Below are 288,358 nucleotides of genomic sequence, written 5' to 3' on the forward strand. Positions count from 1 at the left end.
CGATTCCAGCTCATAGAGGGAGCATTGCATTGTGGATTTTGTAGTAGAATTGAGCTGCAACAAATTTCCACAACGATTTTCCATGTTGCTACCAACCTCATTATAAAGCCAAAATTAAACATTTGATCACAAAAATATTGTTCTCGCATATTAGTGTTATTTAACACTGTAAATTAAAGGAATGAGCGTTTTTGGGTGGATTTTTTTCTTTAAGGAGACTACCCGACCCACCCTCCTTCTTCTTCTTCCGGCAGTTTGCGTGTGTGCGTGCGTGCGTGCGTGCATGTGTGTGCACGTATGAGACTGTAGTCCCCTAACAAAAGCCTTTGTCGAGCCATTGTTCCTGGTAACGTGCACAGGGTCTGTGTTCCGGGTGATAAGAGGAGAGAGAATAGCACATTCCATTAAATAATATCCCTCGACCTGACACACACGCACACCCCTTATTAGCGTTTATCAATGTCTCGATGCTAGCACCACTGCCGACAGCCCTTATTTTCCACAATGTGTCCGAGACAGCAGGTTTTCTTGTATCAGGCAGTTAAGATGTGCTCAAGATTTGCTTATCACAGAGATGGGAGACGGGGAGAGAAAAGCAATACAAGATTACCAGGGGGGGAGTGGAGAGAGAGAGGGGGGAGAGAGAGAGAAGAGGGGGAGAGAGGGAGAAGAGAGAGAGAGAGGGGAGAGAGAGAGAGAGAGAGAGAGAGAGAGAGGAGAGGGAGAGAAGAGAGAGAGGGGGGAGAGAGACAGAGAGAGAGAAAGAGAGTGCGATAGGGAAAGAGAAAGAGTGTTTAATCTGCCTTTAATTATCAGCTGCTGTTAATGTGGTGACATCAGCAAGCTGGCAGAGGGAGGGAGATTTATCCAAAGATTGCCTAAATGCCAACACCCACATACAAAAGCACACACACACACACACCCATTAAGCTTTCTCTCAGATGTAGGCGAAATACACATACACACACACCGCCGCTGATAAACACACACACGCAAAACACACACTCCGAAACACACACTACAGACACACTCCTCTTCCACTAATGTTTTTCCTCATTACCTATGTTAATCCATAATGGAATCAACGTTCCAATAGCACCTTCAGTCATTTCGTCTACCCACCAATTATCGACCCTAATCTCCAACACACACACACACACACACACACATATCTGTGTAACACAATCGGCAATGGACAAACCCTGGATCCATATGATATCCACTCCCAGCAACATTAATTATAGAGTATGAATTAGAGATAGCTGCCAGCTCATTGCTATGTGTAGTCCTGTCCTGTTACTCAGAGCCCTGCTGGGCTCAAGGAGCAATGCACACACACACACACACACACACACACACACACACACGGTTAGATGGGTAGAGCACTGGGATAAGGGCCTGGGGTTGACAGATCACACATCGTTCTGAGTGCCCCTCATCTCATGAATATGGTTATGTTGGTAAGCTTCGCCAATGGGCTGGATAAGGGGATGAGGAGATATCTCTGAATAAATGCACCAAGAGTTATTACAAGGTATACAATGAAATCGTCGCAAACCCACTATGGCCATTCAATCCCCCACACCCATTCACACATTGTATGCACAGTATTTATGTGAAGAGCAGCTATAGGAAGGACAAGGATGTTCCTTGGGTATGATAATAAGAATAAGAATGAATAATAATCCTATACGTGTTTTGCAGAATGGTTCTAGCTAATCAGATGTGTGTGGTACTGTATTGTAGCTAGATGTATTGGTGTATGCTGTCTATTGTAGCTAAATGTAGCATATGCTGTCTATTGTAGCTACAGTAGATGTAGCATATGCTGTCTATTGTAGCTACAGTAGATGTAGCATATGCTGTCTATTGTAGCTACAGTAGATGTAGCATGTGCTGTCTATTGTAGCTACAGTAGATGTAGCGTGTGCTGTCTGTTGTAGCTAGATGTAGCATGTGCTGTCTGTTGTAGCTAGATGTAGTGTGTGCTGTCTGTTGTAGCTAGATGTAGCAAATGCTGTGTATTGTAGCTACAGTAGATGTAGCATGTGCTGTCTATTGTAGCTACAGTAGATGTAGCATATGCTGTGTATTGTTGCTACAGTAGATGTAGCATATGCTGTGTATTGTAGCTACAGTAGATGTAGCATATGCTGTGTATTGTAGCTAAATGTAGCATATGCTGTGTATTGTAGCTACAGTAGATGTAGCATATGCTGTCTATTGTAGCTACAGTAGATGTAGCATATGCTGTCTATTGTAGCTACAGTAGATGTAGCATGTGCTGTGTATTGTAGCTACAGTAGATGTAGTGTATGCTGTTTATTGTAGCTAAATGTAGCATATGCTGTTTATTGTAGCTACAGTATATGTAGCATATGCTGTGTATTGTTGCTACAGTAGATGTAGCATATGGTTTGTATTGTTGCTACAGTTGATGTAGCATATGCTTTGTATTGTAGCTACAGTAGATGTAATAGCTACAGTAGATGTAGCATATGCTGTGTATTATAGCTACAGTAGCTGTAGCGTGTGCTCTTTATTGTAGCTACAGTAGATGTAGCGTATGCTGTCTATTATAACTAGATGTAGATGTAGCATATGTTGTCTATTGTAGCTACAGTAGATGTAGCATATGCTGTGTATTGTAGCTACAGTAGATGTAGCATATGCTGTGTATTGTAGCTACAGTAGATGTAACATATGCTGTCTATTGTAGCTACAGTAGATGTATTGTGTGCTGTTTATTGTAGCTATATGTAGCATATGCTGTCTATTGTAGCTACAGTAGATGCAGTGTATGCTGTCAATTGTAGCTACAGTAGATGTAGCGTATGCTTTCTACTGTAGCTACAGTAGATGTAGCATATGCTGTCTATTGTAGCTACAGTAGATGCAGTGTATGCTGTCAATTGTAGCTACAGTAGATGTAGCGTATGCTTTCTACTGTAGCTACAGTAGATGTAGCGTATGCTGTCTACTGTAGCTACAGTAGATGTAGCGTATGCTGTCTATTGTAGCTACAGTAGATGAAGTGTATGCTGTCTATTGTAGCTACAGTAGATGTAGCGTATGCTGTCTGTTGTAGCTACAGTAGATGTAGCGTATGCTGTCTGTTGTAGCTACAGTAGATGTAGCGTATGTTGTCTATTGTAGCTACAGTAGATGTAGCGTATGCTCTGTATTGTAGCTACAGTAGATGTAGCGTATGCTGTGTATTGTAGCTACAGTAGATGTAGCGTATGCTGTCTGTTGTAGCTACAGTAGATGTAGCATATGTTGTCAATTGTAGCTAGTTGTAGCATATGCTGTCTATTGCAGCTAGATGTAGCATATGCTGTGTACTGTACATCTGCTTCAGTCAGGGTCTCAAGATGCTGATCATTCAGCACTGTGTTTTTAAACACTTCTCTCTCTCTCTCTCTCTCTCTCTCTCTCTCTCTCTCTCTCTCTCTCTCTCTCTCTCTCTCTCAGATGAGAAATCCAAGGTTTTTGGTCATCTAATATTTCAGTAGCAGGTTGACACATTAGACTAGTAGAGTTATTGCTGTATTAATTAGCTCTGAGAATATCTCATTTTCCTCCAAAATTAAATCAGCTCCAGAATCTAACGAGCAACTTATGATATGAGCATCAACCATGGATAAGGGATTGATTGGGATGACGAGATGAGAGACAGATGCGAGGAGGAGTGAAGTACTCTCGATATCAGGATCAGTGGAGTGGGATAGAGCAAGAAAAGAAGAGAGAGAGAATTGTAGTTTTCTTGGTCAGTCAATGTGTTTCTGTGTGTGAGGCTAACTGCATATTAGATACATTCAGGTAATAGGCTGGATCCAGTCAGTTTACCGGTGTTTTCCACAAGCAAATGGAGTAGCCAGCCAAACAGTTGCTCTCCCGGTTAAGACATTTTTGCCGAACATGCTCTGTTTTGTGGCCTCTGGCACATTCTAATGCTAGATAGTATTTTCAGCCAGCAACTGTCAAGAAATAACACTGACCACATTTCTTCACACTTTTACAGTGTTTGTTTCATCATCTCCTGTACAATATGATATAAAACACAGGACATTTTTTATTTTGACTGCACTGGGCCCTGTGTAAGAATCTGCTGGCTTCCATGGGCTTCAAGCATCCTTTTAAGAGTCATTTTCTCAGCAGTCTGTAATACAGGTACGTATGAAGAATGAAGCAGGTTTTAATCATGGTCTTTGCTACACAGAAAGCAGAAGTCGACTACTCCGTTGTCAGCACTTTGATTAAATCAGTGGGCCTAGATCAATATGTTAGAAAATACCTTACAAGGATCATTCGCTTTTAAAACAATTCAATCTGATTTACACTATATATATATATATATATATATATATATATATACACACAAAAGTAGTAGACAGGGCTGTTCACTTTCCCCGCTCCTTTTTGTGAGACATAGATCCTCTGGCGTAGTCCATGAGAACGGATCCTGGCATAAAGGGCTTTCAGGTGGGCCAGATAACGCGTAAGATCTCATTGTTCGCAGACAGCATTATTTTGTTCCTCTCTGACCCCGACCGGATCCCTCACAAAACTACAGACGCTTTTGGGTACATACAGCTCTATATCAGGTTACAAAGTCAACATGGACAAAAGTGAAATACGTCCACTGACTCGCTTTGACTATAGCGTCTGTGAACGAACGGGTCCGTTCAGATGGTCGCCACAGGGGTTCAAATATCTAGGAATCACAGTTGATAATGACTTAAGACATTTGTACAAGCTTAACTGCTCTGTCTTGGTGCAGAAGGTGGTGGATGACTTGAATAGATGGATAGATCTGCCTCTTACATTATTTGGGAGAATTAGCTGTATTAAGATGAACGTTCTGCCTAAGATGATGTACCTATTTCAATCTTTACCCATATCCCTACCCGAGAGTTTCTTTAAGTCCTTTAACATAAGACAATTTGTATGGAACCGTAAAACCCCAAGGGTGAGCCCAGACAAATTAACGTGGGATTATAGTCTAGGAGGTCTCCACCTTCCAAATTTGAAGATGTATTACTGGGAAGCGCAAATGAGATTCATTTGATTCCTATTTCAAACTGAACCAGCCCCTTCTTGGACTCAGATGGAAATGTTTACTCTTAAAGAAGAGGTTGGGAGTAATATTATCTACAAATGGAACCCCAAGACTATATCAACAAAAACAAGCAATCCCTGTACCATCAATTTAGTAAGATCTTGCTATGAAATGTGTACATTATTTGGTCTGAAACAAGACTTGTCACCCAAAACAGCCCTGTGGCAAAACAGACTCCTGCCAAGGATCTTGGATAGCAACATTTTTCAACATTGGCATGAGAAGGGAATAACACATTTAGAACATTGTTATATAGATGGGGTGCTTATGTCATTTGAGCAACAAAAAGAGAAATACCAGTTGTCCAATAACCATTTATTTTGTTATTTACAGTTAAGAAGATATGATTTTACCAAGTCTGTCAAGTATTAAACAACTACTCCATGATAACCATGACTCATATCGATTTATATCCACAGTGTACTCATTGCTAATGCAATAATGCCCAAAACCAGATATACATAAGTCAATAGAGCGATGGGAATCCGATTTGAATACTACAATTGATGGGGGGCTATGGTCGGACCTATGCCAAAATAGTGTATCAGTGACTATCAACTCTAGATACATACTTATACATTAGAACTTCCTCCAGCAACTCTACCTGACACCTCAGAGGTTACATAGATATAACCCTGAAATATCAGAGATGTGTTTTAAGATGTGGAACAACAGAAGGCACTTTTCTGCATTCTACTTGGCGGTGTACTAAATTACAAGCCTTTTGGCATGATGTTTGTGATACCCTGGCCTTTATTATGGAGGTCCTTTTCCTACTTGACCCTGAAATATGCCTTCTGGGTACACTCCCAAATGTGAATTTGAGGAATAACTTCAAAGTCAGATGTACAGAAATCGCCCTTGCCACTGCAAGAAAATGTGTTGCATTGACATGGAAATCAGATTCCCCTCACCCAATTACAAGATGGCTCTCTGAAATGAGAAAGTGTATTCCTATGGAGAAGATTACCTACGCTTTAAGAAATCAATTCAACTACTTTGTAAAAAATATAGCAAACGAACTATATGGAAACACTTCCATTGAGGTTGGTGGATGTGAGCTTGTAGATCGATTTAGATTGATGTAGCTATTGTCTCTCTGTAATGTACTACTCCATTGCTTTGTGTATATGGTGGTATCTCTTGTCATTTGTTTTATTTAGTCATTAGTATTATTACTATTCTAATTGAACTCGTTTATTATTTGTATTTTGTAATTTGTAATTGTTTTAATTCGTTTTTCTTTTGGGGGGTGGGGAGGGTTGTTTACCTTTAGTTGTAGTACTTACCCTTGCTGTGTTGTATTGTTCTGTTGAATAATTGAAAAAAAATGATAAAGCTCGCCGCCATTGGACTCTGGAGCATTGGAAACGTGTTCTCTGGAGTGATGAATCACACTTCATCATCTGGGTTTGGACGAATCTGGGTTTGGCGGATGCCAGGAGAATGCTACCTGCCCCAATGCATAGTGCCAACTGTAAAGACTGGTGGAGGAGGAATAATGGCCTGGGGCTGTTTTTCCTGGCTCGGACCCTTAGTTCCAGTGAAGGGAAATCTTAACGCTACAGCATACAATGACATTCTAGACGATTCTGTCCTTCCAACTTTGTGGAAACAGTTTGGGGAAGGCTCTTTCCTATTTCAGCATGACAATGCCCCCGTGCACAAAGCGAGGTCCATGCCTAAATAGTTTGTCGAGATTGGTGTGGAAGAACTTGACTGGCTTGCACAGAGCCCTGACCTCAACTCCATCTGACACCTTCGGGATGAATTGGAACACCGACTGCGAGCCAGGCCTAATCGCTCAACATTAGTGTGCGACCTCGCTAATACTCTTGTGACTGAATGGAAGCAAGTCCCCGCAGCAATGTTCCAACATCTAGTGGAAAGCCTTCCCAGAAGATTGGAGGCTGTTATAGCAGCAAAGGGGGAACCAACTCCATATTAATGCTCATGATTTTGGAATGAGATATTCGACAAGCAGGTGTCCACATACTTTTGGTCATGTAGTGTGTTTTATCATATTTGGACCAGAGTGAGGCTCTCTCCACTAGCCTACCTTAAGAGTTAATTAATGTGCCAGAAAACAATAGGCCAAGTAGATTTCGGCTCATCGTTACCACATTATATGGGACGTGCAAATTCATGCTCTCCCTCCTTGTAAAGAAATTAGACTGCAACCACAGCGCACACAACACACTCACACCCAAGTAACGAGAGACTGTCAAACCAGCAGTGTTTCCTGTCATCGCTGACTTTGTGACTGACAGGCGCCTGTCCTCCTATCAACAGATGTCTAGAAGATGCATCTCGTTCATTCTAGCGGGAGAGGGCTCGGAATACTTTTTTCTGACTAGCGAATTGAAAAGTAGCCTAGTTCATTTAAGTGGAAAAAGTACCCGGCTGAAAATGAGTGTGTATAGCCGGCGATAGTGGAAAACACTACCATACTTTAAATGGCCAGCCCACATCCCACTGTCCTACAGCCGCAGGGCCCTACCTGTACTACAGCGTCTGTGATTGGCTCGAGGGCTGTGTGATTGGCTAGTGGAGTTTCAGGGAGCCACACACACACCACAGGCCCCTGGTCATCCATCATGGGCTGGAGCTTTAGACAGAGGGTCAGTTCCTCAGTGTCAGGCCTGGCCCTGGTACACCCCCCCACCCTCCCCATCTCTCTTTCACTCTCTCTCTCTCTCTCTCTCTCTCTCTCTCTCTCTCTGTCCTCTCAGTTCTAACAGGACATTGGGTTTATAGCTTTAGCTCCTGTCCACACAACGTCTGTCTTTATTCCGCTTTCTCTATTGTTCATTCCGTCTCTATTATTTTCACTCTCTTTCTCATTCCCTCTTCTCCTTTCTCTTTCTCATTCCCTCACTTCTCCCGTCTCTTTCTTTCAATTTTTCTCATCCCCCCCCCTCTGTCTATTTCTCTCTTTCTCATTCCCCCAACTCTCACTCGCTCATTCGTTCTTCAACCCCTCTCCATCCATCTCTCTCCGCCCCTTCATCCCTCTCTCTTTCTGCCAGTTCCCTCTCCGTTGCCTGGCCTTACTAATGCTTGTTGAATATCCATAGAGGAGCCACCTAGCTGACAGACTGCAGCCGTCAGCGCTAACAGCTGCATACACACACTCCGTGTAGAGCTCCATCTGAACAATGCCCAGAGGTATTGGGGGGGAGACCCTAAATTAAATAAATGGGAGAAATACCAGAATTCCTGACAATTATAAGCAGAACGAAACAGACAACCAACCCCCTCTGAAACCCACATGCAGTACAGTACGCCCACTTACATATTCAGCCCACCTCATCCACGACCAACCCACATACAGTACAGTACGCCCACTTACATATTCAGCCCACCTCATCCACGACCAACCCACATACAGTACAGTACGCCCACTTACATATTCAGCCCACCTCATCCACGACCAACCAACCCACATGCAGTACAGTACGCCCACTTACATATTCAGCCCACCTCATCCACGACCAACCCACATACAGTACAGTACGCCCACTTACATATTCAGCCACCTCATCCACGACCAACCCACATACAGTACAGTACGCCCACTTACATATTCAGCCCACCTCATCCACGACCAACCAACCCACATACAGTACAGTACGCCCACTTACATATTCAGCCCACCTCATCCACGACCAACCAACCCACATACAGTACAGTACGCCCACTTACATATTCAGCCCACCTCATCCACGACCAACAAACCCACATGCAGTACAGTACGCCCACTTACATATTCAGCCCACCTCATCCACGACCAAACCACATGCAGTACAGTACGCCCACTTACATATTCAGCCCACCTCATCCACGACCAACCCACATACAGTACAGTACGCCCACTTACATATTCAGCCCACCTCATCCACGACCAACCCACATACAGTACAGTACGCCCACTTACATATTCAGCCCACCTCATCCACGACCAACCCACATACAGTACAGTACACCCACTTACATATTCAGCCCACCTCATCCACGACCAACCCACATACAGTACAGTACGCCCACTTACATATTCAGCCCACCTCATTCACGACCAACCCACATACAGTACAGTACGCTCACTTACATATTCAGCCCACCTCATCCACGACCAACCCACATACAGTACAGTACGCCCACTTACATATTCAGCCCACCTCATCCACGACCAACCCACATACAGTACAGTACGCCCACTTACATATTCAGCTAACCTCATCCACGACCAACCCACATACAGTACAGTACGCCCACTTACATATTCAGCCCACCTCATCCACGACCAACCCACATACAGTACAGTACGCCCACTTACATATTCAGCCCACCTCATCCACGACCAACCCACATACAGTACAGTACGCCCACTTACATATTCAGCCCACCTCATCCACGACCAACCAACCCACATACAGTACAGTACGCCCACTTACATATTCAGCCCACCTCATCCACGACCAACCAACCCACATGCAGTACAGTACGCCCACTTACATATTCAGCCCACCTCATCCACGACCAACCAACCCACATGCAGTACAGTACGCCCACTTACATATTCAGCCCACCTCATCCACGACCAACCCACATACAGTAGAGTACGCCCACTTACATATTCAGCCCACCTCATCCACGACCAACCAACCCACATACAGTACAGTATGCCCACTTACATATTCAGCCCACCTCATCCACGACCAACCAACCCACATACAGTACAGTACGCCCACTTACATATTCAGCCCACCTCATCCACGACCAACCAACCCACATGCAGTACAGTACGCCCACTTACATATTCAGCCCACCTCATCCACGACCAACCCACATACAGTACAGTACGCCCACTTACATATTCAGCCCACCTCATCCACGACCAACCAACCCACATACAGTAGAGTACGCCCACTTACATATTCACCCCACCTCATCCACGACCAACCAACCCACATGCAGTACAGTACGCCCACTTACATATTCAGCCCACCTCATCCACGACCAACCCACATACAGTACAGTACGCCCACTTACATATTCAGCCCACCTCATCCACGACCAAACCACATGCAGTACAGTACGCCCACTTACATATTCAGCCCACCTCATCCACGACCAACCCACATACAGTACAGTACGCCCACTTACATATTCAGCCCACCTCATCCACGACCAACCCACATACAGTACAGTACGCCCACTTACATATTCAGCCCACCTCATCCACGACCAACCCACATACAGTACAGTACGCCCACTTACATATTCAGCCCACCTCATCCACGACCAACCCACATACAGTACAGTACGCCCACTTACATATTCAGCCCACCTCATCCACGACCAACCCACATACAGTACAGTACGCCCACTTACATATTCAGCCCACCTCATCCACGACCAAACCACATGCAGTACAGTACGCCCACTTACATATTCAGCCCACCTTATGAGTGTGTGATGTGCGGCCAAGACAGGGCCATGGCACTGAGGTTTAATACCCTCCCCAGACACACTCCCTTCATAGATGATAAGAAAGATTCTACTATGAAAGGAGCTGAGAGATGGAGAGAGGGAGAAGGTGAAAGAGAGAGGGGGAGAGAGATAGAGAGGAGGAAGAGAGAGAAGGTGGAAGTGTGAGATGATGAAGGAGACCAGTAGACCATGCTTCATCGAAAATAAAAGTGATGAGGGGAGGGAGGAGAAGAACTGGAATGCTAGAGTGATGATGGAATCAAGACTGCCAGGGAGAGTGAGAAAGATGGACAGAAAGATTGACAGACAGGTAGACAGAGATGATAAAAATAGAGATAGAACCAGAGAGAGCTGTTGAGGAAGTCACAAATTGATTGAAACAGGCGAGACGACGGACGGGCGGACAGACGGACGGACAGACCAACAGACACCAACAGACCGACAGACCGACAGACAGACAGACCAACAGAAAGACCAATATACAGGCAGACAGACAGACCAATAGACAGACAGGCAGTCAGGCAGACAGACCAATAGACAGACAGACCAATAGACAGACAGACAGACAGACAGACAGACAGACAGACAGACAGACAGACAGACAGACAGACAGACAGACAGACAGACAGACAGACAGACAGACAGACAGACAGACAGACAGACAGACAGACAGACAGACAGACAGACAGACAGACAGGACGGACAGACATACATACAAACATACAGACCAACAGAAAGAAAGACAGACACAGTTTCTCCTCCACATCATCTCAGTAATATGGTAGTCGGTAGCTTTGGCTGGTTGCCAGGTAACAGAGGAGCACGGCGGCAGCCCCAGTTGCTGATAGAGGTGAGCTGATCCCCAGCCGCAAGGGAGTCTGGGTAGAAGCCCCAGCACCACAGCCCGTATCAGAAGTCAACCCAGCTACACTTGTGTCTGTGTGTCTGTGTGTGTGTGTGTGTGTAGAAATGTGAAGACTTTCCCAAAAACCTTCTCAATTGAATGTTAACTACAAAGTAGCCTATGCCTACCTGGCAGGATAATATCATGATTATTTGCATCAATCCAGTGGCCATTTGTTTTGCAAACTCTGCAGTAACAGAAATGTCTCCAACCCCAAAAAACTATTGCTACACCCAAAAATCTAAATGTATAAGATTTTTCCCAGACCTCAAAAATGGTTTCCTGATGTGGTTTAAGCATTGTTATGGACTTAAAACAACCAATTGTGTTGTTTATCAAAAAAAAAAACTGGGAAAAACTAAAACCTGGAAAAACACCCAAGAGAAAACGTAATTTGGGAACCAAAAAACTTGCAAAAGTATTCATCCCTCTTGGTGTTTTTCCTATTTTGTTGTATTCCAACCTGTAATTTAAATAGATTTTTATTTGGATTTCATGTAATGAACATACACAAAATAGTCCAAATTGGTGAAGTGAAATAAAAAATAAAAAAATTATTTCAAAGAATTCTAAAACAAATTAAACAGAAAGGTGGTGTGTGCATATGTATTCACCCCTTTTGCTATGAAGCCCCTAAAAAAGATCTGGTGCAACCAATTACCTTCAGAAGTCACATAATTAGTTAGATTACACACAGGTGGACTTTATTTAAGTGTCACATGATCTGTCACATGATCTCAGTATATATACACCTGTTCTGAAAGGCCCCAGAGTCTGCAACACCACTAAGCAAGCAGCACCATGAAGACCAAGGAGCTCTCCAAACAGGTCAGGGACAAAGTTGTGGAAAAGTACAGATCAGGATTGGGTTATAAAAAAATATCTGAAACTTTGACCATCCCACGGAGCACCATTAAATCCATTATTATAAAATGGATAGAATATGGCATCACAACTCACCTGCCAAGAGAGGGCCGCCCACCAAAACTCACGGACCAGGCAAGGAGGGCATTAATCAGAGAGGCAACAAAGAGACCAAAGAAAACCCCGAAGGAGCTGCAAAGCTCCACAGCGGAGATTGGAGTATCTGTCCAGAGGACCACTTTAAGCCGTACACTCCACAGAGCTGGGCTTTACGGAAGAGTGGCCAGAAAAAAGCCATTGCTTAAAGAAAAAAATAAGCAACCACGTTTGGTGTTCGCCAAAAGTCATGTGGGAGACTACCCAAACATATGGAAGAAGGTACTCTGGTCAGATGAGACTAAAACTGAGTTTTTTGGCCATCAAGGAAAACACTATGTCTGGCGCAAACCCAACACCTCTCATCACCCCAAGAACGCCATCCCCAAAATGAAGCATGGTGGTGGCAGCATCATGCTGTGGGGATGTCTTTCATTGGCAGAGACTGGGAAACTGGTCAGAATTGAAGGAATGATAGATGCCGCTAAATACAGGGAAATTCTTGAGGGGAACCTGTTTTAGTCTTCCAGAGATTTGAGACTGGGACGGAGGTGCACCTTCCAGCAGGACAATGACATTAAGCATACTGCTAAAGCAACACTCGAGTGGTTTAAGGGGGAACATTTAAAGGTCTTGGAATGGCCTAGTCAAAGCCCAGACCTCAATCCAATTGAGAATCTGTGGTATGACTTAAAGATTGCTGTACACAAGCAGAACCCACCCAACTTCAAGGAGCTGGAACAGTTTTGCCTTGAAGAATGGGCAAAAATCCCTGTGGCTAGATGTGCCAAGCTTATAAAGACATACCCCAAGAGACCTGAAGCTGTAATTGCTGAAAAAGGTGGCTCTGCAAAGTATTGACTTTGAGTTACGTATGCTCAGGTTTTCAGTTTTTTTGTCTTATTTCTTGTTTGTTTCATAATAAAAAATATTTAGCATCTTCAAAGTGGTAGGCATGTTGTGTAAATCAAATGATACAAACCCCCAAAAAATCAATTTGAATTCCAGGTTGCAAGGCAACGAAATAGGAAAAATGCCAAGGGGGAAGAATACTTACGCAAGCCACTGTATGTATTGGCAACCACTCTGCTCTCTTTATATCTAGCCCTGTAAGTTGCTTAGCCAACACAGTAATAATGCAGACCTGGCCCACACCTGCAGCCTAATACCTCACTAAGACACACACACACACACACACACACACACACACACACACACACACACACACACACACACAGCATTCACCAAGACAGCACCATATGAACATTACACAGTTGGCAAGCATATCATAGCCTCTTGCTGTAGATCTCCACACTAAAACCTCATAAACCTGAACCAACAACTGAGAGAAACATTCAATTACATTTATTGTATTTCGTCTCCAAACAAAACAGCTTGTTCCTCCCTTGTCTGTCCGTCCATCCATCCGTCTGGCCGTCTAGCTGTCTATTGTTGTTAGCAGCAGTGTGTGTGTCAGGCAACAGGAATTAACAGGAAGTGTTTTGTGATGCCTCAATGCTCGTGTTTAAGAGAGCGTGGCGTGGAGGAGGTTGCACTGATGAGCCATCACTCACAACACACAACTGGATGTGTGTGTATACTTCTGTAATAAGCCCTCCAGTCCTGCAGTCCACCTGTGTGTGTGTGTGTGTGTGTGTGTGTGTGTGTGTGTGTGTGTGTGTGTGTGTGTGTGTGTGTGTGTGTGTGTGTGTGTGTGTGTGTGTGTGTGTGTGTGTGTGTGTGTGTGTGTGTGTGTGTGTGTGTGTGTGTGTGTGGCATTAATCAGTGTATCATGGGCCCGCCAGCGTTTTGTGCCGCCCACTCTGTTACTACACTGCCGCTACTTATTAATCAACCCAGCAGACAGACGGTGGCACTGCCCTGCACCTGCCAAATAGAGAGCAGCGGGCCTCTCTAAGATAACTCCAGCACTAGACCTCTGCCCTGCACCTGCCAAATAGAGAGCAGCAGGCTTCTCTAAGATAACTCCAACACTAGACCACTGCCCTGCGTCTGCCAAATAGGGAGCAGCAGGCCTCTCTAAGATATCTCCAACACTGGACCACTGCCCTGCGCCTGCCAAATAGGGAGCAGCAGGCCTCTCTAAGATAACTCCAACACTAGACCACTGCCCTGCACCTGCCAAATAACATTGTTGCACTGTGAGAAGGTGATAGCAGGAAGACAAAATATAGTGCGCACACACATACACACAAACGTGCGCCTAATGGGGGAAAGAAAGAAAGAATGGAAAACAATGAGCATCCATCTCCCTTTGTGTAGAGAAGGACGAAATTACCCTTGACGCTGATGTAAGGTTTGTTTTGCATTTCTCCCCTCTAATGGTTAAGATTAGGTTAGGGTTAGCGGATCCTAGATCTGTACCACATCCTCTTAGATGGAAGCTAGTTGTGAGTCGTGGCCGAGGAAATATGAAAGGCTGGCCCAGATTGATGATATAGAAACCGAGTTGGGTCGTTAACATGCACACAGAGAGAAAGAGAGTTGGGTCGTTAACACGCACACAGAGAGAAAGAGAGTTGGGTCGTTAACACGCACACAGAGAGAAAGAGAGTTGGGTCGTTAACACGCACACAGAGAGAAAGAGAGTTGGGTCGTTAACACGCACACAGAGAGAAAGAGAGTTGGGTCGTTAACACACACAGAGAGAAAGAGAGTTGGGTCGTTAACACACACAGAGAGAAAGAGAGTTGGGTCGTTAACACGCACACAGAGAGAAAGAGAGTTGGGTCGTTAACACGCACACAGAGAGAAAGAGAGTTGAGTCGTTAACACACACAGAGAGAAAGAGAGTTGGGTCGTTAACACACAGAGAGAGAAAGAGAGTTGGGTCGTTAACACACAGAGAGAGAAAGAGAGTTGGGTCGTTAACACACACAGAGAGAAAGAGAGTTGGGTCGTTAACACACACAGAGAGAAAGAGAGTTGGGTCGTTAACACGCACACAGAGAGAAAGAGAGTTGGGTCGTTAACACGCACACAGAGAGAAAGAGAGTTGGGTCGTTAACACGCACACAGAGAGAAAGAGAGTTGAGTCGTTAACACACACAGAGAGAAAGAGAGTTGGGTCGTTAACACACAGAGAGAGAAAGAGAGTTGGGTCGTTAACACACACAGAGAGAAAGAGAGTTGGGTCGTTAACACACACAGAGAGAAAGAGAGTTGGGTCGTTAACACGCACACAGAGAGAAAGAGAGTTGGGTCGTTAACACGCACACAGAGAGAAAGAGAGTTGAGTCGTTAACACACACAGAGAGAAAGAGAGTTGGGTCGTTAACACACAGAGAGAGAAAGAGAGTTGGGTCGTTAACACACAGAGAGAGAAAGAGAGTTGGGTCGTTAACACACACAGAGAGAAAGAGAGTTGGGTCGTTAACACACACAGAGAGAGAAAGAGAGTTGGGTCGTTAGCACACACACAGAGAGAAAGAGAGTTGGGTCGTTAACACGCACACAGAGAGAAAGAGAGTTGGGTCGTTAACACACACACAGAGAGAAAGAGAGTTGGGTCGTTAACACACACAGAGAGAAAGAGAGTTGGGTCGTTAACACACACAGAGAGAAAGAGAGTTGGGTCGTTAACACGCACACAGAGAGAAAGAGAGTTGGGTCGTTAACACACACAGAGAGAAAGAGAGTTGGGTCGCTAACACACACAGAGAGAAAGAGAGTTGGGTCGTTAACACACACAGAGAGAAAGAGAGTTGGGCCGCTAACACACACAGAGAGAGAAAGAGAGTTGGGTCGTTAACACACACAGAGAGAAAGAGAGTTGGGTCGTTAACACGCACACAGAGAGAAAGAGAGTTGGGTCGTTAGCACGCACACAGAGAGAAAGAGAGTTGGGTCGTTAACACGCACACAGAGAGAAAGAGAGTTGGGTCGTTAACACACACAGAGAGAAAGAGAGTTGGGTCGCTAACACACACAGAGAGAAAGAGAGTTGGGTCGTTAACACACACAGAGAGAAAGAGAGTTGGGCCGCTAACACACACAGAGAGAGAAAGAGAGTTGGGTCGTTAACACACACAGAGAGAAAGAGAGTTGGGTCGTTAACACGCACACAGAGAGAAAGAGAGTTGGGTCGTTAACACGCACACAGAGAGAAAGAGAGTTGGGTCGTTAGCACACACACAGAGAGAAAGAGAGTTGGGTCGTTAACACGCACACAGAGAGAAAGAGAGTTGGGTCGTTAACACACACAGAGAGAAAGAGAGTTGGGTCGTTAACACACACAGAGAGAAAGAGAGTTGGGTCGCTAACACACACAGAGAGAGAAAGAGAGTTGGGTCGTTAACACTGACAGAGAGAAAGAGAGTTGGGTCGTTAACACACACAGAGAGAAAGAGAGTTGGGTCGTTAACACACACAGAGAGAAAGAGAGTTGGGTCGTTAACACACACAGAGAGAAAGAGAGTTGGGTCGCTAACACACACAGAGAGAGAAAGAGAGTTGGGTCGTTAACACTGACAGAGAGAAAGAGAGTTGGGTCGCTAACACACACAGAGAGAAAGAGAGTTGGGTCGTTAACATACACAGAGAGAAAGAGAGTTGGGTCGTTAACACACACAGAGAGAAAGAGAGTTGGGTCGTTAACACACAGAGAGAAAGAGAGTTGGGTCGTTAACACATAGAGAGAAAGAGAGTTGGGTCGTTAACACACACACAGAGAGAAAGAGAGTTGGGTCGTTAACACAAACAGAGAGAGAAAGAGAGTTGGGTCGTTAACACACACAGAGAGAGAAAGAGAGTTGGGTCGTTAACACACACAGAGAGAAAGAGAGTTGGGTCGTTAACACACAGAGAGAAAGAGAGTTGGGTCGTTAACACACACAGAGAGAAAGAGAGTTGGGTCGTTAACACACAGAGAGAAAGAGAGTTGGGTCGTTACCACACACAGAGAGAAAGAGAGTTGGGTCGTTACCACACAGAGAGAGAAAGAGAGTTGGGTCGTTAACACACACAGAGAGAAAGAGAGTTGGGTCGTTACCACACAGAGAGAAAGAGAGTTGGGTCGTTAACACACACACAGAGAGAGCGTTGGGCAGAATGAATAGCTATTTATTTACCTTGTTCATTCATTCGTGTTACCAGATGAATAATGCATCAGGGTCATGAACAACTCTTAGGGTCTTGAACATTTCTCTCTCTCTTTCTCTCCCTCTAGCCATCTCTCTTTTATTTAACTATTGGAAAGAGCACTTTGTTTATCTTTCTCTCTATTATAAAAAGTAGGGGATTACATTTCCTGGACAACAACAGGAGCGGAGAGAGAGAATGTGAGAGAGAAAGGGGGTAGAGAAGAGGGAGATGGACACTTAGACTGCGAGAGAGGGAGATACAGAGAGAGAGAGACATAAAGAGAAATGATGAGAGTGCTGTTGTCAGCTCCCACTAGGCTGGGGATAATCTGTTAGGGTACTGTACTGTACCGCTGTACAGCATAGTGCGTCGTCCCAGAGATATATACATATATACACGGTACATCCTGTCTCTCACACAGACACCTACACTCAGGAAAAAAGGTACCGAATTGTACTTAAAGGGGTTTACACGCTGACGCTGTAGTGGTATCCTGTAAGGTACAGTACGTCCATACAATTACTTGTAGGGATATAATTGCACCCAGTTCATACCTTAAGAGCCAAAATGTACAGATTAGCATTTTTGGGGTACCGCCACAGTGACAAAGCCATTTGTTCCTTTTTAAGTGGCAAAAATGTACCTCTTCTCTATACCAAGAGCCTCACGTGTGCACGCCATCCCACTTCTGAGACCAATGTAGCAAATTCAAGGGGTGGCCCCGGCCGTGCCTTGAACCTGAGTCCAGCGACTGTCAAGCCGAAACCTTAACCATTACGCCAATAGGTCCGTACCCCTGGTCTAGGTCACTCAGTGTTGTTTTAAGGTCACTGTACTATTAGTTACAGCTCTTTATTGTCACCTGCTCTTATGTAAGCCTTTGAAGATTTCAGAACTGGCAGTGGACATGCTCAAACTTGAATTAACATAACCATATACTATTTAAACTGATGCAACACTTCCACTCACCGGTGGCCAAAAATAACTAACTGAAAGCCACGCCAGGACTAAGCCATGCCTCCAATGATTGTACCTTTATATTCACAATTTGGGTACCAAAATGTACCATCATACTTTTTATCCACACATGTACCCTAAAAGGTATTGAGCAGTACCATGTGGGATCACATGTGTACCCCTGAAGATACATTGTGTATTTCGATCTTTGTGTACCCCAGGGTACCCTAACCGTAACCCTTTTTTCAGTCTACTCAACTAACGAGTGGCACAGCAGTCTAAGACACTGCATCGCAAGAGGCGTCGCTACAGTCCCTGGTTCAAATCCAGGCTGTATCACATCCGGCTGTGATTGGGTGTCCCATAGGGCGGCGCACAATTGGCCCAGAGTCGTCCGGGTTTGGCTGGGGCAGGACGTCATTGTAAATAAGAATGTGTTCTTAACTGACTTGCCTAGTTAAATAAAGGTAAACTGAATAAAAATGACATGTAAAAACAGAAGAGAGATAGAGGGAAGGATGAAGAAAGAGAGAGAGATAAGAAAGAGTGGTACAAAAAAATGAGTTGGAATGACAATTTACCCACCCACACTACCCCATATGTGAACTGTCAATAATATAGATATGCATGTTAAATGCACACAAGCATGCACCACCTTCCTTGGTGTGTGTACTTCATGTATGTGAAGTGCCTCTCATCAGTAGACTGCAGTAGAGAGCTACGGAACAGCCAGTGGTGCAAGGAGGCAGCCCTCCAGAAGTCAGATGTGTGTGTAGAAACGAGATAAGCCAACAATTCCCTTTGTCATTAGTTTCCTATCCTACCCACTCCTCACTGCACCGCTATCGATGCCAATGGGCCTTATCTGACAAACACTATTCAAATATTCACTGAGCTCTGCATAACTGCCACAGTCATCACTGAGATTAAATGCATTTTATCATATCATTTGCATATTTTAATTACAATGACGGAGAGAAAAAAAAGCGGAGATTTTTGCGTGTGTGTGTGTGTTTGAGATGAACATAGCAAGTCTGATTTCTCTCCGAGCTGGAGAGGTTGTGTGCGTGTACGTGTGTTGATGTGCGTGTTTGTGTGTGACTGTGTGTGTTTATGTGTGTGTGTGCGTGCGTGCGATATGGTGAATGTCGTGACTTCAGTGTGTGGTTAGTGTGTGAGTCCTGAGTGGTGGAGGGCTGGTTGAGTAGGATTGACATCCTAACGGCATCATCCTCACGTTATGACGATAGTTTCCAAACCAGAGAGTGGGCCACAGCACAAGTTTACAGACGGGTCCAATGTAATTGAATAAAATTGCATATAGAATGAATCTGAATAGAATGCATCTGTGTAGTTTCCCTGTGATCAAGATGTGGCGTTGCTCAGTATTCTATGTTATTTAAGGGTAGGATGTGGGATTGCCACACACGCGCGCACACACACACCATTCAGTCTGTCAATATGCATGGTGCAGACTTTCAGTGGGACTTTTGCAGTAGAACACCATTCTCTGGCAGGTAAATGCAGGGTATTTTAATGTATTATTATTGTTATTATTTTTTTTTATGTATTGGTGCACAGCTGTTCCTGAGCGAGGGATGGAGGAGAGGGATGGACGGCAGATTGCACTTAATTGGCCTCTCTTTTTCATGTTTCATTTTTTTTTCTCCCCCTCATCACCTCTTTCCTTAATTTCAATGATTTATTCTCCTCATTCATGTTTGGCTTTGATGTCCGCCGCTGGCCGCGATATCCTGCTGCGGTTCACACGGGCCGTCTGTGACATCACATGTATGTTCCCTGCCCGTACACATGCCCCCTAACACCCCTATTTCATCCCCCATTAACCCCCAGAAACACACATGCACTCCACACACACACACACACACACACACACACGCGCTTGAACATGTTGGAGATCCCCAGGGACTGGGAGAGAGAAGAGGTAGAGTAGGAGTGAGGGAACAAGAAGAGGTAGAGGAGGAGGGAGGAGCTGTGGGAGAGGACGGAGAGAGCGAGGGATGACGCTAAAGGAGAGAGAAGAAGGAAACGGGAGGTAGAGTCGCAGCCATCTTGGGAACACACACTGCCTTGGATCAGTGTGTATGATCAGACTTCTCCACAGTGAGGTATTGTTCCTCGGGCCTGTAAAAGTGTTCACAAGGCAACCAAGTGGAATCGATGGACACACACCAGCACTCTATAAAAACTATTGTAACGCGGAGGTGAGACTCTCTGTGAATGGCTACACACACCTCTCAAACCTCTCACAGTCACCTTTGACGGACAGTCTCCTTTCCTCCTCCTTTCTCTGCCCCCCTCCCTCTCTCTCTCCGAGTGGAGAGTGTGTGTGCGAGAGTGTGTGTGACTCTCCTCCCAGGTCCCTGTGGCACAGTTGGAATCACCCTGATGAAAGCAGAGTGCAATCAATCCTCATTACGAACACGCTGAGATATACCACACACACACACACATTAACAATTCATGCTTGTGGTAACATCCGCGTATTTGTGCACATTAAGGAACAAAGAGGCACACACACCCAATATGATAGCTAGGGGGAATGCTGCAGACAGAGAGCTGCAGGGAAGCTCTCTGTCACACAGTCATACTCAGCTGGGAGCTGGCCTGGTTTCTGTCTCACTAGCACATACTGTTCACACACAGCCATATGTCGCTGAACATAATTGCGATAGAGATACCAAATGCAGGGGGTTTAACGAGAGCGTGAAAGTACAAACTGATCAAGAAACAGACAGAGGAAGTACTTTTAAAGAGAAAGGGAAGTGTGGGAGAGCGGGTCGATATGAAGAAAGAAAGAGAGGGACAAGAGGAAGGAGAGAGGCGGAAGCCTGCCTTTGGCGCCCACCACGGTTCTTCTCTTTTTGTCTGTTTGTTCAAATCCTAAACGTTGTTTTTCAGGGGGAATAGACTGCTGCTGTTCTGAGTGGAGAGGGGGGATCCTTATCTGTATCCCCCCCCCCCCCCCTCTACACACAAACACGCACACTACAAATGCACACACCACTCAAACACACACACACTTTACATATACACACACACACGTCCTCCCTGCTGAGGGTCTCGCCCGGGGTGACAGCAACTGAAACACAAAATGGGAATAATTTAGAACCTCACATGGTGCGCAGGAATAATTGCAATGACAGCCAAGAAATACTAACAAGAAATGTATTAGAATACGATATTAGAATAGTTCCAAAAACAAACGAGGGAGGAATGGAGGGAGGGAGAGAGAGAGAGAGAGAGAGAGGACAGACGAGACTAACCAAGTGTTAAACTTTGAGTCAAAGAGTCCTAATGGCTCGCTGCTTCCCCAATCAAACGCCCCGGGATGGTCACCGAGGTTGGTGCTAAACTAAGGAGCAGGGCTACCTCACACAAAGCTATTGCAGACAAGCCTGAGACTACGGCTGAGGACAGGAACAAGTAGTCCCGCTATGACCTCCACAGAGTCATCAAACGAGCAAAAGGACAATATAGGAATACGGCGACATCATATTACACAGGCGCCGATGTCCGCCACAAGTGGCAGGGGCTACAGTTCATTAGGGGTTGCAAAAGAAGACCCAGCCGTGATCTGCCCAACGATGCCTCTCTACCAGGCGAAGTCAATGCATTCTTTGCACGCTTCGACGACAACAACATTGTGGCGGGCGTGAGGGCCGTCACCGACCCAGAAGATTGGGTGATCTCGCTCTCTGAGACCCAGGTGACAAAGGTCTTTAATCAGGACCTGCGAGGCCGCGGGTCCGGACGGTATTCCGGGGCGCGTTCTCAGAGTATGTACAGAACAGCTGGCACACATCACAGTCATTTACAACCTCTCCTTGTCCCAGTATTTGTATACCGCCCCAACAGATCCATAGGTGATGCCATCTCGCCCACCTAGGTAAGAGGAATACCTATGCTGTTCATTGACTACTTCTCAGCGTTCAACCCCATTGTCTCCTCCAAGCTCATCACCAAGCTTAGGACTCTGGGTCTGAACACCTCCCTCTGCAACTGGATCCTGGACTTCCTGACGGGCCGACCCCAGGTGGTGAGGGTAGGCAACATCACCTCCACCATGCTGACCCTCAACACAGGGGCCCCACAGGGGTGTGCGCTTAGTCCCTTCCTGTACTCCCTGTTCACCCACGGCTGCGTGGCCACACACGACTCCAACACCATCATCAAGTTTGCTGACGACACGACGGTGGTAGGCCCAATCATTGGCGACGATGAGTCAGCCTACAGGGAGGAGGTCAGTGACCTGGCAGTGTGGTGCCAGAACAACAACCCCTCCCTCAACGTCACTAGGACCAAGCATGCCCCCATCCATATAGCTGCGGTGGAACAGATTGAGAGCATCAAATTCCTCTGTGTCCAAATCACTAAAAACTTCAAATGGTCCAAACACACATGCACAGTCGTGAAGAAGGCGCGACAGCTCCTCTTCCCCCTCAGAAGGTTGAGAAAGTTTGTCATTGACCCTCAAATCCTCAAACCGTTCTACTGCTGTACCACTGAGAGCATTTTGACTGGCTGCATCACTTCTTGGTATGGCAATAGCACCGCCCTCGATCGCATGGTGCTACAGATGGTGGCGCTGACAGCCCAGTTCATCACTGGGGCCGAGCTCCCGGCCATCCAGGACATCTATATCAGGCGGTGTGGTAGGAAGACCCGGAAAATCGTTAAAGACTCCAACTACCCAAGTCATAGACCATTCTCTCTGCTTCCGCAAGGCAGGCGCTAGTCTGGCAGCAACAGGCTCTTGAACAGCTTCTATCCCCAAACAATAAGACTGATGAGTAGCTAACAAAATAGCTACATGGACTATTTGAGTTAACCATGTATCGTTATTGACCTTTGCACTGTCTCTATGCTCACTCACACACACACTCCATCATTTGCTTACACACACACAGTACGCACATACATTTATACTGACTCTACACACACACACACACACACACACACACACACACACACACACACACACACACACACACAACACACACACACAAACAATCATCATATACACTGCTGCTACTCGGTTTATCATATATCCTGAAGCCTAGTCACCTTACCACTATACATATCTACCTCTATCCATCCAGTATCCCTGTAAATATGGTACTGGAACTGACCCTGTATATACAATAGTATGCTACTTACTTATTGTTTTCTGCATATTTATTTTTATTTCTTGTGTGTTTTTTTTCTAGTATAACATTTATATGAATTACTGCAGTTGGCTTTTGAGTTTGCAAGAAAGGCATTTCACTGTACTTGTCCATGTGACATTCAAAACGTCAAACTTGGTGTTCTTAGTGTAAGAGGTCTCTTCATCTCCCTCTCTTTCCAATACTATGTGTAGTTGACCCGGTTAAATGCCTTGCCGTTTACAGCTGCTGTAAGGAGTAGTGGCAGGAGAGACCGAATGAGACAGGATGACAGTTTGGGTCTCGCTGTAACAGCGGCGTAAGGCAGGAGAGTATCGTGTGGCAGTTGTAATGGCACATTTAGGCTGCGGCGTGGGGTTGGTAACAGGCTGACTGTTGGGGCCTTCCTGCCTGTCTTCCTGCCTGTCTTCCTTCCTGTCTTCCTTCCTGTCTGTCTTCCTAGTAGATGTCTGAATTAAAGGAGAGGCAACTGAAAACAATCTGTACAAAGATCATGTCAAATAATGGACCCGCTATATAGACCATTGCTTTATGAAATTAAATGAAGCACATTTCTTAACTACATTAACTTGAGTACAGTAAATGTCCTTCACTATGGAAATGAACATTAACTCTGTACAGTTCTTAGATGTACACGTTACAAAGAAGGGAAAATCTCTAAGCACTACAGTTTACAGAAAACCCAACGGATACAAAAATACTATAGTTACAGCTGATCGTTACCATTCCAAAAAGAGGTTTACCAGTAAGCCAACTTCATAGACTCCGTCGCGTCTGTGACACAGAGGAAGAATATGATAGACAATCATACTCTCTCCTTGAGCGTCTCCGCTCGAGAGGGTACTCCCCGATACCTGGCTGGATAACGCTCCAAAACAAGTTAAAAGCTTGAACGGGAGCCAGTTACATCATCAATCCCCCCCCCCCCCCCAAAAAAAAGAAGAAACCATTTCCTGTAAACTATCGGCTCACTTTCAGTCACAGCCGTGATGGCATCAGGTCTTTTGCTAGTAAGCACTGGCAAACACTGTCATCAGACTCCTCCTTTCAATTCTTCCCCTCTAGATCCATCTTTATTCACCTTGAACGATCAAGAAATCTATCAAACGTATTAGTTCCATCAGACGTGGTCAGAGAGAGAAAGGAGGCCTTCGGAAAAGGGTGTTCCCCTGTCGATCATGTACGCCCCCCATAGGACCTATGAGAGGAAGTGATGTCTAACTTGCGCGATTTAGATGTTCTTGCAATTGGCTTCATATTGGATCCCTTGGAAGTCATTCTTGGGGAACATGAATCCGCTGTCAGACGTCAAACACATCGCCTCGCCTGTTGGCGAGACACTTTATGGAGCGAATGGAAAGAGGTGATTGCGACAACAAATGACTCCAAAGAGATATATCAATGAAATTCCGTATCCCCACATGGTTTAAACGAAGAACCAGAGTTCCCCTCCTGCCTACAGGCCAAATTTAGACTGTTAAACAAGAACACTGTCCGTATCAGATTTTGCACATCATTTATGACTTAGCCCCACTTATTTATGAAGGGCCTGATGTCCTATGTGGTAAGTTATCTCATGAATTGATATAATGTATCCAAGTGAGCGGACACCTAAAGCAATTGATTCATGAATGGTTCATGCCCGATGTCCCTCAATTGCCCTTCGTGCCCGCGCCCATACACTATAGAATTCTGTATTTCTTTGTCACTAACTTGTATACAGGTAGACCAGAGGAGAATCATCCCTGATTGGCAGGTAAGTTGGCAGCCCTGATTAGAAGCACCTGCTGCTCATCCGTTGCTCGCCTGGGTTTCCTGCAAATGCTGTTTTGAATGAAAAAGATTTGTACCTACACACTGAAGTAGACCAACAAGCCGAAACGCCTGTGTACGCGATCTCTGATGCAGTGAAAATGTGTATTGTTCAAATGAAGTAAGCTTTATGCAACATTGTTTCAGTTATATTTATCTGAATTCACACCAACCAAACTTCTGGGAGAGTGTGACGGTCCTCTTTTGATTTGACACCTTGCTGCAAATGGAAGGATTGGAGAAGTGTGTATGTGTGTAGTGTGTATGTGTGTGTTGATACATGTGTTTATTCCAACACTCCTACAAAACAGTGTGTGTGTGTGTGTGTGTGTGTGTGTGTGTGTGTGTGTGGTGTGTGTACTGTAGATGTGTGTGTAAATATTGGAAGCCGTATCCAGCATGATTATTCAGAGCCAGGCAGACACAGCTGTTCCCTTCACACACACACACACAAACACACACACACACACACACACACACACACTGCACCTATGGACACACACACAGGAGACCCACTGGCAGCCCTGGCATTACTGGCAGGCAGCACCCTACAGAATGAATACACACTGGGTATAGACAGGGTGAGGGTGATCCAACGGTCAGAGACACACTAAAGAGACAGGGGAAGCACGTACCCCCGTGCACACAGGCAGGCGTGAGCACACACGAACACGCACACGCACCATCACCCTCACACACATACCAAACCCATGTATCACATGTTTGTGTGTCCGTATGTTTATTCATTGTCCACCTGATTCAATAAGAGGCATAAAGACTTAGGTGTGTGTTAAAGGGAGACAACCCCAGCGTGTGTGTGTGTGTGTGTGTGTGTGTGTGTGTGTGTGTGTGTGTGTGTGTGTGTGTGTGTGTGTGTGAGCGAGAGAGAGAGTCTTCTCTGTAGTGTCAGCTCTTTGATCAGCCTTCCCCTGCTCGGGAACCAACCCCTGGTGTCTTGGAGGCAGATGAAACGCGCGCGCACACACACACACACACACACACACACACACACACGAAACCCTGTGCCTCTCTCTCTTTCTCTCTCTCTCTCTCTCTATCCGGGGCCACCTCATAGCCACAGAACACCCACTATCTATCCTCTCTTCTCCCTTCCCCTTAACAAGCGCTCCTTACCCCAGCTATTTTAAAGGCTATTGATATGGAGCTGAGGCTTTCATCTAGTATTGCACCAGTTTATATATTGACAGCCCTTGGTTTTATTTTATACCCCCTTTATCTAAATATGTGAGAGGATAGGTGACTGGAGAATACGTGGGTAGACCCTGAAGGGTGGTTGACAAGGGTAAGGGTATGTAAACATTGGAGAGAGGGGAGTTTGGAGCTTTAAAAAGCTGGTGATTCCTTTAGTTGCGCACCGTGCCTAAACGGCGTCAGGAAAGTAATGACGGGCCAAGCCTTCATTCCAGGTTATTGTTGCTGACGTCCTCCCTCCCTCCTTCCCACTCTCTTCTGCTGTTTCTAGTGACCCAATACGCTTCTATTCAAAAGCTGATTTTACCGGCCAGACGGCAGAAAATTTGACATTATTGTAAAAATAAACGTTCTATTGACGATGTCACCTTATTTATCTCCTCTCTCTCTCTTTCCCTACCTTCTACCTTTCCTCGGTCCCTCTCTCTTTTCTCTACCTACTTCCCCTTTCCTTCCTCCTCCTGCCCTCCACCTCTCCCCCTCTCTTCTCTACAGGCTTCCTGAGTACAGGCGACCAGTCAGCCAAGGGGAACTATGGTCTGTTGGACCAGATCCAGGCCCTGCGTTGGCTCAATGAGAACATCGGCCATTTTGGGGGCGACCCCGAGCGCATCACCATCTTCGGCTCCGGGGCGGGGGCGTCCTGCGTCAACCTGCTCATCCTCTCGCACCACTCCGAGGGTAAGGGGCACACTGGTGGGTCACATTCTTACTTGATTTGATTTGATTTACTTCTCAGTCTACTTAACCCTTGCCTGGTAGAATAAGGATCATTCAATGAACCGTGTGGTTACTCAAAAGGACAGGTTGGTTGAAAGTGAGTTCCCAGGGTACCATTAGTCCAATTGTAACTGTGTCTCCTCATATATAATCAAATATACTACAATATCATTTCAGTATTCTTAACCTGGTAGAATAAGAGAAAACGTACAGTGTTGGTATTCACTGGAAGACTAGAGGATAGATTGGTCTGGTCATTCTATGGAAAAGTTAGGCGTATCCAATTGTCTTGTGGGTAGATTGTACCATCACTGAAAAGTCAATTCAATTTTCATTCATACTCTCTGTCTACGTACCTGGTTGAATCATAGTAAATGTGAAAGTGTGAGTGTGCGATGTGGGTACTCACGCAAGAGGAGTAGGAGGGATAGACTGGTTCAAAGTGAGCTCAGACTGACTCCGACTGTGTGACACCTTCTTATTCCACATAGAGTATCTGAGCAAAAAGTAGTGGACTACTTAAGGAATAGAGTGCAATTTGAGACAGAGACTCACAGTTTAAATTGGGAGCAATGTGGTCCAATGACCTGCAAGGAAACCTCGACACACACTCTCATGCTTTGATCACAGCTATTACACTACCAGGTAAACTCTGATAGAGAGAGGGAGAGAGAGATAAAAGGAGGAGAGAGATAAAAGATGGAGAGAGGGAGCGAGATAAAAGGAGGAGAGAGATAAAAGATGGAGAGAGGGAGCGAGATAAAAGGAGGAGAGAGATAAAAGGTGAAGAGAGATGAGAGAGGGAGAGAGAGATAAAAGGAGGAGAGAGGGAGGAAGAGAGAGAGGGAGAGAGAGAGAGGGATAAAAGAAGGAGAGAACGAGAGAGAGGGAGAGAGAGAGAGAAAAGGAGGAGAGAGGGATGGAGAGAGAGGGAGAGAGATAAAAGGAGGAGAGAACGAGAGAGGGAGAGAGACAAAAGGAGGAGAGAACGAGAGGGAGGGAGAGAGAGGAGGAGAGAACGAGAGAGGGGGAGAGATAAAAGGAGGAGAGGACAAGAGAGACGGAGAGAGGAGAGAACAAGAGAGGCGGAGAGAGAGGGAGAGATAAAAGGAGGAGAGAACGAGAGAGACGGAGAGAGAGGGAGAGAGATAAAAGGAGGAGAGAACGAGAGAGATGGAGAGAGTTAAAAGCAGGAGAGAGAGAGATATGAGTGTGTATTGTGAGTGTTTCAATCATCACTCTGTGTGTCTCTGTGTCTGAAGATCAACCTGACCGCCATACAGTAATAACTCACATTTGTGTGTGTGTGTGTGTGTGTGTGTGTGTGTGTGTGTGTGTGTGTGTGTGTGTGTGTGTGTGTGTGTGTGTGTGTGTGTGTGTGTGTGTGTGTGTGTGTGTGTGTGTGTGTGTGTGTGTGCGCGAGCGAGCATGATCGTGTGTGTGAGTGTACACGTGTGTACATGCATGCTTTTGTGCGTGTGGGTGCATGCAGGTGTGTGTGTGCATGAGACTGTGAGTAAACAACCTGTATAGTATGCATGTCCTCTCCACCCCTCACACCCTAACCTTCATGTCCTCTCCACCCCTCACACCCTAACCTTCATGTCCTCTCCACCCCTCACACCCTAACCTTCATGTTCTCTCCTCCCCCCACACCCTAACCTTCATGTTCTCTCCTCCCCTCACACCCTAACCTTCATGTTCTCTCTTCCCCCCACACCCTAACCTTCATGTTCTCTCTTCCCCTCACACCCTAACCTTCATGTTCTCTCTTCCCCTCACACCCTAACCTTCATGTTCTCTCCACCCCTCACACCCTAACCTTCATGTTCTCTCCACCCCTCACACCCTAACCTTCATGTTCTCTCCTCCCCTCACACCCTAACCTTCATGTTCTCTCCTCCCCCCACACCCTAACCTTCATGTCCTCTCCACCCCTCACACCCTAACCTTCATGTTCTCTCCACCCCTCACACCCTAACCTTCATGTTCTCTCCTCCCCTCACACCTTAACCTTCATGTTCTCTCTTCCCCTCACACCCTAACCTTCATGTTCTCTCCTCCCCCCACACCCTAACCTTCATGTTCTCTCTTCCCCTCACACCCTAACCTTCATGTTCTCTCCTCCCCCCACACCCTAACCTTCATGTTCTCTCCACCCCTCACACCCTAACCTTCATGTTCTCTCCTCCCCCCACACCTTAACCTTCATGTTCTCTCTTCCCCTCACACCCTAACCTTCATGTCCTCTCCACCCCCCACACCCTAACCTTCATGTTCTCTCTTCCCCTCACACCCTAACCTTCATGTCCTCTCCACCCCTCACACCCTAACCTTCATGTTCTCTCTTCCCCCCACACCCTAACCTTCATGTCCTCTCCACCCCTCACACCCTAACCTTCATGTTCTCTCCACCCCTCACACCCTAACCTTCATGTCCTCTCCACCCCTCACACCCTAACCTTCATGTTCTCTCCTCCCCTCACACCCTAACCTTCATGTTCTCTCTTCCCCTCACACCCTAACCTTCATGTTCTCTCCTCCCCCCACACCCTAACCTTCATGTTCTCTCCACCCCTCACACCCTAACCTTCATGTCCTCTCCACCCCTCACACCCTAACCTTCATGTTCTCTCCTCCCCCCACACCCTAACCTTCATGTCCTCTCCACCCCTCACACCCTAACCTTCATGTTCTCTCCACCCCTCACACCCTAACCTTCATGTTCTCTCTTCCCCTCACACCCTAACCTTCATGTTCTCTCCTCCCCTCACACCCTAACCTTCATGTTCTCTCCTCCCCCCACACCCTAACCTTCATGTCCTCTCCACCCCTCACACCCTAACCTTCATGTTCTCTCCTCCCCTCACACCCTAACCTTCATGTTCTCTCCTCCCCTCACACCCTAACCTTCATGTCCTCTCCACCCCTCACACCCTAACCTTCATGTTCTCTCCTCCCCCCCACACCCTAACCTTCATGTTCTCTCTTCCCCTCACACCCTAACCTTCATGTTCTCTCCTCCCCCCACACCCTAACCTTCATGTTCTCTCCTCCCCTCACACCCTAACCTTCATGTTCTCTCTTCCCCTCACACCCTAACCTTCATGTTCTCTCCTCCCCTCACACCCTAACCTTCATGTCCTCTCCTCCCCTCACACCCTAACCTTCATGTCCTCTCCACCCCTCACACCCTAACCTTCATGTTCTCTCCTCCCCTCACACCCTAACCTTCATGTCCTCTCCTCCCCTCACACCCTAACCTTCATGTTCTCTCTTCCCCTCACACCTTAACCTTCATGTCCTCCGTCATCTCTCGTCTTGCCATTGACTCGTCTCCTCTGCTGCCACTCACCAATACATTGCAACCTGACCTCTCTGCTGTCAAACCCATCTTCATCATCATCGTCATCTAACCCCAGCCCTCCAGACTACTCCTCCACCTGTCACTCAAAGCCCCCGGGCCGCCAGGTAAGGAACATTCCTGCTCCCCTCGAAGAACGCCAATCATGTCATCCCACCAGTCAGCAAATGAACAGTGCCATGATATACATGAGTTTATGGAGGAGTGGTGAATGGGGGAGGAGGGGAGGGGAGATACAGATCGTTATGATGAGAGAGGCGGAGGGGGGAGTGAGGAGAGGTAGAGGAAGGGAGTATGAGAGAGGGATAGAGTAAAGAAATACATTGATTGTTATGATTTAGGATTAAATACATAGAGTGCCTTCGGAAAGTATTCAGACCCCTTGACTTTTTCCACATTTTGTTGCGTTACGGCCTTATTCTGAAATGGATTAAATAAAATATCCTTAGCAATCTACACACAATACCCCATAGACATTTTTGCTAATTAATACAAAATGAAAAACATAAATACCTTATTTACATAAGTACTCAGACCCTTTTCTATGAGACTCAAAATTGAGCTCAGGTGCATCCTGTTTCCATTGATCATCCTTGAGATGTTTATACAACTTGATTGGAGTCCACCTGTGGTAAATTCAGTTGATTGGACATGATTTGGAAAGGCACACACCTGTCTATATAAGGTCCCACAGTTGACAGTGCATGTCAGAGCCAAAACCACACCATGAGGTCGAAGGAATTGTCCATAGAGCTCCGAGACAGGATTGTGTTGAGGCACAGATCTGGGGAAGGGTAACAAAAAATGTCTGCAGCATTGAAGGTCCCCAAGAACACAGTGGCCTCCATCATTTTTAAATAGAAGAAGTTTGGAACCACCAAGACTCTTCCTAGAGCTGGCCCGCCCGGCCAAACTGAGCAATCGGGGGAGAAAGGAGGTCAGGGCGGTGACCAAGAACTCGATGGTCACTCTGACAGAGCTCCAGAGTTGCTCTGTGGAGATGGGAGAACCTTCCAGAAGGACAACCATCTCTGCTGCACTCCACCAATCAGGCCTTTATGGTAGAGTGGCCAGACGGAAGCCACTCTTCAGTAAAAGGCACATGACAGCCCGCTTAGAGTTTGCCAAAGGCACCTAAAGACTCTCAGATCATGAGAAACAAGATTCTCTGGTCTGATGAAACCTAGATTGAACTCTTTGGCCTGAATTCCAAGCGTAACGTTTGGAGGAAACCTGGCACCATCCCTACGGTAAAGCATGGTGGTTGCAGCATCATGCTGTGAGGATGTTTTTCAGCTGCAGGGACTGGGAGACTAGTCAGGATTGAGGCAAAGATGAACGGAGTAAAGTACAGAGAGATCCTTGATGAAAACCTGCTCCAGAGCGCTCAGGACCTCAGACTGGGGCGAAGGTTCACCTTCCAAGAGGACAACAACCCTGAGCACACAGCCAAGAGAATACAGGAGTGGCTTTGGGACAAGTCTCTGAATGTCCTTGAGTGGTCCAGCCAGAGCCGGAACATGAACCCGATCGAACATCTCTGGAGAGACCTGAAAATAGCTGTGCAGCAACACTACACATCCAACCTGACAGATCTTGAGAGGATCTGCAGAGAAGAATGGGAGAAACTCCCCAAATACAGGTGTGCCAAGCTTGTAGTGTCATACCCAAGAAGACTCGAGGCTGTAATCACTGCCTAAGGTGCTTCAACAAAGTTCTGAGTAAAGGTTCTGAATCCTTAAGTGAATGTGATATTTCATTTTTTCATTTATAAATTAGCAAACATTTCTATAAACCTGTTTTTGCTTTGTTATTATGGGGTATTGTGTGTAGATTGATGAAGGGGGAAAAAACAATTGAATCCATTTTAGAATAAGGCTGTAACCTAAAATGTGGAAAAAGTCAAGCGATCTGAATACTTTCCGACGGCACTGCATGAGCCCTTTTGTCACTTGTATATCTCAGCCTTTTATCTCCCTCATTCTTTTTCTTACTCTTTCGCTTCTTACAAACTTTCTCACCCCACTCTTTAACTCCCTCTCCTTCTCTCCCCCCCCGCCCACCCTTTCTCTCTTCCTCTCTCTCTCTCTTTCTCTGTCTCTCTTTCTCTGTCTCTCTTTCTCTCTCTCTCTCTATCTTCTATGAGGAGTAATGCTGAGGTAGCAGGTAGGGCTAGCTCGTGTCTGAGTCATACACTTCCTAATAAACTCCCTGGGAAATGGGGGCTCTGCTCTGCGTCACTGCTTAATAATTCACCAGGAATCTACAGGAGAGGAAAGGAGTGCGGAGGAAGAGTGCGAGACGAAGGAGGAACAGTAGGGAGGGATGAGAGCCCCCTCCTGTTACGAGGCACAGGACCGACGGAGAGAAATAGAAAAGAGAGAGAGAGCGAGAGAGAGAGAAATCTGTGGAAAATAGGAAGGAAAAGTTTCTTTTAGAAGCAGACTGTGTAGTCCCCCATCGATTTCCCAGTCTGGGCTGTATCATACCATTTCAAGTCTGAGATTGTTGGAGTTAGAAGCACATGACTTTCTCTCTGATTTGTTACAGTGAGTAAGATACAGGGGAAAACAAAGACAAATCTGTGGAGGGTAAAAGGAACAAACTTTCACAACCTAAGTATTCTCAATCTCTTCCCCAAGTCTGAACTTTTCAGATTGTTCAAAGTACGGTATTAACTTCTCTCTTCCCGGAAAGAAAGGAGGCAATGAGAGGATTCCACATTAGTCTATCGAGATGCACCCATGGCTGCTACTCTAGTCACCTAACATGTATAGCACGCTTTGACCAAAAAAAAGTGAATGCCCGCTCACCTTTTCCTGACGTATAGGATATTATTTTTGTCCAGCTCCTGATATTACGTTGGACGTTCATGAAAGCGCCACCTTACAGATTCAGTTGTATAACTTCTCCTTCCACTCTCTCTCTCCTCCAGGGTTGTTCCAGAGGGCCATAGCCCAGAGTGGCTCAGCCATCTCCAGCTGGTCGGTCAACTACCAGCCCCTGAAGTACACCAAGATCCTGGCCCGGAAAGTGGGCTGCAGCCACTCGGAGACGGCAGAATTGGTGGACTGCCTGAGGAAGAAGAACTTCAGGGAGCTGGTGGATCAGGACATTCAGCCGGCCCGTTACCACATCGCCTTTGGACCCGTAGTGGACGGAGACGTGGTGCCGGACGACCCTGAGATACTCATGCAGCAGGTGTGTGTGGGTGTGTGTGTGTGCGTGCGTGTGTCCGTGCGTGTATATTAGTCTCAGCTCTCTGACTGCAGAGACAGAGGTACTTTATTGGTTGTGATGAAAGCCCAAGCCGAGATTTACCAAGGGTAAAATGTAAAAAGATAATGATTATGATAAAACATTACTGTAATGGTTCAGTGTAATTGAAGACAGTTTCATATTTGAGGCTTTTTGGTGTTTAATGCTCTTTTTAAGGTGCCCAAAGTGCTTAAAATTTTATGGGGCAGCACAACTCATCTCATCCACGTCTAATGCATTTATAGACCTAACGTGTCCTTCTCATTTTCTGCCACTAGGGGGAGTTCCTGAACTATGACATCCTGATAGGAGTGAACCAGGGAGAGGGGCTCAAGTTTGTAGACGACAGTGAAGACAACGATGGGATCTCAGCTGCAGCGTTCGACTACACCATCTCTAACTTTGTGGACAATCTCTACGGCTATCCTGAGGGTAAGGGCTTCTATGTACCTATTAATGTACCGTTTTTCAGAAGGTATTGTGTAACAATATAATGAGTCAATACATGTTAGAAAACACCTTTGGCAGCGATTACAGATGTGAGTCTTCTTGGGTACGTCTCATAAGAGCTTTCCACACCTGTATCACCCAATAGTTCCCCATTATTCTTTTCAGAATTATTCAAGCTCTATTAGGTGCTGAGGATCATGGCTAGATAGCAATTTTCAAGTCTTGCCACAAATTTAAGTCAAAACTGTAACTTGGCCACTCAGGGACATTCACTGTCTTCTTGGTAAGCAACTCCAGTGTAGATTTGGCTTTGTGTTGTAGGTTGTTGTTCCGCTGAAAGGTGAATTCCTCTCCCAGTCTCTGGTGTAAAGCAGACTAAACTAGGTTTTCCTCTACAATTTTGCCTGTTCTTAGCTTCATCCCGTTTATCTTCATCCTGAAAAACTCCCCAGTCTTTGCCGATGTCAGGCATACCCATAAAAATGATGCTGCACCACCATGCTTGAAAATAAGGAGGCAGTTAGTCAGTGTTGTATTGTTGGATTTGCACCAAAGTTCAAGGATGTGTAGAATTTCTATAGTCACTGTATATAACCTGTGACTATAGGAACAGAGAGGAACAGTGTTTCCCAAAGCCAAGTTCTGTGGTTTACTGTTTGGTAAAATCTTCTATTCAAACTTCAATTCACTAACATTTGCCTTTTTCTCTGACTCCTCCCTTACTTTTCCCTCTCTTCCCTCTCTTTTCCCTCTCTTAACCCTCTCTTTCTCTCTCAATTTATCTTTCCCTTTCTCGCTTCCTTTTGCTTATTATCTACCTATATCTCTTTCTCTCTCTTCTCTCTCTTTCTCTCTCTCTTTCTCTCTCTTTCTCTCTCTTCAACTCTCACTCTATCCATGTCTAATATCTCTCTCTCGTCTCACACCTCCCCCCGCTCTTCCTCCCATCCTCCCTCTCCTCCCATCTAGGTAAGGACATCCTAAGGGAGACCATTAAGTTCATGTACACCGACTGGGCCGACCGTGACAACGGAGACATGAGGAGAAAAACCCTCCTCGCCTTATTCACGGACCACCAGTGGGTGGCGCCGGCGGTGGCCACGGCCAAACTGCACGCCGAGTTCCAGTCTCCCGTTTACTTCTACACCTTCTACCACCACTGCCAGACGGAGACGCGGCCGGAGTGGGCGGACGCGGCCCACGGGGATGAGATACCCTACGTGTTCGGGGTGCCCATGATCGGAGCCACCGACCTCTTCCCCTGCAACTTCTCTAAGAATGATGTCATGCTCAGTGCTGTAGTCATGACATATTGGACTAACTTCGCTAAGACGGGGTAGGTGGCTGATGGGTAGGTGGTAGGTGGTTAAATGGTAGGTGGGTAAGTGGGTAAATGGTTGGTAGGTAGGTAGGTAGGTAGGTAGGTAGGTAGGTAGGTAGGTAGGTAGGTAGGTAGGTAGGTAGGTAGGTAGGTAGGTAGGTAGGTAGGTGGTTGGTGGTAGGTGCGTAGGTGGTTGGTGGTTGGTGGTAGGTGGTTGGTGGTAGGTGATTGGTGGGAAAGTGGTTAGTGGGTAGGTGGGAAGGTCGTTGGTGGGTAGGTGGTTGGTGGGAAGGTGGTTGGTGGGTAGGTGGTTGGTGGGTAGATCGTTGGTGGGTAGGTGGTTGGTGGTTGGTGGGTAGGTCGTTGGTGGGTAGGTCGTTGGTGGGTAGCTGGTTGGTGGGAAGGTTGTTGGTGGGTAGGTCGTTGGTGGGAAGGTGGTTGGTGGGTAGGTCGTTGGTGGGTAGGTCGTTGGTGGGTAGGTCGTTGGTGGGGAGCTGGTTGGTGGGAAGGTTGTTGGTGGGTAGGTCGTTGGTGGGTAGGTCGTTGGTGGGTAGGTCGTTGGTGGGAAGGTCGTTGGTGGGAAGGTGGTTGGTGGGTAGGTCGTTGGTGGGTAGGTCGTTGGTGGGAAGGTGGTTGGTGGGTAGGTGGTTGGTGGGAAGGTGGTTGGTGGGTAGGTGGTTGGTGGTAGGTGGGTAGGTCGTTGGTGGGTAGATCGTTGGTGGATAGATCGTTGGTGGGTAGCTGGTTGGTGGGAAAGTGGGTAGGTGGTAGATGGTTGGTGGGAAGGTGGTTTGTGGGATGGTGGTTTGTGGGACGGTGGTTGGTAGGTGGTTGGTGGGAAAGTGGTTGGTGGGAAAGTGGTTGGTGGGAAGGTGGTTGGTGTGACGGTGGTTGGTGGTTGGTGGTAGGTGGTAGGTGATTGGTGGGAAGGTGGTTAGTGGGTAGGTGGGAAGGTCGTTGGTGGGTAGGTGGTTGGTGGGAAGGTGGTTGGTGGGTAGGTGGTTGGTGGGAAGGTGGTTGGTGGGTAGGTCGTTGGTGGGTAGATCGTTGGTGGGTTGGTGGTTGGTGGGTAGGTCGTTGGTGGGTAGGTCGTTGGTGGGTAGGTCGTTGGTGGGTAGATCGTTGGTGGGTAGCTGGTTGGTGGGAAGGTGGTTGGTGGGTAGGTCGTTGGTGGGAAGGTCGTTGGTGGGTAGGTCATTGGTGGGTAGGTCGTTGGTGGGAAGGTGGTTGGTGGGTAGGTGGTTGGTGGGTAGGTGGTTGGTGGGAAGGTCGTTGGTGGGTAGATCGTTGGTGGGTAGATCGTTGGTGGGTAGGTGGTTGGTGGGTAGGTGGTTGGTGGGTAGATCGTTGGTGGGTAGGTGGTTGGTGGGTAGGTCGTTGGTGGGTAGATCATTGGTGGGTAGGTGGTTGGTGGTTGGTGGGTAGGTCGTTGGTGGGTAGATCATTGGTGGGTTGGTGGTTGGTGGGTAGGTCGTTGGTGGGTAGGTCATTGGTGGGTAGGTGGTTGGTGGTGGGTAGGTCGTTGGTGGGTAGGTCGTTGGTGGGTAGGTCGTTGGTGGGTAGATCGTTGGTGGGTAGCTGGTTGGTGGGAAGGTGGTTGGTGGGTAGGTGGTTGGTGGGAAGGTGGTTGGTGGGTAGGTCGTTGGTGGGAAGGTGATTGGTGGGTTGGTGGTTGGTGGGAAGGTGGTTGGTGGGTAGGTCGTTGGTGGGAAGGTGATTGGTGGGTAGGTCGTTGGTGGGAAGGTGATTGGTGGGTAGGTCGTTGGTGGGTAGGTCGTTGGTGGGTAGATCGTTGGTGGGTAGGTGGTGGGTGGGTAGGTGGTTGGTGGGAAGGTGGTTGGTGGTTGGTGGGTTGGTCGTTGGTGGGTAGATCGTTGGTGGGTAGGTGGTTGGTGGGAAGGTGGTTGGTGGTTGGTGGGTAGATCGTTGGTGGGTAGGTGGTTGGAGGGTAGGTGGTTGGTGGGTAGGTCGTTGGTGGGTAGATCGTTGGTGGGTAGGTCGTTGGTGGGAAGGTGGTTGGTGGGTAGGTGGTTGGTGGGTAGGTGGTTGGTGGTTGGTGGGTAGGTCGTTGGTGGGTAGATCGTTGGTGGGTAGGTCGTTGGTGGGTAGGTCATTGGTGGGTAGATTGTTGGTGGGTAGCTGGTTGGTGGGAAAGTGGTTTGTGGGACGGTGGTTGGTTGGTAGGTGGTTGGTGGGAAAGTGGTTGGTGGGAAGGTGGTTGGTGTGACGGTGGTTGGTGGGACAGTGATTGGTGGGACAGTGGTTGGTGGGAAAGTGGGTAGGTGGTAGATGGTTGGTGGGAAGGTGGTTTGTGGGACGGTGGTTTGTGGGACGGTGGTTGGTTGGTAGGTGGTTGGTGGGAAAGTGGTTGGTGGGAAGGTGGTTGGTGTGACGGTGGTTGGTGGTAGGTGGTAGGTGGTTGGTGGTAGGTGGGTAAGTGGTAGGTGATTGGTGGGAAGGTGGTTAGTGGGTAGGTGGGAAAGTCGTTGGTGGGTAGGTGGTTGGTGGGTAGGTGGTTGGTGGGTAGATTGTTGGTGGGTAGGTGGTTGGTGGGTAGGTCGTTGGTGGGTAGGTCATTGGTGGGTAGATCGTTGGTGGGTAGATCGTTGGTGGGTAGCTGGTTGGTGGGAAAGTGGTTTGTGGGACGGTGGTTGGTTGGTAGGTGGTTGGTGGGAAAGTGGTTGGTGGGAAAGTGGTTGGTGGGAAGGTGGTTGGTGTGACGGTGGTTGGTGTGACGGTGGTTGGTGGGACAGTGGTTGGTGGGACAGTGGGTAGGTGGTAGATGGTTGGTGGGAAGGTGGTTTGTGGGACGGTGGTTTGTGGGACGGTGGTTGGTTGGTAGGTGGTTGGTGGGAAAGTGGTTGGTGGGAAGGTGGTTGGTGTGACGGTGGTTGGTGGTAGGTGGTAGGTGGTTGATGGTAGGTGGGTAAGTGGTAGGTGATTGTTAGGAAGGTGGTTAGTGGGTAGGTGGGAAGGTCGTTGGTGGGTAGGTGGTTGGTGGGTAGGTGGTTGGTGGGTTGGTGGGAAGGTGGTTGGTGGGTAGATCGTTGGTGGGTAGGTGGTTGGTGGTTGGTGGGTAGGTCGTTGGTGGGTAGGTCGTTGGTGGGTAGGTGGTTGGTGAGTAGGTGGTTGGTGGGAAGGTCGTTGGTGGGTAGGTCGTTGGTGGGTAGGTCGTTGGTGGGTAGGTCGTTGGTGGGTAGGTCATTGGTGGGTAGGTCATTGGTGGGAAGGTGTTTGGTGGGTAGGTGGTTGGTGGGAAGGTGGTTGGTGGGTAGGTCGTTGGTGGGTAGATCGTTGGTGGGTAGGTGGTTGGTGGGTAGGTGGGTAGGTCGTTGGTGGGTAGATCGTTGGTGGGTAGATCGTTGGTGAGTTGCTGGTTGGTGGGAAAGTGGGTAGGTGGTAGATGGTTGGTGGGAAGGTTGTTTGTGGGACGGTGGTTGGTTGGTAGGTGGTTGGTGGGAAAGTGGTTGGTGGGAAGGTGGTTGGTGTGACGGTGGTTGGTGGGACAGTGGTTGGTGGGACAGTGGTTGGTGGGAAGGTGGTTTGTGGGACGGTGGTTGGTGGGACAGTGGTTGGTGGGAAAGTGGGTAGGTAGTAGGTGGTTGGTGGGACGGTGGATAGGTGGTAGGTGGATAGGTGGTTGGTTGGTGGGAAGGTGGGTAGGTGGTTGGTTGGAAAGTGGTTTGTGGGACGGTGGTTGGTGGGTAGATGGTTGGTGGGACAGTGGTTGGTGGGACAGTGGTAGGTGGATAGGTGGTTGGTGGGAAGGTGGGTAGGTAGTTGGTTGGTAAGTGGTTTGTGGGACGGTGGGAAGGTGGGTAGATGGTAGGTGGTTGGTGGGTAGGCGGTTGGTGGGAAGGTGGTTGGTGGGTCAGTGGTTAGTGGGAAGTTGGTTGGTGGGTAGGTAGTTGGTTGGTAGGTGGTTTGTGGGACGGTGGTAGGTGGGTGTTGGGTAGGTTGGTGGGAAGGTGGTAGGTGGTAGGTGGTTGGTTGGTGGGGAGGTGGTTGGTGGGAGAGTGGTAGGTGGTTGGTGGGTAGGTGGGTAGGTGGTTGGTTGGTTTGGTGGTATGTGGTTGCTGGGTTTGTGGTTGTTGGATAGGTGGTTGGTGGGAATGTGGTTGGTGGGAAGGTGGGTAGGTGGAAGGTCGTTGGTTGGTAGGTGGTTGGTGATAGGTGGTTGGTTGGTAGATGGTTGTTTGGTGGTTGGTGGTAGGTAGGTAGGTAGGTAGGTGGTTGGTGGGTGGGTGATAGGTGGGTGATAGGTGGGTGATAGGGGGTAGGTAGTAGAAGATAGAGGGTGAGAATGGTGTTTTGTTTGTTCTCCCTCCTCTTGAGGACTATTTAATTTAGGGCTCTATTCAACCCTTAGTGCTGAAGATCCACTTTATAGCGCGATTGGCAATTAGTGGCACTGTTCCCGCGGTTGCGGTAGCTACATTCAGGGTAAACACTGCATATGTCGGTTCAATTGGAAATTACCGTACCATTTTTATGCAGATCTTCCGTGATACAGTACTTTGTCTATCCAGACCCCCATGTTTATGATTTGCAGCCCTAACAAGAGTATCATACTGTATGTAAAAAGCTAAATTAAATTTCTTCAGATTTTGAATGTATAAATTGTTTTAATGTTGGTTTGTATCAAATTCATCAGGTTGTTTAACAGTGAAGTATACACTGAGTATACCAAGCATTAAGAGCACCCCCCTGAGTATACCAAGCATTAAGAGCACCCCCTGAGTATACCAAGCATTAAGAGCACCCCCTGAGTATACCAAGCATTAAGAGCACCCCCCTGAGTATACCAAGCATTAAGAGCACCCCCCTGAGTATACCAAGCATTAAGAGCACCCCCCTGAGTATACCAAGCATTAAGAGCACCCCCCTGAGTATACCAAGCATTAAGAGCACCCCCTGAGTATACCAAACATTAAGAGCACCCCCTGAGTATACCAAGCATTAAGAGCACCCCCTGAGTATACCAAACATTAAGAGCACCCCCCTGAGTATACCAAGCATTAAGAGCACCCCCTGAGTATACCAAGCATTAAGAGCACCCCCTTGAGTGTACCAAACATTAAGAGCACCCCCTTGAGTGTACCAAACATTAAGAGCACCCCCCTGAGTGTACCAAGCATTAAGAGCACCCCCTGAGTGTACCAAGCATTAAGAGCACCCCCTGAGTGTACCAAACATTAAGAGCACCCCCCTGAGTGTACCAAGCATTAAGAGCACCCCCCTGAGTATACCAAGCATTAAGAGCACCCCCCTGAGTATACCAAGCATTAAGAGCACCCCCTTGAGTATACCAAGCATTAAGAGCACCCCCCTGAGTATACCAAGCATTAAGAGCACCCCCCTGAGTGTACAAAACATTAAGAGCACCCCCCTGAGTGTACAAAACATTAAGAGCACCCCCCTGAGTGTACAAAACATTAAGAGCACCCCCCTGAGTGTACCAAGCATTAAGAGCACCCCCCTGAGTGTACAAAACATTAAGAGCACCCCCCTGAGTGTACCAAACATTAAGAGCACCCCCCTGAGTGTACCAAACATTAAGAGCACCCCCCTGAGTATACCAAACATTAAGAGCACCCCCCTGAGTATACAAAACATTAAGAGCACCCCTGAGTATACCAAGCATTAAGAGCACCCCCCTGAGTATACCAAGCATTAAGAGCACCCCCTGAGTATACCAAACATTAAGAGCACCCCCCTGAGTATACCAAGCATTAAGAGCACCCCCTGAGTATACAAAACATTAAGAGCACCCCCTGAGTATACCAAGCATTAAGAGCACCCCCCTGAGTATACCAAGCATTAAGAGCACCCCCCTGAGTATACAAAACATTAAGAGCACCCCCCTGAGTATACCAAACATTAAGAGCACCTCCCTGAGTATACAAAACATTAAGAGCACCCCCCTGAGTATACCAAGCATTAAGAGCACCCCCCTAAGTATACAAAACATTAAGAGCACCCCCTGAGTATACCAAACATTAAGAGCACCCCCCTGAGTATACAAAACATTAAGAGCACCCCCTGAGTATACCAAACATTAAGAGCACCCCCGAGTATACCAAGCATTAAGAGCACCCCCCTGAGTATACCAAGCATTAAGAGCACCCCCCTGAGTGTACAAAACATTAAGAGCACCCCCCTGAGTGTACAAAACATTAAGAGCACCCCCCTGAGTATACCAAACATTAAGAGCACCCCCCTGAGTGTACAAAACATTAAGAGCACCCCCCTGAGTGTACAAAACATTAAGAGCACCCCCCTGAGTGTACAAAACATTAAGAGCACCCCCCTGAGTATACCAAGCATTAAGAGCACCCCCCTAAGTGTACAAAACATTAAGAGCACCCCCTGAGTGTACAAAACATTAAGAGCACCCCCCTGAGTGTACAAAACATTAAGAGCACCCTCCTGAGTGTACAAAACATTAAGAGCACCCCCCTAAGTGTACAAAACATTAAGAGTACCCCCCTAAGTGTACAAAACATTAAGAGCACCCCCCTGAGTGTACAAAACATTAAGAGCACCCCCCCTGAGTGTACAAAACATTAAGAGCACCCCCCTGAGTGTACAAAACATTAAGAGCACCCCCCTGAGTGTACAAAACATTAAGAGCACCCCCCTGAGTGTACAAAACATTAAGAGCACCCCCCTGAGTGTACAAAACATTAAGAGCACCCCCTGAGTGTACCAAACATTAAGAGCACCCCCCTGAGTGTACCAAACATTAAGAGCACCCCCCTGAGTGTACAAAACATTAAGAGCACCCCCCTGAGTGTACAAAACATTAAGAGCACCCCCCTGAGTATACCAAACATTAAGAGCACCCCCCTGAGTGTACCAAACATTAAGAGCACCCCCCTGAGTGTACCAAACATTAAGAGCATCCCCCCCCCTCAGAACAGCCTCAAGGTGTCAGGGCGTTGATTGAAATCACCTGAGTGAGATTCATCCTCTTTCTCCTCCAGGGACCCCAATCTGCCAGTGCCTCAGGACACCAAATTCATCCACACCAAGCCCAACCGTTTCGAGGAGGTCATCTGGACCAAGTTCAACTCCAAGGACAAGCAGTACCTTCACATCGGCCTGAAGCCCCGCGTCAGGGACAACTACCGAGCCAACAAGGTGGCCTTCTGGCTGGAGCTGGTCCCTCATTTACACTCCCTCCATGAAGTCCTGAACCCCACCACCACCAGGCTACCTCCAGGCAGCACTCGCCCCCCCGGGGGCCCCTGGAAGCCCAAAACCCGCACCACGGGCCACCCCTACCCCACCTTCCCTGACCCCGTGGAGCCCTACGGATCAGAGCGGCCCAGACTGGACCTCTTCCCCGGTGACACTCGGGATTATTCCACAGAGCTGTCGGTGACCGTGGCAGTGGGGGCGTCGCTGCTCTTCCTCAACATCCTGGCATTTGCCGCGCTCTACTACAAGCGGGACAAGCGTCAGGAGATGCGGCGCCACCGGCTGTCTCCGCAGCGCCACGGTGGGCCTGCCAACGACCTGGCACACAGCCAGGAGGAAGAGATCATGTCCCTGCAGATGAAGCACTCGGAGCACGACCCGCACCACGACATGGAGCCCCTCCGGCCCCACGACATCCTGCGGCCCTCCTGTCCGCCCGACTACACCCTGGCCCTGCGGAGGGCCCCAGACGACGTGCCCCTCATGACCCCCAACACCATCACCATGATCCCCAGCACCATCACCGGCATGCAGCCCCTCCACCCCTTCAACACCTACCCCAGCACCGGCCACAACAACACCCTGCCCCATCCCCACTCCACCACACGCGTATAGTAGAGCTACAGCTCCCCCTGGGGGACCGGAGGACCAACTACACACTCTGGTTTACCTCCATTGGATGGCTATGGATATCTCTCTCTCTCTCTCTCTTACTCTCTGTTTCTCCAACCGTCAGCCTGCTGCCCTGATGCTGTGTCCTTCCTACAGCGCAACCTTGCTGGGGTTAGGTGGAAGTGCAGCTGAACTGCAGGGGCAGCAGGTGTTATTGAGGGTGTTGAGATATTTTGAGAGGGTCTCGTATTCTCTGATCCTGACAGCCCCCAAACCTGCCCACAGGATGATCCTCTGCCTCTTACTGTGCATTTCATTTTGTCGTTTTTTTCATCCCACGTTTTCTCGGTTTCTGTGCTGTAATAGGGTTGGGGACAGAGGAGGCTGGTGGGAGGAGCTATAGGAGGACGGGGTCATTGTACTGGCTGGAATGGAATGAATGGAACAGAGTCAAATATGTGGTTTCCATATGCTTGATGTGTTTGACACCGTTCCATTTATTCCATTCCAGCCTTTACAATGAGCCCGTCCTCCTATAGCTCCTCCCACCAGCCTCCACTGATTTGGGATAGTTTTTTGGAGTGTGAGGTAAAGCGTTTGGTTCCCTTTCCTTCTGATATATTGGAAAACCTCTATCTCTCTACTCATCTCATCTGCTTACTTGAGTCTCTTCTCTTTTCTACATTCCTCTCTTTCCCTCCTCTGTAGTTCTAAAACAACCTTTTTTATACGAGGCGTACAGTACATACAGTAAGTATATATCATGAAAATATTGGTATTCTGATATCGTCTTTCTACCAGCATTCTTGGTGCCAAGTACTGTGTTGTTTTCCCATAGGAGGGGAACTGAGATAGAATCAAGAGTGTTGAGCTGTATCAAGATAGCCTACTTACTGTGTGTTCATGAAAAGTGCCAAACTGGCCTATCTTGTGCTTTTTTCGTTATCTTTTTTTCAACGTTTGTTTGTTTGATTGATTGTTGCTTTCGGTTCTTATTTTTTGTGGAAAGATTTTAAAATATATAGATATATAGACATATATATATATATATATATATATATATATATATATATAGTTATATATATATATAGTTATATATATATATACATATATACATATAGTTATATATAAATATATATATACATATAGTTATATATAAATATAGTTATATATAAATGTGTACAAAGAAGAAAATATCGAAATGGTTTTCTCAGTGGGGATCTATGCATGAATTCTTTTTAAAAACGATGATGGGGAAAGGACACTGGATAGTCAATATTCACACACACATCTCCTGTTTTAAACTATTTCTATCTCAATTTCATATGCTTTTTCTTCATATTTTCTTTTCTGCAAGGAAAAAAAATCTGGAGGCACGTCACTAAACCACTGCAGCAGTGCTTCTTTCATTTTGAATCTTATCCTTTACAACAACGAAAAACCTGACTGGACCAATGAATAATACACATGAATAAATACAATTATTATACACATTGATTATACAACACATTGCTTATGTTGATCATCTCCCACCCTTATTGCTTACTGTCTACTATTGCACTACAGACTACATGCTACCCCAAGCAAATCAACTACCCCATTAAATCAATTCAATCTTTATTTATACAACACATTTCATAAAAGTGAGTGCAATCCAATGTACTTTACATTAAGAACACTAAACAGAAAAAAACAACACTACATTTCAATCACATAAAGACCCCTTTCTCTGTCTCACATCCTCCTCCTGCTCTGCTATCATCCAGCCAGGGCCCCTGAGGGCCCCTCTTATGTAATGTGAGTTATTGGTGCCACTGTAGCAGCTCTGTATTTTTCTCGTAATAACCAGGCCATCCACTGAGCCTTGGGCCCCTGTCTCTCTGTGACTCATTATGGCAGGCGTAGAAGCCATAGACTGCCACTGAAATGGCATCCTATTCCCTAATAGTGCACTACTGTGGCCAGTCAGGCCAAAAGTGGTGCACTATGTAGGGAATAGGATGCCATTTTGGACACAAACCTAGAGTTATTGGGGTCCATTATGCTCTGGCCAAAAGGGAATAGGGTGTATTGATGCTGCAGGTAGACCTATTGTTTACCAAGTGAAACCTGCCAGAGTTCTCAGAGGGCCTGGGTGGGAAGGTACATACAGTCAAGTCTTGGATCCTCATATAACATTACATTCCTAATTATGTTACAATGAAGGAGTGAAACGGGACAGTTCTCCATCTCCCTCTTTCTTTTACCCACTCTCCCCTTCTCTCCTCCCATCTTCACCTCGATTTCTAGCCCGTACAAATGCTGTTTGATGAACGCCTGTGTGCATGCGCGCGTGAGTACATGTCAGCTCAGCTTCACAGGGCCAGGGGTAATTAGAGGGCAGAGAGAATGACGGAGGAAGATGGAATGTGTGTGAGGAAGGAGACAGACAGACATCTCATATCAGAGGCGCCTCCCCGTGGTGCGAAACCCCGGAAATAACTGCTTACACACACACTCCTCCGTTCTTCCTCTCAGTTTATTTTCCCCATCCCTTTCTCCTTTCCTCCACCAGTAAACACCCGTCTGATTCAAGACTGCTGTACATGCAATTTCAACTAACCATCTTTGTGAAAAGTTGAGCGTAGAAATCGCCGACGTTTCAACTCGTAACTTCACCGTGCACCGTCGTTGAACCCTGCGTCTCCTGACCCTTCACCCCTGACACATCACCCTGCCGACTCTGCTGCTCTCACGTCCCCTTAGCTCCACTGCTGTACATTGAACTCTAAGCACACGGAGGAAAGACTGGCGGTCTATCAGACAGGGTCTGGGATAACAGAGCTGGGAAGAGGACGGGGAGAGTAAGAGGTCCTTAGAACAAGGGACAACAAAGTGATCAGCTGTTTTTACTCTTTCCTTTTTTGAACAGGGAGGTGCGCGTAGAAGTCAAGGGAAAGCCTGTTGATAGCGCCTCCGTCCGTAATGCTATGACATGGCCAGCAGAGGGGGCTGATGGGTGAATAGGATTAATCCAACTGAACTGAACTGTAGCGCTGTGTGTGAACCCACAGTGCGCTGTAGTATCCTCGGTGAGAAACCGTTAGCGACAGTGTTGTCTCTGCTTGTGTTTAGCTTTAGACGTTTTTTTGGTTACTATTTCATTGTGAGAGAACACAGGCTGGTGTTGTCAGATACTCTGTGCTGGCCAACTGAGAGGGACAGCGTGTGGTGGGGAAATACGGGAGGTGATCCGCTGCACCAATATACTGTAACAAGGACTAGACTGGGGTTGTGTATGTGGAATCAGAGGGAGTCAGTGGACTTACATGCTGGAACTTTTCTCTCAGCTACGGAGATGGACTTACTATAAAATGTGCTATTGGACTAGAATATGAAACCTGGGAGAGAGCCCCAAAGCCTCCAAGTCATCATCACAGCCTTAAACAAAGGGGAAAGGGTGTGAGATGTGACTCGGACAGTGGACAGACTAGGGCACCGACATCTTATTTCAGGTGTGGGAACGATCAGATAGATCTGTCCTATCAAGTCTTTGTGCCATTAGATCCTAGTGAACTTTTTTATCCTGTGAATAAGAGGGTCGCAGAGGCAACAGGAGGGTCGCAGAGGAAACTAGTACTACTACAAATACAACACAACAGAACTACAACCAATAGAATCAAATCAAAATCAAATGTATTTATATAGCCCTTCTTACATCAGCTGATATCTCAAAGTGCTGTACAGAAACCCAGCCTAAAACCCCAAACAGCAAGCAATGCAGGTGTAGAAGCACGGTGGCTAGGAAAAACTCCCTAGAAAGGCCAAAACCTAGGAAGAAACCTAGAGAGGAACCAGGCTATGAGGGGTGGCCAGTCCTCTTCTGGCTGTGCCGGGTGGAGATTACAACAGAACATGGCCAAGATGTTCAAATGTTCATAAATGACCAGCACAGTCAAATAATAATAATCACAGTTGTCGAGGGTGCAACAAGTCAGCACCTCAAGAGTAAATGTCATGTGGCTTTTCATAGCCAATCATTGAGAGTATCTCTACCGCTCCTGCTGTCTCTAGAGAGTTGAAAACAGCAGGTCTGGGACAGGTAGCACGTCCGGTGAACAGGTCAGGGTTCCATAGAAGAGTGACAGATGCTATTTGCTTTTTTTCTGTTCTTTTCCTTGTCTATTTTATACGCTTACACACTAGAGGGCGCCATGGTGACACAATCGCCATAACAACCTACCTTTCCTCTGAACATTCGGAATGTGGAGGAATACAGCGTTTTGCGACAGAGAGAGACGTCAAAAAAAAAAGAGGAGCAAAACTGTACATTTTTAAGTGTAAGAACAAACGGTCAAAAATATTTGTAAATATTACGTTTCTTGTTTGTTTTTTCGAGTGAATGAATGAAATGACTTTGTGACAACAACAGAGACAACAGGTGCAAGTTGAAAAGGGGCCTCCAGCTAGTGTTCTATGTTAACCGTACGCCATTTAAATGTATTCGCTACTGGACTTTTTCGAAAGATTCAGGAAAGTGAGATTCTAGTTCTATTAGCTCTTTCGGTGCACGTAACTAACAAAGTTGTTCAGAAGTGGATAGACAATGGACATGCAGAACAAAGTCATAAAGTGTGGTCTACATAGCATCTTGACTACTCAACCTGTGTAAGCACTAGGTGAACAGCGTAGCAGGGATACTGACCCATTCTCATTCTATGCTGTTGGTTATAGGGTCTCTCCCACATTCAAATGGGCCATGCATAACTGCAGGCCTGTATTAGCTGTGTACCACACCAGCCAGTCTGGATGATGATACAGCACACCCTAAAGGTGGAATCGGTAACTTCCACCACCCATGTGGCAACTACAAACATGGCCAAGAAGCAAAAAATAAATAAAAAATGAATGCACCTTTAAAAACATCTTTGTGGCTTTTGGAATTTGTATATTCCCTCCCTGTTGACTCTCCTACCGTTGTGTAGCCCCAGAACCACAGGGAGACCGAGAAACGATGGCTTTTTGTAACCTAAGTTGCCTCTGATCTAGCCTGTTCCCAGATCTGTTTGTGCCGTCTTGCCAACTCCTACGGTCATTGTCTCGACTAGGAGTTGACAAGACAGCACAAACAGATCTGGGACCAGGCTACGTCTTAGCCTTATCGGAAATCGCGTACTGCGGGTGGGACACATGTCCCCCTGAATACACTGTGTTACGTACAATATGTGTCCTGTTCATGTAGGTTGTGCTATCTGTACTACAGTGACCTCATCATAAGCTATCGGTACCGCTAAGCTTGCCTTCCAGGTGGAAAGGTGCGGTGGGAATTGAGCTGCTTAGTGGGCAGATGGTTGAACTGCATGACAAGGCATGTACATAGGTATAGACCAGGAAGTGTGAGTGTGTACATGTGAGAGTATGTGTTAGGATAGCTCATTTGGTGTGTAAGCATAGGTGTGTACTCCATTTTGTTGTAGCCTTAGTTAGGACTAATGCAGAGGGAGTTGATATCTATAGTGTTAGTTTAATAGGACTTTAAAACAATTGACCCGACCCCCAAAAAATCCATATTGGATTTTAATGTATTATCTCCCGCACAAGAAGAAAGTCATACTTTTTGGTGCAAAACCAGTTTTGTTAAGTGTTCAATGATTAACACCATCTGTTAAGCAGCTATCACTGTTTTATAGATTTGCCAGAGTGATGCTCTGTTAAACACCTGTTCTGAACTAAAAGAGGCAGACGGTAACAATGTTTCTCGTAGGTGAATTTCCTGCCTTGCTCGTGACTACATGTCATGGTTGACCTTCAAAACAGAGAAAGGTTTGTCTATGTTACGGTCTAGGTACCTGAGAGTCCAGTTGTACTGAAGCACATGACAAATAACCCTGGGAAACATTCTGAGCTGGGTGTCAGTTAGGCCTGCATACTCAAATTTGCACCTGTTGTCTTGTTTTTACTTTTCTTTGTGGAATTCAGAAACCCAAGACTTGAGATGAAGAAAACATGTGAATAATGGATTTTAAAAACATATTATAATTAAAAAAGTAAAGTAAAACTATATAAATAAGGTGATGATATTTGTTTACTTTAGAAGTTATGATACACTGTATGCTGGGATTCGGATGTGGGGAACATTAAAGACATTCATAGCCAGACTGTCGACTATGCCTCTTCATTGGCCTACTGCACCCGTTCAACTCCATTTAGAACACAGATTTTTCCATTACAAACAATGTGATTATTGGAATACATCAGTGGAATACCAATACCTTGCCAATATGTTGCATCAAGAAACTGTTTTTTTATTTGAGGTAATAAGACTAGTAAATATTCAGCTAATATTAATAAGTACGGTTTTCTTACAGAGAAGCAAACAGACAAGCAAACTTGAATAAGTTTATTTTAATTTCTAACTTTTGTTGTGTTTATGTGTTTATGCACATTACAATGAGAGGGAACATTGCCCTTTTGAAAAATGATGCTTTTCAACACTTGACTGAATAACATCAGCATCAGTCATTGGGTAATAACAATGCATGGTTTGATCCTACTCACCACATGATAACCAAAACAAAATAAAAACAAATGTGTCAAGAAAACATTTATTTTCAAAATATGACCATTTGGATTCAACAAAACATATAAGGCATGAATAAAATGCAGTAACTTTTCAACTTTGTTTACTTACAGAATTTGAACTATTAAACATTGAAAGCATTAAAAAAATGGATTTAGCATCAGACCCTAGTACCCCAGGTAGACTGATTCATGCTCAGTTCAAGGAATAAGTCTTCTGTAAATTGCTTTTAAGCAATGCAAATAACACCCACAATGTTGTTTGGCCAGTAGCTAAGGTCAAGTGCAAGTACCATTCCATGGAGTGCCTATTCTGCTTATAGTCTTGGGGCAGATTTCAAGGGCCCATATCTTGACTGTGAGGTCCCACAGGAAACTAGTAGTTGTCCAAGTTGAATCCTGACGGGAGTTCCTTCAGGATAGAGTACTGGAAAAATCCCAGAGAGCTGAATTGAAAGGCATTCTGTCCTGTCAGCATTTCATCAACAATTTCTGGACCCAGAGAGTTGGTGACACAGGCTTCTACTGCAGGTCTGAGACAGGTTGGTGAACTCAGCTTTCTTCTGACACTGATCTTGTCCATTGAGTCTGCCAAGTACAGTATGTGTGGGCATTTTTGATACTCACTCCCATTAATAAAGTAAAACCTTTATTATGATTATAGTATTACCATACTAATTGGATTGTACAACCCAGAATGAAGGGTTTGAAATGATGAAGTGTCTGGGGTTTTTTTCTGTGTTGATTTCCATTGCTTTAATAGGAGTATAGGATATGTTGATATAGAAGCTAAAATGTAAATGCTTACATTAAAATGTAATGTTTATTATCACACAAATGATAAGAGGATGGCATGTAATAGAATTTTAATGCTTGTGCTTTTCTTATAACACATTTCTGTGTTCTATTCATGGGCTGTTCTATAAACCAATTTCTGTGTTCATGCAAGTGGCTGACTGTACAAATCCTCACTATCAGTCGCTGCAATTTGACAGTACGCCCAGACCTTGTTTTGAGAATGAACAAAATATCTCAATTTCAAGGTCTCAGCTTAGAGAGAAGAGGCCTCGTGAGGTATTTGTCTGTCACATGTTATGAACCAGCATTGGTCGGTCACATGAATGAAACAAAATGGTAATGATTCATGAATTATGCTAAATCATGCAAATATAACTTGTCTGTGTATAGCTGTATATAAGACAACTGCTGGGACTGCCCCAGCAGAGCTTCTGACAGACGTTCACTATGGTGCATTAAGTTTGTTGGAACCTCTCCAGCACGCTGACAATAAACAATGATTCATTTAAGATTGACTTTGAGTGTCCCTGTGTAAGAATTCCACAACAGCCTTTCAAATCATATCCAATCAATTGAATTTACCACAGGTGGATTCCAATAAAGTTGTAGAAACATCTCAAGGATGATCAACGGAAACAGGATGGACCTGAGCTCATGTCTCGAGTCTCATAGCAAAGGGCCTGAATACTGTTTTTGCTTTGTCATTATGGGGTATTGTGTGTAGATTGATGAGGAAAAACAATTTAATCAATTTTAGAATGAGGCTGTAATGTAACAAAATGTGGAAAAAGTCAAGGGGCCTGAATACTTTCCGAATGCACTGTAGCTATCACCCAGCTGTGCCAGCCCTGACGACTTCAGCCCTTCTGTGTCGATGATTACAACAAAGTCGCAGTTCAGCTCTTTCTTGAAGTCGTCTTTGACTTTGATGAGCAGCATAAAGGCCCCTCTTGTGCATCTGCCGCTACTGACTGCGAACTGCACTCCAAACATTGTGTTCAATAGAGTGGACTTTCCCGTGCTCTGAACACCTAGAACAGTTACCACCAGGATCTTGCTCTTCGGTTGCACCAAGACATTGAGCTGATGCAGCACATCACTCACCCATCTCAGAGGTATGTTAGACGCGTCTCCATCCACCAGCTCCAGAGGAAACCCATCCAGAAGCAACTCAGCACATACAGTGCCTTCAGAAAGTATTTATACCTCTTGACACATTCCATATTTTGTTGTGTTAAAGCCTGAATTCTAAATGGATAAAATAAAAACAATTCTCGCCCATCTACACACAATAACCCATAATGACAAAGTGAAAACATGTTTAGACATTTTTGCAAATGTATTAAAAATTAAATACAGAAATATCAAATTTACATAAGTATTCAATACATGTTAGAATCACCTTTGGCAGCGGTGAGTCTTTCTGGGTAAGTCTCTAAGAGCTTTGCACACCTGGAATGTACAATATTTGCACATTATTCTTTCAAAAATGATTCATGCACTGTCAAGTTTGGTTGTTGATCATTGCTAGAAAGCAAGTCAAAACTGTAAAACTAACTAGGCCACTCAGAAACATTACATTTTGTCTTGGTAAGCAACACCAGTGTATATTTGGCCTTGTGTTTTAGGTTATTGTCCTGCTGAAAGGTGAATTTGTCTGTTGGAAAGCAGACAACCAGGTTTTCCTCTAGGATTTCGCCAGTGCTTAGCTCTATTCCGTTCATTTTTATCATAAAAAAACTCCCTAGTCCTTGCCAATGACAAACATAGCCATAACATGATGCAGCCACCACCATGCTTGAAAATATGAAGTGGTGCTCAGTGATGTCTTGTTGGATTTGCCCCAAACATAACGCTTTGTATTCAGGACATAAAGTTAATTTCTTTGCTACATTTTTTGCAGTTTTACTTTAGTGCCTTATTGCAAACATGATGCATGTTTTGGATTTTTTTAAATTCTGTACAGACTTCTGTCTTTTCACTCTGTCCTTTGGGGTAGTATTGTGGAGTAACTACAATGTTGGTGATTCATTCTCAGTTTTCTCCTATCACAGCCATTAAACTCTGTAACTGTTTTAAGGTCACCATTGGCATGGTGAAATCCCTGAGCGGTTACCTCCTCTCCGGCAACTGAGTTAGGAAGGACGCCTGTATCTTTGTAGTGACTGGGTGTATTAATACACCATCCAAAATGTAATTAATAACTTCACCATGCTCAAAGGGATATTCAATGTCTGCTTTTTTTTTACCCATCTACCAATAGCTGCTCATCTTTGCGAGGCATTGGAAAACCTCCCTGGTCTTTGTGGTTGAATCTGTGTTTGAAATTCACTGCTCGACTGAGGGGCCTTACAGATAATTGTACGTGTGGGGTACAGAGATGAGGTAGTTATTCAAAAATCATGTTAAACACTATTATTGCACAGAGTCCATGCAACTTATTGTGTCTTGTTAAGCAAATATTTACCAGTGAACTTATTTAAGCTTGCCATAACAAAGGGGTTGAATACTTATTGACTCAAGACATTTCAGCTTTACATTTTTAATTTTAAAAAAAGTAAAAGATTCTGAAAACATAATTCCACTTTGACATTATGGGGTATAGTGTGTAGGGCAGTTACACAACATCTAGAAAAAGTCAAGGGGTGTGAATACTTCCGGAAGACACTATAGTCTGGGCAGGTGCTGCAGTTGTTTCAGTGAGTATTCAGTTTCTCTGACTAAGACCGCAGACTCGCACAGTTGACCAATTTCTTATAGGAAATGTTCGGCTCCCAAGGAACTGTTCGAAATTTGTCTGTCAAGGTCTACAATTTCCTCTTTGTTTTCAGAGGAGTTCCGGCACTTATTTCTGTACTGCCCTCTGAGGCCAGACACTCCGTTGGATATTCTCCTTGGACAATCACCACATTCTATATTGTGGTGGACGAACATGTCATGATCATTCAGGGGATTACTCAGAAGCTTGTTTAGAATCTGCGATTTGGACAGAGAGCACCCACCCAATCTGACAAAAGACACCATGGGGAGGTCAGAGAGAACAATTCTGTCTTCAACAAATCCTCTGGAATCTGGCAACAATTTGCACATTTGGCCCAGCGTCGCCCGGGTTAGGGGAGGGTTTGGCCGGCTGGGATGTCCTTGTCCCATCGCGCTGGAGCGACTCCTGTGGCGGGCCAGGCGCATGCATGCTGACACGGTCACCAGGTGTACAGTGTTTCCTCTGACACATTGGTGCGGCTGGCTTCCGGGTTAACCGTGCATTGTGTCAAGAAGCAGTGCAGCTTGGCGGGGTTGTGTTTCGGAGGACGCAGTAATTTAGTTATACCGTCCTTAATGATATCACAAAACAATACATTTTTGACAGGATTTATTGTTTGGATCCCCACCAACCATTCCAGTTGTTTGGGCATTGGAACATTTGTTTTCAAATCCAATCTTTTGATGTTTGAACTTTTGGTAAGAGTCTCTCTCTACACACAAACTTTCTTTTACTTTTCCATACTGCAGTGCAAGAGAGAGAGTTTACGACCGGTCGTTAAAGTCACAGAACCGACCCCACTCCCCCTATTCCTCTCTGGTGGGAGAGAGGGGGGACTATCTTTGACATGTCAATGGTAACATACCTCCCGTGAACCTGTAGAAACTAGTACCGCCACCATTTTGAAAAGCCTGCCTTCAAGGGTGGGAACAGTTGGACAAGGAAGTAGGGCTCCTGTCAGGCTGTAGTCTTTCCAAAGCAAGGGGAAATTAATTGTTGAGTCCAATGCATCTATAGAACAAGGACAACCATATCAACTCGCTGCTAGCGTGATCGTGCAATCTGAGAAACACAAAGGCCACAATAATTGCTACAAAACATGACTCCATTCATTTTTAGATCAGTTGATTGGTTGATTGAGCCTGTTGTCTGATCTAAAAATGAATGGAGTCTTGTTTTCTCTTGGTGCGAAAAGTCTAAAATACCGCTATGGTGTATATTTATGTCTGAAACGCCTCTCATCACTCAATTATGTAGGGAGACTGGGAAAAAAATAGTGTCAGACTGTGAAAGTAATGTAATAAAATGACAGGGATTAACAGTATATTTACTAGACCTACTGGTGGCATGTAATGGGGAATTGATAAAAGCAAACAATCAAAGGGCAAACAATTCACACTATGAGCGCATTCTAGAGAGCTGAGTGCATGGATTCTGGAGAGAGACCAACCATATCTTCAGATTCTCAAAAAGTTCTACACCTGCACCATCGAGAGCATCCTGACTGGTTGCATCATCGCCTGGTATGGTAATTGCTCAGCCTCCGACCGCAAGGCACTACAGAGGGTAGTGCGTACCTCCCAGTACATCACTGGGGCCAAGCTTCCTGCCATCCAGGACCTCTATACCAGGCGGTGTCAGAGGAAAGCCCAAAAAAATTGACAATGACTCCAGCCACCCTAGTCAGACTGTTCTCTCTGCTACCGCACAGCAAGCAGTACCGGGGCACCAAGTCTAGGTCCAAAAGGCTTCTTAACAGCTTCTTCCCAGAAGCAATAAGACTCCTGAACAGCTACCTGAACAGCTACCAGGACTATTTGCGTTGCCCCCCCCCACCCCCATTTTTACACTGCTGCTGCTACTCTGTTTATTATCTATGCATAGTCACTTTACCTCTACCTACATGTTAGCTCAATAACCTCAACTAACCTGTGCCCTCGCACATTGATTCTGTACCAGTACCCCTCTATATAGCCTCGTTACTGTTATTTTATTGTTGCTCTTTAATTATTTGCTATTTTTCTATTTTCTTATTTTTATTAATTTTTTACTTCAGTTTCTTTTAATAATACTTTCTTAACCTGTTGAGGCTCGGGGGCAGTATTGAGACATTTTGAAAAAAAATATGTGCCCATTTTTAACTGCCTCCTACACCAACTCAGAAGCTAGGATATGCATATTATATGCATATTATTAAAACTGCATTGTAAGTAAGCATTCCACGATAAGGTCTACACCCATTGTATTCGGCGCATGTAACAAATACAATTTGATTTGATTTTGAATCTGTGCCATTGAAAACTTTCTCCAGTCTCCTCCTCCTCCGCTGACTTGCCCACACTAGGCTATTATTCCCTTACTTTCCCTTTTCAAGGAAATGAAACTGAAAGATAAGCATAGATGGCCTGAACCAAATGATAACCAAATTACGATATTAAAAAAATTATTGAACTTTAATTACACCCTAAGAAAACGTAGGCTACTACAGTAAAGGTCTGAAAATGTTTCAAATATGATGGCATGAATGTTGTCATGCACGATAAAACAGGTTGTCATTCATGCACATGGTTCATCCCACTGGAACGTTTGATTATCCGCCATTGAGCTGCGGAGTGATCAGGAGGTGAGTCGTGTATCATAAAACTTTGCTTATCAAACTCTTTTATGGTTTAAATCACATGGTAACGTTTTTTTATCATCTTTATTACAAAAAGGGAATGTTATGCAACACGTAGGCCTACGAAATGGTACATGTAATATCACAGTAACTGATTATAAACTAAGCTAACTGTAGGCTAATATACTTTTTGTGAATGCAAATGTTGTTTTTTTCAACATTCTCGTGATCCGATTATGCGGCATTGATAATTTTTTGTATTAATTATATGGGGTGCCTAAATCACTACAACATTTCACTTTACTGCTACTCACATTATTGATGTTTTTCTGTGGCAAACATTTTCAGGAAATGAAGTGTATTCGATGTCACACGCTTTGTGAGGAGGGACAGCGGTTTTGCGAGGAGGGACAGTGGTTTTGCGAGGAGGGACAGTGGTTTTGCTTGGGCTGCAAAGCAATCGTCGAGGAAGAGGGAGGTAGGTAGACTCACGAGTTTTTTATAAAGTCAAAGTCATATCGGCTGTATTTTTCTCAATTATTCTAAAAAAAATACACTACAAAATATAAAACGCTATTAATAAAAACTAAACAATCTATTCACATTCACAAGTAGATTGAATACGATTACAAATAAAATAAATCAATGGTGAACCCTGCATGACTGACGAGGGGCACTGTATTGAAGCCACTGCACAGCCATCTTGGTACTCCTCCCCATTGTAAATTTTTTGGGGGGGAAGCTAGAGAAATGCATTTATTAACTTCAACATTCGTTTTGTATATTCTGTTACAGACACCTCAATTCATTCTTTTAAATTATGTGAACTCAACATAAACATACCTTAAAGTATTTTATTTATTTTTTTAATGGAAGACTGTTCGTTCTGGGGAGTACCAATATGGTGACTGGTAGTTTCAAAGCCACTAATTGGCCAATACATTCTATTAGCAATCCAGGGTTTATATATATATACATCATTGCCAAAATCTTTGCCTTGCAAAGTGTATAGTCCACAGTGCAAAGTCCACAGTTGCCCAGGGATTTTTATGTTCGGTAACTGATAAACTACACTGAGTGTACAAAACATTAGGAGCACCTTATAGGAGCACCAAGTAGCTTAGTGGTTAGAGCGTTGGGCCAGTAACCAAAAGGTTTCTGGATTGAATCCCTGAGCTGACAAGGTAAAAATCTGTCATTCTGCCCCTGAACAAGGCAGTTAACCAACTGTTCCCCGGTAGGCTGTCATTGGAAATAAGAAATTGTTCTTAACGGACTTGCCTAGTTAAATAAAGGTAAAATGTTGAGTTGCAACCCCCCTTTGCTCTCAGGACAGCCTCAATTTGTCAGGGCATGGACTCTACAAGGTGTAAAGTTGGCTGGATGTCTTTTGGGTTGTGGACCATTCTTGATACACACGGGAAACTTTTGAGTGTGGAAAAACCCAGCAGCGTTGCAGTTCTTGACACAGTTCCTGACTCACTCAAACCAGTGCGCCTGGCACCTACTACCATACCCCGTTCAAAGGCACTTAGATATTTTGTCTTGCCCCTTAACCCTCCGAATGGCACACATATACACAATCCATGTCTCAATTGTCTCAAGGCTTAAACATCCTTCTTTAACCTGTCTCCTCCTCTTCATTTACACTGATTAAAGTGGATTTTAACAAGTGACATCAATTCCTTCTAACCCACCCCCCCAGAAAAAAAAAAAAAAAGATATAGATGTACTATTGTAAAGTGGTTGTTCCACTGGATATCATAAGGTGAATGCACCAATTTGTAAGTCGCTCTGGATAAGAGCGTCTGCTAAATGACGTAAATGTAAAATTACGGATCTTAGACTGACCAGGTGAAAGCTATGTCATGGAAAGAGCAGGTGTTCTTATTGTTTTGTACACTCAGTGTATATGAACTGGAGACAGCGTCTACTCACGTTCGTATACGCCGCTTCGTGGTCGCTGTCATATGCTTTAGAGCCGGTAATGCCAGCACTCAGTGCGCACTGGAGCAAGCGCAAACAGCGACAACGTAATCACGTCATCCAGAAGCATAGAAGGCATTGGATGGATATTAAATGTTAATATCGTCAGCTGTTAGTGAAGGGAAGAAGAAGAAGAAAAAAAAAAATCGCCCTCGAAGAAAATTACTGGGTAAAAATGATATGGTTAACTTTGGTACAAAGGTCATAATGAAAGTGTATTTTTAGGAATTAAAAAAAATATTTCTCTATGGGACCATCTACGGGAATTGTCCTTTTGGAATAGCAGCAGGAAGTATGGGTGCTGACAAAAGTAGTTACTAGTCCTTTATTAGCAGACCGAAACTAATCTGACCTGGATCAGTATCAAGGGATGGTCCTCTGTAGCTTAGTTCAGGGGTTCCCAAACTTTTTCACTCAGGCCCCCTTCCAGCATTGGGGAACATCCTGCCCCCACCCCCCTCCCTGCACGCTGGGCGAGTGCCACGTCGATTTCTATGGGTACTAGCACTGTTCATGACACAAACTGTTCACAGCCCTCTTGTTGGCAGAGAAAGGATTTTGCTGTTTTTAAAGCTTATTTCCTGTAATTATACACATTTTGTCATTGATTGCAGACATTATTTTGCCGTATTAAAGTTAATTCCTACAATTCTACACATTTTACCATTTTATGTGTGTTCATGTGATATTTGAGTGACTTAAACATTAGAACAAAATCTATGGGCTAAACAACCTAGCTAAAGTGTGCCCCCCTCCCGCAGCCAGGACCATTGTAAGTCACTTTGGATAAATGGCATAATTATCAATATTACAGTTAGTGCTTTTTCTCTTTGAGATATAATGCATCTGATAATGCTTCACCAACTTGATGTGCTGCAACATGTATTTGATTGGCATTGTAACAATCTATTACCCCAAACGTATTTCAGAGCCATGCAGTCTAAAAGATGTGACCTTTGACCGGGTTAGGAGTGGGGCGACTGAAGACACCCTGCCAATGGATAGCTCCTCAGATGAAGAGGTAGGGTGTGCTGTTGCTCTTTCACACTGAGGTTTTTACAGATAGAAATGTGTTGCTGGCTTGCCTCTGAAGCTAAGCAGGGTTGGTCCTGGTCGGTCCCTGGATAGGAGACCAGCTGCTGCCCCAGTGTTTTTGTGGGGTCAGTCGGAGACACTCTTTCCTCTGGTCTAAATAATATCCCAATGCCCCAGGGAAGTGATTGGGGACATTGCCAAAATAATGGGCAACTGGGCATTTTTATACATGAATACCCGAAGCATGATGGGATGGTATTTGCGTAATTAACTCAGGAACCACACCTGCTTTTAATACACTTTGGCCGCGTTTAAACACAGGCAGCCCAATTATATTTTTTAAAAAGTGACTTTGATCAATCAGATCTTCTTCAGAGCTGATCTGATTGGTCAAAAGTGAAAAAAAGATCAGAATTGGGCTGCCTGTGTAAATGCATCCTTTGTACCCTCATTTCCTTTATTTTGTCAGTTACCTATATATGAAGTTTATTTCCAAAATGCATATCCATTTTCAGAAATGTTGGTAAATGAGCTTTTATTGTTTAAAGAATGGTGTGTTTTTTTCACCATCTAATCATGGCATGGGGTTGTTCAATGACAGACATGTATTTGTTTAAAATCTATTACCTGATGGCTTCATTTCAGAGAGACAAATAATCTATTTTTTTTGCAAAACGCTATACAGTGCCTTCAGAAAGTATTCACACCCCTTGACTTTTTCCACATCTTGTTATGTTACAGCCTGAATTTAAAATGGATTACATTTAGATTTTGTGCCAGTGGCTGACACACAATACCCCGTAATGTCAAAGTGGAATTATGTTTTTCGATATTTTTACAAATACATTAAAAATGAAAAGCTGAAATGTCTTGAGTCAATAAGTATTTAACCACTTTGTTATGGCAAGCGTATATAAGTTCAGGAGTAAAAATGTGCTTAACAATTCACATGATATGTTGCATATTTTTTAACGACTACATCATCTCTGTACCCCACACATACAATCATCTAATGTCCCTGAATTTCAAACACAGATTCAACCACAAAGACCAGGGAGATTTTCCAATGCCTCGCAAAGAAGAGCACCTACTGATAGATCGGTAAAAATAAAAACAGAAGAATATCCTTTTGAGCATGGAAAAGTTATTAATTACATATTGGATGGTGTATCAATACACCCAGTCACTACAAAGATACAGGCGTCCTTCCTAACTCAGTTACCGGAGGGGAAGGGATCCGCTCAGGGATTTCACTATGAGGCCAGTGGTGACTTTAACACAGTTAGAGTTTAATGGCTGTGATAGGAGAAAACTGAGGATGGATCAACAACATTGTAGTTACTCTACAATACTAACCTAAATGACAGAGGGGGGGGAAAATGAAGCCTGTACAGAATAAAATATTCCAAAACATGCATCCTGTTTGCAATAAGGCACTGAAGTAAAGCTGCAAAAAATATGTGGCAGAGAAATAAACGTTATGTCCTGAATACAAAGCATTATGTTTAGGGAATGTCCAACACAACCCATCACTGAATACTACCCTTCATATTTTCAAGCATGGTGGTGGCTGCATGTTAAGGGTGTGCTTGTCATCGGCAAGGACTAGGGAGGTTATTTTGGATAAAAAGAAACGGCAAAATACTAGAGAAAAATCTAGTTTAGTCTGCTTTACACCAGAGACTGGGAGAGAAATTCAGCAGGATAATAACCTACAACACAAGGCCAACTCTACACTGGAGTTGCAAAGAAAAGTACACTAGTAAAAAGCCCTGTATAACTTTAATCAGTTATTTGAACTAAAAGAACTGCTTGTTGAGCCAACCTGGGTGTGTATTGATAGTAAATCAACTTTAGGCAGATAGCCTAGTGATTAGTGTTGGGCCAGTAATCAAAAGGTTTTTGGATCGAATCCAATCCCTGAGCTGTCAAGGTAAAAATCTGTCATTCTGCCCCTGAACAAGGCAGTTAACCCGCTGTTCCTAGGCCGTCATTGTAAATAAGAATTTGTTCTTAACTGACTTGCCTAGTTAAAACATTTTTTGTATCAGATCAAGAGAACATCTGCCAGTCAGGAGTCTTAAATATTGGTTTTAGTGATCATATGGTAACCTACTGTACCCGTAAGAAATCCAAAATGCTACTAGAGCCAGGTAATAAATACATGAAGGTACGGTCTATGAAACAATACTCAATAACATTTTGTAGAGGTCCTTGGAATTTTGGATTGGTCTCATGTACTAAACTGTGATAATGTTCATCAAGCTTGGTATCTTTAAAAAATAAATCTGGTTTCTGTCTGCACTCGACTCTCTGGCACCGATGAAACAAATTAGAATCAAACAGCGGTCAGGGAAATTGATCACTTCCGAGATCTTAAACCTCATAAGGAAAAGGTGTCGCTACCTAGCCAGATTCAAAGGACAAATCTACAAGATTATGACAGTTATATAAACTGTAGAAACCAGGCAAGATACGAAATGGATAAAGACCAAATCCCAACATATAGACGCTGTTAATGACAACTTACATCAGTCTTGTAAACTGTGGAACATTTTAAAGGACTTTGGCTCAAAAATTCCCAATAAGGTAATCAAAAAGAAAGGAGGACCAAGGCACTCTTCATATAATTGATTAAAATGCCTTTATTTGTATGGCATGTTCAATGGAAACAAAGTTTTAAAAATCCGACGCGTTTCGGCTGTATGGCTTTCGTCAGGGAGTACAAAGAAATAATACAATGTCCTCTTCTGAACAGCTTTTTCCAATCAGCCCTAATTAGAAGAGGGAGTGGTTACAAAATTGATTGGACAACACCTAGTAAGCAATACTATACACATTTAAAAAGTGAAATACTGTAGATGTGTTATCATTTTTTTTTACTCCAAGCTAGAAGCATCAGAAATCCTAGAGAGGTAGTTCTAAACTTAAATATGACTGGGCAAAGTGTTTTTCCTTTTCTTGGCAATCTATTCCATAGTACACTGGAAGACAGCAAACATGGACAACAACAGTCTAAACATAGCTGAGGGCAATAGAGCAAAATGTCCACTAGATGACAGCAAATGGACCTATCACGACCCTACAGAAAAGGTGAGAAATCCATATCTTCATTTAAACCAGGGTACTTGGTGGCCTGTAGTTTGTAAATCCAAAAACATACCCTTTGGTTTAGTTGTTTAAGACGGTCCCCTTTTCTAATTGAGGTCGGAACATGATCAGTACCCATAGCTTGTAGGGAGGCAGGGTTGCCATGGTGTAAGGACTTGTAGTGCCTTGCCATGGGGTAGTCTTCATTGCCTACCTGTATGGCGTACTTGTGTTCCGCTAAGCGGTCTTGAAGGCGTCTCTTTGTCCGTCCAATGTAGAACACCCTGCACTGTGGACATTCCAATCTATAGATGACATGAATGGTTTTGCAATTAATGAAATGCTTGGCGTGATACTCCATTTTAGAAGCTGTGTCAACAAAATACTTTTTCTGTGCAATATTTCTGAAATGGTTTCATTTAAAGAGCCCTTGGGTTTGTGGTCTAGCCAAGTTTTTTGAGTCACCAGGAAGATAGCTGTGGACTAATTTGTCAGTTAGGGTAGGACATCTCTTAAAGTTTATGACTGGTGGCTCAGGGAAGACTTGGCGTAGTAGCGTATCACCTTGGATGATTCCCCAATTATTTTTTTATGATTATTTTAATGTTCCTGTAGTTATGGCCTGGATATTGATGATGTTTTATGTTATGACCAGGCAAAGGTTGCAAATTATTTTAACACATGTTTTACCACTATAGCCTCATCTCTGGTTAAGAAGTTACCCACATGCTCTGGACACTGGCCAGTCTTTCATTAACAACTTTTACCATAGCATAACCGAGGACAAAGTTTCCAATCTACTATGCTTAATGAGCACAAACAAAGCAACTGGGCTGGATAACCTTCCTGCAAGATTCATAAAGGATAGTGCTTGTGTCACTGCTAAAATGATAACACATATTGTAAACCTTTCTGTTAGTAGTGGTACATTTCCCAAGGATCTCAAAACAGCCCGTGTGGTTCCGCTCCACAAGAAGAGCAGTAAAACAAATGTAGGAAATTACAGGCCTGTGTCAATCCTCGGCACCTTATCTAAAGTTGTTGAGAGATTAGTTTTTAATCAACTTGAGGGATACCTTCTTGAGCACAAACTTCTTTATGAACTCCAATCTGGCTTTAGAACAGCTCATTCCACTGATACTTGCCTTATCCACCTTTTTGACCACGTCAACTAGAAAGGTGAGAAGGGGAACTATACAGGTATGGTCATGTTAGACTTGCAGAAAGCTTTTGACACTGTGGACCATGATATTCTCCTGATGAAACTGAAATGCATGGGTCTAAATGATGTAGCAGTGAATTGGTTTAGGTCTTATCTGACCAACAGAACACAGGCATGTGACGTTGGTGATGTTCTGTCTGAGGCGAAAGAAATATCCTGTGGAGTACAACAGGGATCAACTTTAGGGCCTCTCTTATTTCTTATATACGTTAATGATATGCCAGATACAGTAAAGTGCAAACTATTGCTTTATGCTGATGATTCAGCCATACTGGTATCAGAGAAGGATACAGTTTACATAGAGACCCTGAGTAAGGAATTGCATTTTGTTAGAGATTGGTTGTCACTACATTTGGGAAAAACTGAATCGATTTTGTTTGGAACAAAACTTAGATTGCTTAGGGCTGACAAGATAATGGTGAACTGTACAGGCATGGAGATTGAATCTAAAACAAGTGTATCTTATCTTGGTGTGCCCCTAGATCAATCCCTTTCTGGAGACCTGATTGCTGCTAAAATAATTTCTAAAATGGCAGACAAATTGAAATTTTTACACCGTAACACTAGATATTTTAACATTAAAGTTAAGAAACTGCTTGTCTCAACCCTGATTCAGTGTCATTTTGATTATGCCTGCTCTGCTTGGTATAGTGGGCTATCAAAAAAGCTGAAAAAGAGAATGCAGGTCATGCAAAATAATGTTATCAGGTATATGCTGTGTCCCCCCTAGGACGCACATAGGGGTACAGGAGTTCCGGGAGGTGGGCTTGTTGCCTTTGGAGTCCAGAGTGGATCAACTTAATCATATGTTTGACATCTTAAATGATCGTGCCCCAGGTTACATGAAAAACCACATTGATGTGGTCTATAACCAACACAGTCACAATACCAGAGCTAGTGTTATGTCTTGTAAAATCCCAAGAGTAAACGGTACTGCGAGGAGCACGTTTTTCCATACATGCATTTGTCTATTGGAAAAGCCTTCCCTTGGAGATCAAGCAAATAAAAAGTAAAAATAGCTTTTAAAAAGCAGGCAAAGTTTTTCATTTGGACAAGGTTGTCTAAGTAAGGGAAACCACTCCACTGCCCCTTGTGCCCCCTACTGCTGGTCAGGTGTATTTATTTGAAGGATCAGTATGATGTGCAATTAATAGATTGTTTTAATGTGAAATGAAAATGGTTGATTTTTAAGGTTAGGGAGAAGTGCAGTGAATAGTGCCACTTTTTAGGATGTCAATATAAATGAAAGTATTTATGGTTGTTTGTAATTTTGTCTTTTAATCATTATGTGTTATTGTTTTTACCATCGAGGACCACTTTGGAAATCAGCATTTTTAATTAATACTTTCAAGTGATATCCTCTGGGTCCACATTGTAAATTGTGTTGTATATGTCTGTTGCCCAATTCAAAGTTACAGTTTTGACTTAAATTTGCTTGAAAATCTATGGCACGTTTATAAAATTGCTCTACAGCTATGATCCCCAAAATCTTGACAGATCTTGAAGAATTAAAAAATTAATAATGGCAAATATTGCAGATTCCAGGTGTGCAAAGCTATTAGAGACTTACCCAAGAAGACTCGCAGCTGTAATTGATGCCAAAGGTGTTTCTAACATGTATTGACAACAATTATGCAACAACTTTATTTGATTTATAAAAATTGTATTAATAATAAAAAAACTTCCCACTTTGACAAGAGTAATTTGTGTAGATTGTTGACAAAAAAATACAATTAAATCGATTTTAATCCCACTTTGTAACACAATTTTTTTTTAAGTAATCCAAGAGGTCTGAATACTTTTGCAAGAAATAAACTCTTTATATACATTGTATACAGTACCTAGTGAAAGTGTACACACCCCTTGCACAGTCTTCAAATTGTTCTGTTTTAAAATTAAATCTAAAAAGTGGTTACATTTGATTTTTTTCTTACCTATTGTCAGAATCTACTCCATTTTCAAAATGTTTTTTTTTTTAAACTGTTCCAAATTAATAAAACAATGTATTGATTGCGTATGTCTTCACACCCCAGAGTTCATTCTTGGTGGAAGCCCCTTTGGCAGCCATTATAGCTGAGAATAATTTAGAATAAAATTCTACCAACTTTGTAAATCTCTTAGAGCAACATACTGTATATCCATTATTTTTGTCAAAATTGTTCATACTCAGTAAATTTGGTTGGGAATCATTGATGGAGAGCAATATTCAAGCGTTGTCTGATTTTTTTTAAGCAGATTTAAAACAGGACTGAAACTGTACCGCTCAACAACAAAAAAAAATGCTGGGTCTTCCTATAACCTTTTATCTGTGCTTTGCTCCTTTCATATTTACTTTGATCCTGACAAACTCCCCAGTCCCTGCCAGGGACAAGCATACCAATTACATGATGCTGCCACCACAATAATTTGAGTGTTCCTACGTGGTGCAGACTCAGTCCTGACTTACACTACCGTTCAAAAGTTTGGGGTCACTTAGAAATGTCCTTGTTTTTGAAAGTAAAGCACATTTTCTGTCCATTCAAATAACATCAAATTGATCAGAAAAACAGTGTAGACATTGTTAATAACTATTGTAGCTGGAAATGGCAGATTTTTTATGGAATATCTACATAGGCGTACAGAGGCCCATTATCAGCAAACATCACTCCTGTGTTCCAATGGCATGTTGTTAGCTAATCCAAGTTTCTCATTTTAAAAGGCTAATTGATCATTAGAAAACCCTTTTGCAATTATGTTAGCACAGTTGAAAACTGTTGTGCTGATTAAAGAAACAAAACTGTCCTTCTTTAGACTAGTTGAGCATCTGGAGCATCAGCATTTGTGGGTTCGATTACAGGCTCAAAATGTCCAGAAACAAAGAACTCTCTTCTGAAACTTGTCAGTCTATTCTTGTTCTGAGAAATGAAGGCTATTCCATGTGAAAAATTGCCAAGAAACGGAAGATCTCGTATAACGCTGTGTACTACTCCCTTCACAGGACACCACAAACTGGCTCTAACCAGAATAGAAAGAGTTGGTGGGCCCGGTGCACAACTAACCAAGAGGACAAGTACATTAGTGTCTAGTTTCAGAAATAGATGCCTCTCAAGTCCTCAACTGGCAGCTTCTTTAAATAGTACCTGCAAAACACCAGTCTCAACATCAACAGTGAAGAGGCGACTCCGGGATGCAAGATGGGCAAAAGAACACAGACAGTGGACAGAGGAACTCTGCCTAGAAGGCCAGCATCCCGGAGTAGGTGAACCTTCGCCCCAGTCTGAGGTCCTGAGCGCTCTGGAGCAGGTTTTCATCAAGGATCTCTCTGTACTTTGCTCCGTTCATCTGCCCTCAATCCTGACTAGTCTCCAAGTCCCTGCCTCTGAGAAACACCGCCATAGCGTAATGCTGCCACCACCATGCTTCACCGTAGGGATGGTGCCAAGTTTTCTCCAGACGTGATGCTTGGCATTCAGGCCAAAGAGCTCAATCTTGGTTACATCAGACCAAAGAACCTTGTTTCTCATGGTCTGAGAGTATTTAGGTACCTTTTGGCAAACTCCAAGCAGGCTCTCATGTGCCTTTTACTGAGGAGTGGCTTCCGTCTGGCCACTCTAACATAAAGGCCTGATTTGTGGAACGCTGCAGAGATGGTTGTCATTTTGGCATTCACTTCTCTGACCAAGGCCCTTCTCCCCCGATTGCTCAGTTTGTCTGGGCGGCCAGCTTTAGGAATAGAATTGGTGGTTCCAAACTGCTTCCATTTAAGAATGATGGAGGCCACTGTGTTCTTGGGGACCTTCAATGCTGCAGACATTTTTTTGGTACCCTTCCTCAGATCTGTGCCTTGACACAATCCTGTCTCGGAGCTGGTTTTTGCTCTGACATGCATTGTCAACTGTGGGCGCTTATATAGGCAGGTGTGTGCCTCTCCAAATCATGTCCAATCAATTGAACTTACCACAGGTGGACTCCAATCAAGTTATAGAAACATCTTAAGGATGATCAATGGAAACAGGATGCACCAGAGCTCAATTTCGAGTCTCATAGCAAAGGGTCTGAATACTTATGTAAATAAGGTATTTCTGTTTTATATTTTTAATACATTTGCAAACATTTAAAAAAACATGTTTTTGCTTTGTCATTATGGGGTATTTTGTGTAGATTGCTGAGGATTTCTTTTAATTTAATCAATTTTATAATAAGGCTGTAACGTAACACAATGTGGAAAAAGTCAAGGGGTCTGTATACTTTCCGAAGGAATTGTATACCTGTCTCCCTATGATCCATGAACCGCAAATGACAGACATCTTGCTGTCATTCTACTCCTTATAGTGTTCTCTAAAATATGGAGTATGTCTAGATTTTTAAAAAGTCACATTAATTTAGTCACATTATAAAAATATGAGTAACTCAAAAGTACTCTTTGATTTTGCATATTTTTTTTTAACATATTTCCAAAATGAGTGCTCTGCTACTTTTTCAGTTAATATTTATTTTATTTAAACCTTTTATTTAACTAGGCAAGTCGGGGATAATGATCTAACAAACTACATTTTGGCATTCACTAATCATACAACTATTTACATATAATGGAAATTAGGGTACATTTGTGGACACAATTCAAACGTGTTTAAAAAAAAATATATGTATGTATGTGAAGAATTGTATTTCAGAATCTAGACATCCTCCATAGTTTAGAGCACACTATAAGGAGTATAATCAGACCAGGATGTTTTCTGTATTATGCACAGTTAGTTCATGGGTCATAGGATCTTACAGGAGGCATGGATAGGTCTGAATAAGGCCTAAAAGGGTACAAACATTTAAAAGGTTTATCAAACATTAAGTTTCTATGTGATAACTGCCAGAACAATCTGAGATACCAAAAGTATTTTCGGGCTTTCCTGGCATGGAATCGCCCTTGTTGACTTTCACTAGGCCCTGCACATATTGTTGTTGTACTTGATAAGAGTGTACATTTTTAAAGGACATTGCAATTTGCAGTGTGTGGTACATTTTCATTAAATGTTTTTTCATTCAATTGACTGTAGACGTTTTACTTTTGAATTTAAGGACTTTCATGATGCAAGTGATCTATTCCTTGACTTATATCTTGGGAAAGATGAGGACACAGCTCAGAGAGTACAAGCTGACAGTCTGGAGACAGAGCCATCTCAACAGATGGGTGCTGCTGTAGCAGGTACTTCAATAATATTAGAGGAATTATACTGTATCTCTGAATTTTTGACAACCGTATACTTTATCATTTAATAAAATCAGTGTCGGTTGCTTTTCATTCACAAACACTGCATGTATGCTTATTTGCATTGAACATATAAGGAACGTTACTTTATTCACCTTGAATGGCGATCAGCACTGGTTCTAACTGTTTAAAAGAAATCTTTCACTATTATTATTATCATTATTATAGCATAACAACAGTAGGGATGATGCAGTATAATAGCATGTATTTATAAACGTTTCATGCCTGAAAAGAGTTGTGTTGAAGACTCATTATGTATAGTTGAAAGATATTTACAGGTTTGTGATTGGCTGCTATATCTCATTTCCTATCCCAGAGATGAAATATTTATATACTTTTTGTACATATGTGCAAGTTATTCAAACATTTTTTGCTCTCTTCCACAGAGCTCTCCTCCCCCGGAGAGATAACAGTTCATTATGTTGGCAGTGACTCTGTTTCTCTGAGCTGGCGCCCTTCTGACCCAGCCCTGAGGTACGAGTTGACCTACTCCTGCAACACCCAGAGAGGGATCCGTTCCATCCAAGGTTCCAACAGCGCTGATGTGGAAGGCCTGTTTCCAGGGACGGAGTACACTTTCAGCGTCACATCGGTCACAGAAGATAGGAATCTGAGCGCGATGATCACAATGTCCATGTATACAAGTAAGTGCAATGATTCAAACATTATCTCTTGCATTACAGGGAGAATTATGTTTGACTTGTTATCATTTTAAGTTGTAATTGAATTGGGCCCTTTTTTTCCCCTTTTTGTAGAACCTCTGCCACCTGAAAAAGTAAAGATTGACCAAGTCAGCAGTGAATCAGTGTCTCTGAGTTGGGACAAACCGATTGGTGTCACTGAGGCATGTCTTGTGACCTGTTCCTGTGATGGGGAGGAAGTCCAGAAGATAACAACAGAGTCCAACACCCTGACGTTCTCCAGTCTGAGTCCAGGTGTCAAGTACTGCTTTCACGTCTCTACGGCGCTGAAGAACGGGACCCAAAGCAAGTCGGCTGTGACATATGGCCGCACAAGTGAGTGTGTTAATTTATATGGGCTACGTGGGACGCTAGTGTCCCACCTGCGGGACACAGCCAGTGAAATATCAGGGCGGCAAATTCAAAAACAACAAAATGTCATAATTCAACTTTCTCAAACATACAACTATTTTACACCATTTTAAAGATACACTTCTCCTTGATGTAACCACATTGTCCGATTTCAAAAAGGCTTTACAGCGAAAGCAAAACATTAGATTATGTTAGGAGAGTACATAGACAAAAATAATCACACAGCCATTTTCCAAGCAAGGACATGTGTCAATAAAACCCAAAACACAGCTAAATGAAGCACTAACCTTTGACGATCTTCATCAGATGACACTCCTAGGACATTATGTTACACAATACATGTATGTTTTGTTCAATAAAGTTCATATTTATATCCAAAAACAGCATTTTACATTGGCGCGTGATGTTCAGAAAATGTATTCCCACCAAAACTCAATTTACAAACATACTCATCATAAACGTTGACAAAATATATAACAATTATTTAAAGAATTATAGATAGACTACTCCTGGATGCAACCGCTTTGTCAGATTTTAAAATGGCTTTACAGAGAAAGCACATTTTTCAATATTCTGAGTACATAGCTCAGCCATCACAGCGAGCTATTCAGACACCCGCCAAGTTCGGGGCAACCTAAACTCAGAGTTAGTATTAGAAATATTCTCTTACCTTTGCTGATTTTTATCAGAATGCACTCCCAGGACTGCTACTTCCACAAGAAATGTTGTTTTTGTTCGAAATAATCCATATTTATGCTGTTTAAAATCAATCTTTATGGTATTTTTAACGTAAAATGTTGATAATATTCCAACCGGACAATAGCGTATTCATTCAAGGAGAAAAAGAAGGAACGGAGCGCTCGCGTGACCGCGCATATCCAATCCCTTTGTCCACAGGCAGTCCACTCAGTAACTGAGCTCCTATTATCTGCCCAGTAACAGGAAAAGGCTGAAACAACTTTCTGAAGGCTTTTGACAGCCAATGGAAGCCTTAGGAAGTGCAACGTAACCCCACAGATACTGTAGTTTCGAAAGGGACTAGGAAAGAAGAACTACAATTCTCAGATCCTCCACTTCCTGGTTGACTTTTTCTCAGGTTTTTGCCTGCCATATGAGTTCTGTTATACTCACAGACACCATTCAAACAGTTTTAGAAACGTCAGTGTTTTCTATCCAAATCTACTAATAATATGCATATTCTAGTTTCTGGGCCAGAGTAGTAACCTGTTTAAATTGGGTACGCTTTTCATCCGGCTGTGAAAATACTGTCCCCTAGCCCAGACAGGTTAAAACGTGTGATAGGAGGATGTTTTACAATCAATTGATTGACAACCAAGGAGGTCAGATCTGAAACCGTTATTTTCTTTCCCGCCACAGAAACCCACCTGGAGAGTTTGCTGCTGGACCTGGGGTTGGAGCAACACTACACAGGGAAGCTGGACCTTAGCACTGTGCTGCAGATTGATGAGAAGACTGTCACCGATGAACCTGCTCAGACTCTCTCAGCCCTGCCATGGATTTTCCTAAAGAGGTTAATGATGGTGAATGTAACTGCTAGGAGTGTGAAATGTACCTCATCAGGAAGCGAGGCAAGTTGTGATGCTTCATTTTGCAACATAGATCTAGATCTGGAGAGTCTGGTTGATAACATGGACTCTAGTAATGTTGTAAACCCCTTAGACATTGTGACTGCTCTCTTTCTGTGTTCCAATGGTTTTCTCCAGCAAGAGATGGTTTTGAAAATGTCAATGTGTCAGTTTTCAGTGCCCCTGCTTCTCCACAATTGTGACACAGAAGAGTGTACGCTAATGCTCTGGGCCATGAGAGACATTGTCAAGAAGTTCAGACCGCATTCATTGGCAGATTCCAGAGGATTTGTTGAAGACCGGATTGTTCTCTCTGACCTCCCTATGGTCTCTTTTGTCAGATTGGGCGAGTGCTCTCTGTCCAAGTCTCAGACTCTAAACAAGCTGCTGAGTAATCCTCAACAATATCACGACACGTTTGTCCACCACGACATGGAATGTGGCGATAGCCCAAGGAGAATATCCAACGGATTGGTTGAGATAAGCTGGTACCTCCCAAGTGGGAAAAAAAACATTGATATTTTTGGTGAAGCAATTGCTGTAAGCAATCTTAGAGGGGACATCAGTGCTTTTGAAACACAATATTCCTTTCTTTGCCAGACCTCTGCAGCAGTCTTTGTGTTCTTTGACAACCTGGACACCAAGTACAAGCTACTGACCAGCCAACACACCAAGGCTCAGCTGTTTCTAGTGGGTAACACACAGAGCAAGAGCTTCAGCATTGATGCTTTGAAGAGAACAGCAGCAGAGTTGAACTTGAAGAAAAGCAGCATCATCCTGAAGACCAAACAGATGAATGATGCAGACTTTGTGAAGAACCTGCGAAACACAGTTGGTGAGTTGATTAAGAATTCAAAGTCCAAAATGCCATTGGAGCAGATGGCTGAAGTGGCGCATGAGCTTGGAATACTGGTTGATGAGGACTACAAAGAATGTCAGAGTGCCAAGTTAAATGCTGACGCAATCACGTCAAAAATTTATGACACACCACAGTATAAGGAAAGTCAGCTTCCCTTGCAAGGACAGATTTGGAAGGAGCTGGCACGGCTAGAGAAGGAGGAATGCAGACTGCGGAAAGCTGGGAACCAGAACCTAGAGATGTACAAAAGTGAACTCCAAACAGACAAGAGACAACTTAGGGAACAGCAACGGAGATATGACATTTCAGAGGCAATGACCTGCTTCATAAATGCAATATCAAGCACAGGGCTAGAAAGGACCTATTTCTTGAAATGGATGAGAATGAACCTGGACAATATGGCTCGTAAAAACCTATCTGGCCTTAGAGAGCTGTACAAAGAAAAGTCTCAGAATTCATCTGAAAACAAAGATGAAATTGCAGACCTTGACAGACAGATTTCAAACAGTTCTTTGGGAACTGAGCATTTCCTACGTGAAATGGGTCAACTGTATGAATCTGCAGTCTTACTGGAAGAAACTGAAGAGTCAAGGCAACAACTGAAGCACCTGCCCAGACTATGTGCTGAGTTGCTTCTGGATGGGTTTCCTCTGGAGCTGGTGGATGGAGACGCGTCTAACATACCTCTGAGATGGGTGAGTGATGTGCTGCATCAGCTCAATGTCTTGGTGCAACCGAAGAGCAAGATCCTGGTGGTAACTGTTCTAGGTGTTCAGAGCACGGGAAAGTCCACTCTATTGAACACAATGTTTGGAGTGCAGTTCGCAGTCAGTAGCGGCAGATGCACAAGAGGGGCCTTTATGCTGCTCATCAAAGTCAAAGACGACTTCAAGAAAGAGCTGAACTGCGACTTCTTAGTGATCATCGACACAGAAGGGCTGAAGTCGCCAGAGCTGGCACAGCTTGATGACAGCTACGAGCATGACAATGAGCTAGCCACACTTGTTGTCGGGCTGAGTGATGTCACAATAATCAATATTGCCATGGAGAACTCTACCGAGATGAAGGACATCCTGCAGATCGTGGTCCACGCTTTTCTCCGGATGAAAGAGGTGGGAAAGAAACCCAAGTGTCAGTTTGTCCACCAGAACGTGGCAGATGTCTCGGCACATGATAAGAACATGAGAGACCGGAAAATGCTGCTGGAGCAATTAAACGAGATGACCCAGGCAGCAGCCAGAATGGAAAACAAGGAGGAGAACAAGAGCTTTACTGATGTGATGGAGTACAACCCAGAGACTGGTAACTGGTACATCCCTGGACTTTGGCACGGAAACCCCCCAATGGCACCCGTCAACGCCGGTTACAGCGAGTCTGTATACGAGTTCAAAAAGAACATGATCGAGGTCTTCCAGAACTGTGAAGCCTCTGGGAACAACATCATGGACTTTCTGGAGTGGACAAAAAGCCTGTGGAATGCTGTGAAGTATGAAAACTTCATCTTCAGCTTCAGAAACAGCCTGGTGGCTGATGCCTACATGAAGCTGTGTGTTGAGTTCAGTAAGTGGGAATGGTCATTCAGAAAGCACATGCACACATGGATGACAAATGCTGAAACAAGGATTTCCAATTTCGGAACAATAGCAATGAAATATCAAACAGAAGACGTGAGGGATTTTCTCCATCATTTGAAAAGTGAAGCCTCAATAGAACTTGTCCAATGGGAGAAGACCCTTCTTGACAACCTAACCAAGTACTATGAACAGGCAGATGGACATGTCTACTTGGTGGAGAGATACAGAGAGGATTTCGCAAACAGCACCAAAAGTCTTAAACGGGAGATAGAAAACTCTGTTTTGAGTAAACTGGTCGCTGATGTTGAGATTCAACAAGGAATGAACAAGCTTGCCACAATCAAGAAGACCTACACAGCGGTGATGGAGGAAAAGGTGCTGAAGTTGGTTGAGAACTGCAGAAAGAACAAATGTCAGAGGCCAGATCAGGAGCTTGACAGAGAATTTGAAAAGGTGTGGGAGGAAACTGTGCAGGAGCTCTCTTTTACAGGATTGAAGAAAATAGACATTGTGAGCCATGTTTTAAACCAGCTCCGGTCTAACATGATGCAGAAGGCAGTGAATGAAAAGTTGAACAATGTGAAACTTGAAGATCATGGAACAAAACCCTTCATAGTCTCTCCAGGGGGGTTCTTAAAGAAGTTAGTGAATAACTTTTACGTGAATGAGAACACAAGAAAAACCCAGGCCATGGCAGACAACCTCATAGCCAAATGCGAAGAATTTGTGGTTGAGACCGTTCAAAATAAGACAAACTACCATGACACATATACTCAAGAGATCCTGCACATGATTGAAGAGAAGTTGGAAGCCAACAAAAATCTTGGGACAAGCAATAAATTTGAACTCTCCATTAAATTGTACATTTGTGGGTTTGCATCCAGGGCATTCCAAGCAATGCATGAACAGTTCATACGTGACAACGATCCTCATTGGTGCCTTGAACAGTTCAAAGGTAAATACTTGGCAGACTTCAAAGACTTGTTCAGTGGACAAGATCAGTGTCAGAAGAAAGCTGCAGAGTTCACCAACCTGTGTCTCAGACCTGCAGTAGAAGCCTGTGTCACCAATTCTCTGGGTCTAGAAATTGTTGATGTAATGCTAACGGGGCAGAATGCCTTTCAATTCAGCTCTCGGACATTTTTCCAGTACTCTATCCTGAAGCAACTGCTGTCAGCATTCAACTTTGACAACTATGTGAGCTACATTTGTCACTATGAAGCTTTTGTCAAGAATTGGATTTTGAATGAAATCTTGAAACGCTTTTCACAAGGGAACAAAATGTTTGAATTGGAGAAGTATCAACTCAATGGGATTATCAAAGTAATCAATGAGGCAATCTCAAAGGCACAGACTAATGAGAACGGCAACATAAAGGAATTCCTTCAGGACATATGCAGGGAACTTGGAGAGAAGCTGGTCATTCCCCAAGATGCGTTTGAAGCCACTATGATCCTCAACAATTCCAAACAGGAACAGTTTGCCCACTGGCTCAAAACATCTGTGGTGGAGATGGAACAGTCTCTGACAGAAGAATTCCAAAAAGCAGGGGATGTGAAAAGTAAATTGAAAAGACAGAAAATCAAGCCGCAGAACGAGCTGTTCACAAGAGTGTTTGGCTGCGGTAAGCAGTGTCCATTCTGCGGGGCACCATGTGAGGCAGGAGGGGAGGCCCACAATGAGCACTGCGCCTCAATACACAGACCACAGGGACTTGGTCAGTTCAGGTTTAATGTCTCAAGTAAACTTTGCACTGACATCTGCTCCTCTGCAGTGTTTAGTGAGGGTTCTTTCAAATGCTATGAGACAAATGATGAACTTCAGCCTTTAAAAAAGTACAGAGAAATTTTTCCCAACTGGCATATCCCGGCAGATCCCAGCATACAGGCCTCAGACTACTGGAAATATGTGATGGCAAAATTCAACAAGGAATTTGCCATACAGTATGACGCACAACCTGGAGATATCCCCCCTGCCTGGAAACGGATCACAAAGGAACAGGCAAAAAACAGCCTTAGAGAGTCTTTTAGCATTAACTGAGAGCCTCTTCATCATCTTGAAGAAGAGTGGCATCTTGAAGAGTAATGACGTGTCAAGGCATAGTCAAACAAAATTGTCAGATTTAATAGTAAACAAAGAACATAAATGAATAATACAAGACATCTGCTTCATCACTAAGCAGAAGAGTCTGGTGGCTGGAATGATAAACTGTCATACACTTTGCCTCAGTTACTTTTCTGTCCCAGCAATAAATATTTATTTTTGCATATAATCAAAGTTTAGCAACCATTGATACTTTTTTTTATTTGTATGTATATTTTGAGAATCTGTATTGGAATAATGGTCATAATTCAAGAGATGTTTTCTTGTCACATTTATTTTTTATTTGTGCTAGCATTTGTGTTATGTGTTAATAACATTTGGACTACGTTACCCAGCAGGCGAGGCGGGTGGTTGAAGAATGCCTTGCATGGCTAAACATGGAGTTTTCTAGCTGAAGTAAATGTTCATTAAAAGTAGTTAAACCTACGCCCCGGTTTGTCATTATATAAGGAACAAACATAACGTGGTGTCAGATTGGTAGTAGCTATGATGAGACAGAGAAAAGAAAGGATTAACTGCAAATTTCAGCGACGAAAATGGAACATTCTACCACAAGTCAAGTAACGTGAGTAATCGAAGATGCTAGCTTGCAAGAGCGAGGGCAACGAGCCGCGGCAGCGAGAGTGACAGCAGCGAGAGCCAGGCTGCATTGGAATCTGTTGACGAGCAACATACTGAAATAAGAGAAATTGACACTGTTCCTGTTCTCCGTGATGGATAGGCTTAGTCCTCCTACTCCTATGCAGTTAACAGGCAATTTAGCTGACGATTGGAAACGTTTCAAGCAGAGATTCAAAATCTACCTAGCAGCCAGTGGAGCAGGGGGAGATGATGACAAATTGAAAGCTTCCATTTTTCTGCATGTTATTGGAGAGGATGCATTGGACATTTACAATAGCGTTCAGTAAAACGAAGCAGACTTGACATTGACTGTGCTAATGGCTAAATTTGAGGGGTAATTTGTACCAAGCCAGAACGTCACGTTTGAGAGATACAAGTTTTTCTCTCATGATCAGAAACAGGGAGTCAGTTTTGACCAGTATTTGGCTGAGCTGAACACACTGAGCAAAACGTGTGAATTTGAACATCTTAAAGACACTAGTGAAAGACAGGATAGTCTGTGGCATACTTGATAATGGACTCAAGGAGAGATTGCTGCGTGAGCAAGATTTAACTTTAGATAAAGCAGTGAATATGTGTCGAGCAGCTGAAACCACCAGAGCACAAGCTAAAGAGCTGTGCAGGGACTGAGGATCATCAGGAGGATACTGCTGAAGCGTCAAAGGCCTTTAGAAATGGACGATTCAGTCAGAACACCCTGACTGACTGTTTCAGGAAGCACTTCAGCAGAACGACCAAAAAGGACTGTCAGAGCCCCTGAAAGGCTTATTGAGAATTGCTAAACAAAAATACAAAAAAGGGGCACCTGGACTGAATGTTTGGTTTATGTGAAAAGAAATGGAGCCACAATAGAGTAATACAGACTATATTTAGTTGGGGGAAAAAAATGTAAGAAAGAAAATAATTGCCGGAAAGAAATGTGTTATTGAAAATTGCAGGTTGAGTAAACAAATGTGATGTGACATGTGTAGTTGCATAGAAAAGTAGTTTTATTTTAAAGGAAAGAAGATGTGTTAATAACATTTAGACTACGTTACCCAGCAGGCGAGGCGGGTGGTTGAAGAATGCCTTGCATGGCTAAACATGGCGTTTTCTAGCTGAAGTAAATGTTCGTTAAAAGTAGTTAAACCTACTGTGTCATTATATTAAGAACATGCATAACTGCATTCACTACATGCTTTGGTTCTTGTGTGGTGAATTGGGTTTCATTTTGCCCTAACACTGGTTAAAGTCAAGCATTGTTTTGGCATTCTTTACTTACACTTATTCAGGAAAGTGTTGAAACCATTGAATTTGAACATTACGTTGTTCTGAGACTAATACTTCTGAACTTTTCACTTTCCAAAGACACTTTGATATGAAATATTCTATTTTTTTTCTACCCTGTAAAATATCAGTAGCTATTTGTATTAGCTGAACATTTTTATTAGACTGTGTATAATACTTATAACCAGAAGATGTACACACACAAGCATCCTGATGCTTCTTACTGTATTGCTTTGTATACCCCCAAAAAAAGCAGCATTTATTTCCAAGTGAGGATATGCTGTAGCGTTACGATTTGCCTTCACTGGAACTAAGGGGCCTAGCCCGAACCATGAAAAACAGTCTCGTACCATTATTCCTCCTCCACCAAACTTTACAGTGGGCACTATGCATTGCAGCTTTACACCACTCCAGCCGACGCTTGGCATTGTGCATGGTGATCTTAGGCTTGTGTGCTGTTGCATGGCCATGAAAAGTCATGAAGCTCCCGACGAACAGTTATTGTGCTGACGTTGCTTCCAGTGGCAGTTTGGAACTCGGTAGTGAGTGTTGGAACCAGGACATTTTTTTTACATGTTACACGCTTCAGCACTCGGCATTCTGTGAGCTTGTGTGGCCTACCACTTTGCGGCTGAGCCGTTGTTACTCCTAGACGAACTGACTTGTTGGAAAGGTGGTATCCTGTCAGCAACAGGTGTGGCAGAAATGGCCGTTTCCACTAATTTGAAGGGGTGTCCATATACTTTTGTGTATGTATAGTTTATACAAAACAATACACTAAAATCCCCAAAATAAAAAGAAAGGAATTAATAAATAATAGAATGAGCAATGTCAGTCATAAATATATATTTATATGATGGTGTGTATAGACATTATTGGCAGTATATGAATAGAAAAGGTGTGTACAGCAGTAGTTATATAGGATAGACCTTGACTAGAATACAGTTTATACACTGAGTGTACAAAACATTAGGAACACATTCTTAATATTGAGATGCACCTGTTTTGCCCTCAAAACAGCATGAAGTCATCAGGGCATGGACTCTACAAGATGTTGAAAGCGATCTACAGGGATACTGGCCCATGTTGACTCTTGATACACACGGGAGTGAGTGTGAAAAACCCAGCAGCGTCGCAGTTCTTGACACACTCAAACTGGTGCGCCTGGCACCTACTACCATACCCCATTCAAAGGCCCATTCCATGTTTCAAGGCTTACAAAATCTTTCTTTAACCTGTCTCCCCTTCATCTATGCTGATTGAAGTGGATTTAACAAGTGACATCAATAAGGGATCATAGCTTCCACCTGGTCAGTCTATGTCATGGAAAGCATAGCCGTGGGAAGTAGGGGTGCTGAGGGTGCTGCAGCACCCCCTGAACATTTTAATAATTAAAAGAAAATATGAATTTAAAAAATATATTTTTAATGGGTGTTTTCACAAAAGTAGTGCACTGGACCTTTTTACTTGTGTTAGCGGATCGATATAGATGTCTGTAGAGCGGCAAATACTTTTTTCAGCATCTCTGCTTTGGCAAAAAACATAGTTACATCATTAAGAACAGGTTCTTGCAGGTTTCAAAGCTATCTTAAAGGCAAAGGGTGGTTACTTTGAAGAATCTCATACACTTTACACTTTTGTTTTGGTTACTACATGATTCCATATGTGTTATTTCATAGTTTTGACGTCTTCACTATTATTCTACAATATAGTACAAATAAAAGAAAAACCCTTGAATAAGTAGGTGTGTCCAAACTTTTGACTGGGACTGTAAATTGCTTAAAATTAGACAGTAGGGTGACTCCCCTAGCGGCCAATGGCGAACGGCCTAACCACTGTCCCAATAAGGGATATCTCTAGGGAATGTGCTTATTGGGCCAGTGTAGTTAGGCCCTGTCCAGAAGAAATCCTAACCCCTCCTCCCTAGGCACATGTGTAGATCTGAAACAACTTGATACATTTTGTGTGCGTCACATTTAAATCTATTGTCACATTTGTGTTTATGTATTGTTTCTTTGTATTGGGGAAGAATACTTTTACTGAAATGCCAGTCCTCCAAGGTTTAGCCATTGTGATGCATTTATACTACTGTTGGCCAGTAGGGGTCAGTGAGACGTGTTCGCTTCGCACTGGGACTATATGCGATCCTGCACCAGTGTGTTCTCATAATTGAGAGAACCGTGCTTCTACACCTGCATTGCTTGCTGTTTGGGGTTTTAGGCTGGGTTTCTGTACAGCACTTTGTGACATCAGCTGATTTTAAGAAGGGCTTAATAAATACATTTGATTGATTGAACCTTTGAAAGAGAAGCCACGTTCTACTGTTTCATCATTTAGCCTGTGTTACAGGTCGGTAAAGTGCAACAATACACTGAATACCACAATATAGTTTTGTAACTTTCCTGTTGAAGTGAATGTAATGTTTTGAACAATATAGTAATTGAATAACTTCGTACTAGACAGAATGCTCCCCCTTTTCCTCTAAACATAATGATGGTCATTATGGCAAAACAGTTCTATTTTTGTTTCATCAGACCAGAGGACATTTCTCCAAAAAGTACGAACTTTGTCCCCATGTGCAGTTGCAACTGTAGTCTGGCTTTTTTATGGCGGTTTTGGCGCAGTGGCTTCTTCCTTGCTGAGCGGCCTTTCAGGTTATGTCGATATAGGACTCGTTTTACTGTGGATATAGATACTTTTGTACCTGTTTCCTCCAGCATCTTCACAAGGTCCTTTGCTGTTGTTCTGGGACTGATTTGCACTTTTCGCACAGACAGAACGCGTCTCCTTCCTGAGCGGTATGACGGCTGTGTGGTCCCATGGTGTTTATACTTGCATACTTTTGTTTGTACAGATGAACGTGGTACCTTCAGGCGTTTGGAAATTGCTCTCAATGATGAACTAGACTTGTGGAGGTCTACAATTGTTTTTCTGGGGTCTTGGCTGATTTACTTTGATTTTCCCATGATGTCAAGCAAAGTGGCACTGAGTTTGAAGGTAGGCCTTGAAATACATCCACAGGTACACCTCCAATTGACTCAAATGATGTCAATTAGCCTATCAGAAGATTCTAAAGCCATGACATCATTTTCTGTAATTTTCCAAGCTGTTTAAAGGCACAGTCAACTGAGTGTATGTAAACTTCTGACCCACTGGAATTGTGATTAAGTGAAATAATCTGTCTAAACAATTGTTGGAAAAATTACTTGTGTCATGCACAAAGTAGATGTCCTAATTGACTTGCCAAAACTAGTTTGTTAAAAAGAAATTTGTGGAGTGGTTGAAAAACGAGTTTTAATGACTCCAACCTAAGTGTATGTAAACTTCTGACTTCAACTGTAGATAGGTGTGCCTTTTCAAATCATATCCAATCAATTGAATTTACCGCAGGTGGACTCCAAGTTGTAGAAACATCTCAAGGATGATCAATTTCGAGTCTCATTGTAAAGGGTCTCAATACCTATGTAAATAAGGTATTTCTGTTTTTTTATTTGTAATACATTTGCAAACATTTCTAAAAACCTGTTTTTGCTTTGTCATTATGGGTTATTGTGTGTAGATTGCTGAGGAAATGTTTTTATTTAATACATTTTAGAATAAGGCTGTAGCGTACCAACATTTGGAAAAAGTCAGAGGTCTGAATACTATCCGAAGGCACTATATGTCAGTGTGTCATATGCATGTTGAAAAAACTATCTTAAAACTACTGGGTGTGTAAAACTCCCTTGCCAACAGACAAAGAGCTATGAATGGATCAGCGGTTCACCAATCAGGGCCTTGATTGGCCGGCAACAGTAACAATATGTCATGTGTAATAACTATTTTTTTTTGTTCCCACAAATGTTTTTACAACCTTCCCTAGAACATTAATATCTTATGTTTGGCAGCCATGTTCTGTGTATGTTTGGTGGAACGTTGGTGGAATATTCTCCTCAGGGAACGTTCTCTAAAGTTGTGGGAACATTTGTTGTTAGATGGGTGACGCACTGATAGCCTGCCTACCATTGACTATAGCATATGCACACAAATGGTGAACGGGAGGCACGCTCAATCTTATGAGTTGAGATTGAGAAATAGAAATTCATGACAACTAATGAAAATACACACAAGCCGATTTTCACATCCCTCGGCCGCCTTAACCACCCGCTGGAGGGCCGTGGACAGAGAAATTCCTGTACCAAGCAGTGATGCAACCAGTCAGGATGCTCTCGATGGTGCAGCGATAGTATTTGGAGAGGACACGGGGTGGCATGATGAATTTCTACAGCAATAAAACGTTACCTTTAAAAATACATACGATATACTTTGGATGGTTTTTATGTTTTTATTGAGAGAAGTAAAATGTTTTCTAGTTCAGAACGGGCAGCAGGTAGCCTAGTGGTTAGAGCCTTGGGCCAGTAACCGAAAGGTTGCTGGATCGAATCCCTGAGCTGACAAAGTAAAAATCTGTTGTTCTGCCCCTGAACAAGGCAGTTAACCCACTCTTCCCCGGTAGGCCATCATTTTAAATAAGAATTTGTTCTTAACTGACTTGCCTAGTTACAGTCAGGGGAAAAAAGTATTTGATCCCCTGCTGATTTTGTACGTTTGCCCACTGACAAAGAAAGGATCAGTCTATAATTTTAATGGTAGGTAGGTTTATTTGAACAGTGAGAGACAGAATAACAACAAAAAAATCAAGAAAAACGCATGTCAAAAATGTTATAAATTGATTTGCATTTTAATGAGGGAAATAAGTATTTGACCCCCTCTCAATCAGAAAGATTCCTGGCTCCCAGGTGTTTTTTATACAGGTAACGAGCTGAAATTAGGAGCACACTCTTAAAGGGTGTGCTCCTAATCTCAGCTTGTTACCTGTATAAAAGACACCTGTCCACAGAAGCAATCAATCAGATTCCAAACTCTCCACCATGGCCAAGACCAAAGAGCTCTCCAAGGATGTCAGGGACAAGATTGTAGACCTACACAAGGCTGGAATGGGCTATAAGACCATCGCCAAGCAGCTTGGTGAGAAGGTGACAACAGTTGGCGCGATTATTCGCAAATGGAAGAAACGCAAAAGAACTGTCAATCTCCCTTGGCCTGGGGCTCCATGCAAGATCTCACGTCGTGGAGTTGCAATGATCTTGAGAACGGTGAGGAATCAGCACAGAACTACACGGAAGGATCTTGTCAATGATCTCAAGGCAGCTGGGACCATAATCACCAAGAAAACAATTGCTAACACACTACGCCGTGAAGGACTGAAATCCTGCAGCGCCCGCAAGGTCCCCCTGCTCAAGAAAGCACATATACATGCCCGTCTGAAGTTTGCCAATGAACATCTGAATGATTCAGAGGACAACTGGTGAAAGTGTTGTGGTCAGATGAGACCAAAATGGAGCTCTTTGGCATCAACTCAACTCGCCGTGTTTGGAGGAGGAGGAATGCTGCCTATGACCCCAAGAACACCATCCCCACCGTCAAACATGGAGGTGGAAACATTATGCTTTGGGGGTGTTTTTCTGCTAAGGGGACAGGACAACTTCACCGCATCAAAGGGACGATGGACGGGGCCATGTACCGTCAAATTTTGTACCCTCAGCCAGGGCATTGAAAATGGGTCGTGGATGGGTATTCCAGCATGACAATGACCCAAAACACACGGCCAAGGCAACAAAGGAGTGGCTCAAGAAGAAGCACATTAAGGTCCTGGAGTGGCCTAGCCAGTCTCCAGACCTTAATCCCATAGAAAATATGTGGAGGGAGCTGAAGGTTCGAGTTGCCAAACGTCAGCCTCGAAACCTTAATGACTTGGAGAAGATCTGCAAAGAGGAGTGGGACAAAATCCCTCCTGAGATGTGTGCAAACCTGGTGGCCAACTACAAGAAACGTCTGACCTCTGATTGCCAACAAGGGTTTTGCCACCAAGTACTAAGTCATGTTTTTCAGAGGGGTCAAATACTTATTTCCCTCATTAAAATGCAAATCAATTTATAACATTTTTGACATGCGTTTTTCTGGATTTTTTGTTGTTGTTATTCTGTCTCTCACTGTTCAAATATGATAGACTGATCATTTCTTTGTCAGTGGGCAAACGTACAAAATCAGCAGGGGATCAAATACTTTTTTCCCTCACTGTAACTAAAGGTTACATTTATTTATATATATTTTTTAAGAACAAGCGGTTAGAAATGGTATGCATTAAGGTTAGATAGGCAGACTAAGGTTTACAGTGCATTACAGGGCATATGTTTTGATCACGGTTCACTGAGGGCAGGGTGATCATTATCCCTCTGCTTCACCAAGAAGGTCAAAGGGTCTCCTAGGGGCCGGCCCATCCGGATATGAGCCAGCAGATCCTGAGTCATGTTCAGGGCGTTGCGGGAGGTATAGAGGGAAGAGAGGTCAGAGTTCATCCTGGAAGGGGCGTACTCCCCACAGGTGTGGCCCCCAAGCCCTGGGGCGCATTCGACCTTGTAGGAGTAGAACAGGCTGCCGTGAGTTATAGGACACATATCGTCGTGAAACCCAGCTTCGACGGGCTGGATTTTGCATTCCCCTAGGATTTCGTTCGACCAATTGTCTTCATCGTATACAGTGAACTTGAGCTCGCTGGCCAGTGAGAGCTTGACTGTCCCAAATTTGAAGACCTCATTCCACATGGGGTTGTCGTTGTTATGGATCACCCTGGTCTGCTTGAAGTCTTTACCCATGTGCACCTTGACGAATCAAACCAAATCAAACTTTATTGAAAGCTACAGTATGTGATTAGAAAAATGACAAACCGAGGTCACTTGTTTTAGTATGCAGCTCGGATATGGGGCTAGGGAGATGTAACCCTTGTCAAATCCTAGACTGTAGCTTTAAAGTGCACTTGAAAACAAACTTCATAGTCAATGAAAATTTGAAAATAAAAGAGATGAATAATACCTTGACGAAGCCGTCGGTCTGGGAGGTGCTGTCCCCCCAGAGTTCCCTGGCTTTCTTCACGGTGACGGTCACGTGAGCCAAGCCCTTCTCCTGCGGGCAGCATTGGCTGGTCATCTCCTTACTGGTCTGGCACACACACTGACAGGAGTCATGGGTACTGGACCTGGAGCTTCCCTTGCACTTCCCAGAGCAGTGCTTGAACAGGGCGTATTTCAGGATGTAGTCCTCCACGGCCTTCTTCAGCCCCGCCCTCTTGCTGGCCTTTTTCACCAATAGGTGGAGAGGATGGAGGGAGTAGTTGATGATATCAGGTATGGTCTTCAGGCTACTTGCCCAATCAGCGAAGGCCTTGGAATTTTCACCATTCTTGGAGAAGAGCAGGTCGGGCGTTCCGTCCGTCTGTCCCCCCACCACCTCGGTAAACCTGTTTGTTTGTTGTTTATCGTCAGTCATGTTTTGTCTTACATGAGGACCTTATTGGAAATGTGTTTTTCATAAGTCTTGTATAATGCCCATTAATCCCACCAAAAATCGGTAACATTTATAAAATCAATCAAACCTCTCTTTGAAGGTACTGCTGAAGGTGTCACTGGTGTTACGTTTTTTGAGGTCACTCTTGCAGAACTTTGTCTCTGCATTGGCTTCGGCTGTTCCACAGTTGGTGGCGACAGAGGCCTCAGCCTCCAGGCAGTCCTTGACCTCGTTCTCGTTGTAACCATTCACGGCCGCCTAGGTTTGGGTTTATTAAAACATCTTGGTACATATGCAGACTCTTACATAAAATGTTATGTCATACAATAACATTTAAAAACAGATTTAGGCAGATTATATATATATATTTCTATGAACAACGCATCTTCAATAACTTGTACTCAACAAATAGGCATACCACTATCAATAATAAGGAGAATGTCATTTGCAGAGTTGGAGAAGTCTTACCTCGCACACGCGCAGTGAGGTGACGCCCTTCACCCGCCCTCCCAGTTTAACCTTCCGGATATAGTGGGTACCGAAGGTCGCAAGGAAACGATTGTAGTGAACCTTGGTCTGGTCGGTGTAGAGGGGGGGCAGGATGCCCAGGGAGCGAGAGAACTCAGGGTGCAGGGGAGGGTCCTCTATCAGGCGGTAACTGAGGAAGAAACCCAAGATAGAGAATAGACTACTTTGTTATCTTTCTGTAAGTGGTTTTGTCATGTTGTGGCCTTTTTGAGGGGTACATTAACGAAAGTCCTTGCCTAAAAGTAGACCTATCTATGGGGATAGAAGTTTGACTATTTTCAAGAAATCTAATTCAATAACAGTGTCGAGGCTACAAAGGTCAACAAAACACATTATGTAGTTACAATTGAAACAGGATCTTCTATCACAAAATAACTATTCTTTAACATCCCAGAGTGTGTGCACAACTCCAACCCTCACCTATAATATCCCACCTGTAAATATAACCTTTATTATACCTATTCTATATTATAATCCAGAGTGTATACCTTACTATAGCCTGTAGAGGGCAGTGTTGGCTATATAAAGGAAGGTGAACCTTATAATACAAATGAAGTTATTATATTCATAGAAGTAATAGGTAACCTGTAATAGGAGCAGTGTATATCCTGTTTGATGAAGCTGTACTTGTCCTTCTTGGACTGGCTCATCACCGTCTTGGCAGCTCTGGAGTGGGTACCCCCCACCATGGCCGACCCATTAGCCTTGGGGATATTAACGTCCAGACCAATCTGCCAACTGCCGTCCACCTATATATACACATTGGTGGTGGATAAAGTGAGTTTGCCCCATAATGGGATTCTTATTTCTATTAGTAGTATTATTCATTTGATTAATATTTGTATATATTTTTAGTCTTATTATAAAAATGCTTAATATATCAATTATTATTATTTTCAGCTATAGCAGTAGTAGTAGTAATAATAGTAGCTGTAGTAGTAGTTATAATTGTAGTAGTAGTTGTTGTAGTAGTATTATTATTAGTAGTAGTATTACATCTGTCTGGCTGCTGCTCACAAACGACTCGCTGGAGTCGTAGACAATGCTGGACAACTTCATGTGACACTGATGCAAGGGACGCCAGTCTACCACAGCCGCGGGCAGCCTCTGAGTCTGGCCCTCCATGAAAGGGTTAACACAGAGGGTACAGGCTCCATTTGGGGTCTTCCAGTTGTCCACATCAACAACATAGGCCTGCTTGCGCTCCATGGTGACAATGTTGAAACCCTCGCCCGCCAGGTTGGTACCGGGAGCTGACAGGGCAGCCTTGCACTCTGCTGGCCGGCCCGTGGTGCACGAGGGCAGGACAGGGGGCAGCCACCATCCCCACAGCCATAGCAGGGTCACCAGAGTAGTCTGTATGCCTGGAGAGGAGGAGGAGGAGGTAGAAATTCAATTCAATAATGTTCTTTAATATTGAACCAAAATCTAAAGTTGTCAGACATTTTCAGACTTCAAAAGTAGTCTAGTGTTAAGATATTGTGGTGCTATTTTGACTGAAACACATAAAAATAGTGTTACTGTATGTGCCAGAGATTTGTATAGCGAACGCTCAGTTAATTCAAGAGTCCATATGCCCCCGTGAGAGACCGGCGTTCCGCTACCAGAGTCGACTTCTTCAACTGCACACCTCTTATCTGTCTCCCTACTCACTTCATCTCTGTAATAATCTCCATTAAACAATACAAGGCGTAGGGTGATTGGACTGCTGTTCCCCTAAAAAAGTTACGAAAGGAAAAAAACGACAAAGGAAAATGAAAGTATTGTTTTCTTTTGGAATGATTATAGAGCAGGGACCCCTACCCAGGCCAACCGCTGATACTTTGACTATCATTTCTCTGTAATTAGCTCCAATTAGTGTAATTTGCTCAATATTAGGGTTTGAGAAATAAAGTTGACATCATTAGAAAGAATATATTATCATCGTTTCTACTGTATGTATGTAATTCAAAATGTGTTTATTCTGTTGTTGCTAGCGATATTCCTAAAAACATTTTAGAAAAAAAAATGTGCGGCCCCCTGCAGTACCTCCACGGAACCCCGGTTGAATACCCCTGATATAGAGTAACCTCTTACCTGACATATCAATCACAATCTCTTGGTAATGATGAGGTTGATGAAAATCAACTCCTAGAGCAATGGAGCTTTCTGACCTCCTGTCTGTCTGTCTGTCTGTCTGTCTGTGTTATGACTGATTAACTGACTGACTGAAGGAATCACTATCTGGGATGCATTTTTATTGTCGTTGTTGATGCGGTCAAGGCTTTGTTTATATAGACGGGGCCTGCAGTTTTCTTTGGCTATATACAGTATACCACCACAAGCTGTTGCAATGTGTGTTGGTGTGAAAGTGGATGTTCACTTACGAGAAACCCTTCGCAGACAGATGAATATCTCATGGCACTAGACAAACAAGATTAGGCCCAGAAGTTTCATTCCACTGTATGCACACCCTCTTAACTATGTGCTCCTGCTCTCCATGATTAGCCAACCACGCATCCAATCAAATCAGTCCTATGCATAGCCACTTTGCATACAGAGCCATTTCCTTGCTTTGGCAGTCTGAGCTGTGTGGACTGCATCTGGTACTGAACCCTACAGTAGTCTACTCCTGGATGTGTAAACAGCCTTCCCTATTCCTCCTAGTACTACCACCACCCTCTCCGCTGTAGGGTCTGTACCCAGGCTAAGATGCATCCGTTGCGGGTCTACCTGCTGGCCCTCCTCCTGTTGGCGGGGATCTGGCTGTCTGGTGCCAGTGTATCCGACAGCTTTAAAGACTGCAGACAGTTTTTCTACATGAGGGCAGCACCGACGGGCATCGACGGGACCAGGGACAGCCTCAAGAGGATCTGCCAGCGCTACGGGGACAAGGCGCGCTACGCCACCCTGTACGACGGCAGCCATCGCCTGCCCCTCTACTCAGCCTACACCTTTAAGAAGAACGACGGGAAGAAGAGGATGGACACGCCCTGGATGTACGAGCCACAGGTAGAGATCTGTTATCGTGTCACAACATCACAGCAGGTAGAGAGAGATCTTCAGCAGCAACTTACTGTGATACTCTCATGCAATGACGCAGTATTCTACCGCAATAACAGTCCCATCTTAATGACTTACCGGCCAATGCATTGGGTGTCCTGTCTTTGTCATGAGGGCTTGAGGGCTTTTTCTCCACCTAAACGAATGATTTAGTCATCTAACCACTCTTACTATTTAAATTCAACTTTTCAAAAACCTCTTCTTTTTACAAACTATCTTATCTGTCATACCTGTCATTAAATCATCAACCCCCCCACAGCTGGCGTCTGGGAATGAGGGTGGGAACATGAAGGTGCTGCCCCCTAGTGACGACCCGGACCCTCTGATCCAGGAGAGCCAGGCGGTGCTGGAGGACTACTCAGACGCCGTGGAGTACTCCCGAGGCCTGCTCAACCCAGACCAGCACCAGGCTGACCCAGACGATAAGGCCTCCACCTACACCCTGACCAACGTGGTACCCCAGGTCAGCTATTTACGTTTTTTGAATGATTTTGGGACGTTATAAATCATGTTATAATTAAGCAATTAGGCCCGAGAGGGTGTGGTATATTGGCCATATACCACAAACCCCTGAGGTGCCTTTTTGCTGTTAAAAACTGGTTACCAACATAATTAGAGCAGTAAAAATAAATGTTTTGTCATACCTGTGGTATTCGGTCTGATATACCACGGCTGTCAGCCAATCAGCATTCAGGGCTCGAACCACCCAGTTTATAATCCTAATTAGAATGTAATGTTATGTTAATGTTAGCTAATGTCCTGGCACCAGATCACAGACTTCCTGGAAGAGACCTGGAGCTCCTACTTGGATACCGTGCGCCGCCGCCTCAATAACTTCTGCCGCGGAAAGCAGTCCTACGTGGTAACCGGGGTGACAGTCTCCGGGGCGACCATACGTCGGGGGAACGAGGACCGCATGCGGATCCCCAAACACGTGTGGTTGGCTTACTGTTGCCCACGGTTCGACCGTAACTCTCCCTATGAGGTGCGTTTCATGTTTCCTAGCTATGGTGCCTATGCACTGAATGAACAGGAGGACCATGGAGTCACGGAGGTGCCTTTAAAGACACTGGAAAGCTTTCTGAAGAAACAAACGGACACGGATAGTAATCTGGCTATCTTCTACGAGGACTGTGTGTCAGAGAATACCTTTAAAAAGAAGAGGAAGAGATAGGCGTGTGTGTGTCTGTTTTAGTTTTTTTTACTGTAATCGGGGTGTAAATTGACCAATTGAAGAAAGTTTTATTTTATTCACATTTTATACTCTTACAAAGTAACTGTCGATAATTGTCATGCACAATCAATCAACTGAACTGAAAATACAACAAAAGGCTCTCGTCGGTCTCAGACGTGTGAGAAGCCACATCACGAAGCAACCCTTTCCTTCACACCTCATAGAAACACTCTGAACAAAGTGTGCAACCCTTTCCTTCACACCTCATAGAAACACTCTGAACAAAGTGTGCCGCAACTTCAACCGACAGGACGACAGTATACTGCTTCAATGAAAGTACCATTGTAAGCTACAGCTGTAATCTTGTAACGTAATAAAAAATATTCTGTTCAATGAAGTTTCACAGCCAATATTTGCATGGAATATGGGACATACACGGTGCAGTGTAAAAACAATGGTAGAGGCATGGTGCATGAGTCGACTAGGACTCACTACAGCTAACCACACGTCCATGGTAACCCAATGCTTGCACACAGATAGCGCTGGCTCAATGAGAGTCACTTCTTTGCATACTATCAGTGGGTTTATGGATCTCACCAGTTCTATTCTACAGTTCTAAAACACTGTTCTCAGACCTGCTGAAGAAATCATGACATCACCTACTCTGGAACCCCCTCCCTTCATCTCACCTCCTACCCTCCATCCTTCCTTCCCTCCCTATTCCCTCCTCCCATAGCCACACTAACCGTCCATTGCAGGTACAGACAGAGAGGATAGTGCGGTGTGGATACACTATGTTGCTGTCCTGTGTGCTCCTGGCTCTGGCCCTGCTTCCTCTACCTCCCCCAGTAAACCCCAGTGTGGACTCCTCCTTCAGGGAATGCAGCCAGTTCCTGTACCGGAGCCAGGCCCCAAGGGGCCTCCAGAGGACTCAGGGCCTTCAGAAGGTTTGCCAGTATTACGGGGACAAGGCGCGCTACGCCACCCTGTACGACCCAGCAGGCAGGATCCCCCTCTTCTCCGCCTACACCTTTAAACGCTCCAATGGTGAGAGCAGGGAAGGTCTGCCCTGGATGTACGAACCACAGGTAAGGGCCCAGACTTTTTTGTTTGTTTGTTACTAACTAGACTGATAGGTCTCTCTGGTCTACGCAGACAAACTCAGAGAGACACAATCGTCTGTTCTACTGAAGTCTGTGGTCAAATCAAACTGATGGAGTCGCTGAGTCGTTCGAAGAATAGACGGTCTGCTACAGTGGGAAGAATAGGGCTTTAAGGCGATACGTAGACAGTAGAGCACATTGAAACATTCCCTCTAGTGCTCTGACCTGCTGGTTTAGTAGTCTTGATAAGCATGACGCACAATGAAATTGCCCTCACAATGAACAGCTTTCACTGTGACAAAGTCTAGGTAGTAGATACACATTGTTACATAGCATTAACAAACGATATTCCTGTTCACATTTTCTATCTGCAATTATTTGCGGCACTCTACCTCTCTCGCTCTCCTCTTGGCTCATATGCTGCGTTGTGCCTATTGTCTGTCTGTGTAATCACACGCTGACATTGCTATAACCCCCTTCATCTCCTCCTTTCTCTCTCCTCCAGCTGTCCAGTGGCTCTGGGACAGGTAACATGCAGCCCTTCCCCCATTCTCCCTCCAGCCTCCTGGCCCTAGAGGAGAGCCAGGCCGTGCTGGCCGACTACTCCGACGCAGTCGTCTACGAGCGTGGCCAACTGAACCCCGACCAGCACCAGGCCAGTCCTGGGGACAAGGCCTCGACCTACACCCTGACCAACGTGGTTCCCCAGGCTAGGGAGTTCCTCCACCACCACTGGCTACCCTACCTGGAGGACATCCGCAAACGCCTCAACAACTATTGTCGTGGAAAGGCTTACATCATCAGTGGCGTCACCACCACTGGTAACACCATCCGGAGAGGTAACGTTAACCGGGTGGTGGTACCGAAACATCTGTGGACAGCCTACTGCTGTCCTGATTTTGATCTCAGCGCGCCGTATGAGCTCCGGTACAAGTTCCCTACTTATGCAGCCTACGGGCTTAATGACGTGGTAGATAACGCCGTCACGGAGACGTCGACGAAGAGCGTGGAGGCGTTGGTGAATAGAGAGATGGCTGTGGATCAGGACTTTCAGCTGTTCAACGGAAACTGTGTCCCTGAAGTGTGAGCGGTTATGAGAGTGAATCTCAAGAGACAATCTTTTAAAGAGAGAGATGGGGGGAGATGTTCCTGCCACTGAAAATATAAATGATGTGGTGATATTTATGAAATTACTAACCAATAAAGCAATCATTATACATTTGTTTAATTGTTTGTCTTCATTTAATCCATGGCAATATTAATACCACAAAACACCAAATTAGCCCATATTATCAAGAGTTTCCATTCACCAATCATTTGATCCTATGCCCAATACACACATGTACAGACAAATACACTTCAATGGCCTTTACTAGCAAATGGGTCATTGACAGACACATTCAAAGTAATTCACTCATGTCATTGAGGTACATGACCCTTGTTTCCGCTTTAAAGGAATATAAGAATTTGCTGCAAGGGCTCTCTTTGATTTCCCATCAAGTCACTGCCTGAGTCCACATGTCGCCAACACAACGTTATATATGCAGCATAACAAGATCATCATCTGAGTCCAGTAACCAGAGTCTGCTAGGATGAGATTGGACCTCCCACATGCTGTATAACCACAAACACAGGAACGTGTCACCTCAGAGCGAGCTCAGCTGACTGTGGTTTCTGTTCTAGTACTCTAAAGAAAAAACACTTGATAGGAACCACTCGTTCTGGAGTGACAGTCATCTGTCAGTCAGAGTCTGTTATCAGTCACTAGAAGTTTCAATCCAGCTGAGTCCAGCCATACCACCGAGGCCACCAATAGCAAAACCCATCAGGCTTTGGCAATAGCCTAGCCTGGTCCCAGGTCTCTTTGTGCTGTATTGCCAACTTCTATAGTTGTTGTCATGCCAAAGACGATAAGGATTGGCAATACGGCCCAAAGACACCTGGAACCAGGCTAGTAAAGGTATCTTTATTTCAATAGAACTCAGGTTGTCAATGATAGGCGGCTAAAGTCAGTTGATAGAGAAGGTGTTCATGGCTTTGCATAATGAGCCCAGATTAGGGAGCGCTAACGCTGACACACAGGTGTACCTCTCATTCAGAGCTGCCGGCACCAAGAACTCAGGGCAGGTACAGAAACACACACAAGTACTAAGAGGGACAGAAAGACCGAGGGGAACCAAGACAGACAGAAAGACAGACTAGCTAAGTCACCATGGCCCCACTCTGGGCACAGGCCTTCCTCCTGGTCACCATGGCGATGACGGATGTCCAGGGAACGGTGGAGAAGGAGCTCTCTCCAGAGTGCAGGGAGTTCCTATACATGGGGACGCCACCCGTGGGCCTGGAGGACCACTCGCTCCAGAAGATCTGCCAGCGCTACAACAACAAGCCGCGCTACGTCACGCTGTACGACACCGCCAACCACGTCCCCATCTACTCAGCCTACACCTTCAAACGCTCCGACGGGGAGAAAAGGGTGGACGTGCCCTGGATGTACGAACCACAGGTAACCTGGAGACATTTCAAGTCAATAGTTGCATCCCAAAAGGCTACCTATCCCCTATTTAGTCCACTACTTTTGACAAAGGTAGTGCACTACATAGGGAATAGGGTGCCATTTGCGGTCCAGCCACTGTAATGCCAGTCCAGTGGATTAGTCCATATTGACTGGCTCTCACTAGTATATCATAAGGTATGTTTTGCCATCACTTTTGAAAGTATGTGGCGCTAATTTCACTCTTTATATCATTTAAATGTAATTCAATAACAAAGCCAATGCTCTATGGTCATCATGAAAATTACAGAATGCTGCACATCATTTCATAGGCTAATATTTGAATGATCATAAAGTCTCCTTTTTACAGCGAGCAAGCGTTTCAAAACGTAGCCTATTCATTAATCTCATATCCATATCAATGACACTATTTATCGCTCCTTCATGCTCTCTCATTGTTTGTTTGTTTGTTTGTCTCCCACCCAGCTGTCCACAGTTTCTGACACCAGGGAGATGCAGGCGTTCCCGCGCGGCTACATGCACAGGAACTTTGAGGACGCCCAGGCCATCCTGGACGACTACACCAACGCCGTCCTCTACGAGCGTGGCCACCTCAACCCTGACGAGCACCAGGCTGACCCAGACGACAAGGCCTCCACCTACACTCTGACCAACGTGGTGCCCCAGGTCCGCCATTTTGTTTTCAAGTTCTTTACTTAAAATTGTACTGTCACATTATGTATTGAACAAAAAAATAACAGTGGGGTAATGGACAGATACTTCCCTAAACTTTACTAAATACTGAGATACATTTTTTAAATAAATTAAATTAAAATCCCAGTCAGAAATCATTTAATACCAAAGTAAAATACCAACACCAGTGGATAGCTTTAGCAACCAATAAACAGAGGCACCTATGTATGAAGTAACACTGCCTTTAAGGTCAGAGAGTTCAGCGCTGGCACATGGAAAGAGCAGGAGCACGTGATCCGCAAGCGCCTCAACAACTACTGCCACGGCACCGCCTACGTCGTCACCGGAATCACCACCTCAGGGAACATGATCCGGCGCCATAACATTGACCGCGTGGCGGTCCCGACGTACCTGTGGTCGGCCTACTGCTGTACCGACTACGACCACAACGCGCCGTACGATGAGCGCTACAAGTTTCCAGCATTCGCTCACTACGCCCTCAATGAGAAGGAGAACAACCAGGTAAATCTAGAATAACAATAGTTGTATTTTATATAGTGCCTTTCATTACAAAGAGAATCTCAAAGACGCTGTAAAAACAAACAAAACTATGTAGCAATCTGGCAGGTCTTGGGTGATGGCTTAGTGTAGTCTATTCTCATATACTGTTATATCACATACAATAATCCCGCAAGAGATGGGTTCCGAAAGGCGACTTGAAACGTAAATAAAAATATGAATTTGTTTGTTCATTCACTCACTCAATCGTTCATTTATTCATTCATCACTTTTGTTCCGTTCGTTCATTCATCCAACAGGTCCTGGAGTTGTCCGTCAAGAAACTGGAGGAGTTCCTCCAGAGGTCCACCTTCGTGGACAAGAACTTCCAGATCTTTGCGGACGACTGTGTCCAGCCTGCCTTTGCTCTGCATTAGGTTCCCTGGTCTCTCAGTGGACTTGACCTCCCCAAACCACAAGACCTTACATTTAATTTACACTTCCTGCAATGGAAACAAGTCAACAATAGCAGTCTTCTTAAATTGCTGTTATTGATAGATTGATTGATTCATGTTTTTTTCCCCCTCTCCAAATACTTTCTGCAAAGATCATGTAGGCCAAAATGATGTTCCCATCTATGTCTGATTACATAAAGTTCACCCATCTTATGACATACAATTGATATACATTGTCACAAAATGGGTTCTATAATGTGACATTAGCAAGGCTCTCATTCAGAGCAACACCCAGTTTGTGCGTGGGAGGGGTGTTATGTGACCTGCGAAGAAAATAACATACCAGCTCAAACATACATGACAATAGAGGTTGTGGCTTAGTCCTGTGGTTGGTTGTGCTCTACTCTAGATATGATAAGAGATATGAGAACATGGTTGACATCCCCTCAGGCAGATGTTTAACACCTTCCACTACCCTCCTGTGGTTTTCAACAGGAAATGTGTAAAACAACAACTGTTCAGACAGGTCTTACAAATAATAAAAGTCGTTGCTACTTGTGTCACTGAAGTTCCTGGATGGAATGTTGTTTTTCCTATACGTCCACAGCACAGGGAGGTGCTGAGGGGAGGACGGCTCATAATAATGGCTGGAACGGAGTAAATGGAATGGCATCAACCACCTGGAAACCATGTGTTTGATGTATTTGATACCATTCCACTGATTCCGCTCCAGCCATTACCACGAGTCCGTCCTCCGTAATTAAGATGCCACCAACCTCCTGTGATCCACAATCTTATTTACTGGAAGCCTATCATACAAATTCCAGTGACAATCAAGTCTGTGAAGTAAAACTCTCATGGCACAGCTAGGTTTCCAGACTTCACCTACTACGCCTTCAACGAGGTAAATATAGTTATTTTACCATTATATTACATACAGAATATTACTTTTGTGAAAATGTGTCAAATAATCCTGTAAGGGATGGGTTGCTAACAACGAATTGATGCATAAATAAAATATATAATTCCTTCATTCATTCACTCACTCGTTCATTCATCCATCTCTTCCTCTGTTCGTTCACTCATCCACCAGGTCCTGGAGTTGACCATTAAGAAGCTGGAGTTCTTCCAGAGGTTTACCTTTTGAGTAACTTCCAGATCTTTGTGGATGACTGTGTCCCGCCATGCCTCTGCTTTGTATTAGGTGGACCACATGGAGTGGGAAAATGTTGTGTAACATTTCAGATAGAAATATGTTATGTAGAACAAACATACTTCTGTCTGACATGTAGACTTAGGAATCATTTCAGATCTATTAATGACATTTCTATCTGAAGGTTCCAGAATTTTATGCCCTGCCAAACACACCTCTGGTCTCACTGCGGGCCTTTGCCTCCCCAAAAGTCCTTACATTTAATTTACACTTCATGCAATGGAAACAAGTTAACTCTACTAGTCTTCTTAAATTGCTGCTCTTGATTGACAAACCTCAAGGTTGGATTTATGTTTTCTTTTTCCTCCTCAAAGATCATTTAAATTATGCTGGATAATGTTCCTACAGTGTCTTCAGAAAGTATTCATAGCCTTTGACTTATTTCCTAAACAAAGACTGTTAAATAATATGTATTAAATACTGCCAGAGTTATATTTTAACATACTGCATGTTATGTATCTAACTATGCTTAACTGAACATATCCATAAAATCCCAGCCTGTGTTTTTCAGAGAAAGCCAGGAATTTCAACGAGCACCAAAATACCCCCATTGTGAAAAGAAAGGAAAACAATCATTTTAACAAACAACTGAGAGGCTAAACATGTCTTCCCCTCCGTAGCTTCGTATTTGCTTCAAATCCTGTCTGCTGGAGAAACTCACTGTTTGTCTATAGCTTCAGATGTGATTTACAGTGCCTTCAGAATGGATTCATAACCCCTTGACTTATTCCACATTTTGTTGTGTTACAGCCTGAATTCCAAATGGATTACATTGCTTTTTTTCTCACCCATCTACACACAATACCTCATAATGACAAAGTGAAAACATGTTTTTAGAAATGTTAGCAAATATATTCAAAATGAAATACAGATATCTAATTTACATAAGTTCACAGACCCCTGAGTCAATACTTTGTAGAAACACCTATTGGCAGCGATTACAGCTGTGAGTCTTTCTGGGTAAGTCTCTAAGAGCTTTCCACACCTGGAATGTGCAGCATTTGCCCATTATTCTTTTCAAACTCTGTCAAATTAGTTGTTTATCGTTGCTAGACAACCTTTTTCAGGTCTTGCCATAGATTTTCAAGTATATTTAAGTCAAAACTATAACTCTGCCACTCAGGAACATTTACTCTCTTCTTGGTAAGCTACTCCACGGTAATGTAGATTTGGCCTTATGTTTTAGGTTATTGTCCTGCTGAATGGTGTATTCATCTCCCAGCGTCTGGTGGAAAGCAGACAGAACCAGGTTTTCCTCTAGGAGTTTGCCTGTGTTTAGCTCTATTCAGTTTATTTTTTAACCTGAAAAACTCCCTAGTCGATTACAAGCATACCCATAACATGATGCAGCCATCACTACGCTTGAAAATATGGAGAGTGGTACTCAGTAATGTGTTGTATTCAGGACAAAAAGTGAATTACTTTGCCACATTTTTTGCAGAATTACTTTAGAGCCTTGTTGCAAACAGGATGCATGTTTTGGAATATTTTTTTTTATTCTGTAGAGGCTTCCTTATTTTCACTCTGTCAATTAGGTTAGTATTGTGGAGTAACTACAATTTTGTTGAGCCATCCTCAGTTTTCTCCTATCACAGCCATTAAACTCTGTAACTGTTTTAATGTCACCATTGGCCTCATGGTGAAATCCCTGAGCGGTTTCCTTCCTCTCCGGCAACTGAGTTACAAAGGACACTTGTATCTTTGTAGTGACTGGGTGTACTGATACACCATCCAAAGTGTAATTAATAACCATGCTCAAAGGGATATTCAATGTCTGGGTAGGTGCCCTTCTTTACGAGGCATTGGAAAACCTCCCTGGTCTTTGTGGTTGAATCTGTTTGAAATTCACTGCTTGACTGAGGGACCTTACAATTATCTGTATGTGTGGGGCGGCAGGTAGCCTAGTGGTTAGAGCGTTGGACTAGTAACCGAAATGTAGCAAGATCAAATCCCGAGCTGACAAGGTAAAAATCTGTCGTTCTGCCGTTGAACAAGGCAGTTAACCCACTGTTCCTAGGCCGTCATTGAAAATAAGAATTTGTTCTTAACTTAGTTGCCTAATTTTTTTTTAAGTAAACAGAGATGAGGTAGTCATTCAAAAATCATGTTAAACACTATTATTGCACACAGAGTGAGTCCATGCAACTTATTATGTGACTGTTAAGCAAATGTTTACTCCTGAACTTATGTAGGCTTGCCATAACAAAGGGGTTGAATACTTATTGACTCAAGACATTTTAGCTTTTCATTTTTTTATTTAAAAAATGTAAATGTCAAAAAACTAAATTCCACTTTGACATTATAGGTTATTGTGTGTAGGCCAGTGACATAAAATCTCAATTTAATCCATTTTAAATTCAGGCTGTAACACAAGCAAATGTGGAAAAAGTCAAGGGGTCTGAATACTTTGAAGGCACTGTATGTGTGATTGAATAAAGTTCACCGATTCCAACAGTTTGTTGACTCATATCCTCTGACATACAACAGATGTACTATATATAAAAGCGTGCTATGATATGACTAATACATTAGCAACGCTTTTTATTCAGAGCAATATTCAGCTGCTGCGTGGAAGGGGTGTTATTCAACCTCTGGGTGTTAAACAACTCCCACATTCAACAAGAACTGAGTGAAACAGCAACTATTCAGACAGGTTTCACCAATAATAATGAGTAGAAATAAAAACAAAGTCATTGCTACTGATTTCACTGAAATTCCTGGATGGAATGTTGTTTTTCTGTACCTCCACACACTTCTTTACTGGAAACCCATCATACTAATTCCAGTGAAAATCAATGAATCCACAAGAAGTCTGAAGGAAAATTGCCATCGCACAGCTAGGCCTCCATTTTGTTTCAGAGCCTTCCTGAAGTTTCATTTCCAGTCTACCGCTGCACAGAGCCTTATTCTGCTCACACCTCAGTCTTTACATGAGAGGATAAGCAGATAAGACTAGCCACAGAGCTACACACACTTTGCACCTCTCCACGTCAGAGGAAGAGAGGCCGTCTACAGTGGAGAGATCACAATCAGCTCTGACTACGTTCTGCACCGATGGACACTGACACAGGGGACCTTGGGTCCCTCTTTACAGAGCAAAGAGCATGAGATACATAACAAAAAAACACAGCCTTTCAGGGCCTAACAGAGCCTGTGTTTTCATATTACTAATTAAAAGACATCTATCCAATGCTTCATGCTTTAGCTGGGACTAGTCCTGGGTAATCTAAGAAAGCTGAACACTGATAACATTAACTGATGTTCTTCACTTTGCTATGGCCGGCTCGCCACTTTGAATATATGGAAATAGACTTGACAATGGGAAGTCGAGATGGGCCGACCCACTGAGTACTCTCTTCATGAGAGAGATGAGACTGTACAGAGAGTTATAGACTACCACGGGGAAGAGTGAAGGGAGAGACAGGAATCTCACGCACGAAGTAGCAACAGTAGTGTGTGAAGGGCAGAGGGAGCGAGGGGAACACATGCCAACACAGAGGGAGGCAAACAAGACAACTAAACAAGATCAGTTCAAGAGAGAGACTGAGTAGCTAACATGGTCACCGTGAAACACTTATCCATCTACTCTTCTCTGTCCCTGGCGGTCCTGCTGATACTGGGCTGTATGCGAGAGTCCCAGGCCGGGGTGGTGGAGGACTTCAACCACGTGGAGCGCTGTAAGGACTCCCTGTACATGGGAACCCCACCTCGGGGCTACCTCCTCAGTAACTTCCTGAAGAAGCTCTGCCAACGCTACGAGGACAAGCCGCGCTTCGTCACCCTCTACGACCCCCACAAACACATCCCTGTCTACTCGGCCTATACCTTCAAGAAGTCCGATGGTGAGAAGAGGGTAGACTTTCCCTGGATGTTCGAGCCACAGGTAGAATAGTGTGTGTGTATGTAGTGTGTGTGTTGGATTTTGCCTTTGAACATAGGCCAAAATGTTTATTTGCTCCAATATAGCGAGTCAGCAACCCCATTATGTAATTTCAAAACATGTTTGATAAAGGTTCTCTCATGGATGCAGATGACTGACACCCATACACTAGTAGGTAAAGCTTGCTGAGCTGTGAGGACAATATTGCTGCTCTAGGCAAAATTAGAAGCTTAAGATAAGCCGCTTCATGGGCTGTGTGAATTGGTGTTACAATAGGACATTGTTGTAATCTGTTCATGTAGGCAGCAGTATTGTGCATATGCAAATTTAAATTCATCTTAATTTCTTCCTCAAAATCCTCTCTTTCTCTCCCTCTGGCTCCATCCCCCCCATCTCCGTCCATCTGTATCCTCTACCCCCTCTATCCCTCCTACCCTCCGTCCGTCCGTCCGTCCGTCTGTAGTTGGCGTCAGAGAAGGGCAGTAGCAACATGGAGCCGTTCCCCCAGTCCTCCTCCCACATGCACATGAACTTTGAGGACAGCCAGGCGGTGCTGGAGGACTATGCTGACGTGGTCCAGTACGAGAGAGGGCATCTCAACCCCGACGAGCACCAGGCTGATCCCCTGGACAAGGCCTCCACCTACACACTGACCAACGTGGTGCCCCAGGTAAGTTGGTTCCGTCTGCACATATAAAAGGTAGTTTGGTGTGTCTACCTTACACTGTTTAAGCGTAGGAGAGGTTGGAAGAAGAAGAAGTATGGGGAAATAACAGGAACGATCTTGCTTTTTGCCCCAGATCCGTGAGTTCAATATCGGGCCCTGGGCCGAGCACGAGGACCTCATCCGCAAGCGCCTCAACAACTACTGCCGCGGCAAAGCCTACGTTGTCACCGGGGTCACAACCTCTGGGAACATGATCCGCCGTGACAACCTGGACCGCGTGGCCATTCCTGAGTACATGTGGTCGGCCTACTGCTGCACCGACTACGACCAGAACGCGCCCTACTTCCTGCGGTACAAGTTCCCGGTGTTCGGGGCCTACGGGCTGAATGACCGCGTCAACAACCACCTGGTGGAGGTTCCGGTGAAGAACCTGGAGAAGTTCCTCAGGGGAAGGATGGACGTGGACAAGAACTTCCAGATCTTCTACAACGACTGTGTGCCTGACTCATAGTGAGCAACCTTGTGATAGTGATTGCAATCATGCCAGCCTCAATGTCACCTCTACATTGTCATCTACTTTCTGTATCGAGTAGATTCTGAAAATATGAATGTAGCCTGTGGGTGAGTTGTTGCTTACAAGCAATAAAGATGATCTTTCAAACCTTGTTCCGCCTCCATTGTCCATTCAATCTATAAAAACTAATGTGAAGTGTAGGCCTAACTCCTAGTTCAAGAAACAGCTTTTTGTATGAAAATGAATCTCACTTTCATGCAGACACTGCTCCTAAAATGTTTAGTCAGACTCAGAGCCTTTTGAGATTATAGACATAGCAGCATTTGGATGGTAAAACCCTTCTCCATGTAAAATAATCATGTCCTATTTAAAACCCAATGTCTGTTCTTTGATCAGAAGCTTCATTTGCATGTTGGCCTCTGGGTAACAAGAACAAGTCAGAGTGATTTGAATCAAGGAGAACTTGCCGGGCTTATATTCTCTACTGCAGAGACAGACGGCACTGAACGTCATAGAAGAAAGTCAAGATGTTGATTATCTGGTACGAGATTAAGTGAATCCATAAGAATTCATGTTGGATAATTACTGTATTCACATTCCAGAGTTATATTCACCAGGCTTGTAGTCATCTTTTAAAGGTTTATTTACTGCCACAGAACTAGGGTTGCAAAATTCCCTGGAACTTTCAACAACAAAAAAAAAAGTTTTTCCAGAAATCCTGTTTGGAGGATCCCTGATTTCGGGAACCGAGATTTTGGGAAAAACAGGGAATTTATTGAAAGTTCCAGGGGCCTCATTTATCAATATTACGTAGAAACTATTCTCAAATACTACTTACGAATGGAATTTACCATTTCCGTTGGCAAAGAAAAAGTGTGATTTATCAAACAATCCTACGAGCCTCATATGCACACCGGTAGGAGATAACCATAGATAAATACCAATTGTTCTCAGACTCAGTGCTCGTGCACGACCTTGGCTATTTGCATTTCGAAACGCCCCTAATTAACCATATATGGTCAAAATCATCCTTTTAAAGCCTGTGGGGACTATACAACGCCATCTTATGAAATACAACAGTGCTACCCATAAACGCTACGAAAATAAAAAAAATTCTGACTGAAATAGGGGTGCTAACAACCATCATATCGAAGTAAACTTGGAGTCATGCAATGGCATGGCGTGTAGTCCAGAGGAAGCTGGTGGGAGGAGCTATAGGAGGACGGGCTCATTGTAATGGCTGGTATGGAATATGGTTTCCATTAGTTTGATACCATTCCCTCTATTCGATTCCAAGCATTACAATATGCCTCTCCTATTATAGCTTCTCCCACCAGCCTCCTCTGGTGTAGTCCTCCCACCACAACTCGGGAAACCATGCCCTTTATTAGACTATGAAATAACTTATGATGAACTTCACAGGGTGGTGAAAGTGCACAGTGATGTTGATGCTAGTGATGCACCGATATTACATTTTTGGCCAATACCGATATCCAATATTTTCCTTGCCAAAACACCCGATACTGATAACTGATATTTATTAGCGGCCTTTTAAGCATTCTAGTACAGTTAAATAGTTAGACCACTGCGTCCATGTGTGTGTGTTAAGGCACTGCATCTCAATCTCGAATCCAGGCTGTATCACATCCGGCCGTGATTGGGAGTCCCATAGGGCGGCTCACATTTGGCCCAGCGTCGTCTGGGTTTGGTCGGTGTAGGCCGTCATTGTAAATAAGAATTTATTCTTAACTGACTTTATTAGTTAAATAAAGGTTACACACACACACACACACACACACACGCACACACACTGACCAAAATGTAATTTTTTTGGCATTTACGTATGTCCTCATTACCAGTAAAACATAAACAAAACCTATTTCTTTCACTTACTTGCTGTGCTGTTTCGTTGTTCATTTGTTCAGTCATTTCATTCTCAACCAGGATTTCTATGGAACGCTGCTTGGGTCTTTGCGTGACAAAATATATACTTTTTAACACTATTTGACGTGCCAAATAGCTTGTTGACCAATCAGGACCTGAATATGACTGCACACCACATAATAATTTAACGTGTTCATACATTTTTACGGAGTTATTACACATTGATTACACTATCACTTGTATTCCATATGTCACAACGATTCATCGATACGTATGCTATGACGCTGGTAAAGTTGTCTCGCGCACCTACAATGCTGGTCATTAAAAAAAAGCTAGCTTGCTGATGGATGCAAACAATGTTCTTCCGCAAAAACATAGCAAAATGACAATCTGTTTCAGTAGCTATATAGTTAGCTAGCTAGCTAACTATATAGCTAGGTGTCATCATCTAAAATAACCCTAATTTATAAGACAGTTCTTATTTGATAAATAGTGGTCGGACCCATCTGTGAAGCTAGCCACAATAAGGATTGGCCACAATAGTGGACTTTGCGGTTTGCCTTAAAAATAAAAGTATGGCATAATTATACTGTTTGTATTCATTTGTATCACTGTCAATGACATACTTTTATTTTGAAGGCAAACCGCAAATTTCAACATTGTGCCTAATCCTTATTGTGGCTAGCTTCACAACACAACCGGTCTGGTCGAGCATCACTAGCCAGATGAAGCTAGCTGGCTGCTTATAACGTTATCTTTGGGCAACAGGATTAAGTAGCTGGCTAGCTATTTATTTACATGAACTGAAGTTCAATTTCAATAGGCGAACAACAAGTGGCAACCTAGCTAATACTTACTCACAAGGATTCCTAAATCATTGCTAATGTAACCGATGTGAAATGGCTAGTTAGTTAGCGGTGGTGCGCGCTAATAGCGTTTCAATCAGTGACGTCACTCGCTCAGAGACATGAAGTAGGGTTTCCCTTTGCGTTGCAAGGGCCGCGGCTTTTGTGGCGCGATGGGTAACGATGCTTCGTGGGTGTCAGTTGTTGATGTGTGCAAGGGTCCCTGGTTCGAGCACTGGTTGGGGCGAAGAGAGGGACGGAACCTACACTGTTACACTAAGAATAATGAAAATGACTGCAGTTTGACTGCGGTATTGTAAATACATTTTTGTACAGCTTTGACAGTGCTACTGTATCTTTTTTTGACACGCAAAGACCCAAACGGCGTTACATAGTATGCATGTCGTGAAGCTAATAGCAGTGACGCTATTACTGTGTAACTCCGGTAGGGCAACATCTGAAAAATAGCCCACTTGGTAGTGTGTACCGGTGCACGACCAGTCGGCGAAAGCAAATGTTGTTACTCTTTCCAATGACTGCTCGACTTGTTGACTGCTCGATCCACACAGCAGACATTGTGGGTTAGTTTAGAAATGCCGTGTTGCACGTATAGCAAAAAGTTTTACGATGGTGTCATGTACCTTCACTGCCGTTCAAGAGTTTGGGGTCACTTAGAAATGTCCTTGTTTTGAAAGAAAAGCTCATTTTTGGTCCATAAAAATAACACCAAATTGATCAGAAATACAGTGTAGATATTGCTAATGTTGTAAATTACAATTGTAGCTGGAAACCGCTGATTTTTAATGGAATATCTACATAGTACAGAGGCCCATTATCAGCAACCATCACTCCTGTGTTCAAATGGCACGTTGTGTTAGCTAATCCAAGTTAATCATTTTAAAAGTCTAATTGATCATTAGAAAACCCTTTTGCAATTTTGTTAGCACAGCTGAAAAGCAATAAAACTGGCCTTCTTTAGACTAATTGAGTATCTGGAGCATCAGCATTTGTGGGTTCGATTACAGGCTCAAAATGGCCAGAAACAAAGTACTTTCTTCTGAAACTCGTCAGTCTATTCTTGTTCTGAGAAATTAAAGCTATTCCATGCGAATAATTGACAAGAAACTGAAGATCTCGTACAACGCTGTATACTACTCCCTTCACAGAACAGCGCAAACTATCTAACCAGAATAGAAAGAGAAGTGGGAGGCCCCGGTGCAGAACTGAGCAAGAACACAGTACATTAGAGTGTCTTGTTTAAGAAACAGACGCCTCACGTCCTCACCTGGCAGCTTCAATAAATAAACTCAGCAAAAAAAAGAAACGTACCTTTTTCAGAACCCTGTCTTTCAAAGATAATTCGTAAAAAAACAAATAACTTCACAGCTTGTCATTGTAAAGGGTTTAAACAGCTGATCGTCCTCGCAGTGGCAGACCTCGTGTAACAACACCTGCACAGGATCGGTACATCCGAATATCACACCTGCGGGACAGGTACAGGATGGCAACAACAACTGCCTGAGTTACACCAGGAACGCACAATCCCTCCATCAGTGCTCAGCCACAGTAGGCTGAGAGAGGCTGGACTGAAGGCTTGTAGGCCTGTTGTAAGGCAGGTCCTCACCAGACATCACCGGCAACAATGTCGCCTATGGGCACAAACCCACCGTCGCTGGACCAGACAGGACTGGCAAAAAGTGCTCTTCACTGACGAGTCGCGGTTTTGGCTCACCAGGGGTGATGGTCGGATTCGCGTTCATTGTCGAAGGAATGAGCGTTACACCAAGGCCTGTACTCTGGAGCGGGATCGATTTGGAGGTGGAGGGTCCATCATGGTCTGGGGCGGTGTGTCACAGCATCATCGGACTGAGCTTGTTGTCATTAAAGTCAATCTCAATGCTGTGCGTTACAGGGAAGACATCCTCCTCCCTCATGTGGTACCCTTCCTACAGGCTCATCCTGACATGACCCTCCAGGATGACAATGCCACCAGCCATACTGCTCGTTCTGTGCGTAATTTCCTGCAAGACAGGAATGTCAGTGTTCTGCCATGGCCAGCTAAAAGCCCAGATCTTAATCCCATTGAGCAAGTCTGGGACCTATTGGATCGGAGGGTGAGGGGCTAGGGCCATTCCCCCCAGAAATGTCTGGGAACTTGCAGGTGCCTTGGTGGAAGAGTGGGGTAGAGGTTGACCGATTTATGATTTTTCAATACCGATACCGATTATTGGAGGACCAAAAAAAGCCGATACCGATTAATCGTCCAATTTTTATATATATATTTGTAATAATGACAATTACAACAATACTGAATGAACAATGAACACTTATTTCAACTTAATATAATACATAAATAAAATCTATTTAGTCTCAAATAAATAATGAAACATGCTCAATTTGGTTGAAATAATGCAAAAAGAGTGTTGGAGGAGAAAGTAAAAGTGCAATATGTGCCATGTAAAAAAGCTAACGTTTAAGTTCCTTGCTCAGAACATATGAAAGCTGGTGGTTCAATATTCCCAGTTAAGAAGTTTTAGCTTGTAGTTATAGGAATTATGACGCGTCGACTATTTCTCTCTATACCATTTGTATTTCATATACCTTTGACTATTGGATGTTCTTATAGGCACTTTAGTATTGCCAGCCTAATCTTGGGAGTTGATAGGCTTGAAGTCATAAACAGCGCTGTGGTTCAAGCATTGCTAAGAGCTGCTGGCAAACGCAGTGAAGTTTGAATGAATGCTTACGAGCCTGCTGCTGCCTACCACCGCTCAGTCAGACTGCTCTATCAAATATCAAATCATAGACTTAATTATAATATAATAAACACAGAAATAAGAACCTTTGGTCATTAATATGGTCAAATCCAGAAACTATCATTTCGAAAACAAAATGTTTATTCTTTCAGGGAAATACGGAACCGTTCCATATTTTATCGAACGGGTGGCAACCCTAAGTCTAAATATTGCTGTTACATTGCACAACCTTCAATGGTATGTCATAATTATGTACAATTCTGGCAAATTAGTTCGCAACGAGCCAGGCGGTCCGAACTGTTGCATATACCCTGACTGCGTGCAATGAACGCAAGAGAAGTGGCACAGTTTCAATAGTTAATATTGAAAAAATATATTTTAAAGAAAGGCATTGATGTTTATGGTTAGGTACATACGTGCAACGATTGTTTTTTCGCGAATGCGCTTCTGTTAAATCATCGGCGAAATAGGCTGTAATTCGATGATAAATTAACAGGCACCGCATTGATTATATGCAACGCAGGGCAAGCTAGTTAATCTAGTAATATCATCAACCATGTGTAGTTAAGTATTGATTATGTGAAGATTGATTGTTTTTTATAAGGTAACTTTAATGCTAGCTAGCATCTTACCTTGGCTCCTTGCTGCACTCGCGTAACAGGTTAGCAGCCTGCCACACAATTTCCTCGTGGAATGCAATGTTATCGGCCATAATCGGCGTTCAAAAATGCCTTATTAATCGGCCAGGTCGACCTCTAGAGTGGGGTAACATCTCAGCAAGAACTGGCCAATCTTGTGCAATCCATGAGGAGATGCACTGCAGTACTTAATGCAGCTGGTGGCAACACCATATCATTGAATGGTAGTGTAAGTTATATACAGTTGAAGTTGGAAGTTTACATACACTTAGGTTGGAGTCATTAAAACTCATTTTTAAACCACTCCACACATTGTTTGGCAAGTTAAGACATCTACTTTGGGCATGACACAAGTAATTTTTCCAACTATTGTTTACAGACAGATTATTTCACTTATAACTCACTGTATCACAATTCCAGTGGGTCAGAAGTTTACATACACTCAGTTGACTGTGCCTTTAAACAGCTTGGAAAATTCCAGAAAATTATGTCATGGCTTTAGAAGCTTCTGATAGGCTAATTGACATCATTTGAGTCAATTGGAGGTGTACCTGTGGATGTATTTCAAGGTCTACCTTCAAATTCAGTGCCTCTTTGCTTGACATCATGGGAAAATCAAAAGAAATCCGCCAAGACCTCAGAAAGAAAATCGTAGACCTCCACAAGTCTGGGTTATCCTTGGGAGCAATTTACAAACGCCTGAAGGTACCACGTTCATCTGTACAAACAATAGTACGCAAGTATAAACACCATGGGACCACGCAGCCATCATACCGCTCAGGAAGGAGACGCGTTCTGTCTCCTAGAGATGAACATACTTTGGTGCGAAAAGTGCAAATCAATCCCAGAACAACAGCAAAGGACCTTGTGAAGATGCTGGAGGAAACAGGTACAAAAGTATCTATATCCACAGTAAAACGAGTCCTATATCAACATAACCTGAAAGGCCACTCAGTAAGGAAGAAGCCACTGCTCCAAAACCGCCATAAAAAAGCAAGCCTACGGTTTGCAACTGCACATGGGGACAAAGGTGGTACTTTTTGGAGAAATGTCCTCTGGTCTGATGAAACAAAAATATAACTGTTAGGCCACAATGACCATCGTTATGTTTGGTGGAAAAAGGGGGATGCTTGCAAGCCGAAGAACATCATCCCAACCGTGAAGCACGGGGGTGACAGCATCATGTTGTGGGGGTGCTTTGTTGCAGGAGGGACTGGTGCACTTCACAAAATAGATGGCATCATGAGAGAGGAAAAGTATGTGGATATATTGAAGCATTATCTCAAGACATTAGTCAGGAAGTTAAAGCTTGGTCACAAATGGGTCTTCCAAATGAACAATGACCCCAAGCATACTTCCAAAGTTGTGGCAAAATGGCTTAAGGACAACAAAGTCAAGGTATTGGAATGGCCATCACAAAGCCCTGACCTCATTCCTATAGAATATTTGTGGGCAGAACTGAAAAAGCATGTGCGAGCAAGGAGGCCTACAAACCTGACTCAGTTACACCAGCTCTGTCAGGAGGAATGGGCCAAAATTCACCCAACTTATTGTGAGAAGCTTGTGGAAGGCTACCCAACACGTTTGACCCAAGTCAAACAATTTAAAGGCAATGCTACCAAATACTAATTGAGTGTATGTAAACTTCTGAACCATTGTGAATGTGATGAAAGAAATAAAAGCTGAAATAAATCACTCTTTATTATTATTCTGACATTTTACATTCTTAAAATAAAGTGGTGATCCAAACTGACCTAAAACAGGGAATTTTTACTAGGATTAAATGTCAGAAAAACTTGGTTTAAATGTATTTGGCTAAGGTGTATGTAAACTTCCGACTTCAACTGTATATCATGCATCCCAAGTTGATGCTCCTTTCCAAAAAATATCGAGAATCTTATTCTGGTGACATGATGATCGATGCTTGACTGACGTTTGACAAATATAAATATTCTCTCTCTTATCCATAATAATCTCATCATGTAGACTAGACAACCCGCACAGCCTACCCGCACTGTATCTGTGAGCTGTTGGCTAGAGTGTACATGCCAAGACCAGAGTAGCCACATTTGCTACTTAATGTAACACAACAGTTTGTGACAGAAGTATCAGTAGAGTTGAGCACACTCTGAAGGAAACATTCATATTGATTAATCACACTTGGGTTTACTCAGATTTGCACGTACGCATGATTGATAAATGAGGCCCCAGGAATTTTGCAACCCTACACAGAACTAGAGTGATTCTGTTTCTATGGTAATGTCCTCACACCATATGAAGTCTGCATTTATCCACAAGAGGGCAATAGTGTTATACTCATACACTACCAGTCCCTACTGCTGTACAGGACAGTACAAATATATTTAACATATCTTTATTTGTGGATCATAAACAGATGTTCTCTTTCAAATATATATTATTTTAAAAATATTTTCTCAGACATTTAATGAAGCGATTATCCAATTAAGTCCTTACAAGAATTCTATCTGGCTGCAATTAGTGGGAAAAAAGATCAGAATTGGGCTGCCTGTGCAAACGCAGCCAAAGAGTTCACGACACCTCTCTTCTTTTCCCCCTGATACGTCCTTCTCCGTTTTATTTCCGGGAAGTCTGAGGCAGACACAAGTTATAGAAAGAGCTATGATCCAGTGACCCTACTTTTTTCCACGACACCCACCCCTGGCCCTGCACCGACGTCATCTCCAGTCTGGGCCCATAGTAGTGAGGGTCCATCACCAGCAGGTAGCTCCCCTGGCCCCCAGGCCGAGTGCACACACCCAGGATCCCCTTGGAGGAGTTGTCCCGGTCGCCTCCCATCATGACAGGGGACCCCTGGCTCTGGAAGTGCTGGTGGAGCTCCTCAGCAGCCCTCTCTAGTTCTACCCCTCCACCCCGCACGTGGACAACCTTACAGGGGACGTCGTAGTAGTAGTCGAGGACCAGGGCCGCCTCAAACGTCCCTATCCACTCACGAGAGCCAGCGAACATGGCAAGCTTGTCCCCCATTGCAACCAGGGCGTGCTGGATTTCGGGGAGGCTGGGTGGGGGTCTGCATTTGCCCTTAGGTGGTGGTGGGGCCCAGCTCTGGCACAGCCAAGAGGCCATGGTCTGTAAGGTGCGGTAGCCACAGCCCCAGCCCCTGTCGTCCTGACCATCACACCCATAGTGGAAGTAGAGACACTCCCCAGATATTAGGGAGCATTTGACAACATCTGGTGCTGGGCTAGGAAGTCCAATGTGTGCATTATTCAGCAGAGTCCCTGTCCAATCTGCATTACGCTCTGTGCCTTTGTGTTTATCTCCCGCCACTGCCTTTTCACCCCAGTCAATCCCCTCAGAAACGTTTTCCTCTAGATTAGCCATGTGTCTTCAATCCTTGAGACCCCTTGTCAATGTGGCAATTCTGCTGTCATTCCATGATGCACGTCATTTTCTTCTTCAATCTAAACCTTAAAAATCCAGGTAGAAGTGCAATTTTGTCACTCGTTTTTCCTGTTTCATATACCTTGAATATTATTCGATGTACAGAGAAAAAAATACGTGGAATTTTTCACAGTCTGATCAGAACTGCGACTCAGTTCGTCGCTGAAATAGTTCCCTCTATCCGCAAAAGTTGACGAATGAGTTCCTATTTGGGCTTGGTGGGAAACATTTTCTGAAGCGACGTTGGCGCTTGTTATTGGTCACTATTTTATGGATTACATATTCTCAACATTTTAAACATAGATTGTCCCCCTTTCCCTAACACCTCCCCCTTCTTTTCCATCATGCGCACCGTCGCACACCTGTAAATGATTGATTGACAGCTGGCTGTCAGTGATCCTGCCTGGATGATCAGTCCAGTCTGTATGATTTTGTAATATAGCCTACCACATAACATGTTAAATTCCGTATGATATTACGCATTGCAGTAATTAACACTTCTCAGTCTTACCGTTTTCATAGTCGACCAGATGTTTTGTTACTAAAAATGACATTGTTCTTGGTGGTGATCTCCCTGCCTTGTGCGCGTGGAGAAGATAATGACTAACGATGACCACTTTTTATTTTTATTTATTCCAACGGTCGTCTCGAGATTCCTCCCTCTGCCAATACATTTTGTTGTTGGGTCAGCTTTTCTTTGAAACCGTAAATTTGTCTCAATTTTGTCTCCCAAGTCCTCAAAAAAAACACTGTGATTTAGACGGGCTACAAGTAACATGCTATGAAATGAAGTTGCCAAACGCAAAATTAGGACACAGTGAATAGATAATTCTTCAAAAAGAGAGAGGCATTGTTTTCGCAACCTCACATTCTTCTGCTGTGGTATATTTGCGATCACACAATTTAATGTGCATCCTGCCATCTACGATGCCGCATGGAAACAGAAAAAAACGGAACTACCAAAAATAAATCAAACAACTTTTCAGTTAAAAAAATAAAACATATCTGACCCCTACACAGGCTCAAGGGGAACCTGGGGGTGGGTCTTCCCTTACCATTACCCCTTGCAAGTCTTCAGATGTAAAATCCCTGAGTCCCAAAAACGTTTCTCCCGCAGCCACAATAATGTCCAGTTTCTTCGACTTCTCTGAGACTTGCTGTACAGTTTATAACTGTGGCAAGGAACGCAACAAAATCCACCGTTTTAATGCACATGGTATATTATCTTCACTGCCATATCCACTACCATATCTTCACTGGTATATCCACTACCATATCTTTACTGGTATATCCACTACCATATCTTTACTGGTATATCCACTACCATATCTTCACTGGTATATCCACTACCATATCTTCACTGGTATATCCACTACCATATCTTCATTGGTATATCCACTACCATATCTTCACTGGCATCACTTGTTATCGCAATTATTTTGATCACCTCCGCATAGGAGATTCGATTGACCACTCTAACCTCAATTTCATTCACCCTTACAGGGCACTCCAGGAACTAAGGATCACGATCCCCACCACAATTGCAACATTTCACCCTCACCACAATTCCAACACTTCACCCTCACCACAATTGCAACACTTCACCCTCACATTTTTCCTATGCACTTGTTTCATTAGATGGTGTCTACATCTGAATTGGTCTGGCCTGGGTTTCCCAAAAGCATCCTAGCACTAAAATAATCTTAATTCTATTGAAACTAAATGGACGAAAGAGGATTTTAGTGCTATGATGCTTTTGGAAAACCCAGCCCAGGACTGTGACAGTGAGTCCAGAGTAAGTAGCCTAGTGTAGCAATGAAAAAACTAAAATAACACATTAAATACTGGCAGCTTTTATATGAGAAAGTTTGGTCTGTCTCACTATTCTTTTGGCTGTCTTTAATGGTCAATGACAAATACGTTTCTGTCTGTATGTAGGCAATTTAAGTGACAATGCACTCTTTAAATTGTCAAACATATGAAGTTATAGGATGCTGTAGGCCTATAGCCAATGCTTCTTCACCCCCTGCAGGTAAATGGGGAACGGCTGATACATAGCAAACCACAGAAAAAACATGACTTTTACAGTCCACTTTGTAGCCCACTCGCAGATGGTCATTAAGGAGACAAAGACTTATCATATTTCATAGCTTTTGTTTCTTAGGAAACAAAGTGAGTGGGGAGCCAACTGATTCAACATGGCTGCCTATGACCTCCACCATCAGTGCCATGGGGCTGCAACACTTCTCTCTACGCATCATGAAAGGTGAAACTTACTAAGGGCTGGGATATGAGCTCACAACCACTGACAACAATAGCACAAATACAATTTATTTTCGCTATTTTACAGTTGAAGATGGAATTATGAATCTGTCATACTACACGTATTACCACTTCATAAGGTAATCATGTAATTTAGACTAAGGACCAAACAACAGAGAGACAATGGCTGAGTCTGAAATATGTCTTGCCAACTACTTACTAAAACTGCATACTGTGTACTTATCGTACTACATACTACTTATAACGTGCTGTTTAAGAAAATAGAATGACGTAAGCAACAAAAATCAACATACTGGGCTCATCCATACCGAGAATTCACTTATCTAATGCGCAATTTCGTTGATTCCCGACATTCGTTAATTTTGGTACAGCGCGTCACCATATCTAATGATCAGCTGTTGTCAAACACACGTGGGTCTCGAATGACGATTTTCTTCCTGAATATAGTCGTAGAAGATTATCGATTATATTGACCAGATAGTCGAGTGGCCGCTCTAAAAATGAAAATACGTCAACAATGGAAGGCAGTCGGGAAGAGGCGAGATCAGATGGGACCATTCTAGCCAATGAGAGTGCAGATACGCGTGTGAACAATATGCGCACAAATCCGATATAAAGTTGTTTTTCTCAAAGTTGACGGGATGTCACTTGTCCTACTTGTATCAGTACACTCGTAACAACCTAAGCATTACGAAACGTATATTCTATAAAATAAGCCTCACGGAGCAAATAAGCCATTACATTTTTGACATACCCAAAATGTCTACCATTTAGAAGGCAAGAATGGGAATTCAGACAAGGCCATTGACTCCTCTCTACAACAGGTGAATGGAGCTCGCTCGCACCTCCACTGTGTACCAGCAGGGGGAGCCAGTGTTGTTGGAGGCCAGGGTGTAAGGCCCGCTGCATCCCTCTGACGATCGAAATGGACTACTTTGTTGTCACACTGAACTCTGACCCTCCCTCTGTGCCCAGCTTCAAATGCATTGGAAAGCATGGGCCAGTGTCTAACAGGGAGGAACAAGCCTGTGTTTGTATAGATAACAGTGGGATAACAGTAAGTTCCTGTATGTGTACTACTATGTACAGTGCATTTGGAAAGTACTGTTTCAGACCCCTTCCCTTTTTTCCTCATTTTGTTACGTTATGGCCTTATTCTATAATGGATTAAATACACTTTTTTTCTTCATCAATCTACGCACAATACCCCATAATGACAACACAAAAACAGGTTTTTAGAAATGTTTGCTTATATATATATATATATATAAACAGAAATACCTTATTTACATAAGTATTCACAAGCTTGGCACACCTGTATTTGGGGAAATTCTCCCATTCTTCTCTGCAGATCCTCTCAAGATCTGTCAGGTTGGATGGGGAGGGTCGCTGCACAGCTATTTTCAGGTCTCTCCAGAGATGTTCGATCGGGTTCAAGTCCGTGCTCTGGCATGGCCACTCAAGGACATTCAGAGACTGGTCCCGAAGCCACTCCTGCATTGTCTTGGCTGTGTGCTTAGGTTCGTTGTCCTGTTGGAAGTTGAACCTTCATCCCAGTCTGAGGTCCTGAGCGCTCTGGAGCAGGTTTTCATCAAGGATCCCTGTTCTTTGCTCCGTTCACCTTTCCCTCAATCCTGACTAGTGTAACAGTATAGCTTCTGTCCCTCTCCTCGCCCCTACCTGGGCTCAAACTAGGGACCCTCTGCACACATCAACAACTGACACCCACGAAGCATCGTTACCCATTGCGCCACAAAAGCCGCGGCCCTTGCAGAGCAAGGGGAACAACTACTTCAAGGTCTCAGAGCGAGTGACGTCACTGATTGAAACGCTATTAGCGCGCACCACTGCTAACTAGCTAGCCATTTCACATCGGTTACACTAGTATCCCAGTCCCTGCCGCTGAAAAACATTGCCATAGCATGATGCTGCCACCACCATGCTTCACCGCAGGGTTGGTGCCAGGTTTCCTCCAGATGTGATGCTTGGCATTCACACCAAAGAGTTCAATCTTGGTTTCATCAGACCAGAGAAGCTTGTATCTTATGGTCAGATTCCTTTAGGAGCCTTTTGGCAAACTCCAAGCGGGCTGTCATGTGTCTTCTACTGAGGAGTGGCTTCCATCTGGCCACTCTACCATAAAGGCCTGATTGGTGGAGTGCTGCAGTGATGATTGTCCTTCTGGAAAGTTCTCCCATCTCCACAGAGGAACTCTGGAGCTCTGTCAGAGTGACCATCGGGTTCTTGGTCACCTCCCTGACTAAGGCCCTACTCCCCCTATTGCTCAGTTTGGCCGGGCGGGCCAACTATAGGAAAAGTCTTGGTTGTTCCAAACTTCTCCCCTTTAAGAATGATGGAGGCCGCTGTGTTCTTGGGGACTTTCGATGCTGCCTCGACACAATCCTGTCTCGGAGCTCTATGGACAATTCCTTCGACCTCATGGCTTGGTTTTTGCTCTGACATGCACTGTCAACTGTGGGACCTTAGAAAACTGATAGTGATGGGCCCGGCACATCCCTGCTGCAAACAGGTTACTTTCCTCTTTTAAACTCACAGCTTCACATAAGACTGAGAGGCTAGATCAAGTTGGCATAATATCGACAAATTATATTCACTAATTGGATAGGCTATTAATGGTTATCCTCCTTGGGGTGATTAGTGAATGACATGCTGGCATGGCTGGTGTCCACTGCATAGTAATGACAATTACTGTTTCCTTACACCACAATGGGGCCACTACAGACTCTACCCAACCCAATTGAAGGGGTCACCTTTCTATCGCTGGATAGCCTTCCAAAGATTAGAGCTTGAGTTACTTCAGGTGTCAAGCTGAGATAATACAATCAAAATGCAGTAATACAATCCAAATGCAGTGATACAATAACCTATGTGATAAGAATATGTGGGGATGATGAATAATTATGCCTGAAAGCATGTGGTGTTTGAAATGAAACTGGGTAAAACCCACAGGTGGTGAACTATACTGTGGTTAGATGGATCAGGTAGTTTGACTATTTCCATGGTTGTGGTGTGGTTGGGAAATGCCCTCTTAGGTCACACTTCTGTATTATTCCTGAATAAAGACTGTTAAATAATATGTATTAAATACTGCCAGAGTTATATTTTAACATACTGCATGTTATGTATCTAACAATGCTTAACTGAACATATCCATAAAATCGTGGTCTGTGCTTTCCGGAAAAAGACAGGAATTTCAACAATTTCATCAAAATACCCCCATTGTGAAAAGAAAGGAAAACAATCATTTTAACAAACAACTGAGAGGCTAAACATGTCTTCCCCTCCGTAGCTTCGTATTTGCTTCAAATCCTGTCTGCTGGAGAAACTCACTGTTTGTCTATGGCTTCAGATGTGATTTACAGTGCCTTCAGAATGGATTCATAACCCCTTGACTTATTCCACATTTTGTTGTGTTACAGCCTGAATTCCAAATGGATTACATCAACAAAAAAAATCTCATCCATCTACACACAATACCTCATAATGACAAAGTGAAAACATGTTTTTAGACATTTTTGCAAACCGGATGCATGTTTTGGAATTTTTTTATTCTGTCCTGACTTCCTTATTTTCACTCTGTCAATTAGGCTAGTATTGTGGCGCAACTACAGTGTTGTTGATCCATCCTCAGTTTTCTCCTTTTACTATTTTAAAGTCACCATTGGCCTCATGGTGAAATCCATGTGCGGTTTCTTTCCTCTCCAGCAACTGAGTTAGGAAGGACTCCTGTATCTTTGTAGTGACTGGGTGTATTGACACACCATCCAAAGTGTAATTAATAATTTCACCATGCTCAAAGGGATATTCAATGTCAGCTTTTTTTTTTACCCATCTACCAATAGGTGCCCTCCTTTACAATGCATTGGAAAACCTCCCTGGTCTTTGTGGTTGAATCTGTGTTTGAAATTCACTGCTTGACTGAGGGACCTTACAGATAATTGTATGTGTACAGAGATGAGGAAGTCATTAAAAAAATAATGTTAAACACTATTATTTCACACAGTGAGTCCATGCAACTTATTATGTTACTTGTTAAGCAAATCTTTACTCCTGAACTTATGTATTTTATTGTCATAATGGTCTCATCCATAACCATCGGTTACACGATAATACAGTAATTGTCCGAGCCCTATTCAATGGGATTTTTCTTTTACAAAGAATAAGCGACTACACCACATTAGATAATCACATGGCCTTATCTGTGACGTTTTATTACAGCATGAAGCCTTCCCAACCCGATATGATCAGACTTGGTGATCTTATCGTAGTTTGGATGATAGAGCCAACTCCAACCATGAAATCCTTAAAGAAGTTAGAAAGCTCAGGGTTCAGTCAATGAACCGGGGCCTCAATGTCGCTATAGATAAAAGATTATTCAGATAGGGAACTCTGTGGCCCCATAGCTAAGGAGAGCACCAAGCGTGTCCAACCACTGAACCACAGCTCCTGAAGAAATGACCCATTCATTTTTGTTAGTTTGTTACACTTGTTGGATTTGTTCCATTGATCAATTGAATAGTGTTGCCTGCACGCCTCAAGTGCCACACGTGTTTGTGTTGTCTTTCTTGACCAACTACACCTTGTTAAAGGAATTAAGGGAATTGCCACTGGACTAGCGGATGAAACAGCTGTGTTGTATTGGGTCGTTTTAGACTGGAGTGTGTTTCCTATTATGCCATGTTAGGCTATGAGATCGGGGCTTCTGGGAAGTTTGAACAGCTGTGCGAGCCCTCAGCCCTGTACTGCTTACAGTCATAGGGATTTCATCTCTCTTTTGGCACAGTTCAGGACCCTAGTAGACTTGGCTCATTTCCAAACCCGAGGATGATACTAAAAGTAGGCTCCCCTGTACAGGAGCATACAGTAATATAACGGTCGATTATTTATTCACATTATTATTACAGAAAAGGTTAGGTCTATGGAGGAGTGACAGAGTTAAATACCAAACATACTGTATCTCTGCTGTGTTTCCTGCCAGAGTAAAAAGGCTATACTAGCGATGTGGAACCTGTCTCAGACCAAGTTGTTGTTTATCAGTAGATGAGGCTCTTCTCAGTCTATTAAAATCCTCTTGCTGAAGAGCTGCCAGGTATTTATAGCTGTGTGTGTGGGGGGGGGGGGGGGTTCTTCCTTAAACAATCAACGGGGTGGCTCGAGGTCAGGGTGGTCGGCTAGGCCACAGGGAAAGGCGGTGTGTAGAGACTGCCAAACAGCAGGTCAGATTTCCTCTTTTGGCCGATGGTCCCTTATTGTGGCGTTAAGCACGAGCCTCACCTCCTCGACCATCGCCATGACGCCCCGGGCTGCAGGTCAGGGTGAGACCATGGCAGCCAGGCCATAGAATACCACACACTAGAGGGGTGAGAGAGAGTTATATTATGTAGAGGAACCAAAGCGTGCCGGGCCGGAACCAGCACGAACTAGCCTTGTTGGTTCTTGTTTGTTTTCCATTTGCCGTGGAACTGGAAACAAAACTTGGTAAAAATGTTTTTAAGTATGAAGGAGGGAGTGCTGGTGGAGTTAGCCGGGTTATTTTGTGTCATCCTTTTCATTTTTTGTTCGTGGGCGGTAATGGAGACTGAACAGAATAGAGGAGAGATGGACAAATATACAACTTATCATCACGCGAGAAGAGGATCGCTGTAGCCGGTTGAAAGACCAGCTGATGCATCGAAAGAAATGCGTGGTGGGAACTGTGAGATTGTCAGATACAACGCAGTTGAAGTGTGTCTGGCATCCACAAAATGACTTATAGAGTGGGGAGGTAGTTTTAATAGTCATCATAAGCATTGTTTACATCCAAAAGGTCAGTGTCCTCCCGTTCCTCATGGCCCATAGGTATCAAATTAAGGTCATTGAATAAGGAAGTTCATAAAATGTATTAAATAACTACTTGCTACTGTTATTACAAGCAAGACACAATACGCCTCTTGTGGTGACGAGCTTCGGGGCTTCCTGTCCCAGAAAATCCCTATTGGAGGGGTCACGGCATAAGTGGAACCTGTCCCAGGCCAGACCCGACTGGAAGATTACTCTTCGACTACGGACAGACGCCTGTGTTGGTCCGAAAACAATAACTTCCGACAGGCTTACTGTCCCTGTCCTGGCTCCTGCCTCTCTGGTCCCCCCATTCTTTCCTGTGAGTTTCCTGTCTTGTGTCGCGCCAGTGGACTGACTTGCAGAAGGCAGACCTATCTGGCTGTCTTCCCAGCGGCAGGGAGAAAGACTGCCGCCATGCACTTTCACTGGTGCTGTTTACTATGTTGTGGATTCTCTCTCCCTCTGTCTCTCTCGCTCTCTTTCCCTGACTCCTAGCTGTCTTTGTTTATTGACAACAAGGGGAGGTGGGTGTCCTTGGGCTCGTCCCTCTTTCCCTTTTAAATCATTCCTAATGCAACGGTAACGTAGGTCCCAGCCATGGAGTCACTAAGACGGGGACACCCCCCAGCCCCCAGCCCTGACACATGGCTCGCAGCACGTACCTTGTCTCTCTCTCCCCCCTCTCTCATTTTGGCTCAGGCATAAGCAAACAGCCCAGAGTTTGATTTGAGCAAACAGTTCAGCGAGCCATGGACCCAGGCCAGACTGAGAACCATGACAATGTTAAGAGACATTGAGACTGCACAGCCAGTCACGTGGGTTATCTTTGATGCCTCACTGCATGTCTATGTGAAGATGTGCTTTGTAAACCACCTGTCCTTTGTAGCCTGTAATATCCAAGGTGCCCACAAGTTGTTTGCTATGCAACATTTTTTTAGCAATAGTGGGTGAGAAATTCACACCTTGGGCCTTCCATTGTTTTGAACCAATATTTATAGAAAGTCTTAAATTATGCCAAAATCAAGTGGCCCAATGGCGTTAATGAATTGTGACAGGAATTATGTACAGTAGTTTGAACTATACAGTCTACTTCACTATTAAACCCTGTTTCTTAGCAAGTTTCCTTCGAATTTTATCATTTAAAATAATGTGTTTCTAACTTGTGCTGCTGCCATGTTGTGTTGATACCATGTTGTTGTCATGTTGTGTTGCTACCATGTTGTTGTCATGTTGTGTTGCTACCATGCTGTGCTGCCATGTTGTGTTGCTACCATGCTGTGCTGTCATGTTGTGTTGCTACCATGCTGTGCTGCCATGTTGTGTTGATACCATGTTGTTGTCATGTTGTGTTGCTACCATGCTGTGCTGTCATGTTGTGTTGCTACCATGCTGTGCTGTCATGTTGTGTTGATACCATGTTGTTGTCATGTTGTGTTGCTGCCATGCTATGTTGTTGTCTTAGGTCTCTCTTTATGTAGTGTTGTCTCTCTTGTCATGATGTGTGTTTTGTCATATATATATTATTTTTTTATTCCAGACCCTGTCCCCGCCAGAGGCCTTTTTGCCTTTTGGTAGGCTGTCATTGTAAATAAGAATTTGTTCTTAACTGACTTGCCTAGTTAAATAAAAGACCCAGCTCCAATCTCTTGGCACATAGACACAACACATAGACCCAGCCCCCAGCACATTTTTTTATTTTACCTTTATTTAACTAGGCAAGTCAGTTAAGAACAAATTCTTATTTTCAATGACAGCCTAGGAACAGTGGGTTAACTGCCTTGTTCAGGGGCAGAACGACAGATTTGTACCTTGTCAGCTCAGGGATTCAAACGTGCAACCTTTCGGTTACTAGCCCAACACTCTAACAACTAGGCTACCCTGCCGCCCCGCATAGACCCAGACCTGGGCACATAGACCCAGCCCCCAGCCCTGGGTACATAGACCCAGCTCCCAGCCCTGGGCACATAGACCCAGCCTCCAGCCCTGGGCACATAGACCCAGCCTCCAGCCCTGGGCACATAGACCCAGCCTCCAGCCCTGGGCACATAGACCCAGCCCCCAGCCCTGGGCACATAGACCCAGCCTCCAGCCCTGGGTACATAGACCCAGCGCCCAGCCCTGGGCACATAGACCCAGCCCCCAGCCCTGGGTACATAGACCCAGCGCCCAGCCCTGGGCACATAGACCCAGCCCCCAGCCCTGGGCACATAGACCCAGCCCCCAGCCCTGGGTACATAGACCCAGCCCTGGGCACATAGACCCAGCCTCCAGCCCTGGGCACATAGACCCAGCCTCCAGCCCTGGGCACATAGACCCAGCGCCCAGCCCTGGGCACATAGACCCAGCCTCCAGCCCTGGGTACATAGACCCAGCCTCCAGCCCTGGGCACATAGACCCAGCCTCCAGCCCTGGGCACATAGACCCAGCCTCCAGCCCTGGGCACATAGACCCAGCCTCCAGCCCTGGGCACATAGACCCAGCCTCCAGCCCTGGGCACATAGACCCAGCCTCCAGCCCTGGGAACATAGACCCAGCCCCCAGCCCTGGGAACATAGACCCAGCCCCCAGCCCTGGGCACATAGACCCAGTCCCTAGTTAAATAAAGTTTAAATAAATAAATGCAACTTAATGAATCCTCTTCATACCTAGAATAATATAAGGTCTATTAAAGATTGGCACTTTAATTACGGAGGACGGGCTCGTGGTGATGGCTGGAGCGGAATCAGTGGAACGGTATCAAATACATCAAACACATGGTTTCCATGTGTTTGATGCCATTTCATTTCATTTGCTCCATTCCAGCCATTATTATGAGTTGTTGTCCCCTCAGCAGCCTTGTGTGATTTCCAACACTGCCGTCTTGGTGCCAGTCTTTATTCAATAGGATTTGGACCTATTTGAGGAGGGGGCGAAAAAAGAACTATATTTATTGCTTGTAAAAGATCAGACCGAACATCAGTATCACTTTTAATGAACCATGTGGGTGTAATGTAGTCCAAGTATATTTCAAGGCATTTTTAAAGGCTTTTTATAAGAAACCATGAGCGGTTATGAATGCTTATAGCAAGTGTTATAATGCTCTATTGGTGTGATAGATGGTGCCCTTTGTCACGTCCTGACCAGTAAAAGGGGTTATTTGTCATTGTAGTTTGGTCAGGGCGTGGCAGGGGATGTTTGTTTTGTGTGTTTTGGGGTTTAGGTTTAGGCTCTATTTCTATGTTTATATCTAGTTTTCTATTTCTATGTTGGGTTTTTGGCAATGACCTCCAATTAGAGGCAGCTGGTTGTCGTTGTCTCTAATTGGAGGCCATATTTAGTTGTGTTTGTTTCACTTGTGTTTTGTGGGTGGTTGTTTTCCTGTATAGCCTGTGTTGCCTTATGGAACTGTTTTGTCATTTTGCTTTATTTTGTTTAAGTGTTCACGTTACTTCAAATAAAGAAGATGAGCACTTTACCCGCTGTGCCTTGGTCCTATTCTTACGACGCTTATGACACCCTTACACATGTGTGGTACATTGATAGTGCTCCAAAGGCATCTTTACCAGAGCTAATTAACACATTGTTCTGTTGGTGTTTAACTGGGGCCCAATATGGGGCCTGTCCTCAATCCGCCCTTTTAAAACCCACTGGGACCTAAGTACAGGAACTTTCCAGCAAAGTCCTCCTGTAAGTCATGATTTACACACCATTAAGGGACTATGAGAGCCTTTTACGTCATAGAGGAAGTAGTGGTATGTTTGAATGTGCGCTATCAGGTGTCACTCTCTGATTGCTTAGCGGATCCTACTGCTTTACTAAAACAAATACAGGAAAACCCCATACTCTAGACACATACATGTTCACGTGCATATTATACATACTGTACAAACTTACTGTAAGTGCACACACCCCCATACATGCACGCACGACCACAGTGACAATTATGCTCGGGCCCCACAGGCCAGCTAATAGCAAGGGGATCTCCAGAATAAGCTCAGTGTTCTGAGAAACATCCTCTGGGCAAATTCCACAAACTAGCAAAGTCATTGAAATTAGCATGGTGTTTGCAACGCCAGCATGGTGTGTGCAACGCCAGGGTTGTGGGTTCGATTCCCACGGGGGGCCAGTACAAAAAAAAAAAAAAAATGCAGGAAATGAAATGTATGCATTCACTACTGTAAGTCGCTCTGGATAAGAGCGTCTGCTAAATGACGAAAATGTAAAAAAATGTAGTAATCCTACTAAACAGAGCTACTAGTGCATATTACGTGTTTGATTGTAACACAAGGGAACTATATCAGCAGGAAACATTTCTAAGAATGCTGTCTGCAAACTAGCGGAGTGGACTCTCGGCCTCCCATTGAAACTTGATCAGATTCCTTGAAAGTGTCTCTGCGTCTTCCCGAGACATGGATTCTATTTCGGTGTTGGCATGGACACCGCTTGTAAGTACAAGTAGGTATGGGCTACTGTTGCGTTTCAAGAGGCTTACTTGCCTGTATGTTATGTAACGTTATTATCATTGTATCACGTCTCACATTTTTAACCAAAATGAACTTTGTTCCCAAATGATTCATACAGATGCTGAGTACCTGAACCTCGTTCATTTGGATGTGAGCCAAGTACTATACGTCAAAGTATGTCAACAATTCTAGGTTTCCTTCTGAGCAACAACCTAAATGTCATTACAGAGTCTTAATAAAACTCCTTAAACGACAATAGCCTTATTAATCAGGGTTTTAGGAACAAGGATGTATTGAATAACTGAAGTTCAAACTAGGAATAAACTATTTGGAACTCCTTATGTGATTGTCTGGGTATCAAATCAGGGTCATAGCCTATATGCAACCGAAAAGAACGTTAGCCCACTGAGTTGAAGGCTTTAACTTAGGGGAGCCAACACAAGTCCACATGTCTTAAGCAAGTTTATTCATCACGTGAATGTTGGTGAAATTATTAAATGGTGCACACAATTATTTTACAGTGCACACAATCCACTGGGCACAGACATCTGTTCAACCTATAGTTTTGATTTACATTTGGCTGATAGTCAACTAATGTGAATTTAACATGAAATCAACACAAAAAAATTCACCAATTTAGGTGAAAGGTTGGGTAAAAAAAAAACGAAATTCGCTTACATTGATGACTTTTTGCAAATCCAATCAGTATTCCACGTTGATTCAACGTCGTATTTGTGTTATTGAAATTACGTGAAAACAACGTGGATTTAAAAAAAAAAATGTATGTAGTTGACGTTGACCATGTCCATGTTGATTGACTGAAGAGGGGGTCATCTATATCTGAGCGCAAATACATTTGTTCCCTATTGTCACCTGACGCTGCTTCTGCTGTGAACGTGCAGGAAATACAGTGACCGACATCTTTGGACAGGAACCTCGGAGGGCTCCAGGAAAGCCTCCCCACCCCCGCCACGCGTGGCTGTGTCTCCCAGACATCAGGCTACAGCCCGGGGAGACGACCGCTGCGTCAACAAAACTGGGTGGGGGCTGTCGGCGTCTAAACAAAGTTTAAAGATGTTGACACGAAAGGCCTCTGAGAAATTCCATCAACAGGCAAATAACAGAATTACTGACATAAAACTCTAGGACAAGGCTATTGCTTTTGTGACGCTCTGGTCTGTGAGCGCACCATGGCACACCGGCACTTCTGGTACACTTGCATACCAGGATTACAAAGGATGTCACTGTGTCCAGTGAATCAAAGTTAGGAATATTTGATCCATTGTTTACAATGTCATTTCTGAAGAAATTGTAGTCAGCCAAGTGGAAAGCGTGTACAGGGGATTATTCATAGATAATGAGTGAATGGGAAGTCCCTCCTTACTTTTTTGAGACATGATTTAGGCTACATTTGGGGACTATTGTTTGAAAACATGGATATTATTTGGATGACAATCAAATAAAAAAGTGGACCCATAACAGCGGAGGTCGTTCAGATAGTCATCACAGGACAATGCAACTTTATTTTCATTGTCATCAATAACAAAAATCTAACAGGTCAGTTGTAGAAACAACTACCGGATAAGTGCAAACAAATCCTGCGACAAATCCATAAAAGAGCTTCGGTTGCAATTAATGGTGTATATAGACGAAACAGCGAGGATCCTGTGAGGGACTATGCGGATTCCGATATGGAGTTACCACCCAGTGAGTAACTAGTAGTCCTAATGCTTTCGTTTTTTTTCTCCTGGGGTTAAATATTTTCATGGTTTGGCAAAGGACGCCCTGAGTTGATGGTTTATTGCTCTTGTCTGTGTTGGTGCGTAAAGAGTGTGTGCGCATCCCTATCGGCTGTATCGTCTTATCACATTGCGGAGGGGAGGTAATTAAACGTTTTAGCAGGTTACCAAAATCAGCAATGCAAACTAAACTCTCCACATTCAGCGTCTGGAGAATGCGGACAAGTGCTCTCTGGGCATGGTTGGGATTAAATGGACGGATGTCATTTGCAATACCTGTTGTGGAGTGTGTAAACATATTTTATCATTTCGCGCGATGTGTTTAAACGATGCCGCACTGCTTTGCAAATGTTCCACAATTCAAGTAGAGGTAAGACCGTTTTATAATTACTTGGTATATTATAACCGAAATAAGATATTATATCCACATTTTCGGAATAATAATTAGCTATATAGCCCAAGTAATGTGGAAGTGTTTTGTGAGCGTTTCAATGTCCACATGATGTGAGCAGTGAGCTAGTGCAAGTTAATTACAGTAAAAGTAGTTTATTTTCACATAGAGGTTTTGACACAGCGAAGAGCTCAACTGAGCTAGCCTACATGCGTAAAGTCTCCGAATTATTAGCCTAATGAGGCGAAGCATGGAGGAGATTTATCCCCGCGGTTCCAGCTCAGTGGAGAGAATTACGCACGGGTCTCCCTGAGCCACACACGTTTCAGTATTGGATTTGAAGCTGCATGCTGGTACAATTACCATGTTTCACTTGATTGGGGATCACTAAGAAAATAATTTGGAAAAAATGTCTAATTCCAATACATATTTAAATAACGAAGCATTTGATTATTACATTGTCTTAACCTTAGAGTATTATTTGACTTCCAGCATTTAAGTAATAGCTTCTTCAATATACTGTAGAGTACCAGTCAAATCTTGGGACACACCTACTCATTCCAGGGTTTTCATTTATTTTTACTATTTTCTACATTGTAGAATAATAGTGAAACACATCGAAACTATTAAATAACACAGAATCATGTAGTAACCAAAAAAGTGTTAAACAAATCCAATTATATTTTATATTTCAGATTCTTCAAAGTAGCCACCCTTTGCCTTGATGACAGTTTTGCACACTCTTGGCATTCTCTCAACCAGCTTCACCTGGAATACTTTTCCAACAGTCTTGAAGGAGTTCCCACATATTCTGAGCACTTGTTGGCTGCTTTTCCTTCACTCTGCGGTCCAACTCATCCCAAACCATCTCAATTCGGTTGAGGTCGGGTGATTGTGGAGGCCAGGTCATCTGATGCAGCACTCCACCACTCTCCTTCTTGGTCAAATAGCCCTTACACAGTGTAGAAAATAGTAAAAATAAAAACTATTAAATGTGCCCAAACTTTTGACTGGTAATGTAAGTGACAAAAATAATATTGTCCAACCCACTGGGTATCTCACCGAACCTCATAGGCTATGCCATGTCTTGAAATATGCAGCTAGACAGATAAAAAGTACATTTTGTTGTAAAACTTGTAAAACTTCTGACAGCCAGCATTCTAACTCTGTCCATGACTTTTGGACTTTATAGCACTCTAAGGCATTAATTATTGAGTCATTGTTAGTTTTACACTTAAGACATGACTCTGCTAGTGTGCTGTAGAATTTGTGAAATATGTCAATTGTATGATACATTAGTTTCTACTGGATAAAAAATGTTGCTAACTGTAATTTTGCTCCAATAGTTTAGAAATAGATTTGAAGAGATTGTCAGTTGGATAGGTTCTCTGCAAGCTTTTGTAAATCTTACCAATCATATGAGTATCCGTTTCTGACTTCTGTCGTGGGAAATCATTGTGTTTCCTATTACCATATACTTTATGGTTTCTGTGCCTTTAGTTTTCCAGGCCAATTTATCTGTGAATTATGAAAAGCTATCCAAGGATTGTTCCATAGGGGTGTGCTTTTTAGGGAGTGATATTGGTTCTTGTAGAATCCATTTAACTTCTTTCCATTTATAGTGTTCTTAACAATGAGGTCGTTAATGTTCTTAGCTCCATCCTTTGAAAACAGACACGTGAACGTATTTTGGGGATGAGCATGGCATCTTCAATATGTACCCATTGTTCCTCTTTAGTGCATTTAACTATATGTTGCAAGTAAAAGCCTTGGGTAGCGAGTTGATACAATTCCAAGACTACAAAGTTAAAACCACCCTCAGATTTCGGGGCATGTAAAACTTTCCTATTTATTCCATGAGTTTTATTTTCCCATATGAAGTATGTTATGGCCTAGTATACTTTTTTAAAGAATGTCTTCGGTGGAGTAATTGGTATTTCCGAAAATAAATATAAAAACTTTGGGAGCCACGCCATTCCAAAGAGGTTTATTCTACCTGTAAGGTTTATGCTGAGATTCTTCCATTTAGATCTGCTTTCATGTTGTTGAGTAACAGGATTAGGCTATCTTTATAGATTTGTTGTTTGTTGTCACTTATCAAGCATCCTATTTCATATTTTTTGTGGTCCACTTAAGGGATTGCTGTAGCTCATGAGTTATTATTTTTCTTTTCCTATATCTTGAGATTTTTTAAATATTTTTAACAAGGGGGCATTACGTTTTCAATATTAGTCACGTGTATCAGGAGATCGTCATGAATATAAACAAAAATAAGTATATAGTATAGTTTGTATTCATGTTTACCAATACTGATACCTGTTACGTTTCGGTCCTGTCTAATTATTTCTGCATGCGGTTCAATTGCCAGTGCGAACAGGAGGGGGGAGAGGGGACATCCTTGTCTCATGGCCCTTTCTAAAGCAATTTTATTAGATAATGTATTATTTCAGATGGAAAGTTGAATGCTTCCAAAGTTTTGAATAGAAAAGAGCCACTCAAGATGATCAAATTCATATGTGAGTACTTTTTTACCCTTCACCATACCATGAGTACCAACCAACTCAGTAGACTTGTGGTTACAGTGTCCTCTCTGAGATTGGAAAGTTGAGCTGATGGATTGGGGGTAAGGCCCTGCCCTGCGATATACTGACGTCCTGTCCAGTGGGTGTGCTTGTAAATCAAGATGCCTCACGCTAACAGGAGAGTGAGGCTCCTGTCCTATGTGCCGTTCTGGCTCTGACAAGGCTATTTACTTTAAATAAGGAAATGGATGTGTTTCCTGTTAGTTAACTGTAGCATGACTCTGCAATGTTGAGGCAGCGAGGAAGTCATGCTTCTAGTTAATGCTGATTAATGTTAGAATGCGATGACTTTACATTTCTCAAAGGATCATTTAGCAGAAAATTGATTTCCACAGAGGAAGTTCAGGATTCCACCCTTTGACTTTGCATTACATTGGGATTCCTCACAGGAAATTATGCCATATCAGTGTGACCTGCTTGCTGATTACTCAAAAATGTTCACATTCATTTAGAATTTAAAAAAAGCATTTTAGTCATTTTGCAAATGCTCTTATCCAAAGCGACTTACAGTTAGTGCATTCATCTTAGTCTAAGAGAAAAGGCTGCCAGTGTAGTTTGTTGTTATGCATAATTTCTCTGTCACTCTTCCCAATTGGATTGAAGTGCTGAGTTCACCTTGAGAATAAACCAAAGTCATGTAGAAGTCATTTGAATGATTAAACGTCAAGCGTTGATTGAATTTGGAATAAAATTCCTCTCATAAGAGGGCATCAGTGACAGCTAGGTGACCTTTGGGAGATTAATCTGCCACACTTTAAGTCTGGTGCTTGCCAAGCTGCATAATCAGTGCACAGCACAGAACTAGACCATAGAAAGGCAAAAAATAGAAGTCAAATCTTGGCATTTGGTGCTTTTGGCACTGGTCCTGTTACCTTTACATTTGTCCAACTTCCTGGACTCAGAGTCCCTGTGCTCAGCTCGTGGCTGGCAGACATGCAGCGTAGACTATTGGTCAGTATTGCAGAGTCACCCAGTGATGGAGTCTGAGAGTGAGTGAGTAAGTGAGTGCACACTCTCCTTCACCTTCACACGTAGGCCATGGCAAAGTTCACTCTGTCAACTTGTTGTACAGAGTGATAGAAGGGTGTGGTATTTAGACATACCGCCCTAAATGAGGTCAGTTATGAGGTCAGTTATGCTGCTTTCACCCACAACCTCTCAGAATGGAATGAGGTGTAAGGTTATAGTGCAATTAATACGTTACTTTGTCCTGTCATTACATTGTGCCACTACTCCCTAAGAACCTGGAAGGGGTTAAACATATGTGTATACTGCATAGGTTTATCTATGAACTTCCCACACAGAGACAACCCCGCACACACACACACACACACACTACTGCTGCTGGCTTAAATGCTTATCAGTCCAAAAACATGTTCACGTCCGCACATCAATAGAACAGGGGTCTTCAACCTTTTCTTGCCCAGGGACCCCCATCATATGTCAGCAAAAGTTTGTCATTATGTTGACCTACCCACATTTTAATTGGAAGAGGAAGTGGACTCAGAGCTGCGTAGCTATGTCACAATGGATCGCAGGACTATCGTCTCTGTGGCTTTGGACATTGGACTGAATAAAGGTTTAGTTTCTCATCTCCACAGGGCCAGTGTGAGGTTCCAGTAGGTGGTGAGGGGGTGGATGGAGTCAAATGGAGAGCCGACGCAGATAAGCCAGTGCTTATAGCTGGCTCAATTCTGGCACATTGGGACAACACAGACAGACAATATAAAGAGGTTCTTTGAGAAGCCCCCAGGGTTGGTAGCCTACGAGGCGGACGTGGTCTGGTGCTGTACACCCAAACACATCCTATGTGTCAGGGTGAAGTATTCTATGTATCAGGGTGAAGTATTCTATGTATCAGGGTGAAGTATTCTATGTATCAGGGTGAAGTATCCTATGTGTCAGGGTGAAGTATCCTATGTGTCAGGGTGAAGTATCCTATGTGTCAGGGTGAAGCATCCTACGTGTCAGGGTGAAGTATCCTACGTGTCAGGGTGAAGTATCCTACGTGTCAGGGTGAAGTATCCTACGTGTCAGGGTGAAATATTCTACGTGTCAGGGTGAAATATCCTACGTGTCAGGGTGAAGCATCCTACGTGTCAGGGTGAAGCATCCAACGTGTCAAGGTGAAGCATCCTATGTGTCAGGGTGAAGCATCCTACGTGTCAGGGTGAAGTATCCTACGTGTCAGGGTGAAGTATCCTACGTGTCAGGGTGAAGTATCCTACGTGTCAGGGTGAAGTATCCTGCGTGTCAGGGTGAAGTATCCTACGTGTCAGGGTGAAGCATCCTACGTGTCAGGGTGAAGCATCCTACGTGTCAGGGTGAAGCATCCTACGTGTCAGGGTGAAGTATCCTACGTGTCAGGGTGAAGTATCCTACGTGTCAGGGTGAAGTATCCTACGTGTCAGGGTGAAGTATCCTACGTGTCAGGGTGAAGTATCCTACGTGTCAGGGTGAAGTATCCTACGTGTCAGGGTGAAGTATCCTATGTGTCAGGTTGCAAGAGGGGGTAGAAGGTTACCTCTGTGAATCCCTGTCTCTTAATTCAAAGGGGCTCCAGCCGTCCCACAGCCAAAATTGAGTAAATATGAATCAATAAAAAAACATCAATGGTCTACGCTGCACATCATCTGGTGGAACGCAGGTCACTTATACTCATTCATTGTTCAAAACAGATATCTTGCTTGATAAGTCAACTCTCTATGTATAAACCGCCTAAACCCAAATAATTGGCCACAACAAACCACAACAAAATCGTTCCTGGGAAACAGATGTGGAGGCTTCCAGTGTCTGACCTGGCACGAGGCAGCCTTGGAGGGCTGTCTGTAATCTGTAGCATCTCACTGCGTCACACAGTCAGGCTGCAGTGAAAGAGCTCATTCAGCGGGATGCCCAAATGACCTGCAGCAGAGTGGAACAACTCCATTGAACTGTCAGTGTAACCCATAGGGGTTACCACTATTGATATGGAACAGTTTGCACTAGGAGAAGTGCCCTGCAGACTGAATGTATGAAAAGGCCTGCTGAGCCCATTTTTACCGGGCTGTCACTAGAAATACCACACGTCTCCCACACTCTAAGAACACGCGTGACCCCATTATGCGTGAAGTTCAGTAATACATAGAACGCAGATTTCCACAAAAGCACTGTTATGTGCTGTGCACAGTAGCATGGTGCTGCCTGATTGACATGGACCCTAATGGAAGGCGAGCCACTCCGTGTGTGTCCAGGGCCACATCTCATGTTCTGGATGACGGATCACAAACAAGCAAGACCCATTGCGTTGCTTGCAAGTCAGGTGTACCAAGTAACTCCCAATTCAAAGCGTTATTCTTCTACAGTGTGAATGAAATAAACTGAATGGAACAGTAGTAGTTTGTCTGGAGAAGCAAGCTGTGTCGAGCATAGCCACAGTACAGCGTCCAGTCTGTGACGCAGCATTACGGACAGAGCAGGAAGGAACCGTTCAGATGTCAAAGGATTCCGTTGACTGAGGACTAACCTGTGTGACTGGTTCGTGTGTTCTTCATAGGTTCAGAGATTCAGAGGGGTTCGCAAAGGACTAGGGGATGGGCTCAAAATGTGGGGCAAGGAGATGGAGGAGGGGATGCCACAGACGATGGGAGACAGGGAAAATGACTTGACTTGGGATAAAGGGAAGTAGACAGAATTATGAGAGATGAATAGAGCCAGAGTGGGCTGGGTATAGAGAGGATGACACTCACATGCATAGGCTAGCATAGCTCCAAGTCAGTGGCATTTCTTTAATGATAATGTAGTTTAAACTGTAGCGGTGAATGGGTAAAATCACTGGGGAAGCCAAGCCAGAAAAAAACGCCATATTACAAGATACATGTTGTGATAATTACGTTGTTTGTTCTATAACCTGCTAGTTCATATGCCTTCCGACCGTGATATATAGGCCTAAAGGCCGAGACAATACGAATACACAGTGGCAGAATAAATTAAACCACACCTTTGTTTCATCACAAAACTGGAGAGCAACCTCTGTCAGCCGAAGTCCACAACGCATATTGCATGTAACAAACAGTTAAGATACATGACCTACAGCATGGTCAAGCAAGTTAATGTTTCCGACATTTCCGAACCACTAAACAACTATTGATTTAGAACCACGGAGAGTTACCGCAAGTCGCAAAGCAAACAGGAGCCGCCTCCACTATTCCGGCACCATTTCAACTTCAGAATTTCAACATCATCAAATCACCAATGCTTAGTCTAATACAGTGACAACTAAAATATATATATATATATATATATATATAAAATATTTAGTCCAATCAACATAAGCTAAATATAATCTGGCTGTCCATGGTTCTGATTTGTGTTTGTGTGTGTGCGCGTTTGTGCAAGTAGAAAAAAACATGTTGACTCACCCTACTTGCAGAGAAACGCCAATGCCATCCTCCTCTCTTTCATGTTGACGAAATGGTCTATCACTCTGTCATACAGTACACGCTTTTATTTTTTGTTGTCCTAGGCTACCTGGCTAAAATGCTTGCTCGCTAGCCTAACTTCCTTTCATGGGCAACATCAGCTTCTCCCATTATTCTCTGCAGATCCTCTCAAGCTCTGTCAGGTTGGATGGGGAGCGTCGCTGCACAGCTATTTTCAGGTCTATCCATAGATGTTCGATCGGGTTCAACTCCGGGCTCTGGCTGGTCCACTCAAGGACATTCAGAGACTTGTCCTGAAGCCACTCCTGCATTGTCTTGGCTTAGGGTCGTTGTCCTGTTGGAAGGTGAACCTTCGTCCCAGTCTGAGGTCCTGAACGCTCTGGAGCAGGTTTTCATCAAGGATCTCTCTGTACTTTCTTCATTCATCTTTCCCTCGATCCTGACTAGTCTCCCAGTCCCTGCCACTGGAAACATCCCCACAGCATGATGCTTCCACCACATGCTTTACCCTTGGGATGGTACCTGGTTTCACGTCCTCCAGACGTGACGCTTGGCATTCAGGCCAAAGAGTTCAATCTTGGTTTTATCAGACCAGAGAATATTGTTTCTCATGGTCTGAGAGTCTTTAGGTGCCTTTTGGCAAACTCTAAGTGGGCTGTCATGTGCCTTTTACTGAGGAGTGGCTTTCGTCTGGCCACTCTACCATAAAGGCCTGATTGGTGGAGTGCTGCAGAGATGGTTGTCCTTCTGGAATGTTCTCTCATCTCCACAGAGGAACTCTGGAGCTCTGTCAGAGTGACCATCGGGTTCTTGGTCACCTCCCTGACCAAGGCCCTTCTCCCCCGATTGCTCAGTTTGGCTGGACGGCCAGCTCTAGGAAGAGTCTTGGTGGTTTCAAACTTCTTCCATTTAAGAATGAAGGCGGCCACTGTGTTCTTGGGGACTGTCAATGCTGCAGACATTTTTTGGTACCCTTCTCCCGATCTGTTCCTCGACACAATCCTGTCTCAAAGCTCTACAGACAATTCCTTGAACCTCATGGCTTGGTTTTTGTTCTGACATGCACCGTCAACCAACTGTGGGATCTTATATAGACAGGTTTGTGCCTTTCCAAATCATGTCCAATCAATTAAATTTACCACAGGTGGATTTCAATCAAGTTGTAGAAACATCTCAAGGATGATCAATGGAAACAGGATGCACCTGAGCTGAATTTCAAGTCTCATAGCAAAGGGTCTGAATATTATGGAAATAGGGTATTTCTGTTTTTTATTTTTAAAACATTTGCAGAAATGTGTAAAAACGTGTTTTCGCTTGGTCAGTATGGGGTGTTGTGTATAGATTGATGGGGGGAAAAAATATTTCATACATTTAGAATAAGGCTGTAATGTAACAAAATGTGGAAAAAGTCAAGGGGTCTGAATACTTTCCGATTGCACTGTACATCTAGTGTCACGTCCTGGCCAGTATAAGGGTTAATTGGTATTGTAGTTTGGTCAGGACGTGGCAGAGGGTATTTGTTTTATGTGGTTCGGGGTGGTGTTTTTGGAAAAAGGGTGTTTGATTTAGTATTTCCGGGTTTGTGGGTTATGATCTTTGTTTACGTATTTCTATGTTTATCTAGTTAGTTGTATGTCTATGTTTGGTTAATTGGGGTGGACTTCCAATTGAAGGCAGCTGTGTGGTGTTGCCTTTGATTGGAAGTCCTATATTAGTTGGGTGTGTTTGTTTGTTTAATTGTGGGAGATTGTTCTGTGTTTAGCCTTGTGCCTTGCCAGACTGTCGGTATATCGTTCGTTCGCTTGTTTTGTTATTTTTGTACGTTCATTTCGGGAAGTTAATAAATGTTCAAAATGAACAAACACACCCAACTAATATAGGACTTCCAATCAAAGGCAACACCACACAGCTGCCTTCAATTGGAAGTCCACCCCAATTAACCAAACATAGACATACAACTAACTAGATAAACATAGAAATACGTAAACAAAGATCATAACCCACAAACCCGGAAATACTAAATCAAACACCCTTTTTCCAAAAACACCACCCCGAACCACATAAAACAAATACCCTCTGCCACGTCCTGACCAAACTACAATACCAATTAACCCTTATACTGGCCAGGACGTGACATCTAGCTACATATTGAACGTCCATCCTCTCAGTCCAGGGGCACAATGTTGAGACATTCCTCTTCATGAATTCATATTTATGGTTGGATCAGAATCACCGTTATAATCATTGGCCAGTACGGAGAATTGAGAAAAACCACAAGTCCAAATCCCTATCTCCTTCCATGGCTAATTTAGGAAATGGCCAATTTTAGCTAGCTAGCTAGCCACCGTTTTGCTCGCTTGGATGATTTCTCCAGTGAGATACATTCAGCCTCTTGCGAATTGAAGGAAAATCATGAAAACACAGAGACAAAAGATAAATTATTTTACATGTTTTTGTATTTTTTTTCTTGGTCCGTTTTTTGGGGGAAGCCTGGCTTCCCTTGGCATCCATGAATACACGCCACTGAGTTTAAATGCCAAGTCACAGCCTCCCGAGTGGCACTGCGCTTGAGGCGTCAGTAGAGACACGGATTTGATCCCAGGCTGTGTCACAGCCGGCCGTGACCGGGAGACCCATGAGGCGGCGCACAATTGGCTGAGCATCGTCCGGGTTGGGGGAGGGTTTGGCCAGCCGGGATTTCCTTGTCCCATCGCGGTTTAGCGACGTCTTGTGGCAGGCCGGGCGCCTGCAAGCTGAATTCGGTCGCCAGCTAGACGGTGTTTCCTCCGACACACTGGTGCGGCTGGCTTCCGGGTTAAGCGAGCAGTGTTTCCAGAAGCAGTGTGGCTGGGCAAGGTTGTGTTTCAGAGGACGCATGGCTCTCGACCTTCGCCCCTCCAGAGTCCGTAGGGGAGTTGCAGCGACGGGACAAGACTGTAAACACCAATTGGATGTAACGAAAATGGGGAGAAAAATGGGAAAAAGTAAAAAATACAAATAAATAAAAAATGCCTAGCTACAGCTATTAATTATATACATAAAGAAAGAAAAAGTGTCATTCTTTGCACCAGTACAAGTAGTTGGAGCTCCTTGTGTAAGGATACGACATCCCGAGTCCCGCTTGTGGCCAATACTTGTGCCAGTTCAGAATTGCATTTGACCCACCAAGTTTATACAGACCCATGCAGTCTATACCTAGTTAGTCGCCCAAGCTCAAATCCACCCTTAGCCCCTACCCCTTCGATAACGTTTGCCCTATTGTGTATGGGTGTTACGCTACATATTGTTTATAATTGGTTATGGGTGGTAATGGTACGGAGTGTTGAGAGTGTGTTTGCTGAAGCCCCTGTGTGTGTGTGTGTGTGTGTGTGTGTGTGTGTGTGTGTGTGTGTGTGTGTGTGTGTGTGTGTGTGTGTGTGTGTGTGTGTGTGTGTGTGTGTGTGTGTGTGTGTGTGTGTGTGTGTGTGTGTGTGTGTAGGACTCTTTACCTTTCTGCTGATGCTGTTGGAGTGGACCAAACCAGGGATATCTAGCCCCCTGCGTCCGATCTGTGACCTGAGGGTCCTAAAACACTTCATTGAAGAGGCCAGAGATGCTGAGGCAGCCATGGTGAGACACATACCACATCCACGTCTGATCTGGTCTCTTGAGGGCCATGAGCTGGTGCTATTTACAGAGATAGTCACATTTCATCTCACATTTCTCCATCTGTCTTCTAATCTATCCATGTTTCCTTGCCCTGTTTCTCTTCTCCATCAATCCACCCCCCCCGATCCCTCTCTCAGCTGGCATGTAAAGAAGGACGTGGTCTTCCAGAGCCTGTCACTGTTCCCCAAACCAAAGTAGACATCAATGTCTGGGAGAGGAAAAATGTGAGTAACAACAGTCTCACCCTCTCACTCTCTAAGAATCAATCTGCCTAAGAATGTGCTGTACCGTTATCAAACCAGCAATATATCCTGTCATCCCATTGTAGAGTCATAGAAAGAGAGAGTTTGGCCATTGAGGTTTCAACCTAAATCACATGGCTCTGGTCAACTGGTGAACTATGTCTGTGTGTGATTCTGTAGGCACTGGAGCAAGCTCAGGAGGTTCAGTCTGGCCTGTGGCTGTTAAACCAGGCCATCGGCTCGCTACGAACCTCCGTCACCAACACAGCGCTGCACAGCCACATAGACAACAGCCTCAGAAACATCTTCAGCATCGGACAGGTGCTGCGCAGCCTCAACATCCAGGTGAGCTAGGTCACAGAGGTCAGGGTTCAAAGGGCAAAGGTCAATGGCAGAGTGAGGTTGTGGCATGAGGACAGAGTGGTGAATATTGAGGTAAAATAACTGTCAGGCAAACAGGTGAACAGGTAATCAATCAATCAGTGCTGTAATTCCCACCATTTCATTGTAGTTATTATTGAATGACGTATCAAAGTTGCTATTGGAGACAAGAATAGGAATGTTCGCTATCTTAAGTTCACTTAGGGCCCTGTCCAGGCAGATGCATTCCTACAGACACGCAAGGTTTAACCTGAGTGACTCAGTTACTACTATTTCCTCACTGTAGAGCTTGCTAGTGGAGGGAAGGGGGGAAGAGGGGAAGAGGGGAAGGGGGGGCTGTATGGTTGTGTCATACGGACAGTAAAGAACTGTCATGTCTGAGAAATTCTAAGAAATCCCTCGCCAGTGGGGCTGGTTCTTAGATAGTAGCAGAAATTACAACAACCACAATCGCTTCCACCAGTGAGGTCACTGACAGGCAGGCAGAGTTCACTGGGTACACGCCGAGGCCATGGAAAGACAAACGGAGCTCCAGTCACTCCATCTGTACGTTCAGGCTCAAGGGCCACTGAGAGGTTTCTTAGTAGAGACATCAAACAAACATCGCCCAGAGCTTGTACCCTGGTGAAATAGACCTACTGCTGATATGCACTATCAGGGTTAGGTAGTAATGGCTTCCATGTAACAGGGATTATGAAGTAACTATAAAAATGATGGTAATCAGACCCCTGCTTACGGAATCGTCCGGATCTTCGTGTCAAATTACATTTTGGATTAGTCAACTCATCTCCAGCCTGTTCACTTCCCAAGTACTAGCACATGGGTATTCAACTCTTACCCTACAAGGTCCAGAGCCTGCTGTTTTTCTGTTGTACCCGATAATGATTTACACCCACCTGGTATCCCAAGTCTGAATCAGTGCCTGATTAGAAGGGAACAATTTTAAAAAGCGGTGGAACTTGCTTCGAGGTCCAGAGTTGAGTTTGAGGGCACTAGGATAACATGAAGATTTCTCTTGGATCCTTCACATCGCTGTGTTTTTTTTCTTCCTGTCAGGAGTACACCCCTCCAGCAGGGGGAGTGGCTGGAGGTGAGGAGACATGGCGGGTGTCGTCTGCTTCAGAGCTCCTCCAGGTCCACGTTAACTTCCTGCGAGGCAAGGTGCACCTCTTGCTGTCCAACGCGCCCATCTGCAACCAGGGTAGCAGCTGATTGGGGCTCCCCGAGGCAGGGCTGAACTGATTGGAGCTCCCTCTGGCAGGGGGGCGGGCTCTTACACTATTGACCCTGCTTGTTGCCAGGTAGAAGTCTAAAAGAGGAGAGTGTGTGGACCAGATCCTCACAGGAGAGAATGAAGCGATGTGGACAGAATGGTTCCTATTGGACCTTCAAAAGAACAAGAGCAGGTAGCACCTTGTGAATATTGACATGAGGGAGGAATGTGGTGAAGTCACCAACGAATGGGGCCCATATAATGCACTGCTCTACGGCTCTTCAGTACTGTGTGTGTGTGTGTGTGTGTGTGTGTGTGTGTGTGTGTGTGTGTGTGTGTGTGTGCGCTTGCCTGTGTGTTTTAGCATGAGTGTGTGCCTGTGTGTTTTAGCATGGACTGTGAGTTCTCATTGCCAAGCACTGGATAATCCACGTGGATTGCACCCGATGACACCTTGTTGGAGTTGTTCTGCACTGTACCTGACTGACAGCATTGACAGCCTGTCAAAGTCCAGGAGGAGGAGGCCTAGCCTATACCACAAACTCTTCAAGCCTCACCGCCCGCCTCATTCTTAACACACAACACTTTTCCAACTGCTGTTTGTTAGTGTCCTTAAATGAATTTTATATTGCTTTTGTAATTACTTATAGCTCTACATTTAAGCTCGACTCACTGTCATGGCGAAAGTATTCTGAGGGATATAGTGTAACTGGGAACTAGAGACTGCAGTTGGGCTCCAGTGGTTAATCATTATCACTATATAACGCCACTGAACCAAGTTGTAAAGATATTTGTATACGTCAATATCCAACTGTTCACTATTGTCTGTTACCCTTCATAGAATAAATGATCTGTGTGTTTGTATGTGCTGTATGAATGTGCGAGAAAATATCTGTGTGAATGACAGTTTTATACAACTCTTATAAGCCTATTGAACGGACTAGAGGTGGGAGAGACAGAAGCGGAGGTTCTGTCGGGTTGAAGGAGGAAACGATTGAGAGGAAGAAAGGGCTTACGTGAGAACTCTGAAGCTATGCTCTGATTATCAGCGTGTCTGGCTTTATGCAGACCGGTGCTCAACTACGGCTTTGACGCAGATACCAAGACTGCCAGGAAAATCTTGATTGGTTCTTATGATGAACATCCTGCATGCCTGTTTTGTCTCTCTTTCTCCTTCATTCAACCAGCAGCCAATCAACCCGAATCCTGGGAACCTTTTGGAGTCGCTGACGTTGTGGGTGCTTTCACTTTTGGGATTAGATTTGTTCTCCTGTGTTGTTTTGCTTCTCGTTTGAACGTCTTACAGTCACAGTGCAGTTGTTTGAACGGATGTTTTGTACATGTTTTGTCCTGTTTGTTTCAGTTGTTTTGCCCCCTCTATCATAGTGCCATTTGGTATTTAAATAGAAAATATTATTATTTAATTTAAAAAAAAGGATGGATGAAAAAAAGGCAAGAGGAAGTTTGTTTGTCTGTGTGATAATTGCGTCACTTTTGTTGTCCTGTCTCCTGTAGATATATCTGTGGTTTGGAAAGAACGCCGTGGGTAACTTTATTTGGATAGTCCATCTGTATATGCTCTACAGACTATCAGTAACATTTCAACTAACTATCTCTTAACCCTAGCTCTAACCCTTAACTCTTATCCTAACCCTAAACTTAACCATTACCCATATTCTAAACCTAACCTAAGCAAGCAGTTGCTTATCAACATATAAACTGAGTGTAAAAAAAAAAAGAAGTAAAGAACACCTTCTTAATATGCAGGTAGCCTGGTGGTTAGAGCGTTGGACTAGTAACCGAAAGGTTGCCAGATCGAATCCCCGAGCTGACAAGGTAAAAATCTGTCGTCCTGCTCCTGAACAAGACAGTTAACCCACTGTTCCTAGGCTGTCATTGAAAATAATAATTTGTTCTTAATTGCCTTGTTAAATAAAGGTAAAAAAATATATGAGTAGTGTAAGCAGTGCATGAAAGAAGCATTTGAATGCCACCTAGTGGCGATTCACTGTTACTAACTGCAAAAATGACAGATGATTGTCAGTTTTACACTTGTTTCATAAAAAAAACATCTGTACTTTTCCTATTTTATTACACATGTACAATAAATAATTTATATACATTCAAATACTGAAGCTCAAAACATCAATTTGTATGACGTAAAAAAACTAACATTTACTGACTTGACAGAGTTTGAATGTCGATGTGTGGCATTGGTAGGTAAATTGCATAATTGCACATGTAGTTGGTAAACTTAAATCTGACCAGCAAATTACAAAAAAATATTACTTAATTCCCATGGTCAACTAATATTCAGTGTTTATACTGAAAAAATCTACAATGTTTTATGTAAGCTTTAAATCCACATCCTTTTCAGAGCATGTATTCCCATGTGGAAAAGGAGTATTGTAGCTTGCATGAGTTAGGCTGCGTTTACAAAAGGTAGCCCAACGCTGATATTCTTTTCCTACTAATTGGTCTTTAGACCAATCAGATCAGTTCTGAAAAGAGCTGATGTGAAAAGATCTGATGTGATTGGTCAAAAGACCCATTAGTGGAAAAAAAATATCAGAATTGGGCTGCCTGTGTAAATGCAGCCTTAGTGTGGTCTGTCCCATTTCCTATGGGAGTTTTTTTTTATTTTCCCCCAGACAGTGAGGGATTGGAAATGATGGCATGAAACATCACATCTTGATACTAACAAATACACTGCTCTGACTGACATGCATAACAAAATGACAAAGCTGAGAAAGAGCTTCCAAAAGCTCTGAAATCAGCTCAGTTCATAGACACTTCTCATTATTCCCCACATCTGGATAACAGCCACCGCAGAGGGTTAGGATAGCCGGCGGGATTAACCAGGTGAGATACCCCCGGTATGACTAGCCTCCACCATTACTATATTACAGACACCATGACAATGGAAGTAGCTAGCCATATCCGAGCTAGGACTGATGGTGATGCGTCTTGGGTCACTGTGGGTCTGGGTAGAACACTTTGATATGAATAGCCGAATTATTCCGAGTGCGTGTCATGGGTTCCCCCGCCTCGTCCGGGTCCTCAGGCTCCAGATCGTCCACCAGCTCCACTGTAGACGTGTTGGCCGCCAGCTGTAGTGCCCCCTGGCTGCTGGCCTGGAGCTGCAGGGCGATGTTGATGGCCCTGTTGATGGCCAGGCCCAGACCATGGACGCAGATCTCCCTGTGGCCTCCTCCCTCCAGCAGCTTCTGGCAGCGGGCCAGCTGGGCCCGGAAGTCTGTCTTCATGTTGACGTACACGTCGTTGCGGCGCTTGGGCAGCTTCCTGGGGAGACGCTTGCGGAGGGTGTACTCCACAGGGTCCATCTCCACCCCTGTGCCGCTGCCGTCGGCTGGGGGCATGATGATGCCTGGGGTTGTCTGGGGAATGGAGGCAGAGATAGGGCTGTGTGGTTCTGTCATCACGATTGAGTCAGTCGGAAACAGGGAAGGATGGAATGGAGCACTGCAGTAATAGGAGGCAAAAACAACAGGAAAGGAAATGTCAATGACAAGAACGGAAGATCAACACAATCATCTTTCAGACAGCAAATATAATGCTTAGCCAATATACTGAAGGTTCTGAAATACTCAAATACCAGGGAGGTCGACTGGTAGCTAGCTAACGTTATCTAGATTGGAACGTAATGTAATTTAACCGTCACACACTCTGTGCTAAAATCTGTCACTCCAAACAAATGTAGTTAACGTTATGACAAAATAAGAACGTGAAAGCAATCAGACTGTACCTCCAACCACGGTTTGCAACCAAATTATTCAAATTTTGTCTCTATCGTGCTGGGGAACTCACAACCTGAGAGGTTTGTGAACTTCTGGAAACACAGAGGTGCCCCGGAAGTAATCAATACCAAAACGTTTTCCTCCATCAGTCAATATTATGAAAAGACATATCAAATACAGTGCTGCGCCACCCTCTGATTACTGGATAAATAAAAACGTATATTTGCAGTCTGACCAGTGCTACTTTTTAAATATTATGGTTAAATTGAATAGCCGCGATAATAGTATATGGGGCGTATTCATTACGGAAACCGTTTACTGTGTAGAAACAAAACGGAAACAAAGCACAAACCGGACGAACTGATTTTGACCAATATAAACTGTCGTTTTGTCCGTTTGGGGTAAACGGGTTGCAACATACTCTGCATAATGATTACACCACTGTTGTTAAAACGCCCACCCCCTGTAAACAACCCAAGTGAAGTGTTGACGTATGTGGCTCGATTACGGACATACCACGACAACCTCTTGCGAGCACGCTGAAATGCATTAGATTCAGCCTAATTGCAAATAATTATATTATTCTAAGTCATACATGCTGTGCAAGCGTGGAATGGTTGGTCTGAAAATAGCATAACGAGCTAACATTAGCGAACAACTCGTAACACAAGTCAATGTTACGTCACGTGGTGTGAGTAGGGCGGCCATCTTTCTCTGAAAACACAAACAACAAGAGTAAGGAGCAGACTTCTCGACTAGACATCAACACGCAGCGACCGTAGGAGAGCGGGTAAATAAATCAAACATATTGAACACGACTTCATGAGAGTATCAGTACCATTCTGTTGGAGGAGGATGTTTACAGAAAGAGAAAGGAAACCAATGCATATGAGTTAAAACCGAAGATTGTACACAACAAAACGTATTAAAAAAAAAAAAACACGACATTAACTCAAAGGTAAGCTATGGTTCCTTGAGCATTTGGGAATGGTTGACACTGTCGTCTATAACGTTACATAGCTAGCAAATCACTTTAATCTGAGAGAGGCCCATACAAACGCGAGTCAGGTGCCTAAATGCTCTAATGAAATGATTGGTGTTTCAGAAGATGGGGCTCTGAGCGAGCCGTAGAACGACGGTATTATTGGTTACCATTTGTGTTTTATTGGTTTGTTTTGCTCGGGTTGTGGAAGGCCATAGTAAGCAGCGGGGTAGAGTTGTAGGGGCGGCCGGTCGACAAGCGAAGGGAGTGGGTTGATTCACACTAGCGGACACTCCGCCCCCTTCGCCATATCTTGTAAACCGAATGCCTTACACGGCCAGATACTCATTGTTAATGTTATGCCATCGACATATGATTAACTGGGTAAATAATTGTTCATTGATAAGCTACAATTTGAATACAATTATTTCACATTTTAGCTAAAGCAATTGTCCCGTGCCTTTTTCTGAGAGGTTTTTGATGCTCGAGTCTTGTCCGCGTTGCTTACTAACGTTACATGGCCCAATGGTGGCTGCTACTACATTCCAGACAAGCAAGATTCGGAAGTAAATCAATGAATTGCCGCAATGGTTTACGGAAAACTATGTATCAGTTATCTGGCATTAAAGACCGAAACACATACATAGTATGTATGACTTTATTTTGCTGAAAATAACATTTATCCTACCTACTCTACATTACTAGCTAGCTGTAGTTCCTAAACCGAGCCATCATACACCGGTGTTTACTGTCATTACAGCTTGCTAATATTATAGATACACAAGACGAGGCGTGTGTGACGTGACCACGCCCCGAGTAGGGTACAGCCGTAGGGTACTTCCTTACTCCCATGTAATTAGCCAAACTTTTGGTGGCATCCTAAGCAAACTGACTTTTTTGTTGTTGTTGTCGTTTCAATAAAGGTTTTCAGCAGCCTCACAAGTCGTTATCAACATACTTGGCTGTCGCAACAACAAATTATTTGCATTATATTTATTTTGCCAATCTAATTTGTTACCGGGCCTGCTGACACTGACTGTAAAGCTGACCCATCATACTTTCACTGTTTGTTTACCCCTTACTTTTTGCCGGTTAGCTGGCTGGCTAGCGAGAAGTTAATCTCGATCTAATTTGTTAGTATTAGATATGTTGCATAACTACTTCCAGTCTTTGCCTGCTCTTGAATGGTCAAGGTATTTTTAAAATTTGAGTGGACCACTGAGTGCTGAAGCACGTAGTGCATAAAGTCATCTGTCCTCTGTTGCAACACTCACTATCGAGTTCCAAACTGCGTCTGGGAGCAACGTCAGCACAACAACTGTTCGTCATGAGCTTCATGAAATAGGTTTCCATGGCCGAGCAGTCACACACAAGCAAGCCTAAGATCATCATGCGCAATGCCAAGTGTCAGCTGGAGGGGAGTGGTTAGAGCATTGGGCCAGTAACCAAAAGGTTGCTTGATCAAATCCCGAGTTTACAGGGTAAAAATCTGTCATTCTGCCCATGAACAAGGCTGTTAACCCACGGTTCCCTGGTAGGCCATCATTGGAAATAAGAATTTGTTCTTACCAGACTTGCCTAGTTAAATAAAGGATACATTTAACAACAAAAAATAAAGCTTGTAGCCATTGGACTCAGGAGCAGTGGAAACGTGTTCTCTAGAGTGATGAATCACGCTTCACCATCTGGCAGTCCAACAGACAAATCTGGCCAGGAGAACGTTACCTTGATGAATTTATAGTACCAACTGTGAAGTTTGGCAGAGGAGGAATATGGTCTGGGGCTGTTTTTCGTGGTTTTGCCCCATTAGTTCCATTGAAGGGAAATCTTAACCCTACAGCGTACAATGACATTCTAGACGATTCTGTGCATCCAACTTTGTGGCAACAGTTTGGGGAAGGCCCTTTCTTGTTTCAGCATGATAATTGCCCCCATGCACAAAGCGAGGTCCATACAGAAATGGTTTGTCAAGATTGCGGTGGAAGAACTTCACTGGCCTGCACAGAGCCCTGACCTCAACCCCATCAAACACCTTTGGGATGAATTGGAACTCTGACTGTGAGCCAGGCCTAATTGCCCAACATCTGTGCCCCAGCTCACTAATGCTCTTGTGGCTGAATGGAAGCAAGTCCTCGCAGTATTGTTCCAACTTCTAGTAGAAAGCCTTCCCAGAAGAGTGGAGACTGTTGTAGTAGCAAAGGGGGGCCAGAATATGCAGTGCATTTGGAAAGTATTCAGACCCCTTCCCTTTTTTCATTTTGTTTCGTTCCAGCCTTATTCTAAAATTGATGAGAAATGGTTTATTTAATCAATCTACACACATGTATAAATGTATTAAAATAAAATAAAAAGATACATTTTTTTACATAAGTATTCAGACCCTTTGCTATGAGACTCGAAATTGAGCTAACGTGCATTCTGTTTCCATTGATCATCCTTGAGATGTTTCTACAACTTGGAGTCCACCTATGGTCAATTCAATTGATTGGGGTTGAAAGAATTGTCCGTAGAGCTCCGAGACAGGATTGTGTCGAGGCACAGATCTGGAGAAGTGTACCAAAAAATGTCTGCAACATTGAAGGTCCCCATGAACACTGTGGCCTCCATCATTCTTAAATGGAAGAAGTTTGGAGCCACCAAGACTCTTCCTAGACCTGGTCGCCCGGCCAAACTGAGCAATCCGGGGAGTAGGGCCTTGGTCAGGGAGGTGACCAAGAACCTGATGATCACTCTGTTAGAGCTCCAGAGTTCCTATGTGGAGATGGGAGAACCTTCCAGAAGGACAACCATCTCTGCAGCACTCCACCAATCAGGCCTTTATGGTAGAGTGGCCAGACGGAAGCCACTCCTCAGTAAATGGCACATGACAGCCCACTTGGAGTTTGCCAAAAGGCACCTAAAGACTCTGAGACAATGAGAAACAATATTCTCTGTTCTGATGAATCCAAGATTGAACTCTATGGCCTGAATGCCAAGCATCACATCTGGAGGAAACATGGCACCATTCCTACGGTGAAGCATGGTGGTGGCAGCATCATGCTTTGGGGGTGTTTTTCAGCATCAGGGACTGGGAGGCCAGTCAGGATCGAGAGAAAGATGAACAGAGCAAAGTACAGAGAGTGCAAAGTACAGAGATCCTTGATGAAAACCTGCTCAGGACCTCAGACTGGGACGAAGGTTCACCTTCCAACAGGACAATGACCCTAAGCACACAGTAAGAGAACGCAGGAGTGGCTTCGGGACAAGTCTCAATGTCCTTGAGTGGCACAGCCAGATCCCGGACTTCAACCCGATCGAACATATTTTTTGTGTGTACTTTCCCCCCCAATTTCGTGATATCCAATTGGTAGTCTTGTCCCATCACTGCAACTCCCCTACGGACTCGAGAGGCAAAGGTCGGGAGCCATGCATCCACTGAAACACGACCCTGCCAAGCTGCAATGCTTCTTGACACACTGCTCGCTTAACCCGGAGGCCAGGGGCACGAATGAGTCGGAGGAAACACTGTAGAACTGTTGACCTTGTCAGAGTGCATGCGCCTGGCCCGCCACAGGTGTTGCTAGAGCGCGATGGGACAAGGACATCCCCAGCCTGGCAGCCAAACCCTCCCCCAACCCGGATGATGCTGGGCCAATTGTTCACCGCCTCGTGGGTCTTCCGTTCGCTGATGGCTGTGACACAACCTGACAGAGCTTTAGAGGATCTGCAGAGAAGAATGGGAGAAACTGCCCAAATACAGGTGTGCCAAGCTTGTAGCATCATACCCAAGAAGACTCGAGGCTGTAATCGCTGCCAAAAGTGCTTCAACAAAGTACTAAGTAAAAGGTCTGAACAGTTTTTGCTTTGTCATTATGGGGTGTTGTGTGTAGATTGAGGAGAGGGGGAAAACACTATTTTAATCCATTTTAGAATACGGCTGTAACGTAACAAAATTCTGAAAGTCAAGGAGTCTGAATACTTTCCGAATGAACTGTATGTGGTAGTAGAGTAGTGTCCTGAGGGCACACACTTAATGTGTTTTGAAAAGTGTTAGATTTTTTAATGTCATGTAATATTTTAAATTGTATATAACTGACTTAATGTTGCTGGACCCTAGGAAGAGTATCTTCTGCATTGGAATAAGCTGATGGGAATCCTTGATAAATACAACCAAAAAATATTCAAATGAATATCTCAAAAGTACCCTTGTTGATTTAGTTAATTTTAACACATGGTTTGGCACAATATACTCTACAAGTACATCACATTTCTAGAGTGGGCTCTCTGCTAATTTTGAAGTTATGAGCAACACCAACACAGTGAGTGGGAATATGGATTCAAAGGGAACTCTGCTGATGATTGGCTTCATGTGCTTTCCTAAAGGACGGCTGTGATTGGTTAATGACGTATAATGGCAATATCTATGTATAAAATGGGTCATCTTCCCAAGTACCAGAGATCCCACTCAGGAAAGCTGACTTGGTTGAAGAGGTATATTGTTCCAAACAAAATATTAAAAAGGTTACTTTTGAGATGTTAATATTTTTAATGTTGAATAAATCAATGTGAACATTTTTTACTTCAGAATCTAGACATACTCTATATTTTAGAGCACACTAAAAATATTATAATGACAGCAAGCTGTTTGTATCATGGGGTCTTACTGGAGGCATGTGGGTCTAAAAAGGGCCTAAACTATTATTGGGCTATCCTGGTGTGGAATTGCCTGTTTTCCATAATCATATTTCAACTTTAAGTAGGATTTTCTTTTTTGTCTGCTTCATTCTGCTTATTGTTAATGTTGTTTTGTATAGGTAGGGGCCTTTTTCCTGTGTCAACACCCTTTTTATAGATGAATTATGTAGGGATGTAAGATTCACCGATATGAATCAGTTCCCGCTCAAGTGTTGTGTTTTGTTTTATTCCGTAAATACCTCATCTGTTGTGACTGAGTTGACACGTCCTCTCCTTCAGTTCAGTAGCCTATCCTATGGAACTTTTATGCATGTGACTGCGTATGACTCTCAGAATAACAACTGTGCGCACAGTGCGGGAGATGGGTCTACCTATCGTTGGCACGAGCAGCTCTATCTCTGTTCTAATAGGCTATTTGTACGTCTGCATGGCACCTTCAGCATTCTGATGCTTGTAAAATGGCGTTCACAATGTCAAATCATAGGTTTTATTAATTTGCTTGTCTCTCAACTAATTGTTACCAAATGTGCTGTAGAATTATTCTAATATTTTTTTAGCGGAGTTTTGTAGCCTACCGGAGTGGACGCAACTCGTATCCAGCTGCCGATTGGTGTTTTCAATCGTTCAGATTTAGATTGTTCATCATAAGAAATACTTTCGGGTGGGTTTTGCTTTAAACAGTCATTTTAATTTTTTGGGAGAAAAAAAATTACCCCCCTTTTCTCCCCAATTTCGTTGTATCCAATTGGTAGTAGTTACAGTCTTGTCTCATCGCAGCAACTCCCGTACGGATTCGGGAGAGGTGAAGGTCGAGAGCCATGCGTCCTCCGAAACACAACCCAACCTAGCTGCACTGCTTCTTGACACAACACACATCCAACCCAGAAGCCAGCCGCACCAATGTGTCTGAGGACACACCGTACACCTAGCGACCTGGTCAGCGTGCACTGCGCCCGGCCCGCCACAGGAGTCGCTAGTGCGTGATGCGACAAGGATATCCCTGCCGGCCAAACCCTCCCTAACCCGGACAACGCTGGGCCGATTGTGCGCCGCCCCATGGGTCTCCCGCTCGTGGCCAGCTGCGACAGAGCCTGGGCTCGAACCCAGAATCTCTGGTGGCACAGCTAACACTGTGATGCAGTGCCTTAGACCACTGCGCCACCCGGGAGGCCGTATTTGGTCACTTTTACATGAACCGGGTCATTTCATAAATGACTGCAATCTTCTTTTTTTTTGAGCCAGAGAAACTCAGTAAAATTACAAACGATTTTAACCATTTGCTTTTGAGGCGGCGGTAAAATCCAAAGCTGCGTTATATTAATTGGCTAAATGCCATGCTAATTTCTAAATATAAATATTGTCATAGTACTAGCTCACAACATTTTTATCTGCGAAAATGACAAAGTTAATCAGTGGTTGATGGTGATTTCAGATAAAAAGTGGGGGGACAAAAAGCGTAAACTGCCCCCACACCTAATCTGATAGTGGGGTGGTAGCTGCTCTGTCTGCCCTATGGCTCAGGTCCCTACATACATGCACACTAACAACTTCTCTAAACTGAGTGGCTATTTATCTCAGACAGATCCAGCTTAAAGAGGCCCAGCTCCTGAGCTCTCGTCAGCAGCAGACACTATTTTAAAATGGAAAATGTTAGTGCATCGAGCCGAATTGCATTCATTTGTACCTCCAATCAAACCGACTCTTACTGAATCGTTTCAAACTGAAACATATCGTTACTGTGTCGTATCGGAGCCACTTTTTCAAAATGCATATCGACTCGTTCATGAAAGGAGACATGCACATCCCTGGAATGATTGAATTAGCTGCTAGTCCACCCATTCTTAGCTGTGCATCTCTAGAAGAGGAGAAGCCCATAGAATTACAATCACCTGACCAGATTTCTATTGTCTGAGAGGCTTTTCAAATTCTATGGGAGCAGCAATGCAAGCTCATAGGTGTCTGTCTGTTTTTACTGCAAAGCCTGGGGATGTCATTCTGTTGCTTGGATATTGTTGTTGCCATGACGTTTGCAGGTGCCGTCTCCAACCAGGTGCATTGTTTTTGCAAAAGGGTGTCATCACTACTGTATTAGTCACTGGGGGCTCACATTCTGTATGACGAAGTTTTTATTTATTTTTTAAATTATTGATGGTTATTATTGATGGCAAAGCTCTTGCGATGTTGATTATTAATTTGCATCAAATGGACATGAATAAACACAAACGTTCTCTGTGGAAGGCTACAGTAGCCATCTTATTCTACGGAAAAGAAATGTGAAAAAATGTTAAATGCTTAAACAAGTTGACTCTCTCTAAGCAGTCCAAACTGCATTAAAAAATGGTCGTTCCAACACACAAATTCAACTACATAGATTGCCTGTCTGCCAAGCTGTGACTGGGTGTGTTTGTTTCTCTGTTGTTTCTCTCCACTTGCTATCGTTCACTCTCTTTCTCTTTTCTTGTTGTTTACAGCAGTTTGGAGGAGGACAAGGAAATAAAGGTGTCGTCACCTAGAGGGTCAGGCCACGTTTCAGTCGGAGAGAGAACGACAGGAGAGAAAAGAGGGAGGGAGTTGCGTCTGCTCCTGGCAGCTGTTCCAGCAGCCTGTTCTCTGTTTTCCCCTGCGTTTTGATTTAAATCCAGAATAATCTTCATTTTTTTCATGTCAAATGTGATATTACTGCTGTTGTCGTAATCATTATTGTTACTATCGAGTATTTTATTTTGTTTGTTTCATCAACTCGTTTTCGGATTATTCCAGTTTCTTGTTTTTATTTTTACAACTTTTTTCCGGCTGTGAGCAGAGGCTTCTTCCAAACTGTCCTCATATCCATACCAGTACTCTATCCCCTATACACACCTGAAACAGGCAGCTATTCTCTATCTCTGTGTGTATTGGGGAGCTCTGTTACCACAGCTGTGTAAGCACCACTCAGCCTTCTCACTCAGCCTTCTCACTCAGCCTTCTCACTCAGCCTTCTCACTCAGCCTTCTAAGCCAGTTCTAGCCTGGTCCAGCGAAGTCCAGCCTGGTCCACTCTTCTGGACAGGGTAAGAGAGGTGTGTATGTGTGTGCGCGAGCATGGCATTTGTTAGTTGGTGTGTGTCAGGGTTTCCGTCAGGAAAATGTGGCACTGGACATTTTGACCGGCAGCATTTTAATTTACCAGACATTTGAGAACTTTACCGGAGCCATATGCATTGGGTGCGTAACCTGATTAGGGCGTCCACCCACAGTGCTCAGAATGACAGATTAGGGTAATTCAACAGAACATGCAAGTCGAGGATGCAATGATGTAGGGCTGTCCCCGACTACAAATAATCTTGGTCAACCGAAAGACCTCTGTTCGAATGTGTATTTTTCAATATATATATACACACCCCATGTGTGTTTTTAATCGAATCGGCTATATATGTGTTGAGCTTGTCTGACGCTTGAAGCTCACTGTTTGATGAAATGACACACAAATGACTTAAGAGGGAGCCAGAGATCAAGATAACCAGAAGAAAAAACGTAACCTGTCCCGACCATCCTCCTCCCGCTCCTACTGGCTTTCCCATATTCTGCCGTTACTTTCCTGAAGTTCCCGGTAACAGGCTACACGAGGAGTCGGTAAACTTTCTCATGTGGAATGCCAATTTATCTTCCCATATATACGGTTCAGTTATGGTTTTCATTTTCGTGGAACAGTTTAATTTCATGTTATAATAAGATTTTTGTATCTCGATCATTGTCATGTGAAAATATCCATTTGAAATTTAGAAAGAGGGGAGATCTAGTATGCAACAACTAGCATGGGTTGCTTGTTTGTTTAGCAACAAAACCAAAGCGCAATCACAACAACATGCTGACTTCTGCCTCATGGAAGCGCGCACATCGTTTTAGTGATATTGTCAGCTAACCCATCTATGTGACTAGGATTGTGCATTTGGCTACTGGACAACGAAAGAAAGTTGTATAATAAAATAATTTCCTCCACAGATATGGTCTGATTTTGGCTAGGCTACTTTGAAGCAAGGTAAGACATGCTTCATAATATGTAGTAAAATGTTCCGGTTTCAAACAATTAAGCATACGTTTTCAAAATGAATACTGCCTCCAGCTCATTGCAAAGTGGTGGGTGATGCACTGAAGCCGGCCTTCCGTTGGCTATGCATTCGCTGTTTGAGATGCTGTAGCAGCAGCTCTCGCGCTGCCTGACAGATTTTCAGTTCAAACGCTCTGAATCTGTATGCGTGTGATGAATAAATAAAATGCATAACGAAATGTACTGTACACGCGGCAATTTTAATTCCACTGAATTATGCAAATGACCTTAGAGATTGATAAGCATGACCAGTCAGATGTATTTCCATCAATGAATAGATTAAAAAGCTTTATTTCGCCATGTGATTTTTGAAATTTAGTTTCTCTTCTTCCGGACAATTGGCCAACGGCAATTTCATTTATCGGCTTTTGACATTTTATTTTTTTATCGGCCAAAAGCCGGCGATTACCGGCTAACGGAAACCACGGTGTGTGTCACTCACAGATGAATCCTTTTCTTACTCCTGTTTCCAGATACTCAGCTCTGTAAAGACGTGAGGAATATGACTGCTGAGACACTTAACTTCGGCCCAGAATGGTAACTCGTCTTTTTCTTCTTGAACACTTCTGTCCATCTACCTCTCTTCCTCTCTTGCTGCTCTGTTCTTACCACTTTCTATTCCGTACTGAACAGGCTTTAAAAAATCCATTCCTTCCCTTACCCTCTTGCTCCTCCTCTTCTCCTTCTATTCTGTCCATTTCCTCCTCTCCTGGCTGCTGAGCCCTCAATAAATGTTTGTGTGGAGATTCGTTTGAGGAGGGAGGCGTAGGCCTTGGTTTGGTAGCAGGCCAGTGGTTGGACACCTTTTTAATAGACTGTGACTACTGGTTGGCTGCTATGCCATGTGCATTTTGGTGCTCCACCAACCACCAGGGACTGTCCACAGAGTCTCAAAGTAGACGTGCTGATCTAGGATCAGTTTTGTCTTTTAGATCATAACGAATAACATTGGACTATATGGAGTGGACAGATCCTAGATCAGCATTCCTACTCTGAGACACTTTGTGGATATTGGCCCAGATCACGCCTCAGACCTCGCTTTCCGTGTGGCAACACACACACGTCCATGCCCTCTTCCTTCCCTTTTTCTTCAAAAGTACTGTCTGTCGTAGTGGCTTTAGCCCTATTTGCACTGGACTCATATTACTATAGAACGTTGGCTATGTAATTATTACTCCAGCATGTCCGTTTTTCCAGTGGACGATTCGGACTGGGTTAGTTTGACCAAACTGCCCCGTAATGATTTATTTTCCTCATTTAAAAATGGACCGTTATGAAGGAAGCCTGGAGGCTCTTCTAGGCGTGAAGATATTTCAAATGTCTAGGGATAGCCTAATGTTGACCTTATGGTCTTCAGTTCAGAGAAAGTCTAAATAATAATGCGTGAACCATGAACTGTAACCTATGCAGACATTTAACTGACATTTTGGCAATTTATCAATTCATTGGCACAATATTGTCCACTTCATCTTTTAACAGAGAAGTACTGCACTAGGAATGTTTGATATGTAGCAAAACAGATCTGTAGGCTATGTGCATAGCACTTTGTTTTAAGCATCAATTTGGTCCCATGTTCTTACCCCAACTGGGTGCAGCATCTGTTAAACTCTGTAATATCCCTCAAAACACAGGGATGACGATTCGCATGGGATAAGTATTATCAGAGGACCTGGGAGTTTGCTGAAAAACACTAGGTTTTTAGGGCTGGGATAACAACCTTCCTGCCAAGTAAAAATTACTGCCATGGCAGATTCGGACAAGACAAAAATTATGGATGTGGTGATTTATGCTTGTGCACATAATTGCATTACCTGAGCTCCTCCAGTAAAACTTATCCCGTTCGAATAGGGCTTTTGTCAAATGTGTGTACAATAGTGCTATTGCTTGCGTCACGACATGTCTTGGTATTTAGCCCATTTCATCGTGTGTGTGTGTGTGTGTGTGTGTGTGTGTGTGTGTGTGTGTGTGTGTGTGTGTGTGTGTGTGTGTGTGTTGACTTTGTTCTCCTCCTCCCTCCTGTGCCCCTTATCATCCTCCTCCTTCCTCCCCCAGGCTCCGTGCACTATCCAGTGGGGGGAGTGTGACGTCCCCCCCTCCTTCCCCCGCCATGCCAAAGTACAAGCTGGCCGAGTATCGCTACGGCCGAGAGGAGATGTTAGCACTTTATATCAAAGAGAACAAGGTGAGGAGGAGGAAGCCACACGGAGCTCAGTCTTATAAAATGGGTGGTTGCAATGATCAAGATGAAGTCTAATCGCTAGTACTACTGATGCTGCTACTGCTGCTACTACTGCTATTACACCACCACTACTACTACTACTGATGCTGCTACTACTACTATTACACCACTACTACTACTACTGATGCTGCTACTACTACTACACTACTACTGATGCTGCTACTACTACTATTACACCACTACTACTACTACTGATGCTGCTACTACTACTACACTACTACTGATGCTGCTGCTACTACTACTATTACACCAATACTACTACTGATGCTGCTACTACTACTACACCACTACTACTACTGATGCTGCTGCTACTACTACTACTACTGATGCTGCTACTACTACTATTACACCACTACTACTGATGCTGCTACTACTGCTATTACACCACTACTACTGATGCTACTACTACAACTGATGCTGCTACTACTACTACTAATACACCACTACTACTACTGATGCTGCTACTACTACTATTACACCATTACTACTACTGATGCTGCTACTACTACTATTACACCATTACTACTACTACTATTACACCGCTACTACTGATGCTGCTACTACTACTATTACACCGCTACTACTGATGCTACTACTACTACTATTACACCGCTACTACTACTGATGCTACTACTATTACACCGCTACTACTACTGATGCTGCTACTACTACTATTACACCGCTACTACTACTATTACACCGCTACTACTACTGATGCTACTACTACTATTACACCGCTACTACTACTGATGCTACTACTACTATTACACCGCTACTACTACTGATGCTGCTACTACTACTATTACACCGCTACTACTACTGATGCTACTACTACTATTACACCGCTACTACTACTGATGCTGCTACTACTACTACTATTACACCACTACTACTACTACTACTGATGCTGCTATTACTATTACACTACTATACTACTGATGCTGCTGCTACTGCTATTACACCACTACTCCCACTGATGCTGCTACTACTGCTATTACACCACTACTCCCACTGATGCTGCTACTACTGCTATTACACTACTACTGATGCTGCTACTACTGCTATTACACCACTACTACTGATGCTACTACTACTGCTATTACACCACTACTACTACTGATGCTGCTACTACTACTATTACACCACTACTACTACTGATGCTGCTACTACTACTATTACACCACTACTACTGATGCTGCTACTGCTACTATTACACCACTACTACTGATGCTGCTACTACTACTATTACACCATTACTACTACTGATGCTGCTACTACTACTATTACACCGCTACTACTGATGCTGCTACTACTACTATTACACCGCTACTACTGATGCTACTACTACTACTATTACACCGCTACTACTACTGATGCTACTACTATTACACCGCTACTACTACTGATGCTACTACTACTATTACACCGCTACTACTACTATTACACCGCTACTACTACTGATGCTACTACTACTATTACACCGCTACTACTACTGATGCTGCTACTACTACTATTACACCGCTACTACTACTGATGCTACTACTACTATTACACCACTACTACTACTGATGCTACTACTACTACTATTACACCACTACTACTACTACTACTACTACTACTACTGATGCTGCTATTACTATTACACTACTATACTACTGATGCTGCTGCTACTGCTATTACACCACTACTCCCACTGATGCTGCTACTACTGCTATTACACCACTACTCCCACTGATGCTGCTACTACTGCTATTACACTACTACTGATGCTGCTACTACTGCTATTACACCACTACTACTGATGCTACTACTACTGCTATTACACCACTACTACTACTGATGCTGCTACTACTACTATTACACCACTACTACTACTACTGATGCTGCTACTACTACTATTACACCACTACTACTGATGCTGCTACTGCTACTATTACACCACTACTACTGATGCTACTACTACTACTACTACTGATGCTGCTGCTGCTGCTACTACTACTACTGCTATTACACCGCTACTACTGATGCTGCTACTACTGCTACTACTACTACTATTACACCGCTACTACTGACTGCTGCTGCTACTACTACTACTACTACTGATGATGATGATGCTGCTGCTGCTGCTGCTGCTGCTGCTACACTACTACTACTACTACTACTACTACTACTACTACTGATGATGCTACTACTATTACACTACTACTACTACTGATGATGCTGCTACTACTACTATTACACTACTACTACTACTACTGATGATGCTACTACTATTACACTACTACTACTGCTGCTGATGATGATGATGATGCTGCTGCTATTACACTACTACTGATGATGATGCTGCTGCTGCTGCTGCTGCTACTATTACACTACTACTACTACTACTGATGATGCTACTACTACTGATGATGCTGCTGCTACTACTACTACTACTACTACTACTACTACTACTACTACTACTACTACTACTACTGATGATGCTGCTACTACTACTCTTACACTACTACTACTACTGATGATGCTATTACACCACTACTCCCACTGATGCTGCTACTACTGCTATTACACTACTGATGCTGCTATTACACTACTACTACTGATGCTGCTACTACTGCTATTACACCACTACAACTACTGATGCTGCTACTACTATTACACCACTACTACTACTACTGATGCTACTACTACACCACTACTACCACTGATGCTCCTACTATACCACACACACACACTCACACACACACACACACACTTCAACTAATACACTACTGCTGTTGCTACTACTACTACTACTACCGTAATTTCCGGACTATTAAGCGCACCTGAATATAAGCCACACGTCTATAAGCCGCAGGTGCCTACCGGTACATTGAAACAAATGAACTTTACACAGGCTTTAACGAAACACGGCTTGTAACAAAAATAAATAGGCTTTAACGAAACACGGCTTGTAACAAAGAATTAGCAGTAAGCTTTAGTTGTCTTTTTGCACTGAGTCAATTCCTCACGCTGCTGTTTCCAACGTCTTATCATCGACTCATTAAGACCAAGCTCCCGTGAAACAGCTCTATTTCCTTTTCCAACAGCCAGATCAATGGCCTTCAACTTGAAAGCTGCATCATATGCATTTCTCCGTGTCTTTGCCATGATGAGGGTGACAAAATGACTACCGTAATCAGAACGATGGGAAGTTTGAGAGCGCTCGATTTAATCTAAACAGTAAACAAAAAAGTTGTTTGACCTTAACCCGTTCGGCAATTTCATTGGTCTAATGAAAGCTTCATGCCGCCAAAAAACTGAGCACTGCTACTACGACTATTACACTGCTACTACGACTATTACACTGCTACTACGACTATTACACTGCTACTACGACTATTACACTGCTACTACGACTATTACACTGCTACTACGACTATTACACTGCTACTACGACTATTACACTGCTACTACGACTATTACACTGCTACTACGACTATTACACTGCTACTACGACTATTACACTGCTACTACGACTATTACACTGCTACTACGACTATTACACTGCTACTACGACTATTACACTGCTACTACGACTATTACACTGCCACTACGACTATTACACCGCCACTACGACTATTACACCGCCACTACGACTATTACACCGCCACTACGACTATTACACTATTACCACCGCTACTACTTCTACTATAACTGCTGCTGCTACTACTGTTACACCGCTACTACTATACTACTACTATTACACCACCACTACTACTGCTACTGCTATTACACCGCTACTACTACACTACCGCTGCTGCTACTACTACTACTACTATTACCACCGCTACTACTTATACTACACCACTAATACTACTACTGCTACTACTACGACTATTACACCACTACTACTGCTATTACACCACCACTACTGCTATTACACTACTACTATTACACCACCACCACTATTACACTATTACCGCTGCTGCTGCTACTACTACTACTACTACCACTCCTTTTTTCACTGCTACTACTACAACTATTACACCACTACTACTACTACTGCTATTAAACCACTACTATTACACCTCTATTACTGCTATTACACTACTACTGCTATTACACTACTACTGCTATTACACTATTACCACCGCTACTACTTCTACTATAACCACTGCTGCTGCTGCTGCTGCTACTACTACTACGACTATTACACCGCTACTACTACGACTATTACACCGCTACGACTATTACACCGCCACGACTATTACACCGCCACTACCACCACTATTACACCACCACCACTCCTTTTTTTCACTGCTACTACTACTACGACTATTACACTGCTACTACGACTATTACACTGCTACTACGACTATTACACTGCTACTACGACTATTACACTGCTACACCGCTACTACGACTATTACACCACCACTACTGCTATTACACTACTACTATTACACCACCACTACTGCTATTACACTACTACTATTACACCACCACTACTACTACTATTACACCACTACTATTACACCACCACTACTACTACTATTACACCACTACTATTACACCACCACTACTACTACTATTACACCACTACTGCTATTACACTACTGCTATTACACCACCACTACTGCTATTACACTACTACTATTACACCACCACTACTACTACTATTACACCACTACTATTACACCACCGCCACTACTATTTCACCACCGCCACTACACTACTATTACCACTACTATTACACCACTACTATTACACCACTACTACTACTACACCACCACTACTACTGCTACTACTATTACACCACCACTACTACTATTACACCACCGCCACTACACTACTATTACCACTACTATTACACCACCACCACTACTATTACACCACCGCCACTACACTACTATTACCACTACTATTACACCCGCCACTACACTACTATTACCACTACTATTACACCACCACCACTACTATTACACCACCACTACTATTACACCACCACTACTATTACACCACCACTACTACTGCTACTACTATTACACCACCACCACTACTATTACACCACCACTACTACTGCTACTACTATTACACCACCACCACTACTATTACACCACCACCACTACTACTGCTACTACTATTACACTACTGCTATTACACCACCACCACTACTATTACACCACCACCACTACTATTACACCACCACCACTACTACTACTACTACTACTACTACTACTACTACTACTACTATTACACCACCACTACTATTACACCACCACTACTGCTACTACTATTACACTACTACTGCTACTACTATTACACCATCACTACTACTGCTGCTACTACTATTACACCACCACCACTACTATTACACCACCACCACCATTACACCACCACTACTACCATTACACCACCACTACTACTGCTACAACTATTACACTACTACTGCTGCTACTACTACTATTACACTACTACTATTACACCACTACTACTATTACTATGACACTACTATTACACCACCACTGCTACTATTACACAACTACTGCTACTACTATTACACCGCTACTACTATTACACCGCTACTACTATTACACCACCACTACTACCATTACACCACCACTACTACTGCTACAACTATTACACTACTACTGCTGCTACTACTACTATTACACTACTACTATTACACCACTACTACTATGACACTGCTATTACACCACCACTGCTACTATTACACAACTACTGCTACTACTATTACACCGCTTCTACTACTGTTACACTGCTACTACTATTACGCTACTACTACTACTATTACGCTACTACTACTACTATTACACCGCCGCTACTACTATTACGCTACTACTACTACTATTACATCGCCGCTACTACTACTACTATTACACCGCCACTACTACTATTACACCGCCGCTACTACTATTACGCCAATTACGCCGCTACTATTACGCCACCACTACTACTACTACTACTACTGCTACTACTATTACACCGCTACTACTACTATTACACCGCTACTGCTATTACTACTATTACACCACTACTGCTTTTACATCACTACTGCTACTACTACTATTATGCCACTACTACTACTATTACACCACTACTATTACACCACTACTATTACACTGCTACTACTATTACGCCGCCACTACTGCTATTACACCACCACTACTGCTACTATTACACCACTACTACTGCTATTACGCTTCTACTACTACTGCTATTACGCTTCTACTACTATTACGCTACTACTGCTACTACTGCTACTACTACTGCTACTACTATTACACCACTACTACTACTACTACTACTACTACTACTACTACTATTACACCACTACTACTACTACTACTACTACTACTACTACTACTACACCACTACTGCTATTACATCACTACTACTACTATTACACCACTACTGCTATTACATCACTACTACTACTATTACACCACTACTGCTATTACACCACTACTGCTATTACATCACTACTACTGCTATTACATCACTACTACTGCTATTACATCACTACTACTGCTATTACACCACTACTGCTATTACATCACTACTACTGCTATTACATCACTACTACTGCTATTACACCACTACTGCTACTACTATTACACCACTACTGCTATTACATCACTACTGCTATTACATCACTACTGCTATTACACCACTACTGCTATTACACTACTACTGCTACTACTATTACACCACTACTGCTATTACATCACTACTGCTATTACACCACTACTGCTATTACACCACTACTACTATTACACTACTACTACTATTACACTATTTCTACTACTGCTACTACTACTAATACACTACTACTATTAAACCACTACTGCTACTTCTACTGCTACTACTATTACATCACTACTACTATTACACTGCTACTACTACTTCACCGCTACCACTTAGTCCAGGAGTAGTCTAAATCTGGGTCTGTGCAACCTTCCCCATTTGTGAAAACTGGCCTGTTGTGACTTGCCAGTGTGAGAGTCTAGGCTACAATTGTACAGTTGAGTGTTGGATCATTCCAATCCCATAGGAAGTAGTGTTTGTTTACATTGTTTTGTTCTTTGTTGTTGTGTCCAGGCCCCAGAGGACATGCAGGATAAGGAGTTTGCTGCTATTCTGCAAGATGAGCCCATGCAGCCGCTGGCACTGGAGCCTCTCACTGAGGAGGAGCAGGTCAGTCTCTCACACACACACACACTTGTTCCCACCCAACTGGCATTCTGTACATTCCTCTGTTCTCTTCTACCAGAGGAACTTCTCCATGTCTGTGAACAGCGTGGCAGTGATGAGGCTCATGGGTAAAGGAGGTGGAGTCGCCCCTGCGGGCATGGCCCGAGGCAGAGGCACTACACGAGGAGGAGGCCGAGGTGAGAAGAAACGCACGTGTTGTTGCCCTCAAGACACTGATCTAAGATAACCATTTGTGGGGGAAAAACAAATAGTAACTTTAGGATTTAGGGAGGGTCAGCTGATCCCAGATCTGTGCCTATGGGTGAATTCTAACCAAATGAAAGGCGCGCTGAGCTCAAGCCATAACAACACAAAAGGTAAACAGTTTATTTAAGCCAGGCTTGCTTTTATGTGTTTAGCTTTTGTGATCTCATCTGACGTCTGTGATTGCTCTTGGCCCTGTCTAAATAGTCCTGTCTTACTGCCTTGCTTATGTGCTCACCTTGTTAACCTCTTGGGGCTAGGTGGGACGCTAGCGTGCCACCCGTGGTGCACTCCATCAACAGCAGGTGCATTTCAAGAGCGGCAAATTTGAATCCAAATAAATGTCAAAATTCAAATTTTTCAAAAATACAACTATGTTACACCATTTGAAAGATAAACATCTCCTTAATCTAACCACGTTTTACGATTTCAAAAAGGTTTTACGGCGAAAGCATAAATTTAGAGTATGTTAGGACAGTACATTTACAAGAGTTGTGTGTAATGTTTTGTCAAGTCAAAGACAGGGTCACCAAAACCATAAAACCAGCTAAAATGATACACTAACCTTTTACAATCTCCATCAGATGACACTCCTAGGACATTATGTTAGACAATGCATGCATTTTTAGTTCTATCAAGTTCATATTTATATACAAAAACAGCGTTTTACTATGGCATTGATGTTGAGGAAATCGTTTCCCTCCAATAACCGGCAGTCAAGTCAGCGTCACAAATTAAATAATTAAAATTAGAAAACATTGGTAAAATATTATATTGTCATTTAAAGAATTATAGATTTACATCTTTTGAACGCAATCAACTTGCCAGATTTAAAAATAACCTTACTGGGAAATCACACTTTGCAATAATCTGAGCACTGTGCCCAGAAAAATACGCGTTGCGATACAGACTAGACGTCATGTTGGGGAGATCTAAAATCGAAAATACTATGTAAATAATCCATTACCTTTGATTCTCTTCATCAGATGTCACTTCCAGGTATCACAGGTCCATAACGAATGTAGTTTTGTTCAAAAAAGCTCATCATTTATGTCCAAAAATCTCCGTCTCGTTAGCACATGATGTAAGCCAGCCGGACTTCTCGTCATGAACGAGGGGAAAAATATATTTCCGTTCGTTCAAACATGTCAAACGTTGTATAGCATAAATCATTAGGGCCTTTTTTAACCAGAACATGAATAATATTCAAGGTGGACGAATGCATAGCCTTTTATAACGTATTGGAACGAGGGTACCCAACATGAAGTAGCGCGCCAGGTGTCTAATGGGACATCACCGTTCCATGGCTCTTGTTCGGTCAGATCTCCCTCCAGAAGACTCAAAACACTTTGTAAAGGCTGGTGACATCTAGTGGAAGCAATAGGAAGTGCCAAAATATTCCTAAACCCCTGTGTTTTTCAATGGGATAGGTTTAAACTCAATACAACACATCAGGTATCCACTTCCTGTCAGAAAATGTCTCAGGGTTTTGCCTGCCAAATGAGTTCTGTTATACTCACAGACACCATTCAAACAGTTTTGGAAACTTTAGAGTGTTTTCTATCCATATATAATAAGTATATGCATATTCTAGTTACTGGGTAGGATTAGTAACCAGATTAAATCGGGTAAATTTTTTTTATCCAGACGTGCAAATGCTGCCCCCTAGACCCAACAGGTTAAACTCACAGTACTTATGTACTCCCTTTGCTTGCACAGCGTTGTTTGCATATGAATCAAGTGTGTCCGGTCTGGTACAGTGAAGGAAACGGCAGTTTGTTTTGAGTGTGGTTTTGAGCGTGTCTCTGTGTGTTCTTGTTCCAGGGCGAGGCCGAGGAGAGAGTGGAGGATTCTACCAAAGAAGTATTGAGGAGGGAGAGGTGGGCTTCGGCCGCGGAGCCAGAGAGATCTATCGCAGCCAGAGCTGGGATGACAGGTAAACACTCACTGCCTCTTACTACCCTGTCTCTCTCTACTGTTTCACTCGTTCCCCATTTGCCTTGAAATCTGAAATGATTAGTCATTTTAGGATGTGAATGAGAAGCTTATTGGTTACTAAGTAACTGGAGGAGCGATTTTTAGATTTAATTGAAATTGTTGAAGGTGCCCTTAATCCAAGTGACTCATCTTTCAGAAATAACCTTCCCGGCTCAGGTAAAGGTAAGGTTTAAAATGTAAGAGTAACTTCTATTTTCCAAGTTTTCCCCTCTCCTCCTCCAGGGGCGAGAGGCGTTTTGAGAAGCCTGCGCGTGCCAGGGAGGGGGTACGTGTTGGATTAGAGGAGGTGACGGGTGTCCCTGTGCCGGGGGTGCCGAGGAAGGACTACACACGGTCTGACAGTGAGAACTGGCGTACCCTCAGAGAGGAGCAGGAGGAAGAGGAGGGGGCCGACCCAGGAGGCAGCTGGAGACTGGCCGGAGCACGTAGATTAGATGGTAGCGCACACACACACACACACACACACACACTATTCTGGAAACGTACACACAGCACAGAGTGATGTCACCTTATCTCTATCTTTCCCTTCATCAGACGGTGGTCCAAGGTCTGCAGGCTGGCGGGAGCACGACGGGCCAGTTGAGGGGCGTCGCAGGAAGTTTGAGTTTGACTTCGGCGGAGGTCGCAGGCGGGCCGGGAGCGAAGGGTTAGAGGACGACAGAGACGGACTGCCTGAGTGGTGCACTGATGAAGAGGACGGAGAAATGGGCACCTTCGACGCATCCGGAGCTTTCCTCCCCCTATCCAAGGTAGGGTGTTAGTGTGCATGCGTGCAAGGAGGTTGTCTACAAATATGCCTGTCTTTCTGTGTCTAGTTATTCTGTGAATTCAGTTGGTGGGTGACAGTAATGCATTTTCAGCTAATTGTGTCGTTCTCTGTCAAAGGATGATGAGTTTGACTTCCAGGGTATAGAGGAGGAGGAAGAGAGCCTGTCAGGCATGGAGAGGATCATGAATGGAGGACAGAGAGGTGAGGGAGCTGCACTCTTTCTTACCTTAAGTTACTTTTTAATTGATATCTTTATCTCAAAGGTTTATGAGTGTTTTTCAACTCAATCTCTCCTAATTAAAAAGAATTTAAAAAACAACGTTCTATTTTCTGGCCTTTTTTCCCCTCACCCTCTCCTCTCTCTAGTTGACGCCAAGGAATCAGCCAGTGACGGGGAGGTGAAGAACAGAACCAGTCCCCCCTCCTCCTCTCCCCCTGCCCCTCCAGCTCTGGGCCTCAACCCCCCCATGCCCCAGCTCTCCCTCACAGTGGCTGAGCTGGAGGCCTCTCAGATGGCCGACAGCCACCCTCTTCCTGCTCCTCTCCCTGCTCCTGCTCCTCTTGCTGTTCCTGTCCCTGCCAAGGCCAGCAAGATGCCAAGTGAAGGTACTAGTGTTCTGTGTTACTCTTTCTTTCTCTCTTTTAATGAAGTTCAAGTGATTTGAATTTCACAGACCTGTGAAAAAGAAACACCATTTATAGATAGAAATCGTGTGAACACTAGCCATGTTCTCTCTGTGTTTTAACTTCCACTCCTCCCCACTGATTTATTCCTCTTGTTGTAGTAGTAGTTCCTGAAGGATCACCAGCAGAGGGCTCCACCACCCAGCAGAGCCCCAGCACCTCCTCCAGTCTGCCTTCACCCCCTCCCTCCGCCTCCTCCTCCTCTGCTGCTACCCACCTCCCCCCGCCACCAGGGGGTGACACCGAGGACGACGAGGGCATGAAGCACCTGCAACAGGTACGAACACTACTAGTCTGGGGGTGGGTTTCCTGGACAAATATGAAACCCTGGACTAAAAAGCACCTTCAATCGAGAATCTCCTTTTTGGTTTGGTCCGAAACAACACTCCGGTCTCAGTATGTAGTAATATTACAGAAGAAACATTGGTAAAAGTACAGCCCAGATAAGTGATGTAGTGTTTTTATGACCCCCCCCGGCTTTCCGTCTTCCTCTGTGTGCAGGAGGCAGAGAAGATGGTGGCGTCCCTGCAGGACACGTCTCTAGAGGAGGAGTGTTTTACCCAGATGCTACAGGAGAGCAGGAACACAGCCTCTGCCCTGCCCCTCTCCCACGACGCTGCCATGAAGTGGTTCTACAAGGACCCCCAGGCAGAGATCCAGGGTACACACACAGTCGCAACATACATACACACTTGCACATAGGCCAAATGTGGGGAGACGCACACAATCACATGTACACATTCAAAACCATACACACCAATGGAGGCTGCTGAGGGCAGAACGGCTCACGATAATGACTGGAACTGCGCGAATGGAATGGTATCAAACGCATGGAAACGAAATGTTTGTTGTATTTGATACTATTCCGCTCCAGCTATTACCACGAGCCCATCCTCCAAAATTAAGGTGCCGCCAACCTCCTATGACACACGAACACACACACACACACACACACACACACACACACACACACACACACACACACACAGGAAATTGCAGATACCCTAGGCAACAACTTGCACCTCTCACCTGTCTGCCATCTCTTCTCACCCTCTTTCCCCTCACAACATCCCCCCTCTCGCCCTCTTTTCTCCTATACCTTAATTTTTGTGTCACTACTCCCCCCCCCGTAGGTCCGTTCACCACTCTGGAGATGTACGAGTGGTTCCAGGCGGGCTACTTCTCCATGTCTCTGCTGGTGAAGAGGGGCTGCGACGAGGGCTTCCAGCCGCTGGGCGACGTCATCAAGATGTGGGGGCGCGTGCCTTTCGCCCCCGGGCCCTCCCCACCGCCCCTGCTGGTGAGACCTCCACCACCGCGCCCTCAGCCGCTGCCACCCCGGGGTCCTGCTGTGAGTGAGGCAGCTGGGGATAGGGTGGGGGGGTGGGAGGATGGTATGTGGAGTTTGCTGGAGGGGAAAACAAAAGTAGTAGTATTATTCTGTGTTGCTGTTGTTGATGGCGTGGGGGTGTGTGGAATGTAGAGGAGTCCAGATTTATTGTATGCCGTGTGGTTTTTGTTCTGCGACTACTGTCGAGAGTAGTGCTCAATGCTTAGTGTCTACTTATTTATAGTGTAGTAATCTATTGTTGTATTTGTACAATAGAAGTTTATGTAATCAAATCAAATGTATTCATAAAGCCCTTTTTTACATCAGCAGATGTCACAAAGTGCTTATACAGATACCCAGGCTAAAACCCCAAACAGCAAGCAAAGCAGCAGGTCCGGGACAAGGTAGAACGTCCGGTAAACAGGTCAGGGTTCCATAGCCGCAGGCAGAACAGTTGAAACTGGAGCAGCAGCATCACCAAGGTTGACTGTGGGCAGCCAGGAGTCATCAGGCCAGGTAGTCCTGAGGCATGGTCCTAGGGCTCAGGTCCTCTGGGAGGGAGAGAGAATTATACTTAAATTCACACAGGACACCAGATATAACAGACTGACACTAGCCCCCCCGGCACATAGACTACTGCAGCATAGATACTGGAGGCTGAGAATTTTGGGGTTTGCTCTTGCTGTGTTTTATGAGATTTGTGTGTGTGGACATTGAGCAGTGCATGTAGCCTGTCTGTATCTCCCGTGTGTGTGACTGTTCCTGTATTTATCCTGTGTGTTCCTCTCAGGGTAACATGGATCAGGACCGTTTGAAGAAGCAACAGGACTTGGCAGCAGCAGCTCTCTATCAGCAACTCCAGCAGCAGCAGCAGCTATTCCAGCTCATCAACAGGTACCTCATAGGACAAAATGACACATTAAGTTTTGTGGAAAATGGAATCGGAACTAAGCAAAGTGGAGCCACTTATCAAATTAAGGTGTAACAAAATGAACAGGCTATATCAAAAGAATAATCTTGCAGCTGATATCAGGGGTTGGAACTAAATTTATTTTCCAGTCGTTTCATTCTGAATTAGGCCCACAGATTATAACTACGGAGGAGCGGCTTCTATGAATTAACTTTGAATGTGTTTGAACTTCAGACAGTTGGCTAACAAGTTTGTGTGTGCAACGCACCACCAGAATTTAAATAACACTTATTTTTGTAGTTAATAAATCCAATGTAAAACATAACTGGCATTGAAAAGTTGAATCCATTCTTCTCTAATAAAACATTTCTCCCTTATTTCCGAGTCACACTTGTAACGTCAGTAGGCTACGCTTTGAAAGGGGAGGGACAAGTTGCCTACGCACACACACTAGCAACGCTTTTTGTGGGACTGAAAAAAAAAAATGCCCAGAACCTAAAATACATTATTAATCTGTTCCCATTCTTTTAAAATAACGTTTCTGTTCTGGAACAGTATAGATCACTTTCGTTCCCGGTTCTGATTCTGTTCCTCAAAAAATGTCAGTCTTTTCCGGTTTCCGGTTCTGTTCCCGGTTCCAACCCCTGTCTGGTAAGTATTTCCCTTGCAGTTTCCATGTTTTACAAGTCTCTCGCTTTTTTGTCCTAGGTGTGGAGAACAGGGTATGATGCCTTCAGTGAACAGGTCGATGTCAGTGCCAGATACAGGGTCCATGTGGGACATGCATACCTCAGCTTCACAGCAATCAGGTACACAGACGCATACGTATACATTCATCAATCAATGTCAGCGCTTGTGGATTTTTTTGCTCACTGCCACAGTATAGAGTGGGATGACTTTCCAACACTCTCTTATCCCCCCTCTCTCTTCTGTCCATACAGGCGGTGAAGCCAGTTTATGGGACTTAACAATGAATTCTTCAACTCAGGGTCCAACACTCGAACAGCTTCAGAAGGTGAGTGCTGGCGCCCTCTGGCTGTGGGAACCTAGTAACACACCGTTGTAGATTTCCACATGTATTTATGTGACTGACCGCCTAGATTCGGTCTTACGTAGCAAAATATGAAATTGTGTTTTTTATATTGGATAAAAGAGACAGCTAGAAAATGGTACATCATACACTGCAGTTGAGGAACAATGGGAATGTAATTCTGCTTTGAAAGTTGATAAATTTGTAACCACATTTTTGAGAGAATGTTCCTTGAATATTTTGATACGCCTACTGAAGGGCTCTTCTTTGTCTACACTCATTCAGCATCGTTCACACCCTCTAAAGCCTTAGCCCCACCCATCTCTTTAAGGATTCTCATGTGAGGCCATGTGCTAAACAGAGTGAGTAGTGTAGTTAATAACCTCTTACATCTAGACGTTCCGCCAGCGGAACACCTGCTCCAATATCCAATGATAGGCGTGGCGCGAATTACAAATTCCTCAAAAATCCCCAAACTTCCATTTTTCAAACATATGACTATTTTACACCATTTTAAAGACAAGACTCTCCTTTATCTAACCACACTGTCCGATTTCAAAAAGGCTTTACAGCGAAAGCAAAACATTAGATTATGTCAGCAGAGTACCCAGCCAGAAATAATCAGACACCCATTTTTCAAGCTAGCATATAATGTCACAAAAAACAAAACCACAGCTAAATGCAGCACTAACCTTTGATCTTCATCAGATGACACTCCTAGGACATTATGTTATACAATACATGCATGTTTTGTTCAATCAAGTTCATATTTATATCAAAAACCAGCTTTTTACATTAGCATGTGACGTTCAGAACTAGCATTCCCACCGAACACTTCCGGTGAATTTACTAAATTACTCATGATAAACGTTCACAAAAAACATAACTATTTTAAGAATTATAGATACAGAACTCCTTTATGCAATCGCTATGTCCGATTTTAAAATAGCTTTTCGGTGAAAGCACATTTTGCAATATTCTGAGTAGATAGCCTGGTCATCATGGCTAGCTATTTTGACACCCACCAAGTGTGGTACTCACCAAACTCAGATTTACTATAAGAAAAATTGGATTACCTTTGCTGTTCTTCGTCAGAATGCACTCCCAGGACTTCTACTTAAATAACAAATGTTGGTTTGGTTCCAAATAATCCATAGTTATATCCAAATAGCGGCGTTTTGTTTGTGCGTTCAAGACACTATCCGAAGGGTAAAGAAGGGTGACGCGCCCGGCGCGTTTCGTGACAAAAAATGTCAAAATATTACATTACCGTACTTCGAAGCATGTCAAACGCTGTTTAAAATAAATTTTTATGCGATTTTTCTCGTAAAAAAGCAATAATATTCCGACCGGGAAACCCTGTTTTCGTTCAAAGACGAAAAAATAAAAACATGGAGTCGCCTCGTGCACGCGCCCCCAGTCTCATTGTTCTCAGATCGACCACTATCCAAATGCGCTACTGTTTTTCAGCCATGGCCTGCAAAGTCATCATTCAATGTTCTGGCGCCTTCTGAGAGCCTATGGGAGCGTTACAAAATGTCACGTTACAGCAGAGATCCCCTGTTTTGGATAGAGATGATCAAGAAGCCCAAGAAATAGTCAGAGAGGGCGCTTCCTGTTTGGAATCTTCTCAGGTTTTGGCCTGCCAAATGAGTTCTGTTATACTCACAGACACCATTCAAACAGTTTTAGAAACTTTGGAGTGTTTTCTATCCAAAGCTAATAATTATATGCATATTCTAGTTTCTGGGCAGGAGTAATAATCAGATTAAATCGGGTACGTTTTTTATCCGGCCGTGAAAATACTGCCCCCTATCCATAACAAGTTAACAGCCAAAGATATCAAGACTAAAAGTGGTAAAAGAAGTAGCCTACAATAAGAAAAAAACTCTAGGTAAAAATGTACTATCTAATCGTTGGCCTATATCCTAATCTGACTTTGGTGCAAGTCATGTTTTTCACATTACCGTCTCTGGTAAACACACACTATATCAAATCTAAGTTTGTCACATGTACAGGATACAGAAGGTGTAAACGGTACATTGAAATGGTTACTTACATAGTAGCAATATCAAAAACAGTGTCCAGATAAAAAACTATTTGTATAAATATTTTATAATTATTACATGACGCCATCCGACACTCTTGTCTAAATTGATGGGTCATGTGAAAGAAATGCTATAACCAACCCCAAACAACATCTAGCTAAGTGGATGGGTCACTTGTCATGTTCATAAAATACAATAGATGGCTGTAATCACACCTGGCTAACTGGATGAGTAATCTAATCATCTGTCGGAGTGGAGTCTTTTTGTTTAGACACGTAGCTAGCTAAACAATGAACCGGCATAATCCCAACTCTTAATACTACCAATACAAACATTGTCATAGTATGAATCTGCAGGTAGCTAAAGCTAACCAACTAGGTTCAATGCTAGCAAGCTAACATTAGGCTATAAGGCTATAACTAGCAATGCAGATGGATTTCTGATTCAAATAATATTACTACACAGATCATACACGTAACGTTAGCTAGCGAGCCAGCAAGCTAACGTTCACTAGCTAGCTAACAGTACGCTTTTAACTTGCAGCTAGACTCTTACCCATATACATGGATGAACGCTTCACGGTGGACTGGAACCGTTTAACTCGGTTTTGTTTGGCCAGCGTTGTGTCAAGTCACTCCGGTTCACACTGACCGTGGCGTGTGCAGAAAGTAGCCCATCACTTTTTCCCACTGATCTGTATATAGTGCCTGCTAAGTTCAGGGGCATTAATGTTGTTGAGAAAAGTAGCATAACTTTTATAGTTCTTGATGGCTAATGTTATATCTTTCAAAAATGCTGCAGTAGAAAGGAGTATCAACACATACTGAGCAGCTCACGTTATAGACAGAAGCATGCTACATGGAAGACCAATCAAAACTCATCTCCCAGAATGTCCAGCCCACCCATTATCTCAGCCAATCATGGCTAGCGGGAAGGTTCTTGTCTTTCCGCGGCTAAACTAACTAAGCTTTTAATTAAACAATTGTATTTTGTATTTACAGATGGAATTCAAGTTTGTTATGAGGACACATGAAAAGTTCACATGTTCCAGAAGGCATTTCTGCCAAAAAATACGTTCAAATGCCTCTCCTGTGAAGTAGTGGCATACGCCTAGCTTCCTGAAACGGGTCACATACAGTTGTAGTCAAAATTTTGGACACACCTACTCATTCAAGTGTTTTTCTTTCTTTTTACTATTTTCTACATTGTAGAATAATAGTGACGACATCAAAACGATGAAATAACACATATGGTATCATGTAACCAAAAAAGTGTTCAACAAATCAAAATACATTTTATATTTGAGATTCTTCAAAGTAGCCACTATTTGCCTTGACAGCTTTGCACACTCTTGGCATTCTCTCAACAAGCTTCATGAGGTAGTCACCTTTACCTGTCATCAACGTAAAGGGTGGCTACTTTGAAGAATCTCAAATATAAAATATATTTTGAGTTGTTTAACACTTTTTTTATTGTTTCTACAATGTAGAAAATAGTAAAAATAAAAAAAAAAACCTTGAATGAGTCTGTGTGTCAACTTTTGACTGGTACTGTATATCAAACTGAGGATATCTTGGAACCAAGAGCCTTTCAGTCTCTGAATTCAGCTGGCATGTCTACACTGGATTTGGAAAGTATTAAGACCCCATCCCTTTTTCCACATATTGTTATGTTACAGCCTTTAATTCTAAAATTGAATGAATCAACTAAATTCCTCAACAATTTACACACAATACCCCATAAAGACAAATTGAAAACAGGTTTTTAGAAATTTTAGTACATTTAGTTACAAATAAATAACAGATACCTTAAGTTTTCAAACCCTTTGCTAGAGACTCAAAATTGAGATTAGGTATGTCCTGTTTTCATTAATCATCCTTGAGATGTTTCTACAACTTCATTGGAGTCCACCTGTGGTAAATTCAGTTGATTGGACATGATTTGGAAAGGCACACGTTTGTCTACAGAAAGTCCCACAGTTGACAGTGCATGTCAGAGCAAAAACCAAACTATGAGGTCAAAGGAATTGTCCGTAGAGCTCCGATACAGGATTGTATCACGGCACAGATCTGGGGTAGGGTACCAAAAAATGTCTGCAGAATTGAAGGTCCCCAAGAACACTGGCCTCCATCCTTAAATGGAAGAAGTTTGGAACCACCAAGACTCTTCCTAGAACTGGCCGCCCAGCCAAACTGAGCTGTCGGGGGAGAAGGTTCTTGGTCAGGGAGGTGACCAAGAACCCGATGGTCACTCTGACAGAGATCCTCTGTGGAGATGGGAGAACCTTCCAGAAGGACAACCATCTCTACAGCACTCCACCAATCAGGCCTTTATGTTAGGTGGCCAGACGGAAGCCACTCCTCAGGACAAAGCACATGACAGCCGCTTGGAGTTTGCCAATAGGCATCTAAAGGACTCTGACCATGAGAAACAAGATTCTCTGGTCTGATGAAACCAAGATTGAACTCTTTAGCCAGAATGTCAAGTGTCACGTCTGGACGAAACCTGGCACCATCCTTACGATGAAGCATGGTGGTGGCAGTATCATGCTGTGGGGATGTTTTTCAACCGCAGGGACTGGGAGACTAGTCAGGCTGGAGGGAAGGATGACCGGAGCAAAGTACAGAAAGATCCTTGATGAAAACCTGATCCAGAGCGCTCAGGACCTCAGACTGGGACGAAGGTTCACCTTCCAACAGGACAACAACCCTAAGCACACAGCCAAGACAACGCAGGAGTGGCTTCGGGACAAGTCTCTGAATGTCCTTGAGTGGCCTAGCCAGAGCCCGGACTTGAACCCGATCTAACATCTCTGGAGAGGTCTGAAAATAGCTGTGCAGCAACACTCCTCATCTGACCTGACAGAGCTTGAGAGTATCTGCAGAGAAGAATGGGAGAATTTCCCAAATACAGGTGTGCCAAGGTTGCAGCGTTATACCCAAGAAGACTCGAGGTGTAATCACTGCCAAAGGTGCTTCAACGAAGTACTGAGTAAATGGTCTGAATACTTATGTAAATGTGATATTTCAGTTTATTTGTAATTATTAAAACCTGTTTTTACTTTGTCATTATAGGGTATCATGTGTGGATTGATGAGGGGGGGAAAAACTATTTAATCCATTTTAGAATAAGGCTGTAACGTAACAATGTGGGAAAAGTCAAGGGGTCTGAATACCTTCGATTGCACTGTATATCCTGGCCCTTTTCTCAAATCTTTTTAGATTAGGGGTATTTTTCCCATGGAAAAACCTAACAAGCAAAAATGTGTTGTCAAGTCAATACAGTCTGAGCTGTCGTCCACATTGACCCCTGACCTCTGACCCCTATGGCAGCTCCAGCAGGAGAGGAGGGAGGCTGAACTCAGGACGAAGCGCGAAGAGGAGGAGCAGCGCAAGAGGAGAGAGGAGAAAAGGAGGCAGCAGGAGGAGCAGAAGAGGAGGGAGGAGGAGGAGATCTTCAGACGCAAACAGGTGAGTACAACGATATAGCTGATGAAATAGGAAGATTTTACCTGTACTGTTTCAGAGTGAATACTTTGACATGTTTTTTTAATTTACATTTTAGTTTTCTTGATAGTGTGTGTTCAGTTATTTGCACTGTTGGCTAGTTCAGTAACTGTCTGTGGTTGTGTGTGTGTGGGGGGGGTATAATGCATGTCTATGCATCTTTGGATTTCCCTCCTATCTTGTACATAAAGTACCCTCACGCTGTGTGCATGTTTCTCCCCTCCAGTGTCGCCAGCAGCAGGAGCTAATCATGAAGCTCCTCCAGCAGGCCCCTCAGCAGGGCTCAGGCTCCGGGGTGGGGTCTGGCTGGGGCACTGGGGGCCTCAACAAGCCAGGGGCCAAGGGCCTCAGTCTGCTGGACATGCAGGAAGCTGAGAGGCTTCTCAAACAGCAGCAGAGAGCCCAGCAGCAACAGAGGGAACGCGTGAGTAGTTATTAAAACACACACACAGATAAGACTGCAAAGTAGTATAATAACATATACACACATGTACAGTGTTCTTCAGAATTTCTGGGATTCACTCGGCTTGAGAAAGACTACTCGAATAGGAAGCGATAGACTGTGCAAGCACAAACATGTCATCCAAAGAATGGGAAGAATGAGACCGAGTGCTGACACTCTCACATACAGCACTCACAAAGAGAGGCTGTGGAAATGCTTGTAGGCACGGTACAATGCATTAGTATGACATTGGATGCTTTCTGTTGGTTCCCTGTCCACTCTGGTCTGATATTGTTGTTCCATCTCCACTCTCTCTCCTCAGCATCAAGGCATGTCCATGGGTCAGTGGGGGGACGGAGGTGCGGTCCCAGGGGGCCTGTGGGGAGGTGGAGGGGGGATGGAGGGTAAGGCTGGGGGCGGAGGGGCCATGGGTCTGTGGGAGGAGGCGGTGAAGAACCAGTCCAGAGGTGGCAGCATGCAGGGTCTGAAGAACAGCCGCAGCAGCCCCTCACTCAGGTAGATGTGAACAACACCTGTCAGTGGAGCTCTCGCTATACATGCTCCGGAAGCCTTGATCTCACTCTCCGTCTCTCCCTCTTTCTCTCTCCCCGTCTGTCCTATTTGCTCCCTTGTCGTCCCTCCCCCCCCCCGAACTTTCTCCAACTCGATCTATATTCAAACGCTCACTGAGTTTTTGTGTGCGCTTTAACGTCTCTCCTTGAGTGCCGTGTGTATTTAAATACCCCCTCTCTCTGTCCTTGTGAGCAGTAAATGGTTTATGTGACTGTCGTTATGTTTGCGTGTGTATTTAACCCATACCCCTCTCCCTCCCTGTAGTGAGCAGTATATGTTAAGTCGTAGGAAGCAGCGTACGGATGAGGAGGACAAGCTGCTGAAGCTGCTGCAGGGCATCAAGACGCCTCAGGACGGGTTCACCACCTGGTGTGAACAGATGCTGCACGCCCTCAACACCCAAGCCAACAACACCTCCTCCCCACTGGACGGTAAGAACGGTGGCCTCCTTCTGTTACTCCCCCCACCACCACCCCCTCCTAACCCTCAACACCACCTACACTGGACGTTACCTCCCTCCGTCACTCCCTTCACCTCCGAACACCAAAGCCTACAACTCCTCCTCCCAACTGGACGATAAAACACACCTTCTGTAACTCCACTTAGCTCTTCCTATGCTTTCACAACTTCTCCTCTCCTCTGGACTTGAACTCTTCCACCGTTCCACTCCTTTTCCCCTGAGACCGTCACCTCCTAACCCGAACTGTCGTCCTCTTCGCTGGATGGAAACACTCGCAACCCTGCTGTCTATTCTTTAACCACTCCTCTCCCTCACTCTCTAAATCCCCCGAACTCTTATCTACATGACTTTCGCCTTTTGTCCATAATACATTTTGGGAACACTTTACTTGACACCCAGTATGACAGTCATAACCATGTCAAAACAGCTGTCATAACACTGCCATGGCACATATATTTAGACCTGTAGTTATTTTATGGCTGGTTATGACCCCTACATAAATGTCATTACCTACCACGCTAGTTATTTTATGGCTGGTTATGACACCTATATGAATGTCATTACCTACCACGCTAGTTATTTTATGGCTGGTTATGACGCCTACATAAATGTCATTACCTACCACGCTAGTTATTTTATGGCTGGTTATGACCCCTACATAAATGTCATTACCTGCCACGCTAGTTATTTTATGGCTGGTTATGACCCCTACATAAATGTCATTACCTACCACGCTAGTTATTTTATGGCTGGTTATGACACCTATATGAATGTCATTACCTACCACGCTAGTTATTTTATGGCTGGTTATGACACCTATATGAATGTCATTACCTACCACGCTAGTTATTTTATGGCTGGTTATGACACCTATATGAATGTCATTACCTACCACGCTAGTTATTTTATGGCTGGTTATGACACCTATATGAATGTCATTACCTACCACGCTAGTTATTTTATGGCTGGTTATGACGCCTACATAAATGTCATTACCTACCACGCTAGTTATTTTATGGCTGGTTATGACACCTATATGAATGTCATTACCTACCACGCTAGTTATTTTATGGCTGGTTATGACTCCTACATAAATGTCATTACCTACCACGCTAGTTATTTTATGGCTGGTTATGACACCTATATGAATGTCATTACCTACCACGCTAGTTATTTTATGGCTGGTTATGACGCCTACATAAATGTCATTACCTACCACGCTAGTTATTTTATGGCTGGTTATGACACCTATATGAATGTCATTACCTACCACGCTAGTTATTTTATGGCTGGTTATGACACCTATATGAATGTCATTACCTACCACGCTAGTTATTTTATGGCTGGTTATGACACCGACTTAAGTGTCAATACCTACCAAACCTACCACACATGGCAAAACATTCCATCACACCATAGCCTACGTGTCAACAGTATGTTTGTTTATATATCAAAAATAAATACAAATTCACCATATTAAATTATCATTGCGCACACGTTGTCAGACATGCACCCACCCCAGTGCTCTGTTGCTGATGACTGGGATGAATGCAGGAGCAGGACAAGACTCCCTTTAACTGATGACTGATATAAGGGCCTGTCCGTGATAGGCCTATCTGAGTTATATGGTTATGATGGTCATAATGCTTCTTGACAGTGTCGTAAAGCTGTATTTTCTACAAGTCATTTAAAATATGATGGAGAAAAAAAACATGAGTAAATAATTAATTACAACAACAAAGGATTTAAGAAAGCAACTTCTTGGCAGGGGGAAAACAAATTAGAATGAATGTGGGTTTTGACACTCTAAGGTGTCATAACCAGCCATAAAATAACGCAATATGTCACAAAAGGTACACATATATGGGTCATGAGTGTTGTGACCATATTATGACATGGTTATGACCGTGTCGTGAAGTGTTACCTACTTTTCTTTCTCTCGCTGTCTCTCATATCTGTTCTAATCTGTATCAATCATGTGTCTATAGTGTCCACAATCGTGGCGTACCTGAAGGAGGTGGAGTCTCCCTATGAGGTGTTGGACTTTATCTGCTCCTACCTGGGAGACACCATGGAAGCCAAAGAGTTCGCCAAGCAGTTCCTGGAGCGCCGTGCCAAACAGAAGCAGAACCAGAAGAGGCAGCAGGAGCAGGTGTGTGTTATGCCTGCCTGTCTGCCTGCCTGTCTGCCTGCCTGTCTGCCTGCCTGTCTGCCTGCCTGTCTGCCTGCCTGTCTGTCTGCCTCCGATGGAGTGTTATGATGATGGAAGTGTGTCCGTGGTTCAAGTATGTTAGTGCGTGTGATGACTAGAGGTCAACTGATTATGATTTTTCAACGCCGATACCGATTTATTGGAGGACTAAAGAAAGCCGATGCCGATAAATCGGACGATTTAAAAAAAAATATATATATATATAATAATACTTTTTTTTTAAATTTTTATTTAATTAAACAAATTGTTATATATATATATATATATATAGCGGTGGTAGGCAGCAGCAGGCTCGTAAGCATATATATATATATATATATATATATATATATATATATATATATATTTGTAATAATGACAATTACAACAATACTGAATGAACACTTTAATTTTAACTTAATATAATACATAAATAAAATGTAGTCGCAAATAAATAATGAAACATGTTCAATTTGATTTAAATAATGCAAAAACACAGTGATGGAGAAGAAAGTAAAAGTGCAATATGTGCCATGTAAAAAAGCTAACGTTTAAGTTCCTTGCTCAGAACATGAGAACATATGAAAGCTGGTGGTTCCTTTTAACATGAGTCTTCAATATTCCCAAGTAAGGAGTTTTAGGTTGTAGTTATTATAGGAATTATGGCGCGTCAAATATTTCTCTCTATACCATTTGTATTTCATATACCTTTGACTATTGTATGTTTTTATAGGCACTATAGTATTGCCAGCCTAATCTCGGGAGTTGATAGGCTTGAAGTCATAAACAGCGCTGTGCTTCAAGCGTTGCTAAGAGCTGCTGGCAAAAGCAGGAAAGTGCTGTTTGAATGAATGCTTACGAGCCTGCTGCTGCCTACCATCGCTCAGTCAGACTGCTCTATCAAATATCAAATCATAGATTTAATTATAATATAATAAACACACAGCAATACGAGCCTCAGGTCATTAATATGGTCAAACCTGGAAACTATCATTTTGAAAACAAAACGTTAATTCTTTCAGTGAAATACGGAACCGTTCCGTATTTTATCGAACGGGTGGCAACCCTAAGTGTAAATATTGCTGTTACATTGCACAACCTTCAATGTTATGTCATAATTATGTACAATTCTGCCAAATTAATTACGGTCTTTGTTAGGAAGAAATGGTCTTCACACAGTTCGCAACGAGCCAGGTGGCCCAAACTGCTGCATATACTCTGACTCTGCTTGCACTGAACGCAAGAGAAGTGACACAATTTCCCACGTTAATATTGCCTGCTAACATGAATTTCTTTTAACTAAATATGCAGGGTTAAAAAAATATACTTCTGTGTATTGATTTTATGAAAGGCATTGATGTTTATGGTTAGGTACAATTGTGCTTTTTTCGCAAATGTGCTTTTGTTAAATCAGCACCTGTTTGGTGAAGCTGAATTAGGCTGTGATTTGATGATATATTAACAGGCACCGCTTTGATTATATGCAACGCAGGACAAGCTAGTTAACTACACATGGTTGATGATATTACTAGGTTAACTAGTGATTATGTGAAGATTGATTGTTTTTTATAAGATCAGTTTAATGCTAGCTAGCAACTTACCTTGGCTCCTTGCAGCCACAAGGTCATTTTGATGCTGCACTCACGTAACAGGTGGTCAGCCTGCCACGCAGTCTCCTCGTGGATTGCAATGTAACCGTCCATAATCGCTGTCCAAAAAGGCTGACTACCGATTGTTATGAAAACTTGAAATCGGCCATGCCGATTAATCGATCGACCTCTAGTGATGACGTCTGTGTGTGCCCTGCCCTGTCTCAGTGCATAGCATATTGTATTAGTTTTGATCTCCTACCGTCCTGTCTCCACTTAGCTATCAAAGGAAGTAGCAGGGCTGACCATGAACAACTTCCCTCTGCAGGTAAGACCTTTCTCTCTGCTACGACTGGGCACAGTGGATACAAATCTAAAACATGTCCTTGATTCCTCACGTCCTCTCACCTCTTTCTCAAAACGTATTGGAGACGAGGTGGGACCAAGGAGAGAGGATGTAAGGAATCAAGGAAAGACTCCCAGTGTGTCTTTCCCCTTTGCACCTCATTGGATTCCTCTTATCCAGGACTCCATGCGGGGCGTGAACCCCAGCGCACTGCAGTCTATGTTCCAGGCAGCCCACATGGCTAAGGGAGGGATGTACGACCCCCAGGGGGGCATGAAGAAGAAGAAACAGCCCGTGATGCTGCAGTCTGACCCCAGCATCCTAGGTAAGACACGTCCTCCTCAACTCATTCACACTTATGACTTATTGCACACTTGTTACAAACGTATCACTTCACAATGTATCACCGGAGTATGATCTGTGACCACCCAGCTCCGGAGAACTCTGCAAACCTCCCTAGTGGATGTTCTCTTTGGCTACTCATAGATCTTGGTCATAACTGATTGAGTTGCTCGATGCCTTCTCTAAATTGCTCTCCTCCCGCATCCACCTGTGCCTCCTCCTTTTCTCTTTCTCTCCCCCATTTCTTTCTTTCGTTCTCCCCCCTCCTCTCCAGGCTACTCGTTCCACAACGCGGGCGAGCGCCTGAGCCTAAATGAGATGGAGATGGTGGAGGATTACTGATCCAGATCTGATCAGCAGCGGCAATAGCTACTACCTGAGGCCTTCTGTCTACTAATCAGACAAACCTGATGACGAATGTGCACTGCTAGGGGATGATGGGAGGGGGGGGGGAGCTCGTATGGGGACAGGGAGGAGAGGATTGTTTCACTGCCCCCCCCCCAAAAAAAAGAGCAGGGCTCCTCTCCTTAAATCGTTCACTTGAGTAGGGAGCAGGATGGGTGGATGAGGTGAAAGGGGGAGTGATGGGTATCCCTTGGCACTTGTAAGACTAAGCACCTTAAACTGAACTAATGCACTTTATTATTAAGTTTGAATCATTTTTTTTATGAATACAGAATCGGGGTGTGTGTGTGTGTGTGTGTTGAATCTACACACAATGCCGTATGTATACACGTGAAAATCTGAACTGGAAGGGTGAGGTGTATGGTTGGTGGGATAGGCTCACTTGGAGGGGGAACTCAAAGTTAGAGGGGACCTTTATTTTGAAACCTTATCAGAAAAACCAATCCTTTCTTTAAAGACAAACACTGTTGTTTTTTTTGTTTTTTTAAGACAATACATTTATATAAAAAGTAAAGCTATTACAAAAAAATGGATACAAAGAAAACTTGACGATTTGCACTTGTGTTAAAAAAGAAAGATAAAAGAAAAAAAAAATGAGGTTAGGTATAGAGATTAATATTGTGTGTGTGAGGGCCACTGTGTATCAGAAACATACTAGTCTGCACAATGTATATATATTTTTCCCATTGCTTACCAAGATGTATGTCATTTGGTTCAAATTAGATGATTTTTTTTATTTTTCTTTCATGAGTAGAACGTCTGTCCTCTTGTACAGAGGGACTTTCTTTGTATACTTGTGGGTGAGACCGAGAGAGAGAGAGAGCGAGAGAGAGGGCAATCCCACAACACATCCTTTCTCTCATCAGCTCGTCATCCCCAGACAGACGTAGTAGAAATACATACATTTGTAGAGGAGGATTATGGCTTTATGTTGTTGACCACCACTTGTTAATTAAAAAAAAAGAATGGGTGATTTGGAGTATGGGCTATACCCCTCCCCTGCTATCGTCTCTCAGCCACAGTCTTTGAGCCTCTGTGAGGTTTCAAACAGACAGTGGTAAGGATATTGTGTGTGTGTGTGTGTGTGTGTGTGTGTGTGCGCCTGTTTCTTTACTAATCATAGGAAAGAAGTGATCCCTACAGGTACTCATCTCTGTGTGTGTATATGCATGCACATTTTTGCCTTAGAACTCTGAAAGAGGGAATGTTCAATGGCCATTGAGACATTAACTACTTTGAGTGTACTGTTATGTTATGTTAAAGGAGAATTTAACTATTTTTAGTGACCTAATCTTTATTTTTGATGTAAATGGCATGTTATAGAAAGGGTCCAGACGGCATATATATATTTTTTTTTGCTATTTCATTTGGTTTTGAGAAACTTACCCAGAAGCGATCGACTTCCTGAGCCTCATTCTGGAGTTCCAGGGCATCCAAAAATATGAAAAACATGAGAGCTTTGCTGTTTGTAAAAGGGTGTTTTTGGAGCCTTTTTCATGTTTTTTGGGTGCCCCGGAACTCCAGGCTCAAGAGGTCAATCCCTGCCGGGGTACATTTTTCAAAACCAAGTGAAATTGCAAAAAGAAGGGTCTGTAAACCTTGTATAACATGCCATTTACATCCAAAATAAAGATGAAGTTCTTAATGAAATTCTCTTAAGCGCTCTGCACAGTCAATGTGCATGTCAGTCATGTATCCTAATATTTCTAGTATAGCCTGGGGATGATGATGATTCTTCTTTGGAAGGTTAGTCCGGTTTAGCTTTCCTGGGACGTGATCACGTTGACTTGTCGGCTTTCTTTAACTTGTGTGTGAAAGGTGTTGAGTTTCAGATTCTGCTCAAAACAATTGGCATCAAACTGTCTGTACAGGATTGTGCACAACATGTTAGCATATTCGTGTTACTTATTGTTGTTGCTATTGATAATGATGCTGGTGACATTTCTTTTTTTTTATGAATATAAATGATCATTTATATATGAAATATATATATATATATATATATATATATATACACACACAAAGAAGAAAAAAAATATTTGGACTAAGATTATGATGAGCACTTGGGGCTGCTTTTTTTTTTTCTTTGTTTTTGTTTCATTACCGCCATGTGAAGTGCGTTTTGTTATTTCTTAAGAAAACATTGAATGTATTTCCCCCCCCCCCCAAAAAAGACAAAACGTGATGATATAATTTCAACAACAACAAAAAAACTCAGATTGAAGAGGTCTTTCCCCTTTTCTTTTTTACTCAGAGGAAGAACTCGGGATGGCTACAGTTGATCCCACTGCCTCTGCAATCCTGTTCTTACAAAAACAATATTACTATGAGAAATAAAATAGACTATTTTCTATTCCTTACTGGATTTTTGGTTGTTTACAAAACAGATTTCTGTGGGTGCATTTTTTATTTTTTTTTGTGTGTGTAGGGGTGGGGTTTTGCTAGTGTGCTTCTGCAATATGGACATTCATTGGCGTACATTGTTTTTGGCGGGAGGAGGAGTGACATCACAGTGTGACGGACAAGATCCTTGCCCTTTGACCCTTTAGTGGGCACGGCTCTTTGGAACTGACTGATCCTCAAGGAGCGCAGGAGAAAGAAATCAACAACAAAGTTGGTCTGTTTTTTTGGTTTTGGGAGAGTTCATTATTAGTGTGTCTTCTGGTTCCATTTAGTTACTTTTTTGTTGTTGATCTGCCTATCTTAACTAGACAAGGACTGAAAGGAGTATAAAGCTTAATCAAAAAGCAGAGCACAGCAGAGGTGTTTTTGGTACTTCGACCACGCATAAAGGAAACAACAATATCATCGCTTTAATAGGAGAAAAAATGCCCTGGAGTGAAATTGTGGAGTTTCATTATTTATTTTTTATCCACCAACGTAAAAGAGACAGATGGACAAACCTTTGAGGGGTGGATGAGAATAGAGGACATTTGAAGATTTTGTAAAACTGTACATACATGATGTTGACCTCAAATCTACCATTGCATTTGATTGGACTGTGTCGGCAGCATTTCTTACTTTTTATCATTATACTTTTTTTTAAGGGGGCTCAGGGTGTGCAGTGGGAGTGTATTAACCCTGCAATGAGGGGAAATTAAAGGGTACCAGTACTGATCCCTGGGGGACACCCCTCAACACTCACACCCTACCCAGACACTCACTATGCACTTTCAAACTGTGAGGTTCCATTACACTTGGGACGGGAACACAGAAATATTATAGTACAAAGGGAGGGTTGGAAAATGTAACTTTTTTTTTTAGTTAATACCGTCTCACTGAAAACAAGAGATTCAAACCGAAACGAAAGACTTAGGAACGCACCTTCCTCTTCCTGTACATAACCATATTTTTGTATTACCTTTTTTAGAAAATCACTTGGACAAAACTACAAGGCTTGATATAAAAACAAACCGATTTAAAGAAATTCATGACCGATTTACAGAGTGAATGTTCTTCAAGGAAACATGTCGCTTTTTTTTCTTTCTTTTTTTAAATACTGAGGTAAATTAACTACCTGGAAGTTCCCTTGACTTTGCCAGTGGCCCTGTCTATCATCAGGGATGGCGAAAGAAAGGACTTAACATGGATGGAGCTGCAGACTGCAGGGACTCCCAAGACTGATTGGTGAACGTCTGTCATCAAAATGGACTCCTCTGCAGAGCCCAGCACAGGGTGTTTGAACAACAGACACCAACCAATGGAGAAGGCAGGGGAGAGACGAAACATACAGATGGATGTACCGGGAGACCTTCTGCCCAGATGCCCCCCGCCTTCTGCTACCTAGCCACTGCCTGGAGATCAACTACAAGGTGACTGCAAGAAGAGAACCATCATATAGGTAAGGGTTTATTTATACAACGGGTGGGTCTAATACCGAATGCTGATTTGGTTAAAACCGCATTCCAGCCGGTGTCTAGTCCACAAGTTATCACCGGCTAAATCTGATGTTAAAATGCCTTTTTACTCTGTTCCATCTGACTGCGCAATCCACTGTCATCAGCCCAGCCAAGCAATTTATAAACTTGATCTCCACTATAAAAATCATCTCCCATTTCTTTTAAACTAGCATTTGGTTTTCAACAGCAGAGATTTGTATAAACATTGCTGTCTGTCTCTCTGACATTTGCAACACTGTTTCAATATTCAAATTTGATCTCCAGCTGTCCCATAGTAATGAATGTGTCGGGATGAGACGGACAGCTTTTCTCAGCCAGTCAATCATGAATCAGCTGGCATAATTTGGATATATATAAAGACATGTCAAAGGAAAACAGGTAAAACGAAATGCAGCTAGTTTGCAGTCTTTTCAGCTTCAGTTTGAAGTGATTGTGTTAGCTGTGTTGTTGGCTCTGAACTAAAGTGTCCTGACGAGAGCATATTTTCTATGCCAGGCGAAATCGCTCATTAGCTCATTTGTTATAGATATATCCAAATGTCACTAGAAAACAGCTACTTTGCTGTTACTCTGGCTGCACTGTTTGATGTGCCTGAAAAATTAGCTGTAGTTGGCTGGCTAGCAAGCAAGGGATAAGAACATACAACAGGTTCATGTCTCTGGCAATTTAATTGATAGAACGAATGACCAGCCAGCTTTGGTAGCAAACTTAGATCTGTGTCGGGACTGTATCTCGTGGAAGGATGAACTAGTATGAATACATTTATCAAAATAACGTTTTTCATAAACATAGAGTACCAGTCAGAAGTTTGGACACCTACTCCTTTGACTTTTTTCTACATTGTAGAATAGTGAAGACAACAAAACTATGAAATAACACATATGGAAACATGTACCGGTAGAATCCAAAAAAGTGTTCAACAAATCAGTATATATTTGAGATTCTTCAAAGTAGCCACCCTTTGCCTTGATGACAGCTTTGCACACTCTTGGCATTCTCTCAACCAGCTTCATGAGGTAGTCACCTGGAATGCATTTCAATTGACAGGTGTGCCTTGTTTAAAAGTACATTTGTGGAATTTCTTTCCTTAATGCATTTCAGCCAATCATTTTACATTTGACATTTTTTTACATTTTTAGTCATTTAGCAGACGCTCTTATCCAGAGCGACTTACAGTAGTGAATGCATATATTTCATTTTCATTTCATACATTTTTTTTTCTTCTTCGTACTTGGCCCCCCGTGGGAATCGAACCCACAACCCTGGCGTTGCAAACACCATGCTCTACCAACTGAGCTATGGGGAATCAGTTGTGTTGTGACAAGGTAGGGGTGGTATACAGAAGATAGCCCTATTTGGTAAAAGACCAAGTCCATATTATGGCAAGAACAGCTCAAATAAGCAAAGAGAGATGACAGTCCATCGTTACTTTAAGACATGAAGGTCAGTCAATCCAGAAAATGTAAAGAACTTTGAAAGTTTCTTCAGGTGCAGTTGCAAAAACCATCAAGCGCTACGATGAAACTGGCTCTCATGAGGACCCAACACAGGAAAAGAAGACCCATAGTTACCTCTGATGCAGAGGAAAAGTTCATTAGTTACCAGCCTCAAAAATAGACAATTAACTGCTCCTCAGATTTCAGCCCAAATAAATGCTTCACAGAATTCAAGTAACAGACACATCTCAACATCAACTGTTCAGAGGAGACTGCTTGAATCAGGCCTTCATGGTCAAATTGCTGCAAAGAAACCACCACTTAAGGACACCACCACTTAAGGACACCAATAATAAGAAGAGACTTGCTTAGGCCAAGAAACATGAGCAATGGACATTAGACCAGTGGAAATCTGTCCTTTGGTCTGATGAGTCCAAATTTGAGATTTTTGGTTCCAACCACTATGTCTGTGAGACGCAGAGTAGGTGAAGGGATGATCTCCGCATGTGTGGTTCCCACCGTGATGCATGGAGGTGATGGTGCTTTGCTGGTGACAATCAGTGCTTTATTTAGAATTCAAGGCACACTTAACCAGCATGGCTACTGCAGTGATATGCCATCCCATATGGTTTGTGCTTAGTGGGACTATAATTTGTTTTTCAACAGAATAATGACCCAAAACATACCTTCAGGTTGTGTAAGGACTATTTCACCAAGGAGAGTGATGGTGCTGCATCAGATGACCTGGCCTCCACAATCACCTGACCTAACCCAATTGAGATGGTTTGGGATGAGTTGCACCGCAGAGTGAAGGAAAAGCAGCTAACAAGTGCTCAGCATATGTGGGGACTCCTTCAAGACTGTTGGAAAAGCATTCCAGGTAACTACCTCATGAAGCTGGTTGAGAGAATGCCAAGAGTGTACAAAGCTGTCAAGACAAAGGGTGGCTACTTTTGAACAACACTTTGTTTGGTTATTACATGATTCCATATGTGTCATTTCATAGTTTGTCTTCTATTATTCTACAATGTAGAAAATATTTTAAAAAAAAGAATGAGTAGGTGTCCAAACTTTTGATTGGTACTGTATGTCAATCAGTATTTGAATATGTTGGTAACCCGTTATATAAAAGTGCCCTCAAAGCCGGCGTTTGGAGGATATAGTAGCAGTTTGCCGGCCCTCAACGCACACCCGTGCCAATATATCCTCCCAAACATCGGCTTCTCTGGCATTATCACTTAACTATTTCATGTTTATACTTTTTCTTCCTTAGTGAATCTATGGACTGTGTAATGTTGGTAGCTATGTTGTCCTTATCGCAGTTCGGTTTTCAGTATTGTCTAATGGAGATCTTCTTTCTCTCTTTCCACAGGATTCTCACTGTTCCTAGCTGCCCTCTGTTGGAAAGGAGATGGAGCCCCCTGGTGGTAAAAGTGCCAAGCAGAAACCACAGCAGCCGAAGAAGCAGAGGAACTTGAACAGTGGACTACACACAAACTTAGAGCTTTACTCATGTGTATAGTACATGTAGCTGGATTCTGGTAAAAGAATTGCAAGCACACATTCTCAAAAAGACTTGCTCTTTTCTAGAACCACATTCACACACACACAACTAAAAGAGCCTGCCATTACACCAGCGTTTCCCAAACTCGGTCCTGGGGACCCCAAGGGGTGCACTACACAGCTGATTCAAATACTAATCATCAAGCGCTGGTTATTTGAATCAGTTGTGTAGTGCCAGGGCATAAAGAAAAACGTCCACCCCTTGGGGTCCCCAGGACTGAGTTTGGGAAACGCTGCATTAGACATTCATGCAAGCATACACACACACACACACACACACACACACAAGCGGAAAGGCTCAATACTACACACTTGAGTTCAAACTGCTATGTAAATAACGTGAATTAATTTTTTCTTCGTCTAATTGTTTTTCTTTTCTCTCTGTTCAACATGCCTTAACTGTACAGATCTGCCTTGTATGGCAAACTCTAAATATTCAATAAACAGTAAGAGAACATAAGGACTATAGCATTTGAAGGGGAGGGGGGGAGGTCAATGTTCTACTTACTGGACAGGACTGTCTTATTGGCTAACAATACTGTTGTATGTTACGTTATTTCTGTCCAGCATATATCGCACGTTAGCATGAAAGTAGAACTGTAGAAAACCCCTTACGACGATGATGATGATGGTTTGCCTTTTTTCAAAGCAAGAGTGTTTCTTTTCAGATATCCAGTTTTAAATGCCTATACATGTAGTTGGTGCAGGGTGAGGAATGAAGTCTGAAGCATAGTGTGGAGCTGAGCTGACTTGGAAGGGTATGTTAAAGGCCTAGTGCACAACAACAACAAAAAAACGTTTTTATATATATATATATATATATATATAGTATATTTCCACACTGAGGTTTGAATAATACTGTGAAAATGATAATGCCCTCTTAGTTTAAAAGCTATTTGAAAAGACTGCCTATTTTGGTGGGATGGCGTTTTGGCCTGCATGGTGACATAGACCAATAGGAAAAAGCGTTCCAAACCACTCTGCCAATAACAGCTAGTTTAGTTTTTCCCTCCCCACTCAGACCACTCCCAGACCTTCCAAGCAAAATTCTTGCTTGATAAATTGGTCTTTGCTAAAAAGCTGTTTTTGTTTCTTTTTGACCATTTTAAATAAATCAATCCCAGTAAGGTAATTAAACTGTTTCCCAGAAATGATTTGATATTTAGATAAAAATGTCTGCATTAGACTTCTTAAATCTGTCCTCTCTCTCACACACACACACACACACACACACACACACACACACACACACACACACAGCCCCACTACATATTACTATTTACCCCATCACTAGTAATGTTTTGACACAATGATTCACATTATGAGACTTGATTTGAAAGATGTTCAACTGTTTTATCTTGGTGCTTACCACACCTTAAAATGTAGGATATATTTATTCTTGGCGTTCTCGGAGTAGCCTAAATTGTCCCTAAACATTTGACTACTGACCATTTGTAATGACTTATGTCCCTGTATATTAGAAGCGTCTACAGTAGCTAATGTTATTGAATGGCTGTATACAACTCAAGGTTTACTCAACAGATTGAGTGGCTATGATACTTGTTACTATATGTATGCCATTATGCAGTTGATAATGGATTTGTCTCTCTTCTACTGAAGGTGCTTGGAACAGTTCTGAAACTTGTTAGTTTGTTTTTCTATGGAGAAACCCAATACTTCCCCTGTCAGTTAGGTTGAATGGATTAATTATTTCTGGTTGGTCCGACAAACAAGTATTAACTTACATTGTAGGATATGACTGTGGTTCAGGTTTTTCCATATATGTTAGCTTTGGCTTTCTCCCCAGCTAGCACATTTGGTTCCTTGGAAGTTGTGGGAACGTAGTGTTTTTTGTTTCACATTGGTTGTGGGAAGAAGCCATACCTTTTCTGAGAACATCAGTGAGAACTTTGCCTGTTCTGGGAATGTTTATTTTTAGGTTGCAGGGAGGTTCTTACAACATTTTACTCTGGTTCCTTTGAAGTTTCCCTCTGAGGTTTTATTAACACAGAACGGAAATTCTGAGGTTTTTTGAATAACTTCCAATAAGAAACAATGTTTCAAGAACACTGCTAGCTTATCTGGGGTTAACTTTTTAAACTCCAAGCACAGATCGGACACATTCATGCAAACATAAAAAAAAATGTGACACTGCATCTGTGAGATTCGAACCTATAATCTTCTGGAATTAGTCTACTGCGCTATCAGGATGGAGCTAGCGTGCCATGTTTTTTTAACACATACAAATCTGTTCATTTTAGTCTATTCAAAGGAAACAAGCACTCCTCAAGATCAGGTGTGGCCACCGCACCCGAACACACTTGAGTGTTTTGGTGATGCTGAGAACAGAATGTATATGTTCTGAAATAACGTTCTCTGAACGTTAGTTTTTATAGGAAGTTTTAAACATTCTCGGAACAATGAGAACATGACTTTAAATAGAACCACGAGGAAACGTTATGCTGAAGTACTGAAATTCCCACACAAGAACGTTGTTTAACGTTCTCTGAACTATGAGAACATTCCCAATGTCAAACCAGTTGGAGAATGTTCCTAAAACATTACCAAAACTGAACTTAAATGTAACCATTTTTGAACTTGTAGGAAACATCCTGTTAAAAGTAATGAAATGCCAAGATTATTTTTTTTTGTCGAGTTACTTAAAAGTGCTGAGAATGTTCCAAAGCCAAGCAACTATCCTGCTCCATTCCCAGAAAGTTGTGGGAAGGTCATATGCAAAATCAACACGACCACACTCACCAAAATCTAATAAACATATGGTTCTCAGAAAGAAAGTTATGTTTTAGCTGGGTTGGTTTTGAATACACTCTCTTTTCAGTCAGTTTGGATCAGTTGATGTATTGGTTAGTGCAGATTTGGGGAATATCTAAAATGTCACTGAAGTACTTTGTGAATACTGAGAGAGCAGGGTATTGTCATTTTGAATTCCATCGATCAGATAAGGATGCCAGTGGCATGCTGGTTTGCAGTGAGCTGTGTTTTAAAATGTAGCCATCAATTATTCTCTGAATTAGTATAGTCTGTTGAATGACTGGTGGTTATCATATGTTAGTCTGTGAAGTCTCCAGCTGTTGACATTTTTCAGATTTTCTGTTAATCCTCGAAGTTCAAAAGTTATTGATGTTTTGGCATTGTGATGCCCCTGGGGGAGATTGCCATACCTTTGATATGATCAATTGACCGTTTTATCAAATTATATATTTTCCCTTTTTTCACCCAGTCAGCTCAATTCCATCACTTAAACTTTTTGAATGAGTTTAGTAACAAATGCATTCAGAAAAAGAACAACCTAAAGAATTGTAAATAGTTTGGGTTTTGTTTGTTTGAAGAGAACCAAAAGTGATTAAATAAAATGGATTTAATGATGGGTATGACTATGAATGTTCTGTTTTTCCCTATTCTTACCATCAATTGTGTCATTCCTTTTACTCAGACAAACGTATGAAATGGAACATACATAAGCAATATTTGTAAGCATCAATATGATGGTCGGACTATTTTTTTTATCCACATTAGGCAACACACCTTGAAAGGCAGTGACTCACAATGGTCACTCAGAGAATGAGTGGCCAAAAGGCAGTTTCAGCATGGACAGCGCCATTGAGGGGTTCCACCATTTTAATGTAGTCAACTGGGTGGAACTTCCAACTTTACTGTCTGATCCCTCTTGATGACCCTGTTGGAATCATGTCCAACCAGGTCAGCAGGAGGGTTCAGCAAATTGTGAAGAAATTCACTACTTCAAAATGGAGATTGCCTCAATGCGCTCAGACGCCATAATGGGAACGCTTTCTCTATCATTCTCTGTGGTCACCACAAAACCGCTCAAACACACCCCTTATGTGGAACACCAGAAACAAATTTGCCTCAAGGGGAGAATCTCAATTCGTTTTGTTCGCCGCCTCTCCACTTTGAAATAGGTCAGAAGTAATGGAGGAGCGGAGGCGAGTAGAGGAAAAAAGCTGAAACTCAAATCACCCCCTTCTCCTTAGCCCTCCATTTGCGTGTTCACTCTCACCTCCGCCATTTGCACAAGTGTCCCAAAGCTGAGGAACTGAAAATGATCATCTAGATTGATCCAAGGTCACTTAGGGTCTTAACTTACTGTTGAGTTAGAATAGTAGAATACACAAGGTGTAAGTTTTGAAATTTGGTTGTGCATCAGCAGTCCTCTCAATTAGCCATGTCAGCAAAAAAATATGTTTTATTGGTAAGTTTAGTCTAGCCAGTTATGTCAACTTATAGTAATCATAGTCGAATACCGACCAGACATGCAGTGCCCGGGGGCCATCACCTCCAGCAGGCCCCCATTGATTTTGTTAGGTCACTCAGATAAAATTACATGGCATAAGCCATGTCAGAATTGCTGGAAATTAGCTTTAAAACTGCAAAAATGTATCTCTGCCCATGGAAAAATGTAGAATTGCATAAAATGTGTTGCAACAACACAAAATCTCCATGGCAAAATGTAGACCTACAGCAAACTTGCTTTAAAAGCTGCAATACACCCCATGGGGGAAAAAATGTAGAATTGCAGGAAATTTACTTTAAAACGTACAATTCTCTCCACCATCAAGAGGGTAAACAATTTTGCCCGCTTGGCCCCCCCCCCCCTCAACCAAATCTTGCTTAGGGCCTCCAAAAGGATAGAGTCAGCCCTGGGTGTAGCAGTTAATTAGAGCCTCTGATAGCCATTTCGAACCAAGCAGGCTCCAGAGTGAAGTGCTATCCCAACACGCACTAAGATATGTTTGGAGTTTGCCTAATTATAGGAAATGTGTGTTTGTTTGTGTTGGATTTCATTGCTTGACTCAAAACATATGAAATACCTCCCAAATTATACGTTTAACTGTTAAAGAGTATTTCTAGTAAATTGTTCATTTGAATTTCATGTGCATTTTATTATTAAAATATGGAACATAAATCGCATCATTCAAGTCACTAGTGTGTCCCGAAGTGGATGGGTTTATTGATCCCCTTGCCACTCGATGGAAGTCATTCTTGGAGTTTCGTCAGCAACACGTGACAACAGAGGGCCCTCCGTACGAGTAGGTAGGGGCAAGGGGCTGGTTTGGGATTCACAGAAATGCGCTTATGAAAATGAGACTACCCTTCGCGCTACAGGGGTAGAATCCCAAATGAAATGTGTACAATGATCAAAACAAAATTTTGCTGGATGTGCAAGACATTTTATGGATGAAAGGATAAGTAGTGTATCGTTTTAAAATGGGTGCACGTTTTTCATCCTTTGAGAAAACGGCTGATTCAAAGGGGGTGTGGCATATTCTGGAAGAACGCCGCGCTAGCTGCTGAAAGGGTATTTATGGGAAGATCTCAAATGGCATACTCCTTGCATCCTTGTCTCCTTCTCAAAACCCATTGGAGGAGAAGGTAATTGGAGCGGGACCCCTGGCTTTCTCATCTAATGGGTTCTGGATGACACTTCTCCGTCCGTCTACTAACAAATGACCACTTATCGGTTTCCGGTTCACGGAGAGGAGGACAGGAGTCGAGGACAGACTTTTTTTCCAATGGAGACTCTCCCAAGGAGCTATGACCTCTGCCATATTGGATTTTCATTCATTTTGGAAGTTTGAACCATAAAAATCTTCTTCTCATGAACCACGTCCGATTCAGTCGAAACTCAGAAGTTAATTAAGAACCCCCGTCTCTGAATTTGTGAAAAGCTAAGAATTTTATTCAAAAGATGACAGAGAAAGTGTCCATTTTGTCAAAACAAAACTACATGTTCACACCAAACCCAGCTTAACCCAAACTACTCAACTTCTCTTTGATCCATCCAACAACTTAGTACTGATTGAGTCCCATAGGGCGGCGCACAATTGGCCCAGAGTCGTCCAGGTTAAAGGAGGGTTTGGCCGGGGTAAGCCGTCATTGTAAATAAGAATTTGTCCTTAACTGACTTGCCTCGTTAACTAAAAATACAAGAAAATTGAGGGGCTTAAGGACACTACAAGGAAGGTCTACTACAAAGCACGAGTCAGTATCTCCAAAAACAGAATGCAATTCAGTTGTTTACGTCAAACTGTTAACAAATCTTCTCAACTGCGAGTACGTTTCAGTAACAAGATTTGTAGTGAGGGGGAAAAAAAGTTATTGGTTAAAAAGCCTTTATTTTTGCGGCAGTGTCACTCCTTATTTATTTACCTTTATTTAACTGGGCAAGTCAGTTAAGAATAAATTCTTATTTTCAATGACGGCCTAGGAACAGTGGGTTAACTGCCTTGTTCAGGGGCAGAATGACAGATTTGGACCTTGGGGATTCAAACTTGCAACCTTTCGGTTACTAGTCCAACGCTCTAACCACTAGGCTATGCTGCCGCCCCTTATCCCGGCGGTATCAAAAACAAGTGGCAAAATATCTTGCTCAAAAGGTTCACTAACAGAATGCTCTAATTAAAATTCTAGAAATATTGTGGCCAGGAGCTTTCGTGGCTGCTTGCAGCTATATTTTTACTCCCGGTTTCTTTCTTCGAGGACATTATTAACATGCTTCAGCAGATGAGCCTTAACGAATGTTCTATCACACACTGAGCCGTCATGTTGTTTCACTCCTGGGTGAGTCTGAATATGTTCAGTTAGGTGTCTTTTCTGCCTGAAGCTTTTCCCACAGTCCCCACAGCTACAATGATTTCACTCCTGTGTGAGTCAATAAATGCTTCTTTAGGGCCCCATTCTGACTGAATCTTTTCCCACAGTCTCCACAGTGAAATGGCTTCTCTCCGGTGTGAGTCAGTGTGTGCGTCTTTAGGGCCGACTTCTGCCTGAAGCTTTTCCCGCAGTCTCCACAGCTAAATGGTTTCTCACCTGTGTGAGTCAGTATATGCTTACCTAGGTCTCCCTTCAGATAGAAGCCTTTCCCGCAGTCTCCACATATAAATGGTTTCACACCTGTGTGAGTCTGTGTATGCATCTTTAGGGACCCCTTCAGAATGAAGCTCTTCCCACAGTCTCCACAGATAAATGATTTCACTCCTGTGTGAGTCAGTTTATGCGTATTTAAGGTCCCCTTCTGCCTGAAGCTTTTCCCACAGTCTCCACAGCTAAACGGTTTCTCTCCTGTGTGAGTCAGTGTATGGTTCCCTAGGTGTTCCTTCTGACTGAAGCTTTTCCCACAGTCACCACATATAAACGGTTTCTCTCCTGTGTGAGTCTGTATGTGTCGGTTTAGAGTAATCTTGTGATAAAACCTTTTCCCACAGTCACCACAGATAAATGGTTTCTCTCCTGTGTGAGTCTGAATGTGTCGGTTTAGAGTAATCTTGTGATAAAACCTTTTCCCACAGTCACCACAGCTAAACGATTTCTCCCCAGTGTGAGTCCGTATATGCGCAGTTAGTTCCTGGCTCTGATAGAAGCTTTTCCCGCAGTCACCACAACTAAATGGTTTCTTTCCAGTGTGAGCCAGTTTGTGCACAGTTAGGTTCCCCTTGACAGTGAAGCTTTTCCCGCAGTCACCACAGCTAAACGGTTTCTCTCCTGTGTGAATGCGTATATGGTTCCCTAGGTGTTCCTTTTGACTGAAGCTTTTCCCACAGTCGCCACAGCTAAACGGTTTCTCTCCAGTGTGAGCCAGTTTGTGCACAATTAGATCCAATGGTGGGCTGCTGTTAAGTCCGACTTGGTCACTGCTTGTAGCTGAGCTGTGGCTGGAGGCATTGTTTTGACTATCTGGAGGGTCAAAGGGAATGTCGAGACCCTTTAGGTGGGTCACAGTCCCGAAAGGTTTGAGATCCACTGGTTTGGAGTCACTCTCTCTGTTCTCGATAGTCTGTTCAGTCATGGACTGAAGTGGGTCCTCCTGATCACATTCATTTTTCACACAGGTAGGAGGGAATTTGAACTCTGTGATATCAGCCTCCAACCCTTGAAGCCGCTCTTCCTCCTGACTGATCCGGAGTTCCTCCTGTTCCTCTTTGATCTGTGTGGGCTCTGGGTCCTCCTGCCCCAGACTGGAGCTCCACTCCTGCTGCTCAGGGGGAACCTCCTCTTCAGAGACTGCGAGAGAGAGCTGCAGGGAGTCTGGAGGGAAAGAGAGGAGGAGCAGAGGTTACATGTATAGTCTTTAGATATGCCTGAGTGCACAATGCCATTTCAAAATGCTTGTTGTGATACAGACAATTATTTAATCACATATATCAATTGTTTATAAGTTCAATTCATTTTGTAGGCTATACATTCACAGTGGAAATTAGCTTTTGACTAAACCCGGCACATTTACATGGATGTTGTAATACTGATGTTGATTAATGTGCATTGTCCCCTATAAATAAATAAATCAGACCAGTGAATCTTGTTTCTCATGGTCTGAGAGTCTTTAGGTGCCTTTTGGCAAACTCTAAGTGGGCTGTCATGTGCCTTTTACTGAGGAGTGGCTTCCGTCTGGCCACTCTACCATAAAGGCCTGATTGGTGGAGTGCTACAGAGATGGTTGTCCTTCTGGAAGGTTCTCCCATCTCCAAAGAGGACCTCTGGAGCTCTGTCAGAGTGACCATCGGGTTCTTGGTCACCTCCCTGACCAAGGCCCTTCTCCCCCGATTGCTCAGTTTGGCCGGGCGGCCAGCTCTAGGAAGAGTCTTGGTGGTTCCAAACTTCTTCCATTTAAGAATGAAGGAGGCCACTGTGTTCTTGGGGACCTTCAATGCTGCAGACATTTTTTGGTACCCTTCTCCAGATCTGTGCCTTGACACAATCCTGTCTCGGAGCTCTATGGACAATTCCTTGGTTTTTGCTCTGACATGCACTGTCAACTGTGGGACCTTATAGAGACAGGTGTGTGCCTTTCCAAATAATTTCCAATCAATTTAAATGACCACAGTTGTAGGAACAACTCAAGGGTGAGCAATGGAAACACGATGCACCTGAGCTCAATTTCCAGTCTCAAAGCAAAGGGCCTGAATATTTACGTAAATAAGGTATATATATATATTTTTTTTTAGGTAGTGTGTGTAGATTGAGGGAAAACATTTATTTAATCCATTTGTGGATTATGTGGAAAAAGGAAAGGGGTCTGAATACTTTCCGAATGGACCCCCGGGCCTGGGTCCTGCGGATGAAGCCCGAGCTGGAATGTGAATCTAACTGAAGCTGGTTAGCTTTAGAAAACCCTGAGTAGATCTAGCTTGCTTCGTATGATACCCCTCAGAGATACCTAGTAGGGCTGTTGCAGTGACCTTATTACCACGACACCAGCAGTCATGATCCTAGTAAAATACCCACATGACCATTGAGTGACAATCTCCTTTAATACACTCTAGCAGCCTGGTCTCATAGACTAGACATAACATAGTAAATATAAATCCAGAAACTAAAATTAGTTTGGTAAGACAGATGGTTACGCAAACTTCTAGGAAGCAAATGGTTGCAAGTTCAAATCTCATCACGGAGAACTTTAGCATTTTACCTAATAAGCAACTTTTCAACTACTTACTACTTTTTAGGTACTTTGCATGTTACCTAACCCTTTTAGCTAACCATAACCCTTTAACCTCACTCCTGACCCTAGCGTTAGCCAGCTAGCTAATATTATTAGCCACCTTTTATTTCAAAATCATAACATTTTGTACATTTTGCAAATTCGGAACATGGCATACGAATTGTAATTTGTAACATATACTTAATGGAGTGTCTCGGATTTACATACAGAATAATATAAAATGCTCTGAGACCAGGTTGCAGCAACTCTGGACATGTGTTGGTAGTACCCAATTTGCTAACAACCATCAGGTCACTAATAGCCTATTACTCAGGGCTCTATTGTCCCGCTAACTGCTCTGACATCAATGCAGGGGTGCAACTTTCACTGGGAATATGACCCCCCCCACATTCTAAAATTGCATTTTTGTCCCCCCCAGTTTTATAATCGCACTCTGATTTTAAAAAAAAACACAGCACCGGTGTGCTTTAGGACCATGTGGATGCCTCAGAGCGGTTGGGTAGGCTGTTTCCCAGTTTTAGTCAGCTGGATTTAGGACCGCATGGGACACCACATAGCATGCGGACAGGTTGTGTGAAGGCAAAGCTTCTGAAAGGCTGGCGTATAGGACCGGCGCGGGAGAGATGATCAGGGGCAGCTGCTGTCTGTTGCGCTTTTTTTCTGAGTTGTAAAAGCAAACAGAGCAGAAACTGGCTACTCTTTAGTTGACTGATCTAGCTGTCAAGGTAACTGCTGCTTGACGGGAAAAAAATCGTATTTATTCCCTGTGCTGAGCTAGTAGTGTAACTGACATGTTACGTTAGCCAGTGTTTCATCCCCTCTCGAATGAAGTGAATGAACTAACGTTACTAGCAGCCAGTTCGGCTCTAGCTATCTGTCAGGTAGCAGTATCTAAAAGCTGTTGTGAGTATTGAAATGTTTTGTAGCCTTTGTTTTGTCCTGTTTCAATAGAAGTACATTTTATGATGTACCATTAGCTAGAGCTAGCCAGAAGTTTGCTCACGTTAGCTAGCTAGCTTACTAACTTTAGCTATTATTTTTGCCTCAAATCACTAGACCTGAATCAAACGATTTAAGCGGTCAAATGATTGAAGACCGATTGAAGACCGTTTCTTCAACGTAATGTGAGTTTTTATTAGTCAGTATAGCAACGTAATGTTATTGATCTGTCAGTTTCCCTAGCTAATTTCCTACTTTTCACACCGACACATTATAAACAGCTCTACAGGCTTCACTGTCATGGTGCACAGTCAGTACACAACACTATGCTCATCATGTCTTAACAGGATCAGATGGTGACAGGTGTCCCAGCAGGGTCAGACAGCCAGGGAAGACCAGTCTACAGAGCTCAGGTGAATTCTGCATTATAACAATCAGTGAATGGATACAATGTCCCATCTTGTGTTGATGGGTAGGCAACATGCCTCCGATGAGGAATGACAAAGAATTACCTTGGTGTACATTTATACATTGTATTGTTTAAGAATAGAATCAATGGTTCAATAATTGAAATGACCATTATTCCCAGATGAATAATGGTCATTTCAATTATTTGTTGTTCATATAATCTCAAACATAAATTACTGCCGTTTAAGACCATCCATAGAACATACTATATGCCAGTGAAACTGAATATCATGCACTCAGAAATGTCATTCTTCTGCTGGAGGTGTAAAACACAAAAAGGGGACATATTTGTATATGTTATGGTCTTGTGTTGGATGGCTTAATTCTGCCACTATGTCTTAGTATGTCTACAGATTATCCCTGTTTCTGTCTGCTTGAAAACGTTGACACTGCAGACTGTTATCAGAAGAAACTGTTTAACCTAGCATTTATAGCGGCTAAGAAATGGAATGTTGGTTATCGTCCCACAATGTCACAATGGATGGCAGAAATGCCAAGTTATGCATTACCAGATTAAGGGTATACTATGCAACTTTCATAAGGTTTGGATGCCTTATATGGAATACTGTATGACAAAAGGAGTCTGTATTGAAAACATGCCCACATCAGGGGAGATACCTATTTAGGCAATCCCTAGCTGCTGGGCTGCTCAGTTCTGGCCCTGGGTGTCTGCCGTACTGTTGATTGTCACTTGGCCTAACACACCTGAAACCAATAATGAATGTTTAACTAAGATCCTGTATTGGGTTGTAAAAAGAGCTCTACAGTACTATTAGGCCTATGATGTAAATTATATGAAGGATGTACTATTTCCGTGTGCTAATGTGTAGGAGGTGAATGTGTGTTTTTATTAAACTTTTGATTTCCAAACCTTTCCCTTGAGACCAAAAAAGGAAGTTGTGTTGGGGAGAGTGGAGTTATTGACTAGACTGTAGGGGCTTTGGCTGGCTGGGCGGTCTGGCTGAACTTTGATATAGAGGATGTCATAATAAATACAATCAAAAATTAAGTCTTTGTACTTTATAAGACTTGTTAATTTGTTAGGCTATTGGTTAAAGGTGCACACAATACTGATTATTTAATTATCATTGATCTAGTTCAGTTTTATCAATCACTTAAACATATTTAATAACGGTCTCTTACATAGCTTGATGACTGTCTGCATTTTTGCTTACTACTTTTTGTTGTTCTACATAGAGACAGCTAGAAAGGCCATGGGTCATATTAGATTGTGTAGAAATTCAGGAAATTAGCTTTAGATACCCCAAAAAGTGGGATGACCCTCAGACCCCCCCCGCCAAGTTATGTCCCCACCACTTCTAAAACCAAAAGGTGCCCCCTGCATGCTGTATCAATGCAAATGCAATAGAGAATCACATCAAACACTTGTCCTCAAAACAGTATCGTGATTTTAAAACTCACCTCACTGTGATTATTCAAATTGAAGAAAGAGCTTTAACAACAGGTTGAAACGAAGTGGAAAACATGGTCGTTGTAGATGTTGTTTGATAGCCTAACACGAAATGCATAGCGCGTCCGATCTAAGCATCATTTTGAAGGATTTTCATGATCTATCTTGCCTTTAACCCCGCGGTTATCGACTGTGCCACAAAAGCATGCTCCAATGGCAGAGTCGATATCCGTGCTTATAAACCAGGATCGCTACAGTAATACAAATTATTGTTTACAAAACAAACAAACAAAAAACATACGAACCTATTCTACATAGTTTTATCTCTGGTGTGAACCGCAGCAGTCTCCGTAGCCGATCATTCTCCTCCTGGTACTCCGCTACCGCTTTCTCAACTGCTTCGAAAATCTCCTCAGCAGCAGACTCCGTTAAACGCTCATTTAAAAATAAACGCAACAACTGTAGTTTAGACATTTTTCAGTGGATAAGGTTGGGTAGCCTATTCCGTATGTAAAGGATCTTTGGTTCAGTCAGTGTGTCTTTCTTTTGTCCACACAAGGAATGCGAAACCGTAAAAAAAGAAAAGTCACCCCGTAGTTCCGAGGAAGGGCTGTGTTCAGCGGGAAGTCTCGCGATAGTTCCGGTGACCGTAACATGGCGGTGTCTTGTGTTTACAAATTCGCAGCATGACTTCGTGACTGCTGCTATCCCAGTCCAGTGTGCTGCTACGTTGTTGGCATTCGAATACTCCATTTCGGTAAAGAAGAGGTTCGCCTTTGCCGTAGAGGCTGTGAAACCTAATAGAAAAACCGTAAGGCCGACCAAAGAGGTAGCTAACTAACATTAATTACCATCGCTAGTTGTCCATCTGTAGCTAATGTTTTCTAGTAGCTAGTTAGCTAATTGCTAAACTAGCCGTAATTTAACCAACCCTCGAATTTAGGATCATTCTAACAACACTGATGGCGTAATTGTGTCGATATAGTGGTGTATGCTGAATGATTGGTGATATGTTTGTTAGCTAGCTAGATGGGTTTTATTTGACGTGTATCAATGATGTAGCGTGTTCGCATTCAATTTCTCCCTGCCGACCCCTCTACCCCTCCAGTGTCCCGTGTAGTGGGTGAGGTGATGACCACAACCTCCCCCAGACATCCACAGTGCAGGAAGAAGCACCCTAGTAGCACCTACCACACTAACGTCTGACAGGCAGGGAGCCAGGATATACAACTCAGCACTGTGACGCCGGGGGAAAGAAGATTTGAGAGGAAGCACCGAAGGATAGGACGAAAGAGTGATCGAGAGAGATGTCTGGTCCAGTAGAGGGGGGTGAAAGTGGGGATGTGGCAGAAGTTGGGCGGGAGGCAGAGGCGGAAAGCGAGCCTCCTCAATCAGCTCCACCTCTATCCCAGGGTGAGTTCTTGGAACTGGGGGAGAATAAAGAAGAGGCCCCTCCAGCGGCTAAGCAGCCCAGGCTCAGTGGAGAGGGGTTGGGGCTGAGTCTCAGCCTGGACCCCCCTGATACACATGGAGGACCCATAGAACAGGCAGGATTGGGGCAGGAAGACTTGGCTGTACTGACCCATAATGGAGGTAAAGTTGTTACCAGTTGTTGTATTTCAGGAAAAGCTTCTAAATAGTCTAAGTCAATGCTTATCATATGTGTGATTCACATTCCTTGTAAAAAAAAAAAAGTTTAAGGGACAGAACATGGGGAACATAGCCTCTCGCCTCTTGACTTAATGGAATAATAGTATTTAACTCATAATGTTTAACCATATCTCTTACAGACGCCAACCAGCCAAGTGTGATGGAAGGAGGAGAAGACGACATTGGAGCCAAAGAAGTAGAATGGCATGAGAATGGAGCTCCTTGTGAGGATCATGGCACAGGAGAGGAGAAGGTGGAAGAGGGGGAACAGGAAAGCTCAGCTGAAAGCACTAGCGAAGGACAAAAGTATGTGAAGAATTTTAGCATTATTCTAGGTAAATACTTTAGAAGCTAAAATATTAAGCACACAGAGATTTGGGGTTTGAAGAGCCATTTCAGCTGTGGAAATTGGGTGTCCAAACCTTTAAATTATCCATCCACTGATTTGCTTGTCCTCATCTATGTATTTCTCCTGTACTGCGGCCTACTCTGATCCCCTCGCTCCTATCTGCAGCCTGGGTCTCGATTTCAGCCAGAACCCCCAGATGCTGACTGGTTCCTGGGCTGAGTACTCCAGCCTCCCTGAGAACTACCTCAAGGGCTGCAAATGGTAAGTCCCTCTTAAAATACTGTTCCTTGGTTGATTACGTGGCTTTAGGATCCATTTTGCTTTACAGGCTATCTGAAAAAGTAACTGTTAATTCTCCAGGGCCCCAGATGGCTTGTGCATCCTGACCAACAGTGCAGACAATGTGCTGCGTGTCTACAACCTCCCCCCTGAGATCTACAGCTACAACTGGGACCTGCTCACTGAGATGGTGAAGCTCCAGAGATTTAATTCACTAGAAAGCCAACAAAACGGGGCGGGATCAACCTGAATTTGTCCAATAGAAACGCTTGTTTTCGTTGCAAATTGTTTTCTGTAGCAAAACTTATTGCTTAATGAATACACCACAGGGTAACTGACTAAAACGGCTAGGTTCCCCTTGGAGATCAACACAGTATTTATCTCATGTCTCCCCTTCCCTGCAGAGTCCAGTGCTGAAGATGGCAGAGGGGGACACCATCTATGACTACTGCTGGTACCCCAAGATGAGCTCCCTGGACCCTGACTCCTGCTTGTGAGTTCAATCAACCGAAAGTTATTTCTAAAGTCATTTGTTTATGTCAACAGTTGTCACAAAGTACTTTAAAGATGGAATCCGCAGTAGGGGTAGCAGTTCCACTGTCTGTCCCACTTCTGTTTTGTTTTTTGCTGACGAAGCAGAGCTGGGGAACGTCACGCATCGCAGTCCCAAAACAAATCGGTCCCCCAAAAAATCGGTACATATTCAGCTGTTCTATCACGCCTGCGATGATGTCTAAGGGGGGGGGTAAAAACATTGTTCTTTGTTTGAAATAACGTCTTTGTTGTTCTAATATCGATAACGGACGTGACAGTTTCACTGCTATGGATTCCAGCTTTAATGATTCCAGTTTTAACCTCTCTTCGGGAGGTGGGACGCTATTCAACAGCCAGTGAAAAATCAGAGCGCCAAATTCAAAACCACAAAATGTCATAATTCAAAGTTCTCAAACATGCGACTATTTTACACCATTTTAAAGATACACGTCTCCTTAATGTAACCACATTGTCCGATTTCAAAAAGGCTTTACGGCGAAAGCATAAAGTTAGATTATGTTAGGACAGTTCCAACACAAGAAAAACCACACAGCCATTTTCCTAGCAAGGACAGGCGTCACAAAAACCAGAAAACCAGCTAAAATTATGCACTAACCTTTGACGATCTTCATCAGATGACACTCCTAGGACATCATGTTACACAATACATGCATTTTTTGTTCGATCAAGTTGATATTTATATCCAAAAACAGCCTTTTACATTGGCGCGTGATGTTCAGAAAATATTTTGCCTCCAATACTGCCGGTGAATCAGCACAACGATTTACAAAAATACTCATCATAAACGTTGATAAAATATTAAACTGTTATTCAAAGAGTTATAGATGAACATCTCCTTTATGCAACCGCTGTGACAGATTTCAAAAAAGCTTCACGGGGAAAGCACACTTTGCAATAATCTGAGTACTGCGCTCAGAAAAAGACATCAAGCAATACAGATACCCGCCATTTTGGAGTCATCTAAAATCATAAATAGCATTAGAAATATTCACTTACCTTTGATCTTCATCAGAAGGCACTTCCAGGAATCCCAGGTCCACAATAAATGTTGTTTTGTTCGATAAAGTCCATAATTTATGTCCAAATACCTCGTTGTTTGCACGTTCAGTAAGCTACTCCAAGTGTAGGAAGCGCGGCCAAAATGTCACGACGAAAAGTCAAAAAAAGTTATATTTACGTTCGTTCAAACATGTCAAAGGTTGTATAGCATCAATCTTTAGGGCCCTTTTTAACTTAGAACTTCAATAATATTCCAACCGGACGATTCCAATGTCTTGAAAAACGTTTTGGAACACAGCTACCCCTCACGTGAATGCGCGCCAATGAACTCATGTGCTTTCCTGAGTCAACAACTTCCTTTGTCCGCTCTCTGTTCACCATAGACGCCTCAAACAACTTTCTAAAGACTGTTGACATCTAGTGGAAGCCTTAGGAAGTGCAAAATGAACCTTAACTCACCGTGTGTTCGATTGGCAATGACTTGAAAGGACTACAAGCACCAGAATTCTCACTTCCTGCTTAGATTTTTCTCAGGTTTTTGCCTGCCATATGAGTTCTGTTATACTCACAGACATCATTCAAACAGTTTTAGAAACGTCAGAGTGTTTTCTATCCAAATCTACTAATAATACGCATATTCTAGTTCCTGGGCCCGAGTAGTAGGCCGTTTAATTTGGGTACGTTTTTCATCCGGCCGTGAAAATACTGCTCCCTACCCTAGAGAGGTTAATGATGTCATTGGAAACACTTGATCTTTTTACTACAAAACATAGAAACGCGCCATTTTCACACATGTTGATGTTGGGGTGGTGCTGGAGAGTATGTCTTTTTATTTCCCTTTAAGCTACAGTGCCTTCAGAAAGTATTCGTACCATTGACTTATTCCTCATTTTGTTGTTACAGCCTGAATTCAAAATGGATGAAGTAGATTTCTCACCCATCTACAAACAATACCCCAACATGTTTTTAGAAATGTTTTGAAAATTAAATGCACAAGTATTCACACCCCTGAGTCAATACATGTTAGAATCAACTTTAGCAGCGATTACAGCTGTGAGTCTTTCTGGGTAAGTCTTTAAGAGGTTTGCACAACTGGATAGTACAATAATTGCACATTATTCTATAAAAAAGTCTTCAAGCTCTGTCAAGTTGGTTGTTGATCATTGCTAGACAGCTGTTTTCAAGTCTTGCCATAGATTTTCAAGCCAAAACTGTAACTAGGCCACTCGTCTTGGTAAGCAACTCCAGTGTGCATTTGTCCTTGTGTTTTAGGTTATTGTCCTGCTGAACGGTGAATTTGTCTCCCAATGTCTGTTGGAAAGCAGACTGAAACAGGTTTTCCTCTAGGATTTTGCCTGTGCTTAGCTCTATTCTGTTTATTTTTATCCTAAAAAACTCCCTAGTCCTTGCCGATGAAAAGCATGCCCATAACATGATGCGGCTACCACTCGGGCTGTGGTGGTCATGACATTTTGTCAACCGGTTATTGTCATGCAAAAGACTGCAGGTCTCACGGTAATTGACCATTAATTAACATCAACGCGTTTATCTCCAGGCCTCCACACATGCAAGCCGCTGATGCCGCTTTTGGAATATCTACATTTTTTAAGAAATTATAATAAATCAATTTAATATACGCCATCAAAATAAATCCATTATTTATTTTAGCCTTGTCTAAAGAAACATTATGATATGAAGAAAAAGTATTTGAGAAGAACACAGTAGGCCAACTCATATTCTCTTATCTGGCTATGCGCCAAACCGTAGGGCTTTTCATTTAGCAGACAAGATATGCTTATAAGTCGCCTGCCATTTATTTTACATTATATCATTTTATAGTAAGAAGAATATAATTGTACTTAGCTGAGTAAAATAGAAAGGATATTTTTCCCATTCCAGAGCGAGAGTACGCAAATGAAGTGGTTATGTTCAGCGTAAAAGTGATAATTTGAAACGGGTCATATACACTAGATTTACAGTTATTTGGCAACTTTAGTTGTGAATCATACAAACCTTGGAATGTCTTACAAATCAAAAGATACATTGGCTACATTGTGTGACTACAGGCTATTGATGATTTGAGGAAGTTACAAAAAAAGCTTGCGCTCTGTTCTTTGCCTCAGGCTGCACACGCTGTTATCATCAAGTGATCATATTTTCACCCATCAGACTGTCAATTTAATCTTGTAAATATGTAATGAAAAATAATAATTAGTTGCGAATTAGAAAGGCTCATTATCAAATGGGCAGGAACAGGGGCAAAATAAGTTAATTACATTTATGACTACTCCGGTTATTTCGCCCCGTATTTCGCCCCGCTCAAACGCCGTATGCCATGGGCTTTCCAACCCTCTTCCTGCTGCTACCCAGTGCCTCATTTGGGAAACCAAGTGAAATCTGTTCGGGAACATCAATAGTAACATGTTTTCCCAATAAAAAAGATTTCATTAAACATTTGACAGCCCCCATCTCTGCATACTGGAGAAAGGAATGAAGAAGAGAGGGGAGGAGATGGACACACACGGTGGCACCTCTAGCGCCAGGGTCAGCGCACTCTCAAATGTGTTTTTTTTCCGTCCATCATTGTAAGCCTGCCACACACACTATACAATACATTTATTAAACATAAGAATACAAAGTAAACCATTTTCACTGTAGTGTCCAAAACGTCTTTCAAGCAGGCGTTCCCTTGGCAGCATGAGCCTCTCAGGGAATGCTGCAGTGTACCCAAGTGGCATCGTGAGTAACTGCATAGCCCCGTTGGAAAATCATTATGGGCTCTTTTGAAAATGTCTAGTTAAGTAAAATAAATTCTGACCCTTTACACAAATTGTATTTGTCACGTGCCCGAATACAACAGTGAAATGCTTATTTACAAGCCCTTAACCAACAATGCAGTTTTAAGAAAATACCCCCCCAAAAAGTAAGAAAAACAAATAATTAAAGAGCAGCAGTAAATAACAATAGCGAGGCTATATACAGTGGGTACCGGTACAGAGTCAATGTGCGGGGGCACCGGTGTTGAGGTAATTGAAGTAATATGTACATGTAGGTAGAGTTATTGAAGTGACTATGCATAGATAACTCAGTACTTTGTTGAAGCACCTTTGGCAGCGATTACAGCCTCGAGTCTTCTTGGGTGTGACGCTACAAGCTTGGCACATCTGTATTTGGGGAGTTTCTCCCATTCTTCTCTGCAGATCCTCTCAAGCTCTGTCAGGTTGGATGGGGAGCATCACGGCACAGCTATTTTCAGGTCTCTCCAGAGATGTTCAAGTCCGGGCTCTGGCTGGGCCACTCAAGGACATTCAGAGACTTGTCCCGAAGCCATTCCTGCGTTGTCTTGGCTGTGGGCTTAGGGTCGTTGTCCTGTTGGATGGAGAACCTTCGCCCAAGTCTGAGGTCTTGAGAGCTGTGGAGTAGGTTTTCGTCAAGTATCTCTCTGTACTTTGTTCCGTTCATCTTTCCCTCGATCCTGACTAGTCTCCCAGTCCCTGCCTCTGAAAAACATCCCCACAGCATGATGCTGCTACCACCATGCTTCACTGTAGGGATGGTGCCAGGTTTCCTCCAGACGTGACGCTTCAAGCGAGTTCAATCTTGGTTTCATAAGACCAGAGAATCTTGTTGCTCATTGTCTGAGAGTCCTTTAGGTGCCTTTTGGCAAACGCCAAGTGGGCTGTCATGTGCCTTTTATGGAGGAGTGGCTTCCGTCTGGCCACTCTACCATAAAGGCCTGATTGGTGGAGTGCTGCAGAGATGGTTGTCCTTCTGGAAGGTTCTCCCATCTCCACAGAGGAACTCTGGAGCTCTGTCAGAGTGACCATTGGGTTCTTGGTTACCTCCCTGATCAAGGCCCTTCTCCCCCGATTGCTCAGTTTGGCCAGGCGGCCAGCTCTAGGATGAGTCTTGGTGGTTCCAAACTTACACTTACATTTGACATTTTAGTCATTTAGCAGACGCTCTTATCCAGAGCGACTTATAGTAGTGAATGCATACATTTCATTTCATGCATTTTTTTTTTGTACTGGCCCCCCGTGGGAATCGAATCCACAACCCTGGCGTTGCACACACTATGCTGGCGTTGCGAACACCATGCTCTACCAACTGAGCCACAGGGAACTTCTTCCATTTAAGAATGATGGAGGCCACTGTGTTCTTGGGGACCTTTAAAGCTGCATACATTTTCTTGGTACCCTTCCCCAGATCTGTGCCTCGACGCAATCTAGCACTGAGATGCTATGCCTTAGACCGCTGCGCCACTCAGGAGCCCGAGTGACTCATCACTGCCAGTGTGGTGGTAATAGTCTCTACAACAGCCCTAGCCACCACCATCCTTCAATATATGAAGAGGGGTACTCAGTGTTGTTGGATTTGCCCCAAACATAATGCTTTGTATTCATGACATAAAGTACATATCTTTACCACATTTTTTTTGCCATTTTAATTTAGTGTGTCATTGCAAACAGGATGCATTCTGTACAGGCTTCCTTCTTTTCACTCTGTCATTTAGGTTAGTTTTTGGAAAAACTACAACGTTGTTGATCCATCCTTACTTTTTTTTTTTTTTTTTCCTATCACTGTAACTCTTAAAGTCACCATTGGCCTCATGGGGAAATCCCAGAAAAGTTTCCTTCCTCTCCAGCAACCGAGTTAGGAAAGATGCCTGTATCTTTGTAGTGACTGGGTGTATTGATACACCATCCAAAGTGTAATAAATAACTTCACCATGCTCAAAGGGATATTCGATGTATGCTTTTATTTTCACCCATCTACCAATACTGTAGGTGCCCCCCTTTATGAGGCATGGTTGAATAGTGTTTGAATACTTATTGGCTATTGTTTGGGATCCCCAAAAAGTTACATATTGCTGCTTTAACAGAACTGTTTTTAAAGGGGCTTTATAAAGCACTGTAATTATTATGACTCCGTCTGTGCTGTGGCAAGCTGAGATCAATGTTGCCCAGTCGTTACCGTGGAGAATGCCATTGTCACGGATTGGTAAGGAGGCCGCTAACGAGGGCTCCTTACCAACAGCGCGCACCGCTTAACCCCCCCCCACTGCCTCCGATGGTTCCTCTCTGATCAGTGCCCAGCGTGGGTTTCCTCACCCCATGAAGTGAGGAAAGCAACATATCCTCTAGACTAGAAGGAGGGGGAATGAGGAAAAAGTAGGAAGAAATGGAGGGAATGAGAAAAAAGGAAAGGGAGTTGAAGAGAGGGGAGTGGACGATGAGAGCACGAATGACCCAAGGAGATGATTATCTGAGGGATGAACCCCTTGAGAGCAGGACCCTGAGAGGAGCCAGGGTAACAGAGACGAGGATGCTAGTCGGAGCTGACACACCATGTGAACTCCATCTGTGTGTGTGTGTGTTCAGACAGCATGATATTTTGTCTGGTGTTGTTCAGGGTTACGGAGTGGAGTCAGTCAGGTGGGATGACGTGGCCCTAACGTTTCCTAAACATTTGTTCGGGGAGTCAAATGAACCATGGAAATGTATGTTTAGAAGACATCATTGCGTCATGCTCACAGGTGGACGAGGCCTACTCCTGTTTGGGTGTCTGGGGAATGTACTAAGATCTGATTGGTAGATATAGTAAAAACATGACATCATTTACAAGCATGTGGTGAGGGTCTGTGAGGGGCAGTGGGATTCTTGGCTGTTTTTGTCATATTGGGAGTGCTACTGTTTAAATTATCCCTCCCTTTTCCCCACCCCATCTTTCTCCCTCTCTTTTTGTGTCTCTCTTTCTCTCCAGCTTTCCCTCCTCTCCATCCCTCTTTCCCTCCTCCCTCCCTCTTTCTCTCCCTCTCTCTGCCAAAAGCCATGCGCTGTACCCTCCTGTAGAGTGTAGAATGGTCACTGGTGTTCCTCCTTTGAATTGCTTTCTGGGCCGGCGTCCAGGCTAGCTGTGGTGTACCATTATAATGAGGAGCTTCCCAACAGACAGAACAAAGACACAGTGCCATTAGAGCACTGAGCCGCCCAGGCTAATTTCCTCTTGGCTAATTGAGCCTCAGTTCAGACAGCGATATTTAAGCGTTTGTTGGGCTGTTAGGTTCCCCCTGCTGTTACGTTAGTTGAAAAGCCATACAGTATGTCTGTCTGATGGCTCGTTTTTTTTGTCCATTATAAAGCAACAAACTGTTACTGAATAGATAAGAGGGGCTGAATGAAATTCAAAGTGAAATAGTGACTGGGGAGTGAAGTACTGAAATGTCCTCTCTGATGGATCTGGCACAAAGCAGTGTCTGTTTTACAAGTGAGATGAAAAAATGACTTCCTTTGTCCTGTTGTGACCCACACTTGTTTCTTTTCTTCCTCCATAATTTCCCTCAACCTCTTCTCCCTCTCTCCACCCCTTTTTTTTCTTCATCTCTCCATCCATCCTTTCCTCCATCTCTCTCCTCCAGTATAGCCAGCAGCAGTCGTGATAACCCGGTCCATATCTGGGATGCGTTCTACGGGGACCTGCGTGCCAGCTTCAGACCCTACAACCATCTGGACGAGCTGACCGCAGCCCACTCCCTCTGCTTCTCCCCAGACGGGTCACAGCTCTACTGCGGCTTCGACAAGACAGTCAGGGTGTTCTACACAGACAGGCCTGGACGAGATTGTGAGGAAAGGCCCACTGTAGGTTAGTAGAGTATATAAGGGTTTCCTAAACTCGGTCCTGGGCCGGGTGCACGTTTTGGTTTTTGCACTATACATCTGATTTTAAAATAACCAAGTCATTATCAAGCTTTGATTATTTGAATCAGCTGTGTAGTGCTAGGGCAAAAACCAGAACGTGCACCCAGGGGGGAGTTTGGGAAACATATTGGTGAAGTACAGTACCAGTTACGGATTGGTAGTGGTGGTCATTGCGCAGTATTTTCATTTGGGTGCCCAAATGTTATTTGTTCAATCATTCTCTACAGTGTAGATGGAGTAATATCCGTTATAATTTGTAATATCAGCTATAAATGGGGCGGCAGGTAGCCTAGTAGTTAGAGCGTTGGGCCAGTAACCGAAAGGTTGCTAGATCGAATCCCCGAGCTGACAAGGTAAAACATCTGTCGTTCTACTCTTGAACAAGGCATTTACCCCACTCTTCCTAGGCCGTCATTGTAAATAAGAATTTGTTCTTAACTGATTTGCCTAGTTAAATAAAAAAATGGGTGTCCTGACTCTCTGTGGTCACTAAAGATCCCATGGCACTTATTGTAAGAGTAGGGGTGTTAACCCTGGTGTCCTGGCTAAATTCCTAATCTGGCCCTTATACCATCACGGTCACCTAATCATCCTCAGCTTTCAACTGGCTCATTTATCCCCCCCCCACCCCCTTCTCTCCCCTGTAACTATTCCCCAGGTCGTTGCTATAAATGAGAATGTGTTCTCAGTCAACTTACCTGGTAAAATAAAAACATATTTTCCTAGATTTATAACCCATTAGTTATAGCAGCAGCGCAAACCAAAACGGTCCTTAATATGTTGATCTGAGTGTGTGTGTTCCCTCTCCAGTGAAGAAGCAGGGTCAGGGTCAGAGTGGCATCATCTCCTGCATGGCGTTCAGCCCGTGCCAGTCTGTGTACGCCTGTGGCTCGTACTCCCGCACCGCAGGCCTCTACTCCTGCCAGGACGGCTCTCAGCTGGCCCTGCTGCCGCCCAGGCACCACGGGGGCATCACACACCTCACCTTCTCACCCGACGGACACTACCTGTACACTGGGGGTCGCAAGGTGACCGAACGCAAACACAACCTCAAAGGGCGACATGGGGCTTAAAACAGTTGTCCTTTTAAAACAGACCACTCAGAGATTTGGGTAGGAGGAGCACAGTGTCACAGTGGAGAATGTGGTGGTTCTCTAAAACACATACTGTATTTACACTCATACCCACATTCACTATCAGTGTTATTTAACTTGTAAGTCTTGAGGTGTGTGTGTTTTTGTTTACTATTCTTGTGGGGACTTCTGGTCCCCACAAGAATAGTTAAACACACACACACTTCACCAACTGGGGACATTTGTTGGTCCCCATAAGGTCAAATGCTATTTCTATGGGGTTAGGGAAAATAGGATTTTGAATGGGACTGAATTTTGTGTCCCCACAAGGTTAGCTGTACCAGACTGTGTGTGTGTGTGTGTGTGTGTGTGTGTGTAGGACCCAGAGATTCTGTGCTGGGACCTGAGGGACCCGGGAAAGATTCTGTTCTCTCTGAAAAGGAATGTGGCCACCAACCAGCGGATCTACTTCGACCTGGACCCGTAAGTCCATACCCTGTATCTTGTCTTCCTGCTACTCTCACAGCTAACTGCAGCCCGCCAATGCCCCCTGTCCCGTTCCACCATTTGAGAAACCCTTGACTTAGTACCTAATACCCTTGCACCCTTAATTACTCTTCATAACATAATTATACTCTTCATAACTGCTCTTCATATTATACCATCTCTCGGTCTGTCTCTGTGTGTGTAGTTGTTAATGCTGACCGTGTGCGTGTAGGTCTGGCCGGTACTTGTTGAGTGGTGATACAGAGGGGGTGGTGTCAGTGTGGGACACCCTCACAGCTCCCCCCGATGGTAACCAGGAGCTACTGCAGCCTCAGCTTCACTTCCAGGCCCATAGGGACTGCACCAATGGCATCAGGTAGGCTTTACCAACATTTTATTAACATTGTTTGACTGCTGAATCTATTTAATATACTAAATATATATATATCGATTTTTAGAAGTGATCTCTCACTTGCTGTTTGGGGGCAGCAATGTATTTGTCACTTCAATATCGCTCTTATTTTCTCTCAATGTCCGTCTCTCGTCCCTCCATTCTCCCCCTAGTGTCCACCCCTTTATGCCGTTGCTGGTGTCGTCCAGCGGGCAGCGCCAGTTCCTCTCCCCGGGGGACAGTAGTGATGGAGACTCCTCGGGCTCTGAGGGAGATGTCGTGATGTTATCACCTACCCCAGAGGTCAGACAGGACAACGCTCTGACTGTGTGGTGGGCCGGACCACTTAGCCCAGCCAGCGAGGGGGCGCAGGAGGAACCACCGCCAGTGGTAGTGATTGATTGATTGTGGATTAGCCCAGCTCAACCCCCCCCCCCCCCTCTGGACTGAACAAATATCAAACTGCCAATATGAGAAAATGTAGTAGTAGTACGTTTTCTGTTTAAAAGTATGGCAATCAATATATTGAGTTGTCCCTTGGATCCAACGAATTACAGTTTCCCCAGTCTCGAAGCCAAGGTACAAACTATTGTGAACGCTAACATGCTACTATGCTAGCAGGGAGCTTACCAATTCCAAACTAAATGTAATTGTAAAACCTCTCAGGTTCAGATGACCACCACAGCCAGACCAGGCCCTGTGTGTTGGATGAGCACAGTGTACGTTGCGTTGTGTTGAATGTACACCAATCTACCATCCAATCATATGTTGCTCTAGGGGAGTGTTCAGTTTACCTCGTGTTAGTCTTTTTTTATTGTTGTAAGTGCCAAGCTGGTGCCATGGCGTCGCTATACATCAGTAAATGTATATTTTTGTAAAGCCATGATGAATATTGTAGTTTCTGAATGTATTAAAATCGGTAAGCAGTTAGCATAATTGCAGTAACCACAAACAGACGGATACGGCAAACGTCTTTTTTTGTATAGTGAACGAGATAACAGACCAACACAAACGTCGGTCTGTCCTTTTCTATTCCTTTCCCAGCGAGTCAACATGACACCTAGCAAGTGATCTACTGCGCACAGCCGATGTGGGACTAAGACTGCACGAACGACTTCTTGTGGAGGGGGGAAATGATTAACAAGATTTGTATAGGAAGAACGGTTGTGTTGTAGCACAAGTGATATTGTTTGTAGAAGTAACCTACTAAATGCTTTTTTGCAAGTTCTCCGTTGCTGGTTGCGGTGTAGTCTTGTCTGCAAATTCAGGGAAACCACTAGAGGGCAAACTGCTCCAGGTGGGTTGTCGGTTTCACACAAACGTCTAATTATTTGCCTTTTCTTGTGTCGGTGTTATGCTGAAGCTGAATGAATGTGTTGTAAAAATTCTGTTCTATTTTGTCTCTATATTTAGTTATTGTAGAATAAGCTATTCTAAGAAGCCGAGGGGAATATATATATATATATTTGTTTTCTGAGACGGATCTGTCATCTACCTTTCGAGCATACCCTCAAACAAATGCACACAGACACACGTTGTAAAACCACGGGTATAAGTAGCGCTAAGTGCCAAGTTGGAGAGCGACACTGTTGTGTTGTGAAAGTTGCTAAGCGACCGTCTTAGAATAAGTGAAGGGCCTAGGGAGGGTGAAGTGGGGTACAAGACGGAGCGGGAGCGGATGAGGGAGCGTTCGTGCCGAATCGGTGGTGTGATCTTCACACAGACTAACAGCGAGGGGTTGCTTTATCTAACTAGCCGAGAGTCATCTTTTAGGAGTCTGAGGGTATTTTTAGGAGTCAAACAGAATAGGGAGGGTGGAATCCTCATCTATCCAGCCTAGGCTCGTTAGTAAGATGGGTGTAGTCTTCTGTTACCAGTCTAGGGGTGTCTGTCCTCTGTTAGGGGTTGAGAGCATTTCTGACATGGGGCTTCTACAGAGGATGCTGAACCAGTCCAGCCTCTACACAGGCTCTTCCACACACATCCTGGGTTAGACTCAACAATGCAACACTCAAACCATGCTTAATGTAAGCAACTTCCACTAACAATGGAATGTAGAATAAGGTACTTCAGTCCAAGGTGACACGTTTTCTTCCTCCTGCTTTCTTTATTTCTTCTTTATTCACTTCTAAACAGCCTCCATAAAAACTGCAAACAACATGAGACGTTTAGCTATGTCGTAATTCTACCTTCGTTCCAAGACACCTTTTAATGTTATTGTATTTTCTTGAGTGTTAGTTATTTACTTACTCTGTGCAATTGTATTTGGTTCCATTTCTGATTAATCGTTTCTCGCCCCCCTCTCTGCCTGCCTCCACGCTCCATAGTCAGTCAGAAATGCTTTTCCTCCAAGTGGGGAATACCAAGCAAGTAGCAATGTAAAATAATGGCATTTTGACGTTTTGAAAGACATTTGTATACAATTATTCAAATGACCGTCCGCTGTTAGAGCATTAATCCGAAGGAGAAAGCACTCAGAGAACAAACACACTGACATCAGTTTGACCAGGGGTAATTCAGCATGGAGAAAGAGGATGACATCTCTGGAGGCAGAATTGTAAATGTCTGTGTAAGCTGGTGTGTGGTGTTTCATGTTTCTCTGCTCTCTAGCTGCTCCACTCTTAAAGGAAGGAACATGTTTTCAGGGCATGGGAGGAGGGAAATGGAGGGAATGGAGCTTCTGCCACCGAGGGCTTGTGTCATCGATGTCACACTTAAGTTGTTTTCCTCAGAATGAAAATATCCAAGTGTGGTTCAGTGGCAGGGGTGAGATAAAGGGTCCTGTGGGGCTGCAATGTGCACAGGCTTAGTGTGCTAATGTCGGGCTGGAACAAAACCCTGCACTAATAACCACTCCAGGACCAGAGTTAGCTGACCTTGTTCTGTGTTGGCCGTTTCTCTCTCCTTCCACCTCTACCTCCACAAGCCCCAGCCACGACGCAGGGCTGGCCTCTCTCTCCCCCCATTTGGAGCAGACTAAGGTGGGGTCCACACAGAGGGAGCCCCCCCTCCCAGATGGAGGTATTTCTGCAGAAGGCGGAGGAGGATAAAGCAAAAGCCTTAAATCCAACAGGTGGTGGTAGATCACACACACCAAGAAGACAAATCATGGATGGAACATTTTATATTTCAATGATCAAATCAAGTTAACACATTTAATAGCCCGTCAACTCATTATTCAGGCCTATAAGTTATTTCCTCTCTCTTCCCTTTTCCAAAGGCTTTAGAATTGATTGACAGACACATTTCCTCTTGCTTACACGAGAGGTGAAGGTAATTGGCATGTGTTTGTTCTATATCCAGCTGCACACACAACTATGATCTCACCTCATTCAATCCAGATGTGTTGGACTTCCATGTGAAATACCGACCTTGATTAACGCACTGATAAACGTACAGTGGCATATCACTATAACCCATACATTAAACTATACATTATACACACTGAGACCAGGATCCTACCGCTGCAGATTTTACATTTCCAATATGTTCTCCTCCATAAGGAATATGTACTTTAGCACCCTTTGCTTCCTCTTTCCCCACCTCCTCCCTCTCTCTCTCTCTCCGTACCTCCTCTCTTGCTATTCCCTCTGGCGGTAGATATATAGTTATGATGAACACGCCGTATTGAAGTGGCAGTTGAGTCTCCTGGCAGATAGGATGTATTACGGCTGGGAGTTTAGAGGCCCTAGCTGGAATAATGGCTTCTATAATTGCACTCTAGGGAAAGGTACAGCAGCTAGCCCTAAGATTTTACTCTTCCTCACCAGCCCTGAGGCTTACTACCACAAACCACTGAGCACAGTGCCAATTCTAACCACCCATCATTCTCTCTTTCCCTCTCTCCATCCCTCCTGTTCCTTCTTCCTTTCATCTTTGCTTCCCTCTCTCCGTCTCTCCTTACCTCCCTTTGGACCTCCGTTGCTTTCTTTCTCTCTCTCCCTCCCTCCCTCCCTCCCTCCCTCCCTCCCTCCCTTTCTGCGGGACAGGGAGAGGCTGGAGGCCAAGCAGAGACGGGGGGAGCGGGTAGAGCAGCAGGCCCAGTTTGAGGAGTGCTTTGTGGGGCTGCGGGAGGAGATGGAGAGGGGGGTGAGAGTGGTGGTGGTGGAGGAGGAAACATGCAGGAAGGATATGGGCTGAGATACAGAGAGAGGCGGTGGAGGAGCGACTGAGAGAAGCAAAGGCCATGGAGGCTAAAGCCTAGGTGGGACAGTTCTAAACGTGTGTGTGTGTGTGTTCCACAGCTTGTACAGACCCCTGTCTGATTCCACTCTCACTTCACCCCTCCTCGCTCTCAATTCAGGGCTTTATTGGCATGGGAAACATATGTTTACACTGCCAAAGCAAGTGGAATAGATAATAAATTAAAGTGAAATAAACAATCAGAAATGAACAGTAAACATTACACTCACAAAAGTTCCAAAAGAATAGAGACATTTCAAATGTTATATTATTGGTTATGTACATTGTTGTAATAATGTGCAAATAGTTGAAGTACGACTTCTACTCACACACACACACACTCAGGAGGACATGAAGAGGTGTGTTAGGGAGACAGAGGCACAGAATGACCTACAGACTCCCCAGGACAGACAGCATGGAATTCTCTCAAATGCAAAACAGGCAAGAATGTCTACACGCACAGACGCTCAGACATTTCTCCTCTTTTATCACGATCTCTCTGCTCTGCATTCCTCTCCCTCCTGTATACCTGCCTATATGAATACTTCTCTGTCATTGTGTAAAGGGAGAGTATAGAGGAGAATGGGTAAGTTGAGCCACCCTTGTTTGTAAGAAATCATTCACAAAATGTATAATTTGACCAAATATTTAGGAAGAGGTTATTTCATGGAGTCTGTTAAGGAAGAAACCACATGGAAAAAGTGGTAAGCAAGTTAGGTCCAAAAAAATGATTTTCACCAAGTCAAATTCATTTGTTTAATGGTTTCATGATTCTTGACTAAACTAAAGTACATCCTTTTAAGATTGTTCTATACATCAGTTGGGGTCTCTATAAGCTTCTATATGAGGTACTAAACCTAGCACAAATGTGCATCCTTGTAGCTGTGTGGGCTAATATAGTCAAAATGTTTGCCTTGGGGTAAGTTGACCCAATGGTTGAGCCAATGGCAAGTTGAGCAAATTTAAGTGTATTCTTCCCAGGCATAATACAAGGAATTATCACTGCGATTTGAGGTAACAACATGGCCTGGCCTATGTTAAAAGTGCAAACAAAAAATACAAAGTGTTTTAGGTAATGATTAAAAGAAAAAAGCGATTGTGTTTGGGAAATAAAGATTGACATGATTTTTAAAAGGTAGTGGTAATATTTAATTCAGTACAGAAATGTATAGGCTGCTTAACTTACCCTGTCCCGCAGCTCAACTTCCATACCTGGAGTAAGTTGTGCCAAGAGACCACTTTTTGGACAGGCTTTGATTTCAAAACTGTAATGTTTACATGAATTCTGGTTATATCCAGGGATACATGTAGATATCTTTGTTGGAAAGACCCTATATTACCCTTGACAGAGTGATGCTGAATGGTAAACTAGAGGATAATTGTACATGAAGTACAATTGATGGGACTTGCTTTAACTCTTTAAAAGTATATTTGTGGTAGTGAAGAACTACGTAGAATAGGGTTGTATGTATACCTAGTGATAGCTAGCTGTAGTTCTATCTGGTAAATGAACTCTTTAGGCTCACCGTAATCACTGAAAAGAACATTTCCTGAAGAAAATATGGTGCGCTTAATAGCGTGTTTTAAAGTATGTATGGTTTTGAGATAAGTTATAGTGGTGGTAGTGTCTGCAGTAGTAATGGTGGTGACTGGTTATAGTTGAAAAAGTAGGTAGGTGAATATTGGTTGATATGATAGGAAATGCCTGAACATGTGAAAGTTGGTTTGGCGTCTCTAGCTTGAACGGTTCAAGAGTTACATTTATTGTTGGTGGGTATTTCATGCTCATTTATGGACATTTGCGTAGTTATAATTTATAGTGCAGACCAGAGCTAGTGCGAACCAGAGCTAACTAGCTATGCCCACACTCTAAAATGAAAAGGTTCCTGGAGTATCCTCTAGGGGTTCTAACGATTCAAACTGTTGGGGAACCCCTATAAGTTCTTCAAAGAACCCCTTTTAATGGATCCTTGAAGAACATTTTAAACCTTTTGGGGTTAGTTTTTGAACTACCCCCCGCATATTATTATTATGAATATTAATAATACGCATAAAAATAACACCATATTTTAGTTCTCCGTGTTTATTATGATTTTAGTGGCAAAGCAGAAGTAAAAAAATCGAAATAAGGTAAACTCTCAGCAGAGCCCCAAGTCCAATGGACATATCCTCTGGCCGGAAGGATTTTGCAGTGCATGGTGATCGAACAGGTTTCCTGTTATATTCATCAGAGGTGTAGGGAGGGTGAAGTCTGTGAATCCAAAAAATGTGTGATTTTACAGATGATTAACAAAACATGCACAAGACAGAATTCATACCTTGGTTTTCGTGGTGAATGTGAATGAAAATAGTTTTCATTCACATACCTTGTCCATAATGTAGAGGCCTATGGGATATTCATTGACGAGGTAAGGGAGGAGGATGGTAAGTGTGATCAGAATAACATACCAATACAAATTGACATACCTTTGTATGCCTCCTCGTCTGTATACCTGCAGACACAAAAGTGAGCAGTTCAGTCATCTGCACGCAATACAGCTAGCCTTCATCATATTCTTATAGCCTACATACAGTATTCTTACCTCTTTGTTGATGGATATCCGTTGAATTGTGTCAATTTGCTGTTTTCGAAAGATTTTCACAAATATGAAAAGATAGATGGTATCATCATAAAACAATATCTATTTAGATCATACAAGGGACAAACCTTATCTTAAATTGAGGAGATCATAACATTTTTCAGTTAGATGCCTGCACCTGCTGTCCGTTCAAATCCAAATGTTTCAGTTAGGTTCCTGCACATGCTGTCCTTTCAAATCCAAATGTTTCAGTTAGGTTCCTGCGCATGCTGTCCTTTCAAATCCAAATGTTTCAGTTAGGTTCCTGCGCATGCTGTCCTTTCAAATCCAAATGTTTCAGTTAGGTTCCTGCGCATGCTGTCCTTTCAAATCCAAATGTTTCAGTTAGGTTCCTGCGCATGCTGTCCTTTCAAATCCAAATGTTTCAGTTAGGTTCCTGCGCATGCTGTCCTTTCAAATCCAAATGTTTCAGTTAGGTTCCTGCGCATGCTGTCCTTTCAAATCCAAATGTTTCAGTTAGGTTCCTGCGCATGCTGTCCTTTCAAATCCAAATGTTTCAGTTAGGTTCCTGCGCATGCTGTCCTTTCAAATCCAAATGTTTCAGTTAGGTTCCTGCGCATGCTGTCCTTTCAAATCCAAATGTTTCAGGTAGGTTCCTGCACATGCTGTCCTTTCAAATCCAAATGTTTCAGTTAGGTTCCTGTACCTGCTGTCCGTTCAAATCCAAATGTTTCAGTTAGGTTCCTGCAAGAACCCCCACCAACTAAGGAGGTTCCTGGATGAACCCCACCTCCTATGGGGTCCTTGGAAGAATCTTTTGGGGGCCATTTTCAATGCCAAGAACCCTAAGGTTCTTTGAAGAACTTTGAGGATCTTAGAAGAACCCTTGTTGAACCCCTAATTTTCAGAGTGCAGGACCAGATCTAGAGCAGTAGTTGTGTGGTTCAGTAGTTGTGTGGTCAGTAGCTGTGTGGTCAGCAGTTGTGTGGTCAGCAGTTGTGTGGTCAGTAGCTGTGTAGTCAGTAGCTGTGTAGTCAGTAGCTGTGTGGTCAGTAGCTGTGTGGTCAGTAGCTGTGTGGTCAGTAGTTGTGTGGTCAGTAGCTGTGTGGTCAGTAGCTGTGTGGTCAGTAGTTGTGTGGTCAGTAGCTGTGTGGTCAGTAGCTGTGTGGTTGTTGCAGGTTCTTTGGGCCCTACAGAATGGACATGGTCTGTAGTTGTGGCCAGTACTACTTTTGGGTAGTCGTTTTGGTAAGTATTTGTGTGGTTCAGTAGTTGTGGTCAGTAGTTTTCGTAAGTAGGTGTGTGGTTCAGTAATTGTGGTCAGTAGTTGTGTAACCTAACGTAGCAGGTGTAAAACAAACGCCTGAACCTAGATTCCCTACGTACTGGTCCTGATGAGAATTTTAAAAACTGTTCTCTACTACACTGTTCAACCAATCCAGTAAACGTGGAGTAGGAGTTAAAATGGAGTGTCACCTTGTTAACGTCCAAAAGTGGAAGTTGCATCACAGGCTGTATTCTTTTTGATCAGTGCTATCTGGGATCATTGGGACATCCCTACCCTAGCCCTTATGGTAACCTTAACCATAGCCCTTACCTAACCTTAACCCCTAACCATGATAAATGGCAACTTCAATTGGGTAGGGGCATCCCAAGGATCCCACATAGCACACAGGCCCTTTTGCATTTCCCCTAAAAACAGGAACATCCAGTTGTTGGGGACTCAGCAGAGGCTAGTAGTTGTGTGGTTGTGGTCAGTTGTGTGGTTGTGGTCTGCAGTTGTGGCCAGTGTCTAAACTACAGTTGATGCGTGTGAAAACTGAAATATGTGCGATGAGAAGTGATCGGGTGAAATATATGAAGCGAGTGACCGGAGAAGGCTTCGCTCTATCCAATCAGAGCAGTGGGATCAACGTACACCCCGCTCTTCTCTTTACAGACAGGAAAATTAGCCAGTTGAGTTTAGAGCACGGGGCACGATCCTGAGAACTAGTACACTGTTGCCTTGGCTGCCTCCTTGTTCTAAATTCAATCACCCTCTTCACCCTCCTCATTATTTTTGCCTGCGCTGCCACATGTGCTTCTGCATGTGGGAGTATCCATAGCAACGGCTCCATTATGGCTGCTCAATGATGAGACATGAGAGAGCTGTTAGCTGACGTTAGCTACAGTGACTTCAGAAAGTATTCACACCACTTTACTTTTTCCACAGCCACCACTATGCTTGAAAATATGGAGATTGGTACTGTTGTATTGTGTTGTATTGGATTTGCCCCAAATTTGCCCATTCAGGACAAAAAGTGAATTGCCACATTTTTCAGTATTACTTAAGTGCCTTGTTGCAAACAGAATGCATGTTTTGGAATATTTTTACTCTGTCATTTAGCTTAGTATTGTGGAGTAACTACAATGTTATTGATCCATCCTCAGTTTTCTCCTATCACAGCCATTAAACTCTGTAACTGTTTTAATGTCACCATTGGCCTCATGGTGAAATACCTGAGAGGTTTCCCTCCTCTCCGGCAACTGAGTTAGGAAGAACGCTTATAGTTTTGTAGTGACTGGGTGTATTGGTACACCATCCATAGTGTAATTAATAACTTCACCATGCTTAAAGGGATATTCAATGGCTGCTTTTTTATTTTTACCCATCTACCAATAGGTGCCCTTCTTTGCGAAGTGATAACTGAGTAGAACAATCCTTCTACTCCAGACTGACACTTATTTAGGCTTGCCATAACTAAGGGGTTACTCGTTTCAGCTAGTACAGCCATGCCATCTGAACCAAAACATTGTCCAATACTCGCTCACCCTGCTGCCCAATATGGCTCCTTTCCCACATATGGAAAGCCGTTCAGCATGAATCACAATAATAATCAACAGAAATGTCATGATCCATTTCTTCCCCGTCATCTGAGTACTTTTTATTTAGATCTTGTAGCAACGCTAACGCAGCATGTGCATCTATTCACCTTGGTCCATTGTAAATTACGCACGCTCTCACTGTGTGGCTGACTCCAAGCAGGCCTAGAGTAGACTAATAAGACTGATTGGATTCGGTGGACTGATATAGGGTACACTGTTTTGAGATTATAATTACAATAGGTGAATACAATACAGTGGTCCGCCCTGTTCCTCATTCACAATTGGTGATTTACATAATTATGCATAGTTTGCTTCCCCTCACTCAACTTAACCATTGTCCCCCATCTTACTATACTTAATTTATTTAATTGGATATACACTATATATACAAAAGTATGTGGACACCCCTTCAAATGAGTGGATTCGGCTATTTCAGCCACACCCGTTGCTGACAGGTGTATAAAATTGAGCACACAGCCATGCAATTTCCACAGACAAATATTGACAGTAAAATGGCTTTACAGTGATTTTCAACGTGGCACCATCATAGGATGCCACCTGCCCAACAAGTCAGTTCTTCAAATCTCTGCTCTGATAGAGCTGCTCCGGTCAACTGTAAGTGCTGTTATTGTGAAGTGGCAAGGTCGAGGAGCAACAACGGCTCAGTATCGAAGTGGTAGGTCCCACAAGCTCACAAAATGGGACCGCCGAGTGCTGAAGGGCATAGCGCATAAAAATCGTCTGTCCTCAGTTGCAACATTCACTACTGAATTCCAAACTGCCCCTGGAAGCAACATCAGCACAAGAACTGTTCGTCGGGAGCTTCATGAAATGGGTTTCCATGGCCGAGCAGCCGCACACAAGATCACCATGCGCAATGCCAACTGTCAACTGGAGTGGTGTAAAGCTCCCCGCTATTGGACTCTGGAACAGTGGAAATGCATTCTCTGGAGTGATGAACCATGCTTCACCATCTGGCAGGCCGACGGAAGAATCTGGATTTGGCGGATTCCAGGAGAACGCTTTGGTGCAGAAGGAATAATTGTCTGAGGCTGTTATTCATGGTTCAGGCTAGGCCCGTTAGTGCCAATGAAGGGAAATTTTAACGCTACAGCATACAATGACATTCTAGACCATTCTGTGCTTCCAACTTTGTGGCAACAGTTTGGGGAAGGCCCTTTCCAGTGTCAGCATGACAATACCCCCGTGCACAAAGCGAGGTCCATACAGAAATGGTTTGTTGAGATCGGTGTGGAACAACTTCACTGGCCTGCACAGAGCCCTGACCTCAACCCCATCGAACACCTTTGAGGATGAATTGGAACGCCGACTGCGAGCCAGGCCTAATCGCCCAACATCAGTGCCCAACCTCACTAATGCTCTTGTGTCTGAATGAAAGAAAGTCCCTGCAGCAATGTTCCAACATCGAGTGAAAAGCCTTCCCCGAAGAGTGGAGGCTGTTATAACAGCAAAGAGGGGACAAACTCCATATTTAATACCCATGATTTTAGAATAAGATGTTTGACGACTTTTGGCCATGTAGTGTCGTTTAGGTGTAGTTTGGACGGACTAACTGGGCAGGCAACTGTTGTCTTACCGTGTAGAAAATGTTAGTATTTACAGTCTATGCGCTTCTGGATGAATTAACATAATAAATGCATTAATTTAGCAATTCATTATTTATTATGGAATATTTATACAATTGCAATATCAAGGTCAGAACTACCTTCATGGCCATTCTAGTAGTTATGGAATTCCAGGCTCTAAGTGTTAGACTTACCCATAAAGACTCACAGCTGTAATTGCTGCCAACGGTGATTCTAACATCTACTGACTCAGGAGTGTGAATACTTACGTAAATTAGATATTTCTGTATTTCATTTTCAATAAATTTGCACAAATTTCTAAAAACATGTTTTCACTTCATCTTTATGGGGTAAAGCTGTCACTTTTGATTGCTATGAGATATTTTTCTTCCTACAGTGCCTTGCAAAAGTATTCATCCCTCTTGGTGTTTTACTTATTTTGTTGCATTACAACCTGTAATTTAAATGGATTTTTATTTGGATTTCATGTAATGGACATACACAAAATAGTCGAAATTGGTGAAATTAAATGAAAAAAATTACTTGTTTCAAAAAATTTGAAAAAAATTTAAACTGAAAAGTGGTGTGTGCATATGTATTCACCCCCTTTGCTATGAAGCCCCTAAATAAGGTCTGGAGCATCCAATTACTTTCAAAAGTCACATAATTTGTTAAATAAAGTCCACCTGTGTGCAATCTAAGTGTCACATGATCTGTCACATGATCTCAGTGTATATATACACCTGTTCTGAAAGGCCCCAGAGTCTGCAACACCACTAAGCAAGTGGCAGCATGAAGACCAAGGAGCTACCCAAACAGGTCAGGGACAAAGTTGTGGCGAAGTACAGACCAGGGTTGGGTTCTAAAACAATATGAGCACCATTAAATCCATTATTAAAAATGGAAAGAATATGGCACCACAACAAACCTTCCAAGAGAGGGCCGCCCACCAAAACTCATGGACCAGGCAAGGAGGGCATTAATCAGAGAGGCAACAAAGAGACCAAAGATAACCGTGAAAGAGCTGCAAAGCTCCACAGCGGAGATTGGAGTATCTGTCCATAGGACCACTATAAGCCATGCACTCCACAGAGCTGGGCTTTACGGAAGAGTGACCAGAAAAAAAGCCATTGCTTAATGAAAAAAATAAGCAAACATGTTTGGTGTTCACCAAAAGGCATGTGGGAGATTCCCCAAGCATATGGAAGAAAGTACTCTGGTCAGATGAGACTAAAATTTAGCTTTTTGACCATCAAGGAAAATGCTATGTCTGGCACAAACCCAACACCTTTCATCACCCTGAGAACACCATCCCCATGCTGTGGGGATGTTTTTCATCAGTAGGGACTGGGAAACTGGTCAGAATTGAAGGAATGATGGATGGCGCTAAATACAGGGAAATTCTTGAGGGAAACCTGTTTCAGTGTTCCAGAGCTTTGAGACTGGGACGGAGGTTCCCCTTCCAGCAGGACAATGACCCTAAGCATACTGCTAAAGGAACACTCAAGTGGTTTAAGGGGAAACATTTAAATGTCTTGGAATGGCCTAGTCAAAGCCCAGACATGAATCCAATTGAGAATTACCCTTGTATGACTTAAAGATTGCTGTACACCAGCGGAACCCATCCAACTTGATGGAGCTGGAGCAGTTTTGCCTTGAAGAATGGGGAAAAATCCCAGTGGCTACGTAGATGTGCCAAGCTTATAGAGACATACCCCAAGAGACTTGCATCTGTAATTGCTGCAAAAGGTGGCTCTACAAAGTATTGACTTTGGGGGGGTGAATAGTTATGCACGCTCAAGTTTTCAGTTTTTTTGTCTTATTTCTTGTTTGTTTCACAATAAAACATATTTAGCATCTTCAAAGTGGTAGGCATGTTGTGTAAATCAAATGATACAAACCCCCCCCAAAAAAATACATTTTTAATTCCAGGTTGTAAGGCAACAAAATAGGAAAACTGCCAAGGGGGGGTGAATACTTTCGCAAGCCACTGTATTACAGATTTGAATAGCAGAGAAGTAGACAAGTGGTCAAAATGTCAGTTGTTTTTAAAAGGTTAGAGAAAATGTTGTTGATGCAGCTGTAACGTTTGATTAGTACAAAATAATTATATTCCGATTTCAGAATTAATAGCAGGAAGTAGACCAAAATGATATACCCTCTAACTTTTTGTCTAAGTTGTTGGCAAAGTGGTCAAAGGAATAGAATAAAAAGGCAGAAGTATGATGAATATTTAAAGTCTGGATTTTTGCTTTGCAAGTCCCACCTAAAAATGGCTCAACTTACCCTGCTCTCCCCTACTATGCCCTTTCTCTCCCTCTCCTCACGCATTGTGTGTTTCTCATGCCGTGTGTGTGTGTGTGTGTGTGTGTGTAAGTGTGTGTCAATGGGGGGGCGCATGCCCTTGTATGTCATGCTTTGCAGTGTGTGTCTGCGTCATGTTTTTGGCAATGTCTGTCTCTCTCGCTCTCGCTCTCTCTCGCTCTCTGTGTCTCTCTCTGTGTGTCTCTCTCTCTCTCTCTCTCTCTCTCTCTCTCTCTCTCTCTCTCTCTCTCTCTCTCTCTCTCTCTCTCTCTCTCTGTGTGTGTGTCTGTCTCTGTGCACTCCCTCTCATGTTTTTTGGCTGTGTGTCTCTCTCTCTGTGTGTGGTGTTAGGCAGTGGCAGCTGGAGCAGGGTCTGGCTAGAGTCACAGGGGAGAGGATGCAGTACGAGACAGAGTTTAAGGTCAGCACGCTTAATGAGGTCATGAATAAATGAACACCACTAAACTATGGCGCACACACACATCCATAACAGGCCCACGTGAGCTAGCTGTAGCCCTTTCCTCTTTCTATCTCTTTCTCTCGCTCCTCTCTCTCTCCATCCATAACAGGCCCACGTGAGCTAGCTGTAGCCCTTTCCTCTTTCTATCTCTTTCTCTCGCTCCTCTCTCTCTCCATCCATAACAGGCCCACGTGAGCTAGCTGTAGCCCTTTCCTCTTTCTATCTCTTTCTCTCGCTCCTCTCTCTCTCCATCCATAACAGGCCCACGTGAGCTAGCTGTAGCCCTTTCCTCTTTCTATCTCTTTCTCTCGCTCCTCTCGCTCTCCATCCATAACAGGCCCACGTGAGCTAGCTGTAGCCCTTTCCTCTTTCTATCTCTTTCTCTCGCTCCTCTCTCTCTCCATCCATAACAGGCCCACGTGAGTTGCAGCCTTCCTCCTGTCCCTTCCTCTCCCATCCCTCTCTCTGAGACAGCGGATAAGGTTCAACTTTTTGTTTGTTTCTTTTCTCTTTCCCTCCCCCCTCTCACTCACTCACTCACTCACTCACTCACTCACTCACTCACTCACTCACTCACTCAGAGACAGAGGTTACAGTGTAGCTACAGACAGTTTGAGGATCTGACCGAGTCCTCCCTCCACTCTGACTGCCTGTTGAAGCTCTGTGGTCTGGACCGTGAGCCTGTATACACAGAGGTGGGCATCCAGACTGATGTCATCAACACGTGACACCTCACAGATGCACAGACACCTCCCGGCTGCTCGGGGTACAGGTACTGAAATGCACAGATCTAGGATCAGCTCATTCTTCCCGATCTCGAGGAGGTAAAACGTAACACTGATCTTAGATCAGCATAATAGGAACTTCATCATTCTACTTAGAATGCCTACCATTTGAGCTCACAGATGCCTCTCTGCTCTGTCATCATCTGGAATGTGTCCATATAGGGAATGAAACTCATGTCACGGTATAGAGCAATAAACCTGATTACAAGTTGAATATGTTGTCTTATTTTATCATCTTAGTTTCATCTGCACTGAAAATATATTACGAAATTATTTCAGAACCAGGACATCAAGGTCACGTTTTTTTTAAAGATATCAAAACATGTAATTACGCAGTAAAGACGTTCAGGTGATACGTTGCACTTCCATGGCTAACCACAGGGTGGAAGTGCAGGCAAGGTTTTGGTCTCTACTTGACAGTCAGGTGGCATTTGGCCCCGTCTGTTCTCTTGGCGAGAGCGGCTCCACTGTAAACAATAGTGTGTGGCCACGGAGGTGCTGCTTGTCGTCCGCGATGCTCTGCACATCGTCAAATCAAACGGCTCTTTCAACTGTTGTTATTGGAAGTTATTGCTTAGACCATACTTCCCAAACAATGTTGGGAGTCTGGGTAATGGCCAGGGCTATAGGCCTTGGGATGCATGTCAGAATTAGAATGCATTCATTCTCTCTTTATACAAGTTTCAGCATTGTCAAACAACCGTTATTATACGGTAGTAATGAGAGAGTAGAGACCTATCATTTTCTTTCCGAAAATCACAAATAAGTGGGCTACCACGTTTGTGAACATGAAGAAATACACACTGGGGGCGCTCGAGCCCTTTCACAAACTCTCTCACCCCCCAAAAAATCGCAGCATTTGTCGTGCATGATAGTGTGAATGAGCGACTGTTTGGTGGAGTCTGCGAACAGATGAAGTAGAGGGAGGGAGAGGGCGGGTCGCTTGGCGTGTTTGAAAATGACAGAAAAGACCGATAGCTATCATAACACTGTACATAGCCATAGTATGACATTTCAAATGTCTATTCCTTTGAAACTTGAGTGTAATGTTCCCTGTTCATTTTTGATTATTTCACTTTTGTTTGATCTATTTCACTTGCTTTGTCATTGTAAACATATGTTTCTCATGCCAATAAATCCCATTGAATTGAATTGACTGGAACCTGAATTTACCCCACAGGTGGAGGAGGGGTTATATGTAAATTGAGGGAGGGCTAAAACCGACTCGACCAGAAGGAAAAAAATAACTGAAAGAGAATTCCAATCTATTAGTGCGCCTGCCTGCCAGTCGGAAGATGGGGAATTTTTTCATTCGAACATACACCTCCCCTTTTCCCAAACAAGCAGTCAGTCTGTCAATGTGCTCCGAGCGTTAGGCAAGTCAAACGAGTGGGATTTTGAACTAGTGAGACGGGGGGACATATTGAATGGAAACCATTGGAAGCTATCCAGATTCCAAATGACTCGCCACATCAGACGGGCGAGTCTATAACATACGAATATGAGTTAAAGTTCGATTTATTATTCAAAGTTTTATTTTGCTCTTGTTCGTCTGGTAAGGACTGAAGTTGAATAGGCTGGAGATCTTCTAGCCTCCAGTTCTCTTTCTAGTCCAGTGTTTTGATGTGTTATGTGATACATTGATTGCTGGATTTGTCAACACCACCTGAGTTCGTTTGTTTGAATTGCCAGTCTCATTTACAAATCGTTTGGGAAAGGATATTGATTTACTCACTGGAAGAGAAGAGAAAGGACACGCAGTGTGGACCAAACCGTGCAATGACAAATCCACCGACCAGCGAGCATCAACACGTCCTTCTGATGGAGCTACTGTTCTAAACCGGGGGGAAAAAAGCCTCTTCTATTTCTAAACACAGCATTTGCGCTTATGTCTCGAATCTTTTGAAACTACAATTTATTTATCGGAGTAAAAACTCTAAAGAAAATAAGAAGTAGAAAGGAATGGGAGAGAACCCGAAGAGAATCGGCGCAGAGAACAAGGGAACATTGTTTGGGAAAACACAATTATAGGAAACACCAACACCGCAACAGAAAATAGCTCTCCTCGAGTGCCTATCAAATCCGGATAGAAATCGATTCAACGGGGAGTTATTTTTTTTGTGGAAGAAGGGGAGTGGTGCTCAAACCATTGAACACAGCTAGAGCAACTTTCTCTGCCGTAGTTGTCAATTACTACGTTGTGTGCTCTATTATTCGTTTTATATCCATGCGGTTGCCCAAGGCACGATATTTCCTCTTCCAGCATTGAGTGACTCACCTATAGCTTACACGGCTATAGCCTTTGTTTGGACAGCACCCCATCTACATCCTCATAGAAAATATACCATTTATTTTTTTAAATGGGGTTAAATTATAGGGGTTGTGGAGTTGCAATGGCGTGTCGGAGAAGTGGGAGTAAAATGGGATTTGTGCTGATATTCTTACTGGATTTACTGGGAACGGCGGTGAGCAACATGGAGCCTATCTACTGGAATTCATTGAACAAAAGGTATGTCGGAAGTAAAGTTGTGCAGCCTATGGGATTACTTTGCAGTCGTTTGTAAACGATAATTATAGGCCTATCTTTATTATGTGGGGAAAGCTCTCAATGAAGTTTGGAGAGGGAGGGTGTGTAATAAGGACTTCAGCTCTCTCTCTCTCTCTATTGTCGAGTTATCCAAGGCTGAAGACGGTGTGGGCTTTTATGTGGCCCAGACTCGTAAATGCCAGTTTGTATTGACTGTGTGTGTTGAGGGTTTTTAATAAGACAATATTTCGAAGAAAACGCGTTTTCCTTTCGATGCTTATCGAATGGCCTGCATTTTTCTCATTCCCAAATGTTTCTCCCATATAGCACGTCAATTGCAATCACCCATTGAAATCAATATAGTTCAAAGTGACAATTTTCATCTAGTTGTTACATTGTAATGAATTTAGATAGGACTACATACACGTTTGGCTATTGTCATCCAAACCATTTCTGGGTAGGGTTGAACCTATAGGAAGTAGCAGGGTTCCCCAACTGGCGGTCCGCCTGTTGTTGCATTGATTATATATTTTTGTTGTTGGATATAAAAGACTTAAAAACACCAGGAAATAAGCTCCAAGTGATTAGAATTTTTGAAATCTGTTCAAGTATTCCCACGCATAATAGAGACACGTGATGTATGCAAATGTAAGCAAGGTTTGAACATTATGTTTTAGTCAAATATTATATCTGTTTGGGGTTCTTGCTGTCCATTTGCAGTCTACAAATTATTAGTAATTATGTTCCTGCACCCGACCATCCCCTAAGAAAAAAAATCGTAAATATATTTCAGGGATGGGCAACTTTGATTGGGGTAGGGGACACAACAAGTCTGAATTTATCATGAGGGGCTCGAGTTGCTTCCAGTCTGCATACCCACCACATGTGCACTTTTAAGTGCTCAATTCCACTCATTTCGCCATGGGTCATAGAGAAAATATTGCCGTTTTAAAGCAAGCTGTAATTCTACTAATTTTTCCATGGGCGGAGAGGAAAATTAAGTGTTTTTAATATGATATCTGAGTGATAAAATACTATTAATCTTAGTAGCCTAATCTAGACACTGTGTAGCCCAAGTTGGCATTGATTAACAATAAACAGACTTCCTGCCCGGAACACATTCAACTCATTTGCAATTTCCCTCTAAAAAGTAAAGTCCATTGTAGGTGAGAAATGTAATTGAAAACACCTCCCATTATCCACTCTGACTAACGACCGAGACCACCTTACCTCCATTTCCTCACACCTCCACCAATTTCCATGCGTCTGAATTGACACCTGGTGGCGATGGTGTGTGTGATAGGTAGCCTACTCCAAACCTTGAGACTCCATAGCTGGTCTGGAACGGAATGTAGGTTATGCGCAGCAGTGCAGCTATTAGTCCGGGCTACAGATGCCGAGGGCTGTTTTAAGACGAATAGGCTTTTAATGCCTCCATGTGGTCGTCGGCTACTCCGGGGCCCATCTTCATTCGACAGATGCTGCAACAAGGGGATCTAATTCTGCGCGGCTCTGCCATTGTAGCTCTTGGCAAAAGCCCCTAATGAGGGGCTTGCGTCCCAAATAGCACCCTATTCCCTTTGTATAGGGAATAGGGTGCAATTTGAGACGCACGGGGTCTTTGTCAGTGGTGGGCGTAGTAATCTGATGGGTGCCTCTGCCTTGGACACGGGAGGGTAGTTTTCACTGAAGGAGTGTAGGCCGTGTACTTTGTGAGTGGGCCTAATGCTCTGTTGATAGGGTATCGTGTGATTTGATTCTAATTTAATAGACTTGCCACTTTACTTGTTAGTTCTGTTACCTCCATTTGTGAGGTAAATAGTCCAATGCCTCGGCTTAGAGGTAATGGATAACCGCGGTGACTTTCACACTAGCTACTTCACACTAGTTACTGTTTCACACTTTCCCCTGTGCCCACTCAGGTCATGGAAAAAGACAATCTTAGGTGAAGTAGACACAAAGTTTTACTTTATCGCACAAAATAATTGCTTTGTAATTTTCCTCAGTTAAATCATGGAAGGCATGTTCTTACATGGTTGATACAATGTGATTTACACAAGTTGTTACAAGTTAACAAGTGTTTAAGGAAATAATCATCCCCCCACACACACATACGCGCACACTATATTTCTCGTATTCTGTCAAAATGATCACACCCTGTTATCTAAAGCCAGGACAAAGCAGTACATTCATGCTGAAGTGCATGCATGGTTCACATTTTGGGTTTGTAGCAAATGTACTGGCAACTATAGTGTAGTTAACCTTCAGACCATTCCTAATTTCACTGCTTTGAAGTTTAGGGTGTCCACCTGCACATTCTCCTTCCTCCCACTCTGCCCTTCTCTCCCTCTCTTCGCTTGTCAGTGTCTTCTTCAAGTTACATTTTTCTGTTGCTTCATGGGCGTTCTCGCTGCCTCATTCTCTCTCCCTCTCCCGTTGTACCTATCGCTCTCATTCTCTCTCATTTTCTGCCTCTCTTTTTCTTTCTTTAATAGCGCAGACACACCGATATGATTGTCAAATGTACTGCTGACAGTACTTAGCACATCTGAACAGTGTTGGCAGTCAATTTCTTTTGTGTTCACACAGCAAAGACCTTGAAGTCGTGACCTACTCAGCCTTGTTAAATTAAAATACTCCAAACCAGAAGGTGGCAGTAGTGTTGTTTGGGCAATACATGTCCTTGTGTGTTTCTAAGTTTATGGCAGGGGTTGGAACAAAAATTATTTTCCAATCGTTTTGTTCTGAACAGAACCATTATTATTTTCTTTCCGTTCTGTTCCGACCAGCAAAATATTAGTTCTCAAGCGGTTCGAACCCCCAAAAAAGGTAAGGGTTTATTGTTCCTTTTTAAACCTATATATATTTTTACATTTAGCTCGACATTAAATGACTTCACCAATCAGTGTGGATAGAGAAGCTAGCTATGGAGCGGGCAAGCTATAGTTGTTTACATGCATTGGACAGACAAGTGTAGGGCGCGAGATGCGACTGAAATTTTGCTGGTGGGGAGAGGGCGAGCAAGTGCGGAGGAGGTAGAGGAGGCTTGGCTTGAAGCGCTGGACATCTTGTTATGACATGCCTTATCTGAATTATAGCTCGGAGGAGCTGCTTCTATGATGGAAATTTGAATGTGTTTGAACTTCGGAGAGTTGTCTTAATGTTGGACTAGAGATAGCTAGCTAACAAGCTTGAGGGCAGACCTGTGCCAGAGTTACAATAAAAACACGGCTTGCCTTTATTTAGTTAATAAATCCAATGTGAAGTGATAACTATATTATCCTTAACTAGCACTGAAACGTTAATCCATTCTTATAAAATCTCTCTCCCTAATTTCTGAATCACGCTTGTAATGTCAGTAGGCTACAGGGTAGAGGTTGACGATTATGATTTTTCAACACCGATACGAATTATTGGAGGACCCAAAAAAAGCCGATACCGATTAATCGGCCAATTTTTTTATAAAAAAAAAAAATGTTGTTGTAGTAATGACAATGACAACAATACTGAATGAACACTTATTTTAACTTAATATAATACATCAATAAAATCAATTTAGCCTCGAATAAATAATGAAATATGTTCAATTTGGTTTACATAATGCAAAAACAAAGTGTTGGAGAAGAAAGTAAAAGTGCAATATGTGCCATGTAAAAAAGCTAAGGTTTAAGTTCATTGCTCAGAACATGAGAACATATGAAAGCTGGTGGTTCCTTTTAACATGAGTCTTCAATATTCCCAGGTAAGAAGTTTTAGGTTGTAGTTATTATAGGAATTATAGGACTATTTCTCTCTGTACGATTTGCATTTCATATACCTTTGACGATTGGATGTTCTTATAGGCACTTTAGTATTGCCATTGTAATAGTATAGCTTCCGTCCCTCTCCTCACTCCTACCCGGGCTCGAACCAGCAACACATCGACAACAGCCACCCTCGAAGCAGCGTTACCCATGCAGAGCAAGGAGAACAACTACTCCAAGTCTCAGCGCGAGTGACGTTTGAAACGCTATTAGCGCGCACCCCGCTAACTAGCTAGCCATTTCACATCGGTTACACCAGCCTAATCTTGGGAGTTGATAGGCTTGAAGTCATAAACAGCGCAATGCTTGAAGCACAGCGAAGAGCTGCTGGCAAACGCACGAAAGTGCTTTTTGAATGAATGCTTACGAGCCTGCTGGTGCCTACCACCGCTCAGTCAGACCGCTCTATCAAATGATAGACTTAATTATAATATAATAAACACACAGATATATGAGCCTTAGGCCATTAATATGGTCGAATCCGGAAACTATCATCTCGAAAACAAAACGTTTTTCCTTTCAGTGAAATACGGAACCGTCCCGTATTTTATCTAATGGGTGGCATCCCTAAGTCTAAATATTCCTGTTACATTGCACAACCTTCAATGTTATGTCATAATTACGTAAAATTCTGGCAAATTAGTTCGCAACGAGCCAGGCGGCCCAAACTGTTACATATACCCTGGCTCTGCATGCAATGAACGCAAGAGAAGTGACACAATTTCATCTGGTTAATATTGCCTGCTAACCTGGATTTCTTTTAGCTAAATATGCAGGTTTAAAAAGATATACTTCTGTGTATTGATTTTAAGAAAGGCATTGATGTTTATGGTTAGGTACAGTCGTGCAACGATTGTGCTTTTTTCGCAAATGCGCTTTTGTTAAATCATCCCCCGTTTGGCGAAGTCGGCTGTCTTTGTTAGGAAGAAATAGTCTTCACAGTTTGCAACGAGCCAGGCAGCCCAAACTGCTGCATATACCCTGACTCTGTTGCAAGAGAAGTGACACATTTTCCCTAGTTAAAAGGAATTCATGTTAGCAGGCAATTTTAACTAAATATGCAGGTTTAAAAATATATACTTGTGTATTGATTTTAAGAAAGGCATTGATGTTTATGGTTAGAGCAACGTGTACCTAAGCGATTATATGCAACGTAGGACAGGCTAGATAAACTAGTAATATCATCAACCATGTGTAGTTAACTAGTGATTATGATTGATTGTTTTTTATAAGATAAGTTTAATGCTAGCTAGCAACTTACCTTGGCTTCTTACTGCATTCGCGTAACAGGCAGGCTCCTCATGGAGTGCAATGTAAAGCAGGTGGTTAGAGCGTTTGACTAGTTAACGTTAAGGTTGCAAGATTGAATCCCCGAGCTGACAAGGTAAGAATCTGTCGTTCTGCGCCTGAACAAGGCAGTTAACCCACCGTTCCTAGGCCGTCATTGAACATAAGAATGTGTTCTTAACTGACTTGCCTAGTTAAATAAAGGTTAAATATATATTTTTTAAATACAGTAGCCTATGCCTCAGAGGGGGAGGGGCAAAGATTTTCAGCTAACAGTAGTGCTGAGGGTTTAACCTGTTGGTTATTTTCCGTTTTTTAAACAACTCATTGACCAACGTCAGTTCAATTATTTGAATTCCATTTAGTTTTTCTTTCTTTCCCTGGGCTCAATGTGCACATTGTACAGTTCTCTAGAGATAAATCGGATCAAGCCCGAACTGTGCAATGTAATTGTTGTTTCCAACAGGCCAATATTCTACATAATTACTACATTTTCTGTGCTAAACTAACTACAATGACCATAATCCATTGTGTGCCTACTTGTCTGGTCTGTGTGTCACTTTTACACCTGCTATGTAAGAGAGACAGAAGAATGTGCGATGTCGAGGGATACAGAGAAGTTGCTTCACAAGGTATCTCTACCTGAAAATACATTATCTAAGTGATTGATAGTTTGTATTCAGCAGTCATAAAAGTATGCCTTATTTACTCTGAAGAACTACTAAAATAGTGATTTTGTCAGACCGCATAGGCAGCAGCTCTATAGAGATGAGATGACTTGGAATGAAATAATAAAGTCATCAAATAAATCAAATGAAATATTTTTGTAAAGTCATGTGAATGCATTTTAGTCATTTAGCAGACGCTCTTATCCAGAGCAACTTACACTAGTGAGTGCATACATTTTCAAATCAAATTTGTTACATACACATGTTGAGCAGATGTTATTGCGGGTGTAGCGAAATGCTTGTGTTTCTAGCTCCAACAGTGCAGTAATATTTAACAAGTAATATCTAACAATAGGCACAATCAAAGTAAAGGAATGGAATATACAGTTGAAGTCTGACGTTTACATACACCTTAGCCAAATACATTTAAAATCAGTTTTTCACAATTCCTGACATTTAATCATCATACAAATTCCCTGTTTTAGGTCAGGTAGGATCACCACTTAATTTTAAGAATGTGAAATGTCAGAATAATAGTAGAGAAAATTATTTATTTCAGCTTTTATTTCTTTCATCAGATTCCCAGTGGGTAAGAAGTTGATATACACTCAATTAGTATTTGGTAGCATTGCCCTTAAATTGTTTAACTTGGGTAAAACATTTCGGGTAGCCTTCCACAAGCTTCCCATAATAAGTTGGTTGAATTTTGGCCCATTCCTCCTGACAGAGCTGGTGTAACTGAGTCAGGTTTGTAGGCCTCCTTGCTCACACGGTTTTTCAGTTCTGCCCACAAATTTTCTATAGGATTGAGGTCAGGGCTTTGTGATGGCCACTCCAATGCCTTGACTTTGTTGTCCTTAAGCCATTTTGCCACAACTTTGGAAGTATGCTTGTGGTCATTGTCCATTTGGAAGACCCATTCGCGACCAAGCTTTAACTTCCTGACTGATGTCTTGAGATGTTGCTTCAATATATCCACATAATTGTCCTGCCTCATGATGCCATCTATTTTGTGAAGCGCACCAGTCCCTCCTGCAGCAAGCACCCCCACAACATGATGCTGCCACCCCCGTGCTTCACGGTTGGGATGGTGTTCTTCGGCTTGCAAGCGTCCCCCTTTTTCCTCTAAACATAACGATGGTCATTATGGCCAAACAGTTCCATTTTTGTTTCATCAGACCAGAGGACATTTCTAAAATAAATGTGATCTTGTACCCATGTGCAGTTGCAAACCGTAGTCTGGCTTTTTTTATGGCGGTTTTGGAGCTGTGGCTTCTTCCTTGCTGAGCAGCCTTTCAGGTTATGTCGATATAGAACTCATTTTACTGTAGCTATAGATACTTTCGTACCTGTTTCCTCCAGCATCTTCACAAGGTCCTTTGCTGTTGTTCTGGGATTGATTTGCACTTTTCACACCATAGTACGTTCATCTCTAGGAGACAGAACGCATCTCCTTCCTGAGCGGTATGACAGCTGCGTGGTCCCATGGTGTTTATACTTGTGTACTGTTGTTTGTACAGATGAACGTGGTACCTTCAGGCGTTTGGAAATTGCTCCCAAGGATGAACCAGACTTGTGGAAGTATACACATTTTTTTCTGAGGTCTTGGCTGATTTCTTTTGATTTTCCCATGATATCAAGCAAAGAGGCACTGAGTTTGAAGGTAGGCTTTGAAGTACATCCACAGGTACACCTCCAATTGACTCAAATGATGTCAATTAGCCTATCAGAAGCTTCTAAAGCAGTGGGTCTTAACCTTGTTGGAGGTACTGACCCCCACCAGTTTCATATGCGCATTCACCGAACCCATCTTAATTGGAAAAATAAAATTCAAAACATAGGTATATCTTTTACTGGTGCACAAAATGAACCGTGCATCAACATCAGTGTTCAAAGAACAAAACCATTTAAACATGATTTTCACACAAAAACAAAAACATAATAATGAATATTTACTGCAAATCAGTGTGACTTCTGCTGTTGCCTTTCAGAGACCAGTTCAGAAATGCGCGGCTTCACCTTGGCAAGTGCCACTCTCATGTCATTTTCGCAACAAAGTCTGTTCCTTTTCTTCGTTTTTATGTCCAGCATCCTCGAAAAGGATTGCTCGCAAAGATATGTTGTAACAAACGGTATGAAAATCTCCAGAGCTTTCTTAGCAATAACAGGGTACGTTACCATTTGTTGACACCAAAACGTTGAGAGCGTTGTTGTTCTGAAGAGTTGCTGTTGAACCTGGCTCTGCTGAATTTCAATGATTTCATCGAGGTATTCATCATTGACATCTGTTGTCTCAACACTAAACGTGAACGGCTGTCTCACCCATGCTGGATATGACTCTCTTGTAGGGAAGTATCCGTCGAGAGACTTTGCAAGCTCATCTAAGTGCGTGGCAATTGCTTGCTTCAGTTCCGCGGGTACAGAAATGTCTCCGATTCCAGATACATCTTCAATCTTCTTACACAGTCGTCCAGCAGGGGAAAGTTTGCGAAGTTATCGTTCTCTGTTCGTCGTTTCCATAACGGTAGCTTTTTTTGAAAAGCCTTCAGGTTTTCTTCCGCTTCGATGATGTTGACTCCACCGCCCTGCATCTGTCACACGACGTACCATCACGACAGTCACAATTCGACTACTGAGCGCGCCAAATTCCCTGCAGCACAGATAGGCCAAGCGATGTTGCGTGATCACCTGCAGCCAATGATGCCAAGCGGGGCGTGTCATCACGAATCATATGAGTCGGGTGTGTGTCTTGACCTCCGCCGAACCCCTGAGACTGACTCACCGAACCCCTGGGGTTCGATCGAACCCAGGTTAAGAACCACTGTTCTAAAGCCATGACATCATTTTCTCGAATTTTCCAAGCTGTTTAAAGGCACAGTCAACTAAGTGTATGTAAACTTCTGACCCACTGGAATTGTGATACAGTGAATGATAAGTGAAATAGTCTGTCTAAATAATTGTTGGAAAAATTGCTTGTGTCATGCACAATGTAGATGTCCTAACTGACTTGCCAAAACTATAGTTTGTTAACAATAAATTTGTGGAGTGGTTGAAAAACGAGTTTTAATGACTCCAACCTAAGTGTATGTAAACTTTCGACTTCAACTGTATAAATATTTGGACGAGCAATGTCAGAGCGGCATAGACTAAGATACGGTAGAATAGGATAGAATACAGATGAGTAATGCAAAATATGTAAACATTATTAAAGTGGCCAGTGATTTCAAGTCTGTATATAGGGCAGCATCCTCCAATGTGCTAGTGATGGCTATTTAGCAGTCTGATGGCCCTGAGATAGAAGCTGTTTTTCAGTCTCTCGGTCCCAGCTTTGATGCACCTGTAGGGGGGCAGGTAGCTTGCCCCCAGTGATGCGTTGGGCAGACCGCACCACCCTCTGGAGAGCCCCGTGGTTGCGGGCAGTGCAGTTGCCGTACCAGGCGGTGATACAGCCCGACAGGCTTTTCATACTGGTCCCCCATGGGAGTAAAACCCACAACTCCTTTTGGCTCCCCACACGGGGGCTCGTGCTCTCTGATTGGCTCAAAGTCAAGTTGTTGCCCACTGATTAGCATTGAAATTCTACAAGTAGAAACGTCAGGTTTGTCACCACCGGGTAGGCACTCAACAGGTAGCGCGTTTGTTCTAGCAAGAGAAAGAGCGGCCTCCCACTGTGGTAAGTACATATCGGCAGACTATACTCTTAGAAAAAAAGTCCCCATAGGAGAACCCTTTTGGGTTCCATTTAGAACCCTTTATAAAGAGGGACCCAAAAGGGTTTTTACCTGGAACCAAAAAGGGTTCTTCAAAGGGGTCCCTTATGGGGACAGCCGAAGAACCCTTTTAAATTCTAGATGTCACCTTTTTTTCTAAGAGTGTATTGGCAGTGAGATTCTCGGTGTGTTTCATGCTTTATGCTCATGTCTATATCCATCCTTAAGTCCATTCCTCTCTCATCTCTCTCCCTCCTACCCTCACACTTTCTCTCTCCAGGGCCATAACTACATATGAGGACACTGAGGTGGAGACCTCTGTATTTTTTCGGGAAATTGTTTATATTATTATTCTCATTAAATTTGGAAACTCAGTTGGGATCTCAACTTACTGTTGAGAGTTAGAATAGTAGAGTACACTAGGTGAAATTTAGACACTTGGTTGTGCATCAGCAGTTTTCGTCTTGCTATGTCACTCACTGACAGGTACAAAATTAGCCCATGTGTCAGTTAATATTTTTTAGATTGGTAAAATGAGTCTAGTTAGTCTAGCCAGCTATCTAAATATCTAAAGGTATTGAGTGATAATTCACTTCAAATGTGTTTTTTGTTTTGTTACACAGCTAATTTATCAAACGTCATTGGCAGATAATTTTGCTTATTTTAACAAAAACAAAGCTTAATACAAGTCACTTCGTATTTCAATATATTTTTCAAGATATTTGATCTTAACCCCCCCAATACCGGACCTCACTAAAACTCTGGCCCTGGTTACGGACCTGCTCCATCTCTTCCTGTCGTTTTCCATCGGCCCTCTTTCTTTGTCAGTCCTCTCAGAGCCCGGTGACCAGACGTGGCAAATTAAAAACGTGTCCCATTCAGACGCTGATTATACAGCTACACAGCAGGGGACACTGTGACTAAAGGTAGGTTAGAGAAAGGAGGGAGGAGAGACAGATGGAGGGGGGTTTAGAGAGGAGAGTGAGGTAAGGCTGGATGTATAAAAAAGGGGTGGAATGGCTGGAACATAAGGAAATGTATGTGAAAAAAAGGAGGAAGGGAGAGAGTGAGTGAGGGAAGGGGAAGAGGGGTTGGATAGATGGGGAGAAAAAAAGTAAGGTGAGGTAGAGTGGGAGATAGTGAAGGAGAGAGGATGATGAAGTCTGGGAGGAGTAAGGGTGGAATCGATATGAGTTAAGACAAATGCCAATACACATTATACTTAAAGGAACAGGAATTGAACCAGAACTGTCACGTCCTGACCAGTAAGGGGTCATTTGTCACTGTAGTATGGTCAGGGCGTGGCAGGGGGTGTTTGTTTTGTGTGTTTAGTTTTTTTTTGGTTCTAGGGGATTTTGGTTCTAGTTTTCTATTTCTATGTTTCTTTTCCATGTTTGGCCGAGTATGGTTTCCAATCAGAGGCAGGTGTTTTTTGTTGTCTCTGACTGGAAGCCATACTTAGGCAGCCTGTTTTTTCCTTTGGGTTTGTGGGTGGTTTCTTTCTGTATAGTCTGGATAAGAGCATCTGCTAAATGACGTAAATGTAGTCTGTGAACCTTACAGAACTGTTGATTGTCGTTTGTTATTTTTGTCTAAGTGTTCACTCTCTTTAATAAATATACGAAGATGAGCACTATACCCGCTGCGTTTTGGTCCCCTTTCATCGACGCCTGTGACAGAACCACCCACCAGAAGAAGACCAAGCAGTGGGGTAAGGAGCTGGAGAGGAGGTATCTCGAGTCATGGACGTGGGAGGAGATCCTCGATGGAAAGGGTCCGTGGAGCCAGGCTGGGGAGTACCAGCGATCAAAGGAGGAGCTGGAGGAAGCGAAGAGGGAACGACGGAGGTATGAGGCGTTGTATCCTCCTATTCAGGAGGTGAAGAGGCGGGGGGGGCATAAGGGGAGTGTTGCTAGGTCAGGGGGGAACCCTGACCTAACTTCCCGGGCTATACGGAGGGAGCCATGGGGGAAACCAGAGCCGGTCGAGTAGTCAAGAGCAGATGACGACGCTGGATTCCGGAGAAAGGGACTGGTGGAGAGGTCACGACGGAGCAGACGCACAGAGGGAGGAGCTAGGCAGTATGGAGGTATGCGCACTATGTCGCCCATATGCATTCAGAGCCCGGTGCAGTCGATACAGGCTCCGCAACGTTGTCGTGCGACAGCTAGCTGGCAGCCAGGAAAAAGTGCGCCGGCGCAGCGTATTGGGCCTCCAGTGCGGCTCCTCAGCCCAGGATATCCCACGCCTGCTCCACGCACAATACCCTGCATTCCCCAGCACAGCCCAGTTCGTCCTGTGCCAGCGCTTCGCCCTTGCCGGGCTAGAGTGAGCATTGAGCCAGGACGGGTTATGCTGGCTGTCAGACCTCCAGGGAGAATCCTGGGCCCAGAATATCCTACGCCTGCTCCAGGTACGGTGCCCCCGCATTCCCCAGCACAGCTCGTCCGGTGCCAGCGCTCCTCCCTTGCCGGGCAATAGTCAGCATTGGGCCGGGGCGGGTTGTGACAGCCCTGAGCGCCAGACCTCCAGTGCGCCTCCAAGGCCCAGTACGTCCTGTGCCTGCTCCGCGCACTCTCTGTCCAGCGACGCTCCTCAGTCCGGAGCCTCCAGCGACACTCCCCAGTCAGGAGCCTCCAGCGACGTTCCTCAGCCCGGAGCCTCCAGCGACGCTCTTCAGCCCGGAGCCTCCAGCGACGCTCCTCAGCCCGGAGCCTCCAGCGACGCTCCTCAGCCCGGAGCCTCCAGCGACGCTCCTCAGCCCGGAGCCTCCAGCGACGCCCCTCAGCACGGGGCCTCCAGCGATGCCTCTCAGCGCAGGGCCTCCAGCGACGCCTCTCAGCGCGGGCCTCCAGCGACGCCTCTCAGCGCGGGGCCTCCAGCGACGCCTCTCAGCCCAGAGTCTTCTGAATGGGAGCTACGCCCAGAGCCACCACCGTAGTGGGAGGAATGGCGAAGGGGGGGTGTAGCACAGGAACCGTCGTTGACGGTGGCCACCCTCCCTTCCCTCCCTTTAGGTTTGGGGTTGGTTTTGTTGGGTTTTTTGTTTTGGAGGTGCAGTCGGGGTCTGCACCTTTGGGGGCGGGGTACTGTCACGTCCTGACCAGTAAGGGGTCATTTGTCATTGTAGTATGGTCAGGGCGTGGCAGGGGGTGTTTGTTTTGTGTGTTTTGGGGTTTTTTGGTTCTAGTTTTCTTTTCTATGTTTCTTTTCCATGTTTGGCCGAGTATGGTTTCCAATCAGAGGCAGGTGTTTTTCGTTGTCTCTGATTGGAAGCCATACTTAGGCAGCCTGTTTTTCCCTTTGGGTTTGTGGGTGGTTGCTTTCTGTATAGTCTGTGAACCTTACACAACTGTTGATTGTCGTTTGTTATTTTTGTCTAAGTGTTCACTCTCTTTAATAAATATACGAAGATGAGCACTATACCCGCTGTGTTTTGGTCCCCTTTCATGGACGCAAGAACAACCACCTTGGGAGAATCTCCCCGAGACATACAGGGCCTTCAGAAAGTATTCATACCCCTCGACTTATTCCACATTTTGTTGTTACAGCCTGAATTCAAAATGGGTTATATATATATATATATATTTATTTATTTATTTATTTATTTATTTCTCACCCATCTACACACAATACCCCATAATGACAAAGTGAAACTCATGTTTTTAGAAATTGGAGCACCCCTGAGTCAATACATTTTCGAATCAGCTTTGGCAGTGAATACAGCTGTGAGTCCTTCTGGGCAAGTCTAAGAGCTTTGCATACCTATGCTACATGACCAAAAGTATGTGGACACCTGCTTGTCAAACATTGCTTCCATTCAGCCACAAAAGCATTAGCGAGGTCGGGCACTTATGTTGGGCAGCTTTCCAATTCCCAAAGTGGTTGAATGGGATTGAGGTTAGGTCTCTGTGCAGGCCAGTCAAGTTCTTCCACACCTATCTTGACAAACCATTTCTCTATGGACCTCGCTTTGTGCACGTGGGTTTTGTCATGCTGAAACAGGAAAGGGCCTTCCCCAAACTGTTGCCACAAAGTTGTAAACACGGAATTGTCTACAATGTCATTGTATTCTGTAGCGTTAAGATTTCCCTTCACTGGAACTAAAGGGTCTGAACCATGAATAACAGCCCCATATCATCATTCATCGTCAATCAAACTTTACAGTTGGCACTATGCATTGGGGGAGGTAGCGTTCTCCTGGCATCCACCAAACCCAAACTCGTCCGTCGGACAACCAGACGGTGAAGCGTGATTCGTCACTCCAGAGAACGCGTTTTCACTGCTCCAGAGTCCAATGGCGGCGAGCTTTACACCACTCCAGCCGACACTTGGCATTGTGCATGGTGGTCTTAGGCTTGTGTGTAGCTGCTCGGCCATGGAAACCTATTTCATGAAGCTCCCAACGAACAGTTATTGTGCTGACGTTGCTTCCAGAGGTAGTTTGGAACTCAGTAGTGAGTGTAGCAGCTGAGGACAGATCATTTTGACGCGCTTCAGCACTCGGCAGTCCTGTTCTATGAGCTTGTGTGGCCTACCACTTCGCGGCTGAGCCGTTGTTGCTCGTAGGCGTTTCCCCTTCAAAATAACAGCACTTGCAGTCGACCGGGCCAGCTGTAGCAGGGCAGAAATTTGACGAACTGACTTGTTGGAATGGTGGAATCCTATTAAGGTGCTACGTTGAAGGTCACTGAGCTGTTCAGTAAGGCCATTCTACTGCCAATGTTTGTCTATGGAGAATTCATTACTGTGTGCTCGATTTTATACACCTGTCAGCAATGGGTGTGGCTGAACTAGCTGAATCCATTAAATTGAAGGGGTGTCCACAGACCCCGCAGCAATGTTCCAACATCTAGTGGAAAGCCTTCCCAGAAGAGTGGAGGCTGTTATAGCAGCAAAAGGGGGACCAACTCCATATTAATGGCCATGATTTTGGAATGAGATGTTCAATGAGCCGTTGTCCACATACTTTTGGTCATGTAGAGTGTGTTGTACAACATTTGTACATTTATTAGGGCTTCAAGTGGGGTGGCAGGTAGCATAGTGGTTAGAGCGTTGGACTAGTAACTGAAAGGTTGCAAGTTCAAATCCCCGAGCTGACAAGGTAAAAATCTGCCGTTCTGCCCTGAATAAGGCAGTTAACCCACTGTTCCTAGGCTGTCATTGAAAATAAGAATTTGTTCTTAACTGACTTGCCTAGTTAAATAAAGGTAAAATAAAAAAGTAGTGAATGTGGTGAAACCCTGTTGTATTTCTTCTGGTTCACTATCAGGATTCTTATTATACTGGTTCTTCAGACACGGATATTCGTACAGTAAAGAAACTTGGCACGCATGTTCCAAACACTGTCAAGAATCAACATATGCAGGCATATTCAGATCAACCTCATTGTAGTGCTATAACGGTCACATGTTTATATATTTTGATCTAATAATGATAAGGGATATGAGTGAAGCTAACCTGTAAATTATGGTTCAGTTTGGCCACATGGGGGACGCAGTAGGACATAATCTTTCATGCAAGCTCATTGGCTTATTGCGGTCATATTGTTTGAGTACGACTTGAAGATGTACATCCATAAACGCTTTACACCAAATTTTGAGCCAATCGGACTAGCAGTTCTGGAGAAGACGTTTAATGTAGTCAACATCATTACAATTAGTCCAAAATATGCATATTGCATGATCTGTTACATTTTATGTTGTAATATTTGGCAAGTGTGGTAAGGAGTACAGAAGTATCCCATGGCAGGATGTTGTGTCCTATTTGTCCTGATGGTGGAACAGTGGCCCCACAGCTTGAACCCCGGAATTGATGCCAGCAGCAATATTATTTTATTTTTATTATTCAACCTTGGTCAAGTTGGTTGTTGATCATTGCTAGATAGCCATTTTGCTAGACAGATTGACCATCTTGGCGGTTCTAGTGCTAAGAGCTTTGCACACCTCGATTGTACAATATTTACACATGATTCTTTTTAAAATTCTTCAAGCTCATTAAACATTGCTAGACAGCCATTTTTAAGTCTTGACATAGATCTTCAAGCCGATTTTATCTCAAAACTGTAACTAGGCCACTCAGAAAAATTCAATGTTGTCTTAGTAAGCAACTCCAATGTATATTTGGCCTTGTGTTTTAGGTTGTTGTCCTGCTGAAAAATGTATTTGTCTTCCAGCGTCTGTTGGAAAGCAGACTGGAACAGGTGTTCCTCTAGGATTTTGCCTGTGCTTTGCTCTATTCCATTTATTTTTATCCCCAAAAACTCCTTTGCCGATGATAAACATACCTATAACATGATGCAGCCACCACCATGCTTGAAAATGAGTAGTACTCAGTGATGTGTTGGATATTCCCCAAACATAACGCTTTGTATTCGGGACATAAAGTTAATTTCTTTGCCACATTTTTTGCACAGTAATTGCAAACAGGATGCATGTTTTGGAATATTTTTTATTCTGTACAGGCTTCCTTCTTTTCATTTGGTAATTTAGGTTTGTATTGTGGAGTAATTACATTGTTCTTGATCCATCTGCAGTTTTTTCAACCATTAAACTCTGTAACTGTTTTAAAATCACCATTGGCCTCATGATGAAATCCCTGAGCGGTTTCCTTCCTCTACGGCAACTGAGTTAGGAAGGACGCCTCTATCTTTGTAGTGACTGGGTGTATTGATACACCATCCAATTAAGTGATAATGCCAGAGAAGCCAGTGTTAGGAGGATATATTGGCATGGGTGTTGTTAGGCCCGAGATGAAGTCAAACCATTCCAATATATTCTCCAAATACTGGCTTCGGGGGCAATATCACTTTTATACAACAGGTTACCAACATATTGAAATAATGATTGACATATTTTCTTAAAAAACATTATTTTGACGCATTTATTCATACTATTTCATCCTTTCACAAGATATAGTCCCAACGCAAATCTAGAGTTGCTACCTAAGCCGGCGGGTCGTTCGTTCTATTGGATCAGTTGCCAGAGACGCGACCCAGTCGTTCAGTCTTTTTGTTCTGTATCTATGGACATTCGTTTTAAATGCCATACTGGCTGGCAATGTTCCTATCCTTTGCTTGCTCGCTAGCCAACTACGGCTAACTTAGTCACGTCAAACAGTGCAGACAGAATAACAACAGTAGCTGCATTTGTTTAAGCTGTTATCTAGTGACATTTATTTGCATACGTCCATAACAATGAGCTGCGATTTCTTTTTCTGGCATAGAAAATGTTCTCTCTCGTCAGGACACTGTTGTTCAGAGGAGCTAGCCAACAACACAGCTAACACAATCACTTCAAACTGAAGCTGGAAAGACTGCAAACTAGCTGCACTTTGTTTCCTTTGACCTTTTTTCAGTTGACATTTCTTTGTATATATTCATAAAAATGATGCAAGCAGATTCATGATTTCGACTGGCCGAGAAACGCTGCCTGCCTGCCTGCCTGCCTGTCTCATCCTGACTCCCGACCCCTAACATTCATTACTATGGGACAGCTGGAGATGGAATTTGAATATTGGTGAAACAGTGTTGCAAATGTCAGCGAGACAGACAGCAAGGTTTATACAAATCTCCGCTGTTGAAAACTAAATGTTAGTTAGTCTAAAAGAAATGTGAGAATTTCTTGATGATTTTTATAATGGAGATCAAGTTTCTAACTTCCCTGGCTGGATTGATGAGACAGTGGATTGCGCAGTCAGGTGGAACAGAGTTAATAGGCATTTTAACGTCATAGAATTTAGCTGGGGGTAACTTGTGGAATAGACACCGGCTGTAATGCGCTTTTAACCAATCAGCATTCAGGATTAGACCCACCCATTGTATAAAGTTAATGAATAACTTCACCACGCTGAAATGGATATTCAATGTCTGCTTTTTTATGTTTTACCCATCTACCAATAGGTGCCCTTCTTTGCAAGGCATTGAAAAACCTCTCTGGTCTTTGTGGTTGAATCTGTGTTTGAAATTCACTGCTCGACTAAGAGACCTTATAGATAATTGTATGTGTAAGGTACAGAGATGAGGTAGTCATTAAAAAATCATGTTGAACACTATTATTGCACACAGAGTGAGTCCATGCAACTTATTATGTGACTTGTTAAGCAAATGTTTACTCCTGAACTTATTTAGGCTTGCCATTACAAAGGGGTTGAATACTTATTGACTCAAGACATTTCAGCTTTTCATTTTTAATTAATTTGTAAAAACATAATTCCACGTTGACATTACGGGGTATTGTGTGTAGGCCAGTGACACAAAATCTCAATTGAATTCATTTTAAATTAGGTGTGAATACTTTCTGAAAGCACTATACATTATCCTTATCCTAGAACACACACACATCCTTTATCCTTATCCCAGCATCTCCCATTATCAACTACACACTGGGCTAATGAAAGATCGAATCTGTTATTACTCTCTGTTAGGAGGGGAGTGGAAGGAACGCTGGACGCTAATGCTGTTCCAACACGAAAACACACCAGGTAGATGGTGTTGGGTAACATTGGCTGGGTCTCTGTACAGACAGTGCTCCACTCTTGGAGATACATGCATCTGCACACACACCAACACACGCGGTACAAGATAAATGGCTTTATTAGATGTGATGGGATTTTAGCTTATGCTGGGGTTTTTGGATGCTCCAGTGTGTACAATCGGATTGGGAGTTGTTAAAGGGTTTGGGGCTGTTCGATCAGCCTAAATTGGTAATCTATCGCGTTCTCTCTCTCTCTCTCTCTCTCTCTCTCTCTCTCTCTCTCTCTCTCTCTCTCTCTCTCTCTCTCTCTCTCTCTCTCTCTCTCTCTCTACTGTGGTAGATGACTGTAGATGATGGTAAACACCGGTGTGAGTGGGCGTCTCCCCTAAACTGCTCGCGGTGACTTGTACTACAACGATTCCCTCTCAAACACACATTAAAAATGTATCCCCCTTCCAGATTCTCAATAATTAATTAATCGTCTGCTAATTGGCGCGGGATAAAAGGCTGGTTAACTAGGCTAAGCGTTGCAAGTACAAAAAAACGGAACACAGCAGGGTCTCCGAATTAAAAAAAAATCAATTTGGGAGGGGGGGAGGGAGAGGAGGAATGAAGAAGAGGAGGAGGAGAAAGTTACAAAAGGTCTTATGAAAACAGTATTATTTGTTTGTGTGTTGAATTAGTGCTTATTTAAATTGGTAGAATCAAACCCAGTCCCATCCATAAATCCACCCTTAGGTTTCCCTGTACATGAATGATGTATTTTCCATTATTTTCTGTTGTGTGGATAAGGGTGTATATGAGAAGCAGTAAGCTTAGTTACACAGATCCTTAGGCAAAATGATTAGAGAATATCTACTGTAAGTTTCAGGGTTATAAAAAAGACAAGAGTAGGGGTTTTGGAGAGCACTGTACGGAAGAGGGAGATGGGTTGAGAGGGGGAGGAGTCGGTGTGAGAGAAGGAGTTAGTGAGAGGGAGAAAATGAAGAAAAGTGAGGAGAGAAAGAAAGCGGGCAGAATAGGGGAGCGAGAGTGAGTGTATGGGGATCTGCTAGTCTCCAAGCGGCATGTTAAAATATCTCTAGCAGCAGGCCCTTTTCTTTTTGCTCCTCTAACTGCCGTGCAGTTAAAAAAGCCAAGTTCTGTGTGAGAGAGAGAGTTTACGAGCTGAGAGCAACAGGAGCTGTGAAAAGGGCTTTCAGCTAATGTGGCAAAAAAGAACAGGCTGGCCACTACACTACACAGCCGGCTCACTGAGAGGGAAACCAGTAAGGCGGCAGCCAGTCAGAGAGGGCAGGGATGGCGGACAGACAGGGCAGACAGGGCAGGCAGGGAGTAGGCTTGGGCGGTATCCAGATTGTCATCCCTTCATACCGACCTTGTGTAATGCCGGGATATTTGGTAATATCGGAACTGAACACATGGGGCGCTGTTTACAAACCCCACTGATACTCTGTAATGCAAAGGTTAGCAATGCTAACATGTAAATGTAAAATCCCCATAGAGAATGCTAAGGAGAGCATTGTAAACATTTTGTACAGTTTCGTACCTAAACTATACAACTATACAAGTAACAAAAACATGCTACTCACAGTGTGCCAGAGATTTGTATTGGGTACTATTTAATGAAGCTGCCAGTTGAGGACTTTTGAGGTGTCTGTTTCTCAAACTAGACACTCTAACGTACTTGTCCTCTTGCTCAGTTGTGCACCGGAGCCTCCCACTCCTCTTTCTATTCTTGTTAGAGCCAGTTTGTGCTGTTCTGTGAAGGGAGTAGTACACAGCGTTGTACCAGATCTTCAGTTTCTTGGCAATTTCTCGCATGGAATAGTCATAATTTCTCATAACAAAAATAGACTGACGAGTTTCAGAAGAAAGTTATTTGTTTCTGGCCATTTTGAGCCTGTAATCAAACCCACGAATGCTGATGCTCCAGGTACTCAACTAGTCTAAAGAAAGACAGTTTTATTGCTTCTTTAATCAGGACAGCAGTTTTCAGCTGCGCTAACATAATTGCAAAATGATCAATTAGCCTTTTAAAATGATAAACTTGGATTAGCTAACACAACGTGCCATTGGAACACAGGAGTGATGGTTGCTGATAATGGGCCTATGTAGATTTTCCATTTAAAAAATCAGCTGTTTCCAGCTGCAATAGTAATTTACAACATTAGCAATGTCTACACTGTATTTCTGATCAATTTGATGTTATTTTAATGGACAGAAAATGGGCTTTTCTTTCAAAAACAAGGACATTTCTAAGTGACCCCAAACTTTTGAATGGTAGTGTATTTATATGTATATATGTATGTGTATACCTTGGCGGCAGGTAGCCTAGTGGTTAAGAGCGTTTGGCCAGTAACTGAAAGGTCGATGGTTTGAATCCCTGAGCCGAATAGGTGAAAAATCTGTCAGTGTGCCCTTAAGCAAGACACTCAACCCTAATTGCTCCTTTAAGTCAATAAGGATAACAGCGTCTGCTAAATGACTCACGTAAATCTGGTCCCACTCCCATCATTGCCCATATAAAACTCTTTTACAACAAAATAATCACTGTCACACCCTATAGGGTCCTGATTTATACCTGGTTAGGTTACCAGATCAGGAAAAACTCCGGGCCCCAGGGAAAACAATTTGTCCCACCACTCTGGGACCTGTGGTGTCACCTCTGCATCAGGGCGTCATCGGTCCCAAAAATCGTGACATTCGGTTTCAAAGACTATGTGGGAGTGTGGGGGAAAAAGGGATTCAGTTTGTAAAACTTATGGCTCCAAAATCACTGACGCATTGCAATGAAATTGGCATAAAACACTTAACCATTGACTTGAGGACTCAAAACCCCAAATTAGGGACTTGTGACTTGACTCGACCTGAGCTGTGGAACTTAGGACTTTACTTGAGACTTGCCCATTCTTACTTGGGACTAGTCTCGAGACTCGAAGGTTAAGACTTGAGACTTGTTTAGAACTTGCAAAATGGTGAATGGTGATCTCTGCAGTTTGCTGCATACACAAAACAAATATTAGTCTCTCGTAGTTGTGTGCTTGTAAACAAACACCACGTGACTGGGGAATACCGTAAGCTTTATAATAATGTGACAGGTGAAATGAAGAACGCAATGATCTTTATCTCCTAACGTATTGCACAAGTTGACTGTGTGTATTTACTTAAAGTAGCTACAAATATTAAAATGTATTAACAAACTTTATTAACAAGCAAAGAAATGGTTTCAACGGTATTGACGGTACTGGAAAAACCATCCCGTGGCTTTTTCCCGAATACCCTGGTATTCAGTATATACGGTACACTGCCCAAGCCTAGCAGTGAGGGCAGTGGTGGGAGTTGTTTCCTGTCTCTGTTCCCGGGGGTATGAGGTCAAGCATACGGCCACACACGGATGCACACACACTCACCTATGCATGCATAGACGGACACACACGGAGATGAGCGCGCGCACGCACACACACACTGTAAATTACACAGAATCTTCAGAAGACGTGACCTGCCCTACCTACCACTATGCTGCATGTGTGGGCTTCGTCACGGTGTCGTGTGTAAAGTCCAACACACTCCATCCTCAGACAGCATGTCAGAAGCCCAGACACACACAAACCACATGAGGTTTGAGGAATGAAAGGAAGTCAGATCCTTTTCGGTCCTTTAGGACCACCAGTTGTGTATGTTTCAGTCCCGGGGTATTTAAACTGAGCAAATGTCACAATATGAGAAGAGCCTCACCTGTAACACCGGATGTTAGGAACAGGCTGTCAGAGTGGCCTCTCTAAAGCTATAGGGCCCACGGACAGCCCCATGAGATCTGTGGTCCTCATCCTCCTGATCCACTGGTTAAACAGAGCTAATCAGCGTTGGCCTGGGGACGGAGGGAGGCTGGGGGTGAGGAGAGGGGAGAGAGGGTTGGCGCCCCCAAATCCCCCAGGTCTCCTCTGATCTAGGATCAGCTCTCAACACCTGGCCCCTCCGGTCGACCCCCCCCTCCCCCCACCTCGTCCCGGTTGTCTCTTAAGCTAATGAGATGTCTCCCAGCGGCTGGGCTGGGATCGACCACACAGGACAATCCTCCTCCCCTTACCTCCATGTGTTTGATGCCATTCCATTCGCTCCGTTCCAGCCATTATTATGAGCCGCCCTCCCCTCAGGGCGGCTCATAAAGTCCTCACAAGGATAGTAAAACGAGGACAATTCAGACGAGTGGGGGGAAAAGGCTTTTTTTTAGCTTCAGGAGTTAGGTTTAGAATTGGAATTAGGTTTAAGAGGTAGGGTTTGGGGTTAAGGATTCGGTTAGGTAAAATAGGATTTTGAATGGGAATCAATTGTTTCATCCCCACAAGGATAGTAAAACAAACAGGTGTGTCTCAGAGAGAGGGATGGGAATGTTTATCCTGACCGAGCCAGCAGAATAATGTCACAGAAACACAGTAACTGTCATAGTCCTGGCTGACTCTTTGGAGGGAGTCAGGGAGGGAGTCAGGGAGGGAGGGAGGAGTCAGGGAGGGAGTCAGGGAGGGAGAGAGAGAGAGAGGTGCGCTGACTGGAGGTCTGACGCTGACAGAGAGTGGGGGAAGGAGAGAGAGGGCGGGAGGAAGGAAGAGAGAGAGGAAGAACAAGCGAAAGGAGGGAGGAACCAGGACTGGGGAGGGCGTGGGAGGCACTAGGGGGTGAATGAGAGTAGGGAGGGATGAGAGAAAGTAGGAGTAGAGGAGAGAGTCGAGTCGTGACAGGGCTGTGGTCTGATGTGACGTGACCCAGATAGTGAGTGATGGCGAGTAGATCATCACCCTGAGAGGTTCTTCCTGTGAGCCATTAACACTGCTGCAGACACATTCCTCAGCAACAGATATGGACTATGCTAACCCCCTGTTTCTTTATTACCCTCTTAATAACCCCAATCAACCCTGATACTACCCAGACTCCTATAATTAGGCTGCCCCCCCCTCCCCTCCCAGCATTCCTCTTTTACTCCCACCCATGACACCGATAGAGGAGTTGGCTATGACACGTAGAGTATAGGAAGATGCTATGATACTGCTTTGCCATAGTCCTCCAACCTTCTTCTTCTTCTTCCTACTTTTATTTCGTTTAACCTTTTATCCCACTTTTTGTTTTAATGCTGTAATATTACTATGACATTACTTTTCATCCTTCAAACTGCCACTTAACGACTTCTTCCTAACCTTCATGTTACTTATTCTCTAATACTTCATGCGTACTTAATACTACTTCGTTGTACTCGGTGCGTATGTTGCTAGAGCCAACTGGCAGCCATACGAACACCCTGTATGAATTCAGTTCCATTCAGTCCATCTGGCCAGTTCGTTATCCCACCTTTAAGGCAGGCGGAAGGGAAACCATCACCTTGCCTAGCTATAGCTAGCCTATTTCTCAAAGCTCAGACTATACGAACTCCACTCAGCTCTAGTTTAGGGTTGTGTTCATCAGACGTCAATTGGACTGAAACAGGGAGGGACTACCTGTCCAACAAGTAACTCTTGTTTTTGTTTTCCATTGCAAATGTTTTGATTCGGCGTGCACTAATGAATACGACCCTGGATACAAGTTATTGTAGGGAACGAGAAAGAAGAGGAAAGCCATGCATATACTGTTGTTGTTAGCTGAGACCTGTTAGTCGGCTAAGAAGATAATGGATTGTTGCAGCCCTAGAGAGAAGGAAGGAGTGAAAGGGGGATGGAATGTCGAAAGGGCAGTGTTGTGGGTTCGATTCCCACTTGGTGCCAGTACAGGGGAAAGTAATTTAAAAAAAAACGTACTCACTACTGTAAGTCGCTCTGGAGCGTCTGCTAAATGACAAAATTGTAAATGGTTCTCGACTCTGCATAGTACCTCTAATAACCAGGATGTGAGGTTTCTGTGTACCACATCAGAATGGGAGAGAAACACATAGACAGTGGACACATTTTTGTTGTTGTCCACAACAACTCCATAACAAGATCTGTCTTGTATAAAGGCTACGCCAACAACAGGATTAAATCTGATACTCTGGCTGCGTGCGTACACACACACACACACACAGACACACTCTCTGATGCACGCACGCACGCATGCACGCACACACACATCCACATCTTACTATGCATGCCTTGAGGTATGGAACGTGCAGTTTTCTATTTTTTGCCATTTTCCCCAATCATTCTCTTTGTCCGCCTGTCTTGTGGTAAGCACTAACGTGCAGACACACACACATTTTTTTATTGCTCCCAGTGCTGGCCGAAGACCAACTGGAGGAGTTAAATTTCCTTCGAGGCGCACTCCCTCTCCTTCAGTAGCATATCGCTCACTACTTTCTCTCCCTCTCCCTCTCTCCTTTCTTCCCCCTCTCCTCCCCATGAACAAAAGAGCTCCCCTCACAGTGCCTTACTGAAAAGCCTCAAACACGCTTGCTTACATACTTTGTCTCACTAACACACACATTCTTACCCCCCCCCCGTCTGCAAAATGAGTCCACCTCTCCTTACTAACCCCCCCCCAAACTTCTCCTTCTTTCTCTCTCTTCCCTTCCTCCACCACACCAGGCCAGTGTAAATGTCCATCTTTCCATATCCTCCCCTCTATCACGTTACGCCGAGTTGGCAGCCGGCAAAGTTTATACGTTTAAAATTGCTCCATTCATTTTTGCTTGTCTCTCATTCTTTGTCTTCTCTCTCTTTCCCTCTTGCCCTTTGTGGGTGCTTTAACACTAGAACCGCCAACGGCCACTGACGTTTGATTTTTGTCAGTGAAAAAAATCTGTCTTCCAAAAAATGCTATATATGCTCCTTCCCTGACTTTTCCTAAATGTTTCTATTTTACACTGCTCATTTGTCAGAAGCAATCACAAACAGAAGAGTATTCCCAATTTAACCCGCCAAGACAATGCGCCAAGACAATGTGCTGCAGGACGTTGGTACCCAGCCAGGCGCTAATGCGTCTCGCTCCTCACTGAATGAATGACAAGTTAATGAATGGGTGATAATTGTGCACCTTACTTCACAATGTGATTTAAATTAGGCCTAACGGAATGATAAGGAGGGTGAAGAGGTTGATTTAATTTAGAAAGACAACAGTGTGATGATGAGTTTGTGTTATGGCTATTTTCAGAGGCGAATCATTTGACCGCGCGCCTTGGGGTTTGATACCATTCTCTCTTACATTTTACTTGGTAGAAATGAGCTGTTATGGGACTGTTTTATTTACTATAACTCAATTACTAATAAAATGTGTTGTAAGGGAAAGGAAAACATGATGCTACATGTTGCAGTAGGCCTTTTGAATAACGCAAAAAAATGGTTTTGTCTCTAGCCAACTTAATGAGCGATGCCAGTAAGCCTGCACATCCGGTCCATTGAAAGGACTACGAATTTCACACATAATAAGAGTTAGCCAATGGACAAGAGTATGTGACACCTGTGGCAGGTGCACACGAAACAAGGCCCATGAAAACTATGTGCAGTGCAACCGATTTGTTTGTGGGGCTTGCTCACACAAAGCCCCGAAGCTGTGTGCTGTCTGTGGACCCCAAGCCTAAAGAGAAGACGATATTGATGAATGCGTAAAGGCACGCGTATAAGGCCACAATCCATGTCCGATACAATCAACAAATGACTGTTTTTATATCCTGTCATGAATATATTTCCCCAAATATTTATTTATGCGAGTCATCCTTTACAATTGTTCATGCGCTGGTGCTTTTGTTTAGGAATATAGAAAATAATCCCACATGTGTACCTGGCTGGTTATATTGTTTTTTAGTTTCTACTTTGTCTAAATAAGCTGTAGCTGGACTTTATTAATTACTAGAACTCTATTACTAATCGGATCAACAAATAAAAATGATGAAATGGATTTGACTGTCGTGTTTTTATTGTAAGGGAAACGGAAATAGGCTATTAGGCTTACGCTTTTTCTAGGACTTGATATATTTCCACAAGTATTACCTTAATACAATGAATCCTTTATAGTAGTTTATGCACTATTTATCAAGCGTTGGTGCATATGTTTGCCGCACCATGCGGGTTGATATGCATCCGATGCACTTGCTAAAGGGGATGCCCGGCAACGTTGTCTGACGGGTATTTACAGGCTGAAGGCCAGGCAGTTCTAGTGTTAACTGGTTTTGTGCCAATCTCTCTCTTTTTTTTCCACCACCCTCTGGTAAACAATTCAAATGTCAAAAGGCAGGATGAATAGTCATGATTGCCTATCAAAATGGTGTCAAAAGCAATTTAGGACTTCCTGTGAATGAGAGAGACCATAACCTGTCCTTCCTCTCGGGCTATGGGAAGCCACACACACACACACACACACACACACACTCATACCGTCTTTACCTTTCCCCCCTTCTCCTCTCTTTCCTCCCCTTCTCTCCTCATTCTCTCTCTCTCTCTCTCTCTCTCTATACCCCACCTCACACTGTCTTTTGCTCCCTCTCTACCTTTCCATTTCTTTTCATCCCACCCCTCCCTCCCTCCTTCTCTCTCTCCACTGGAGCCCAGCTATAGTGCAGGAGCGCGTGGGAGAGAAAAAAACGGATGGAGTGGTTTCTTTCTTTCTTTCTCTTCCTTTCGTTCCCTTCTTCTCCGCAAAGAAAAGAGGGCCAGAAGAATGCTTGTCAGAGGGGCGAAGGAGGACAAAAGCCCCCCTTCCTGTACTTCTTCAACCGTGCAGCCCCTCCATCTCTGGAGCTTTTTGAGAAGGTTCACTTGATGGATGTGCGTGCTCCTGTGCGTGTGGGATTGTGTGTGATGCATGTATATGGATCTTACAGTTATTGATTGCACACTGAAACCCCTCTAGATCTGTGGACTGTAATGTTGGTGCTGGTTTGTGCGTCCGTGCGCGTACACAGCCCAACAGTGCACATTCGTTCAGAGATCTAGAGTTGTGTGCTTATCTTGAATTCCAAATGTAATCTAATTTGATCTAAACTAGAAGTAACTCACTGAAGAAGGCACTGACAACTGCAGTATTGTAAATATGTGCGGTAATTCAATTGGATTCCAATTTTATCTCGTTGATACAAATCGTTAGTTTATATTCACATGAAATCCCTCACAATTCAATCACCCGTCATTCATGTGACAGAGTCCGCTGCATTTACAGTTGACACTGCAGGGTCACGGTACTGACACTACAGGGTCACGGTACTGACACTACAGGGTCACGGTACTGACACTGCAGGGTCACGGTACTGACACTACAGGGTCACGGTACTGACACTGCAGGGTCACGGTACTGACACTGCAGGGTCACGGTACTGACACTGCAGGGTCACGGTACTGACACTGCAGGGTCACGGTACTGACACTACAGGGTCACGGTACTGACACTGCAGGGTCACGGTACTGACACTGCAGGGTCACGGTACTGACACTACAGGGTCACGGTACTGACACTACAGGGTCACGGTACTGACACTACAGGGTCACGGTACTGACACTACAGGGTCACGGTACTGACAATAAAAACAACTGTTTCTCTTTTTTATTTTTCACAGTCTGAGTGCTGTGTTCTTTCTTTAGTTAAAGTCTCTCCCATCAGAAGGGGAAAATGGGGATCCTAATGTAATACTAAGTGTGTGTGTGTGTGTGTGTGTGTGTGTGTGTGTGTCTGTCTGTCATGCGTCCTTGCCTCCCTGCTTTCTGCCCAGATTTACCCATGCCATATTCAGCATTATTAGCAAAACAAGAAAAACAAGACAAAGAACATTTTCTCGGGGAGTGTGAAAGAGAGTTTAGAAAACAACAGAAAATAGCCTGTACCACTTGACCTGGTCTGACCTCCTCCCTCTCTTTCCTTTTTTCTCTTCAGCTTCTATGTTCCTCTCTCTCTCTCTCTCCTCTCTCTCTCTTTCCTCTCTCTCTTTCCTCTCTTCCCCATCTTTCCATTCTTCCTTTCCTCTCTTTCTTTCATCTCTCTCTTTCCTCTTTCTCTCTATATCTCTCTATTCCCTCCTTCTCTATATCTCTCTCTTTCGCTCTATATCTCTCTATTCCCTATTTCTCTATATCTCTCTCTTTCCTCTTTCTCTCTCTCTCTCTTCCCTCTTTCTCTATATCTCTTTCTCTTCCCTCTTTCTCTCTGTCTCTCTATTCCCTCTTTCTCTATATCTATCTCTCTCTTTCCTCTTTCTCTCTCTCTCTCTTCCCTCTTTCTCTATATCTCTTTCTCTTCCCTCTTTCTCTCTGTCTCTCTATTCCCTCTTTCTCTATATCTATCTCTCTCTTTCCTCTTTCTCTCTATCTCTATTCCCTCTTTCTCTATATCTCTCTCTCTCTTCTCTTTCCTCTCTCTCTTTCCTCTTTCTTTCATCTCTTTCTCTTTCCTCTTTCTCTAGTTGTTTGTTTCTTGTAGCTCTCTCACCCACACTTTATATCTCCGTCTTCTCTCTCATATGTTTCTCGAGCTCTGATTCTTTACCCACTTAACTCATCTTTCTCCCTCTCTTACTTTCCTTCATTCTCTCTCCATCTTCTCTCCGATCTCTATCGAAGTTCAGACTTTTCTTATCTTTTTCCTTGTCTTTTTGCTCTTCTGTCTCAGGAAAGCTCAGTTGTATCTCTCCCTCCCCATACCTCTTCCCTCCTTTTTAGCCCTCTGTCAGCCCTGTTTCCTCTTCCTTGTCTCTAAACCCTGCTCTCTCTCTCTCTATCTCTCCGTCCCACCCGTGTGATCTCTGCTTCCTGGAGGAGAGTCATAGTGTGTGTGTGTGTGTGTGTGTGTGTGTGTGTGTGTGTGTGTGTGTGTGTGTGTGTGTTTGGCTCGTCCTGTCCCCCAGTGAGCGATGCCATGGCGCCAGTGACAGGTGTCAGACACTGTCACACTGAGAGAGAGCAGCCAAGACTTGTCCCTGTAGCACCCAGAGACATACATACATACATACATACATACATACATACAGCATATGTTAAACTGTCCTTGTGGGGACCTAAAATTGATTTCCATTCAAAATCCTGTTTTCCCTAACCTTAATTCCTAACCCTTAACCTAACCAAAATGTCACGGGCTGGCTCGAGGAACAACAGGAGAGGTAGAGTCAGGCGCAGGAGACAGAAAGTTTGTGACCACACTTCTTTATTTGAAGCACTGTATGTGGTCGACAAAGTATAGGGGCGCAGCCCTTAAAGATTCTGCGGTGGTGTACACAAATAAAATAAACCACTGGCAGAAGGAAAACTCAGTACACGTTCTTTTCGCACAAAAACCCGGACAAGCAACACAATCACGTACAACCACATACATCCTACGCTAACCTAAATAACCCCCCCTTACTAATGACTAACCCAAAACAGGTGCGTGCCTACCTAGACCTAACCAAACGAAAGTGAAACAAAAAGGGATCGATGGTAGCTAGTAGGCCGGCGACGACGACCGCCGAGCTCCGCCCGGCCGAGGAGGGGCGCCACCATCCGTCACTGTCGTGACAGTACTCCCCCCTGACGCGCGGCTCCCGCAGCGCGCCGACGCCGGCCTCGAGGACGCCCCGGAGGGCGAGGCGCAGGGCGATCCGGATGGAGGCTGTGGAACTCCCGGATGAGCGCTGGGTCCAGTATGTCCTCCACCGGTACCCAGCACCTCTCCTCCGGGCCGTACCCCTCCCAGTCCACGAGGTACTGCAGGCCCCTCGCCCAGCGTCTGGAGTCCAAGATGGACCGGACTGTGTACGCCGGGGGCCCCCCGATGTCCAGGGGGGGTGGAGGGACCTCCCGTACCTCATTTTCCTGCAGCGGACCAGCTACCACCGGCCTGAGGAGAGACACATGAAACGAGGGGTTAATACGATAATAAGAAGGAAGTTGTAATCTGTAACACACCTCGTTTATTCTCCTCAGGACTTTAAATGGCCCCACAAACCGCGGACCCAGCTTCCGGCAGGGCAGGCGGAGGGGCAGGTTCCGGGTCGAGAGCCAGACTCTCTCCCCTGGGGTGAACACGGGGGCCTCGCTGCGGTGCCGGTCAGCGCTCGCTTTTTGTCGCTCCCTGGCTCGTTCCAGGGATTCCTGCACAGCGTTCCAGGTCTCCCTTGAGCGCTGAACCCATTCCTCCACCGCAGGGGCCTCCGTCTGGCTCTGATGCCATGGCCCCAGGACCGGCTGATAACCCAACACATTGGAATGGTGACATTTTGGTGGAGGAGTGGCGCAAAGAGTTCTGAGCCATTTCGGCCCATGGCACGAACCTTGCCCACTCCCCTGGCCGGTCCTGGCAGTAGGACCGCAGGAACCTGCCCACCTCCTGGTTTACCCTTTCCACCTGCCCATTACTTTCGGGGTGAAACCCCGAGGTCAGACTGACCGAAACCCCCAGTCGCTCCATAAACGCCCGCCACACTCGGGACGTGAACTCGGGGCCTCGATCTGAGACGATATCCTCGGGCACCCCGTAGTGCCGGAAGACGTGGGTGAATAAGGCTTCCGCGGTCTGCAGGGCCATAGGAAGACCGGGTAACGGAAGCAGACGGCAGGACTAGAAAACCGGTCCACAACGACCAGGATCGTAGTGTTGCCCTGAGACGGCGGGAGATCGGTCAAGAAATCCACCACCAGGTGGGACCATGGTTGTTGTGGAACCAGGAGGGGTTGTAATTTCCCTCTAGGCAGGTGCCTGGGAGCCTTACTCTGAGCGCACACCGAACAGGAGGAGACATAGTGCCTCACGTCCCTCACCAAGGTGGGCCACCAGTATCTCCCACTAAGACCACGCACTGTCCGCTCAACCCCTGGGTGACCCGAGGAGGGAAGCGTGTGAGCCCACCGAATCAGCCGATCGCGAACACCGAGCGGAACGTACTTACGACCCACTGGACACTGCGGAGGAGTAGGCTCCGTCCGTAACGCCCGCTCGATGTCTGCGTCCACCTCCCAGACCACCGGTGCCACCAGGCAGGAGGCTGGAAGTATGGGCGTGGGATCGGTGGACCGTTCCTCGGCGTCATGGAGACGAGACAGTGCGTCGGCCTTAGTGTTCCGGGAACCTGGGATATACGAGATGTTAAACCGAAATCTCGTAAAGAACATCGCCCACCTGGCTTGACGCGGGTTCAGTCTCCTCGCCGCCCGGATGTACTCCAGATTGCGGTGGTCAGTCCAGATGAGAAAAGGGTGACGCGCCCCCTCAAGCCAATGTCTCCACACCTTCAGGGCTCTGACCACAGCCAACAGCTCCCTGTCCCCCACATCATAGTTACGCTCCGCCGGACTCAACTTCCTAGAGAAGAAGGCGCAGGGGCGGAGCTTGGGGGGGGCGCCCGAGCGCTGGGACAGCACGGCTCCTACCCCAGCCTCGGACGCATCCACCTCCACTATGAAGGGCAAAGAGGGGTCCGGGTGCGCCAGCACCGGAGCGTCGGTGAACAAAACCTTCAGACGACTAAAGGCCCTGTCCGCCTCCGCGGACCACTGCAACCGCACCGGGCCCCCCTTCAACAGTGAGGTAATGGGAGCCGCCACCTGCCCAAAGCCCCGGATAAACCTCCGGTAGTAATTGGCAAATCCCAAAAACCGCTGCACCTCCTTCACCGTGGTGGGAGTCGGCCAGTTACGCACGGCTGAGACGCGGTCACATTCCATCACTACCCCTGATGAGGAAATGCGATACCCCAAGAAAGAGACGGCTGGTTTGGAAAACTCACATTTCTCAGCCTTGACATATAGGTCATGCTCCACCAGTCGCCCAAGCACTTTACGCACCAGAGACACATGCTTGGCGCGTGTAGCGGAGTAGACCAGAATGTCATCGATGTACACCACTACACCCTGACCAAGCAGGTCCCGGAGAATCTCGTCCACAAAGGATTGAAAGACTGCGGGAGCATCTTTAACCCTACGGCATGACGAGGTACTCATAATGGCCAGATGTGGTACTAAATGCAGTTTTCCACTCGTCCCCTCCTCGGATACGCACCGATTATATGCGCTCCTGAGATCCAGTTTCGTGAAGAAGCGCGCCCCGTGAAATGACTCCATCGCCGAGGCGATGAGAGGTAGTGGGTAACTGAAACCCACTGTGATGGCATTTAGACCTCTATAGTCAATGCACGGGCGCAGACCTCCCTCCTTCTTCTTCACGAAAAAGAAGCTCGAGGAGACGGGTGAGTGAGATGGCCGAATGTATCCCTGCCTCAAGGACTCATTGACGTATGTCTCCATAGCCGCTGTTTCCTCCTGAGACAGGGGATAAACGTGACTACGAGGAAGGACAGCGCCCACCTGGAGGTTTATCGCACAGTCTCCTCGTCGATGAGGTGGTAATTGGGTCGCCTTCGTTTTACTGAAGGCGATAGCCAAATCGGCATACTCTGAGGGAATGTGCACGGTGGAGACTTGGTCTTGACTCTCCACCGTAGTCGCACCGATGGAAACTCCTATGCACCTGCCCGAGCACTCATTTGACCACCCCTTAAGAGCCCTCTGTCCCCATGAAATCTTAGGGTTGTGAGTGGCTAGCCAGGGAATCCCTAGAACCACTGGAAACGCGGGGGAATCGATGAGGAAAAGACTAATCCGCTCCTCATGACCCCCAGGCATTACCATGACCAGAGGCACAGTGACCTCCCTGACCAGCCCTGACCCTAGTGGTCGACTGTCTAGGGCGTGCACGGGGAAGGGTTGGTCCAACTGGACCAGGGGAATCCCTAACTTAGCCGCGACCCCACGGTCCATAAAACTCCCTGCTGCGCCTGAATCGACTAGCGCCTTAAACCGGGAGTGAGGGGAGAAACCAGGAAAAGACACTGACACATACATGTGACGGACAGGGGGTCTGGGTGAGGCTGGTGCTGACTCACCTGAGGTGTCAAAGGAGTGCTCTGCCTGCCTTCTGGACTCCTAGGGAGTCTCCCCAGCACCGGTCCACAGTGTGCCCTCTGCGACCACATGAGGTGCAGGAGCGACCTCCCCCTCCAGTCTTCCTGGCTGCTACCCCCCTATCTCCATAGGCGTGGGAGCAGGAGGGCTGGAGGGTGGAATGAGCAGGGCCCGGGTCGGACGTCCGCGGGCGGCCAGCAGATTGTCCAGTCGGATGGACAGATCCACCAGTTGGTCCAGTGTGTGGGTCGTGTCCCGACAGGCTAATTCCCGGCGGACGTCCTCCCTCATACTACAACGGTAGTGATCTATAAGGGCCCTCTCATTCCACCCTGCTCCCGCGGCCAGGGTCCGAACTCGAGAGCGAAATCCTGCGCGCTCCTCGTCTCCTGCCTCAGGTGAAACAGCCGCTCACCCGCCGCTCTCCCCTCCGGGGATGATCGAATACTGCCCGAAAGCGGCGGGTGAACTCTGGGTAGTTGTCCCTGGCTGAGTCCGGACTGTCCCACACGGCGTTTGCCCATTCCAGGGCCTTACCCGTGAGACAGGAGACGAGGACGCTGACGCTCTCCTCCCCCGAGGTAGAGGGACGAACGGTCGCCAGGTATAACTCCAACTGGAGTAAGAAGCCCTTACACCCAGCGGCCGTTCCATCGTACTCCCTGGGGGGAGCGAGTTTCACCCCACTGGTACTGGGTGCTGTGGGTGCTGGTGGGGGCGCAGGCTGTTGGCCTGCCGCGTTCAGGGGGCCGAGAGCGCGTCGGTCCCAGCTCTCCAGGCGCGCCAACACCTGATCCATGGCGTTCCCCAGCCGGTGGAGCAGGGTGGAGTGTTGGTCGACGGTTTCCTCCATGGACATGGCTGGCGCTGAAGCTCCTGCTGACTCCATTAACCTCTTACATCTAGACGTTCCGCTAGCGGAACACCTGCTCCAATATCCAATGATAGGCATGGCGCGAATTACAAATTCCTAAAAAATACAAAAACTTCAATTTTTCAAACATATGACTATTTCACTGCATTTTAAAGACAAGACTCTCCTTTATCTAACCACACTGTCCGATTTCAAAAAGGCTTTACAACGAAAGCAAAACATTAGATTATGTCAGCAGAGTACCAAGCCAGAAATAATCAGACACCCATTTTTCAAGCTAGCATATAATGTCACAAAAACCCAGAAGATAGCTAAATGCAGCACTAACCTTTGATGATCTTCATCAGATGACACACCTAGGACATTATGTTATACAATACATGCATGTTTTGTTCAATGAAGTTCATATTTATATCAAAAACAGCTTTTTACATTAGCATGTGACGTTCAGAACTAGCATACTTCCGCAAACTTCCGGAGGAATTTGCTAACAATTTACTAAATTACTCACGATAAACGTTCACAAAAAGCATAACAATTATTTTAAGAATTATAGATACAGAACTCCTCTATGCACTTTTGGTGAAAGCACATTTTGCAATATTCTAAGTACATAGCCCAGCCATCACGGGCTAGCTATTTAGACACCCGGCAAGTTTAGCACTCACCAATATCAGATTTACTATTATAAAAGTTTGATTACCTTTTGTTGTCTTTGTCAGAATGCACTCCCAGGACTGCTACTTCAATAACAAATGTTGGTTTGGTCCAAAATAATCCATCGTTATATCCGAATAGCGGCGTTTTGTTCGTGCGTCCCAGACACTATCCGAATGGTAAATAAGGGTCGCGCGCATGGCGCAATTCGTGACAAAAAAAATCTAAATATTCCATTACCGTACTTCGAAGCATGTCAACCGCTGTTTAAAATCCATTTTTATGCCATTTTTCTCGTAAAAAAGCGATAATATTCCGACCGGGAATGTCCATTTAGCTAAACAGAGGAAAGTAAACAAAGCTTTCGGTCGATGCGGGCACGAGCCTGAGTCTCACAGTACTGTAACCAGCCACTACCCAAACGCGCTACTTTGTTTCAGCCAGAGCCTGCAAAGCCACGATTCAGCTTTTTGCCGCCTTCTGAGACCCTATGGCAGCCGTAGGAAGTGTCACGGGACAGCTAAGATCCTCACTCTTCAATAAACAGAGACAAGAAGAACGACACCTTGTCAGACAGGCCACTTCCTGCATGAAATCTTCTCAGGTTTTTGCCTGCCATATGAGTTCTGTTATACTCACAGACACCATTCAAACAGTTTTAGAAACTTTGGAGTGTTTTCTATCCAAAGCCAATAATTATATGCATATTCTAGTTACTGGGCAGGAGTAGTAACCAGATTAAATCGGGTACGTTTTTTATCCAGCCGTGAAAATACTGCCCCCTAGCCATAACAGGTTAAGTTGTGGTACGTGATTTCTGTCACGGGCTGGCTCGAGGAACAACAGGAGAGGTAGAGTCAGGCGCAGGAGACAGAAAGTTCGTGACCACACTTCTTTATTTGAAGCACTGTATGTGGTCGACAAAGTATAGGGGCGCAGCCCTTAAAGATTCTGCGGTGGTGTACACAAATAAAATAAACCACTGGCAGAAGGAAAACTCAGTACACGTTCTTTTCGCACAAAAACCCGGACAAGCAACACAATCACGTACAACCACATACATCCTACGCTAACCTAAATAACCCCCCCTTACTAATGACTAACCCAAAACAGGTGCGTGCCTACCTAGACCTAACCAAACGAAAGTGAAACAAAAAGGGATCGATGGTAGCTAGTAGGCCGGCGACGACGACCGCCGAGCTCCGCCCGGCCGAGGAGGGGCGCCACCATCCGTCACTGTCGTGACACAAAATTCTAACCCTAACCTCTAAATCTAAAATAGCCTTTGTCCTCATGGGGACTTGGGAAATGTTCCTTGTTTTACTATCCTTGTGGAGACTTTTGGGGATTTCCAGTACCCACGAGGATAGTAATAAAAACAAACACACACAAACACACACACACACACACACACACACACACACACACACACACACACACACACACAGATGAACAAACATACCCACAGCGACATGTTTGTTAAAATCCTTTAAATATATGTGATAGACAAGACACTGACCGATCATGGCGTCCTCTTCATTGGATCAGTGTGTTAAGCGAACAGACTGACTGTTGTTCGACTGATTCACACAGAGACACCTACAGACATGCGCCTCCTTTTCTATCCTTCTCAATTAACAGGACCCTATCTTCCTCCCTCCTTTCTCCTGACTAGTCATCTCTCTCTTCTGTCAGTGCACTCTAACCACGCCCCCACCTCCCCTAACTGGCGCTCCACCTCTCCTGCTCCTCCTCCTGTCAGTCATTCATGTGGCGTGTTCATGTCTGAGTGTGCGCTAGTCAAATGTGAATGTGTGTATGTGCACGTTCCGCGTGTGCTGGTGTGGCTGTGTCTGGGTGGGTCGTTTCTTCTCCTCCTGGTGGCTAACTGGTAATATGCTCCAATCACTGGGAATAATCTACAGAGTTAATCTCATCTGACTGGCGGTCTGGGAACACCGGCCGGAACAATCTGACTGTTAATGGATAGAGAGAGAGAGAGAGAGAGGGAGAGGGAGGGAGGAAGAGTCGGAGACAGAATGAGGGAGAAAGAGAGACAGAGAGAGAGAACGAGAGAGCGAATGGGAGAGAAGGGGGCAGGTGGATGGTGATTGAACGCGCTTGACAAGTATCTTGTCAACGCCCACACTAGGTTTTTACCAAATGAATTATCTTGTATATTGCATATTGGATTTATTCGTATTCTTCTCCCGTCTGCTCCAAGATTGATGTACTGATTAAGCACATTCATGGGCAGATGAGGGAGAGCAGGACTGACTGGAAAGGAGTAGGCGAGAGATGGAGGGAAAGGGGGAGGTGGAAAGTGGAGAGAGTTGGGAGAGAAAGGGGGAGGTGGAAAGTGGAGAGAGTTGGGAGAGAAAGAGGGGGAGACATGGAAAGTGGAGAGAGAGAAAGAAGAGGAGAGAGGGGGGAGACATGGAAAGTGGAGAGAGAGAAAGAAGAGGAGAGAGGGGGGAGACATGGAAAGTGGAGAGAGAGAAAGAAGAGGAGAGAGGGGGGAGACATGGAAAGTGGAGAGAGAGAAAGAAGAGGAGAGAGGGGGGAGACATGGAAAGTGGAGAGAGAGAAAGAAGAGGAGAGAGGGGGGAGACATGGAAAGTGGAGAGAGGGAGACAAAGAGAAAGGTGGAGTGTCTTTTTTCTCATTATAGCCTTGCTGTCTGGTTCCAGTAACTGTAATTGTCATTGTCAACCTTCCCCACAACATTCCCTCCATCCCTTCATCTCATACCTCTATCTATACACATCTCTCTCATATACTCCCCTTTCTCACAAACATCTCTCACTCCTTCTCTATACACCTCTCTATATTCACCTGTCTATATACACCTCTCTATATACACCTCTATCCATACACACCTCTCTCATATACTCCCCTTTCTCACAAACATCTCTCACTCCTTCTCTATACACCTCTCTATATTCACCTGTCTATATACACCTCTCTATATACACCTCTATCCATACACATCTCTCTCATATACTCCCTTTTCTCACAAACATCTCTCACTCCCTCTCTACACACCTCTCTCTATACACCACTATATACAACTCTCTATACACCTCTCTATATACATCTCTCTATATACACCTCTCTCTATACCTCTCTCTATACACCGCTCTCTATACACCGCTCTCTATACACCACTCTCTATACACCGCTCTCTATACACCGCTCTCTATACACCTCTCTATATACACCTCTCTATATACATCTCTCTCTATACACCGCTCTCTATACACCGCTCTCTATACACCGCTCTCTATACACCGCTCTATATTCACCTCTCTATACATCTCTCTATACACCACTCTATACACCTCTCTATACACCTCTCTCTATACACCACTCTATACACCTCTCTCTATACACCTCTCTATATACACCTCTCTCTATACATCTCTCTCATATACTCCCTTTTCTCACAAACATCTCTCACTCCCTCTCTACACACCTCTCTCTACACACCTCTCTCTACACACCTCTCTATATACACCTCTCTATACACCGCTCTCTATACACCTCTCTATACACCTCTCTCTATACACCGCTCTCTATACACCGCTCTCTATACACCTCTCTATATACACCTCTCTCTATACATCTCTCTATACATCTCTCTATACACCTCTTTATACACTTCTCTCTAAACACTTCTCTCTATACACCGCTCTCTATACACCGCTCTCTATACACCTCTCTTTATACACATCTCTCTATTCACCTCTCTATATACACCTCTCTATATACAGCTCTCTCTATACACCTCTCTATACACTTCTCTCTATACACTTCTCTCTATACACCTCTCTATACACCTCTCTATATACACCTCTATCTATACACCTCTCTATATACAACTCTCTCTATACACCTCTATCCATACACATCTCTCTCATATACTCCCTTTTCTCACAAACATCTCTCACTCCCTCTCTACACACCTCTCTCTATACACCACTCTATACAACTCTCTATACACCTCTCTCTATACACCTCTCTATATACACCTCTCTATATACACCTCTCTCTATACCTCTCTCTATACACTGCTCTCTATACACTGCTCTCTATACACCGCTCTCTATACACCGCTCTCTATACACCGCTCTCTATACACCTCTCTGTATACACCTCTCTATATACATCTCTCTCTATACTCCGCTCTCTATACACCGCTCTCTATACACCGCTCTCTATACACCTCTCTATATTCACCTCTCTATACATCTCTCTATACACCACTCTATACACCTCTCTCTATACACCACTCTATACACCTCTCTCTATACACCACTCTATACACCTCTCTCTATACACCTCTCTATATACACCTCTCTCTATACATCTCTCTCATATACTCCCTTTTCTCACAAACATCTCTCACTCCCTCTCTACACACCTCTCTCTATACACCACTCTATACATCTCTCTATACACCTCTCTATATACACCTCTCTATACACCGCTCTCTATACACCGCTCTCTATACACCTCTCTCCATACACCTCTCTCCATACACCTCTCTATACATCTCTCTCCATACACCTCTCTCCATACACCTCTCTCCATACACCTTTCTCCATACACCTTTCTCCATACACCTTTCTCCATACACCTTTCTCCATACACCTTTCTCCATACACCTTTCTCTATACACCTCTCTTCATACACCTCTCTATACACCTCTCTCCATACACCTCTCCATACACCTCTCCATACACCTCTCTGTATACACCTCTGTATACAACTCTCCATACACCTCTCTCTATACATCTCTCTATACACCTCTCCATACACCTCTGTCTATACAACTCTCTATACACCTCTCTCTATACATCTCTCTCTATACACCTCTCTCTATACATCTCTCTATACACCTCTCTATACACCTCTCCATACATCTCTCTATACACCTCTCTATACACCTCTCTATACATCTCTCTATACACCTCTCTCTATACCCTCCCTCTCTCCCAAGTCCTTCAGGACCATACAAACTGATCCAACTGGACACAGATTGATTTAACCAGTGTGTGTCCAGTGGGATAGTGGGATAGTACTCAGTTTGGTCAACTAGACACTTCTCTGTAGCTTGGCCCCCAACACTTCTTATCCACCATGAACGAGGGAACGATAAAGGATGAGGGAGATAGAGGGGATAAGGAGGTCTGAAAAGGAATTGGGAGTTTTATAATATTAATTTTCTTTCCAGAAAGAAGGGAAGAATCCCATTCAATCCGTAACACCGCTGTTCCATAGTCCGAGACACAATGTCACAATGGAGAGGGGAGAGAAAGGGAGAGATTATCCATCTGGCAATAAACCACGTCAGTAACCGTTTCATAGCGCCGCTGCCACGTCACTTCGCCGGCTGTGCGTCTTTGTGCAGCCCCCCCCCCCCCCCTCCCCATCTACCTCTCCATGGGCATTCTTCCTAATCCCTGAACAGTCCTCTAGACCTAGACTATAATCAACCTGCCCAGCTCACACCAACACATGTCTCGTGTGTGTGTGTGTGTTTCAGCTGTATGTTTGTTGTTGGCAGAATATCTTCTGGTTCAAAGAGAAGACGGAGAGAGTCCCACAGAGAGGGATTACACCGATTTCTACACACACACACACACACACACACACACACACACACACACACACACACACACACACACACATATATACACCATGATGTACGAGAGGTGTTGTGTCTTTGTGTGCGTGCCTGCAGGGTGACAGTGGGTCTCTCCTGTCCCTCTAGCCCTGTTGATTGACAGGTGAGAGTGACCAGTAGAACCCTTAGAAATCCAACATGGAACTCTGGCCACACACACATACACACAGGCCACAGATAGAAACCTAATTCTGTCTTTTCTGTCTTTCCCCCTTTCAAAAACCGACCAATTACATCCACTTCATTCTCCACCTCCCTCACTCCCGTCCCTCTTTTCCTAACAAGCAATCTCGTTAACGTCAGAGCACATCTCCCTCCGTCCCTCGCGCTCTCTCGCTCTCTCCCCCCCCCCTCTCGCCCTGCTCAGGTTCTTGGAATAAGGGTGGTCATTCAGGCTTTTGCCCTAGAGAGAGAGAGAGAGAGAAGGAGACGAGACCAGAAAGTGAGCGAGAGAAAGAAAGAATGAATTCAGATGGAGGGAATAAGGGGCGGCAGAGAAAAAGACAGGGAACATAATAATAGACAGATAAGTGACTGAGATTACTGCCCTGGTTGCAGGGGGGTTGGGGGGGGGGGCGTCATTACGTGGCGAGCAGGCTGTCAGGATGAATGAGGAGTGAGGGTGGTATTTAGTGATGCACCAGTGGCAGATTGTTGAGGCGAGTGTGTGGGATGACTAAATATCTACCGTTGCCACGGAAGCGTCCACGTGTGTGTGTGTGTGTGTGTGTGTGTGTGTGTGTGTGTGTGTGTGTGTGTGTGTGTTGAGTAATTTTCTGCCATTGGATATTCTGAATTATTCAGAGGCTCTGTGGCAATAATAAATCCACGTCTGCGTGTGAACGATCTTCTCCCTCGCCATTCTGCCGCTGGAGCCTATTGGCTGAGCAAAATGCGCTACAAAAGTTGTACAAGACACACGCCGTTGTAAGCGTTCGCATGCACATGCGGAGTAGCGACAAAATAGAAATGCAAACGAAAAGTTGACAAGGAGACACACAGACTTCAGGTGTGTGTGTGTGTGTGTGTGTGTGTGTGTGTGTGTGTGTGTGTGTGTGTGTGTGTGTGTGTGTGTGTGTGTGGCGGGGTGCAGAGGACTAGCGTGCTCTAGAAGTTAGGACTGAGTTGATGGGTTAATTGATGCGGTCATTAAACGAGCGTGCTGTGTAGATGCAGAGAGCTAATGACGGACGGTGGTTCACAACAGAACACTGCTTCGGTTTACAGAGCTGGGAAACGGCGCACGGATCACACGGTCGTTGTGTTTGGACTGCACAATGTCACAGGGACAAGTGGAGAGAGAGGAGTTTGTTTGGGGTGTGTGTGTGTGTGTGTGCGAGAGAGCGTGTGCGAGTCAGTGAATGAAGGTGTTAGAGTGGCGTTAACGCTCTTTGTCTGACAGGACACTCTGTCAGCACTCAACCCTGACCCCTAACCCCTGACCTTTATGGAGGGACCCTGGCCCAAGCATCATGGCTGTTTAGGTCTATTTCCAAAACACAAAGAGGAGATGGGACAGAGAGGGTGACCTCATCATGGAGAGAGAGGAGCGAGTCTGTTCTGAAGTCTCCAACTCATTATTTCTTTACATTCTCTCTCTCTCTCTCTCTCCGCTCTCTCCCCGCTCTCTCCCCTCTCTCTCTCTCTCGGCCAGTGAACTAACTGATGGCGAGATAAGTAGCCATTGTCATCTGAAAGAGGTGCTGGAAAATGCATTTCCAGAAGAAGGATGACAAAAGACCATTTCATGCCCTCAGTCTACCCTGATAGCCCTCTCCTCCCCTCCCCTCAACCCTGCCTCTCCTGCATCCTCCCTTTCTCCTCACCACTCTCACTTTCAACCTTTGTCCATCTCAGGGCTCCTCTTTCTTTTCTTCTCTCTCTCTCTCTCTCTCTCTCTCTCTGGGCAAGTGCTGCCATCTCTTTTCTTCTTTACCTTTGTCTCTCTCCCTCCACCTCTCTCTCTCACCTCAGCCTTCCCTCTCTCCGTTTCTCCCTTTCATGGCTTCTCTCTGTCACCTTCCTGGTACTGTACCCCTCTCTCTTTCCCATTCTTCTCTCACCGCTCTACTCGCACCCTCTCTCTCCACTGCCTTTCACCCGACTCACTCTCCCTTTCTCTCTCTCCCTCTATACACCTGCCACTCTCCTCTGCTGGGGGTCTGCCTTTTCCTGCACCCCCCCCACACACACACACACACACTTCTCTCCCCCTGTGACACACTGATACAGACACCTGGCTTAAGCAGGACATCACTCACTCCATCTCTCCGCCCTGCACTGACTCCTTTTGTTGTCCTTCTCCTCTCAGTATTTACCAATCTATTCCTTACCCCCTTCTCCATTTTCTCTTTCTTTCTTTCTTTCTTTCTTTCTTTCTTTCTTTCTTTCTTTCTTTCTTTCTTTCTTTCTTTCTTTCTTTCTTTCTTTCTTTCTTTCTTTCTTTCTTTCTTTCTTTCTTTCTTTCTTTCTTTTTTCTTTCTTTCTTTCTTTCTGTGTGTGTCTCTCTCTCTCGGTCTGACTGTCTATGTATCTCTCTGTTTCTCTCTCTCTCTTTCTCCCTATTTCCCCTCTGTCTCTCTTCTCCCCTGTCAATCAACAAGTCGGTAGTCAGTCTGTTCTGTTGGTGAGAACTTCTTGTTCTCTCAGTTTGAAAGGAATGAATGATAATCAGTCAAACATCTGTCCCCAGGGAATAGAGAGAACGAGAGAGAAAGAGAGAGAACACAATCGCGAGATGGAAGGGGAATGGAAAAGCGGCTGAGGGGAAAAGAGTGAGAATTGAGGGAGGAGGGAGGGAGAATCTATTTCTCTCTCTCTGTATATATATTTATCAAATCTCTCTACAGTACATTGTCTCTGTATGAGTAGTCTCTACTGAGTTCTCCTAAACAAAGGAGGGGAAAAAACGATATTTTTAGACCCTTTCATAACTCATTAACATAATGACTTGGGCTTTGTAGAATCTTTTCATGTATATTTAAACGTATGTGTGTGTATGGGGAGGGGGGGGGGGGGCTTTTTGCTGTGTTGTGTTTACCGCCCTCCTGGGAATCACAGGTTTACAATCGAAGCTCTCTCTCACACACACACACAATCACATATAGTACACACACTCTCACACACATACACGCTTCACACGCACTCAACGGTCATGCATCCTGTCTGTTGTTCCTCGATTCATACGGTTTTTATTTATTTTACATGGCTCCTAATGCAAATAAGAGTGTGTGCGTGTATCCGTGCTTGTGTGTGTGTGTGTGTACGTGTGTGCGTCTGTCAATCGGGCGTGTGTTACCTCTGGGACTGTGTAGTGGGCCCAGTGAGTAATGGAGCCCAGGTCCTTATCTGTCACCAGAGAGACTCCCTGCCTCTCAGCCAGCTGTCAATCAAATTGGCTCTGGAGAGAAGAGTCAGCATCAAACACACAGAGAGGGGGGGGGGAGGAGAGCAAGGGGGGGTGGAGGAGAGAGGGAAGAGGGGAGAGAGGGAAGAGGAGAGAGCGGGAGGGAGGAGGAGAGAGTAAAAGAAAGAGAGAGAAGACCAAGAGGAGGGAAACAGGGGCTTTGTGAGAGAGAGAAGGGATAGACAGGGAGTGAGGAGGGAGATGGAGAGAAAGGGAGGAGATGCAGAGAGAGAGAGAGCGAGAAAAGAGAGACTGGGAAAGAGGAATGCGAGAGAGGGAGAGAGAGAGAGCGAGTTAGAGTACAGTCAGGGAGGGTTTATGAAAAGGTTTTCTGTCTCTGTGCCCTCCAGGCAAGAGGAAAATGGAAGAGTAAAACACTTAACCTCCAATGAATTAGGTACCTAAAAATATATTTTAGCTTTTTTATATAAAGTAACTCTTTTGCTCTGGTGGGGAAGAAAATATAATGGGTTTGGTGCATGGTAGAGGTAGACACGCAGCTGCTACAACGCACAGACACACTCATTCTGGCAAGCTATCGAGGCTGAAATTGGCATGACACACTTCAATATCCTGACATGAGTGAATAGGTTCTTGGAGGTAGGAGCGAGGCTGTGTGTGTGTGGATATATATTCAGTCGTATATAGGCAGCCGTCAGCCCAGCCTGCCTGTCCTACTTTCTTAGAATACACTCTCTCTCCGTCTCTCTCCCTCCAACTGTTGATTTTACAGCGGGGCTCTTCAACCCCTGGATACTTCTGGGACCGCAACCTGACCACACTCTCCTAAGCGCTGTTCTACCCCACTTTTAAACTCCCGCTTCCCAAGTCCTCCCCAGTCCTTCTCCCCAAGCATCTTGAAGCGATTTGGGGTTCTCTCTCTCTGGCTCTCTCCCCCGCCCCCTCCTCACCCCTGGAGGCGAGGGAGGAGGGTTAAGGGCTTAGGAGAGTGTGGTCAGGTTGCGGTCCCAGAAGGACCCAGGGGTTGAGGAGCCCCGCGGTAAAATCAACAGTTAGAGGGAGGAGAGAGAGAGGGAGAGAGAGAACAAGAGAGGGAGGGAGGAACGAAAGAAAGAAAGAGAGGAGAGAAGGAGAGGGTAACGTGGCTCGCTTTGTGCCTTGCGGTAGGAATGGAAGCCGGTCTGAAATCCAGACTCCAGGATTAATAACTCTACCAGAAGCAGACATTGGTGTATGGCCGTTGGAAAGATCTTGCACCTGGGGCCCACATACACTGACTATAGCCTTTTAGGATCATAGTCTAGGGGCCCCGCATATACTGTGGCCCTATAGAAACATAGTGTAGCCAAGGGTCAGAGACCTCTTTAGACACTGTGGTGTTTTAGTACTAAGGTTTCGGGGCCCCTCAGATTTCACGGCCCCTCAAAGTACAAAGTTTAGGCTTCATACACACACCGGGGCCCTGAAAGTCATAGGTCAGGGACTGGGAAGACTTTGGGCAAAGCTCTATTCCCTATATACTGTAGTGAACATTTTTTGACAATAACCACTCACACCCCATTTAGTGCACTACGTTGAACCATACTGTGATGGCTCTGGTCAAAAGTAGTGTACTAAATGACTAGGAGGGTATCATTTTGAGACTGGCAGACTGTGTGGGCCTTCTCTGTGGCCCCTGTGTCCCAGGACAGGTGACCCAGACTATGATAGGTGAGGCAGGTCAGCCCCTATACTTCTCTACCTCTCTATCCCTCCACCTCTCTATCCCTCCACCTCTCCTCTAGGGATGGGTACCGTTATTAGAATATCTGAATATCTGAATGGGCGTTAGTATTCTATTACATGGGAGAGTAAAGGCTTTGTCTGAAAGTAAATATACTGATCTATGTGACATGGCTACGTAGCCTACAAGGACAGGCCGTTACGTTCAACATTTGTAATAAAACAAGGACAGGCCGTTACGTTCAACATTTGTAATAAAACAAGGACAGGCCGTTACGTTCAACATTTTTAATAAAACAAGGACAGGCCGTTACGTTCAACATTTGTAATAAAACAAGGACAGGCCGTTACGTTCAACATTTTTAATAAAACAAGGACAGGCCGTTACGTTCAACATTTGTAATAAAACAAGGACAGGCCTTCGTTCAACATTTTTAATAAAACAAGGACAGGCCGTTACGTTCAACATTTTTCATAAAACAAGGACAGGCCGTTACGTTCAACATTTTTAATAAAACAAGGACAGGCCGTTACGTTCAACATTTTTAATAAAACAAGGACAGGCCGTTACGTTCAACATTTTTAATAAAACAAGGACAGGCCGTTACGTTCAACATTTGTAATAAAACAAGGACAGGCCGTTACGTTCAACATTTGTAATAAAACAAGGACAGGCCGTTACGTTCAACATTTGTAATAAAACAAGGACAGGCCGTTACGTTCAACATTTGTAATAAAACAAGGACAGGCAGTTACGTTCAACATTTGTAATAAAACAAGGACAGGCCGCTACGTTCAACATTTTTAATAAAACAAGGACAGGCCGTTACGTTCAACATTTTTAATAAAACAATAGTTTTATGACAGTTTTTAGGAGTGCGCCCCATTTAAAAAAATAATAATAATAATAATTAAAAATAAAAATAAAAAAAGACGTGCCGGTGGCCTACATAGATTTCACACCTGCTGCTGGTTGTTATTGTCGGTCAATCAAAGTCAGAGGCTCCATGTGTAGCAAGTGAAGTGGGAGATTTCTAATCAATTCAAAGTGGAGTTAAAATGATGGATTTAAGTTGGCTAAACGACGAGGAGGCTACCATGATCAACCAACATGTAGGCTGTTGTTTCCTATGAATGGAGTTGTTTTAGACAAGGACGCCTCAAATAACCTCACTATCTCAGCTAGCTGGATAGCATAGCTGGCTACTGTAGCTAGATAGCTTCTTTACAATGATTCGATGCAGTCCAGACAGGCACTACTAGATGATATAACAGATGGCAGCAACAAGTTTGTCTAACTAGCGCAAGTCATTTTGGCTACTTTCTCTCCCTCCGTGCCACACACACACTGGCCCCTGGTCCCCTCTCGCCCCTACCCCACCATTCTGGTCCCCCCTGGTCCCCTCTCGCCCCTACCCCACCATTCTGGTTCCCCCTGGTCCCCTCTCGCCCCTACCCCACCATTCTGGTCCCCCCTGGTCCCCTCTCGCCCCTACCCCACCATTCTGGTCCCCTCTCGCCTCTTCCTCTACCATTCTGGTCCCCCCGGTCCCCTCTCGCCCCTACCCCACCATTCTGGTCCCCTCTCGTCCCTACCCCACCATTCTGGTCCCCTCTCACCCCTACCCCACCATTCTGGTTCCCTCTCGCCCCTACCCCACCATTCTGGTCCCCCCTGGTCCCCTCTCATCCCTACCCCACCATTCTGGTCCCCCCTGGTCCCCTCTCACCCCTACCCCACCATTCTGGTCCCCCCTGGTCCCCTCTCGCCCCTACCCCACCATTCTGGTCCCCCCTGGTCCCCTCTCGCCCCTACCCCACCATTCTGGTCCCCTCTCGCCCCTACCCCACAATTCTGGTCCCCTCTCGTCCCTACCCCACCATTCTGGTCCCCTCTCACCCCTACCCCACCATTCTGGTTCCCTCTCGCCCCTACCCCACCATTCTGGTCCCCCCTGGTCCCCTCTCACCCCTACCCCACCATTCTGGTCACCCCTGGTCCCCTCTCACCCCTACCCCACCATTCTGGTTCCCTCTCGCCCCCTACCCCCACCATTCTGGTCCCCCTGGTCCCCTCTCACCCCTACCCCACCATTCTGGTCCCCCTGGTCCCCTCTCTCCCCCTACCCCACCATTCTGGTCCCCCTCTCGCCCCTACCCCACCATTCTGGTCCCCTCTCGCCCCTACCCCACCATTCTGGTCCCCCTCTCGCCCCTACCCCACCATTCTGGTCCCCCTGGTCCCCTCTCGGCCCTACCCCACCATTCTGGTCCCCCCTGGTCCCCTCTCGCCCCTACCCCACCATTCTGGTCCCCCTCGCGCCCCTACCCCACCATTCTGGTTCCCTCTCGCCCCTACCCCACCATTCTGGTTCCCTCTCGCCCCTACCCCACCATTCTGGTTCCCTCTCGCCCCTACCCCACCATTCTGGTTCCCTCTCGCCCCTACCCCGCCATTCTGGTTCCCTCTCTCCCCTACCCCACCATTCTGGTCCCCCTCTCTCCCCTACCCCACCATTATGGTCCCCCTCTCTCCCCTACCCCCACCATTATGGTCCCCCTCTCCCCCCTACCCCACCATTCTGGTCCCCTCTCACCCCTACCCCACCATTCTGGTCCCCTCTCACCCCTACCCCACCATTCTGGTCCCCCCTGGTTCCCTCTCGCCCCTACCCCACCATTCTGGTCCCACCTGGTTCCCTCTCGCCACTACCCCACCATTCTGGTCCCCCCTGGTCCCCTCTCGCCCCTACCCCACCATTCTGGTTCCCTCTCGCCCCTACCCCACCATTCTGGTCCCCTCTCGCCCCTACCCCACCATTCTGGTCCCCTCTCGCCCCTACCCCACCATTCTGGTCCCCTCTCGCCCCTACCCCACCATTCTGGTCCCCCTGGTCCCCTCTCGCCCCTACCCCACCATTCTGGTTCCCTCTCGCCCCTACCCCACCATTCTGCTGAAACAAGCAGAGCGCAGCACACTGGCTCTCTTGAGTCGCGCAACCAAGTCGCCATTGAAGTCCCCCCCCAAAAGAGAAATCTTTAAAATACATGTATTTCGACTATCCGGATATATCCTGATATTATGATAGTATTTGAATAGTGAAATAATTTCAAATGCCCATCCCTACTCTCCACCCTTCCATCAGGGACATACATCTATGGTGTCTGCCCTCATTCCTCCCGAGCCTTCACTCACCTAATTCAATTACTGAGTTGGTTTGAGAGAATGAGTTTAACCTCACACAGAGACACACACACACACACACACACACACACACACACACACACACACACACACACACACACACACACACACACTGACTGAGATATAAACACCAGCTGGAGCTCTAAAAGCCTAGTTGGAAAACACACACACACACACACACACACACACACACACACACACACACACACAGAGAGACACACACACACACACACACACACACACTGGGGGGCCCTCCTTCTCTGGCCTGTCCAGGACCTGGGTTCTCCATCAGCCCACACCTCCTATAGACGTTCTTAATGAGGCCAATTTAGCCAGCCGCAAATCATTCCAACTTACACTGGACTACATACTGAGAGAGAAGAGGTGGTGGAGAGAGGTGGAGAGAGGAGGTGGAGATTAAATCTAGAATCGGCTTCCTATTTCACAACAAAGCCTCCTTCACTCATGCTGCCAAACATACCCTTGTAATACTGACCATCCTACCGATCCTTGACTTTGGCGATGTCATTTACAAAATAGCCCCCAACACTCTACTCAGCAAACTGGATGTAGTCTATCACAGTGCCATCTGTTTTATCACCAAAGCCTCATATACCACCCACCACTGCAACCTCTATGCTCTCGTTGGCTGGTCCTCGCTACATATTCGTCTCCAAACCTACTGGCTCCAGGTCATCTATAAGTCTTTTCTAGGTAAAGCCCCGCTTTATCTCAGCTCACTGGTCTCCATAGCAACACCCACCCGTAGCACGCGCTCCAGCAGGTATTCGTCACTGGTCACCCCTAAAGCCATCACTTACCTTGGGCCGCCTTTCCTTCCAGTTCTCTGCTTCCAATGACTGGAACGAATTGCAAAAATCACTGAAGCTGGAGTCTTATATCTCCCTCTCTAACTTTAAGCATCAGCTGTCAGAGCAGCTTACCTATCACTGTATCTGTCCACAGCCAATCTGTAAATAGCCCACCCAACTACCTCATCCCCATATTATTATTTTTTGTTGTTGCTCTTTTTGCACCCCAGTATCTCTACTTGCACATCATCATCTGCACATCTATCACTCCAGTGTTAATGCTAAATTGTAATTATTTCACCACTATGGCCTATTTATTGCCTTACCTACCTAATCTTACAACATTTGCACACACTCTATATAGATTTTTCTATTGTGTTATTAACTGTACGTTTGATTATGTGTAACTCTGTGTTGTTGTTTTTGTCGCACTGCTTTGCTTTATCTTGGCCAGGTCGCAGTTGTAAATGAGAACTTGTTCTCAACTAGCCTACCTGGTTAAATAAAGGTGACACAAAGAGGAGGACAGAGAGAGAGGAGGACAGAGAGAGAGAGAGGAGGTGGGGAGAGAGAGAGGAGGTGGGGAGAGAGAGAGGAGGTGGGGAGAGAGAGAGGAGGTGGGGAGAGAGAGAGGAGGTGGGGAGAGAGAGAGGAGGTGGGGAGAGAGAGGAGGTGGGGAGAGAGAGGAGGTGGGGAGAGAGGAGGTGGGGAGGGAGAGAGAGGAGGTGGGGAGGGAGAGAGAGGAGGTGGGGAGGGAGAGAGAGGAGGTGGGGAGAGAGAGAGGAGGTGGGGAGTGAGAGAGGACGTGGGGAGTGAGAGAGGACGTGGGGAGTGAGAGAGGACGTGGGGAGTGAGAGGACGTGGGGAGTGAGAGGATGTGGGGGACGTGGGGAGTGGAGGAGGTGGGGAGTGAGAGGAGGTGGGGAGTGAGAGGAGGTGGGGAGTGAGAGGAGGTGGGGAGTGAGGAGGAGGTGGGGAGAGGAGAGAGAGGAGGTGGGGAGAGAGGAGGTGGGTAGAGAGAGAGAAGGGGGAGAGACCTGGTGACTAAATGTTTCTATTCACCTGATTTTTAACTCTATTTGATTGGTTGAAAGTTAGAAAGCACTTTTGAGGATTTGGCTCCAGAATCCATATGTTATTGAAAGGTAGATATAAACACTGTTTTTATCAGTATGGTGATTCAGGACCCGTATCCACAAAGCATCTCAGAGTAGGAGTGCTGATCTAGGATCAGTTGTTCCTTTTAGATCATAATGAACAAAACTGTAGATAGGTGGGGACCTGATCTTTGATCAGCACTCAGACTCTTTATGGATACAGGCCCAGGTCCCCCCTGTCCATTCATTATGAGAAAAAACTGATTCTAGATCAGCACTCGGACTCTTTGTGGATACAGGCCCAGGTCCCCCCTGTCCATTCATTATGAAGACAAAAACTGATCCTAGATCAGTACTGACTCTTTATGGATACAGGCCCAGGTCCCCCCTGTCCATTCATTATGAAGACAAAAACTGATCCTAGATCAGTACTGACTCTTTATGGATACAGGCCCAGGTCCCCCCTGTCCATTCATTATGAAGACAAAAACTGATCCTAGATCAGTACTGACTCTTTATGGATACAGGCCCAGGTCCCCCCTATCCATTCATTATGAAGACAAAAACTGATCCTAGATCAAAAACTGATCCTAGATTTCCCAAACTTATACATTAGGGCCAGCGTTTCCCAAACTTATACATTAGGGCCAGCGTTTCCCAAACTTATACATTAGGCCAGCGTTTCCCAAACTTATACATTAGGGCCAGCGTTTCCCAAACGTATACATTAGGCCAGCGTTTCCCAAACTTATACATTAGGGCCAGCGTTTCCCAAACTTATACATTAGGCCAGCGTTTCCCAAACTTATACATTAGGCCAGCGTTTCCCAAACTTATACATTAGGGCCAGCGTTTCCCAAACTTATACATTAGGGCCAGCGTTTCCCAAAATTATACATTAGGCCAGCGTTTCCCAAACTTATACATTAGGCCAGCGTTTCCCAAACTTATACATTAGGGCCAGCGTTTCCCAAACTTATACATTAGGCCAGCGTTTCCCAAACTAATACATTAGGGCCAGCGTTTCCCAAACTTATACATTAGGGCCAGCGTTTCCCAAACTTATACATTAGGCCAGCGTTTCCCAAACTTATACATTAGGGCCAGCGTTTCCCAAACTTATACATTAGGGCCAGCGTTTCCCAAACTTATACATTAGGGCCAGCGTTTCCCAAACTTATACATTAGGGCCAGCGTTTCCCAAACTTGGTCCTGGGGACCCCAAGGGGTGAAGAATGTAGTTTTCTGCCCTGGCAGAAAACTGCATTCTGGAGATGGAAGAGTGTAAAGAGAGGGAGGGAGAGAGGGAGAGAGAGAGAAGAGTGTAAAGAGAGGGAGGGAGGGAGAGAGAGATGGAAGAGTGTAAGGAGAGGGAGGGAGGGAGAGAGAGAGATGGAAGAGTTAAATGGAGGGAGGGAGGGAGGGAGGGAGGGAGGGAGAGAGAGAGAGAGGGAGAGGGGAGGGAGGGAGGGAGAGAGATGGAAGAGTGTAGAGAGGGAGGAGAGGGAGGAGATGGAAGAGTGTAAAGAGAGGGAGGGAGGGAGGGAGAGAGAGAGATGGAAGAGTGTAAAGAGAGGGAGGGAGGGAGATGGAAGAGTGTAAAGAGAGGGAGGGAGGGAGGGAGGGAGAGGGAGAGAGGAGAGAGATGGAAGAGTGTAAAGAGAGGGAGGGAGGGAGGGAGGAGGGAGGGAGGGAGAGAGAGATGGAAGAGTGTAAAGAGAGGGAGGGAGGGAGGGTGGAAGAAAGTAGAGGGAGGGAGGGAGAGAGGGAGAGAGAGATGGAAGAGTGTAAAGAGAGGGAGGGAGGGAGGGAGAATGTAGAGGGAGGGAGAATGTAGAGGGAGGGAGGGAGAGAGAGAGATGGAAGAGTGTTAAGAAGGATCTGGCTGTGTGTTCTTTAAAGGCCAAGTCATCAGCATGCCTGCATCCCATGTCTCTGTGGTTAGTCCCACGGTTACGGGGTGTGTGATGTGACACCAGCGCTGCGGCAATCCAGACTGCCTCCGGACAGATGGAAGGGAGGGTGTGTGTGTAGTGATCAGTGTGTGTGATGATCTTTGTGTGTGTGATGATCTTTGTGTGTGTGTGTGTGTGTGTGTGTGTGTGTGTGTGTGTGTGTGTGTGTGTGTGTGTGTGTGCTGATGAAGGATGCTGTGCACTGCAGTGACAAGGACACTCTTACCTTCAGAGTCCCACGACGCCAGCTAACTATTCAAACACAACCTCAGCCATACCTGCCTCTCTCTGTCTCTCTCACTCGCTCTCTCTCTCTCTCTCTCTCGCTCTCCCTCTCCTCCCTTTCTCTGTGTCAGGAGCAACCATATGGAAACTATTATTCCTGTCGTTCTCTCTCACCACAGACATTCCAGCACTCTGGCTTTACAACAACCTTATGTTGCTCTGCCGTTCGCTACTATTCCTCCTTCTCTCCGGCCACCTCTCTCTTCCTCCTTCTCTCCGGCCACCTCTCTCTTCCTCCTTCTCTCCGGCCACCTCTCTCTTCCTCCTTCTCTCCGGCCACCTCTCTCTTCCTCCTTCTCTCCGGCCACCTCTCTCTTCCTCCTTCTCTCCGGCCACCTCTCTCTTCCTCCCTCTCTCCGGCCACCTCTCTCTTCCTCCTTCTCTCCGGCCACCTCTCTTCCTCCTTCTCTCCGCCACCTCTCTCTTCCTCCTTCTCTCCGGCCACCTCTCTCTTCCTCCCTCTCTCCTTCTCTCCGGCCACCTCTCTCTTCCTCCTTCTCTCCGCCACCTCTCTCTTCCTCCTTCTCTCCGGCACCTCTCTCTTCCTCCTTCTCTCCGGCCACCTCTCTCTTCCTCCCTCTCTCCTCTTCCGGCCACCTCTCTCTTCCTCCTTCTCTCCGGCCACCTCTCTCTTCCTCCCTCCTTCTCTCCGGCCACCTCTCTCTTCCTCCCTCCCTCCGGCCACCTCTCTCTTCCTCCCTCCCTCCGGCCACCTCTCTCTTCCTCCCTCCTCCGGCCACCTCTCTCTTCCTCCCTCTCTCCTTTCTCTGGCCACCTCTCCCTCTCCTCTCTCCCTCCTCTCCCTCTCTCCCTCCCTACTACTCCCTCTCTCCCTCCCTACTACTCCCTCTCTCCCTCCCTACTACTCCCTCTCTCCCTCCCTACTACTCCCTCCCTCCCTCCCTACTACTCCCTCTCTCCTTCCATACTACACCCTCTCTCCCTCCCGCTACTCCCTCTCTCCCTCCATACTACTCCCTTTCTCCTGCCCTACTACTCCCTCTCTCCCTCCCTACTACACCCTCTCTCCCTCTCTCCCTCCCTACTCCCTCTCTCCCTCTCCCTACTACTCCCTCTCTCCCTCCCTACTACACCCTCTCTCCCTCCCTACTACTCCCTCTCTCCCTCCCTACTACTCCCTCCTCTCTCCCTCTACTCCCTTTCTCCTTCCTTAGTACTCCCTCCCTCTCTCCCTCCCCTTCTCCCTCTCTCCTCCATACTACTCCCTTTCTCCTTCCATACTACTCCCTCTCTCCCTCCCTACTACTCCCTCTCTCCCTCCCTACTACTCCCTCTCTCCCTCCCTACTACTCCCTCTCTCCCTCCCGCTTCTCCCTCTCTCCCTCCCTACTACTCCCTCTCTCCCTCCCTACTACTCCCTCTCTCCCTCCCTACTACTCCCTCTCTCCCTCCATACTACTCCCTTTCTCCTGCCCTACTACTCCCTCTCTCCCTCCCTACTACACCCTCTCTCCCTCTCTCCCTCCCTTTTACTCCCCTCTCCCTCCCTACTACACCCTCTCTCCCTCTCTCCCTCCCTTTTACTCCCCTCTCCCTCCCTACTACTCCCTCTCTCCCTCCCTACTACTCCCTCCCTCTCTCCCTCCCTACTACTCCCTCCCTCTCTTCTTCCCTACTACTCCCTCCCCTCTCCCTCCCTACTACTCCCTCCTCTCCCTCCCTACTACTCCCTCCCTCTCTCCCTCCCCTACTACTCCCTCCCTCTCTTCTTCCCTACTACTCCCTCCCTCTCTTCTTCCCTACTACTCCCTCCTCTCCCTCCCCTACTCCCTCCCTCTCTTCTTCCCTACTACTCCCTCCCCTCTCCCTCCCTACTACTCCCTCTCTCTCTCCCTACTACTCCCTCCCTCTCTTCTTCCCTACTACTCCCTCCCCTCTCCCTCCCTACTACTCCCTCCCTCTCTTCTTCCCTACTACTCCCTCCCCTCTCCCTCCCTACTACTCCCTCTCTCCCTACTACTCCCTCCCTCTGTCCCTCCCTCTACTCCCTCTCTCCCTCCATACTACTCCCTTTCTCCTTCCTTACTACTCCCTCTCTCCCTCCCTACTACTCCCTCTCTCCCTCCCTACTACTCCCTCTCCCCTCCCTTCTCCCCTCTCTCCTCCCTCTACTCCCTCTCTCCCTCCCTACTACTCCCTCTCTCCCTCCCTACTACTCCCTCTCTCCCTTCCTCCTTCTCTCCGCACCTCTCTCTCCTCCTTCTCTCCGGCCACCTCTCTCTTCCTCCTTCTCTCCGGCCACCTCTCTCTTCCTCCCTCTCTCCTTCTCTCCGGCCACCTCTCTCTTCCTCCTTCTCTCCGGCCACCTCTCTCTTCCTCCCTCTCTCCTTCTCTCCGGCCACCTCTCTCTTCCTCCCTCCCTCCGGCCACCTCTCTCTTCCTCCCTCCCTCCGGCCACCTCTCTCTTCCTCCCTCCCTCCGGCCACCTCTCTCTTCCTCCCTCTCTCCTTCTCTCTGGCCACCTCTCCCATCCTCCCTCTCTCCCTCCCTTCTACTCCCTCTCTCCCTCCCTACTACTCCCTCTCTCCCTCCCTACTACTCCCTCTCTCCCTCCCTACTACTCCCTCTCTCCCTCCCTACTACTCCCTCCCTCTCTCCCTACTACTCCCTCTCTCCTTCCATACTACACCCTCTCTCCCTCCCCTACTCCCTCTCTCCCTCCATACTACTCCCTTTCTCCTGCCCTACTACTCCCTCTCTCCCTCCCTACTACACCCTCTCTCCCTCTCTCCCTCCCTTTTACTCCCCTCTCCCTCCCTACTACTCCCTCTCTCCCTCCCTACTACTCCCTCTCTCCCTCCCTACTACACCCTCTCTCCCTCCCTACTACTCCCTCTCTCCCTCCCTACTACTCCCTCCCTCTCTCCCTACTACTCCCTTTCTCCTTCCTTAGTACTCCCTCCCTCTCTCCCTCCCGCTACTCCCTCTCTCCCTCCATACTACTCCCTTTCTCCTTCCATACTACTCCCTCTCTCCCTCCCTACTACTCCCTCTCTCCCTCCCTACTACTCCCTCTCTCCTCCCTACTACTCCCTCTCTCCCTCCCTTCTCCCTCTCTCCTCCCTACTACTCCCTCTCTCCCTCCCCTACTACCCTCTCTCCCTCCCTACTACTCCCTCTCTCCCTCCCTTTACTCCCTTTCTCCTCCCTACTCCCTCTCTCCCTCCCTACTACACCCTCTCTCCCTCTCTCCCTCCCCTTTTACTCCCCTCTCCCTCCCTACTACTCCCTCTCCTCTCTCTCCCTCTACTCCCCTCTCTCCTCCCTACTACTCCCTCTCTCCCTCCCTACTACTCCCTCCCTCTCTCTCTCTCCCCTCTCCCTACTACTCCCTCCTCCCTCTCTCTCTCTTCCCTACTACTCCTCCCTCTCTCCCTTCTCCTCCCCTCTCTCCCTCCTCTCCCTCCCTCTCTTCTTCCCTCTCTCCCTCTCTCTCTTCCCTACTCCTCCTCCTCCTTCTCTCCCTTCCTCTCCCTCCCTCTCTTCCTCCCTACTACTCCCTCTCTCTCTCTCCCTCTCCTCCCTCTTCTCTCTTCCTTCCTACTACTCCCTCCTTCCTCTCCCTTTTCTCCTCCTCTCTCCTCTCTCCTACTACTCCCTCCCCTCTCCCTCCCTACTACTCCCTCTCTCCTCCCTACTACTCCCTCTCTCCCTCCTCTTCTCCCTCTCTCCTCCCTACTACTCCCTCTCTCCCTCCCTACTACTCCCTCTCTCCCTCCCTACTACTCCCTCTCTCCCTCCCTTCTCCCTCTCTCCCTCCCTACTACTCCCTCTCTCCCTCCCTACTACTCCCTCTCTCCCTCCCTACTCCCTCTCTCTCCCTCCCTTACTACTCCTTTCTCCTTCCCTACTACTCCCTCTCTCCCTCCCTACTACACCCTCTCTCCCTCTCTCCCTCCCTTTTACTCCCCTCTCCCTCCATACTCTCCCTTTCTCCTTCCCTACTACTCCCTCCCTCTCTCCTCCCTACTACTCCCTCCCTCTCTCCTCCCTACTACTCCCTCCCTCTCTCCCTCCCTACTACTCCCTCTCTCCTCCATACTACTCCCTTTCTCCTCCTCTACTCCCTCTCTCCCTCCCTACTACACCCTCTCTCCCTCTCTCCCTCCTTTACTCCCTCTCCCTCCCTACTACACCCTCTCTCCCTCTCTCCCTCCCTTTCTCCTCTCCCTCCCTACTACTCCCTCTCTCCCTCCCTACTTCCTCCCTCTCTCCTCCCTACTACTCCCTCCCTCTCTTCTTCCCTCTACTCCCTCCCTCTCCCTCCCTCTCTCCCTCTCTCCTCCCTACTACTCCCTCCCTCTCTCCCTCCCTACTACTCCCTCCCTCTCCTCCCTACTACTCCCTCCTCTCTTCTTCCCTACTACTCCCTCCCTCTCTTCTTCCCTCCCTCCTCCCTCTCCTCCACTACTCCCTCCCTCTCTCCTCCTCTCTCCCTCTACACCCTCTCTCTCTCCCTCCCTACTACTCCCTCTCTCTCTCTCCCTCTCCCTCCCTCCCTCTCTCCCTCCTCTCTTCCCTACTACTCCCTCCCCTCTCCCTCCCTACTACCCCTCTCTCCTCCCTACTACTCCCTCCCTCTCTCCCTCTACTCTCCCTCTCTCCCTACTACTCCCTCCTCTCCCCTCCTTCTCCCCTCTCTTCTTCCCTACTACTCCCTCCCCTCTCCCTCCCTACTACTCCCTCCCTCTCTTCTTCCCTACTCTCCCTCCTCTCCTCCCTCCTACACCCTCTCTCCCTCCCTACTACTCCCTCCCTCTCTCCCTACTACTCCCTCCCTCTCTCCCTACTACTCCCTCTCTCTCCCTACTACTCCTCTCTCCCTCCCTCTACTCCCTCTCTCCTCCCTACTACACCCTCTCTCCCTCCCTACTACTCCCTCTCTCCCTCCCTACTACTCCCTCCCTCTCTCCCTCTTTCTCCTTCCTTAACTCCTCCCCTCTCTCCCTCCCTTCTCCCTCTCTCCCTCCATACTACTCCCTTTCTCCTTCCATACTACTCCCTCTCTCCCTCCCTACTACTCCCTCTCTCCCTCCCTACTACTCCCTCTCTCCCTCCCTACTACTCCCTCTCTCCCTCCCCTTCTCCCTCTCTCCCTCCCTACTACTCCCTCTCTCCCTCCCTACTCCTCCTCTCTCCCTCCCTACTCTCCCTCTCTCCCTACTACTCCCTCTCTCCCTCCCTACTACTCCCTCTCTCCCTCCCCTACTCCCTCTCTCCCTCCCTCTCTCCCTCTCTCCCTCCCTACTACTCCCTTTCTCCTGCCCTACTACTCCCTCTCTCCCTCCCTACTACACCCTCTCCTCTCTCCCTCCCTTCTACTCCCTCTCTCCCTCCTACTACTCCTCTCTCTCCTTCCCTACTACTCCCTCTCTCCCTCCCTACTACTCCCTCCTCTCTCCTCCCTACTACTCCCTCCCTCTCTCCCTCCCTACTACTCCCTCTCTCCCTCCCTACTACACCCTCTCTCCCTCTCTACTCCCTTTCCTCTCTCCCTCCCTACTACTCCCTCTCTCCCTCCTCTCCTTCTCCTTCCCTACTACTCCCTCCCTCTCTCCCTCCCTACTACTCCCTCCCTCTCTCCCTCCCTACTACTCCTCCTCTCTCCCTCCCTACTACTCCCTCCCTCTCTCCCTCCCTACTACTCCCTCTCTCCCTCCATCTACTCCCTCTCTCCTGCCCTACTCTCCCTCTCTCCCTCCCTACTACCTCTCCTCTCTCCCTCCCTTCTCCCTTCTCTCCCTCCCTACTACTCCCTCCTCTCTCCCTCCCTTACTCCCTCCCTCTCTCCCTCCCTACTACTCCCTCTCTCCCTCCCTACTACTCCCTCCCTCTCTTCTTCCCTACTACTCCCTCCCTCTCTCCTCCCTACTACTCCCTCTCTCCCTCTACTCCCTCCTCTCTTCTTCCCTACTCCCTCCCCTCTCCCTCTACTACTCCCTCTCTCCCTCCCTCTCCTCCTCTCTTCTCCCCTTCTCCCTCCCCTCTCCTCCCTACTACTCCCTCCCTCTCTCTCCCTCCCTCTCTCCCTCCCTACTCCCTCCTCCCTCCTCCTCTCTCCCTCCCTACTACTCCCTCTCTCCCTCCCTACTACTCCCTCTCTCCCTCCATACTACTCCCTTTCTCCTTCCCTCCTTCCCTCCTACTCCCTCCCTCTCTCCCTCCCTACTACTCCCTCCCTCCCTACTACTCCCTCCCTCTCTCCCTCCCTACTACTCCCTCTCTCCCTCCATACTTCTCCCTCATACTACTCCCTCCCTCTCTCCCTCCCTACTACTCCCTCTCTCCCTCCCTACTACTCCCTCTCTCCCTCCCTACTACTCCCTCTCTCCTTCCCTACTACTCCCTCTCTCCTTCCCTACTACTCCCTCTCTCCCTCCCTACTACTCCCTCTCTCCCTCCCTACTACTCCCTCTCTCCTTCCCTACGACTCCCTCTCTCCTTCCCTACTACTCCCGTTCTCCTTCCCTACTACTCCCTCCATTCCATGTCCTTGCCATCTCTCTGTCTCACTGTCTTTCACCTCCTCATCACTTGCTTTTTCTTCTCACCCTGATGTGGAGATATCTAGGCCACACCTCCGGCGTCCCAAAACGGCACCCTGTTCCCTACACAGTGCACTACTTTTGACCAGGGCCCTATGATCAAAAGTATAGAGAATAGGGTGCCACTTGGGACACAGTCAAAGTATGATCATTGACTTTCTCT

General features: G+C 44.4%; 14 protein-coding genes across 27 annotated transcripts in view; 10 read left to right on the top strand and 4 right to left on the bottom strand.

The window, feature by feature from the left end:
* Nucleotides 1–44,119, top strand: part of nlgn2a (neuroligin 2a) — a 229,347-nt gene extending 185,228 nt beyond the window's left edge. The window contains exons 4-8 of one of the 4 annotated variants that reach the window (XM_045721730.1): nt 27,248–27,448; nt 33,772–34,037; nt 34,373–34,526; nt 35,514–35,880; nt 42,852–44,119. In XM_045721730.1, the coding sequence (XP_045577686.1) occupies nt 27,248–27,448; nt 33,772–34,037; nt 34,373–34,526; nt 35,514–35,880; nt 42,852–43,683 (1,820 nt within the window). In that variant the 3' untranslated portion in view covers nt 43,684–44,119. The remainder of the gene's footprint in view (nt 1–27,247; nt 27,449–33,771; nt 34,038–34,372; nt 34,527–35,513; nt 35,881–42,851) is intronic. The other 3 variants (XM_045721731.1, XM_045721728.1, XM_045721729.1) reach the window with 3 other exon arrangements.
* Nucleotides 44,120–56,151: 12,032 nt separating this feature from the next.
* Nucleotides 56,152–77,906, top strand: LOC106608810 (interferon-induced very large GTPase 1). Its single transcript, XM_014206968.2, has 7 exons — nt 56,152–56,420; nt 56,763–56,892; nt 59,330–59,421; nt 68,800–68,926; nt 69,376–69,633; nt 69,745–70,005; nt 71,419–77,906. The coding sequence occupies exons 2-7, from the start codon at nt 56,766–56,768 to the stop codon at nt 76,098–76,100; spliced, it is 5,547 nt and encodes a 1,848-aa protein (XP_014062443.2). The 5' UTR covers nt 56,152–56,420; nt 56,763–56,765; the 3' UTR covers nt 76,101–77,906.
* A 6,161-nt stretch (nt 77,907–84,067) lies between these two features.
* On the bottom strand, nt 84,068–113,092 carry LOC106608811 (perforin-1). 2 transcript variants are annotated; one of them, XM_014206970.2, is made up of 7 exons: nt 111,752–113,092; nt 86,958–87,325; nt 86,547–86,710; nt 85,902–86,091; nt 85,522–85,691; nt 84,963–85,386; nt 84,068–84,751 (listed from the first exon to the last, which is right to left on the bottom strand). In XM_014206970.2, exons 1-7 carry the CDS (start codon nt 111,792–111,794, stop codon nt 84,290–84,292), a joined length of 1,821 nt encoding a protein of 606 aa, XP_014062445.2. In that variant the 5' UTR covers nt 111,795–113,092; the 3' UTR covers nt 84,068–84,289. The 2 variants fall into 2 exon arrangements, with proteins under 2 accessions (XP_014062445.2, XP_014062446.2); XM_014206971.2 differs by lacking the exon at nt 111,752–113,092 and adding an exon at nt 88,038–88,224.
* Nucleotides 88,405–90,426, top strand: LOC106608813 (endonuclease domain-containing 1 protein-like). Its single transcript, XM_014206973.2, has 3 exons — nt 88,405–88,952; nt 89,263–89,466; nt 89,773–90,426. Exons 1-3 carry the CDS (start codon nt 88,653–88,655, stop codon nt 90,175–90,177), a joined length of 909 nt encoding a protein of 302 aa, XP_014062448.1. The 5' UTR covers nt 88,405–88,652; the 3' UTR covers nt 90,178–90,426.
* On the top strand, nt 90,929–92,502 carry LOC123723686 (endonuclease domain-containing 1 protein). The gene is made up of 2 exons (XM_014206974.2): nt 90,929–91,265; nt 91,786–92,502. The coding sequence occupies exons 1-2, from the start codon at nt 90,972–90,974 to the stop codon at nt 92,365–92,367; spliced, it is 876 nt and encodes a 291-aa protein (XP_014062449.1). The 5' UTR covers nt 90,929–90,971; the 3' UTR covers nt 92,368–92,502.
* Nucleotides 93,073–96,453, top strand: LOC106608815 (endonuclease domain-containing 1 protein). Its single transcript, XM_014206975.2, has 4 exons — nt 93,073–93,786; nt 94,261–94,461; nt 94,717–94,989; nt 95,286–96,453. The coding sequence occupies exons 1-4, from the start codon at nt 93,493–93,495 to the stop codon at nt 95,400–95,402; spliced, it is 885 nt and encodes a 294-aa protein (XP_014062450.1). The 5' UTR covers nt 93,073–93,492; the 3' UTR covers nt 95,403–96,453.
* Nucleotides 99,987–101,846, top strand: LOC106608812 (endonuclease domain-containing 1 protein). The gene is made up of 3 exons (XM_014206972.2): nt 99,987–100,516; nt 100,977–101,183; nt 101,314–101,846. Exons 1-3 carry the CDS (start codon nt 100,190–100,192, stop codon nt 101,689–101,691), a joined length of 912 nt encoding a protein of 303 aa, XP_014062447.1. The 5' UTR covers nt 99,987–100,189; the 3' UTR covers nt 101,692–101,846.
* On the bottom strand, nt 110,178–111,710 carry ufsp1 (UFM1-specific peptidase 1). Its single transcript, XM_014206976.2, has one exon. The coding sequence runs from the start codon at nt 111,178–111,180 to the stop codon at nt 110,413–110,415; it is 768 nt and encodes a 255-aa protein (XP_014062451.1). The 5' UTR covers nt 111,181–111,710; the 3' UTR covers nt 110,178–110,412.
* Nucleotides 113,093–125,322: 12,230 nt separating the features above from the next.
* Nucleotides 125,323–139,287, top strand: LOC106608895 (erythropoietin). The gene is made up of 5 exons (XM_014207097.2): nt 125,323–125,915; nt 136,418–136,548; nt 136,725–136,811; nt 137,010–137,174; nt 138,267–139,287. The coding sequence occupies exons 1-5, from the start codon at nt 125,894–125,896 to the stop codon at nt 138,420–138,422; spliced, it is 561 nt and encodes a 186-aa protein (XP_014062572.1). The 5' UTR covers nt 125,323–125,893; the 3' UTR covers nt 138,423–139,287.
* Nucleotides 139,288–140,498: 1,211 nt separating this feature from the next.
* LOC106608818 (ribonuclease P protein subunit p20) lies at nt 140,499–142,424 on the bottom strand. The gene is made up of 2 exons (XM_014206985.2): nt 142,190–142,424; nt 140,499–141,906 (listed from the first exon to the last, which is right to left on the bottom strand). The coding sequence occupies exon 2, from the start codon at nt 141,861–141,863 to the stop codon at nt 141,396–141,398; it is 468 nt and encodes a 155-aa protein (XP_014062460.1). The 5' UTR covers nt 141,864–141,906; nt 142,190–142,424; the 3' UTR covers nt 140,499–141,395.
* Nucleotides 142,425–142,613: 189 nt separating this feature from the next.
* LOC106608817 (GRB10-interacting GYF protein 1) lies at nt 142,614–188,281 on the top strand. 10 transcript variants are annotated; one of them, XM_045721737.1, is made up of 27 exons: nt 142,614–143,139; nt 150,309–151,854; nt 152,397–152,460; nt 153,976–154,105; nt 161,267–161,362; nt 161,439–161,556; nt 163,448–163,559; nt 163,844–164,058; nt 164,156–164,370; nt 164,507–164,591; nt 164,757–164,996; nt 165,176–165,351; nt 165,576–165,735; nt 166,208–166,425; nt 167,195–167,298; nt 168,023–168,123; nt 168,256–168,329; nt 173,725–173,862; nt 174,125–174,322; nt 174,663–174,856; nt 175,178–175,344; nt 177,362–177,525; nt 179,434–179,481; nt 179,680–179,824; nt 180,116–184,087; nt 186,274–186,461; nt 186,954–188,281. In XM_045721737.1, exons 3-25 carry the CDS (start codon nt 152,426–152,428, stop codon nt 180,181–180,183), a joined length of 3,201 nt encoding a protein of 1,066 aa, XP_045577693.1. In that variant the 5' UTR covers nt 142,614–143,139; nt 150,309–151,854; nt 152,397–152,425; the 3' UTR covers nt 180,184–184,087; nt 186,274–186,461; nt 186,954–188,281. The 10 variants fall into 10 exon arrangements, with proteins under 10 accessions (XP_045577693.1, XP_045577689.1, XP_045577688.1 ...); XM_045721733.1 differs by lacking the exon at nt 186,274–186,461 and having other exon boundaries at nt 150,309–150,895; nt 151,818–151,854; XM_045721732.1 differs by lacking the exon at nt 186,274–186,461 and having other exon boundaries at nt 150,309–150,886; nt 151,818–151,854.
* A 4,556-nt stretch (nt 188,282–192,837) lies between these two features.
* LOC106608821 (zinc finger protein OZF-like) lies at nt 192,838–200,026 on the bottom strand. The gene is made up of 2 exons (XM_014206988.2): nt 199,746–200,026; nt 192,838–195,208 (listed from the first exon to the last, which is right to left on the bottom strand). The coding sequence occupies exons 1-2, from the start codon at nt 199,912–199,914 to the stop codon at nt 193,809–193,811; spliced, it is 1,569 nt and encodes a 522-aa protein (XP_014062463.1). The 5' UTR covers nt 199,915–200,026; the 3' UTR covers nt 192,838–193,808.
* Nucleotides 199,962–213,154, top strand: LOC106608819 (telomerase Cajal body protein 1). The gene is made up of 11 exons (XM_014206987.2): nt 199,962–200,269; nt 200,549–201,033; nt 201,231–201,396; nt 201,605–201,700; nt 201,800–201,908; nt 202,123–202,211; nt 209,691–209,914; nt 210,781–210,998; nt 211,423–211,526; nt 211,762–211,905; nt 212,094–213,154. Exons 2-11 carry the CDS (start codon nt 200,748–200,750, stop codon nt 212,323–212,325), a joined length of 1,668 nt encoding a protein of 555 aa, XP_014062462.1. The 5' UTR covers nt 199,962–200,269; nt 200,549–200,747; the 3' UTR covers nt 212,326–213,154.
* A 14,798-nt stretch (nt 213,155–227,952) lies between these two features.
* Nucleotides 227,953–288,358, top strand: part of LOC106608822 (ephrin-B3) — a 120,024-nt gene continuing 59,618 nt past the window's right edge. Inside the window, exon 1 of the mRNA XM_014206990.2 lies at nt 227,953–229,190. Coding sequence (XP_014062465.1) covers nt 229,042–229,190 — 149 coding nt within the window. The 5' untranslated portion in view covers nt 227,953–229,041. The remainder of the gene's footprint in view (nt 229,191–288,358) is intronic.

Source organism: Salmo salar, chromosome ssa07 (genome assembly GCF_905237065.1).
Source record: "Salmo salar chromosome ssa07, Ssal_v3.1, whole genome shotgun sequence".
NCBI classification, from domain to species: Eukaryota; Metazoa; Chordata; class Actinopteri; order Salmoniformes; family Salmonidae; genus Salmo; species Salmo salar.

What these genes read in the sequence shown, in the direction of transcription:
- LOC106608813 (XM_014206973.2), top strand. Translation starts at nt 88,653, where the DNA reads ATGCATCCGTTGCGGGTCTACCTGCTGGCCCTCCTCCTGTTGGCGGGG. An exon ending in CCTGGATGTACGAGCCACAG is followed by an intron (nt 88,953 to 89,262) that starts GTAGAGATCTGT and finishes ACCCCCCCACAG; the next exon opens with CTGGCGTCTGGGAATGAGGG. An exon ending in TGACCAACGTGGTACCCCAG is followed by an intron (nt 89,467 to 89,772) that starts GTCAGCTATTTA and finishes TCCTGGCACCAG; the next exon opens with ATCACAGACTTCCTGGAAGA.
- LOC106608812 (XM_014206972.2), top strand. Translation starts at nt 100,190, where the DNA reads ATGGTCACCGTGAAACACTTATCCATCTACTCTTCTCTGTCCCTGGCG. An exon ending in CCTGGATGTTCGAGCCACAG is followed by an intron (nt 100,517 to 100,976) that starts GTAGAATAGTGT and finishes GTCCGTCTGTAG; the next exon opens with TTGGCGTCAGAGAAGGGCAG. An exon ending in TGACCAACGTGGTGCCCCAG is followed by an intron (nt 101,184 to 101,313) that starts GTAAGTTGGTTC and finishes TTTTTGCCCCAG; the next exon opens with ATCCGTGAGTTCAATATCGG.
- LOC123723686 (XM_014206974.2), top strand. Translation starts at nt 90,972, where the DNA reads ATGTTGCTGTCCTGTGTGCTCCTGGCTCTGGCCCTGCTTCCTCTACCT. An exon ending in CCTGGATGTACGAACCACAG is followed by an intron (nt 91,266 to 91,785) that starts GTAAGGGCCCAG and finishes TCTCTCCTCCAG; the next exon opens with CTGTCCAGTGGCTCTGGGAC.
- LOC106608895 (XM_014207097.2), top strand. Translation starts at nt 125,894, where the DNA reads ATGTTCCACAATTCAAGTAGAG. An exon ending in GTTCCACAATTCAAGTAGAG is followed by an intron (nt 125,916 to 136,417) that starts GTAAGACCGTTT and finishes GTGTGTGTGTAG; the next exon opens with GACTCTTTACCTTTCTGCTG. An exon ending in GAGATGCTGAGGCAGCCATG is followed by an intron (nt 136,549 to 136,724) that starts GTGAGACACATA and finishes TCCCTCTCTCAG; the next exon opens with CTGGCATGTAAAGAAGGACG.
- LOC106608818 (XM_014206985.2), bottom strand. Translation starts at nt 141,863, where the DNA reads ATGACAGAACCACACAGCCCTATCTCTGCCTCCATTCCCCAGACAACC.
- LOC106608821 (XM_014206988.2), bottom strand. Translation starts at nt 199,914, where the DNA reads ATGTCTAAACTACAGTTGTTGCGTTTATTTTTAAATGAGCGTTTAACG. An exon ending in GATAAAACTATGTAGAATAG is followed by an intron (nt 195,209 to 199,745) that starts GTTCGTATGTTT and finishes CTTTCCCTCCAG; the next exon opens with ACTCCCTGCAGCTCTCTCTC.
- LOC106608810 (XM_014206968.2), top strand. Translation starts at nt 56,766, where the DNA reads ATGAAGTGTATTCGATGTCACACGCTTTGTGAGGAGGGACAGCGGTTT. An exon ending in AATCGTCGAGGAAGAGGGAG is followed by an intron (nt 56,893 to 59,329) that starts GTAGGTAGACTC and finishes AACGTATTTCAG; the next exon opens with AGCCATGCAGTCTAAAAGAT. An exon ending in GATGGGTGCTGCTGTAGCAG is followed by an intron (nt 68,927 to 69,375) that starts GTACTTCAATAA and finishes TCTCTTCCACAG; the next exon opens with AGCTCTCCTCCCCCGGAGAG.
- LOC106608819 (XM_014206987.2), top strand. Translation starts at nt 200,748, where the DNA reads ATGTCTGGTCCAGTAGAGGGGGGTGAAAGTGGGGATGTGGCAGAAGTT. An exon ending in TACCTCAAGGGCTGCAAATG is followed by an intron (nt 201,701 to 201,799) that starts GTAAGTCCCTCT and finishes TTAATTCTCCAG; the next exon opens with GGCCCCAGATGGCTTGTGCA. An exon ending in TGTACACTGGGGGTCGCAAG is followed by an intron (nt 210,999 to 211,422) that starts GTGACCGAACGC and finishes GTGTGTGTGTAG; the next exon opens with GACCCAGAGATTCTGTGCTG.
- LOC106608817 (XM_045721737.1), top strand. Translation starts at nt 152,426, where the DNA reads ATGACTGCTGAGACACTTAACTTCGGCCCAGAATG. An exon ending in CTTAACTTCGGCCCAGAATG is followed by an intron (nt 152,461 to 153,975) that starts GTAACTCGTCTT and finishes TTCCTCCCCCAG; the next exon opens with GCTCCGTGCACTATCCAGTG. An exon ending in CTTTCCTCCCCCTATCCAAG is followed by an intron (nt 164,371 to 164,506) that starts GTAGGGTGTTAG and finishes TCTCTGTCAAAG; the next exon opens with GATGATGAGTTTGACTTCCA.
- ufsp1 (XM_014206976.2), bottom strand. Translation starts at nt 111,180, where the DNA reads ATGGCTAATCTAGAGGAAAACGTTTCTGAGGGGATTGACTGGGGTGAA.
- LOC106608811 (XM_014206970.2), bottom strand. Translation starts at nt 111,794, where the DNA reads ATGTCATTTTTAGTAACAAAACATCTGGTCGACTATGAAAACG. An exon ending in AGCAGTACCTTCAAAGAGAG is followed by an intron (nt 85,387 to 85,521) that starts GTTTGATTGATT and finishes ACAAACAAACAG; the next exon opens with GTTTACCGAGGTGGTGGGGG. An exon ending in AGACCGACGGCTTCGTCAAG is followed by an intron (nt 84,752 to 84,962) that starts GTATTATTCATC and finishes TGATTCGTCAAG; the next exon opens with GTGCACATGGGTAAAGACTT.
- LOC106608815 (XM_014206975.2), top strand. Translation starts at nt 93,493, where the DNA reads ATGGCCCCACTCTGGGCACAGGCCTTCCTCCTGGTCACCATGGCGATG. An exon ending in TGACCAACGTGGTGCCCCAG is followed by an intron (nt 94,462 to 94,716) that starts GTCCGCCATTTT and finishes ACTGCCTTTAAG; the next exon opens with GTCAGAGAGTTCAGCGCTGG. An exon ending in ATGAGAAGGAGAACAACCAG is followed by an intron (nt 94,990 to 95,285) that starts GTAAATCTAGAA and finishes TTCATCCAACAG; the next exon opens with GTCCTGGAGTTGTCCGTCAA.